Consider the following 239756-nt stretch of genomic DNA (forward strand, 5'->3'; position numbering starts at 1 on the left):
CGAAACTGACGACGGAATAAACCCGAATATATGCTTTGCACACAACTGTGATTCGAACTCTCGAGGAATCTCTATTAGTGATGACTGCTTACCCACGTGGTATTTAAAAAAAAATTCAACATCTATATAGTCTATAGACTAATAGCTATTAGCTAACAGAAATTATTAATGGAAATGTTCGATGCAACTACGAGACACTTGTCATTTTATAAAATTACATATTAGCGGGCATGATTGGCTGATGCACCACTAAAGTCCTTATTCGTAAATCGTAACCGTTAAAATAATGAGCTAACATGATTATTTTGTTTAATAGAAAATTCTTCAATTCATTTTGATTTTTTTTTTAAATTGCGGAACAATGTAATAGAATATGGGGTTTCGATTTTAATAGTACTCCGAATTAGATGATAAATATGGTTGCCTAATCTTTATTTTTTATAATGTACAACACATTTATAATAAGGCGAATTAATAAAGAAAAATATAGAACGGTCGATATCCCCAGAGTTTCCAAGAGAGCTAATCTAACTCAAGGAGTTAGGATATGCGTAGATGTATTTACTTCACATGTATCTCACCATAAGAAAATATTTTGTATGAATACATCTTTTGATGGAATCAAACAGTAAAACCTTTTAAAAGTATGTGTACTACAGAATTAGACTAATTAACAATATAGTATTTCTAAGTTAGTATATAATATACCAACACTCACTCATTATTAATTAGAACTCATGATTTATTGAAAAAAAACAAGTAAACTAAGAAAAAAATTTACCAGCAGACTAGCATATGTTGAAATTTTATGTATTTTGTAATTTTCATAAACCTTCCAAAAAAATTGCAACTTTACAATTTAATGCATAATATTATTTTGTTAATATTGCAACAAAAAAATAGAAGAAACTGAGAAAGCATATGGTGTAGTAATGGAAGGGGACCACGTAGCAGTTGCTGGGAACGCTGCAGCGCGAAGTTAACTTAACGATCGGTAAGAGCGGGAAAGGCGGAAAGCGCTTTGTAGGCCCCACAGTCGAATGGGTTCCAGCGTTCAGACACACCGCAATATCTGGTTTTCCTTTTTCTTTTTTAGTTAAGTAAAAATATTGCCCAAACATTAAAAGTTTTATGTTTTATTTTCCTATAATAATTTGCAACTATAAATTCAGACCATACCACACTTCAGCCTCTGTCTCTATCAAGCCCACACACACACTTACTGATTTACAATTTCACAACTCAAATCTCTTTCTCTTTCGGCTCATATTTGCAAACAGAAACAATGGGTACGTAAGTTGTTCAGTTTGTTAGATAATACGTAAAAAAACTTTTATATAGTTCATATGTCCTCATCTGTTTTTATGTTACTTTCAGTAAGATTCGTTGAAGAAAACACAAAACATATGGAAAAAGAAACAGGAAACATATCAAACACGGATGTAACGACGCTGAAGAAGAAAGTTCTTCAAGATCTTAGTATCAACAATGGAGGAGGATTTGTCAATTCATGGGTTGATTCCATGAGGGCTTGTTCTCCTACTCATCTCAAATCTTTGATGAAACAAAGCTCTTGGCTCGTACGTATATCATTCAGTGATCATCACGATTTTATATCTGCTTATCTACTCTCTTATAATAGACGAGGGTTGTATAATTTTTGTAGACAGAGCATCCATCAGCTTTAGATATGTTCGAAGAGATTCTTCATGTTTCTGAAGGAAAACAAATCGTTATGTTCTTGGATTATGATGGCACTTTATCCCCCATTGTTGATGATCCAGATCGAGCTTTCATGTCTAAGAAGGTTCATTTCTAAACCTATATATATAAACAATAGAAGAAATCTAATTATTCAAAAAGAAAATATGTTTTACTTATTCTGTTTTTCGGTCTGATTTTTAGATGAGAAGAACAGTAAGGAAACTAGCAATTTGCTTTCCGACTGCCATAGTTAGTGGGAGGTGCAGAGAAAAGGTATTTTAAATTTTAAAGTAGCGCGATTAATTATTAGTCATGACTAAATACTGAATCTAAATACAACAATGACAATATTCAGGTTTATAATTTCGTGAAATTGACTGAGTTGTACTATGCTGGAAGTCATGGCATGGACATCAAGGGACCAGCGCAAGGGTCCAAGTATAAGGAAGTAAGTTTTTTTTTCTATAGTGTTGATCAATTGAGTCTGTTGACGTAAATAAACCATTAATATTTTTCTACTTTAGATTTTTTTCTTATATATTTCTCATTTTCAAGTGTTATTATGAAAATTACAGGGTAAATCTCTTCTTTGCCAACCAGCTACAGAGTTCCTCCCCATGATCGACGAGGTCACATTCGCCTTCAAGATCCAGTCTCATATATATATAATAAGAAAAAGCTACTTTATTGTTACTTACATTATTTTAAATGTTTTTGTGCAGGTTTATCAAAAATTAGTGGAGAAAACAAAAGTAACTCCTGGAGCGAACGTAGAGAACAATAAGTTTTGTGCCTCTGTTCACTTCCGACGCGTAGATGAGAAAGTACGATAATATTCTATTTATTGTTCTATTTAATATTCTATTATTACTGTGACAAAAAAATAAAATGAGGCGATTAATTAATTTTTTTTCTTTTCTTTTTGATCAAATAATTAATTAATTTATATATTGACAGAACTGGAGTGATCTGGCTAATCAAGTTGGATCAGTAATTAAGGAATACCCTAAACTCCGTATTACTCAAGGAAGAAAAGTAAGATATTAATATTGTTTACTTAATGGTTTTATGTTTACTTTATTAATGGGTTATGTTTTGGTATAATCGTTCAGGTTTTGGAGATTCGTCCTATCATTAAGTGGGATAAAGGCAAAGCACTAGAGTTTTTATTAGAGTCACTTGGTAAAATCTTCACCAACTAATTAATTATGATCAGTAACATGACTACTGTTGAGATCAATAGTATTAATTAAAATTAATATTGGCCTGCGTAGGGTATGCTAATTGTACTGACGTTTTCCCCATTTACATCGGCGATGATCGCACAGACGAAGATGCATTTAAGGTATATATATATAACATCGTAATTACTGTAATATTCAAATTAAATCGTTATTGTTCTTTTGCCCAAGAAAAAAAGTTATTTTCAACGATCTAAGTAAATTTGATTCAACTGATGTTGTAGATATTAAGAGACAAAAGACAAGGTCTTGGCATTCTTGTATCCAAATTTCCGAAGGAGACTAATGCGTCTTATTCTCTGCAAGAGCCTGATGAGGTATTAAGTTTGTAGTTCGACCTATGTTATTAAGTTCCTATTAAATAATTTACAGTTCCTTAAACTGTTCTTTATTGTGCATATGTCATTAACTGACCACACCATTTTTAAATTATTCACAGGTTATGGATTTCTTGCAACGTCTAGTGGAATGGGAACAACTGAGATCTGGCGCATGATGAGAGCTATAAGTACATATATATATAAGAATGAAATCTTTTTTAATAACTTGTTAATCTAGTTTTTCCCTATTGTACTCACCGTATCTTTGACAAACAAAGAAAACAAATTGTACTCAACGCGTATGTATAAAATCTTATTACTAATTGTTGTCAATTCTTAAAGAACATAGTTTACATAATTGCGATTAGTTTTGTACTCCCACTGTTTCTAAAAGTAGAATTTTCTAGAGTTATTTTTTGTTCCAAAATAATAGATTATTTTAAATTTTAAAATATTTTTAATAGTTAATATTGATAAATTGTATGCTTTAAAAAAAAATTGAAAATATTTGAATTGATTAAATACTATTGATTGATGGTTACTGGGAAATGTAGAGTAAAATAAATAATAAATTTAATTGTAAACATTTATTATATTCTTAATATGCGTGAATACTCTATAAAATCTTTCTTTCATAAACGTAAGGAGTATAATTTTTTTGAGCATGTATATAAATACTTGACATATATCATCTAAATTTTATCATGATTCTAAAAATGAAATGAAACTATAATGGTATAAGTAACTCTATCATATCAGTATTAAATTATATTTCAGTCTTTAATAAGTTTTTTTGGATTTTAAGTTCAAAATAATGACAATTAATCAAAGTACACAAATTCTATCAGATATTGATGGGGAAATCGGCCAATTCCTACATCAACAAGGACCAACGGTCCCGATCAGTACATAAACATGTTATCTGTGCGAAAACATACATCAACTACTAGAAAGTTTAATTTTCATACGCAAACTTTCAAAATTTAGTTTTATCATACATTGACTTAATTTCCGTTAGTCAAACGTTGAGCTGTCGTTAACCAGTAACAGAAAATCGGCTAATTCCTACATCAACAGTGATCAATGGTCCAGATCAATACATAAACACTTCACCTGTACAAAAACATACATCAACTAATACAAAATTTAAATTCAATACATGAACTTTCGAAATCTGTTTTTAACATACACTAAAGCTTGACATGCGCGTCCGTGCGGATATTTGTTGTTAATTTTTTTATAAATTGTTTAGTGACATTCCTAAATATATAAATTTTTGTTAATTATTATGTGCCTATACATAAAAACCAAAGCCATCCGGATCTGAAAGACCCTATTCGAATCTCACCCAAAATTTTATAATACCCGAACAAAGCATAATTTCAAAACCTAAAAAAATTTGATATCCGAAAGAACCAATCCATACCCAACCGTATACTTGATATCCATATCTTAATGAAGTAGTTAAGAAGTATAAAAAAAATGTAAAAGATATAATAAAACACTTAAAAATAGGTAAGTTCTGTTTTATATTTTTATAAGACATGCTGTCAAATTATTTGAAAAAAATGCAATTAATAAAGTAGTTAAGTTGAGTGAAAATAAGGAAAGAAAAAATGTAATAAATCTGTTGAAAATAATGTTAGTTTTATTTTGTAATTAAATTTAATAAAATAGATTTACCTAATTTCCACTAGTCAAATAATACCGAAAATAAATGGTATGTCATGTATTGATTAAGTAAAGTTTTTTATTGTATTATGTGATAATTAAACCATAGTACGTAGTAATTGACAGAGAGAAATGAAAATGTTTAGCTTATCGAAGAAATTCTCTTTTCTCTTTGTTCAATTTTGTCTTCTTTCATTTTTTTGGTGTTAGTGTTTTCTGTTGTCGTAAAAGTTGAAGAAAAAATTAAAGAGAAAAACTAACTAATAAATTACACACAAAAAAAATCGTTTGACATACATGATTTATTTTTCTCATTTAATTACCGCGTAATACAGTTTAATTACCACATAATACATTAAAAACCTTACTTAATCAATACGTGACAGACAATTTATCTTCGATATTATTTGACTAGTTGAAGTTAGGTAAATATCAAGCTTTAACGTATGTTAAAACCAGATTTCAAAAGTTCATGTATTGAATTTGAATTTTGTATTAGTTGATGTATGTTTTTGCACAAGTAAAGTGTTTATGTATTGATATGTATCATTGGTCCCTGTTGTTGTAGGAATTAGCCGGTTTTCTATTACCGGTTAACGACAACTCAACGTTTGACTAACGGAAATTAGGTCAATGTATGATAAAACCAAATTTTGAAAGTTCATGTATGAAAATTAAATTTTGTACTAGTTGATGTATGTTTTCGCACAGGTAACATGTTTATGTACTGATCGGGACCGTTGATCCTTGTTGATGTAGGAATTAGCCGATTTCCCGATATTGATGTAATTAGCACGGTTCAGTTCAGGGTTGAATGTTTGATAATAGTCAATCAAATATACTACTAACTTACTTTTAAATCAAAATTTTGAGTTTTTATATTCTTATTCTGATTCTCCATTTCATATTTAAAAGAGTAAACCTAAAATATCTGAACTAAATAAAAAATCGGTTTCTATTATATTGCCAAATTAGAATTTTGAATAAAAATTGGTTTTAAAATTTTGGCGGTGAGATGCTTCTTTATTTTGATAGATATATACTATCAATTTATACTTTTCAAAATACTTTTTATTTTTGTTTTTGTTTTTGAGTAGGTTATATAATCGACTGCCAGTTAATATTCTTAACCATGTTTTGGGAGTTATTTTTCAGGTTTTAATTTTAATGTTTGTATATTTTATTTTTAAAAAGTGATAAATCTTTGTAAAATGATTAAATCACACATGTACACCATTTATTTGTTTTCATTTCTCTGATTATATATATACTATTAGGAAATTTTAAACTTTAAACTACATACACATTAGTTTTTACAAAACATAAATTATTAAAAAAATTATTTGAAAACCATTTTCTATTTATTTAATTCCTTAACTCATTGTTATTTGTTGGTAAATTTTTGATACTTTCCAAAAAAATTAGAATTTAGACAGTCTAATATTAATATTTGAATTGTTATAGGGTCACCATCCCATGTGGTCAATTCAATATTTTGACTCTGAGAGAAGATGCAAAATAAGACTTTTCAATATTTTCCTTATAACTAATGTAAGGAAAAAACAACTAGCTCTAGTTAATTAACATGTTCAAAGTACCAACTTGATTGACTTCTTATATCCTAGACGTGGACCTAATTATAAGTGTGTTTGAAGTCATCAGAGATTAGGAAGAAAACATTTTGTTAATGACTGTAGGTAATTAGATAAATAATTATCGTTATTTAGGCTTTGATTAGGGTTTCGTCTTACGTTATTGGCTGTCAACTTTAGAACAAACCATTAGTGATACTACACCCATTTCTCCCGACATGCCACAAGAAGATCGTTGTGAGATTTGGTGGCGTATTAATTTATAGCTTTAACTATACGATCCATTAACTAGTTTAAATGTTAAAGCTCCAAAATTGTTATCGCAGTAATATTTTAATCTATATGAATTATGAAGTGCGTATACATTTTAAACGACCCTAAGTTCTTAGGGAGACTCCTATGCTACAGAAAAATAATTGAGAATTAAGCCAATTGGCTCGTGAACTGTGAAGCTTGTCTGAGATTTCCAATCACACCATCATTGACACGTGTTATCACTAAATTAACTAATGTATTTTCTTATTCAAACTATTTAACAAACCTCGGAGTATTTAATGTATATCGACTACACAAACCCTAATTTGCTTTTATTAATAAGGGAAGCAACTCTAGATCCGAATCTTTCATAGAATCATATGTGTCATAAATCATAATGCGTCTGAGAATTGAGTCGTTTGGCAATGTTCTGTAAAATATAAAAACATAGTTACGATAAATTTCGAACTCTCGCCAACTATTTTACCAAATAATTAGAGTTTAGCAAGGAAATTCTATCGTATTCTTTTTAAAATTGGTTACTCATAAGAAATTTGGAAAACAGAATTACCTATTTGTAGAATTTAAAATATGAAAAATGCAAAACCGAGGACAAGGTTTGAGACTTTGACCTTATATTATATATGTCCACTATGATTAAATCAAGCAATATTAATAAGTACTCCTTCCGTTTTTTAATATAAGTCGTTTTAGAAGAAAAAAATTTGTTCCAAATTATATGTCGTTTTCGGTTTTCTATGTAAAATTTATTAACAATTAATGTTGTATAACCAACTGTAATATATCTTATATTTTTCTATTGGTTGAATTGTGTGGTTAGGTAAATAATTAATGATGTTTTTGTTTAGAAAATATAAGAAATTAATGGTTTTTTTAATCTACGTGCATAGCTGTAAAACGACTTATATTAAAAAACGGAGGGAGTATGTACTATCATTATTATTATTTTGGCTTAAACACTTTTTCCTACTCTGGCTTAAGAAAAAAAAACCCTATTCCATTGGGTTAGGAATTTCAACTAAGAAAAAGCATAGGTTAACAATGCATGACTCTAAACAATATCTTAAAACTTGTTGGAAAGAAAAAAAGTTAGTAGTGAAGAGTTGGAATCCACCAGAAAAGGTGAGATAGATTCTCTATAATTTCACCTTTTAAACTTTAATTTCTACAACTATGTCTTTTGAAAAATAAATATCTCAGGCTCCAATTATTGACCGACTAAAATTCATAATCCTAGAAACACGATAATAGTAGTATTCGACCAATTATTGTTCGCCGTAATTTTCTAAGTTCGTAGACCTTTTCTTTTACACATAGGCCAATCTTAAGAGATTTATTCATTCAAGAAAGTATGAAAATAATGCATGCATTCTTGTAAATTATAGTTTGATATCAAGTGAATGCAAGCGTACTGAAGCTAACGTGCTTCACTTTGACATAAATAAATTGGAAATTTCGGGCATTACTTTCCTTGTAATAATAATGTTAGCACTTTAACTCAATAAAAACATAGCCGAGATTAAATTTCTAAGGAACCTGCCCAAATCGACTATTCTCCAAAAAGTTCGACGTATATATATATATAAATATTCCACGAATCGTATTTCTTGTTAAATGTAATAATCTTTAATGTTTTAATGAAATATATTTAAAGAAATATGTGTAAAGACGAAACACATAGAAAGTTTCCTAAACTTGTAATAAGTAAAACAATAAGCAATTAATCAAAACAATAAAAATTAGGTAAATGAACCCTTCAATTAATTAAATCCAAGACCAGCAAGACTTGCGTACTTATGTATTATATAATACCTCATTGGATGTATCTACAATGTAAAGAAATTATATATTATAGTTGTTCATTAGAAACCCCAAGAACAGTTCACATGACCAAGATTCCTTTTTTCTTGAACCATCTGGGATCATCTTAAGGTGTTCTTATGAATGACTTTCTAACACGTGTTCTCTGAATGTTGTGTTCATACGCATACCACATCTAATATATAATATATATGTGTGTATGGGAAGTTCCAAACTCTTTGGCAGCATGTGGAAGCATGTGACTCAGATGCCCTCATTATAGGGAGCAGGACTTATGTGTCGATATTTTACTTGGACAATCTTCTCTAACTTGTTATAATTATTTGTTTACAAAGTCTAAATGATTTAGTGAATGGTTGATGGGCTTTAAACTAATTAAATCAAGGGAAATAAGAAAGTAATACTTTTATTTAAGGGGGAATACGGTTAAAGAAAGTACAAAAACCATAAAAAGAAACATAAATAAGAGATGGCAAGAACCATGCGTTCCAACGAGACCATGTGGAAGTGTAGGAGAAAAAGTTTGTATTGTTCTTTTTAATTTCCGGCGTTTAACTGGTATCACCAACCACTGGTCTCCAAATGGGATAGAAATTTTGATCACCAATAAAATTATATGAAGAACAAAACATGTCAAGTGTATTAATTTGTTTATGAAAATGATTTTCGAATAAGATGAGTATGAGGCTGTGGATTTTGTACACACAAGATTTTTCTAGGTGATCATCATATGATTTTTTTTCCTTTTATTAGACACGTTAGCCGGTGGCTCAAAGTAGTTCCACTGCGCAACTATTTTTTTTATAAACCTCGCCCATTTATGCATCTTCAGTGTAAATGGCCAATTTGCCTTGGCTGTTGATATCCACTATCTAGTTCCACTTAGGGGTTGATTGGTAAGTGTTGTAATTTCATTTTTTGACTGTAGAAATATTGTTGTGGTTTTTATTGTTTTGGCTTTGGATTTTTAATTTTTAAAAATCTTTAAATTTGGACTATAAGTTTTTGTCTCTCCAGAGAAATTGTAAAGACATAAATTCAAAGAAGTGTCGTGGATTTTATAAAATGGCTGTGAGCTTTAGAAAAAATAGAAATCAAGATAGTGTAGAATTAGTGCTCTAGAAAAAATGAGGCTGTAGAGAGCATTCACAGCCACTACCAATCACACCCTTATTCGCTAATTAAAGCTTAATGGGCTGTTGTGGTATGTGGTTAACTAGCATAATACCGATTCCAAAATCCATTGCACTAGCTATGGCAGTATACTATGGTGACCATATCTGAATGTATTCCCATTCGTGTTGCCAATAAATTATTTGAATATAGTACTTATTTTAGATAACTGCTTGTTTAAGAGCTAAATATAAAACCAACAATACACAACCATCAGAAAAAAGGCATTGTCGATGGTCAAATCAACAGTCTCGAAACAAAAGCATGACCACAGATATTTATCAAACAGGCTTCACTTCACAACGCAAGAAAACATACGATTTAGGAACCGTAAGGACAACACTAGCCCATTCAACCTTTCCCCAAACTTCCTCATCGTTGTTGCGCCTTTCAAGCGCAATCACCGCACACCAAATGTTCTTGTTTTGCCGACGAGGCGGAGCAAACTTTCCCCACAAGATCAACAGTTTTCCGCCGTAGTTAGCTATTTCAACAAAATAACAACGACGATTCCCATTCAATGTAGCCAAACCCATAACAGCTTTCCATTCATTATGCTTTATGTCATACCACAAGCAACTTTGTCTACCACATTGATACCTTACGTTATCTATCTCACACTCACTTTCGATCAAAAATGCTTCTGGAACATCCCATTTACCTTCTTTCGGATCATAAACATAATCCATCTCCTCAATGCCCCTAACGCAAATCTTTCCTAGTTTCACCTCCACTTTCTTAATCAAAGATACACGTAGCTCAGCTCCAGGGTCAGGTAAGGGTTCCCATGTTTGAGTCTTTGGATCGAAAACCTCAGCCCAATTCGTGGATTCATCTGCATGACAACCTCCCATCACGTAAATTTTATCATCAAAGACACACACAACGGCATTTGCTCTAGCTACCGTCATGCTAGGGGCCTGACGCCACGAGTAAGTACTCGTACAACGGACCCACATGACGGAGGAGGGAGTAATATTGTATTTGCTGATGGCGTATAACTCTGAACCAACCGCACATGTGAACATTGGTACACGTGGAGAATAAGACGAGGGTATTGGTACCAACATAGTGTTTCAGGTAGAGTTCTGTTTCTTCGTCTTACCGATGTTGTTGGTTAGGGTTTGGTCAGGTTTTAACCAGAGACTAAACCACGAGGTACGGGTTTTATCGGGCAGCTGTAAGCAGACGTGAAGGACGTTTTCATGGGTTTCAAGTTCCAATCTAGCCACGTAGAGCTCCATGGATAAGATGAGAGAGCAAAAGGTCTTGCAGACTAGGGAGAGTTTTGGATAGTAAGATTTCCATATTCGGGCTAGACAGTTTACAACTATTTCTTCTGGAAGTGATAACAACGACCGAGGAGATGGATTCTTCTTCTTCTTCTGCAGTTGTTCGACATCGGAACTCATAGCAGCTGAGATTGTAACAAAAGTAAGATCAAGCTTTGTAGATTATGATAAAATAAGAATTATCATATAGTGATCTTATGTTAAAAATACCTCTTCGCCTTCTTGAGATCAAACCAGCCTCGAGATGTTGTTTCTTCTGTATACTTCATTATTAAGGGTATTAATGGTGACCAAGGAACGATGAAAAATTATCAATTTCTTAATGTTCTTGAAAAAAATCATCATTCACAAGAAATAGTTTTTTCTTCTCATTCCCTACCATTCCTTTTTTTTTAGAGAAATAAAGAACAAAATTGTTCCTTGTTAAATTTGAGATGGAACAACCATTTCCTTTCATTCCTGCAATTTTATTCATCTATGTTCTTTTCCTATTCGTTCCTCTTGTTTTCAGAATGGTCACAGTCTTAGGTCTTTTATAAAAACCTGCATTCACAGTATATATACCATTTGTTTAACCTACTTGAAAACTGACCCATTGACTTAATATAAGTCAATGTCCGTCTTGAGAAGACAAAAGAGCCTTATAAGAAGGCTTCAAACAAGGCCTATTATTGAGCTCTGGAAACTCATGTGGTTCTAGTTTCTCACAAAGAAGCCCTCGTACGTCCAGATAAGTTTGCTTGCGGGTTAATTAATTGACGTGTGATCCAAAATTTGAAATGACTTTTTGTTTGTTTTGTTGAAATGAGTCTATGATAGTTAAAGAAATAAAGATAATTTCTGACAATAGTTAAGATCAATTAATTAATAATCTTATCTTATTTTGGATTTAACACCAAATTCACAGCACACGTACATATGTACTAGGTGTTTTGTCCGAATATGCGAGCATATTCATTTGACTTTCATCGATAAGTTATTGTTTATGCTTTCAAAAAGTTTACACCGAACAAAATTCATTAACATTTTTGAAAACTTTCACATGTTATAAATATATTTAAAAAATATTTTATATACTACATTTGTTGATAATAAGTAAATCTTATAAATAAAATTTTTCAAATCACTGAAATTTCCTTTTCGATTATACAACATTCAACTTTTATTTAATTAATATTTAATTATACATTTTGGTTTCTTAATTTTTAAAAATTTTATGATTGAAACATATTTTCAGATAATAACAGATTATATATGATTTGTCTTTTATTTTAAAATATATTTCTATCCTTTTAGCCAATTTATATTATATTAATAAATTATCTTATCTAATAAATAAATTCTATATATATTAAAAAGTGGCGTGTTCAAGTTGGGATACCTCCTCTGAATCCCGATCTATACTATTAAGAACTCTCTTTCAGAAAAATACTGAATTTCATAATAGTGAAATCCCAAAACTAAAGTTAATACTAACAAAAAAATCTGTGAAGAATATAGATAACATGATTTACTGCATGACTTCCTAAACCATGAGAAAACTGCGGATGCACAATCTTTATGTGTTCATGTAACGATACACAATAAAACAAACATTGGACTCTTATTTAAGAGCTGGTTCTTAATTTTTTAATTAAAAATTAAAAAAACGGTTTCTTATATTCCGTTAAAAACCTCAACCTAAGAATTCCCAATAAACATGCTCTTATAGTTGATCAAAGGAATGTCACTAGCCCAAACAAGAAAACATATGAATTGGAACCCTATGTACAACTGCACAAAATGTACAATCTTCCTCAAACTTCATCATCAGTGCGTTTTCTAAGTGCAATCACCGCACGCCAACCATATTAATATTGACGATCGGGATGCACAAACTTGTCCCACAATATTAACTATATCAATCAACAATTTTCTGTACCGTAACGGTACCATACATTCTTTACCAAAAAGAAACACATAGGTTTTTTATACATTATTCCATTTTTTTTTCTCGGATAGTAAACATAATCCATCTTCTCGTGGTTATAAGGTAAACCTTACTTTGGATATAACCTCTATTGTTTTAATGGGAGAATCGAGGATCTAGCTCCCCCCAGTTTACTCCATCTTCCATTTTTTTTTCTCGGATCGTAAACATAATCCATCTTCTCGTGGTTATAAGGTAAACCTTACTTTGAATATAACCTCTATTGTTTTAATGGGAGAATCGAGGATCTAGCTCCCCCCCAGTTTAATCCATCTTCCATTTTTTTTTTCTCGGATCGTAAACATAATCCATCTTCTCGTGGTTATAAGGTAAACCTTACTTTGGATATAACCTCTATTGTTTTAATGGGAGAATCGAGGCTCCCCCCAATATAACCTCTATTGTTTTAATGGGAGAATCGAGGCTCCCCTCCCCCCACCCCCCAGTTTAAGTCTTAGAGTCGAAAACCTCGCCCCAAGTTCATAGATTTATCTGCCCCCAACCTCCGTTGACGATTTATATTCAACTAGTTAAACATTTCCTCTAAATATGTTGTTCTTCTACTATTTTGTAGTCATCAGCACTAAACATAGACGAGAAGAAAAACCATTAGAGAAAAAACAAGTTGCAAACTGATTAATAAAGGCTAAGCAAAGCTACCAATAGTTTTATATAACCAATGTTTAAACAAATAAATCTAAAAGCCATTCCCGACAGAAAAAAAGTAGATACAATTGATCAAATCCGTATCACGGAAGAACGCAAGAAAACGTATGAACTGGGAACCGTAAGCACAACATTAGACCACTCAACCTTCCCCCAAACTTGACCATTTTGGCGCTTTTCAAGCGCAACCAAAGCACAACAAATAGTTTTTTCTTCACAATGCGCAAACTTGTCCCACAAGATTAAAAGTTTCCCACAGTATTCAACTGTTTTAATCAAACCACGACGACAACTCCTATTGAATGAAGACAACCCCTTGACATGTTTCCACTCGTTACCCTCTTTGTCATACCACATGCAACATTCCCTACGACAAGAGTAATTTATATTACCTACCATACACCTACTGTCATCCTCGCGTGCTTTTGCCGTAGCTTTCCACTTACGTGTTTTCGGATCATAGACAGAGTCTTTCTCGTCGTTGCTCCTAACGAGGAGCTTCCCTCGGATAATCTTTATTTCTCTAATCACTGAAGAGAACCGGAGCTCGTCTCCGGGGTCAGGTAAAGGCTCCCATGTTCGAGTCTCTGTATCGAAAACCTCACCCCAGCTTTTCGCGGATTTATTTGCATTGCACCCTCCCATTACGTATATCTTCCCGTGGAGTACGCATGCAGCGGGATTCACTCGAGAGACAGTCATGTTAGGTGTGTTACGCCATATATCTCTCTCTTTATTGCGGACTAACATGAACGGGGACGGGGGATAGCGTTGTCTTAATGCATATTTATCTGAACCAACCGTACGGACTAACAATGGTTCTCTACGAGCATAGGAAGAGGGTACTTGTACCAAGGTAGCTTTCTTCTTCTTCATATTCTCTTCCTCGGTTTGATAAGGTTTTATCCAGAGGGTGAACCATAAGGGAAGAGGACGGTCAGGAAGCTGCAAACATATATAAAATAACTTTTCTTGTGTTTTGTGGTAAGACCGTGCGTGGTTGAGGTTTCTAGATAAGATGAGAGAGCGAAAGGTCTTGGAGACTAGGGAGAGTATAGGGTAGTAGGACATGGATATGCGGGCCAAGCAGTTTAGTATTATTACATCTGGAAGCGACGAAAACGACGGTGGAGATGGATTCGGTTTCCTCTTTTTCCACCGTGGTTCGACTACCGCAGAGGCGGCGGCTTGAACCGAAGAGTCTATCATTATACTGTATACTGTATAGGCTAGCTAAACACACGATTAGGTTAGGTACGTAAGTGAATAAATACCTTTGTTTTATATATTGAAAACTCATCCCTTGATTTTTTAATATCTAGTCGATCCGGTTTAGAAAATTAAAACATAAAGAGAACCGGTTTTTTATTTCTTGTCAGCAAAAAGAAGCCGATATATAGGGGTTTTATAAGTTCTCCCAAATTTTAGCTAATTAGAAAATATGGATTTTAAAAATCCAATGAATCCAAATACCACTTCCAATGACGCTATTTGAAACATAAAATTAAAATATTTCACATTTTTAAAATGAAAATCAAACTGTTTGAAATGAAAAATAAATCTTGAAAATCAAATTTTATAAACTATATATTTTATATATTTCATAAAACAATAAAAATATCAAACTATAGTAATTTAAAAAATAAAATATTATTTTGAATAAATATTTAAAATATAATTTGTGTTAAAAAAAAACCTCTGGAATTCCTCCAAAAACCTTTGAACTTGTAACAAATTGTTTTAAGATTACTCAAATCTCAGTTTTTTTTTTATTTACTCAAATCTTAAAATTTTCTCAAATTCTTAATTCAGTAAGCCCCTTAAGTTTTAGTTTTATAAACCGGATCGACTAGATAATTAAACAAAATCAGGGGGGTTAGTTTTCAATATCAAAAACAAAAGTATTTATAAGCTTGATAGTGTTTTTGGAAAGACCTAATCGTGGGTTTACTTTACTCTAATGGTATACTCTTGGGTTCAAGCTGTCGCCTCTGCGGCTACAAGTCTCATAGTCGAACCACCGTGGAAAAAGAGGAAACCGAATCCACCTCCTCCACAGTCGTTTTTGTCGCTTCCAGATGTAATTATTCTAAACTGCTTTGCCCGCGTATCGAGGTCCTACTACCCTAAACTCTCCCTAGTCTCCAAAACCTTTCGCTCTCTCATCTTATCCATTGACCTCAACCACGCACGCTTTCACCACCAAACACAAGAAGACATTTTTTATATATGTTTACAGCTTCCCGACCGTCCTCTTCCAACATGGTTCACCCTTTGGATAAAACCTGACGAGGAGGAGGTGAAGAAGAGATCTACCTTTGTACAAGTGCCGTTTTCCTACAATTCTCGAGAACCGTCGTCCTATTGTACGGTTGGTTCAGATCTCTATGCACTCAGACAAAGCTATCCTCCGTCCCCCTCAATGTTTGTCCGCAACAAGAAGAGTGTTGTATGGCGTAACGCACCCAACATGACTGTACCTCGAGCGTATCCCGTTGCGTGCAAACTAGATGGCAAGATATATGTAATGGGAGGTTGCAATGATGACAAATCCAAAAAATCATGTTGGGGTGAGGTTTTCGATACAAATACTCAAACATGGGAAACTTTACCTAACCCTAAGGCTGAGCTCCGATTCTCTTCGATGATTAGAGAAACAGGGATTATCGAAGGAAAGATATACGTTAGGAGCATCGATGAGATAGATTCTGTTTATGATCCAAAAACACGAAAGTGGGACGCTACAGAAAAAGCACTCGTGGATGATAGTAGGTCTATGGTAATGGTAGGTGATTTATATTACTCTTGTCGTGCGAAAAGTTGCAAGTGGTATGACACAAATTGTGACAAGTGGAAACTAGTCAAGGGGTTGTCTTCGTTGAATAAGAGTTATTGTCGTCGTGGTTTGATTGAAACAGTTGAGTATTGTGGGAAACTCTTAATCATTTGGGACAAGTTTGCGCAGCCTCGTCGTTATTGTCATGAAAAGACTATTTGTTGTGCTTTGGTTGCGTTTGAAAAGCGCCAAAATGGTCAAGTTTGGGGAAAGGTTGAGTGGTCTAATGCTGGGCTTACGGTTCCAAGTTCATACGTTTACTTGCGTTATTTAGTGAATGTCTTATAAATTTAATTCTTATAACATTGTTTAGAATCTTTGGTAGCACCAACGATTCATATAGATCTATTACCTATTCTTTGGTAGCTTTTCTGAACTTTTATTAATTAGTTTGGTGTGACACTATGCCACTTGTTTTTTTGTTTATGTTTGTCTTTGTTTTTGTTTTTGTCTGTGCTTGGTGCTGACTTTAAAATAGTAGAAGAGGAACAAATGTAGAGGAAATGTTTTCTTGTTGATTTTAAATCTAGTAAACTGAGGTTGGGCATTGGCTGAGCTTTTATATGGGCATTGGCTGAGCTAGATTTCATTTTTATATGGGTTATAACGCATCTATTATAGATTAAAAAAAAAGTTACATCTATGAATTTGGACCTATGGCATGTGTGTCAAAAGGTGGGATCTGAACTAAATTATCACAATAACAACGTGCACATTAGGCCTACAAGCTTATATTTATAGATTCCACATGGTTCAGTTGACCACCATACCTCTTAAGTGGCTCGGCCACTGGTTGTGGGCAAATGAATCCAAGAATTGGGAAGAGGTTTTCGACTTAAAACTCAAACATGGGAATCACTACGACATTACCTGACCTGGCTCCGAACTAGTGCTACCAAATTTATATTAGTGATAAATTTAAAAGTAATGTTAGTAAATATGATACATAACTAATATATAAATAATTTTTAAACATAAAACATTATAAATATAAACTAGTTTTATGTTTATATAGATAACTTATAGATTTTTGATAGTTTTAGTATTTTAATAACTTTAAGATCCAATCCGGTTACGTGATCGATTCATGGTTAAACCAATTATTAGATCTAGCCCGGTTCATGGTTAAACCTGATCCAATCATCGGGTCGGTCCGGTTTTAAAAACACTGATATGGATCGAAAGAGATTCTAAGTACTAATTCTCTCTCTTTATCGACAGACCGATCTGAAGCTGGATTGTGTTGTTTATTAATCCAAGGCTCAAACACTGTAACCGAGGCCCAATAAGTTTTGTTAACTATAAGGGCCCAAAAAGGATATAGCGTGTCAACCAACCCAAAAAAGTAAATTACACTACCCATAAAAAAAGAAGAGATTTTGAGAACACGAAGACGAGCTTGGGCAACAAGAAAAAAACATTAGTAAATTAATCTTCTTTTTTGGCTTCTGTCCAAGAAAAAAAAAAGATTCTTTCAACAGAAGGAGAAAGTAGAGATTTTTTTGTAGTCGAATTCGGAAAAAAATGGCTCTAAGCTTTGGATTGATTTGAATTAAGAAAAACAAAAATGTTTGCAGCTCGGCGTCTTCTTCTTTCCTGCAAACAAGGTGCGAATCAAGCCGCCAGTTTTCTCCGAGGGTTAGTCTTTATTCTTCTTTCTTAAACTCTAATTCCTACTCCGTGAGGGGTTTTAACTTAGTTACTTCAATAAAGCTTCGATTTTTATTTATTATGCTCTGGTGGCGTTTTGGGTTTTCTCGAAAAGTTTCGACCTTTAAACATTGTAACGACTTTGAAGCAAAAAAAATTGTAGAAGAAGGATTCAATCGGCCAATTACAGTCAATCGACAAGACAAGGGACGACCCATGGAAGGACAGATCTTAACCCTTTGCCTGTCGGAACAGCTCAGACTTTCTCTCGCTCGCGTGCTCGTTATGCTGCTGTAATAACTCTTTTGAAAAAAAAAACACTTTCACTTGTTTGTTTTTTTTTGGAGTTTTTGATTACTCTATATTGCAGCCAGCACTTGCGCTTGGGTTTACTGGATTCTTAGCCTTTCTTCATTACAACGACGAGAGGAGAGCTGTGCCTAAAGGTATGGTATAGAGAGATTCTTCATTTGGTTTGATAGGGGTGTTTCTAAGATCTTGTCTCTGCTTCCTACGTTTTGCAGGTCAACCAAGCAGCAGCAATAGTAGCGGTTGTGGCTGTGGTTCTAATACAACAGTCAGAGGTCCTATTATCGGAGGTCCGTTCACGCTTATGAGTACACAGAACAAGGTTGTCACTGAGAAAGACTTGCGTGATAAATGGGTGCTGCTCTACTTTGGATACTCGTTTTCACCTGATGTTGGACCTGAGCAGTTGAAGATGATCTCCAAAGCTGTTGATAAACTAGGTTTGAGTCACTTAAAACAAAGCTCGAGCCAGTTTTATCTATATTATGTGACATCTCACTAAGCATGTCTTGTCTTTATCAGAGTCTAACCATGACAAGAAGGTCCTGCCTGTCTTTGTCACTCTTGACCCTGTACGAGACACACCTTCTCATCTCCATGCCTACTTGAAAGGTCCGTGTTCAAGCTATTTTCTAAACTCTCAACGTTACATTTGCTCATAATTTTTTTTTTTGTTTGCAGAATTTGATGATAGAATACTTGGATTGACTGGATCTGCAAGTGCAATGAGGCAAATGGCGCAAGAGTATCGTGTTTATTTCAAGAAGGTTCAAGAGGATGGAGACGATTACCTTGTTGATACTTCTCACAACATGTAAGTATTTAGGATACCAAATCAAATTCTTGTTTGTTCATAAGATGAAAAAGAGAGCTAAATGTTCATTGTTGGGTGTATAGGTACTTGTTGAATCCGAAGATGGAGGTTGTGAGATGCTTTGGAGTTGAGTACAATCCAGGTGACCTCTCACAAGAGGTTCTTAAAGAAGTTACTTCCGCTTCACAGTGACCAAACATTAAAGAGAGATGTTCACCAGAATGAAACATTTCCTTTTTCCCCTCCATTGGTCCGTCAAATTTCATTAGACGATTTTGCTAATCCTTTTGTTCAATGATGATCTGATAGTTGCAGTTGATTCATCTTCCTACTTTTAGTGTGGGCTCAAGCAAATGAGCCTTTTTCTTTCTACGATTCTTCATGGGCTTATGCTGTAAAACAATATGCGACATCCAAAGTTTAGTGCAAAATATTCAAAAGAAAAAATCTGACCAAAGTTTAAGTTCAATATTTTTATGGTGAATTTAATTAGCTTTTATTTTATTTATCAAAACGACATAATGCAGGTTAAGTGAAAAATAAAATTGACTAAATTTATATCTAATCTGATTCGATCAACAAAATTCATATGTTTTTCTTGATAAATGAAAAAATTACGTTTTTTGGTAAAAATGTGTAAGTTCAGTATTTTTTACTGTTCTCTCAATCTTCTTTTAGGGCATCACATTAGTGGAGTTCTTGAAAGTTCACAAACTTTATCAATAGAAAAAAGAAAGAAAAAATCTAGAACATCTCTTATTGAAAAAAAAATTTTAAAGAAAAATTGAGAGACAATTGACATTCTTCAACTATTTATTATTCTGATTTTTTAATATAATTTTCTTTTGTTTGAGAACACCACTAGGTGTTCTACCATTGTGGATGCTCTTATGTCCTATCACTAGAACATGATTATATGTGTGTTGCTTCCTTCTTAATGAGATAGTTTATTTTTGATGGCATTCATTGTGAGAACTTATTATTGACGTCTTAGCAAAAGTCAACTAACTGAACCTATTGAATTAACACATACCTATTTAATTAGCTGATCAGAGTGGTCGAGTGGCGAGAAGTAGTCATGTTTGTTTTGGAAATGTATAAAGAAATAATCAACAAGAAAAGAAGTAACTAAGAAATGCAATAAGATCTTATCATAGTTTACCACGACGTGGATTCTCATTCCTATGCATATTCACCGCTTCTCCTATTTATTTTTAGCAACAAAGAAAATGTAATATGTAATTGGTATTATTTTGTGTGTTTATATTTCTGTACAAGTAACGTCAACGATGACCCGGTCTGAATTCGGGTACTACATGACATTTCTATGCACATACAAATCCACTAGGGAGGACGGGTGATAGAGAAATATTTGAAACAATAAGTAAACTATCCCACTATTAATTAGAAAATTGTCAAATTTTAATCTGATGTTTTAATTAATATCACAAGTACTCGTGGCTAGGTCAATGCTTTTGATGATGGGTAGGTGATAAGTCAATGGTTTTGATGATGGCTAAGTCAATGGTCTGGCGTTTAACAAGTACTCATGGCCAACGACACACAATTCGTACCCAAACACGGGTGGAGAAATCCAACAACTGGCTCCTTCACCATCTCTCCAGGAAATCAATCAAGCAGACTCATCAATAATCTTCATTCTCTTACTTCAAAATTTTTGTGACAATTTGGTGTTTCAATTTTTTTCTTGCTAATTTTAGGCTCTTACTTAGTTTGCAAGTTTATTTTTTCAATGGAAGACAATGTCAGCTTTCATTAGTGGCTATCTCGTACGATTTGCGTTGGGTTGATGGTGTGATTTTACAAGTCCTGGTGGCTAGGTCAATGGTTTTGATGATGGAAAGGTCAATAATATATATGGGATAAGAATATAAGATATGATAGAATTTGAATAATAGTAATTCACTGTTAAAACTTAATGAATAGAAAATTTATGATGTTATTTGAAATATTTTTAAAAATAAATTTGTTTTACTTCATTTTTCTTTAAAAATCAATTATTTGAAAGGAAGAAAATAAAAAAAAACATATGTAAAACTATTTTAAAAAAAAATTATATATATATATATATATTATAAGAATATAAGATATGATAGAATTTGAATAATAGTAATTCACTGTTAAGAATTAATGAATAGAAAATTTATGATGTTATTTGAAATATTTTTTAAAATAAATTTGTTTTACTTCATTTTTCTTTAAAAATCAAATATTTGAAAGGGAGAAAATAAAAAAAACATATGTAAAACTAATTTTTTAAAAAATTATATATATTTTATAAATTAATTAAACAAGGTCTTAATGAGTAGAAATGATCATTTTAAGTCATTTTCAAATGTTCTGATTTTTATTCAGATCACCTTAAAGTCTGTAATAATAATTTGTAAAAATCTACTCAAATCTCATATTTCTCTGGTTTTAATTTGTACTTTTTTTTTTTCAAATTCCTTGTGGTTGATTCTTTTTGTGGGTATGTGTAACGTTTAATGACTATTTTTGGCTAGTTCAACAAGACACGACTAGTACAAGTTCCCAGCCGTCCCCGTTTCCAGAATGTCTCCGGTACATGAGATGGCTAGTGGTAGACCTACCCGACTCTACCCGTGCATCATAGAAAATTGGTTCGAGACTGGGGTTAGGTGGATACTCCAAAGTATGTAATAATCAAATTTCGTTAAGGATGGTAAGGTAACTTACACTTTTCGATTTAAAGAAAATGGAAAAGAAAATAATTTTTTGAACTGAAAAATAAATGAATTTTTAAGAGATGATTATTTGAGATTGTTTGTCAACGCTCGAATTGTCTTTAACATTGCGCTGGGCTTTCTGTATCAGCGAAGCTGTCTTGTATTATATTTAAGTCAACGGGATCATCTGTTCCGTGTTGGTATATTCAAAGAGTCTCTTTGGTTTTTATTTCTTCCTCCTTATCTAAAAAACTCTGAGATTTTATCCTCTCTTCATCATACTAGTATGGATTCTTACTTTTCCCTTACCAATCTTGTTGCTGCTGCAATATCCTTCTTGGCGGTTTTGGGTACAATTTTTTTCTACAAAAAATCAAGACCCCCTTCAAAAAAATAAAACAGTGGCTTCTTCTTCTTTATCTCTTATGGCTCCTGCGTCTTCTCCGCCTCCTATTTGTAAACACGATGTCTTCCCAAGCTTCCACGGGAAAGATGTCCGTACAAACTTTCTAAGCCACGTTCTTAAGGAGCTCAGAAGCAAAGGAATCAACTCATTCATTGACGATGATATGGAGAGGAGCAAGCTGGTCGGTCCTGAGCTCACAGAAGCTATTAGAGGATCGAGGATCGCTATTGTCTTGCTCTCGAGGAACTACGCTTCGTCTACATGGTGCTTGAACGAACTGGTGGAGATCATAAACTGCAGAGAAGGGTTTGGTCAAAAAGTGATGCCCCTTTTCTATGATGTGGATCCAACTGATGTAAAGAAGCAGACTGGTGATTTTGGGAAGGTCTTCCGAAAAACTTGTAAAGGTAAAGCAAAGGAAGACATCCAAAGGTGGAAATGTGCTTTGACGGAAGTGGCTCAAATCACAGGTTACCATTCAACAAACTGGTTAGTCGTCCTCTTCTTCCCCCACATGTTCTTAATTTTTCTAACACATGAACAACATATTCATACGTAATACGTAGCTTTTAAACAACAGCCACCCTTGATCGAACTATTGAATAAGTGTTGGTTTCTTTCTTTGATAGAATATTTGAATTAATATGTGCAATTTTTTCATGACTATATGACGGAGTTATTGATCATCCCCTTGTTCAGGAAGACTGAAGCAAAGATGATCGAAGATATTGCCACTGAAATTTCGAACATGTTGAACCTTTCAGCACCATCCAGTGATTTAGACGACTTAGTTGGGATGGAATCTCAGATGGCAAGAATGAGACCATTGTTACAGCTAGATTCAGATGAAGTGAGAAAAATGGGGATTTGGGGTCCGCCTGGGATTGGTAAGACCACCATTGCTAGATCTCTATTCAACCGACACTCCCAAGATTTCCAACTGAGTGTTTTTATAGATAATATCAAAACAAAGTACGCAATACCAGCTTGTTCCGATGACTACAGTGTGAAGTTGTATTTACAGAAACAGCTTATGTCTCAACTAACCAACGAGACATTTGTCAATATTTCACATTTGGGAGTCGTAAAAGATAGGTTGAAAGACAAGAAAGTTCTTGTCGTCCTTGATGATGCTGATCATTTAGTACAACTAGAAGCCATGGCAAAAGAAACTTCTTGGTTTGGTCCTGGGAGTCGGGTTATAATCACAACACAAGATCAAAGGGTTTTAAAAGCAAGTGGGATCAACCATATACACGAGGTGAATCTACCATCACATGATGAAGCTCTTCAAATGTTCTGCATGTATGCTTTTGATCAGAGTTACCCAAAAGATGGTTTCGAGGAGCTTGCTTGTGAAGTTATGAGTCTTGTAGGTAAACTTCCATTGGGGCTAAAAGTTATGGGCTCATATTTTCGGGGAATGTCCGAGCATTACTGGATAGAGGCACTACCAAGGTTAAAGACACACCTTGACCGAGATGGAGAAATTGCGAGGATTTTAAAGTTTAGTTATGACGTTTTAAATGATGAAGATAAAAGATTATTTCTCCATATAGCCTGCTTTTTCAGTGGGGAACCAGTTGATATGGTGGAAAGCTGTCTGGAAGAATGTTTTGAGGATGTGAGACAAGGGCTTCGCGTCTTATGTGAAAAATCTCTCATATCTATTGAATATAGAGACATAGGGATGAAAAAGTTGCTAGTCCAATTGGGAAGACAAATTATGCGAAAAGAATCTGTTAGTGAACCTGGAAAACACACGTTTTTGAATGATGCAAGCGATATTGGTGAAGTACTTAGTGATGATAAAGCAGTAAGTTTTGAGATTGGTATTTTCATTGTAGTGCTCTCTACATATGTGAGATTATTTAATAACTAACCATCCTCTATTTATGTTTTACTGGGTTGTTTTACAGAGTAATAGCAATGTCATAGGAATAAATCTTGAGCAGAATGAGGAAATAACATCATGTACAAGTGAAAGAGCCTTTCAAAGATTGTCTAATCTTCAATTCTTAAGAATTCATGGTTATGGCATCAATCCGCTAAGTATGAACTACATATCCCGAAAACTCAAAGTACTAATTTGTCCAACGTTCCCCATGTCATGTTTTCCTTCAAGATTTAATCCAGAGTTCCTAGTCGTACTACGCATGGAGAATAGCAACCTTGAGAAACTGTGGAAAGATATTAAAGTAAGTAATATTTTTAGTTTTGAAAATAACTGCCCAAGTTTAATACTAATTGTGTCAACTTGTTGTTCTTGTGTGCTTCCTTTATTTTGTGATTACAGCCACTCAAAAATCTCAAGCTGATGGATTTGAGTTATTCATTTCGGTTGAAAGAGCTTCCTGATCTCTCAACTGCAACTAATCTACATGTCTTGAATCTCACCTATTGCTCAAGCCTTGTGAAGCTCCCTTCCTCTATAGGGAATGCAATTAATCTCAGAGAACTGGATCTCAACTTTTGTTCGAGTCTGGTGGATCTCCCTTCCTCTATGAGAAACCTTCGTAAATTGTCGAATTTGGGATTAATGGAATGCTCAAAGTTAGAGGTTATTTTGGACAACATAAGCTTGGAATCTCTCGAAAATCTCGATCTCTCAGGTTGCTCTTTGTTGAAAAGTAATCATGAGAGTTCCATAAACATTCAAGAGCTTGATCCATGGATAGGGAGAATATCTAATATATGTGTGCTTTATCTAATGGGAATGAAGAATCTGGTATCAATCCCGCCGCTTCCGGATTCGATATTGTTAATAGATGCATCCAATTGTGAGTCACTGGAGAGACTAGATTGGTCCTTTCGCAATCTATGTAATCATCTCTACTTCCCAAACTGCTTCAAACTAAATCAAGAAGCCAGAGATTTCATCATCCAAAGTAGTCGATATGCAACCTTTCCCGGTAGAGAAGTGCCTCAGTGCTTCACTTACAAATCTTATGGGAGTTTTGTAACTGTGAAGTTGAATCAAATGCCTCTTGGCAAATCAACCAAATTTAAGGCTTGCATCTTATGTGCTGATGGTAACGAAGATCAATTAAAATATTTGGAAAATACATCTCTTTGTTGTGCCATCACGTCCGGAGGAAATGTTTTCATTGCTTTTAATGAAAGAGTAATAGGAGTAATGCCGGGACATTTATACACATTCGTGGTTGAGGTTGAAACAGAGGAGGTCACTTCCACCGAGCTTCTTTTTGATTTCGATCTCCTCAATTCGAATTCCAAAACATGTGAAATAAAAGGATGCGGGGTACTCCAACTCCTGGAGGTCCCTTTATTGAGCTTCGGAGATGACGATGAAGATTTTGAACCTGCAGACAAAGAGATCTGAGACAAACCTTGAAACCCAAGCAAGACAGAGAAGCATCAGCGTAAAATGACAAGGGCTTGTTTGTGAAGATGATGGTGTTACCAGACAACTTTCTTTTGTGATTTTGTTTCATATTTCATTCCCTGATAAATTTTTTCTTCATATGACAGACGGAATCACGGAAAGGTATCATTTATATCACATGAGAAAAAATAACTGCAACCATTTTTTTAACTAGAAACACAGAGAAGATGAAGCAATTCATTTAGCAAACTTTTGGTTTTCAACTTCATTATCATCATTCAGTTGTATTCTCTCCCTTTACGAACATGCCATGAAGCAAGCCTAACTTCACTGCAGTTGACTTTTACAATGTGTTTCTTTGTCAAAAACTCATATAACATGATAGGATACACATGATGAAGATGACTACAGAGATACGTGGACTAAGATGAAGTATTGCATTTCTTTTATTCAATAATTCTCTACTTTGGTGCCTTCCTGTTTGGTAGGAAGTTGATTACTCCACTTTCCACTATTCTCTTACTAAGGAGCAGGGCCGTCTCAAATTAATTTGAGGCTTTGTTCAAAAAAAATATTAATCGTACATTTTATCAAGTAATTTTTAAAATGTAATAATTTTGTCTTATTTTTTTTAATTATAAGTTCTAAATTTAGCATTATATCTAAAGTTTTAAAGTTTTTTACCATAATTTATCTATATATTTCCAAAAAGCCTTCAATTTTTTATTTTTATATTTTGGGGCCCCGTTCGACCGTTTTATTTGCGCGTGCTGTTAAAAGGTCCTGGTAAGGAGTCATGACTCCATCTGCTTCTTGGCAAGGGACCTATCATAACATTTCTGTTGACCAGTTTTTTTTCCCCTAAAATTATGTTGCTTTAAATCAGCCTACAAGTCCTGCTTTCAATCGCAGAGGATCTGCTGAGTGAAGCTAACGGTCCGTCTCACATCTGGTTGTGACAGCTTAGTATCTATCGCAAGGTATATAGATCATTCAATCGTTCAATTACAGTCAGTGGACAAGACATAGCAGCCATGGAAGCACAGGTCTTAACCCTCGGTTGCCTGTCGGAACTGCTCAACATGTACGGAACCTTTTTCCAAAACCAAATCAAAATCTTGTTCAGAGCTAAAATGCTCATATGTTGGGTGTATAGGTACTTGTTGAATTGGGGTTGAGTATAATCCAGATGACCTCTCACAAGAGGTTCTTAAAGAAGTTACTTCCCTTTCAGAATGACCAAACACTAAAGACAAATGTTCACAGAATGAAAACTACTAAGTTCCTTTTTCCCTCCATTGGTCAAATTTCATTAGACGATTTTGCTAGTCCCTTTGGTCATGCAAGTATGCAACTATGGTTCTGGCGAGATGATCTGATAGTTGCGATTGATTCATCTTCCTCCTTTCAAAGTGGGCTCAAGAAAATGGGCTTCTTTATTTATTATGGTTCTTTATGAGCTTATGCTGTAAAATCAATATTCGGCTCTCTTGCTGCATTTAAAGTATATTGCAAAATATTTTCAGAAAAGAAAAACATGAAAAAGGGACCGTCTGACCCCATATCTAGGTATTAAATTATTTTGGTCAGGAAATGTAAGAGACAGTTTAGCAATTTATGAAACATAGACGTGGCATCATTTCCCCAATGTATTACTTTGTCCAATCAAACTTGTTCTCCGCTTGTTAGTATCGACACCTAGATGCATACAATAAATTAAATGTTATCGTGTTCATGTCTTAGTCCTACAGATTACATAAATATATCACATTGATTGGTTCGACGTAAGACCGAGACAAATCAAATAGTAATATGATTCAATTAACGAGTTAATTTATCCAGTAAAACTTTCACTAGTTACGGCTTAAACGTTGTTAAGTAACTAAAAAGTTTTATTTATCGAATCATATAATCAAAGGCCACATTACACTCATAAGACGATGATAAACATACACAAAACGAAAGACCTTATGAATCACACACTCTCATCTCACTCAGATGACCCAAGAAAGCTGTTTCCGGATCTCCGACCCGACCCGACTAACCCCATCCCTAAGCGACACGGGACAATTGTTCCTCACGGCAGTGAGCTCATAAGGAGACGTATCGGTGGCTAACCACTGCTCGATCTCGAAATTCTGCGTGGAGCACTGAGCGTGAACTCCAGCCGTCGAAACCTCCACGTAGTTAACGTACCATCCATGGTGATCGCCGGAGCCATCGGAGGTTAGGTTGAGAGAGCAGATCGGACTAGGCAAACACGGCGCTCTTCCACTGAAAATGTCGAGGTTGCTTCTCTCGAAGTAGTTGTAGTCAGGGCCCATTAGTCCACCCCAAGCCTCTAGGTTCTTGATCCCGATGTAGTCACCGTACTTGTCGTAGATTCTAGCGCTGATGATCGAGTCGGTTCCGGCTTTCCAGATTGACCCGGTTCGGAGGTAGAACGTGTAGACGCAGTCCGGTTCGTCGTCCTGAGAAAATAATCAGAGAGAAATTAGAAAAGAATAAAAATATGAAAACATGGAGGATAGAGATCGAGGAAGTTACGGCGAATGCGACGGCGGAGACGGTGGCGATGAGGAGGAGTAAAGGGAGGAGACGAGCCATCGGGTTTTTTTGACCTTTTGTTGTTTGTGTTTTTCTTGTCGGAAGAGGATGTATTAATAAGATGCGAATATTGAGGAAAGGTTATTATTGGGAATTAACACTTGGGGTTACGATCTCCTGTTTTCCGGTGTAGCGTGTAGTGTCGACGTGGCGGATTGTGTACCGCTATGATGTGATAATTTGATATGGATAATTTGAGAAGCTTCTTTCGAACACGGCGTTAAGTCGGCGAGTCGGTAGATATGGATTTGATAGATGACGTAACTACCCCTTATACATCTATCTTGCCTGCGTGTATGGACCAGGTACAAAATAAGAATTATATATTTATTTATGACTATAGATATTTTGATAATTCATCCTTCCAATTTTTTATTTCTATGTTAATAAGAATTTAACTTGTTGACAAAAAAAATAAAATAAGAATTTAACTTTTCTAGAGATACTTGGTTTTATTTGCCATGTCATATACGAATCATATTTGTTTTTTTTTCTTTATCTATGAGTCTGACTATAGAAACTTTGATGATTCATCCTCCAATTTTTATTTATATATATTAATAATTATTTATATTTTCTAAATATACAGTACTTGGTTAATTTTCTGTCAGGTTTTGATTTAACTTATGGCCAGACATAATATATACCCAACAAAGCCTTTTAATTATTACCATAAACTTATATAAACAAACAATTTGTCCAATAAGTTGTTAAGCCTGTGGACTAACAAATATCAAATATATTTTGTAGTATTGGGCTTTAGTTAGGTGCAATCTTGAGCCTAAGGCCTCAAGTGAAATAGTAAGCTTTTCCATATTAAGTAGCTAATTCAAACCCAGCAAACAAATCCTGATCAAACCCATATTTTAAGTTTAGAAGGAAATAATTACTTGTGTGATTCATGAGTAATACCAGATTCAAAAATCAGGTAGTCTTAAAATCTACTGGTAGAAAGGTTGTGATAGATCAGATTGCTACAACATTTTACAAAACTAATGAAAGAGCTTAATATCCGTTTTTTAAAATTAGGGTACATTTCATCAGTACATGGAAATGGAGACTGCACATTAAAATATGAAGGTTTATGCTACCATAGATCCCGCATTCCCGCTTACAGATTTTTCCATTTTATCGTATACGCAAAATAAGATTTCAATAGTTCTATCAGTTATGTTATTAATAAATAATTGGTCATAATCTATGTATGATCTCAGTTGAACTTTCTGTCTATATGTAACTATTCATCTCCGTGATTTTTGTTCAAATGTGTCCTGCGACAATCCAAATTCAATTAACCAATCACTTTCATCTCACCCCACCTTCACACGTGTTTGATAAATATTCCTTCAATCTTTTTAGTACTATACCTAATATCTTCTCAGTGTACTATACGAAAGCTAAGTTTTTTCTATTGTTTAGTAATTATTTACATGTTAATTCAAAAGATGTCGACAACAACTCAAAGAGATCGTCGAACATTAAACCCAATGGATCACCGATAGACTTTTAGATGCCTATATATATAACCGAACTTGCATGTACTTGTTTCCTGACCACTACATAATGCGATGTCTAGAACCTGTTTGTTTAGGTTAAACATACTACATACTTTTTCACCATGTAAAAGACCTACAAAAATTACAGTGTGTTTCAAAATCAGTATATGTGATACTTTTGTATGACATGAAATTGTTAGACATGATCCTATGTTAACCCCCAAAGTAAGACTAAAATAATTTGGTTCATATGATACGATTCTCAAGGTGTAAACCATATTGGCTCAGAAAACATTTAGTTATATGGTTTAATTAATTGTCGTCATCATTACGCTGATCTAAGTTGATAATTGATTTTTACTGTAGATTTTCTTTATGCCATATAATGATTATAAGTTTGATAGTTTAAATCTCAAGTATAATTTCTCGATCATTTATATATATATAAATAAAGTAGATCTCGACAACATTTTTAAATGAGTGTGGGTAACCAAACAAACTTAAGCCGTATGGGTAAAGTGAAAATAGGGTTATGGCATTTTGGTTAATGGCCCCATATATATACGTATTTCATTTAAGAACTAAAATTTGATATGTCGATTATTGTTATCCGATCAAACTTTACATTGATCGAGATACACTCAAACTATTGCTTATATAGTATCAATCGATAGACTTTAGTATATTATTGCTTGCAAAGTAATCAGGTGAAAACAAATGAATGGCAATGATTATTTACATGATTATGCACATCTTTTGAATTTGTGATTTTGACTAAGATAATATTTGTTTGGATTCTTTTCTCCTTTTCACTGAGTAATATTTTTGTAAATATTACTCGGTGAAAAGGAGAAAAAAATCCAAACAAATATTATCTTAGTTATCTGATGACATGACATCTAATTATACATAACTGACATAATTCGGACATCATGTCATCATGTTTTATGTAATAATGTAATATATTTAGCAAAAAAAAAATGTTTTATGTAATATAGTTAATAGATTAACCAGAGGTCTAGATAATTGAATATGCCTTCAGTTATTTCCCTAGTCTTCTTAAGACATAGTGTATATTACAGAGAAATCGAAAAAGATAACAACAACCTAAACACATACTGAAACCAGCAGCTGGTTGGGAGGGAGGGGCTGAGAGTAACCACATCAATACCAAAACAAATCATCGACGAGACAGAGATAAAAGGAAACTTTGCTTAAAGACCAATTAGATGCATCAAAGCCTTACCATGTTATTTTAGCTATATAGTAATATTTATAAACATTTATCTTTTCATATTACTATTGTACATATATAAAGATTAACGAGAGCTGAATTTGTTAACTTATATATTCTTAAAATTTTATTAGATATTTGTTATACTTTTATGTTTATGTACTCATGAATAACGAAGAAAGGTAAACAATTCTTAGGAAGATATGAAAGCAAAGTTAAATATCATCATATGATGTATTGACATATCCTCCTAAAGTGGTTGAAAAACAAAACAAATACAAACCAAATATCTACCACCAAACGGAATTTGACTAAAGTGTATAAATTTAAATATAAGCCAAACCTTAGATACATGTACATATAATATATAGAGTAGACAATAGTGGATGGTGGTAGTGGAACCACTTAATGCGATTTCACCTTCCCTGTTTTTCTCCCTTTCACACAAAAATTAAAATATAATAATTAAAAAAATCATGTCACACCAAATATCTTATTTACCGTAATACCATATCTCATAAACTCCTTATTCGAGTATCTATTCTCATCTAAATCACTTCTAAAGTTTTCTCTCATCAAAAACATACCCCAAAAGTTTTGTTTTCTTTGTTTGGTCAGAAGAAGATGGAGTCCGGTAATAGTAGTAGCATGCAATCTTCAAGCGGCGGTGGAAGAGGAGGCGAAGAAGAGTACGATTCACGCGCCGTCGATCAATCCATCTCAGCCTTCGACCACCACAACCACCACGTACCATCCCTACCTCCGCAGCAACAAAGCCACCTTAACCTCCTCCACTTCGACCACAACAACGACAACAACTCTCTAATACTACCAAACTACTTCAACAACAACACGTTCTTACCCATAAACCAACAACCCGACCCGACATCTCAACCCGACCTCCGTACCTTCTCCGCCACATCATCATTCCCTCCTCCTAACAACATAGGAGTAACCAAGAAACCCAAGAAAAGATCACGAGCATCAAGAAGAGCACCAACGACGGTTCTAATGACGGAAACTTCGAACTTCCGGGCGATGGTTCAAGAGTTCACCGGAATCCCATCTCCGCCACTATTTAACAACTCCGTCGTGAACACCACACGCCTCAACACTTTCCTCGGCCTGTCTTCTTCTTCATCACCAAACTCTTACAACAACAATCTCTTGTTACGACCTTTCGCTCAACAACTCCTCCCAACAACGTCTCCTCTCTTATCCGGATCACAGATTCATCAGCAATATCAAAACCCTAACAACGGTTTCGAGAATATTAATCTACAGTCTCTTCTTCAAGCTCAGATTTCAAACATTACTTCAAACCCTAGAAGCAATAATAACGATCAGTTTGGTCAAGCTATGTTGCAGAGTGCATCTACTACTCCTATGACGACAACGGCAGTGGTTAACGGGAACATAACAACCGGTGAAAATGGAGGTTACGGTGGTTCCGATCATGATCATAATAATGACAGTACGTGGTTATGTTCATCTTCTGACCAAAGAACATAATAGTATGTGTATATATATATTGTCCGAAATCAAAGTTAGTCTGTTGACATGATTATTCAACAAATTAAATATAGCACATATATGATGATGAAGTTACTCGTTCATGATTTTTATTTTTAATATTAATTACACTTTTAGAATTAGTTTTTCGTTTGTTTGTTTGTGGGTAGGATATATTCTTTAACAAATCAACATATGCCTTTATCTTAGTTTTTACCAAAAGTATATATTGGTGATTATTTTTTTATCGTTGGATCTAATTTAAATCAAATTTTATTTGTACATTCTTATAATATATAGCACCTTAATCATGTAAATGTGGTTTTGAATCCGTGCAAATATTTCTCTTGTTAATCATGGAGTAAATGGTGGCGAAAATTGTGGAATCTTCGACTGCCGCAGGATTCTGGAATGTAGTGTTGGGACCATAGTATATAATTATAATATTATAAATGTATAATTATAATTATATAGTAAAGTATAAATTTTATATTGCGGTGATGATTTGAAATTTGATAATTTACTGGTCTCCCATGTGCTTAGTCTTTCTTAGCATCATTTACATTAAAGAGTCAAGTTCCCATTATGATATTTAACTCTGTTCTATATTTGCTTTTACTGACTTTTTTTACCATACCATTAGATTTGAAATTTGAAAATTCCAAGAGAAGCATAATGCAAAAGGGAATATATGCAGATATCAAATGTCAAAAAATTTAAAAGTGATTTCCACGAAGTTCTTACTTAGTGGCCTCTTTCTTCCATCTCTCGAATTAAACTTCTTCTCACTAAACTATTCGTCAGATTATTCAGCTTATTAATTGTCAACTCTCTAGTCTATAGCAACACTTTTTTTTTTTGAAAAATCTATAGCAACACTTCAGAAATGTCAGTTTGTTTGTTAGGATTTTTCAACAATATCATAGCTACTGTGTATCGTAGATAATAGTATTTCTTTCTTACTGATGGTAATACAATATACAACACTATTTATACACTGAAATTAAAGGCGATATTGATGTAAATTGAACTTAACGTCTAACTGAATATTTTTTAGTATATATATAACTTTACAAAAATCTTCTTTCATCACCAAGAGACTTGATGGTGGTAAGAAAAAAAACCCCATGAGATTTGATGAGAATATATTTTGCTTGTTCATGTACATAAAAGTTCAAATGATTTTGATTGTTCTGTCCACGGACCAGTTGCACTAACTTACATATAGACTGACCACACTATGCTTATATGCCTATCTAAAAGGAATATATGATGATGATTATCATTATTATGGTGGTGGTTATGGTGGGTCATGCTATGTAGCTCTTGTTGCACTGATGGATTTTCTGCACTCATATAGACGGATCATGCCAATACTCGGTGTCACATAGTTCAGTGGTAAGCCACTGGTATGGCCATTATGTTACGATCCATATGATTCGATTCAGGTTGTCTATATTCTGTGGGCCATTTGACTCCAATAGTTTAAAGTTGGTGAAGGGAAGTGAAAACATAAACATCAAATGGGATGGAAATCTAATTTGACCTCGTTACAAATCTACATCGATCACAAACAAAGCGTAAACCTAAGATTAATATATCTGTAGTTGGTTTGGAATTGAAAATTAGTAAAACTAAGTGAAAGATCTGATAATTACACAGTTTAAACTCTTATATCTATATGTTGTTACAGCACATTTTATCAAAGATGTACATACATTTATCCTTATACGTTCGATGATATGAAAAATGTTTAATACAGATGGTGCAGAGTTTTGGCAATGTTACATCTTGAATAAAAATCTATGTTGCTTAATTCTTAGATTGCAGATAAGACAGTTCAAAATATTTTTAGCTTTTGATGTATCATCCTTTCAATGGTGCGTTTGGTCTAAAAACAATCATGTCAAAGGATATGACCAAACACCCAGCAATACAGAATGATATCGAAATTTAATTGGTTTAGTGGTCTAATCACTCAATAATTGTGATTATAGATGATGTTCATAATTGGAGTTTTGTTTATGGGTCTAATCACACTCTTCCTCACCATCATTCTTCTGTCTCAGTTCATCTTCCACGCAATGCGAGATGAAACAGACACATGAGCTTCTCGTGTGGTTTTTATTCGCTACAATTCTCTCTCTGTCTGCCAATGGTAGAAAAAAAAACTAAACTTGTTTCCACATCACCTAAACAATCACCCATCTTATGACCACAATGAAGGTAACAAAAACTTGAAATCATAATTCATGAGATTCTCTTATTTTGATTCACACTTCCTGAAACCAACCATATCTCCAGAAACTGTGATTTTAAACACCAAACCGGTGATTGAATCCCAAAAGAAACACTGTCTGATTAATCTTGCAGACATAAACACAAGAAGAGAGTATTGTAACAACCATTGATGCTTCCTCTGACCAAAAAAGGGTTGGTACTACTTCCCGCAAAATCAAGGAACATGAGGACTCTCGAGTATCGAATTAAAAAAAATTACCTTTTCATGGAAGATCTGAGAGGAATGATCAAGTGAGGCTGGCACAAGTTGCATAAGATCGGAGAACTGTAACAGCTTGTTCTGTAATTGCTCTGTTTCTTGCAAGTCTCACCCATTCACTGACTACTTCCTCGGCTTTACTTCCTTTAACGCCTTCTTCAAGTGCAGCTGCTGCCTCTGCTAGTTTCTCCTCGGCCAAGTAATTATCAACTTTCTTAATAACAGATTCAATGCCTCCATTAGCTTGGTCCACTTCCTTGAACTGTACGAAAGAAATCCAAGTAAGCAATAAAATTTCAGAGTTTGTTGCGGAAGTAGCATTACAGCATACCTTGAGCCAAGATGCTATATGTGCTAGTGAATGTGCTAAGATTCCTCCGCCACCGGGTGGAATAAGACTGAAGTGCCTAAGTGTTCCTTTCAAGGTATCAAACTGAAAATAACAAAGAGAAGTGAGTAAGAAATAAGTTGAACTGTCTTATTACATCCGTTGAGATCCTTAAATAAAATAAGTTCACCTTCTGGTTTAGCTGCAGTGTTGTATCGGTTCCTTTGGATTTTGCTTCTTCTGGAAGAGATGATAAAACCAAGTCCAAGACTGAGTCCTCGTGAGTTCCTTCAAGGTAACTCTGAAGCATACTTATTTCTTTATGGATCGGTAGTCCTTTCGAGAGTGAATCTTCCAAAGCAAGTGCACCCTACAACAACAGGAATTTACTTTTAAGTCATATATCAACTTACAAGGTGCTATAGAAAAGCATAGTTACATGACGTTAACATGAACCCACGACAAAATAAAACAGTAGTTTCTTACCAATGCAAGCTTGTGAACTGAATGACTTTTGCGAGCCTCTTCAGAGCGCGCATAGAATGCCATATGCAATGCCTTTATCTACAAAAATTAGAAGAGAAGAAAAGAAGCATGAGTAAAACATGCAGGAATTCTACTTAGTTAAAAAGAGATAGGTAACACAAATTCATATAATGTAGGCTACAGTTCATTAGAACAGAGATTTTGCGTTCAACATCTTTACTAAATGCCCATCGCAGCATATGTATGCATTTCTCAGCCTTGATGGAATTCTTGGATAACGTATTTCAAGAACAATTCCTTCACTTTCTTTGACTTGATGAAATGTTTTCAACGTGCATCTGATTTCCTAAACTTCTTCCCAATTATGATTTCGAAACAGTATGTGCATATTCTATACTATGAGGTTGGAATCATTAGATACTAGGAAATGAGATACATTGTTGCGTCTTTACTTACGTTAAGATCTGCCTCTGCCATTTTCTCAATTTGTGCTGCCTTTTCTTTAACAATTGCCGCAGTCAACTCAGCTTTTGCCATTTCTTCGGCTTTACTCAAAGCCAACTGAGCTTCACTTTCCTGCAGTGAATAAAAATTATCAGTTATGACTTTCCAAATCAACATACTATTCTCAGCTTCCTGAAATGACCAAACCTTTTGTTCAATTTCTGTTTTGAGCTTGTCTTCCATTCTCTCTTGGATTGACTTGATAGCAGCGGCTGCTTTTGTTTTCTCTCTTTTTAGCTCCTAGATAAGTAACAGTGGCACGTAAATCGAAGTTGTGAGTTTTCTTTCAACCCAGGAACATGGGAAACCGAGATTAGATGGTAATTTACAAGAATCTAGTGAAAAATCGGATCAGATGCCATGTTTATACGAGAAGCAAATATAAAACTGAACAACTTCATGTTAGTCTGATGCAGCAGTGCGAATGGGCACATGTCCTTGAAGTGAGTTAACCAAGCAGAGGTAAAGAGAGAAGCACCTTATCCAATATTGCCGCCTCCTCTATACGCATTAATTCACGTGCCCTAAGATCTCTCAACTCATTTTCGTACTTCTCCTGAGGACAGTCATACCAATTTTCAGTAAATAAAATCTCACAGATAACGCAAGGGCAGTACAGAAATTAAATCATAGTATGAGATATTTTCTCTTTCAAGCAACCTTCAAGGTTCGTAATTTTTCAGCAAAAACTTGGGCTTCCAAATGCGACTGTCTTTCTTCAGCTGCATGAATGGCATCCAGAAAATCAAGTACCAACTTTCCATCCTGAGTCATGTAGCCATCTTTAAGCCCCTCAGTCGAGTTAGGAAGAGCCTAAATCACGAAACAAAGCGGTTAAGAATATTTTCACACAGATTATCAATCAATACAAAGCCCTGCAGGAGTAGAGAGAGGAAAGTCAAGTTTGAAACCTCAGTTTCATTAGTTAGTTGCTCCCCAGCTGGTGAGGATCCATTGCCGTCTAGATTGTATTCCTTAAGGAGAGAACCTGGTGTTTTTACTTCCCGCTCAATGCCATCCTGTAAGAGAAGGATTGATTAGAGATTAACATCAAACCTTCTTTGTTTATGCAGGAAAAAAATATCAATTAGGAAAAACGTAACGTCCGCAAGAGGAGTCTTATCCTTCAATAAGGTACGTAATGTTAGACTTTTACGGACAAATCATGTCTGTACTACAAGATTTGCTCGACCTTTCATAGATTGTAAGAGATAAGTGATAATTGCGAGTCTAATAAAAATTATATCGAGATAGATAGTTAGCCGGTCTTTCAAGAGGCTGAATATTCTCCTTATTGGATTCCAAGGGACAAAAAAAATGTATGAAATGCATGAAAAAGGGGAGCTCTGAGGCATTTATCTGCTGCATTTTAACCTATAATATATTGGTTTCGTTGCGTGTAGTGCTCTTTCAAGCTCAACGAAAGAAAAAATTAGTACCTCAGGTGCCTTTTCAGTGGCAGGATGTGCAGCAGATTCCACTTCACTATCATTAAGAACCGAACTAGGCTGGGCTCTAATAACAGTACCGTCCTCAGGTTTTGGTACAGCTTCCAACCTCACATTTTCTGCCTCAGAAATAATTTCAGGGGACGCATCAGGCTTAGTTTTCGAGTCATCCGAAGAAAGAGGCAAGCTTTTCTCTGCTTTATCAGCACCATTGTCTAGAGGTGTCTCTTGTTGGTTAGAAGAAACATATGTATAACGGTCAGGCGTTGGATCAGACTCGGGTTGCACTTCTATGTCACTCTGCACCTCAGGTTGCGTTTCACCTTTACCATCCATTGATGAGCCAATCCCAGCAGAATCTTCAACACCGGGAGATACACTCGAATGATGAACCTCCTCAAGTTTTTCAGTGACGGCATCAGACTTAACAAGCTCACTTAATTTCTGCGTTTCATTCCCGAGATACTGGTCCAAATAGCCAGTCTGATACGCTAACAGAAAAGCACCAGCGATGGCAGCGCCTCCTATAACCACTTTCGAAGAACCGCCTTTAGAGCCATCTGAAGGAGGAGGAGGCACTTTCGAGGCATCTGGTTTCCCTAGAGGTTTAGCTCCAGGGACACCGTTTTTACCAGAAGTAGAGGCCTTTCTCAAATGAAATCTCTGAGGCAAGCAAGCAAACAAACACAATCAGAAACAAAAAGTATACTAAAAAACAAGAATCACCAGTACATACATGCATACACTCACCTGAGCAGCTCCCAGATTCCTCGGGAACCTCTTTATCGACAGCTCGAGAACAGACCTAATCAAATGATCAACCACACATTAAGATTCACAATTAATCAAATCACAATAACCCTCACTTTTCGAGAGATCCTAAACCTACGCGAATTTGATTTTGCTACAACAAGAGAATCGGTACAGCACTGAGATATCTCCATCGGAAAACTCAAATCGATTATACGATTTTATAAGGTTGAGGAAACGTACTTCCGCAGCATTGTGGCGTTTGCTCCTCGTGAAGAACCCAAACGGAGACGGACGACTTGAGAAGAGCTTTCCGGTGAGTAAATTATTCTCCTCTAGCAACCCCCCGTAAGCGTTTTGGCATTAACCGACGCCGTATGAAGCGCGTTTTAGCGTTAAAACGACAACGTTGAAGTGATAGCGTTAATACGACGCCGTATGAAGCACTTGACTATCAAGGGTAATATCGACATTTCCGTTGGAAATTAATGGTATTTATAATACAACCCCTTCACTTCTAGTCATCGAGTTTTTCTTCCCCGTTATCAAAAAAAAACAGCCGACGAACAAGAACCCTAGAAATTCATCCTTCGCCTCCAAATTTTGATTCCTTATCCAGAAACTAATGACGGGATAGAAGATTCCCAATGTATGCTTTATCCGTTCGTTTCCTTTAGCTCTCTCTCTCTCTCTCCGTTTCGTATCGTCTAGATTTCGTTTTCTCAGGTTTGTCTTCTTTCTCTGGGTTTGATTAAAAAGTTGAATTCTTTTCGTCTGATTTGAGCTGGAAGAGTGTAAATTTGTAATCTTCCGTGGTGGGTTTTGATCATTGCCTTCTCTAATCGTTCTTTTACAATTTTAGGGTTCTAGCGTTCGTTCACGCGTATCAACAAGTCTCAGGCCAATTCAATGTAAGTCATATCGAAAAGTTTATCTCTTTCCTATCGGGTTTGTTGAAAAATTGTAGATTTTTGCTTCTTTGCATTACTATTCATCTAATTTGTTTTTGTTGGCTAATTTGGATTAAGAGAGGAGCTTTCATTCCCCTGCTTCTTGAATTTTATATTGATTCTTTTTGTCTTGTCTCATAGACTGAAGATGTCGTCATCACCTTTTCCAATCTTGGACAACCGCCCAATTGACAAGTGGAAGGTTACGGAGCTGAAGGAAGAGCTTAAGAGACGGAGACTCACTACACAAGGCTTGAAGGTTGAATTGGTTCGGCGTCTTGATGACGCCCTTCGTGCTGAGCAACAAGAGTCTCAGAGTCTCAATACTCCTGCTACTGTGGCAGCGAATCAACAGGCTGAGATTACTAATGCAACTGGAGGCAACGTTACACCAGATCGGATGCAAACCACTCCATCTGCAGCTGAGACAACTCCAGAACCAACTGTGGTCAAGACAACAACTGAAGCATCGGCTGCGATTGAGATAACGCCACCTCCGGTGGTTTCTAAACCAGAGGTTAACGCTGGTGACCTTGATGATGTTAGAGAAGTAGCTGGTCTTGATAGTTCAGTGGTTGATGATGCGAAGCTACAAGAGCCTGAGGTTGCAGATGTGAAAGATGGAGTGGGATCTGGTGTGACTGCAACTGATGCAATAGTTGCTGATGAGGCGTTTAATAAGGCCCAACCTACAGATTCGGAGCTTGAAAAAGCTGCTACGGACAACCAGGTATCGGTTACAGGGTGTGAGGTAAAATCTGATTGTATTTCTACTGATTCTGTGCCAACTAATGAAAAAATGGATAACGAAATTGCTGCTGATGATGTCAAATTAGAACAAAATGTTAGTAAGTCCCAAGAGCCATCAACAGTCATTGGTGAATCGCATCCAATGGATGTCGAGAAGGTTTCTGTTGGAGGTGGAGATGTTAGTGATGCTGCTAATGCAGCAGATATGACCAAAGGAAATAATAATAATATCGATGCAGGCGACTCAGAGAAGTTGAATTTAGATAGAAGTTCTGGTGATGAGTCTATGGAGGATGAGCCTGAGTCCAAGCAAACCGAATCAGTTACATCTCATCAAGTGGTGGATAAGTCTGAGAAAAATGATATTGTGGATGCTGGGAAAGGGGAGGCCCTCGAGAATAAAAGCCATGCACTTGTTACTTCTGACAAAAGAAAGCTTCCTGGTAATGGTAAGGCTTCTCGTTTCTCATTTCTTTTATGTGTTATGGCTACTTATGATGAAATCATTTTTACGTTTACCTCATTGTAGATCAAGAAGCTGTTGGAAACAATGAGCCTGTGAAAAGGCAACGCCGATGGAACTCTGGGAGTGTTAAAGTTCCTGAAGCACAGGCCACTAATAGCGTGGCACCACCCACTACAACACCGAAGTCAACTGGTCTGAAGCGTGATTTCTCCCGTTCTGACTCTTCGGTTAGTGAGGATGGACCCAAGGAACGTGTGGGTATGTAAACCATCATCCCTATATGTATGTTTCCATCTCTTGCTCGTTGTTTTATAATACATGTGCTCAATATTTGTTGGCAGTTCCTCCATCATCGAAGGAGCCTACGGATTCACTCAGGATTGATCGTTTCCTTAGGCCGTTCACACTGAAAGCAGTTCAAGAGCTTCTGGGCAAAACTGGAAACGTCACTAGTTTCTGGATGGACAGCATTAAGACCCACTGCTATGTATCTGTAAGACCGCTTCTTCAATCTTTTCGGTTTACGAAAATAATGTCTTGTAACTGATTGTTGTCGTGGTGTGAATGCAGTATTCTTCAGTTGAAGAAGCGGCAGCAACAAGAGAAGCAGTGTATAACCTCCAGTGGCCAACCAACGGAGGCCGCCTTCTGACAGCTGAATTTGTTGGATCAGAAGAAGTGAAGGCGAAACTGGAATCTCCTCCTCAGGCTAAGCCTCCTCAGCCACAGGCTCAGGCTCCTTCTCGCCCACCAGCAACTACTTTGCCACCACCACCGCCTTTGGCAAAAGCACCTCCAGTCATTGAACGTCTTCCTCCTCCACCTCCTCTAGTTGCTGAGGAACAAGAGGCTCCCATAGTCACTCTGGACGATCTTTTCAAGAAGACAAAAGCTATCCCCAGGATATATTACTTGCCCTTGTCAGAGGACCAAGTTGCAGCTAAACTTGCGGCTAACAACAAGTGATCTTGGTTGCTTCTTGTGGTGATTTCATGTCATTGTTTTCGTAGCAGGCTTCTTAGGGAATTTAGCTCAGTGCGGACAAAAGTTGAGGACTTGGTTTGGCTATTATCTAGTGTTAGAACGCAGGAGAAGACTTTTATGTTTTTTTACTAGACTTTTGCTTGGAACTTATTTTGCTGGACCTCTTTGCTCTCCATCTCCTTTTTTTTCTTTTCTTCTATGGAGCTTTGAACTATTGTTGGTTCAATAAATAAGTACTGAAATACTATCAATCGTCAAGTAAAATTCTCTCGTCATAAATTTTAGTTGGAGTACAGATCCATTAACATATACATCTTGCATACAACAACCTTTTAACACTCAAACAAGTAATTCACATATGACCTTATATAAACAGACCAAGATATGTTTTAGACCCATACCATATACACATACAAACACATATAAACATGTTACATACAAGACCAAGTTACATGGAGATATGTCTGAATCAGTCCTTCCTTACTTTAGATTTCACTCTTGTGATTTGGTCTCTCTACGTGTTCACTGTAAGATGAGCGGGAAGGGTAGATTCTGTTAGACTTCCTTCCTGTGTCCAAAGAGGTTTCACCGACAGCGAGACTTTGGGCTTTATCTGCTCTCTCCTTTTCTCTCTTTATCTTCTTCTGCTCCTTGAGCTGCTTCTGCATAAGATATAATGGTGCGTAACTTGCTCCTATGGATGACATTTTCTTTTTTAGTGTTTGTTAACGAAATGAAGAATGTTGTAAGAATGATATGTAGTTTGAGAGTTTTCAAGTGAATGCTGAGTTTCGTTGAAGAGTGCCTATTTATAGAAGGTTTATAAGACTTCGTTACCCCTTATTTTATATAGATATAGTTAGTTTTCATTAAAGCTAATTAACTAGAAGGAATTGTCATCTAATATGTGGCTTTCGCTTTAAGGGCGGCTCTTATCTTAGTGACATAAGTTAAAAGTTATGGTCCATTATATTCATCTTCGCCATATATAATATCACTAATTTTTGCATTCTTCCCTAAGTAATCTGAAATAATTAATCGAACAAAACTATATAAATTAGTATATTGTTCAGATTAGTGAGTTTCCATCTTATAATCAATTAATAAGTTATAAATATTTCTACATTACATACAAAATTATTAGTGATGTGAAATTTTAGAACAGGTAAACCATATGCGTCCAAGATATACTGATCTCCAAATATAATATATCAGTTTTAGGAAAATACTATCAACATATGAATGGCGTAGCTTTTACTTTATGGGCGGCTCGTAGATTATTAGATGAATGGCATTAGACAGCCCATAGGTCGATCAATAAAACTGTGGACTGATGATTATTTTATCATCAAATTGACGAAACGATGGAATAGTTTAACTGAAATAGCGGTTTCACAAATTTATATGATTGGTGAGAAACTAGGTTCTGTATAAATGCTTGCACATCGTATCTGATGTGGTTCAACCACTCATGTATACTTGCTTTATGTATTAGGTACGTAGCAATAAATTTGATTTTTTTTTTTGAACACCACTTTCATTAAAAAACTTAAAGTCTACAAGAGTTCATAGAACTACAAACATAAAACCATACAACACAAACGATAGATTTAGAGAAACCTCTAAGATAAAGAGACAGCGAATTCATAGCAAAGCTTGAATGCGTCAAATTCACGGCAGTGCCGGAAGGTTGAAGTTTAGTCACATTGAAAAGTGACGTTGATATCCAATCCGCACCTCGGAATATCGTCGAAACGAGATCCGCTGCATCTTCAGGTCCCGAACGGACCGCTCCACAAGATAGCAAGACGGTTATAGACTTGGAAATACACCTTCGCACATGGGCAGAAGGGGAAACACTTCTTCGAGAGAAGGCAGGTGATGATGATGATGGTGATGAGTATGGTGATGAAGATGACAACGAGCCCAGTGAACCCACCGGTAAAAAGACAATTAGTGTTCTCTTCAAGAAAGAGAGGTATGACATTGTAAGCATATTGGTTTCGGTAAACAACCCGATGAACCCATCGGAATTCTTTAGCAAGCTGGCCAAGTAGACCAGCCTACCCCATAAACAAATGGGCTTTGAAACTATGCTGTGAGACTGAATGAAATTTAGAAGGCTCACCAGGCCCAATCTACAAGCAAATAGGCCCATCTCACAGGCTTGAGCGGTGCTGTTCCGTTGACGTTGACAGGAGCTCGGGTCGCCGGAAAGGGAGCAGCGACGGTTGAGCGGAACAGATGAGGGGGTGAGTGTTGGTGCTGATCTCCGGTCTTCCGAAATAAATCTAAGTCGCCGCGGAGAGGCTCGTCGGAGCAGATCTCCTCCTCGATGGGACAACAAACAAGCATACATCATAACTAGCGGGGACGGCGGTAGATCTGAACGGTGCTTCATAAATCTAGGGTTTTGAGACGTGACTACCTCGAAGGTTAAGGCTTTTTCGGCTGTTAAACCAGAGTTGCAGTTGCAGAGCATTGGTGAGTCACGGTGGTTGTGGCTGACAGTAACAGAGGAAAAGTGGGGAACCCCCCAGAAAATAACGACTCCGGTGGAAAGCGATCCGAAAGGCTTAACCACGTCGTCCCTGCTCACCTTGAGAGACGGTCTCAACGAAGAACCGTCGACGGCGTGAGAGACGATGAGAGCACGAACAGGAGCGATGACGATGAAACGGGAGCTGATTCTTACAGATCTGAGCCCAACAAGACACATAACGGTAAGCGTGAGGCGGTGAGCCGAAGAGGAAACCGAGAACATAGACCGGGAGCCCCCGGAAAATGAAACAGTCACAATGTTCTCCGACCAAGACAAGGAGACGGACGAAACCAGAGAGCTTGAACGGATAGAAGATAAGAGGAGAGAGAGACGTAGAGTTTTAGAGGGTCGACGCCGGCGAGCCATGACTCCACCGGCGTCGGAGAGGGGACGAGCAAACGGCGCCTCGATAACTGGGACTGGGAGAGTCTTTGCTAGGGCGAACGAGAAGGTGTTTGGTCTCCACGCAATAAATTTGATTATAACATCAACTTCTGCAACGTGCAAATAAAAACATTATCTTTCTCTCCCGGGGAACGTAAATTATTCCTACATTCAATAATACTAACAAGGTGTGAGTTAAAAGACGTAGAATGATAAACAATGTATAAGTAATATTCATTCCATTTCATTATAATTGTTGTTTTAGATTTGGACACACAGATTAAAAAAATAATTAATTTTGTATATTTCTTTGATAAGAACATCATTACCACTAGTGTATATATAAAATTATGTGAATATAAATTAGATCATATGCACGTATAGGTGTATACCCTATAAATTAAATCAAAACTTTTTTTTTGTAGTTGCAAATGTAATATGGTTATCACATTAATATGGATCTTTTAAAAAAAGTTATATGGTTAGCACAGTGATTTTAGAAAAATATCGTTCTTATATATCGTTGTATGTTAAAGCAGAAACATAAAACGTGCATGTCCACATCTAATTTGATGTAAATGTGTACGCATGTTATGTGTTCGTGATATCCTTTACAAAGCACATGTGTTTAGAAATTGTTCGAACAGTATATAACATCTTTTTCTCTTATCTTTTAAACAAGTCAAATTTCACATAAAGAAATAATAACTGGAGTTCGACTAGTTGGCCACTAATCTCCGGTCTCCACCTATATTTTGACTACTTAGATGATCTACTCATCAATAAAATATGATTTGACTTATTAGATTGTTTATAATTATTGAAGCACCGGTACCTCGTTAACTTCTATATTTACGGAAAATACTTAGAAACCTTGACACCAAAGGTACTTAATAGTAACACAATAACACTTAACCATGGAAAAAATTATCGATAAGTATTCTCCAATAGTATATAGCTAGATTCACATATATACACACAACCACATGTATATAAGGGACCTAGGAACATCATGGTGAATTGGTGATAGTGATGAATTGATGATAATATATTAAACTCCATGATACTGCTAATTGCTAATTAATTATCTTTATGGATAGTTAAATATAATTAGCACCAAACGCTAATGGAAAACTAAAGTTGAGATGCTTTAAGGAAGGGCACACGCACCTATATTCACCAACATAACTTTTGGGATTTCATAATTATTTCTACATTTGGCTGTAATTGACCGACTTATTCAATTTATTTAAATTAAGGCTATCAATTAGTTTTAATTAAAGACTTAGAAATGGCGGACCGACTTTAGTTATTGGTTCATGTGGGTTTTCAAATTTATGTATATTTGCTAATGGACAATACTTGCCATCCCACTCCCGAAATACATCACTATCATAATTCACTCATTATATATGTATCACCAAGAACTGATATATGCGTTAATCCATAATAAATTTGAAGATTAACTAGTTTGGAGCCAATAACAAGTGATTAAGGGACAACTTGTCTCATACCTCTCTCTAAAGGCCAATGCATAAAACTAATCAGACTTCTTTTTTCTACTATTATTCTTGACATCTCAATCCATATTCTTTAATCAAACGTTCATTGTGGATGATGGAACCAGCAAGTAGAATCCTATAAGGGTAACTTAAAAATGAAAATGAAAAAATATGTCTGAGCCCGGGTTCGAACCGGGGACCTCTAGTGTGTGAGACTAGCGTGATAACCGACTACACCACCCAGACTTTGATGCAAACCATTTGTCCACAAGAACATTTAATCTCAATGCAAATAGTGTCTTTTAAAGTGTTGTACAACATAACTGGCCAACGTATATTCATTGATCCGCTTTCTGCATACGTGACAAGACGCGGAACGTAATTTGTTAACAAACAAGAAACTGATAGTAATCAAAAGTAGAAAAAGGAAGATGATCTCTTCGTTGCTCTATTTCGTTTTGAAAACGTTTTGATTTACTCAACGTATTAGTATAACATAAAGCTGACAAACTCTTGTTTTCTTTGGCCTTCTGACAAAAGCTCCAGTTTTAATTTACAAGGACGATAAGTATAATATTAATAGTAAGATTAGTAATTTACAAGGACAAAGTTGACGTAGAACAAAACTGTTACCAATCGAGTTTAATGTTCCTTTCAATGTAAAGTTTGTCAATATACTCTATGATAGGTTGTGACGCTTCCATGTACCTCCTCATATTCTTCTCAACAGATTGATCAGTTTCGTTAAGCCGTAACAGAAGTTGATCCCTCGTCGGAAGTGTATACATTCCAGCATAAACCGCGGTCCTAACGGCCCATGTATGAAACGGTGCACATACCTCCGTATAAGCTGTTGTCGCAGCGTCTTTCAAAGAATATTCATCCGTCATCAAGAACTGTTCGAAAATTGCTCGTATTAGGTCTAAGCCTTGTCTCACACGTCGTAAGTTACGCGAACGGCTTCCTGGTGTTTTCACCGTCGCGTTCTCCACGTCTAGGTCCAAAATATTCTGTAACGTGTCTAATGTTTTCGAGGCTTCGACCAAGTCTTTAACCTTGGAGATGTACTCCATCTCAGCAAATTTGAAGGCGAATCCGAGGCAGCTGAAGAGGATGGAGACGTGAGTGCATGCACTGCAGAAAGCATCAAGACTCAAACCGTCCTCATCAGTAGATATGTCCGGTTTGAGCAGATCCGCTAGGTTTTCGAACGCTTCGGTGATTACCGACAAAGGTGTGTTGACTCTGGCTGGTGTCTTGCTACACACGGCATCCTCGAAGGTGTCGTCTTCGTCCTCTTCTTCCTCCATTACCTTCTTTCTCCCCGCCTCTTCCTTTTTATATAGCTTCGCCACGATTGCTGAACTTTAGAAAACGCTTTGATAATGATCGTGATGGACTTACGAGGAAATGAAAGATCTAGTGTCTGCGGTTATGTTTTTGAGACGTGACGTTTTGCAAGACTTAAGGGTTCACCAATCAATCAAGGTGAGAAAGATTTTTTTATAATGGAAAAACTTTACTATATAAAGAAGAATGGCTAAAAATGCTTGCAATCTATTTTGGTGATAAAAATATGATATATTGTCTTTTGTCACCTACGTAAAAATTTTACAACATCTAAATGTTAGATTTGTCAAACATACCTTATTAACATTAACGTTTGCAGTAGTTAATTTTTGTAAAAAAAATCTATAAGAACTCGGGATTATATGTGTATAAATAACACTTATGGATTATCTTGATTTATTCGCAAATCAAAGGAAGATGGAGTTGGATAGCTTCATTAAAAGGATGGAAAAGATTAAAACAGATCACACGATCCTTTAAAACTCTCGTCTGATTTCTTCACAACCTGGAGATGGAATAGTCCAATGCATCTACCAAGAAATCTGTGGATACAAAAAACAATTAATTACATTGTACATCTAGCTAGTTGAAACCGAAAACAAAAACAAATTGTCGTCATTAGAGAAAATATGTATATATGAATTTACCTGCATCATCTTTGGTGAAACACATTGGTGGTTTTATCCTGAAAACATTCCCATGAAGCCCTCCTTTTCCAACGAGGATGCCAAGTTCTTCACAGAGAGAAGAGAAAGTAAGATTCTCGTTACTCAATTTGATGCATTGGCTATTAATGTTAGTTTACCTCTAAGTTGCTCAAACAAGACAGCTGTTTCAGCTTTGGCTGGTGTCTTGTCCTTCCGGTCAGTCACAAGCTCGATCCCAACCATTAATCCTCTTCCTCTCACATCTCCAATTACTGAAACCAAACATAAACGGTTAAGTTAAAAAAATAGAGTACTAATCTGATTAGAAAAATCTCAAATATTGTTTGTTTACTTACTATCATGTCTTTTCTGAAGATCTTTCAAACGTTGAATAAGGTGTGAACCAACTTCAGCACAGTGTGTTTGACGTCTCTCCTTATCAATAACGTTTAGAACAGCAAGTCCACCAGCTGAACACACTGGGTTTCCACCAAAAGTGTTGAACTGAATCTTTGTAGCTAAAACGCTAGCGATCTCTGGTGTAGTCACTACAGCTCCTAATGGTAATCCATTTCCTATTCCCTGTGAGCAGAACATGTACACTTTCTCAGCAAAATTACACCATTTTTTTGGAAGTTAATAACAGTCAATATAATCGATGATTAGAGAAGAGAGCAAATGGTAAGAATTTATTTTGACAAACCTTTGCCATTGTAACTATGTCAGGAACTACATCCTGTGTCTGAAAACCCCAATAATGACTTCCTGTCCTGCCAAATCCAGTTTGAACTTCATCGGCGATGCATACACCACCAGCTTTGCGTACAATGTCATAAACCGACTTTAAGTAACCAGGAGCCAATTCTACAGCTCCTCCTACCCCCTGAAAGTTTAAAATGATAATGACATGGTGAATAGAGGTGTAACTCAAAAGAAAAATAGTTTTTAACTTAATGGTTCTTTTAGACAAATAAAAAACCTGGATGGTCTCTGCAATAAAACCAGCCACGTTTCCAGAAGTACCATAGTCAATATGGTCTTGGACATCTTTAGCATACATAGAACCATCAGAACCAAATACTCCTCGGTATGGATCTGGATTTACAACATGATGGATCTCCCCCTGCATAATAACAGAGTTGGCAGCACAAAAGTTACACTTAAATAGCTAATAACAGAGTTGGCAACACAAAAGTTACACTCAAATAGTTCCAGAATAGATATATACGGAATAAATATTCCAACCGGCTAAGTAAATAATTGTTACAAATAATGAGGAAATTAATAGATTTAGATAAGAATCAACATAAAATAAACCAAATTTGCATACCGGACACATGAATAGAGAGAATTATATTGCAAATTTTTTTTAACTCTCATGGGTCAAGTTAAAAGACTATATAGTCACACAAATGTTTATGAACTTTTCTCATCAATCAATTTGAACTTGGGGACAAACCTGTGGTAAAGGGTACTTCCATGTGTTAAGAGCTGTGAGTCCAATAGTATTAGAACTTCCACCATGATAAGCATTTCTCAACGAAATCATCTCAAGGCTACCAGTATAAAGCCTAGCCATCATCATTGCTAGCTCATTAGCTTCTGAGCCAGAATTCACAAAGTACACAACCTGCATCCAAATATTATGAAAGCACTGATTCATCCACAAAAAGCAATAACATAATAACCTCACTATATTACCTTTAGGTTTCCAGGCATCTTCGCCGCTAACGCTTCAGCGAAATCGCCTATAGCGTGATGTAGGTATATGGTTGTAGCGTGCTGAAGAAGCTTGCTTTGTTCATTAATAGCGTTGAGTATGTCGGGATGGCAGTGACCGCATGAGACCGTGACTATTCCAGCAAAGGCATCGAGGTAACGCCTACCGGTTTCATCAAACAAGTACTGCATCTTCCCTTCCACGATGTTGAGCTGCAAGTAATACAAATAGATCAAGAAGAACCCTAAAGATTGATCATAAGAATGCAAAAAAAAAAATATTAATCCTTTAAATACAACTATATATTAGATTTGTGCAGTCAAGATCACGAGAAGAACGTACAGGCTTTTGGTAGAAATGGAAAAGAGAAGGTCCGAGAAACTTCTTCCGTTTCTGGAAGACTTCATCTGCGGAAGGACCATTATACGGCCGCGGCTGGTAATCAAACGGCGGAAGCTGCGGCGGAGAAGAGGTGGAGTAATCAGAGCGGAGGAAGGTGATCGCAGGGGAATGGATCCGGGAGGAAGTTGAAGCTCTATCTACGACTCTCTTGAGAAGTTGCCTCTGTAAAGCCATTCTGCTGTTCTGTACGGAGTAGTTAGAGAAAGATTAGGACCAATCACGGTCTTTATAAGACTGCTAAGTAAGATTAGTACATGGAATCACAAGGTTTTGAGAGATGATGACGTGGCAATATGATTCTCAAAAAAAGATTCCATGTGAATTAGATTTGCGGTACTGACACAGTCACACATCATCGTCGATATCCTCTGCAAATTAAAATAATGACTAGAGGCGGAGTATCCAAGATACCATCCTCGAAATCAATTATTAATATTTAAAATCTACGATGATAATACCGAACAAACGATGATATAAATCTTCTAATCATGCATTATTGCAAAACTAAAATCAATACATTAGTTTACGGATTAGGCGTCATATGCGTCCAAACCAAATGCACCATTGTTATTTGCACGGTTAGAATTAATGATATATTAATGTGTTGATTAGAAATGTTTTAGTGGCTAATTTACGATTATTAAAGTGGTCGAAAGATATACTACAAAGATTAAGATCTTTCAACAATATATAAATGACATAAACACTCCATACGATTATAATATATCTAGGTTTGGCTGCGTGATTCTGATTTTTCACAACATCATTGTTTTTATGTTCATGAATGTATACCGTCTTAAGCTAATTAAGTTTCTGTGTTATCTTTTAATAACCAAAAAAAAATGATGACAAAAAAAACCAAAAAACATATACCTAACTATTAAAATGAACATTATCTTAGAACAAAAATGTTAAATAATTAAGATTTAAGACGCATACCTATTTCATTTGTTTTTTTTTTTTTTTTTTTTTTTTGTCAGCCCCTATTTCATTTGTTTAATAAGAAAGAATTGAAACATGGAAGAGTCAGACGTGTACGTGACTATCGCTTGCAAACGTAACACAATAAAGTCATGTTGATAGAGCTGTCGTTGATAACAACCAAAGCATTTGATTTTTAAAAGCTATTAATTACTCTTATTCCTAACTCATTGATCTGGCTTTAATTTGGTCATCGATACGTACTGAAACCGAAATCATCATATTTATTTGGCTAATCACCAATACAAACCAAAGTTCATAAATCTCTTTTTTTGACAAAGTTCATATCAATCTTATTAAATTAAAAATACTTTTAAAATGTTTAGAAACATGGATAATAGTATATCAATCTGCAAAAAAAAATTACTATTGTTTTGAAACATAAATAATAGTATATTAAAAAAAAAGTAACGAGTTTATGTTATTAAAAATTTTTTGGATCAATATTTTTATTTATCATGATTAAAAGTTAATAGTCATAGTTTGATGCCATAAATTATGAAATCCTGTGTATCTTAATATCCTGAGGGGAACCCTCCTTTTCTTGGATCACTAACTGCTACAAGCCTACTCGTTCCGTTTGAATTTCCACCGGATTCTACAACTATTAACTGAGAAATTGCTCCATCAGCGATCGGCGTTAGGACATGACCTTTCTTCTCCAAAACGTCTCTTGTCTCTTTAGGAAGCTCAAAATGATCATCGTAAACCGTCTTCCAATCCTCATACGAAATTCTATTTGGTATCAGCTGCAAAATGACATCACAAAAAAATTAGCTATAAACAAAAGAACAAGAAAGTTTCTAATTTGGGTAAAAAAAGATGCAAAAACCTGGTGGAAGATTCTTGGAGCCATGACGGAAGAGAGAGGATCCATGTTGAGGAAAAAATGATTCAAGAAAACTTGTGTTGCTCCAGGGATGATATACAATCCTCCACTCGCACCAACTGCAGCTTTCACTTTACCGTCCTACAGAAACCAAAGCAGAAAACACTGTCATTTAGAATCCCAATTCCGACTTTCGTGAGCACAAGTAACATGTATTTTGACCAACCTTGAGTACAATGGTGGGAGACATTGAAGACAAAGGTCGTTTCCCGGGACGGATGAAGTTAGCCGGTGCTGGAGGCGGCACATCTGGTTGGGGCTTCATGGGGATCGAGAAGTCGTCCATTTGGTTGTTCAGAACGATTCCGGTGCTAGGGGACAGCTTTGTTGCCCCAAAGTAACCGTTTACTGTAGTAGTCATTGCTACAACATTCCTCTCCTTATCTATTATTGAGAAATGGCTCGTCCCATGATCATGAATCTCATTCCATCTACAAAATAAGAGAAGAAACATCATAAAATCTATTCGAATAAGATGGATTTTAATTGATAGAAAAACTTACTTGCCACCATAATATTTAGGATCAAAGGTTTTGTCATCGTTGATCTTTTTCTTCAGTTCTTGTGCAAACTTTGGAGACAACATATCCGAAACAACCTTAGTAACATCGACGAAATCTGGATCCCCGAGGTTCATTCTGACCGCGAATGCATGTTTTAGAGCCTCAACTAGTCGATGAACACCTAATGGTCCCGCAACACCCTTTGGAATTCCATATTGAGAAAGAATATTCAAAATCTGCAACACAAGAAAACTCCCAAAAATTAAATAAATGTAGGGTTTGATGAAATATAAATTTTTAGCCAAAAGAAAAAAAAAACAGACTTACAAGCACCATTGAAGGGCCACCAGAGGAAGGAGGAGGCATACCGAGTAATCGGTATCCAAGAATATCGTTAGATAATGGTTTTTTAACTTTAACTTTGTAACTATTCAAATCTTTCAAAGTTACTATCCCTCCCAACTTTTGTATATCATTCACCAGGTTAACCCCAACCGTGCCATTGTAAAACACTTTTGGACCATGCTCAGCGATTTGCTTAAGTGTGAAAGCCAATTTTGGGTTACGAACAATCGTCCCTGGTTTCTTCAGCTCACCATTTGAAGCAAATAGCTCAGAGAGACCACCTTTGTCTGCTAAAATATCATCTCTGGTCGCGTTCATCTGCATATAAAGATACTTAGAAATCATGTATCCTTCAGCTGCCAGTTTCTCTGCAGGGTACACTAACTGCTTCCATGGTAGCTTTCCGAGTTGTTTCCAAGCAGTGAATAGACCTGCGACTTCCCCAGGGACAGCTACTGATAGGGGTCCTTTCTTCTTTAGTTCAAGATTACCGCCATACATATCCTACATTAAGAACGTTAAGGAAAAGTCTACTTAAGCTCAAAGGAAAAGGCTACATATAATAATGAATACAAAACAATTTATAGAAAACGATAAAATGATTTAAAAATGCTTTTAAGTCAAATAATATAGTGAATAAGTTAATGTTATGATTGAAAAGCATTCTAAATGGATTTTTAGTTCGTTGATTGTATGTTTTGTATTATTATTTAGAGAGAAAAATAAATATTTGGCAAAAATATATAAAAATTTAAGAAAACATTAGCAAAAATTTTATAAAAAGAATAAAATGATAACGAAAAAATAATAAGAAGCTGAAAAAGATACATAATATATGTTGGAGAAGTTAATGTGATAATTACATATATAATTCCACAAACATTTGTTAATACTAAATATTCATCAATTATTTTTACATCAAATTTGTAGAAACTTTATAATTGATTTTAAACTAATTGAAGTTGAAAATTATATTTTTAATGTTTTTAATTAGGAAAATATCCTAGGATAGCACTAAAAAAGTTTCTGTCACAAATATAGTTTCAAAGAATCAAAATGACCAAAATGTTTCATTAAAGAGGTAAATATACACTTATACACATAGGATTAACTAATTCAAACCTTAAAGTTTAGAGTTAAGGGATGGTGATTTGAGATTAATATTTAAAATTTTATAAAGTAGAAAATAAATATTAGAAATTTGAAAATAAAATTTTTAAAATAGTTTCAAATAGTATTTTCGAATTACAAAAAGAAATTTTGAAAAAAATAAAAAAATTCAAAAAAAATTCAAAAAAAATTATAAAAAAGTTTGAATTTGAAAACATATAATCTAAAACTATTAAAATATTTTATTTTATTTATTTTATTTATTTTATTTTTATTTTTTTATTTTTTATATATCTAGGGTATTAATGTCATTTTACCTATTAAATGAAACATTTTAGTCATTTTTCTTCTTGTGGTCTATTTTTGTGATTAAAACTTGAAAAATGTCTATTTATGAGAATTGCCTTTTTAATTATTATTCAAAATTTATGACATTATATACATAATATATATTTTCTTACAATATTTATATCTTCGAATTTGTGGAAAACATCTAGTCTATATTTTTGAAGAATGCTAAGACCATTATCCCCAAATAATATGTATGTTATACACCAGGAGCTAAGAAAAACTATATTATATTTTTCAGAAACGTTTAAGGATAACACTTATTTTAAAATGCATATTATGACAAGAGGAAAAATAACGCATTAAGCAAAACATAGTTACCTCAGTAGCTCGTAAAGGAGCGACCTCTCTAAAATCATAAGCAGTTTCTTTACCACTAGCCATCTTAACCACTGCAAAAGATCCACCGCCTAGACCGCTAGACCCTGGATTCACAACCCCCAAACACAGAGCAACGGCCACAGATGCATCCATCGCGTTCCCTCCTTGACGAAGAACATTCATTCCGATTTTTGAACACTGCCCATGGTCTGTCGCAACCGCAGCGTTAGACGCAACAATACTGTGCTGTCTTTTCTTAGCCGCCACGTTTTGGAGAAATGCGAATAGAAGAAGAACGATCGTTACTGTTCGAGCTACGGTGGATGAAGAATCAAACCAAATATTAATCCACAGATGATAAAAAATAAATAAAACGTTTGAACGACAAGAGTTTCGTTTAACAAAACTTTTGAAAAAGTGTCGAGACTTATATAACTTATTGGACGTTGAATTTTTAGTTCTTATGAGTTCATACTTATGAATATGAGTTAAATATTTTTTTGGTAAAAATATGAGTTAAATATTGAAGCTTGTTAGTAGCAATCAGTCAATTTTCACGCTAGAAAACCAAATGAGTTGACAAAGAAACTAACTATATATTGAATAATCGTTGACGATTCTTGTATAGAATTAGAGAGAAAAATAACTTACAATTCATTTGTATTTCACTTGCAAAATATTGAATAAAAATGAGATTTGTTCAAACGAATATAAATAGGACGCTGTGGTTTTGAGCTATCTTGGACGATAGACAAATTTAGAATCTATAAAACCTTTTAAAAGTTGCATGTCCTTTATGTACTCTTTTAAGTAGTTCCCTTCTTTTGTCAATGTTATAAATATTCTTTAGACTACATCGGTTAAGTGTTAATCTACCTATATTTAAGAAATTAAGATATTCATTAATGATACATCACAACTTTCCTCAAATAACACATCAAGTTATTAGAGATTTGTGAGTCCGTGATCATAATTATTAACATATTGATCGATATCTGATTTTACAAATAATAAATTCATAAAGTAAAAATAATTAGCCGGATTATCTATCCTATACTAAAAGGGATTAATAAAGCTCTCTTAAGGTGTCCACGTCCTCAAATAAATTCAACCAATCATGTTTTTTTTTAAAACACGTCAGCTGGGTGTAAATTTGGGCAAGGTAATTTATATGTAATTAAATTTGGACTTACCCATCACGTTTGGGCTTGCTTTTTTTTGCCCAAATCGACAAATGAAAACTGAAGTTGACGCCACATGAACTCATCATCTTCCTCTCCACCTCTTCGTTTTCTCCGATATGAAACCTGAAGAATTGAAAACATTTGGATTTAAAAGAAAAGATTTGACAGTCTAATCTCAATCGCATAAAGTAAATCAAACCAAACTTCACACATCTTTCTCTCCGTTCGCCGTCACACATCTTTCTCTCCGTTCGCCGTCGTCGCTAATCTGAGATCTCTCTCTTTACTCACCAAAGATGCATTCGAGCCATCTCCTTCTCGAGGAGCCAATCAGGATGGCTTCAATCCTCAAGCCATCCAAATCCGTAAGCGATCCATTGATCCATATTCGTAAGAGTTATCTCTAATCTCTCTCTCTCTCTCTCTCTCTCTCTCTCTCTCTCTCTCTTTCTCTCTCTCTTTTGATGTCATCAGAGTTTCTTTCCGGAAGCTTTGGCAACAAAATCCAACTGAAAGTCCCATGTCTCCACGGTAAGTCTCTGTAGTTTGTATTTCAAGGACATCTCACCAGGTCCACCCGAATCTGAATTAGTATTTCGAATCTAAAGTTATGGCGATGATCAATTTCTTTTTTCCTTCAATGGTGTTGATAACCTATTTGAAAAGCCGTCGCTTTGTAGTTTTCATGTCGATTCGCTTGATCCAGTCTTCTCACAATTTTTTAGTTTTTCTCGATAAGGTTAAAGTGCCGTAGCGATTGCTGTAAGGTGTGAAGATAAATGTCTGTCGAATATGATCTCTGAATGAAAACATGAAGAAGTGTCAGTATGCCGTAAGTGGTGAGTTTTCCCTAGAAGGAACATTATCTTCCCTACCCTCGCATCTCTAAAAAGGTATACACTTTTGGATCATCTTGTGCTTTTACATATTGGCTTTAATCTAGAAAAAGAGACTTACAATGAAGCATGTGATCTTCAGTTCGTTTAGGACTAATTTGGGTTGAATATTACATAAGCTGCTGACATTTCTTCACCACGTATATATATATATATATATATCTAATTATATATAATTTTAGCCATCAGGATGAATCACTACTCTGCATATACTGAGGAGTCTGGACAATTATATGGGACTGCTTTGGCGTAGGACCTGCGCTAGCTGAAGGGTAGGGAGATTGAATATGACTTCCTGGAACTGAATAGCCCTGTACCGTTGTATAACTGTGACCAACAGGGATGTTTTGATTCAGTTGCCCGTATTGGTAGCCTGGTGAGTTAACTGCCCCAGGTACTCCATAAACCTGAAGGTATGAATGATATTTCCAAGAGCTGAGCATTATCTTTTCTTTGCAAAGGTTTCGTGAGGAAATATCAAAATTTTATTTCCTTTCTATGTGTGTCATCAGGTGCTTACAGTGACTCAAGAGGCCTTCTGGAAGCTAGGAAAGAGGTTGCTGAGTTCATTGAATGACTTGATGGGTATCCCAGGTGATTGCTTTCAGTTTTGTTTTCATGGAATGTATTTGTTGTAAAAGGAAAACCAGCTTTCAGTTTTGTTTTCATGGAATGTATTTGTTGTAAAAGGAAAGCCAGCTCAAGCCTTTTGTTTGTTATTTTCATATCTCAGTGATCCAAAACTCATATTCTCCACTGATGGAGCTAGCTAAGGTGTGAAACAAATCTTAAACTGTGCTATACGCAGTGAGGGAGACATGGTAATTCTCTGTTCCAAGAGGTCTTAGTATATGCTACAATTTTATTTCTGACACTTTTTCTCTGGCTATTTGCACAGCCAAATTTTCTCATAATTTAAAACCCCTCAAATTGATAACCATCGTTCTCTGTAATCTAGCCTACTCAACATGTATATATAAATCTGTTAATTTATGTATGTTTGTTCTTAATATCAATAATATAAGTTCCTTATTAGGGGATGTCGTCTTCGGTATTATTATTTGCCGAGTAAGTGGATCCCACCAGATAATATATGTCTGATTTTGTGCAATGATAATGGTTGTTTATTGCTATGTCTTTTCTCTTGTGCTAATGTCAAAATATCACAATATTCATTGCTTCTCTGCAGCAATATGAAGAAGAGCAGGAGAGTGCAAGTGCCACCAAGAAGCTTCACCAGAAAAGGCAATTCATCACAATTTAAGTAGAAAAAATATGAAGTATGATCAGAAGAAATAAGGTGATGATGTGATGAATGCATGTCTTATATGCCCTCAAGAGATGGATGCAGCAGATCTAAGCTTCTTACCATGTCCTTGCAGATTTTGTCTATATCTCTTCTCCTCTATGCAGATCAACCAAAACGATGGACGTAGCCCACGACTCTGAGCTTCCCCAAACAAGTATGAGAAGACAAGTAGTAAAAGTGCTTTATGTTTTAGTTATTTCCTTAGTATCTCAGTTGCACATAGCATGTTGTTTGTCAATAGAGTTTGTGTCAGTGACGTTGTTGCATCTTTTGAAACTTTAAAGCTTAATAAAAGTGAAAGATCGTTGATATGTTATCGATGAAGTCGAATGAATGTTGCTACCATTTATCTTTTTCTTTAAAATCAAATCAAATGGGTTGATTGTCCACTGCGTTTATTAAAACGTTTTCCCGATACTAAAGGAGTTGTGAATGTCTTAATATGCTAAACAAATCTTCAGAAGTAGTTTGATTTTGCATAATAAGAAACTGTAGTAGCAGGTTGGATCGAGGAAAGGAATCAAAGAGAAAGAATAATAATAAAAAGATTGAGATCCGAGAAAAAGACCAAAAGGTTTGAACAATACACATAATCAATCCCCTGGACAAAAAAGATTGTTCAAAACAAATGTTTTCTACTACTATTACTTTTAAATAATCTCCACTCGAAGGAGAATATTTTTTGTATTACAGAAGGGAATTTGTAAATTTGAAAACGTTATTGGGTCCACGTGTTTTTTTAATATTCAAAATCATAAAAGTTCAAGTTTTCGTTAAGATTATGAGACTTTCAATTATACACATAAAACTGTATGTTTTAGCGGAAATTTTTTTTTTCAAAGATACATTTTTGTATTTTCAATACATTTTATTAACTAATAATGATAAATTCTAAATTTCAAATACTAATTGCATTTCTTGACTTCTTACCGGTTTAGAATTATAAGAAATATAAATCACAAAATATATATTTATAACTAAGACTTAAATAAATATATATTCACAAAAATAAGATTTAATATGTGTAAAAATTGTAAAACATATATGATTTGCAACAGAGGGAGTAGTATATTAGAGTTTTAGATTAGTAGTTGGTGTAAAATCAATTATACACACTTGACTCTCATTTTAATATATATGTAACTATTGTGAATGTACGAAAAATTTAATTATTGTGAATGTAAGAAAATTTAACATTTATGGTAAATGAAGTTTTAAGCAATTATATTTTAATTGAGTATAAAAGTACATATTAAAATTTTTTTTGATATAATCTCTTATGAAATTCAAAAATTACTACTATTTTCATTTTAATTTAATTGTTGTTGTAGAGTAAATTGTTTGTTTCAAGATAAATGTTGTTTTAGAATTTAAATACATAATTGATTAACTTTATATGTTATATGATTTTTGTATTCTTCAGTCTATTTTTTACTGATTGAAATGTGATTAAGTGTATAACTAATGATATTTTATTTTAGTAATATACAAAATTAATTTTTTTTTTTACATCTGTATGCACAAATCGAAAATGACAATTAAAATGAAACATAATTAGTATTATAAAAACATTACATTCACCTTAAACATTGTTAGTCCTTTTAGGTGTGTGATCATGGAAGAATAACACTCATTGCTGGCCAATTGGTTAATGCATCAAATGTCTAAAAAATTATATTAAGAGAAAACTACAAAAAAATGTCTAAATTGTTTTAAAATAATATGCAAACAATATTTGTTTTAGAATTAATATAGTACACTATTATATGTTAGAAACAGACTTTTAAATCCTGATATATTAGAAATTGCTAAATTTGTTTTATTGAAATTCAATATTATATTATCACACATTTTAAAAATGATCTCAGTTCTATTTCCTAAGATAAGTATATAATAGTCAATTGGAAAATGTTAATGTAAACCTAGAACAAAATTATTAACTGTGTAACTTGATCAGAATTGTTTTTGCCATGCATTGACTTAAAGTGATATTTTAGTCATTTTCAAGTAAATGAATCAAAGATACACAACTATAATATGAAAAAATTAATACGCAATGTCAATTCCTCATATTTATCATATTAATTGTTGTCTTCCGCACTATTGGTTTCAAATAATAATAACCTATTATATAACCAAATAAATAAATTTGATACGGCTTAAGGAAATTTTTTCATATATACAATAAATAAAACAAAACAACAGTAAAATATTAATTTGAAATAAAACAAAAAATGACTACTCTAAATTTATAATGAAAAAGTACAAAAATTGTAAAAAATAGAAATTGACATACAAATTAAAAAGACAAATCTAACAATTCAAAAATTCGGCCAGTTAAATTGCTTCCATCGTCCACGTTGGATTCTTTTGTTTCGTTTAGGGCTTTGTTGTTAATGATTTTGGGCTTCTTCGTTTTTTTTAGGCCCTACAGATTGTCCAAGTGAAAAAGAAATTGCAGAACTCAACCTTAATTTCGTTCGTGTTTTCTTTTTTCGGTTTCCCCTTCCATTTTCTAGCTTCGATATCTTCCATTGCTACTCTCTCCAGATGCGTTTCAAACAATAACTTCACCACTATCTACACTCATCAATTCTTAATTGAACCCATTCAATGGACTCTTTTCATCTTCCTCACTATTTTTTCCCTTATAAATCTACTTTCTTAGCATCTGTTTCGAATCTGCTTGATCAAATTCACTCTGATATTTTCTCAGAAATATACATTATCCATGGTTTTCCAGAATCTACTTTTGCCAGCTTTTCGAATATACATTATCCATGGTTTTCTGTGACTTTAGATTAGATTGACATAAATTTATATTAATTACTTTCCAATACTGAATGTATATATCTTTTTAAAATGATTTCCAAAACCAATATAATTACTAATTTAGCTTTGGGCTATAGTTTTTAAATTATTTTCTTAAAAAAAATAATTGATAAATTAAAATGTTGTAAAAATAAAAAGAACAGTAGAAAATACCCAGAGCACTTACCAATTACCCCTAACAACATTTATGAAATTTCTGAAAATATTTAATAAATCAACTGTTTACCTTTTATCAAGCTGATAAAATTATTAGATCCAACAATATTATTTTTCATGTGTATTTCTAGAGAGATTGATTTTATTGGGAAGAACTTAAACTTTTAGTCACTAATTATACAATACGAATCAGATAGAATGAACAAAATAATTAAGAAATCAAACTTTTAAATTATTGAAATTTTAACTAATTTTACTTTTACTGTAATACTAATTTAAATAATATAATATGTGTTTTATCATTATTTAAGTTTTACATTCTAAGATGTGAAACTTCATTTTAATAATTTATATTTGTCAAAATTTCCAATATAAATTACATATTTAAATATAAATAATATTTTAAAATAAATTAAAATTTTAGGAAAATAAACCCGGGCGTAGCCCGGGAAAAGGCTCTAGTGATTAATAAAAGACATAATTTACCGTTTCCAAAAGGTGCAAGTCTTTTTAAAGGGTCATTTAAAAAGCTCTTTTGACTACATTGATCTTAGTATTTAATAATGTTTCTTTTTCCACTTTTCCATTAGAACAATCTATTTATTGATTGTCAATTAGCATCGAGTTTAAAAAAAATCCATGAAACTTAATATCATAGTCAATAACCGATCTTATAGTTATAGTGAGATTCGGCGTCACAATGAACAAAAAAAAATAGAATCTATAATTCCCGTAACGTTTCTCTTTGAGTTAAAATATGGTTGTAAATTTTGCCAACAATACACCACTTTCAAGACCACCATATATATGGATTTAAACGTACCAGGCAAGTAAGACCATATTACGATTGGTCAAACAAGTGATGCCAATTAGTCAATTACTACTATGTTTGATTAAGAAAATATAAAAATAAAAGGTTACCTATCATAAACAAGTTCGATACACTACGCCGTTGAAAAAAATCATGTTCGATACACTGCGCAGTTGAAAATATCTAATCCGATATCAATATTTTGAAGGGAACCTTCCTTTTCTTGGCATTTTGATTAAATAATCCGATACATATTAACTGAGTTTATATTGCAGATGATGAAGCAGAAGATGAAATCATTAATTTTGGAGAATCCTTCATCGATCATTACTTTGTAAGTATAGAAAGGCAACGAATGAACCTTGATTTGTATATGAATTACTTCATGGTCACGACATGCAATGCTGTAACATAATTCGAATGTATTTACCGGTATACATTCAGTTATGTGAAAAGCTTAAGGATGATTATCAATTGAAGGAGACTGATAATGTAAGCATAGAGGAAAGTGTTGCAATATTCCTTAACATATGTATTCAAAATGCAACTCAGAGGTTTGTTGGAAAGATATTTAGTCATTCACAGGAAACTATAAGCAAGAAATTCTACGAAGTGTTGACTGCTCTCGAGAAAATGGCGGTTGATTTGCTTAGACCTGGTCCAAATGAGCTTACGCAACCTCATCCTAGGTTACAATCCAATAGAAATTACTGGCCTTACTTTAAAGGATTTATTGATGCAAACGATGGAATTCATGTTCCGGTCACTATTGCGGGAAAAGATTCAGAAAAATATTGGAACAGGAAAAGTGACACGAGTATGAATGTTTTAGCTATATGCAATATGTACATGTTGTTTACATATGCATATATAGGTATTCCGGGATCAGCTCACGATGCAAAAGTTTTAGCACTGGCAATGGAGGGACCTCATCAATTTCCAACTGCACCTTTTGGAATGTATTATTTAGGAGATTATGGTTATCCTCTCCGACCTGGATTTCTTACTCCGTATAGAGGGGAAAGCTATCATCCTAGCCCAGTAGTTATAAAGAAATGGTTAACAAACTACTTCTTCGCTACAATCTGTTATTGAAATGACTTTTGGTGTGTGGAAAGGAAAATGGTGGGTTTTAAGAAAAAAGCCAAGATACAAAATAGATGTTAGAAAAAAGAGTTGTTGCATCTACAATGGCTCTACATAATTTTATCAGGCTATCAAATTTAGGAGATGTTGATTTTGATTCAGGTTATCCAACTGGTAATGTACCAATTGAAGACTTTGATTCAGATGAAGACGAAGAACATAATAACACTCATGTGCACTATATGAAAGATATTTGAGATCAAATTTTTTGTATCTTTATGGGATTTAAGATAATTTTTATTTTATATTTGATTTTTTTTTTGTTTTAAAATAATTTTTAATAAGTTTATGTATGGTTTGATAATAGTATTTTAATTTTAATTTTTATTTTTCAATAATAGATATTTTACTATCCATAATATTTTAAATTTTATTATTTTTAAAAGAAAAAACCAGAAACTAAAAACTAAAATCTAAAATCTAAAACCACCAATGAAGTTTTCAAAAAATCAAATTCTACTGCAAAATCAAAAATCAAAAACTAAAAACCAAAAGGCAAAAACCAAAAACTAAAATCTAAAATCTAACAAAACAATCATCACCTTAGTTTTGAAACCCAAATGATGAGGTTGCTCTAAGTATACTCTTCTGCAGTTAAAAATTATACTTCTATGTTAAACTATGATCTCATTAGTAGGGTATCTTACCTTCCTGGTCTGGTTAGTTAGAGTGTTTTTTTTTTCAAGAGAAATCCAGGGAGAGACTGTTTATGGTTTTGGGACTTGTCATTTACTTTGTTAATAAATAGAGGTAAAAAAATTGAAGGATCTAACTTTCGGGAGTTTTGAACCCGACGTAAATCGAACACGCAACCTTCTGATTTGGAGTCAGACGCGCTACCATTGCGCCACGGATCCTGTTGAAATCAAGTATCATAAGCTAATCTTACGCATTACTCACTATTTTTAAACCTATAACCAAGCTTAGAAAGTGAAAATTTGACAAACAGAAGTTTATCAAAAAAGTTTTCTGTTTTGCTAATATATATCTTCATTTTCACCTTGAGATCACCATTCAAATCCCCATTACCTTTTCTTAAAAAGGAAGAAAAGAAAAAAACATATTTAGAAAAGAAAAAACAAAATTCATGGATAAGGATTTGATAGGAGAAAAAATAACCAATTCAAAAAGAGGAGGAAGAGAAGTAATATATAAACAAAAAACGGATTTAACATTGACGTTGGTTGATTAGTCGTCGGTCGTCGAAGGAAGAAGAAGTCTATTCTACTTCTTTCTTCACCGTACGATCGTCTTCTAATGAAAGAATCACCAAAGCCAATGGCTACAAGCTCTTCCTCCTCCTCGTCCTTCTCCTCAATTCCTCCTTCGTCTCCATCATCTTCTCCAGCCACCACAACCACGCCGCCACGTCAGAACAATCTCCTCGAGCCACCATCTTCAAAAAAGAAGAAAAACAAATCAAACGTGTTCCGAGTTCTACGCACTGTGTTTCGATCTTTCCCTATCTTCACAACATCATCCATAGCATGCAAAATCCCGGTTATCAACCCCGGTTTAGGCGTAGCAGACCCACATCACAACACGTCAAGAGTCACCGGCACATTGTTCGGATACCGTAAAGGCCGAGTAAGTCTCTCCATACAAGAAACCCCTAAATGTCTACCTTCTTTAGTCGTAGAGCTCGCCATGCAAACCACAACGTTTCAAAAAGAACTTAGCATGGGGATGGTTAGAATCGCTCTCGAGACAGAGAAACAACCTAACAATAATAACAACAAAACAGAAAAGAACACAAATATTTTGGATGAACCGTTGTGGACAATGTATTGTAAAGGAGACAAAACTGGTTACGGCGTGAGACGTGAAGCGAACGATGAAGACTTAAGCGTGATGGAACTGTTACGTCCGGTGTCTATGGGAGCCGGAGTTTTGCCCGGAAACTCGGAGTCGGAAGGACCCGACGGTGAAATGGCGTACATGAGAGCTTACTTTGAGAGAGTTGTTGGGTCTAAAGATTCAGAGACCTTTTATATGTTGAGTCCTGAAGGGAATAATGGACCCGAGCTTAGTTTTTTCTTTGTAAGAGTTTGATTTAATTTGTTAATTTAACGTGCATGTAAAGGCCGGAGACGGTGGTTGACGTTATATATAGTATTATTTTAGTATGATTAAATAATATTTCTCCTTTTATATAATTACCCTGGTCATATATTACTTAGAAAAAGATGGAGAGACCACACGTTTTTTTACAATAATCTTGATCTTGTTTATACGAACGAAAATAACTTTCGCTACACATGCTTTTTTTATAACAAAAATATAAACTGTGACTTACAATTTTAACAACTAAAACGTCATACTTTTATACTGCTTAGGTAAACAAGGCGTAAATCTGATACATTTTCGTTTAGCCAATATATATTCTATGGAACATGCACATCCAACTTTCAGTTGTCCAAGAAAGCTACATGTTGGCGCCAGGCGGACTTGGGCTATCTTTTTGACGTGCTGGCCTTGAATTACTGCTTCCTACGTCAATCTTGATATCTCCAATCATCTTTTGATCCCAAACCCTTTCTCCATGTTCTTCCCATACAGTTAATAATAACAAACAAATAAGTGAATTTGGGTGTATGAGTGTTTGCTTCAAAAAATTTGAGATATCAAATTCATACGATCTTTATTCTTTACCAGGAACATACACCATTTTGAGTATGAAATTTATGAACCTTGAGGCATATATATTACATGAAAATTTAAGAAAATTTTGGGTTGAGAGTTAAGTTCATGACTAGAAACTTACTTGTCATGGATGATTGGTATGGTATCCGAGCGAAAGCTGTGGTCGATGATCCAGTGAACATTAGAATAATCAAAGTAACTAAGCAAACCAAGCGATGATACATTATTTTTTATTTAGTTATTGAAATTTTTATGGATTTTACAAGTGAACTAGTCTCTGACGAAGAAAATGATATATATGTATGTATTTATTTGCTGAAAGATGTGTTTTATTTATAGAGTTGTTATCCTGACTTTTTTTCTTTGACGAAGATAAAGTCGTCCCCAAAATTTTGTTTTCTTATATCATACGGCTGGAATTGATAATAACTTTGGTTGAATTAACTGACTGAATTGATAATATAAATCATACGTCAACTGACTGAATTTAATGCATAATGTAATTCTGTTATTTTTTGAATAATAGTCCAAGTTATCGGCTAAGATAGTCAAACGAAAAATATGCGTCTTACGCTTCGCCTGTGAGAAAAATATCGTAACAAAACGATCAAACAATTATTAACTCGAAATAACTAAATATATTTGTTAACAACCCAAATAATTCGATTACATATTGTAATTTGTTTTTTCTCTGGAGCACCACAATCATTAATCACGACTAGTCGCTATACGGTTTGGGACCATAGTTGATGTCATTCTCTTTGACCTGCAGGCCGTGAGCTACTGCCTCCCACTTTAATCTTTACTTCTCTAATCAACTTCTTATCCCAAACTCCTACTACTTCAGTTTTCAACAAAACAATCCATTAATCTAATACATTGTTTTTAAGTTTTGAAAGATAATAGAGATGTAATTATGTAAGATAATAGAGATGTGATAAGGTAGTATAGGTGGACATGCATTTATATATCTTTACAACATTTAATTAGGCTCTCGTACAAGGATAGTTAACCTTTTAATTTCATGGTATTAAAAAAAACTGGTAGGGTTTAACATGTATCATAATTTTTCTTATGAAAATTTGATTGGGAAACTAATGAAATAGTTACTCATAACTAGGTCCTTACTTGTTTTGGGAGATTCATATGGTCGTCGAGCGAAGACAGTGTCTGATGATGCAGAGAATAAGAGAAGAACCGAAGTCAATAACCAAACCATGTACACTTTTTGCTTTGATTTTTTTGAGTATAACTCTTATGTCTTGTAATATGTATAATGGTGTATTTATATAACTATAATTAGAAAAATTGCACCCTGATCAAGTGGACAAGGTAGTTAAATTCGGGTCTAAAAGAAGAAAAAAATCATTTTGATCGATAAACTCTTAAAACACCTACAATATTAGCAATTCATACGCGTGTACGTGTGTGCTTGCTTGCTTGTATAGGACAAAAGATGCTCTTCTGACTCGATGAATATCTTGTTAAATAAATATACTCTGATTAGGTCCGAAACACGTTTTGTAGAGTAGGTGCAATTACAATGAAGTTTGAAATAAAGAGTTTTAAGAAGCTTACATATGTTGGGAATTTCTAAATCTTTGCATGGTGTTTAAAGTAATTGGAATAACAATTACGAATCATGTCAAAATTAACAACAAAAAATGAGAAACAAAAAAAAAACATTACATAACTCAACAAAATTCGTCTATATTATACCATCATAGTGAACGAGTTTTAAAATCCGATAAAACTAATTGAAATGTTCTGAGAATGTAAATATGAAACCAAACAAAACCAAATATAGAGCAAGACGCTAAAGTTCTCTCATGCGTTGTCAACTTGTCACTAAGATAAGAAACAACTTGAAAGACTCAAAACAGCAACAGAACCTGCAACGAAAAGTTCACAAACCAATTTTTTTTAAAGAGAATCACAAAACCAAACGCTCAACACACTTGTTCCATCAAAAGAGCAGCTAGTACTTGCCTCACGTTTGAAGAAGATTAACGAATCTGAATTGATCAGCGGACCTGAGACGGAGAGCATACTAAACCAGATGCGTCTGCGCCAATGACTGCAAGATCACAGACCCCGCATATGTTTCCTTCCTGGCTTGGCACAAACCTGGCCGTGCAGTACGGACAGGACACGTCTTTCTGACCTCTATAGATTGGGACATAGGTTGATCCGCATATCACAAACGGGTTTCTGAAGTCGTAGTTGAGCTCGGTTGCATCAGTCATGTTGCGTTCAGCGGCTTGAACAATTTGCCTAGCCGTCTTGGCCTGGCTCTCCATTGGGTTCGTTTCCAACAATCTTTTGGCGAAGTTATAGGCAGTGGCGAGGTTCCTCGCCTTGTAGCAGACTCCCATTGCACTAAACAGGGCGAGTCTTAGGTGAGGTAGTTGGAGGTTGCAGTGAGTGAAGTAAGCAGCGAGCTCTTGCTGCCTCACTGGATCATCTCTGGTCTCTCTTCTCTTAAGCTCCATTTTAAGACCGAGGACATATTCTTTGACGATGGTGACGAGCTCCTTAACCTCATCGACTTCACTTCTTGACTCGACCACCACGAGAGGGATGGTGTGGAGAATAGAGAGGAAGAGACGGAGAGCCTCAGTCAATTTCCCACTTGTTGTGGCTTTGTAGCCAGCTTTGAGCTTCTCTTCTTGCTGGGAGAAATCATAAACGAGAGCTGGTGGGCCACGGACGTTGGGACTGGAAGACTCGCTCCATCCGCGCTCAATGGCAAGTGGGACCACAGGAGATGAAGTAAAAGCACGCAGATAACTGTGGCTTCCGTTGAACAAATCAATAAACATCGATTTCAAAGGCGCGAAGTTCTTAATGCCAAGCTGTCTGTGGAGCAGACGCATCGCAGCGTCGAAGCTTCCCGCTGCGGCTTGCTCAGCAGCAAGGGAAGATTTCTGGCTCCAAATATGGCTTACGGGCATACCTTGAGTAGGCGCCACGAAGACGGATGAACGTGCGTTAGCAGAGGCCTTAGGAGTGTCAAGTTCTGGTGGGAGCTCCAAGTCGTCAATTCCCAACCATCCACCTTCTTCATCATTTTCTTCTTCTTCTCCTCTCTCTGCTTCCTCCAAAATGGCTTTGATGTCTGTGTCCTCCATTCCATCAACATCGACCATGTCAAGTCCCTCTCCCCAATCGCCACCAACATCTTCTTCATCTTCATCAACAGCCCCTCCTCTGGCTGCACTCTCAAGTCCGCCTTCAAATATTCCCTTCATCACTCTTAGAAGAGGCCAATCACCGCCACACATGACGGGAGATGGTGGCATTAGAAGGGATGGAGTTTTCCCTTCAGGTAATGAGGGCACGTTGTCACCAAGCTCAGTCGCCAGTCGCTCAGCGATATCGTTTAAACCATGAACCGAGGCAGTGATATAGGCGAGAGGCAAATGACCAGCATTCTCAAGTATCTTGACACGCTCTTTAACATCTCCTAGGTAGAGAGCATTGTGAAACTGACCCATTACGTTGTTCTTCACTTCTGCAATCTTCATCAGCTTTGAAAGCTTGTCCAACTTACCAGTAATGAGATAAAGAAACGACAACCTCTCAAAATTCTTTGTCTGCTGGTACGCAAATTCAACAATCCCAGCATTACCTTGGCGAAGAGCCTCCACCCCAAGTTTGTACCACTGCTCTTTCTCATTAATCTCTGTAGCGGACGCAACAGCGACGCTGATGTTGCCGCTTTCAAGAGCCAGGTTGAATCGGACCCTTTCGTCTTCAACAAAATGGAGGGCAACTTCAGGGAATCCTTTCTGCTGCAGGTAAGCAATCATCGCCTGTCCACATAGCTGAGAGTTCTTTATCATGCCCATGACATGGTCGTACTTCTTCCTCAGCAATGCAAGCTTGAAAATGTATTCAGTTGCATTGATGGTGATTGCCCTATTTTTCCCATCCCTGTCCAAGCAAAAGATTGTATTCCCCGAAACCTTGGTGATATAGATAGGGACATCCAGGGTTCGGATGATTCCACTATCTCCATTAGGAAGGCAGTACTTGATATGGTTCAAAGTAGTGTAAATGAAGACACCATTTTCATCCCAAGCTCCACTTTTCACACGTATTGTCTCATGAAGGGTGCACTGGAGGACAAGTTTTTTGCTCGCGATAATGATAGTATGTTTGCTGAGCAAAGCAACACTCTCCATATCATTAGACCAAACAACGTACCTAACAAACGGTGTCTGAAGTTCACCAAGGACCAGCCTTTGCTGAAGGTCGAATATAACCACTTTATCCTCAGATCGACAAAGCAAATTTCCAGTTCCAGCATAAAAGATAGCATCTGTGGGAATAGGCAGAGCACTCTTTTTAACCACCTCATTCTTGAGATTCTTGACTAGCACCTGGCTGGTGCTTTTCTCAAGAACAGCAAACCGGTTACGGGCAATGAATACCGCAGAACCACCTGTGCCCCTCTTTGCATCTTGCACAACGTCACTCCTGCCAACACTTTCTTTGGGTATGATGTACAACTCGTAAGAACCACCATCCAGATCTGAGCAGATCAAAACTGCATTTTCCGTCGGACTGTATGATAGAGTTCTGGGACTTTGATTCAAGCTTGGTGTACCAGGACGCCGTATGGGGATAACTTGGGATTCTTTCTGAGTTGAACATTCGTAGTACCTCAAAAATCTATCTTTGACATAGAACAAAGAATCACCACTCACAGCAAATGCAGGACGCTCTCTCTCAAGTTTGAACACGATCATACCATTGTCATGCCCCGCCGCCAGTAAATTAATCTCAGGGTGAACTGCGAGAATCCAGAATCGATCATGCTCACGGCGAAAAGTTTGGATTCCAGTTCGCTTGGTAGCATCCCATACACGAATGCTTTTATCCTCAGAGTTGGATACAATAATGTCCTGTTTTGCATGGAACATAACAGATGAAACATTATTCATGTGGCCTCGCAGTGTATCCACCTCCCATGCTTTAGTTTCTGCAACAAAATCGAAATGAAAGATGAGTTACATCAGCTACACTATTATAAAATTGCAACTTAGTGTACAAACGATGGTTTATAAAGTTTTTTTTTTTTTGAAAAGAGAGAGGCTTCCGGAAAAATACCATTCATACGCCAGAGCTTTACTTGGCGGTCATCTGCACCAGAGACGATGAGAGGAAGGGTGGGATGAAAAGAAGCCCAGTTTACTCCTCTATCATGACCTTCGAGGACGTACTTAACTATAGCGTCAACACCACCAAAAAGATCAGAGTTCATCTGCGTAAACCGCATGAGGTCATCAGCAGGAGACACTGACTTCTTCTTAAGAGAACCAATATCCCAGACACGGACAGTCTGATCCAAAGATGCAGACACGACAAGGTCTTCCTTAGGATGGAAAGAAGCACACATAACGTAATGATTGTGGCCAGTCAACACAGAGATACAAGTCCGCGACTGCCAGTTCCAAATGCGGATAGTCTGATCGTCACTAGCACTCACAATCCACGGGTTCTCGTGGTGAAACTGGACAGTGCGGATGTAATCGAGATGGCCGAGGAGAGTGAATAGGCATCTGTGCGTTTTGTGGTTCCAAACTTTAATCTTGTAATCGTCTCCTGCAAAAAACACAATCTTGTCAATGAGTAATGCTCTGGAAGAGTAAAATGAAATAATATGGGATCTGATTTCAGCTGACTAGGTCCAATGATCCAAAAGAGCATATGTTATACAACAAATTAAACTTAGTATAAGCATTTATCAATACGATTACATTGGTTGGGGGCAAATCAACGAAACCATCCTCTTCAAAGAAACCAAGCTAGATCTAGAAATCGAGCACACTACTGATCATGGTTAATAGATTATGATTTTCTCAATACCTCCGGAGACGAAGAGAGGCTGAGAATTGTGAAAATGAACACCACGGACAGGTCCTTCGTGCTCGTCGAATCGATCGATCAGAGTACCCATACGATAATCCCAGAGCTGGATCACGCCACTGTGCAAACTGGCGAGGATCCATGGCCGTTTGGGGTGGAAGGTGAGGCCCTTGACTCTGTTACTCTTCGTCTCGAACTTCGTCAACATGATATTTTTTTTTCCAGATCACGAAACGGAAACAGCTCTACACAAACCAGATCAGAGAGAACGAAAGGAGAAACGAGTCATTTTCATAAAATTGAAATCGCAAACGGATCTGGAACGCACCAGATAGTGAGATAGAGATTCACCTCGGATCGGATCGGATCGGATCGGATCAGGTCAAGGAGAGCTTCACGGTGAGGAGCAGTAGCATTACCAGAGAGGCGTGGATGCGAGAGGAAGAGAAACACACGAGGATGCAAATCGATGGAGAAGGAGAAGAAAGTGATCCAGTTTCTCGTCGAGTAGATCTCGCTTCTTAATTGGAAAGGAATTTAATTTTAATTTATTTATGTTTTTTTTATTCCAAGAAAATAAAATATTAAATGGGCCTAATATCATTAAAATAAATTGGATATTTATCATATGGGCCCTTGTTGGATCAGGCCCAGCTCTAGATACTTGGGACATAATTTGTCTCTTGTTGTCGTAATCAGGTGGCGAAACGTATCCCTCTGCTTCTCTCTCCTCCGTCGTCGACCTCTGATTCCGGTGTTCTCCGTGAGCTCTCTTTTGAACCACATTGTGTGTGATAGTCCAACCACATTTTCACTTGTAGTCAAAATCGTTGGGGTCGCAAAAGGATTGGTTTTGATATGTGGACTCTCTTTTGAAGTTCCTTGGATCAAAAAAGGTTGTTTTGATACTAAATAAAACTGCAGATAATCTCATGGACCTTAAGAGTATTAGCTGGGCGCTAAAAGCTTTAATGGATATGTTTAGTAGTCAGTCAGACATGAAACATCATTGCATACTCTATATTTGTAATTTGTTACTTTCCCCCGCACCAGCAGCTTATCTCTGAATTACATTTTGGCAGGCCAAACTTGGTAAGCTCTACGAAGGGACCTTCTTGCACCACCTACCAAAGGTGGTGGTGGTGGTGGTGGTGGTGGTGGTGGTGGAGAAGGTTTTGATGTGACCAAAAGTGTGAGATTCTAGAGTTGGACTTGTTGGGCTGGAAAATCCACGCTGTTGAACAAGCTGACAGGAACACTTTTTGGTGGTTTGTAATTATTATTGATAAGAGTCCCGCATTACTTTTTAATGTGGTTTTCAATGTTAGAAACGTTTCAAACTTACTATCTGAATCATCTGCTTTCTAGTCGCTTTGACCCATTTCTTGTGCCATATAAGTTACTCTTGTCTTGGAATTAGAACTGTGTTTTGGCTGATGTTATAGTTTTTTTATTTTCTTTAGGTTACTTCTTATGAGTTCATAACATTCCCGGAGTTATTACATACCGTGGAGCTAAAATCCCATGTACATACATCTATTGCCTCTTTTGTTAATCTCTTCTTTCTGGGAGAGAGATTAATTATATGCATCTTCTTATTGTTCTCAAGTTGTCCCTCTCCCACGTCTTGAAAGTTTTTGAAGGACGATGCAAATACTTGGCTTTAACAGTTTAACCCTCTCTTTGGTCGTGTTTGACACTTCACTATTTGCATTGTCAAAACGTCTTTTTGGTTTTGATATTTGGACACCATATAATGGAAGGCTGATTGATAATTACGGGATTATTATCAATGATTATCATTATCCACATGGTTATTTAAATACAAGCCACGATGTTTCCCTACTTATCTTCAATAGTTATAATAATTCAAGTTGCACTGTCATATCTCAAACATGTGATGTGATCCTTGGGAAGTGGAGAATTCATGTTCTCTAAGATTTTCTTTAATTTTAAAATAAAATGGTGAAACAGTACTAGAGTTGACCAGATGTATACATAAAATCCAGTTCCTTCTTCTCCATCCACTACCCACTATCAAACTTCTTCCCTAATTAATGGCTTCTATCAGCTTACTCGAAGCATCATTATCTCTTTTTTGCTTTCTCATCATCTTCTGTTACTTTCTCAACAAAAAACATTCTGGTTACCTTGTCAACAAAAGATCCCCTTGGAACTGGCCTGTTCTTGGGATGCTTCCAGCTTTGGTCTTGTGGTCACGTCGGATCGATGTTCTCATCCGCGTCTTAGAGAAGAGCAACTTGACGTTTTTATTCAAGGGTCCGTGGTTCGCTAGAATGGATGCGTTGATCACCGTTGATCCAGCTAATATACATCATATATTGAGCTCAAATTTCTCCAACTACATCAAGGGACCAGAGTTCAAAGAGATGGTAGATGTCTTTGGAGACCCGCTCTTCTCTGCTGACGGAGATCTATGGAAAAACATAAGAATGTCTTCTCAGGTCATCCTCAGTCGTCAAGGTTTTCAAAACTTGTCAATGAGTGTCACAACAAGTAAAATCAAGGACGTGCTTCTTCCTATTTTCAGTCGCTTTTCAGAAGAAGGGACAGTCGTGGACTTGCAGGATGTGTTCCGGAGATTCATGTTCGATATATCCTTACTTTTAGTATCCGGTTCTGATCCTCAGTCTCTCTCCATTGAAATGCCAGAGGTTGAGCTCGCAGAAGCCTTCGAGGATGCTGGGGAAGCCATTGTGTCTAGGCTTATCATACCAAGATTCTTGTGGAAGTTGCAAAACCGGTTGGGACTGGGAAAGGAGAAGAAGCTGATAGAAGCGGGCGCGACATTTGATAGAGTGTGCGCAAAATACATAGCTGCAAAGAGAGAAGAGATAAGATCACAAGGGATTCATCATCATGATCATGTTCATTCAGATGGAGAAAGTCATGAAGATTTTTTAACGTATTACATAAAGCTAGATACAAGCAAATACGAGCTCTTGGATCCAAGCGATGATAAGTTCCTTAGAGACACCATTTTAGCTATCATTATGGCAATAAGGGATACCACTTCCAGTGCTCTCACTTGGTTCTTTTGGCTCCTCTCAAAAAACCCTCACGTGGAAGCCAAGATTCGCCAAGAGATCAACACAAATCTACCAAAACCGGCAAGTAGTCAATGGTCGGCTATCGATCGCAGAGAGTTTTTGAACAAGTTGGTTTATCTACATGGGGCCTTGTACGAAACCATGAGGCTCTATCCACCACTTCCCTTCCAGCGCAAGACTTCTATAGAATCAGATGTACTTCCAAGTGGTCACATAGTCGATGCTAATTCGAACATTATCTTCCTTATCATTGCGTTAGGGAGGATGAGATCCGTATGGGGAGAAGACGCATTGGAATTCAAGCCAGCGAGATGGATTTCAGAGACTGGTGAGTTGAGACACGAGCCTTCTTCCAAGTTCCTTGTGTTTAACACCGGTCCGAGAACTTGTTCCGGTAAGCATTTAGCTATGACTTCAATGAAGACCATAGTTGCAGAGATATTACAACACTATGACATTAAGCTCGTCGAAGGACATAAGATTAAGCCAAAGGCTCATCTTAATCTGCTCATGAAACATGGGCTTAGAGTCACGCTTACTAAGAGATGTTCAGCTTGAAATGTCAAATTCTTTTAGTTTCTACAATAATAATCTTATCCGATATAGTATTAACGAACGCTGGAGTGTTATTTCTTATATATAGCGCCTTAAGAAGATAAGTTTACTGTCAATCTCTCGGTGCTACACACTAATTTTGTTTTCTAGTAAAATCAATAGTTATACTTATATGGGAGAAAGGTTAGGGAACTTCTTTTTGGTTTCTCAGCTTTATCATTTTGTACTCATGTGTATTATTATTTGTATCCAGACAAACTCTGTCTTCCCTTTTTTGGTCATGTTTTATGGGATAATCTTACCTTTTATTCTCCTTTTTTATGCATGCAACTTCACTCTTGAAGTCCAAAACTAAAGTAGTTTATCGATTTGGTTGAATTTATATCTGTTAAAATGGCCTTCATTGCAGTGTACGTAGTGACCGGATCTTATTAACTCTGACAGTTGTTTTGTCATTGATTGGTACTTTGAAGATTATATAACTATTACTTCTCATGTTGATTAGATTTTAGAAATAATCACATCTTAACTCTTAGAATTCGAAAACGGATTTAGGGTTAGGTAGGGTTTAGGGTTGGTAGGGCTTAGGGTTAGGTAGGGTTTAGGGTCTAGGGTTAGGTAGGGCTTAGGGTTTAGGGTTAGGTAAGGTTTAGGGTTAGAAAGGGTTTAGGGTTATGCAGGGTTTAGGGTTAGGAAGGGTTTAGGGTTAGAAAGGGTTTAAGGTTAGGTAGGGCTTAGGGTTAGATAGGGTTTAGGGTTTAAGGTTAGGTAGGTTTTAGGGTTAAAAAGGGTTTAGGGTAGGTAGGGTTTAGGGTTAGGTAGGGTTTTGGGTTAGGTAGGGTTTAGGGTTGGTAGGGCTTAGGGTTAGGTAGGGTTTAGGGTTTAGGGTTAGGTAGGGTTTAGGGATGGTAGGGCTTAGGGTTAGGTAGGGTTTAGGGTCTAGGGTTAGGTAGGGTTTAGGGTTGATAGGGCTTAGGGTTAGGTAGGGTTTAGGGTCTAGGGTTAGGTAGGGTTTAGGGTTACGTAGGGTTTAGGGTTAGGTAGGGCTTAGAATTGGGTAGGGTTTAGGGTTAGTAGGGTTTAAGGTTAGGTAAGGTTTAGGGTTATGTAGTGTTTAGGGTTAGTAGGGTTTAGGGTTAGTAGGGTCTAGGGTTATAATGGTTTTACGGTTAGGTAGGGTTTAGGTTAGATATGGTTTAGGGTTATGTAGGGTTAGGGTTAGGTAGTGTTTAGAATTAGATAGGGTTTAGGGTTAGCATGGTTTAGGGTTAAAAGGGTTTAGGGTTAGTAGGGTTTAGGGTTAGGTGGATTTAGGGGTAGAAAGGGTTTAGGGTTAGAAAGGGGTTAGGGTTAGGTAGGGTTTAGGGTTAGGTAGGATTTTGAATTAGGTAGGGTTTAGGGTTAGAAAAGATTTAGAATTAGTAGGATTTAAGGTTAGTAGGATTTAGGGTTAGTAGGGTTTTGGGTTAGGTAGGATTTAGGGTTAGTAGGGTTTAGGGTTATGTAGGGTTTAGGGTAGGTAGGTCTAGGGTTAGGTAGGGTTTAGGGTTAGGTTTTAGGTAGGGTTGAGGGTTAGGTTTTAGGTAGGGTTTAGGGTTAGGTAGGGTTTAGGGTTAGGTTTTAGGTAGGGTTAAGGGTTAGGTTTTAGGTAGGGTTTAGAGTTAAATAGGGTTTAGGGTTAGGTAGGGTTTACGTTTAGGGTTAGGTTGGTTTATGGTTAGATAGGTTTAGGGTTTAGGAAGTATGAAGGGTTTAGGGATTAGGGTTAGGTTTATGCAGGGTTTAGGGTTAGGTTTTAGGTAGGGTTAAGGGTTAGGTTTTAGGTAGGGTTTAGGGTTAGGTAGGGTTTAGGGTTAGGTTTTAGGTAGGGTTAAGGGTTAGGTTTTAGGTAGGGTTTAGAGTTAAATAGGGTTTAGGGTTAGGTAGGGTTTAAGTTTAGGGTTAGGTTGGTTTACGGTTAGATAGGTTTAGGGTTTAGGTAGTATGAAGGGTTTAGGGATTAGGGTTAGGTTTATGTAGAGTTTAGGGTTAGATAGGTTAATGTCTAGGTTTAGGTAGGATTTAAGGTTTAGGTAATAGGGTTTAGGGTTAGGTAGGGTTTAGGGTTACGTAGGGTTTAGGGTTAGGTAGGGCTTAGAATTGGGTAGGGTTTTGGGTTAGTAGAGTTTAGGGTTATGTAGGGTTTAGGGTTAGTAGGGTTTAGGGTTAGAATGGTTTTACGGTTAGGTAGGGTTTAGGTTAGGTAGGGTTTAGGGTTCTGTAGGGTTAGGGTTAGGTAGGGTTTAGAATTATGTAGGGTTTAGGGTTAGCATGGTTTAGGGTTAGAAGGGTTTAGGGTTAGTAGGGTTTAGGGTTAGGTGGATTTAGGGCTAGAAAGGGTTTAGGGTTAGGTAGGGTTTACGGTTAGGTAAGGTTTAGGGTTAGAAGGGTTTAGGGTTAGGTAGGGTTTAGGGTTAGAAAGGGTTTAGGGTTAGGTAGGGTTTAGGGCTAGGTAGGGTTTTGAATTAGGTAGGGTTTAGGGTTAGGTAGGGTTTAGGGTTAGTAGGGTTTAGGGTTAGTAGGGTTTCGGGTTAGGTAGGGTTAGGGTTAGGTAGAATATAGGGTTAGTAGGGTTTAGGGTTAGGTAGGGTTTAGGGTAGGTAGGGTTTAGGGTTAGGTAGGGTTTAGGGTTAGGTTTTAGGTAGGGTTTAGGGTTAAGTAGGGTTTAGGGTTAAATAGGGTTTAGGGTTAGGTAGGGTTTACATTTAGGGTTAGGTTGGTTTACGGTTAGATAGGTTTAGGGTTTAGGTAGTATGAAGGGTTTTTGGGATTAGTGTTAGGTTTATGTAGGGTTTAGGGTTAGATAGGTTAAGGTCTAGGTTTAGGTATGATTTAAGGTTTAGGTAGTAGAAAAGATTTAGCGTTTGGTTTAGGTTGGGTTTAAGGTTTGGTTTAGAATAATGCTTAGGATTATAGGGTTTAGGGTTTGTTTGTTTTTTTGTTTATGTATTTAGTGCTGAGTTTTTCCGATAAAATTTATATTAATATTATGGGCAATTGTCAATAATAACACCTTTTGAAGTTTATGTCACAAAAATAGCACTAGAAGGAGAAAGTCACAAAAATGACATTCATTAAAGGGTAAAATATCTCTAATACCCTTGGTTTAAAATTAAATAAACAAACAAAAATAAATAAAAATAAATAAAATAAAAATAAAAAAAATGAAAAAAAGAAATTTTTTTATAGTTTCAGATTATATTTTTCAGATTCGAAATTTTTATAATTTTTTTTTTCAAATTTTTTTCTAATTTTTTTTTTTTTTCAAATTTTCTTTTTATAATTTAAAAATACTTTTTGAAACTGTTTTTTAAATTTTTTATTTTATTTTAGTATTTATTTTTTATAAAATTTTAAACCCTAATTCCAAAACCCCACCCCCTTAACTCTAAAAACCCTAAGGTTTGGATTAATTAACCCAAGGGGTATAAGTGTATATTTACCTCTTTAATGAAACATATTTTTGTGACTTTGAGCCTTAAATGCTACTTTGGGAACAAAAACTTGGTTTGGTGCTATCCTAGTTTTTTTCTCAATAATCTATCGGATAAAAAGTAAAATGCTTCAAAGATGTGAGTTCAGTAAAAAAGTGAGAGGGATTTTGAGTGGCAGAAAAATGTTACTCTCTCTTTGCAATTAGCCCTAATTTTCTCGTCTTTGCCTCTCCGCTGGCATGGTATTTGGTTCATGCGGCGGTTTTTCCATGGTGAATGTTTGATTGCTCGGAGTTAAAAAAAAAAGATGTTAATTCAGTATAACAATTTTTTAAGGAATGGAGACGATCGCAACGTATCACTCACGCCAAAATATATGGTCACGCGAGGAAATCTCGTAACAATTCTCAATCGTTAGACAAAGCAACAAGAAAACAGATCAATTTTGCTATCTCCTAAACAAGACATCAACCCCTGGTATCACTTTCTTACCAAGAATCTCTCATTTAAGTAACTTATTCATCAAGAAAAGTTCGACGGTTGAATTTATTTGCGCTGGATGATATTAGTGTGATGTGTGCATGTAAGAGAGATTACTCCACGATGCATCTTCTTCTTACGTGACTTGAGAACTCGACATGATGTAGTATTATCTATCACCATGTGTGTATGGTTCAAGACTAGATAACTTGACTTATTGTAGTGTATACCTAAAGAAAGCCTTTCATTTAAGCAACTGTGTACTGTCAAATCTCAAAATTATGATCCTTGTTTACTGGAGAGCAACATCATGGATCATGTGTTTTTTTATATGTTATATTTTGAATTTTTAAAAACGGTTATAAATTTTATAACAGCTTGACATATTAGATTTGAACACTAATCTGTTAATATAGTTTACCGGTGATTTTTTTTTTTAAGTTTTGATTCTTAGATATGAATCTAGAGTGAAACTAATTTTTACAGATGTCCATGTTTTTTTAAATTGACACTTATTTAATTAACTGAATTCATAGAAAAAGTTTTAAAAAAAAAACTTAACTCATATCACTAAAACAGAGATGAAAATGAAAACACAAGTTTATAGAGATGGAAAATGAACTCACTTATGAAGAGTCAATAGTAAACAAATCGAGAGCAAAAATCATAATTTTCATTTTTCATTATACAATCGATGTTGCCTATTTGGTTTTGGTAATTTGTGTCAGCTGTAAAATTTAACTTTTTTTTGTGCATATAAAGTCTTAAAAATAATTAAAATATGATGTAATACATTATATCTTCAATAACGATGATATTAAAAAACCAACATTTGTATGTGTCATTTTATAATCGATAAAAATTATAGTGTTATAAAATATTAAAACTATTTAATACATAAATATTATTATAAAAACTTATTCTGCGTATGCGATTGCGTGCAGATTATCATCTACTCATTATTAATTGGACAGCACATCAAGATGATCATGTGCTCTAACCTTATCGGTTGATACGCTTTTCCAAGTTACTCTTTATATCAATATTTTAAGTCTTTTTATTTTGCAATTATTCTGGTGGGATCAAAGTATTTAAGTGTGTGGGCGTGGGGGGGTGGGGTCCCGCCGCAGTTACTCTTTTCACAACTCGTATCTCTCTCTCACAACTGTTTTTTTTTTTTTTATTAGTATAATTTAGTGATCACAAACTGCCCTCTATCTCTATCCATGTAGATCGACACGCTAGCAATATACTTTATCATGTCTATATAAATTCAATCCCCTATATAATTATTTGAGAAGTATTGCAGCATTTTTTGTAGCCACGTGTCATTTTTAAAATCCTTAGATAAATAGATTGATTCATTTAAATATATAATAAGCTTTTTATTAAACCACAATAAATACATTATTAATATGATTCATTATTTCCTTAAATAAGATTATGGAATTACCTAATGTGACTAAAGTATATATGACAATTAATGATTTTGAATAATAAAGATTTGATAAAAATAAGTATGTATTATAATTATATTTGTTTAATTTTAAGCTATTAAAATAAATTAAAAATCATAGTAACTATATAATAAAAATTTTAAAAATATATTTAAATATTATATTTTGAATTTTTAAAAACGAATATAAATTACTAAAACTGTTAAAAGTTTCACATTCAAATTTTGTGGTCTATGATTTAAAACTTTTGTTATGACATGATACAAATAATTGAAAAATAATATAAGTTGAAAGTCTCATTTAATAAGTATCAAAAATAAAAAATATATAAATATATGTATCATTTTAAATTAAACTATATGCCATATAAAAATACATAAATATCGTAATTTTGAAATTTACTTTGAACATTTTTTTGATAAACAATTTGAAAAAATATTGACAACTTAATTTTTTAAAATATTATAAATTACTTAAACCATTATTCTCACAATAAAAATTTTGTTATCACTAATTTAGATTTTTTGCTATAACAGATACAAATGATAAAAAAAATATGAGCAAAAAACATCATCTAATAAATATTAATATTAACATATACCATATATATGTTAGTATCGTTTAAGTTTAATTATATATCATATCAAATAGAAAAAGTATTTTTCGATTTATTAAATTTATTTATATGTTCTCACCAATATAATTATATAAGTAGTAGATAATGATTTTTTAATTATTCAATATATATTTATTATTTCATAATATGCTATAAATATATAATATATAAAATAATTTATATATATAATGTTCATCCCGCGCAAGGAGCAGATGTTAACTTTGTGTTTATATAAATCCAGTTCCTTCTTCTCCTATACCCACACCCACTATCAAACTTCCGTAATGGCTTCCTTTGGCTTATTTAAAACATCCATATCCCTTTTTTGCTTTCTCATCTTCTTTTACTTTCTCATAAAGAAACATTCTGGTTACATCAAGAAAACCCTTTGTTACCCTTGGAACTGGCCTGTTCTTGGGATGCTTCCAACTATAATCTTGTGGTACAAGCGAATCGATGTTCTCATCTGGGTCTTAGAGAAGAGCAACTTGACGTTTCTATTCAAGGGTCCGTGGCTCACTAGAATGGATCTGTTGTTCACGGTTGATCCAGCTAATATACAACATATATTGAGCTCGAATTTCACCAACTACATCAAAGGAACGGAGATGAAAGAGATATTTGATGTTTATGGAGACGCCATATTCACTGCCGACGGAGAGCTATGGAGGAATATAAGAATGTCTTCTATGGTCATGTTCAATCATCAAGGTTTTCAAAACTTTTCGATGAGTATCACAACAAGTAAACTCAAGGATGTGCTTGTTCCTCTATTCAATCACTATTCAGAGGAAGGGACGGTCGTGGACTTGCAGGATGTGTTCGGGAGATTCATGTTAGATACAACTCTAGTTGCAATCACCGGGTCTGATCCTCAGTCTCTCTCCATTGAAATGCCAGAGGTTGAGTTCGCAAAAGCCTTAGAGAATGCTGGAGATTCTGTTGTGTATAGGCATGTCATACCAAGATTCTTGTGGAAGTTGCAAAACCGAATGGGATTAGGTCAAGAGAAGAAGAGGATAGAAGCGGGTGCCACTTTTGATCGTATCTGCGCGAAATATATATTTGCAAAGAGAGAAGAGATAAGATCACAAGGGATCCATCATGATCATGATCATTCCGATGGAGAGTGTGAAGATTTTTTAACTTACTTCATGAAACTAGATACAAGCAAGTACGAGCACTTGAAAACAAGCGATGATAAGTTCCTTAGAGACTCCATTGTATCTCTCATTGTCGCAATGAGGGATACCACTTCCACTGCTCTCACTTGGTTTTTTGCTCTCCTCTTAGAAAACCCTAACGTGGAAACCAAGATTCGCCACGAGATCAACACAAACCTACCAAAAACTGCAACTAGTCAAGAGAGTCCATGGTCGGCTATTGATCACAAAGAGTTTTTGAACACGTTGGTGTATCTACATGCGGCGTTGTATGAAGCAATGAGGCTCTATCCACCAATTCCGTTGGAGCGCAAGACTTCTGTTAACTCAGATGTGCTTCCAAGTGGGCACAAAATTGATGCAAACTCTACCATTATCTACCCTATTTATGCGTTAGGGAGGATGAGATCCGTATGGGGAGAAGACGCATTGGAGTTTAAGCCAGAGAGATGGATCTCAGAGACTGGAGGGTTGAGACATGAGCCTTCTTCCAAGTTCTTAGTGTTTAACTCCGGTCCAAGATCTTGTTCTGGTAAGCATTTAGCTATGACTGCAATGAAGATTATAGTTGTGGAGATATTGCAAAACTTTGACATTAAGCTCGTCAAGGGACATACGATTGAGCCAAAGCCTCGTCTGTCTCTACATATGAAACATGGGCTTAGAGTCACGCTTACTAAGAGATGTTCAGCTTGAAATGTCTATGTTAAGAGTTTCTCCAATAATAATCCATCGGATATATTATAAAAAAAAGTATCATTTATTGTCCACATGTACTTGTCCCCCTGGTCTTTGGAAATTTGTTTTTTCGTGATTTGATGAAATTTATTTCTTTTTTATTATGTAATAGTGAACAGTGAAGTATTATTTCTTATATAAAAATGAATTCATTGTGACAGGAAGATATATATAAAGTTTACCGTCAGTATCTCAGTGCTACACAAATTCAAATCACTTAAAATCCATAGTTATATGAGAGAAACCCGTGAGATAGATCTAATTTACACCTTACGAAGATTATATTTTTTCTGCTTACAAAGTAAGTCATCTTATATATTAAAACAGAAGTCACAACTTTGATTCATGTGTGATTTTAAAAAAAATAGATTTAATGAACATATTCAAGTCATGTTACATTTAATATATAATTTTATCATTTAAATTGGGTCTTTCCAATATTTAAAGGATGGTCCAAATTAAAAAATAACACATGAAATAAATATAATTTAATTTAATATAATTTAATGTTGTAATACTATACCTCTATATGTTAAATATTTTAATATTTGTCGATATTAAATTTTAAAATTATAAAGATTTTATTTTAAGTAACAAAAATCATATTATCTAAAAATGATTAATATTTACTACCTTAAACCAATGAAAACAAATTTTAATCAATATAGTTTATTTTAAAGATTAAACAAAAACTGAATGTTTAATTATTTACTCGATAATATAAATTTATGAAAAAACTAAAGTTGACTCGAATGTAAATATTGGAAGCTCCAACTTCTACTTATATATGCTCAAAAGTTCAAAATAGTAATGTATAAAAATGGGAATCGCAAATGTACTACTTTAACGCCTAAATATATGTTCATACGCAGAAATCTCGTAGCAATGCTAAATTGTCGATAAAAACAACTAAAAACAGCTCTGTTTTGCTAGCTCCTCATCAAGACATCAACCATAGTTTTGCTTTCTTTGCAAGAAATCTCTTCATCTAAGTTACTTTATCATCAAGAAACTCTCATTTTACTAACTTATTCATCAAGAAACATCGACACTTAAATTTATTTGCATTAGATACTTGTGATGTGATTTGAGCATGGTAGATGAAATGATCCACTTAAAACATGTATTTAAATAAAATTTAAATGATAAAATTATATATTAAATGTAACATGACTTGAATATGTCCTTTTTTTTTGAAACACAAACTTTCATTAGATTCAAATTTAAAGACTACAAAGCCAAGAGGGAATTAAACATCCTCTTGAAAACAATTGATGAACTACAATAGCAAATAGAACTAAGCATGATAAATCTTCATATGAAGTTGACAGCGAATTCAAAGCCAAGCTTGAATACGTCGATAAAGCTTTCACGACAAAGTCGGATAGCAGAGAGATAGTCACAAGTGACGTTGAGAAACAGTCCTCACCAACGAGAGAAACCGAAGTAATCTCGATTGCACCTTCAGGCCCCGTACAGACCGCTCCACAAGGTAACAAACCGGTGAGTAAACTGAAACTAAAGCTCGGAAAAGAATCCGAGAAATTTTCTCCATTCATAGAAAGGAGACATGGCAGTGAAGTACTCTCCACAACAGAGGAGGAGGTGAGAGTTGTGCGCCGACAACATGACCTTACTAGCTTTTGATGGCTCAGAACTGGACGCCGGAGTGGATTCCCACCTACATCGGTCGCCAGATTTAGAAACATATGGCTCAGAGCTGGACGCCGGAGTGGATTCCCACCTACATCGGACGCCAACAGTTGTGAGAGAAGGTATATTTGCGGTGGTTGATGGCATGGATCTTCTAGCCGGAGAAACACTGAGGACGAAAGGTTGAGATGTACAGATCTGAGAGTTTGACTCACGGATCTGAAACGTAGAGGAAGCGGGCCAGCAAGGGTGATACAGCGAGCATGGAAAGCAACTAGCTTTATTGTCTGGGATTCCCAGGAGAACAAAACAGTCGAAGAAACCTTCAACCCAGAGAGGACCACCGGAGTTCCGATGGACATAAAGTTTGGACTTGAACGGAGGAACACTGAGCAACAACGATGCGGAGGTACTCGATCCGGTGGATCCGGAGGCTCCGGAGGTGGACGGGGATTGAGGTCTCGGAGAAGAGAGGTTCGCCGAGGAGAAGACCCTGGTTGGAGCTGCAAACGTTGAGTCATCGGTGTTGGGAGAGAAGGTGGGGAGATGACCATCGGAGCAAGACTCTGGAACAGCACGGAAGAAGAAGAGGAGACGGAAGCTTCAGAGGAAAGAGCTGTCACCGGAAAAGACGTCGGAGGGGGATCTCATCCTGTAGATGCGGCCGTCTTGGTCTTCGTGCCAGAGAGAGCAGGGTCTCTAGGGCGAACCCTCTCCTTCTTATTAAGAAGGACTTGAATATGTCCATTAAGTTCTTTTAAAAAAAAAAATCACATATGAATCAAAGTTGTGACTTCTGGTTTAATATATAAGATTTATATAGATGCCGTGTGTCGTGAACAACCACGAATTAAGCAAGAAGACAATAGAGAACAAAAAGTATTGAGGCAAATACCCGTTTAGGGTTTCTTATTATTGCGTGAACTGAATAATCTTAAAAACCCTTAGACTCATTTTTATATCAGCCTCAAAATCCGATTTCCTTTATTTTTTAAGAATACATACTTATCTAGAAAAGTTAAATTTTCCTAAACCTAAAAGGCATACCAACCCACTAGTGCTAAACTTTTACTTGTGCACAGAGATTTAAGACACACATATGCAACCGTGAAAACAAGGTACTTGAGAACTCGACTTGTTTCAGTATTATATCCTGTGAGTATAATTCAAGAAAGCCTTTCATTTAAGCAACTTTGCACTGTCAGATCTCAAAACATGTCGCACCCAAATTTTAGCGAAAAAAAAAATCTGAAAACATGTGATGCTTGTTTATTGGAGACCGCATCACGGATCATTTGTTTATCCTATTCTCTAAGATTTCTCTGGTTCTCTTGCTATAGATCAACACACTGTTTTCCAGACATCTCTGATATGAAATCGAATATTTTAGAATTAGTTAAACAATAGACTTTTATCATGTGTATATAAATCCAGTTCCTTCTTCTTCTCCTCCTCCTCCACCCACTATCAAACTTCCCTAATGGCTTCGATCGGCTTATTTGAAGCATCTATATCTCTTTTTTGCTTCCTCATCTTCTATTACTTCCTCATCAACAAACATTATGGCAACTTGCTCATTAAGAAATACCTTCAAAGCTGCCCTTGGAACTGGCCTGTTCTTGGGATGCTTCCAGCTGTGCTCATGAGGTTCAATCGGATTGATGATGCCATCTATATCATTGAGAAAACCAACTTGACATTTCTATTCAAGGGTCCATGGTTCAGTAGAATGGATGCGTTGATCACCGTTGATCCAGCTAATATACATCATATATTGACCTCAAATTTCTCCAACTACGTCAAAGGACCTGAGTTCAAAGAAATATTTGATGTCTATGGAGATGCGATATTCAACACCGATGGAGAGCTATGGAAGAATCTAAGAATGTCTTTTCAGGTCATCCTCCATCAGCAAGGTTTCCAAAACTTGTCATTGAGTGTCACAACAAGTAAACTCAAGGACGTGCTTCTTCCTCTATTCAGTCACTATTCAGAGGAAGGGACGGTCGTGGACTTGCAGGATGTGTTCCGGAGATTCATGTTCGATATATCCTTAATTTCAATTACCGGGTCTGATCCTCAGTCTCTATCCATTGAAATGCCAGAGGTTGAGTTCGCAAAAGCCTTCGATAATGCTGGGGAAGCCATTTTGTTTAGGCATGTCATACCAAAATTCTTGTGGAAGTTTCAAAGATGGATGGGACTGGGTCAAGAGAAGATGTTGCTAGAAGCCGGTGCAACTTTTGATCGAATCTGTGCGAAATACATTGATGCAAAGAGAGAAGAGATAAGATCACAAGGGATCGATCATGATCATGATCATTCCAATGGAGAAAGTGAAGATGTTTTAACATCTTACATAAAGCTAGATACAAGCAAGTACGAGCTCTTGGATCCAAGCAATGATAAGTTCATTGGAGAAACCCTTTTATCTTTCATTTTCGCAGGGAGGGATACCACTGCCACTGCTATCACTTGGTTTTTCGGACTCCTCACAAAAAACCCTAACGTGGAAGCCAAGATTCGCCAAGAAATCATCACAAATCTACCGGAAGCTAGTCAAGAGAGGTCATGGTCGGCTAGTGATCACAAAGAGTATTTGAACAAGTTGGTGTATCTACATGCATCACTGTATGAAGCAATGAGGCTCTATCCACCAATTCCGTTCGAGCGCAAGTCTCCTATAAAATCAGATGTACTTCCAAGTGGACACAAAATCGATGCAAACTCTAACATTATCATCCCTATCTATGCGTTAGGGAGAATGAGATCCGTATGGGGAGAGGACGCGTGGGAGTTCAAGCCAGAGAGATGGATTTCAGAGACTGGAGGGTTGAGACATGAGCCTTCTTCCAAGTTTTTAGCATTTAACTCCGGTCCAAGAACTTGTCCTGGTAAGCATTTAGCTATGGTGACAATGAAGACCGTAGTAGTGGAGATATTACAAAACTATGACATTAATCTTGTAAAAGGGTATAAGATTGAGCCAAAGCCTCGTCTTGCTCTTCAAATGAATCATGGGCTTAGAGTCACGCTTAGTAAGAGATCTTCGGCTTGAAATGTTATCTTTGCTAGAGTTTCTTAAGTAATCTATCGGTTATAGTATAGCAAGTAATAAGGTGCGTACGTATTGTCCAAATGTACTTGCCTAGTGGTCTTTGCAAGGTTGGTATATTTGTGATTTGAGAAAGTTCACTTCTCTCTTATTTTTCTTTTGTATTAATGAACGCTGAGCTGTTTATTTCTTATATGAAAATGTATTGCATTGTGCCTTAATAAGATATAAAAATTACTGTCAATATCTCGATGCTACCCGCTGGTTTTGATTATAACTACTATGATAGTCGATATATATATGAGAGGAACTCGTGAGATGGATTACTTTAGATACTTCGTTGTTCTTACAAAGCGCACCTTCTTAATTAATTAAAGAAAACCAAATCACTTACACTCATATAAACCTCATCAGTCTTTGATTCATCAACCATTCATTTGAGAAATTTTGAGACTTTCATGGTTGCTTTTTTTTGGTAACGCGTGAATTTTAATTACCTATGAAATGACTTGTTAAAACAATTTCATCGTGTTACAGAAAAAAAAAACAATTTCATCAAATATTATTCATATAGGTGAATAATATGAAAAAAAAAGGTAAAAAAAAAAACCATTTATGAGCTAGGTTCTCAGTAAATCGTACAATAAATCAAAGATACATCTAAAGATATAGACTGTTATAATTGTATATGCATAAAAGTTCATATAACAATAATTTTAAAACAAATGTAGATTTGAAAATGTACAAAATAGTCATATACGAGGAAATCTCATAATAATGCTAAATTGTCGACAAAGTAACTAAAAACAGTTCAATTTCGCTAGCTCCTCTTCAAGACATCATGATCAACCCCATGTTATTACTTTCTTACCAAGAAATCTCTTCATGCAAGTTACTTCATCATCAAGAAACTCTCATTACAATGCTAAATTGTCGACAAAGCAACTAGGAACACTTCAATTTTACTAGCTTCTAAATAAATACATAAACCCATGGGATAACTCTCTCAACAATAAATCTATTCTTCTAACTTCCTTACGCAACTCTCATTATTAATGTGATCCGTGTATGTAGAAGAGGCACTCACAGTCCAGCACGTTCTTTCGATGATGGTTAGATTAAACGATCCAAACATATATGCAATGTGAATTAAGAGGTAAAGCCTTGTTATAGAGGTGTAGTGAACTCGACTTGTTGTTATATTACGTATCATGTGTGCATAATTCAACTTCATTTTTATGTTATCTTCCCAACACAAAATCGAAAATCTCTTAACTAATGGCGTTTATCGGTTTATTTGGAGAATTCCTAGCTTCCTTTTGCTTTCTTATCGTCTATTATTTTCTCAACAAGAAAACCTTTGGCTACTTACACATCAAGAAAACTCTACAAAGCTACCCCTGGAACTGGCCGATTCTTGGATGTTTCCGGGTCTGCTTGTGAGGACCCATTCAAGGGTCCATAGTTTGCTGGAAATGATGTATTAATCACAGTCGATCCGTTTGTCTCTCAAATTATGATCTTTCTTTACGCGATGGGGAGGATGAGAGCTATATGGGGAGAAGACGCATGGTAGTTTAAGCCAGAGAGATGGGTTTCAGACACAGGAGAGTTGAGACTTGAACCGTCCCACAAGTTCTTTTCGTTCAATGCCGGCCCTAGAACTTGTCTAGGTAAGTATACAGTTATGACTCATTTGAAGATAATACTGGTGGAGATATTACAATACTATGACATCGAGGTAGTTAAAGGACACAAAATCGAGCCACTTCCTGGTCTTACTCTTCACATGAAGCATGGGGTTAAAGTCACACTTAATAAGAGATGTTCAGCTTGAAATGTTAATGGTACGTAGAGTTTGTTTGAGAACTTTTTTGAATCGTGTATGTTAACGTACGGTACGTAGAGTTGTTCCAATAATATATGGGAAATAGTTTAGTAGTTAATAAGGTACAAATGTATTGAAGTGTACTTGCCTCCCTGGTCTTTGGAAGCTTGGTACTTTGTGATTTGATGAAATTTTTTATCATGTATTTTGTTTTTGACAACCATTTTTTTATCATGTATAAATGGACGCTGAAATGTTATTTTATAAAAAAAACTGTATGCATTAGGAATATATAAAGTGAACTATATTCTACACAATAAAATCAAATTATTTTGTTATTTCTAAGTATAAAATAATTAGAAATTCTGTAAAATATTATTAAGATTTTATTTTATTATACATGTCATTTTAGTTATAATAATTTAGATCGGTTTAATTATTATTATTTTGATATAGTGAATAGCGTTAAGTTTTCTTAATTAAATAATAAATTTTGCTCTAATTTAGTTAAAACTGTATTAACTGTTAATTAAATTTTATTTTTGAATTGTGTGAGAATTAAGTGAAAGTGAATTTTTAAATAATACATTATAGAAATATTCTTAATTTTTAAATTAATAATAAATAGAGATTGGCAAATATACCACTTTCACGTCAAATATATGGTCATACAAGGAAATCTCTTAACCATGCTAAACTGTCGACAAAGAAACTAAAAACAGTTCAATTTTGCTAGCTCCTCGTAAAGACATAACCTCTTGTATTACTTTCTTACCAAGAGATATCTTCATCCATCCAATCTGCTTCATCATCAAGAAACTCTCATTTAAATAAGAGAAAAAAACTAGGATAGCATCAAAGCAATTTTTTGTTCACAAACCAAGTTTTTGTTCTCAAACTATTACTCAAGGCTCAAAGTCACAAAAATAAGTTTCATTAAAAAAGTAAATATACACTTATACCTCTTGGGTTAATTAATCCAAACCTTAGACTTAGAGTCTAGAGTTAAGGGGTGGAATTTTGGAATTAGGATTTAAAATTTTATAAAATAAAAAATAAAACCAAAAAAATTAAAAATAAAAATATAAAAACAGTTTCAAAAAGTATTTTTGAATTATAAAAAGAAAATTTGAAAAAAAAAAAAATTTAAAAAAAAATTTAAAAAAAGTTTTAAAAAAATTATAAAAAATTTCGAATCTGAAAATATATAATCTGGAATTTTTTTTATTTTTATTTTATTTATTTTTATTTGTTTATTTAATTTTAAACCAAGAATATTATGAATATTTTACCATTTAATGAGTGTCATTTTTGTGACTTTCTCCTTTTATTGCTATTTTTGAGACAAAAACTCAAAATGTGCTATTATTGACAATTTCCCTTTAAATAACTTACTCGTCAAGAAATATTTAACTTATGTCTTTGCGCTGGATGCTTTTAACGTGATTTTTGCATGTAGGATAGATCACTCGACAATTCAGCTCCTTCTTACGATAATTGTTAAATCAAATTATCGGCATATGGTTATTGAAATACAGACACGCTATTTCCGGACATATCTCCAGTATGAATTAAATGGTAAATCCTCTATTTATATATCATATGTTTATAATTCAACTTCCTTCTTATGCTCTCTTCTCTGCACAAAATCAAACATCTCTAGTTAATGGCTTCGATCGGTTTATTTGAAGCATTCCTAGCTTTGTTTTGCTTTCTTATCGTCAATTATTTTCTCAACAAGAAACCCTTTGATTTCTTGCACATCAAGAAAACCCTTCAAAGCTACCCCTGGAACTGGCCCTTCTATGGGATGACTCCAGGTTTGCTTGTGAGGATCCACCGGATAAACGACAGCGTTGAGGTTCTCGAGAACTCTAACATGACGTTCCCATTCAAGGGTCCATGGTTTGCTGGGAAGAATGTATTAATCACAGTCGATCCAGCTAATATTCAGCATATAGTGAGCTCAAACTTCTCCAACTATATCAAAGGTGCAGAGTTCCAAGAGATCTTTGAAGTTTACGGAGACGGGATAATCAACTCAGACGCCGAGCGAGCTAGCAAGCTGAAGAAGTGTTATCAGGCCCTACTCCATCATCAAGGGTTTCAAAAGGATTCAATGAGCGTCACAACAAGCAAGCTCAAGGACGTGTTATTGCCTCTTTTCAATCATTTTTCAGAGGCAGGAACGGTCGTGGACTTACAAGATGTGTTCCGGAGATTCACGTTCGACACTACCTTAGTTACGATAACTGGGTCTGATCCTAGATCTCTCTCCATTGACATGCATGAAAATGAGTTCGTTAAAGCATTAGACGATGTTGCGGAAGCGATTGTGTATAGGCATTTTACACTAAGATTCATGTGGAACCTCCAAAAGTGGATAGGGTTTGGACCAGAGAAGAAGATGGTAGAAGCTGATGCAATAATTGATCGTGTTTGTGCAAAATATATATCAGCTAAGAGAGATGAGATACAACAAGGGACACAAGATGGAGCCACTTCCTGGTTTTATTTTTCACATGAAGCACGGTCTTAAAGTCACATTTAAGAAAAGATGCTCTACTTAAAAATTGAAATAATGAATGCTTAAAATAGATGTTTTAGAAGCTCTCAAAACTTGTATAAAAATAACAAGGTAATGGTGTTTCAAGATTGGTTAATAGTCAGGACCGGCTCAGAAAGGGACAAGCAGTTCAACCGTCTCAGGTCCAAGCCCGTGCCTCCGTAAAATAATAATTAAGAGATTCAATTTTTCTATAAATCTATATATTTATATATATATAAAATAAATATTATTGAAAAGGGCCTAAAATTATTTGATATGTATATCGTTTTATTTTCATTATAAATATACAAAATATTACTGATTAAATTTTAAAAACATTTTAAACATTATCTATATATAAATTTTAAAGGGTAACATTTTTTTGTCCTAAGGCGTAACAATTTTGAGCCGTCCTTGTTAATAGTTGTTTTATAATTATTATGTTTGATAATTGAAATGTACAATATTACGTTAAAAATCATGACTGGTAGTTAAAAGAGATGTATCTAATATCATGAATTTTCATAATATATATTTTTATAAATTATATATTTTATATAATTAATTAACGTATACACAACTTCAACGAGAAATCGGTGACGGGCTTTTACAGTAATGGCCCATTACTTCTTTATGGGCTTAGTGGGTCCTTTAAGGCCCATAAATGTGAAGAGCGACGCTTTTAATCAGACATCGAAAAAGCCGAAGAAAGTGAACTCTCTGCTCTATCTCCACCTGCTCCTCTCGCTACTCTACCTACTCATCCTCTGGTAACTATACTTTCTATCCTCTAATCTGGTCTCTATAGCATTGACTACGTTTACTCGTTATCTCTCTATATATTTGTTTGTGTTGTATTGTATTTGTATGTTTCTTCACTTTGGTTGAATAGTTTGGGATTGGTTTTGCGTGTAATGAAATTGAATTTGGTGAAATTAGGTCAGAGAAGCTTCTGATGGCTCCTCTTACACTCTCTGTTGATGTGAAGAGCTCTTCAGCCAGTGCTCCCGGTAATAAAAAAAAAAAGAGATGTCTCTCTTTTTTTCTAATTATTTATTTATATGTTTTGACTCAATTGAAGGAGAGAATGTGTTGTGATATTTACTTAAATGGGTTTTTGGCAGATGTTTCGAATAGATTAGTGCAGATTCCACAGATCAAAAAGAGCAAAGGCTTTGCTTCAGTCAGTACACAAAACGAAAACGAAAACCCTTTTGATTTCTTCCGCACTCTCTTTGGTATGGAACCACTTTGTAGTGTATCTCTTTTGGTTCGTAATTTTTAATGATTTCAATGTAAAGATGCAGTCTTTGGATCTGAAGATGTTTACTTTTCTTATGTTATTTGATGATGCAGAGGGGTTTATAGCAGGAGGTACAGCTGGAGTTGTAGTTGAAACAGCTTTGTACCCTATTGATACTATAAAGACTAGACTTCAGGCACGTCAAACAAAGTTCATTTCTTCGTTTGGATTGAGTTTTAACTGTTTGGAAAAAAGAAAATGTTGAACTTTAGTTCCTAAATTATTTTTTACCTTTATGATGTAGGCAGCTCGTGGAGGTGGGAAGATTGTGTTGAAGGGTCTATATTCAGGATTAGCTGGAAATATCGCTGGTGTCTTACCGTAAGTGCTCTCATCCATAGTGTTCCTATTTTGTTGATATAAAAAAATCAACTTTCTAGTACCTACAAATGATGAGTTTTTGACAAAATTGTATCCTTGTTCTGTTTCTATGAAGGGCTTCGGCTTTGTTCGTTGGAGTTTACGAACCCACAAAGCAGAAACTGCTGAAGACCTTACCTGATCATTTAAGCGCAGTTGCTCACCTGGTGAGAGGTTTTTTTTTAGCTAGATCATTGAATTTGTTCCTTGTATTTTGAGAGTGAAGAACAATAATCTTGTCCATTGTATCAAATTCCACAGACTGCAGGGGCAATCGGTGGACTTGCTGCCTCTCTTATTCGAGTACCTACAGAGGTAAAAAACTTCCTCTCTAATCCTAGAATCCTCCTCCTCAAGTGACATTTTCAATGTGTGTGTTGTTTTAGGTTGTGAAGCAGAGAATGCAGACTGGTCAGTTTGCTTCAGCTCCCAACGCTGTTCGAGTTATTGCATCACAAGAGGGCTTTAAGGGTCTCTATGCAGTTAGTAACACTAACACCTTTTGCTTAATCTCTTCCTTTTAGTCTGTTATTTTTTTTCTGTGTGGTAACTTATTTCATTTTTCTTTCTAGGGATACCGATCCTTCCTATTAAGAGACTTGCCGTTTGATGCTATTCAGTTCTGCATATATGAGCAGCTCTGCTTGGGGTATAAAAAAGCAGTAAGCTTTCTTGGCCAAAAAATAATCAAAAATACAGTAACTGAATAATATTTTGGCCTGAGATTTAAACTTTGCTCAACTTTTGTTTTGTTTTGGCTAGGCGCGTAGAGAGCTTAATGATCCTGAGAACGCTCTAATTGGTGCATTTGCTGGTTCGTGAACGCTTTTAAATACAAAACTTCCGGATCCATTAAGTTTTGGTAGATGTTGCAAATTTCCCCATAATCTGACCTGAGACAGTTAGTTAGGTTTAATTGACTGAACTGAAAGAAGACTCTGTCTGGTCCATTATAATCAAAACGTTGCTTTGTATCTTAACAACTTGTTATTACAGAGGAACCAGTTAGTGACAGTGTGTGATTATTAAGTATAAACTTGGTTTATGCAGGTGCTCTGACAGGAGCAGTTACCACTCCGCTTGATGTTATCAAGACAAGATTAATGGTTCAGGTAGTAATAGTTTTATCACATCTTAAAAAGTCTCTCCAAGTTCCAATCTTCTTTCTTCTTCTTCTCAGGGATCAGCCAAACAATATCAAGGAATAGTTGACTGTGTTCAAACAATTGTCAAAGAGGAAGGAGCTTCTGCTCTCTTAAAGGTACTTACACCACACACACACACTAGTTTACTTACAGTTTCAATCTTTGAAACTCTTTATCATAAGTTGAGCAGAGCTTCTTTTAGTTACTACAAAAACGCTAATCATTGCACCACGATTAGGGTATTGGGCCAAGAGTGTTGTGGATAGGTATTGGTGGTTCAATCTTCTTTGGTGTGCTCGAGAGCACGAAGAGAACACTTGCCCAAAGACGTCCCAAGACGGTTAAAGAATCCAAAGAGGATTGAGTTTATTTCAGCTTATTATGATTCTTAAGGACAATAAAATGGTTGAAAGATGATACTGTTTGACATTCAACCGAGTCCCTTTGTGTGATCAGACTTTGTCAAGTACTTGTGTTCATTTCAACTTTCATTCAATAAATAAAATATCATTTCTTGAAAATAATAAGCACACTATTCAAATATTATTGAAGCTTATCAACTTTATATGTTAATCTTCGTTTCTATGTGTACGATAGTTTTGTTTCAAAAAAAAAATGTGTACGATAGTTTTATAATAAAAGAGTAACGTAAATTCTTGGCCGTTGAATCTTGAACAAATATTTTCGGACCCTCCCAAGAAAATAAAGGAAATGGATAACTTGTAATGGCAAACATAAGTAATAATAACATATGACTTTTATGGTAAGACCTATTGTTTATATTCATATTAATTCACCCTGAATTGTGTCATATTGATTGGTGCAGTTATGTCCAATCATTTGATGGTCCCTCCATGTTAGGGTTTTCAGATTCACTTGATTGTTGTTTAATTAGTGTTCAATTCTTTTCTCATGTTTTGACATTTGTCACTGATAGATATGTTTTTTTCTCGTCTCTTTTTTACTCCCAACTGCATATATTTTTCTTCGTTGTCTTCAGAGATGGTTCCAAAAAACATTTCTAAATCCATGCTTATGCTACCTTGCCTATTCTCTTTTTCTTCTTTTCTTATACAACAAAAGAAAATGCAAAGAACCACGGGAGGAGAAAGATGCATAAGGAAGGGCATTAAGAGAGGGGGTCGGCATAAAGTGACAGAGGAAGGACAGAACAAAAACAGCTTTGGATGGTCGGATCAATATAATGTTGTCAAATTATAACACTAACAGACGCAGAGTCCCCATGTTGCCATCATTTTTCTTCGTGTCCCTTTTTTGTGGTTTCTTTCCCCCAAAAAAAAAAGAATATTCTTATTTCTTAGTTTGTGTTGTCCTTGTACTAGCTAGATTAGTCTTTTATAAATTGATATCAAAATGTTACATATGTATGTGTTGTAAGTTGTAGAGTTAAAGATCATATTGTTTCCTTTTTGGGTGTGACTTCATTAGTTGTGTGCCCCTAACGAGAAGTCAACTTTAAATGTTTCGAAGTTTGTTTAGAAAGTCAATGAGATTAATGACTTTGGGATTTGATACATGCGCAGACAGTTGAACTTATTCGTCCAGCCTCACTCTAACTCGCTAAACTGAGTTGTTTTCTTGGTTATTTGATCGAAATTTCCTTTACCCGTTTTTATGTTTTGTATGTTTATATTATAAGTATATGGAATTAAAAAATTGAGTAGCACTAGGTTTATTCAAAATTAAAATCGTTCGCTGGTTCAGTCTGATCACCTCTTTACTAAACATGTATGGAATCGAGATCTAGAGTTTGGTCTACATTAAAATTGCTATCTAGTTCGACTAGATTATGTCTAATATTTTTGAATTGAAAACCTCTTTAATAGTCGATATCAAACTTGTATGAAACAGAAATAGAAATATGAAACTTGAGTAGCATTAGAAATTGTATGACTATTATTTTATATTATTTTGTTCAAACTGTATGACTATTATTTTAACTTAGAGACAACTTCAATAAAACATCGCAAGTTTTGTTTGTCTAGCCGATCTCAAATATATAGGATCGGACCGGGGCTAGACTAGTCACAGTTACAGCTTTAGACTAAAGATAATAATGCTTGTAATGAAACTAGCAGTTGAACAGAGATCACTGAGAATATAATTATTGAAGGGGGTAAAGACGAAAGAGAGAGGAAGAAGCTCAAGAAAGGTGATGGTATGAAAACAAATAATGTAAATTTTAAATACATGCGGAAAAAAATGAAATGATTACCTTCGCCAACCTACACTCCAGTCTCTTCCCCACTTCTGAAGGTCCATTAATCAGATTCATATTATTATTTCACCCAAACAAATAATATTACCCTTTCTCTCTTTTTGGCCAGATGTATAAAACGAATTGTGAAATATTAAACACACACACACACGAACATTATTGTGTAAAAAGAAAATGATCTCATTACGAGGTACGTGTATTTTCATTCTACTATCATTCCCACGGACCAACGTGATGCCATATCGACGTTGTTCTTACGGTATCACGAGGCTAAACTATATAACTACACAAGAAGAAATATGGTGGAACCGTTTCGCAAAAAAAAAATAGAAATTATAAAAATATATATTATTATTAAAAATGTAAAGTAATCTAGATTTCTAAAATTTCTTCTTGTGGAACCGTTTCGCAAAATAAAAGATAGAAATTTTTTTTTAAAAAAATACATATATATATATTATTATAAAAAATGTAAAGTAATCTAGATTTCTAAATTTTAAAAATTCGGTTATACAAAAGGAAATTTATAATCACTCAATTTATCAAAACTATAAAATCTAACTAATATAATATAACACGGAATTTATTTTTAAAAACAAGTATAAATTACACAATAAAATATAATTCATTCTGTAATATTTTTTTTCTCACTGGCATTTTTTTTGTTGAGCGCGGGCTAAATCTGGCATTTTCAATAATATTCAACAATAAGTTAACGACAATACGATTCCGTAATAACATATTAAAATAAGTCTGTCCGGGTATTTGTATTTTAAAATAAAAACATTTGAATATAAAATAAGTTATGAAAATATGCCTTTTGTATTAAGTTATGAAAATAAATTTTTCTGCACGTAATAGTTATGGTCCTTAAAGAACATTCTTCCTCCCCAAAATTTTAATGAAAAGGTATTTTTCATAACATATTTTCAGTTGTTAAAATATTGGATGATACCAAAATACTAGTGGATGATAAATACATAATATCAAGGAATGTTTGAAATTTAAACAGATCTCGTAATTGTTATGATATATGCAATGTAAACGGCGCCAATTTCCGATAGTGATGCAATCTATTATTCGACAAAAAAAATGCAATGTACTGTTATACATATGAATAATAGGATTTCCATTGTTAAAACGCAAAATCCACATTAAAAATATATAAAGGATTCGAGTAATATAAAAGGAAAATGGGCAATATATCCATTTACCCCAATAATTAGATCCGAAAAGTGGCTAGTTGATGGCTCGTAGAAGGTTCAGTTCCGCAAAGATTTCTAAAAAAAATAAATAATTGTTTTGAAGAAAATATGATATATTCTGCGAAATTAAAGGTTATACGCATCATGATCTCAAAAAATAACCTATATTAAAAATATATAAGGAATTTAAGTACTATAAAAAAAGACTTGAGCTACTCCATTTAGTTTTAAGTTGTTATTATTAACCATTTAACCATGCAAATCAATGTTAAGAACACTGCTGAAAATAGAAGTTAAATTATACTCTATATACAAAGAAAATATAAATTCACTGACTAACTAAAAATTTTCTTTTTCTCCTATTTTTCCTTCATTTTTCTCTCTATTCTCTCTCTCATAATCTAATTTTCTATTTATGGTTATTTGGCAAATAAATCCAAAATAGAACACTTGGGTCAAAATAACATATCCACGTTAGTCCAAAAAAAAAAGGTAACATATTTACGTCGTATATATGAAACCTAATTGTTTTTAATAGTACTTTTAAATTTTAAAGTTTCCTGGTTAGTGTAAATTTTGTGTAAGCAAACAAGACGTGTATCAAAACGGTACTATCTATTGCCAGCCGAACGATTTATTCAGGATTCTAGTTTGAAGAAGTTTTTATTAAAAAGGGGATGTAAGCAAACAAGACGTGTATTAAGTCAATTCATGTTTTTTCGACCAGTGTTATTTATGTTTTCTAAAAGTGTTTCTTACGGCAAAAGGGTTTATTTTTAGGTTATAAAGTAAAAAAGACGAAAGATAATTTTTTTTACTATCAGCTGAAAACAAAAACAAAATATATTAGAAAAAAAGAACTACCTAATAGTTTTCTTTTTCAACCAAAGTATGCTGAATTGTTCTGTTTTAAATTTCCCCCTGTTTTTGACAAACCAGTGAGACTTTGTCAAAAAAGACTGCCCCCTAATGTGAAAAGGCTATAAACATTTGATGTTATTTTATGGATTGTTTCTATTAATTTTAGAATAATCTAACAACAATTAAACTATATTTGATGTGTGTCTTAATCAAAAGAAATGTGGTGTGTGATAAATGAATTAACAAACAGATATATTATTGGCATACTAGTGGTATTATGAAACAACGTTATAAAATGTTCAATAGGACCGTATAAACTTCTCTATGCTAAGTTACGTTCAATTACAGCTCACAATATTCCTGAATTAATGTATGAAATAACTAACCAAAGTCATATTTTGTTAAATGGTTATATGAAACTAATATCCTCTAAAATGGATAAAGAAATTAAGGAGGTACTTTGATGTATGAAAAATATGAATTACTTCAACTATAGAAATATACATATGCGTTGTCATATAACTATGGACGTGTAGTTAACCTATAGTATATAATACATAAAAGTACTTTGGTATGTTATAAGAATGCGGATATGGGTTATCATGCTTGTATATAAAGATGCACAAATGTATACATAAATGAACAAAAAATAAGTTGGCTTGGAATATGATAAACGGTGGGGTTTCTAAACTCGATGAAACTATTACAAAATGCAAATCTTGCAAAAGGTAAAACGAGAAAAAGGTAAGAAACTTTTCTCTCTTGTATGATTGTATTTTTTTTATGAATTTAATCTATCTCCCATTATTAGGTACATTTTTAGACGAGAAAAGGTCAAATAGGAGCCTAATTCATCAAATCATAATCATGACATCCTCACATAGCATACAGAGGAATATATGCACCTAAGATTTTTCATCATTGTTCCTCCTAATCAATATATTCCTTTTTGTATTCCCAAAACAATACAATCGTACAAATATTTGGGTAGTACATCATTTTGTAAGAAATATGAAATCTTAGCTATAAGAAAGTGATAGATGTGTGTATTCCCATCACATCTCCAACCATTTTTTCCATGGAAAATGATTTCAGAATTTAAATATATATATATATATATATATGTATATATTTATATTTATATTTATACGTGAAAAGAAAATCTTGTAGAAAACGCCAATTCTAGAGGTTTGGATTTGTTTTTGGGAAACAATGATTACAGAATGGTGCAATTATTCCTCTATATTATTTCGAACTCTTCAAATATCACATATAAGGATTTTTTTTGTCAAAAAGGTAAAAGTGCTCGACATGTAATCTTCAGTTCATAGATTTCAAAACATGTATTTTGTCCAACAGATTGTAGTGCCTCTGTATATGTAAAATAACTAGAATTTGGATTTCATTAATTAGTATTTTGTAAACCGTAACATAGTTTTTTTTATCTACGTAAGCAACACACCATATGAACGCCGTTTCAGGGACGTAGCTGGACGCCGTTACAGAAGCTGGCTGCCGTTTAAGCGACACGACGTTAACTCGCACTATCTCTCTTCATCTTTCTCTCGAGTGCCCTGACGCGTTTTCTCCTTTCTCTTCTTATTTCATTTTTCTTTTTCGTATCATATCAACAAAATATTCCATTTTCCTTTCTAGACGACATTAGTTCAAAATAATGCATTCATCCTCTCTCTATTTTTCATTCTAAAATAGAATTTAGACTTTAGAATAAAAATATTTCAATGATACTTTATTTCTCACTCTATAATAGAGTGGAGTAACTTGTTTTTTTATTCATCACTCTATTTTTTACTCTAAAATAAAGTATCATTGAAGCAAACTCAAACTCTATTATAGAATTACTGTGTTCTAAAGTAAAAAATAGAGTAAGCCATCGGAGATAGTCTAAAAGGTGAAGTAACACATATTTATCTCATGCAATTCGTAACAACCCTCGTAAGTTGGCAACTAAAAACACTTATATCTAAATTAACTTTTACCCTTTATTTTTAGACAAAATTTAAACTGAAATCAGCTGTTTCTGTATTGTAAAAAGGTTAAGTATATTGCTACAGAATAATCAGTGTTTTACACACACACACAAAATTGATCTTAAGAGCGCAAAATCAGAATAATCTTTGTTTGGAAAAGCTAAGTGGACGACACTGGTTCTACCTATGTAGTTTTTTCACCAGAACAAATGAAACTCTTTTCTTTTTTTGAACTTCAGAACAAATGTATTAAGGGATATGTATCACACATTGAAAATTCTAAGGAACATTCAGTAATATATAAAGGATTAGGACCAATCCACTAATTGCCAATTAGTTTTGAGTTGGAAGCCCATAATAAACCCGAATCTAACATGGTATCAGACCCCATATCCTAATAAGTTAAACCTCTAATATTAACCCTACCCGACCGGATATATAGGTCGTAATTGACTCGCTCGGCCGAGTATAACTGTCTTAAAAAGTTTCCGAGATTTCTAACCGATAAGAGTCATCATCTCGAGGAAGGATATTAAAGGATATGTATCCCACACTAAAAATTTTAAAGGACATTGAGTAATATATAAAAGGTTAGGACCAATCCACTAATTGCCAATTGATTTTGAGTTAGAATCCCATAATTAATAAACCCAAATCTAACGAAATGAATATTGTTATATCGAAGTGAAAGTTGCAAGGCCATTAAGAGAGTAAATTGATATTTTTAGTCATGCAGCACGTGTGAATTAGTTAGTAAAATACTAAAATCTTGTAACATCAACGGCCTAAAACTTTTACGTAATACCGTCATACCAAAAGGACACTATATACAAATTTATAGTAATTTTTTGGTTGCTCTGATATCGCAACAGATAATAGTCCCATAGATAAGGCATCGTAAACACACAAAAACATTGAGTTTACTATATGGATAATCCAAATCAGTGTTAAAACTTTTAATTATAAATAATGGGAATTAAAAGATGTAAATCTTAAACAAAGCCAAATCAATTGGACCCACCTGCAACTTTCTTTTTCCAACATTTATATATTTATCGAAACACACACATGGATGGATTGGCTTGTCATAACCCAAAATCGAACCAAATATCCACCAAACCAAAAAAAATCCCTCTCCTCTCTCTTACACACAATCTCATCTCCTTCAAACTTTTGCGTCTCCTTCAAGCTTTTGCGTGAAAGAAAGAGAGAGATGGGTACGATAAACCAAGGAGTAAGCTTGTTCGATGAGCCACAAAACATCATAAACACCAATAATACTAACACTCTAGGTTTCTTTTTCTCTTTCCCTAATCACACATTATCTTCGTCATCTTCTCCTTCTTCTCTTGTGTCTCCGTTTCTAGGTCATCACTCCTTCAACTCATTCATTCACAATAACTCCCCTTCCTTTGTAACTCATCCTCGAGATCCCATCAATCCCATGGTGAATCTCCCAGAAACCCTAATCTCGGTCTCCTCTTTAGCCTCATCAAAACAAAGGCATGATCATGATGGTATTGTTAACCTTGATCAGCATCGTCTTACCGGTGAAATATCATCCCAAAGACCGTCTTTAAATCCATGGTAAGCTTACTTTCGAAAATAATAAAGTAATTTAAGTCTATGGATTTATTGATCTAATTATATAAAACAAATAAAAATATAGGGGCCAGTCTATAGGTTGTCTACAGCTACCGCTTTAGTATATCTGAAGGATCTCATAAGATAAAGATATTGATTCCCTTTACCATGGATTTATCACATAATGAATTATCGTATACTATAATAGCTAGGGGGAATTAGCTACAATTAGCTACAAGTTATCAAGAGCTTACAATTCGAAGTGTTTTTAGTGCCTTCTCTAAAGATTCATAGCACGCATTTAAAGTGTACACACTTTTTTTTTTTTTTTTTTGATAACTTTGGTATCTGGGCAGCCACATTCCCAACTATCCCCCGAAAGGGGTCCAGCGCCCCAACGGAAGGGATGTTAAATCCGTTGTGGCCAAGACTCGAACCCGGGTGGCGGGCAGTACAGCTGTACCTCCTTTACCACCAAGCTACGAGCGTTTGGTTGTGTACACACTTTTGTATTCGAAGAAAGCAAATTTAAATTATAAATTTAAGAAAACATTTTAAATCCTATATATAGCAGAATTTTTAATTGGTCTGAGTTGCCATGCACACATTACACATTAGCTTATGTCAAATGCGTTGTGTTAATGTAATTTAGGGCATGGAGTAGTCAAGCAGGATACGAATACAACAAGAAAAATAACCATACAAGTGAGATTGATGTTGATCATAATATTGATCATGATGGTTGTGATGGTGATGGCGGTAATGATGATGATGATCATCAACATCATGAGACTCGTCGCCACAAAATTAACACGTCACCATTGGGAATAATGTCTACTCTGAAGATGAAGAAGCCTAAGACAAGAAAAAAAGTGAGGGAGCCTCGGTTTTGCTTCAAGACACTAAGCGATGTTGATGTCTTAGATGATGGATATAGATGGAGAAAATATGGCCAGAAAGTTGTCAAGAACACTCAACATCCCAGGTTTTTGTTTCTTTTATATGAAGTTAATTACATAGCTAGTTTTTTTTATAATGATTCGAAACTGGTTTCCAAGTTTTTAATCTATTTCAGACTTTGTTTAGTTAATATCATTTATACATCCGTTATATATTTTCCTTTCATTATTGCTTGGGGGTTAACGATGACTTATCATATAAACTTACAGGCTTGAATCAGTAGATTTTTCAAGTTTCAACTTTTAAATGTTAACTAATATGATGAGAATATGAATAGTCTCTTAAGAGTTTGATTATGAGCCATGTAAATACTGAAATTTGCTTCAGGATTTTGCTTATGAATTGAATTTTTTTTAGCAGAATCTTGTTGGTGCTTCTCTGTATTAATTATCGGATATGTTATAAGAAGATTATTGTCTCAGTGGGATTAATAGGTAAAAGTAAGAAAAGAAGACAACCGTTTACCAAACAAAAAGAAAAGTAAATGATTTCATGTGGGGAAGCATTTGAGTATTATGTGAGACATATGGGATTTCCTTAAGATTCCTCTCTCTCAAGTTGACATTTGACATTTACCAACAATGATTTGTTTGGGTAATTGGTATAGTTCTTGAAAATTATGTTTTCGCTGTTTTGTAAAGTTCTATCATGAGCTCAGTATTAAAGTTTCCATTTGTCATCAGTTTCATATAGCACTAGATATTCGGTTTTCCATACGTAATCATATTTTCCCCCATTAAATAAATTAATTTTCCCATATAGCATGATTATATATGTATAAGGTTGATACATAAATCTTGATTCATTTCATAACATGAAATTGGTTTCTTTGGAAATAGAAAGAAAACAATCTTCTGTTTGGAGGATTAATAGATATTACTCAAATTTATAATGTATTAATGCACTTTTCAGTCAGTTTTGATTAAATTAGGCTAACTAACTAACTAATATTTTAATTTTAAAACGTCAGGAGCTATTACAGATGCACACAAGAGAAGTGTAGAGTGAAGAAGAGGGTGGAGAGATTAGCAGATGATCCAAGAATGGTAATCACTACTTACGAAGGACGACATCTGCACTCTCCTTCTAATCATCTCGACGACGATCCTCTCTCCTCGTCTCACCATTCTTCTCTCTCCAACTTTTTCTGGTGATGTTGTATTTTTTTGAATCAAAAACTATTCCATCGTGCCTCGAATTAATCATCGCTATAGTAATCAATGCCTTCATAAAACAAAGGAAATAGTAACTACGTATACGTTCTCGTTAAGAAAAGGTACGATGATGTTTTTATATGTAATGTGTTCGTGTGGTTGTTTAGGTTTGTCTCTTGGAAGATGATTAATGTACCTTTTTCAATCTGAGGATTATATATGTGAATGTGTCTGGAGGGTGGAGACGACTTGTTATTTGTTTCTGATATGATTGGAAGTTTAGAGCTTGTATACTTTGACAAAATTAAAATTTTATTTATTTTAAATTACAGTTATAGTATGGTGTTTCAATTAATAAAATGATTACGTAGTTGATAAATATAATTTTTGAAAATAAGTTATTGCATAACAAATACATAACTATATGTTATAATGCTTTTATGTTATAATGCTTTTCAAATTTTTATGTTTCACTCGCTAACAAAATGTTGATCTTGTCTAGTGTTCTATAACGCCGTGCAGGAGAGTGTCTAGACCAAAATTGACCATTCGAGTGATTTGTATTTGTGAAACATATATTTAAATTTATAATTTGAAACCATTTATATACCTAAACTAAATTTGTTATAATAAGTTATTTAAATTTTTTATAAATTTATAATATTTAAATTATATTTTATTTTCAATTTTCTTAAGCTAAAAATATGCTAATTTTATATACATAAGATATATTGTCTAGGCTCTGTTAAGTATTCACGTATAGGCTATAGACGAACGGTGATAAAGATTCGTTTAACATCTAACAAGTGCATAACGATTTAGAACATGGTTTTTACTTTTGACCAGATATTATATGTATACTAGATTTGAACCCGTACGTTGCAACGAGCTTTATTTGATATTTTAATTTAATAAAAAATATTAAAAAATCATTTTATTATTCTTTTAAAATTATTTTGCATATATTATGTGAAATTTATTTTATAATTAAGAATTTTTTTTTACACATAAGTTTCAATTAATATTTGTTAGAGTTAGAAAAAACATTCAAACGTAAAAATTTAAACCGGATCCAACCCGAAATAATAATTATAATGAAATAAAAAGGAATTTGGAAGTTAAATACGGCACTTTTTCAAAAAGAAGTTAAATACGGCCAAGAAGAAATACCAACATTATACACTTTCTTATGTACTAATTTAATGTTTTATTAAACTTATCTGATGTTAAATAATTTTCTGGATTCATTATTTATTAAAGATATATTTTCATAATAATATTTTAATTAAAATAAATTATAAACTACTACATAGTAAAAATAAAAAATGTAATAAGATAACGATGAAGCTTGATTTTTTTTTTACTAAACATATGTATGGTGACAGTAATAATAATCAATTTTTATGAGCAAACATGAGAATATATATATCAAACATGTGTTTGATTACACATTGTCGTATAACCAAACACATAAATAATTAAATACCAATCACGACAACATTCTAAGTTTTGGTTTTTGTTAATTTAATAGCTTTAACATCATACTTGTCATCAAATTTTTTTCTTAAATACTATTAAATATGTATGTTTACTTTTGTTTGGATTTTTTTTAAAAAGGAAAAATTTATATTTTACAAATCTTGTTTTTATTTACAATTAATAAAAGAAAAACTATCAAATTTTTTTATATTTTTGTTTACGATTTTAGAAAAGAAAAAGTATTATCAAATAAACTTTTACAATTATCTTCTGTTTAGAATTTCAGAAAAATCTTATTGCTATCAAATAATTATTTCTAGTTACTATTAAATTATTTTAAGAGTATGATTTTTACAGCTCATATCAATACTATTTTTACACTTCATTTTTGATTAAATAATTTTTAGTATCATGTTCTTCATCAAATTTTCTCTTAAAATATACTATCAAATAACTTCTTACAATTGTTTTTTGGTTAGGAATTAAAAAATATGATACAAATCTATTTTGTTTAGGATTTTCTTTTCGAAGTTAAAGAACGAACAAATATTTTTTTTACAGTTTTAGGGTGTTAGAAAGGAAAATTAACATTACATAATATTTTATAATTATTTTTTTCTAGGAGTTAGAAAATAAAAATACGATCAAATAATTATTTCCAGCAAATATTAACTATTTTAAAAAGTTTCTATTTTCAAAATTCTTTTTCTCAATATTACTAAAATTTTTAATTAAATATTTTCACTATCATATTTATCATTAAATTTTAAAAGTAAAAATTACTTTTACAATTCTATTTGGTCAGAATTTAAAAGGAAACAATCTTATTTGGTTAAGATTAAAAGAGGAAAAAGTTATTTTTCAAAAAATTTTATTTAGGATTTTAGGGAAAAAAGTTATTTTTACATAATGATAAATTTTTATTAATACATACACAATTTGTTTTACAAATGTCACAATCGGATAAAATATTTTAAGTTATTTTTGATTTATAATTTTTTAACACAAAATTATCTATTAAATAGAAAATTTAATTATTTTAAAGAAATAAGTTACTTTTAAATTTTTTTATAAAAAGAAAAATTCCAACTATAAGTCGTTTTGTTTAAGATTTTTATACAACTAATATATTTTCAATAAAAAACTAAATTTAGTCAATTATATATTGTGTCTTATACATACAAACATATATATATTCCTCATATTCACACATACTACTTATGTACGACAAAAAGATCATAAGTAAAAAAAATTGTGTTAGAATCATAAGATGTAATAAGGATGATGAGTTGTTTACAGAAATTAAAAGAAAATACTCAGATATTATTTTTCTTGTAAATACTATTTTTTGTAAAAATAATATGAAGAAGCTTAAACCTAAATACAGATGTGAAAATAATATTTATTTTGGTTTATATTTTTGTAGCATACATTTATCTGTTAAAAAAGAAACTTAGCCATTTATATGAAAAATAATAAGAGTCCTTTAACATTTTTATTTTTTTAGGTTTTAAAAAAGGAATATCATTTATTTTATTGTTCATTTTTCTATTTGATTTTTATTAAATAATTTCTTGTACATGTAGGATTTTATAATTCTTATTTTTTTAAGATTTGTTTTAAAAATAATTAATATTTTTTCTTATAATATCTTTCTTTCGTATCTTTAAAGATGAAAAATATAAAAATATTTTTAAAAGAAAGCATATACATAAAAAAAGCTTTTTACAATTATTCTTTGTTTCTAGAATTTTTGAAAATTAGATTTACTATCAAATATTTTTAAAAGACTATAAAAGAACCATAAAATATAATTGTAAAAGACTATGTAATAGTTATTTTCCTTTTCTAAACTCCTAAAAATAACAATAAACTATTTTTGTAATAATTTTCCTTTTCTAGTCTCCAAAAAATGTTATAATAAATTTCTTTTTCTAAATCTTTTTAACTCCTAATAAAATAGAATTGTAATATATTTTTGACACATGTCACAATCTTAATAAATTAATTGACACATGTCGCGATCATGTTAATTAGCAACTTTGAAGTTTCAAACTTTATATAATAAGTTTTCTTTTATAATATCTTTCTTTAGTATTTTTAAAGATTAAAAATATAAAAATATTTTTAAAAGAAAGCAAATACATTCAAAAAGCTTTTTACAATTATTCTTTGTTTCTAGAATTTTTGAAAATTAGATAATATTTTAAAAGACTATAAAAGAACCATAAAATATAATTGTAAGAGACTATGTAATAGTTATTTTCCTTTTCTAAACTCCTAAAAATAACAATAAACTATTTTTGTAATAATTTTCCTTTTCTAGTCTCCAAAAAATGTTATAATAAATTTCTTTTTCTAAATCTTTTTAACTCCTAATAAAATAGAATTGTAACATATTTTTGACACATGTCACAATCTTAATAAATTAATTGACACATGTCGCGATCATGTTAATTAGCAACTTTGAAGAACCAAACTTTATATAATAAGTTTTCTCTTATAATATCTTTCTTTAGTATCTTTAAAGATTAAAAATATAAAAATATTTTTAAAAGAAAGCAAATACTTTCAAAAATCTTTTTACAATTATTCTTTGTTTCTAGAATTTTCGAAAATTAGATTTACTATCAAATATTTTTAAAAGACTATAAAAGAACCATAAAATATAATTGTAAAAGACTATGTAATAGTTACTTTCCTTTTCTAAACTCCTAAAAATAACAATAAACTATTTTTTGTAATAATTTTCCTTTTTTAGTCTCCAAAAAATGTTATAATAAATTTTTTTTTCTAAATCTTTTTAACTCCTAATAAAAAAGAATAGTAACATATTTTTGACACATGTCACAATCTTAATAAATTAATTGACACATGTCGCGATCATGTTAATTAGCAACTTTGAAAAACCAAGCTTTATATAATAAGATTTCTAGAATTTTCGAAAATTAGATTTACTATCAAATATTTTTAAAAGACTATAAAAGAACCATAAAATATAATTGTAAAAGACTATGCAATAGTTACTTTCCTTTTCTAAACTCCTAAAAATAACAATAAACTATTTTTTGTAATAATTTTCCTTTTTTAGTCTCCAAAAAATGTTATAATAAATTTTTTTTTCTAAATCTTTTTAACTCCTAATAAAAAAGAATAGTAACATATTTTTGACACATGTCACAATCTTAATAAATTAATTGACACATGTCGCGATCATGTTAATTAGCAACTTTGAAAAACCAAGCTTTATATAATAAGATTGTAAATTATATGTACATAATGTATCTTTACTGGGCCTTAGTTAGTCATTGCTGGGCATATAAATATACTATCTAAATTATAAACTGAGTGCTGAGCCTACGTTTGACATTAATGGGTTTCTTATGTCTCTTAATTCATAATGTATTCATTATAAAAAAAAATGTTTTATCTTAGTAGGCCAGAAGTGATTATTTAATGGTCTTAGATAGTCATGGCCTTCTTAAAGAGCTTACACTTGCGCATCAAAGACAATTTTTCTCGATGGCCCGGTAGACATTTCTAAGTCCACGAGCATATGACCACGTGGCAAACCGAGAAAGTTGGCAAATGGAAAAGCGTCAAACCACGTGAGCGTTATGATTCCCAAAGGTTAAATAATTTTTAAAAGTAGTAACACGTTGATCAACTTATACTTACGGAACCCTATATCAAAAAGAAAAGGAACAATAAAATAATTAGTTACGAGGACATGAAAAGATGTGACCCGTTTGCTCCGCCGATTTCGAGGGAGACTCCCACGTGATTCCCTCGTGGACCGCACGTCTCCCTTATTCGAGCAAGGTCCTATAGTTTTTATGCTAATTAGTATATTATTTAACAAAATTAATTGTGACACGTTGATCAACTTATTTATTGTGTTACATCATCTCAAGTTTTCGATAAATTATTTCTCGTAATTTATTTATTACTACTAACTTAATGACACTCTTCGAGCAATTCTAACAGTTGGAAGCAAACGTAAACGTGATACTGACTCTCTTTTTTTTTGAACTACGATACTGACTCTCTAACACTAAAGTACTGAATTAAGTAACTATTTGTGTGAAACAAAATAAATTGTTCAAAGGAGATCGGGAATCAAAAGCGAGAAAGCTGGGGCTGCGAGGAGATGAATATAATATTCGAAGAATCACTAAACGATATTGGCGAAATCTGAGCGGTCACTTTTTGTTTCTTTGTCTCTTCTTCGTGAAAAGAAGGAAGATTCCAAGGGAGATGAATCCACCGATTAATTTGAGTAAACTATCTATTAAGGAATATGTATTCCACATTGGAAAATCAATGAAACATTAAGTAATATATAAAAGATTAGGGTCAATCCACTAATTACCAATTGATTTTAAGTTGAAAGCTCATAATAAACTCGAATCTAACATGGTATCAGAGCCCAGATCCTAATAAATTAAATCCTTAATTAATATTAACCCTACCCGACCGGATATATAGGTCGTAATTGACTCGTTCGACCGAGTATAACTGTTTTAAAAAGTTTCCGAGATTTCTGGCCGATAAGAGCCATCATCTCGAGGGGTATTAAGGGATATGTATCCCACATTGGAAAATCAATGGGACATTAAGTAATATATAATGGGTTATGATCAATCTAATAATTGCCAATTGGTTTTAAGTTGGAAACCCATAATAAACCCGAATCTAACACTATCTTTACCATATGAAAAGTACAATTAATTATCTCTTTATTAAGCTGTAATAGTTGTTTTCAGAAGTCTTAGCAAAATATATATATGGCAGAGACCTCACACTCGTGGGAATGGGTTTGCAAACATTTTTCTTAATTATTGTCTTTTTGTAGCTTTGTGTGGTTCGTACACCGTCGAAACCTCAGAATTTGTAAAGTAGTTATTTAAGAACGAGCATTCGCACGTGAGGGAGATTTGTACGTGAGATAGAAGCCTCGAGTATGAACACAAGTATGATTAAATTAATTCAACTTCAGATTTCTCAGTCCCATATGCAGCTGTATGTATATATACCGTTTTGTGTAGTACGTACACAGTACACATCGCAATCCTCCACTAATATCGATACAGAAAAATTTAAATGCATATCTAGAGGATGTGAATGTACTTGTAGTTAACATGCAGATACATGAATTTCAACGTCAATATTTGATTTAGACTATAAAATTTACGATTGTAAAATGATAGACGGTTTGTATTATGTCAATTGCCTTATTATATGGAATCGTGAATCATGTTCAGGTATTCTGTAATTTACCAACTTTATGATATACAAGAAACATCATTCTTCCACGAGTTATGCAAACTAATTGTGTTTCCTAACAAGGTAACATACATTTTTAATATTTCCTATTTATTAAGGTTTTGTTTAAAGGCTTTGTATTTTCCTAAGGCTTACCTTCAACTTCTCAATTTTCTATAAATTTTATCACTTAGAAGTTTTTTTTGTGTGGATGACTTAGGGCATCTCCAATGTAACTCTATTTTTTCCTTTATAATTTACACAAAAATAGAGTAACTCTATTATAGTGTAATTTTTACTCCAATGGTGTTACTCTATAATAGAGTAACTCTATTATAGAATAACACCATTGGAGCAAAAGTTACACTATAATAGAGTTACTCTATTTTTGTGTAAATTATAGAGAAAAAAATAGAGTCCCCTTGGAGATGGTCTTGGGTGTTTAGGCCGAAGCTTAGACTAATTCTCAGCGATCGGTTCTCCGATAACATGTAAACCCGATTATTCTACGTGGGATTAAGATATACATGTTTTTGAAACTATGACACTTAACACATTTTTGAGTTCGCCGTACCATCCGACTACATTCGCAAGGTTAACAACCTGCTATTAGTATAAGACATAATTTTGTTGGTTAGTGGATGTCCGCATTGTGCTTATTCATGAAATTAATTATATGACTTTATTTCTTGATATCAAACAAAGAACAATGAAACTCACGTACGTAGCCCCAATTATTCCGCGTTAGTAACAGTATTATTGACAGTTGACACGTTGTCAACATAATACAGAAATCTTAGGCACATGAAAAAATGTATTAAGAATATCTATTAGGATTTAGGAAGATAATAAGTTAGTTAAGAAAATTGTATGGATGAGAAAGAAACATACGTGTGAGAGAGAGAAAGAGGTCCATTCGGTGGAGACAGGAAAGGGACGGCAGTCCACGGCGGAGGGAGACGTTGTTATGGGAAGTTACCGACAAGAACAGCTTGCATGCATGGTGGTCCACGTGCTTCGTACCCACCACCGTCGCGCGTGTTTAAGCTTGATAGCTACTCATCTGAGTATCTCTCTCCCTCTCCACAATTTCACTAGTTTATAAGCGAGTGCGTTTAAACAATATCTACACGCGCGTACGTCAGAGTGTCGTCTATACACAGTTACACATGAAGCCTGTAGGTTGGTATGTAATGTATGATACATATATGTAATTATCCGTCATTTTCCAAATATTATGTTCTTGGAATATATGGGTTAACTCATAGGGTCCGAATGGTGACCGCGGATTTAGTAAAATAAGCGGGGCGGAATTTAGGTGCGGGACGGTTCAACTGCGGTTCGTGCGTTTTGCGGGACAAGTGCGGTTTTGATAAAATTAGCGGTGCGGAATTGTGTTGATTGGTGAAAATCTATAGTGCGGAATTAAACAGTTAAAAAAAATTTAAATAATGTAAAATATCAATATATTTAATATAATTAAAATGAAAATTGTTTATTTAGTGTTATGGATATTAAATTTTCTTTATTATTTAGAAAAATTTAAATACCAAAATTCATCTCAAACAAATTTTTGATATATATATATATATATTAAAAAATTATTTTCATGTATGTTTATAATCTCTATTCTAAAATTTAGTAGGGTTTGGTATTTTATCCGAACCAGAACCAACCCAAAAATACAAGTTCGGATCAGGGTCTGGAGCTAGACTAAACTACCTATTGGATATAATTTTTTTGGATCCGTGAATCTCGGTTCAAGTTTGAGTAGACCCAAGACTCATACTCCCTCTGTTTCGTATTAAGTATCGTTGTAGAGAAATTTTTTCGTTACAAAATAAGTGTCATTTTTGATTTTCAATGCAAAATTTATTAATTTTATGTAGTAATTTATTTTTTTATTGGTTGAAATATGGTTAGGTGTATAGGTAATTGTGTTTTTATATAAAAAATATACAAAATTAATTGTTTTTTCAATCTGTATGCACAAGGTCAAAATGACACTTAATATAAAATAAAGGGAGTAGTATATATTAAGTATATTTGAGTGTATGGTGTATTTCTGGTATTACATGTATTTTTTTTTCAGATTCAGGTTTTTAGAGTATAGTTTTGGGTTTAGGGTAAGATTTTAGAATTTTAGAAATATAATTACGTACTATTATTTTTAACGGTTTGGATAACCAATTATTTTTGTAGCATATATATATATATATTAAAATAGCTAAACAGTTGTGTAAATGAAAAATGTATATATTTTTAATATATTTTTATATATATTAAAATAGTTACACAAATGTATATATATTATAAACCGCAGAAAAAATAAAAAATCTTCAAAAGACATTTTTCATGAAAACATGAAATATTATTTTAAAGTTTTGGTTGACCAATTATTTTTGTAACAAATATATATTAAAATACTTCAATTAGTACGTAAGGTTTTCATGTAACAGGTAAATATTATTAATTGAATGATGATAGTACGTAAGTGCTACAGTTAAAAACGCACTTCAACCACACCAAAATCGAAGATGCTATAAAACAAGTGCGTTATTTAACGTGATAGAACAAACAAAAACATTTTTTTGCTGAGTGCGGTATTTAAACAAAACCGCCTTTTTAGTTTTGTAATTGCTGATTGGTGACATTTTGAAAATCGCACTTGTACTGTATCAATTACGTCCCGTCCCGCAAACCCCATTCATAACCATAATTCATAGAGGCATGAATAATTTATTCGTAGGTTATATTAATTTTAATACGGCTATATTAATTTTAATACGGCTTGCAGTGATTGATACATGAGTTGTCTAGACTCTAGACTAGTCTAGCTTCCGAGAAAGACACAAATTATTAAATATATAGGTTTAGATCTGTATGATGATTGGAGGATTCTGCATTTACCTAATTTTTTTTATATATAACTTAGCACAGCAGAAAGTCTGATTCAATTCAGTTACAAAAAAAAGGTCTGATTCAATAAAACCAAAAAAGACATCACGACACGAAAACATCTAAAATGAAATCGTACAGACTTGTAAGAAAGACGGCACCCTAACACAATGGTATTGAGTTTGTTAACGAAGAGGTATTTATATAAGAAGAGAGGAAGCGTCCGATTATTAGGGTTTTCTTCTTTCTCACATGATCAACGGACCAGATCGACCCGGAAGACAATCGAGATGCATATAGTAGTAATGGGCTCTATTGATTTTGTAAGGCCCATTTTATTTGGGCTGAAACACAGTCACTTGTATCTTTAGATGCCCATAACTAAATATCTTTGCAATTGTCATGTGTGTTAATAAGAAAAGACTCTGCACATATGTAACTTACTGAACAAATGGTTGGAATGTCGTCTCTGATGAATTAACTTTGTGAAACTGTACAGACTATTTCGACTGGTGAAACTCTTAACAAAGGAATTTTATAAAAAAACCTTGAGAGTTTATTACTATTACATAGTTTTAAAAGAGACTTGTTAAACTTTCACACACGAATAAGACAATCTTATACTCCTAGAAACTAGATTACGTTATATTGTACTTAACACTGCACAAATCAACAGACACAAATGTAAATGAGACGCTTTTTTGATCGACTTTATTGTTTCTTCTCTACTGTTAATGTTTTAACTTCCACAAGAGAGACACTCCTCACGGTTTGTCAAAGAGCAAACCATCTGTGCCATCTTCGTCTCATTGTCTTCTTCTGTTCCTTCATCCTCTTTGGTTACTTACATCTGGCTTCTCCTGCATCACACGCAAACGTCAATTTCGCTGTCCAAGTAACAACAGAATTATCACAAAAGAATTGATGTGTCTACTGTAAACTTAATTGCATCTGCTGCAGCACACGATCGCATACATTTAGAAAAAATTAACATAATACATACATTTAGAATACAGTAGAAAAATACAAAACGTAGACCATAGGACTGACCCTTGGATGATTGATGTTCTAAAGAATCAGCTTTGGCTGTGTCCCAACTCTCAAAACTTTCCTTCAGGAACTTCTTTAATACTCATATCGACCATCTCTAATGATCCAATGGTGGACTGCGAATCTATCCCCAACCCCGTCTGTATCTCCTTAAACATTGCCATGACATCTAACATGCTCGGTCTTCTCCAAGCCCTATCATCCAAACACGCAACCGCAATTTTCAAGTGTTGTAAAAGTTCAATCTCTCTCGCTGGATCTTCCTTGATAAGCTGAGGATCGAACACGTCCTTAATCTGGAGTTTAGCATGCTGTCTCACCCATCCAACAAGGTTATTATCTCCAAAATCCGGTGAATCGGTTGGCCGTCTACCCGTAAGCAGCTCGAGCAAGACCACACCGTAACTATAAACGTCTCCTTTCGTTGAACACCTGAAGCTTTGGTAATACTCAGGAGGGACATAGCCCGGCGTACCGGCTAACGTACTGACACTCAAATGCGTGTCCATGGCGCTCATCAGCCGCGCCATGCCGAAATCCGAAACCCTAGCTTCCAAGTTCTCGTCCAGTAACACGTTGCTGGACTTCATGTCTCTGTGGATGATATGTGGGATGCAGTTATGGTGAAGAAAGGCAAGCCCTCTAGCCGCTCCGATGGCGATCTTCTGCCGCGTGAACCAGTTCAGTTTCAAGCCAGCTTTCTTCTTGGGGTCGTGCAGTACATCTTCTAAGCTACCGTACTTCATGAACTCGTAGACGAGAAGCCGCTCTTCTCCGACTTTGCAGTAGCCCAGAAGCGGGACGAGGTTCCGGTGTTTGATCTTCCCGATCGTTTCCATCTCCGCCATGAACTCCCTATCGCCTTGACCACTGATCTGGATCAGTTTCTTGATAGCCACGGCTGTTCCATCTTTCAAAACCGCTTTGTAGACATCTCCAAACCCGCCGGATCCAATCATACTGTTCTCATGGAACCCGTTTGTAGCCTTGAGAAGATCCGCGAACGTGAGTTTCCGCAGCGGCTTCTCGAACGCTGCGAGATTAATACTCAACGCTTCTCTCGCACCAGTCAGCCTCCAATCCGTGTTGTTGTTAGCTGTCGTTCCATCACCGGGGTCCTCCATCGCCGCCTCTCTCATCCTCCGCCGCCTCCTCATCTCTCTACCGAAGAGTATCAGCCCACATATGCATACAAAAGAGAACAACAAACCCATCGCCACGCTCCCCGCAAGAGACGGCTGTTTCCTTCCGTGAGAACGGTGTGCAATCGCGTCTGCCTTTGCATCACCGCACCGCGGAAGCGGATAACCGCAGAGACCAGAGTTGTTCAAGAACTTCCCGGGCGGGAAAGTCTCGAACTGCCCCATCTCAGGAATCGGACCGGTTAACAAATTGTTGGACAGATCAATCTCCGTAAGCATGGTAAGAGCCGACATGGACTGAGGGATCCTCCCGTCCAGCTTATTACTCGAAAGATCGAGAATGTTCAGCCCTCTCAGATCACCAACCTCTTCAGGGATAGAGCCAGAGATGAAGTTATGACCCAAGTTGAGAATAAACAGATACGGCATCGAACCGATCTCCTTCGGTATGTACCCAGACAACATGTTGTAAGACATGTCCAAGAACATCATCGAGCCGTTGTTATCAAACGTCGGCTGAGTATGACCTCCGTAAACTCTCGTGAAATTACACGGGTTCCGGGTCGAAACCCGGTTAAGCTGCTCCGGTCTGATTCCTTGGAACTCAAGCAAGTTACCAGCTCCGTGGCACTGTTTGTTCATCCCGTCGTTTTTTATGTAAACGTATCTCTTCCCGGCGATGAAATTCGCAGCTATTTTACCGGACTGTTTGAACATCTCCGGAGGGATCGTGCCGTTGAAATAATTAGTGTTGAGATCGAGCCAGATTAGGCTCCGGCAGTCCCCCAGCTCAGCAGGAATGTTACCGTTGAAAGTATTGTTGCTTAGCTTGAGGATGGCGAGATTCTCTAACCGTCCGATCCATCTAGGAATCTGACCGGTTAACCGGTTATTGGAAAGAGAAATCCAATTCAGATTGGTACAGTTGCTTAAACCGAAAGGGATTTCTCCGGTTAAGTCGTTGAAGTCGAGGATCAGAGTCTCCAAGGTGGTGAGATACATGAGCTCTTTAGGGATCTCTCCTTGAAGCATGTTCATCCACAGCTTCAAATCTCTGAGCTTCGTTAGAGAGCCGAGACTCGACGGGATGGTCCCGGAGAGGTAGTTGAAGCTCAGGTGGAGGGAAACCAAGTCGGAGCAGTTGCTCAACGTCGGCGGAATCTTCCCGGTGAAGGCATTGTTCTGGAGGTAAAGCTCCTGGAGCGTGTTTTCGCCGTTGCGGCAGAGACTCGGGAGAATCTGACCGGAGAAGTTGTTGGAGCTGAGGTCCAGCGTAGTGAGTGAGAGATTGGCCAGAGACTCAGGCAGCTCGCCGGAGAGCTTGTTGAAAGACAGGTCGAGCACCTTGAGCCCTCTCATCTTCAGCAGAGTATCCATAGGCAGCTCGCCGGAGAAGTTGTTGGTGGATAAAACGAGCGACTCGAGAAGAGAGCAGGAGGCGAAGAAAGGAGGAACCGTGCCGTGAAAGTCGTTTCGGGAGAGATCGAGTCCGGTGAGTGTACCGCACGCGCCGGAGAGAAGCTCCGGGATCTCGCCGGTGAATTTGTTATCTGTTAGAGATAGATACTCGAGGCTTTTGAGCGGTAGTGAGGAAGAGATTGGTCCTGTGAATAAGTTGCTGGAGATGTTCAAAGACCTGAGAGAGATTTTTTTAAAAAAAGTGTATTTTAGTTTACAAATAATAAAACATAATTAATTTTTTATTTTTTGAAACGAACCTTAGGTTTGTGCAGGAGGAGATAGCAGTGGAGAAGTCACCGGATAGTTTGTTACCGGAGATGTCGAGGTGTTGAAGAGCGGAGCAGTCACCTAGATAGGGAATCACAGTGGAGAAATTGTTGGAGGAGAGATCGAGAAACTCGAGATTCACGCAAGGAGAGACATCCGCATCTCCACTGATCTTGTTCCCGCTTATATCCAAGTGCTTGAGCTCTCCACAGCCACCGGAGACAATCCAGCCAACGAGGTTAGCACCGGATAGCAAGTTCTTGGAGAGATCCAGAACTTCCAAGCTGCTGCTGCTAAGCTTCAACCCACCACCTGAGATTTTCCCGGGAAAATCCAGAGAGTTGGAAGAGACGTTAAGAGACTTCAGTGCGATGCAAGAGCCGAGGCTCGACAAGGTTGACACAGGGCCGGAGATGGAGTTTCTCGACAGATCCAAGGTCGTGAGAGAAGCAGAGCACTTGGTGCCAGAGAGGGAGCCGTTGATGTTGGTGTTCGAGAGAAACAGGGACTCTAGTCCCGTGAGAGACAGTAGAGAGGAGGCCACGGCGCTGAATCCGAGGTTGAGTGGCTTGGAACTGAGATCAATTGAGGAAATCTTGTCGGCTTTGCAAGTCACGCCCTCGAAGGTACATGGGTTCTTGTCGGGAGACCAGTCTGGGAGTAGATTCTTGTCAGGAAGAGCGTTTTTGAAACTTAAAAGCTGGTGAGTTTGAGATGTGGAAGCTTGAGAGGAGAAGGATAAGGTTAGAAGGAAGAGAAAGAAGGTTGGGAAAGTTTTCATTCTCATGATTTTGAGAGATAAGTTGTGGAAGTTTGAGACTAAGGAAAGAGGGATCTAGGGTTTTGGTTCCACCATTAGAGAGGAAGTGGGAGCTCTAGAGAGAGAAGAGAGGAGAAGAGAAGATGGATGAAGGTGTTTAATTATTTTATCAAATATCAACGATGGGAAGAGTGGTCACAGCTGTGCGCTCACATGGCATGTCACCTCTTCTTCTGACTATTACTATTATTGAAATGTTAATTTTAATTTTGCTAACAGATACAAACAAATAATACAACTTTTCATTATTGAATGTGTTAAAAGAATAATCAATGCAAGAGGATACAAACTATTAATAAGATAATGGCATCGCAATATCCTTAGTCTCAAAGCTTTTTTTAGTTATGTTAAAGAAATGACGCACTTGTAAGTACCTGTGAAAGGTGTTTAATTAACGTGAGATTTGGGGATGGGATCAAGTATTTCACAAGCTATATAGCATCTTAAATCTCATCTTAGACTTTATTCAATTAGTATATTCTACCTCAATCACCTAGCTGTTTCCAAAAAGGTTTAATACAAGTCTAGTGTGATATTTTGTTTGGTGCTGGTTAACATTTTTTTTTGTTCCAACATGAGATACCAACAACTAACTAACTCCACATTTGTGGAGTAATAGTTAAAATTTCAGTGAAAATGGAACATAGAATCTAAGTTATTTTTATTGACACTCATATACAACAAGATTTGAGAGGCATTGAATGTGATGGTAAGAAAAAAGTTGAAATTTACTTTAATGCTATGTAATTTACATTAATAGTTTTACATGACTTTCACACCAACCATAAACATTTTAAATCTTTTTTTTTTAAATCAATACTAGTTTCTTGTTCATTCGCACTTGTGTCTGGAAAAAGTGGAGGAGAGGTTGTCTCTCTAGCTTTTTACAAAAGAGAGAGAGAAAAAAACTAGCGTACGTGTGAGCGACGATTGGGACATGAGTGTTATCAATGGCAGATTCCATCTCTTTTTAGTATAAATTATTAAGTTTGTTATGCATACGGAGGATATTATTAGTCTTTGCTAATTAATTATTTTTCTCATTAATACTATTATTACTTTATTATCTTTGTCAATTAATTCACTAAATTAATCCCTCTTTCTTTTAATTTCAGGCCTCATTCGTGTTCTCTGGCACTTACGTAGACGGATAGATTAGACCAAACTTTACATTTTCTATTATCTTTTTCCTTTCTCGCAGTTTTTATAAATGTTTCGTAATTATGCTCAAAACCCCACGTGCAGCTGTTTTTGGTGAATACACGCATTATAACAAATTTGACAATATTCTTTTCAGCTTAAATAATCCTCCGGCTTTTCTCAAAAAAAAAAATATTTTCTATATTTTTGCTTAATTTTTAGAATATACTACTATTTTCCTAATTTGCTGAGAATTAATGATACTCTATGTATGATACATACAAGCCTCTAGCAGGTGTACGTTCGGATTCGGATCCAGTATTTTAAAATTTCTGATATTTCAGTATAGAAGTATATAAATTGTTCGGATATTTCTACATTTCTGATCAAAATTCAAATATTTTAAGTCTGAATTCAGTTATTTCAAGTTGGGTTTGGATATTTAGATATTTTTTTTAAATTAAATTCTTCACTGTTTAAGTTCTTTTGTATTTAATACTTTTAACTCAACTGATTTTCTAATTTTTAATAGATTAAACTATTAATAAGTTTGAAGATAACATTTTAAAAATATAAATACACTAATTTAATTGCTATTTTAATATTTCATATGCAACTTTTGTTAATCAAAGAAATAAGTGGTTGACATGTATTTTAAATGATTAGCAAATAATTTTGTCTATAGTTATATGAATATTATATGGTTTTGAGCCATATGCAAAATCAATATAAATATTTTGAAAACAATTAAAGAAGTAAACTAAAAATATATAGTCAAGTAATCATATATTTGGTTATCTTCGGATATTCATTCGGGTTCAGATATTATATGTTCGGGTTTGGATATCCAATCTTTTCTCGTTCAGGTATTTTGCTATTTCAGTTCAGATTTTGGTTTGATTTTCCGGGTCATCTACGATACAGATTCGGATATCGAGTAAAATACCCACCCCTAGCCTCTAAGATACTATATATAGTGATCTAGTACTATGTTGGTACAAGTAACCTTTTTACACAAACTAAAATGAAAAGTGTGTTTACTGATGTATTTATTTTGTAAGTATTTGATAATAGAACATTGTATTGTATTGTTTTTTTTTTTTGAAACACCGAGCATTGTATTGTATATAACATCAAAGTTAAGTAAAAGGCCAAGAGATAATAGATTCTTAACTTCCGGAAGAGACGAAGCTGTCCTCCCCATACTGATTAAGAGCATCTCCAAGGGCACTCTATTTTTTCCTCTATAATTTACATTAAAATAGAGTAACTCTATTATAGAGTTAAATTTGCTCCAATGGTTCACTCTATAATAGAGTTACTCTATAATAGAGTGAAATATAGAGTAATCTTATTTTTTTACTCCAAATATAGAGTGAAAAAATAAGAATACTCTATATTTCACTCTATTATAGAGTAACTCTATTATAGAGTGAACCATTGGAGCAAATCCAACTCTATAATAGAGTTACTCTATTTTAGAGTGAAATATAGAGAAAATTATAGAGTACCATTGGAGATGGTCTAAGCGTTCGTGTGGCCAAACACCCACACTCTCTCTTCTTGCGTAAGACACAGACGATGTCTCTAAGGACCGAGCTATTACAACGACGTGTGTGTTACAGGCGCTCACGGAGCCGAGTTTAATTGGTGGATAGTGGGTCTAACTAAAGTGTGACTAACATAGACGTTCGTAAATGTTTTCAGTGCAGTGTAGTACACTGTACGAGATGGTCCCCAACGGTCTAAAACCAATCCCAGCCATTGATGTCATCTCAGCAGTAAATAAATGCTGATTTGCGTTTTCATTCTTCCTCGGTTCCTCGGTGAATCTAATGTAACAAACCGTTATATGTATCTAGCAGTAAATCTAGTGACGATGTTGCTGACTTATACTATACTAGTATTAACCCCGTGCATTCGCACGGTATTATTTTTGTTAAAAATAAAACCTAAGTTCAGTTATACATAGATAACTAAAATTACATGTATAAAATCAAAAAGAGATGAGTATACATAAAAATTGTTAACACACTTTTAGTTTAAAGTTTCCTGTTTTATTTATTTTTGTCTTGCCTTTCATGTTTAACAATTAACATGTAGTTTATGGCTTCTTTGGTTTATTATATCCATTAATGTATTTACTATTCCATCTTCAAATGAAAAAAAATCTTACAAATCCAACTAAAAATATCAGCATGTAACAGAGAAACATCAATCTATGAGGCAAATTAAGAAGTAAAAGTCAGTAAACAATGAAAAATAATTTCATCTGAATATATAAGATAAATGATAAGGAATACATTACACTTGACTAAACCATGCAGACTCTAGTAAATACTCTAAATATAAATGGTATGTTGATGTGAAAGCAAAGTTGAGAAATTATATACATAGAGAACCGTCAAAATACCTTTGAGATTAAGAACATTTATGAATTTGATTGTTTGAACGCCTATTTTCTGGAATTTAAGAGGATGCACTAATCTGAAGAATAATTTGAGATATCAAACACCTGAAACAAACAAACAAACAAAAAGTTGAATGCCGAGAGATGGACAAATTTACCAAGAAACTGAAAAAATTTACCAGGAAATCTGAAACATTGAATTTACAAGGGAATAATGTTATTCCAAAAGTGTTTTCAAGATATATCTATGTAGTAAAAATACCTTTTAACAGCCTGATCTTTTAGGTGGTGAATTAATAGAACCTCTTTATTTTTATAAAAAGGCCTTCCTGTGATTTTACCACGTAGTCTGCTTTTTATCTTCTTCCTCCTCTCTTTCTGGCGGGTCTTACTGAATCTCCAGCCTGTTCTGATGAAGCAATAAGATAGCGTCACTGCTATATATGAGTTGTTGAGATCCCTTTACTCCGAAATTGAACCGTGCTCTAGTTCAAAACATTCATAGGTTTTGAAATAGAAGAATGAGCATATCTCTGTTACGACTGATTTGGAGTTTTTCTTTTGTTTACGTATTGAATCTGGAAAATATAGGAGCAATTAAAATTGAAAAGCATAAGATCGTGGATCGTGGGCTGTTTCAAGAAATAGATACGGTTAATTTTTTTCTTAAGCACTTTTTTCTCCTTAAGCATTATCTGGTTTGATTATTATTTTTTAATTATAAACATATCTTACGTGGCATAATTTGATTGGCTAGGTGACTTGTGCTTTAGTATATAAGGGATAATATGATTAAGAACATCAGCATCATTTCTTATGCCCTTCAGGAGCAATTTGGAACATCAGCAAAAGTCTTTCTTCGTCTTTTTTTTTTACTGGCACATGCCTTTTTTGTTACTAAACAGCGCTACTTACTGGCAAACGCATCTTATTGTTTTCAAATATTTTTCATCTCAAGATTTTAAAGTTTAACTATTTATTGACACTATCATAAAATATCCTTGATAAAATTTGGAATTCCCAAAAAAAGGGCAATTTTCTCAAATAGTTTTTTTTAAGTTTTTGTCACAAAATAGTCTTCAAGAAAGAAAATGATCAAAATAACTTTTTTATTTTTAAATATTAAATATTTATTTTTTATTTTTTAAATTTTGAAATTCTATCCCCAAAATCACACCCCTTAACTTTAAGCTCTAAGTCTATATTAGTTAACCCTAGGGTAAAAATACATTTTTACCATTTAATAAAACATATTTTGGTCATTTTTTTTCATGAAATGCTAATTTTGTGACAAAAACTTAAAAAAATGTTATTCTAAAGAATTTCTCAAAAAAAAATTGGAATTCCCATTTAAAACTTTATATGAAAACTTTATTACAAACAATAACCAAATTTTTTAAAAAAAAATTAGAAACTTTAAAGTACATGTTGGCCACTGCAACGATCAGACTAGAATAAATTGTCCACGAAAAATGCGTGAGCCTATATTGGCAGGCGATATAATAACATAAAGTCAACAAAAATCTATACATAATATATGTACCCCTTGATTATATGCGTAATGATGGTAAACAATAATAAACGTTTTTTCTTCTTAAAGTGCAATCTCTCAATACACCGTATGCAGTTGTGTTTGGACCAAATTATATAATTATTGATCAATCATTGTAATAGGAATCGCCGTCAAGCACAATTGTAAATAACCTTCTTTTCTGCTTAAGCAAATAACCAATTGTTTAATTTTCTATCGCGGTATAGTAAAGATAAATTAACACCATAAGTCCATAAGACCCCCGATCTTAATCGAGATAGCTGGCTTAAATACAAAACCACAAAAAAAAAACATTGGTAGAAAACATTTACAAACTAGCACCAGAATAATATGAATTATCATTTTATTTCATATGCGTTATACCCACAAACGCATGTTCCAGTTTCATATTCAAATTAAACTATGTGCCATGATGGTATCTAATGCTCAATGAAGCGTCCTTTCAAATCAAATTTAAATAATGTTCGAGCTGTTTCCAGCAAAAGCATTAATACATAATTTTTAGGCCAGATTAGAATTTCGTATGAAATATTATATTAAGATCCCAAACCCATATAAAACCAAATGTACTTCAGGTTATCGAATAATACGTTCAAAAACAACTAAAATAGTACAAATTAGCCTCCGTATATTTTAACTATAGCTAACATGTATGGTACATATTATCCAACTAATGCTAGCTCAATACAAGTTGACTTTTAATATGGGTGTGTATATTAAAGTAATATTCTTTTTTGTTTCCTAAAAGTTGTTATTTTCCTATCAAAACATTATTTAAGCTATTTTTTATAACTGTTGAACTTATAAAATAATATTAAATATTAAAACACGGACTTATGATATTCTGAATCTGATTTATGCAATTCAAACAAGTGTTTTACAACTCATTTAATTGCCTATGTCGGATGAATCTCTATAATATTATTTGAGAAGTCAGTTTTTAATGTGTTGTGCTCACGTTAGTTCTTACTATGGTTTATTATATTGTTAACATTAATTAATGCTATTTTTTTAATTGCCATTATCAAAATTTCTATTTCAGTTTTTTATGAATATTTTGTTTTTTAAAAATAAAAAGGAAAAATATCTATAAACTATTTTTTTCGTTTTTAATATATATGTATATAGATAATCATATCAATATCATAAAAGAAATTTAGTATCAAAAAGAAAGTAACTTAAAAGTAAAAGTAAATAGCGATTTGTTATATTTAAAATATGTAATTTGACAATAAGAAAATTCATTTTATATAAATCTCAATTTCATAAACTATTTTACTAATTTCCATTACTAATATTATCTATTTATATTTTATTTTTTCTTAATATGTTTTTATAAAATCATATATCATATAGAAATTTAGTATCAGAAAAATATTTAAAACAAAAATATAGTGATTTTTGATATTTAAAACATATTATTTAAAACAAATGAATTTCCATTTATATAAAACCTCACTCCATAAAAGTTTCTGGATACTTTTTGTTCAAGAACATTTTTCTATGATTGTTAATAACGTAAGTTAAATATTTTTCATTAAAATATAATAATTTTCATAAGAAAAAGTCAATTTATTTACTAAATCAGTATTTACTTTACTATACTAAAGAAAGTTATTTTCTCTTAATTATAAATTTTCTTAAGTAATATTTATTTTTTGGATATATTCAATCTCTTATTTTAAACAAATTCTCTCACAATTTTATACAATTTTTCTTTTCACAATTATAGATTTCCAAGCCTAATACTACGTGAATGTTTCAATATCTATTAAAATAAACAAGTAATTATCTCAAATCCAATTCCATAAGCAAATTGTTTTCCTATGAATGTGCCAATGTGGTATTTAATAAAAGTAATTAGATTACTTTTAAGTTCTAAAACTCTAATGATCGACGTGGTTTTAAAAGATTTCAATTTAATTCACTTATACAACTTCTGATAAACACTTCAAATTTTTCTCATAAATTTAAGCAAAACAAAATATATCAATTATTAAATACATATTTAGAAATTTGAGAAAATAAATTTGTTATATATAATCTGATTTAGTATAATTAAAATTCTTTTGGAAAATATATACAACTCAACATACCAAAAATAACTTAACCGATCTAAATTATTATACGTAAAATCAAATATTTAAATAAGATAACAAAATAATGTAATTTAAAACAGTATTATATCTGCCTTTCTAAAATATAAACTACAAAATAAGTTAAACTTATCAATAAATAAAAATAAAATTTAATCAATTATAATGATTTTATTATTTTGTAACTGTTTGCATCTGTGTACGGAAAAATCGTCTAGTAACCATTTATTTCACATGATATCTAAAAATCCATTTAACTTTTGTTTCTTTTTATCTGTAGAGACAAACTCAGGTTCTTTTCATTAGTATGAAAACATGATAATTCGTGTGGGCTTCCATCCAATAACGGGTATAATTTTCCCCAAATAAATAACGGATTAACGGGTATTATTTTCTCCAAATAATAAAGTGTCACACATTTTGTCCTTCAAACAATCAAACGTCAAATAACAGACGCACGTGCGAGGAGAGATCCGTTCTAACACTACACGCACACGTAAGCAGACTTTTCCCAGGCAACGACCTGTTAAACTGAGATTTACCCGTGTCAACACCGTTCCTTCTATCTCCAGTCTCTGTCTTAAAAGTTTCAAAACACGTATTTTTTCTTTGTTCAAAAAATACGTATTTAATTAAACATCTCTCAACCCGACGATAACGGGGCGAGTCCATGTGCTTGATATATAAAATTATCTTTTTTGCTTAATAGAAAATCATCTTCGAAGAGCTATTTTTTGGTGCAAATCTTCAAAGAACTTTATACTATATTATATTGTTAATGAAATAAGTAAAATGTTACGTAAATTAAACACCATGATATCTCCAACCATATATGCATACAACTTTCAAGGAACCACTATAAAATTCCGTTCATTTTGAATGCAAGTATTTCTTTTAGGATGAACACTCATTGACCCAATAAATAAATATTCACGTAACAAAAGAAACGTAGATACTGAGGGTGAGGACAAAAATTAACATAAAAAAATAAAATTGAGATTTTATTCAGTAGCATTGTTGATATTTCTTGTGTGAGAGAATTAGTAAAAAAAAATACAAAATGCAAAGGCCAAAATTGATAACCAAAAAAGAAAAGGCAGAAAACAAAATGCTATGTAAGAAAAGAAAAACATGGTCTGGTAATTAAATAATTAAAACCCTTTGTTTGTAAATATTCCATATGATATTTTCTACCTGTTTTGTTTGTATCTGAGACGCTTGTTCTTGTTTCTATGTCAAAACGATCACTTCTTTCGTTTAGACCTTTCCATCAGACTCAGATGTTTCAGATAACCCGCTGAGTTTCTGTGCCTTGGTTACGGGGATAGAGAGGCTACGACGCTCTTTACCTCCCGGTTTAGAAGATGCATTACCGTACCAGATCATACCGAGAATCGCAATGAGCATTCCAAGCACCACTTGCATGTTTAAACCTTCCTTACCGAAGAAGGTGAATCCCAAAACCAAAACCAGGATTGTCTTCATGTGACCAAGTACTTGGAAAGACACCGCCGTGAATCTTCCTATACAAATGAACTGACTCAGATTGGTCCCGACCGCGATACTACACGAGAGTATCAAGAAGAACTGCCACCAACAAAAATTGAATTAGACCAATCTCAAACGTGCCAACAACTAAGAGCCTAGTATGCATCTTTTACCAGAGATATGAATGAAAAGTTGAATGCATCAACTCTTTGGTTAGTCAACCAGTAGTCTAGAAATGGCCCGACCAACAGCAACGATGCAGCTTGTACTGGAGCGGTATGCGCCAGTAAATTGAAAGAACCAAGCGAATATTTCCTCTGTAGATAATGTACATACTGCAAAACACAACAGTATCATTTGTTAGAGATCATCAGACCTCACTATGTTTTTGGGGTTTACAAGCCAATTAAGGCTTACGTATTGCTGAAGGGCGGTGCTCCAGACAGCAATAGCGGCAGCGAGGAAGCCGTTGAGGTTGACACTGACATCGGTAACAGTGCAGACGGCAACACCAGCAAGAACCAACAAAATGCTAAGCTTTGTATCCCTCGAATACCTGACGTTGTCAAGAACAACTTCTAGAAGACAAGAAACTGGGATCATACTCAGCTTCGCAATCTGGTAGAAGCCAACGGAGTTCCACATGAGGCTGACGTTCATCCCAACGATCGAGAAGTTAGCGAACAAAACGAACTTGAGAAGATCGGGCCAGGGAAGCTGAGAAGGTTGGATATAACCAAGCCACGTCAAGAAAGTTGTCAACAGTGTGGTTGTTCCGAAATGCAAACCGGTTAACGTCGTAGCTGTGTGTCAAAACCGGATCTTAATCAGTTTAGTCATGTTCGAAACCAAGTCAACACCGTTGACTATTAAGATAAAAGAGACAGACCGAAACTAAAGCCGTAAGTGGCCATCAAGGCTTTGTTAACGAGGATGATTCCAACGGAGGTAACGACGTTGAAGAGCCATGATGCAATGTCTAAAGCCGCTTTTTGATCCGTCTTGCTTGTTGCAGCCATTTTTTATTTTATTTTTAAATAAAATCAATTCAGATCTCTGCAGAAGATTTAAACCTTCTAATTAGAAACATATGAAGAGAGTAGAATCAAAGTAAAAAAAAATCTTATGATCATCAGTTACGAACAATCTCAATTCAAAAATCATCTGAGGATCTAAAAGCTCCAACATGAGTCTCTCTAACTATAAAATTGAAGCCAGATCTAATACTCATACGAATCTCAGACAATCACGTATCTTAATCGGAACGACAGAGATATGTGTAAGTCTTCAGGAGAGAGAGAATATGTTTTTTTTTACCAGGTAACGGAGATAGACGACGGTCGCTACCGAGGAGGCGGTGGGGAGACGGAGGAAGTCAAGGCTAAATCAACATGAATTTTAGAGAGAGAAATCGTGGAACTTCGAGTGATTTTATTATTATTTTTATTATTTTTCAGTTATGGAGGACTTCTTCACATGAGATGAGAGTCTCCTTCCTGCCATTTAAGAGAGAGGACAGAGAGTAGAATCTTTTCTTTTTCTAATTTAATTTAATTTAATTTGTTTCTTTCCCTCGCTTTCTTCTTTAAAAGCTAGCGACATGAGTTAAACAAAATATAACACAAGTGTTCAGTATATTTAAGAGGTGTATTTCTTATGTTTAATTTAAATTTACGAAATAGCGAAAATAACTATATGTTTAGAGTAGCAAAAAAAAATAAAGTTATTTTCATCACATAATCACAAACCACACAATGGTTTATTCGAAAAAATTGGAGAAGATGTATAAAAGTGGAAAGAGTGGAGGAGAGATGGAAACGAGAAGTGTGGAACTAAAAAGGCGTGACCAATTTCTATTCGACAAAAGGACAATCTATGTAGTGTGGGACAACCCCAAAAATTAAAAGACACAGGTTCCGTTTGGTTAAAGATCCAAACACACACTAAACTTTCTTGTGAGTTTCTACTTTCTATATGCATATTATATTTTTTTCAATTTTTAATTAAAATTTGTGTGTTTTGTAGCTCCGTTAAGTATCTGAGTCTCGTTGTCGCTATTCGATGCTTTTCACGTGAACTGTTTTTCTTTTCATGGTGAGTTTCAGTTAGATACCAGGCGTTATTATCACAGATTCATAATACAAAAGTCACATTCTGTGACCGTATGAAATACATGTGTTTATATCAAACCTGACTGTTTTTTTTTTACATAAGCTAGTACATCATTTTTAAAGTCCAATAACAAAAAGAATATAGAATGGATTCCGTATCTGCATGATGAAACTAATGAAATATATTGGTCCTGGAACACAAATTTTGGTCAGTTAAACTATGATTGGTAGACAAAAGAAACTCTATGGACTGATCATTGCAATCTTGAATTAAATTGCAACCAAGTGTATTTTATTCCTATTGAATAAATCGCATAAAATCAAATTAACCATGATTCTACAAATAGTTTTTGAAAATGACGTCGAATTGATATACTTGACAAAAATCAATTCCAGAGAGAGTGAGAGAGAGAGAGATCACATACCATAGTTTTAACTAAAAGCTTACATTATGGCGAAAGAAACTCATACGTATCTTCCTTGTTAGTACGTCAAAGTGTGAAGCAGCATTGAATGTGTCAACCAAATTATACCGTCTCGGAAGCAACCAATCTGCTTTAAATTTCAGAATATAAAAAAAACATGTCACGCTATCAATTAAGATTGAAGCTGGTGGACTAAGATTTTAATTAACGGGCCGCACATTCGGCCCATATAAACAAACCGACCTCAAATTAATTCTGAATATCGTTTTGATGGTATAATAGAAAAAGCAATGGAGGGAGGAATTTTATTTTCAACGTTTTCATTCCCGCCCTTACTTTTTGTTCCACTCCCTGCTGCTCTCGGAGATTTTTTTTTTTGCCGATCGCCTCTTCTCGAAGGTCTTCGTCTGACAGCTCCATCGTATTCTCCTTCAGTAAGCTCTCTTTCGCGTCTCAGATTCGATAACAGATGAGGTTTGTGACTGTATCGACCTCTCAGATACTTTTTAATTCCCGATTCTTTTTTTTGTTTTATTTTGACTTTTCTCCACCGATCGTTCACCTGTTGATTGATTTTGAGACGTTACCGTAATTCTCATGCTCTTTAGCTGTTATATATAGTTACGAATTTGAATTTCGTCATGCTTAATTGATTTTGAGATTTTCGTTCGGTTGGATCATCGAGCTCTGGATTCCTAGGGTTCCGATTAGAACATAATTTTGAATTTAGTTATCTCTGGAGTTTTCGTTCGGTAGTGGATTAAGTCGAGATTTGAATTTCTAGGTTTGGATCCTGAGTAATCGGGGAGGCTTTGCTACTGAAGAACCTGACGATTTGATTGTATTTGTTAACCGTGTGTTGTTTAACAATTCTGAATTGATTTTGATTGTAACTATGTGCTTAGGATTAGTTCCGTTGTGGATGAATCTAGATCTGCGAGGTGTTTAGATTTTGAGTTTTGATTGTTTTTTATTTTTCCAGAATGGCTAGAAAGAAGACTGAGAGTTCAACTGAATCCTCAAAGGAGATCAAAGCGAGAGGAAAATTCACTAGAGCCAACAAGTGTATGAAAACAACTACTAAGAAAGTCCAAAAGGATGACAGACTTGTATTGTTTTTTATCTTCTTATCAAGGATTTGTTGGCATTCTTATAGGGAAGCATAATAGTAAAAGAGAGAAGAGGAAGTCCCCTTCTGATTCTCCAGACGGGGCTCAACAAGTACCTGTTCTTGCTCTCCATTCGGACAAAGAGGTTAGACGTTGTGGAAAAATGAAGTTGCAGCTTTTTCCTGTGGATGCTCATACACGTCAAGGATTAGAAAAGGTATCTGACTACAAGACATGGACTTAAGTATACGCATTCTGGTTGATGTTTTTCTAACTTTGTTTGTTTTTTGAAACTTTGAAAGGATGGCTTTCACCCATATTTGGAACTCACTCTTAGCTCACGGAAGAAGGTTTCTTCAGTGCTTCAACACATTCACTGTAAATGGGGAAGCTCAGATATAGCTCGGGGAGATCCTACCTTGTACCCATTTGATCAATCGAGTAGTTCTGGTCCTAAATGGACACCAAACAGCAGCATTACGATTAAGGATGTCTATGTGGCTATTGGAGCTCCATCCCTATTCCGCTTAAGGTTTGCATCTGTATTATACCTTTCAACGCATCTTTATAAGCATAGCCGCGTCTTATGAGTGTTTATTTCGTTTAGGTATGGATGGTCCTCTGAGACTTGTAATAAAACAGATGAACCGCCATCTCCATCAACTCCGAGTATCACTTGTTTTCCAAATGTAGAACCTCAGAACATCTTCTGTAACAAAAGAGAGAATGGAAAGCAGATGTTTGGTTTAGATAACCTAACTCAAGTGACTGACCCGCCTCTCTCTGAACACACTCCACCTGATGGACCAGTCGAGTCAGCAGCGGTATGCTTAGTAAAAGTAGTTTTGTTTTTCTCTTGTTTTTGGACTCAAATCTTATACTTGACAACTTTTGTTTAACCAGGAGAAGAAGATAAATAACGGATCTGGACCAACATTTTTTCAATGGGATGATGGTTTAACAAGCTTAAGTATTGGCGGCTTACTTTCTGAAGTATCTTTGAAGGGGAACTTCGGGAACGGTTCTAAAAATTCAAACGCGAACCCAACTCTCTGGGACGAGAATCTTACAAACATAAGCATTGGAGGTCTGTTTTCCGAGGCATCTTTACAAGGCAGACGCAGTAAAGAAGCATCAACTCATAATAATAGCGGTAATCAGCAGCCAAGTGTTAGCATTGGAGCCTTTCTTTCTGAAGCATCATCACGAGGAGAGTGGAGTAACAAAACTTGGGAGACCAGGGGAGCTACCTCACAACAACCATTACCTCTAATCTCTGATTCATTAGATGCATTCCTTGTAAACCAAACAACAGATCAGCCTCGAGGTCCATGTCATGCACGTCCTCCTCCCGAGTTGTCACATTCGTCTATACTCGACGCAGAAGACACATGCCATGCATTTTCATTCCGAAAGCGCACTACAACCTCACCCAAGGTTCTTGAGCAGGTTAAACCTTTCCCATGTTTTAATTTTTTCAGTATTCATTTCTGACTAGTTTATAACTTAAAACTCGTGATTATGTGGTTTGAGTTCTGTCAGGTAAGTGAAGAAACTGAGGAGCAGCAACAGAAAGATGAGTCTAAACCTGCAAAAGGGTTGTTTGGTTCAGGGGTGTTTAATCAGGACAGCAGCCTTGGATTTTCAGGAATCAAGTGGGTAAGTGAGATTTCTAACTGTCTGGTCTCTCTGCTTTATTTGCTGTATAATTAAATACTTAAATGGAAGACTCACCTTAATCAAACAAGTTGGTTAAAACTACAGTTTGGGTTCCGAATAATTGATATATGATTTTCTTAAATGCAGGCTGACTCACGAGGACCATTTGATTTTGGCTTATCTTTGTCGTCCCGAAAGTTTACAAATGGAGACAGCGTAAGCTTTGGTGCTGCGGTAAAAGATCTACGGGAAGTGGAACCTTCAGAAGATAAAATAAAGCTTCAAAAGCATTGAAGCTCATTACAATGAATCCACAGGTAAAGTAAAACAAAATCAATAAACACAGAAAGATTACGGCCTCAAAAAACCCTGGGAACTTGCTTGCATTTTTAGTAACACTCTTTGGTCGTTACATGTCTAGTAACTCAATTTGTTGTTTTTCATACAGGAATGTTTCATAGGACCTCGCTATGAAGGAGAAGGACGCGAGGGGAGGGATGGGGGATGTTACATTCCTATTCGTTCCTTTCATGTAAATTTTGACATATATGGCACCGACATGATTCCTCTTTTTATAGAACAAAATGGAAAATAACAAAATGTGGTATAAATTTGTTTTCTGAAATTAGAATCACAGAGAAATTATCTCTGTTTAATTTTATAAGGTTTTTGATTTCCAAATTGTAAGATATTCTAAGATTTCTAGGTTGACTTTTAAGTTTGGTTAAATCATTTTTAATCTATATTTTATTGATCTTTGCTAGAGAAAAGCTTTCAGTAAAGTTAAAAGTCAACCTAAAAATCTTAAATTTTAACAGTTGAAAAGTTTGGCTATATATATTTATAAGCAAACTTATAAATCCTAAAAATCTTAGAGTTACTGAAACTGAAAGTCTTTTAATTTTTGTGATTTTTAAATATAACATTTTACATCATAAAACAAGGTAATTAATATTTATTCTGAAGTCTCCCACGTCCATGCTTCTATTGTATATGTTAAATAACAAAGTTATTATATTCTTTTCTTTTTTTTGCATTTAAGATATTGAAGCATATATAATTAATTTATTTGGCATTACTTGATTACAGGATTCATATATTTTTGGACTAATGAATAATGTTATCGAAAGTGATACACACAAACGAGAATGTTTTTGAATTTTGGCTGTGGATTGCCATTATAATGAAGGATCACATATTATAAAATATCAATTGTATACAAAACATAAAGGATGGTTTGGTTTCAATAATAATAGTGTAACACCATTCCATAACTAAATCAGTGTTAATACATTAGTGGATTGTTTGGCTACATGGGAATCCATAAATACAAGTTAGTCGAAAAAACAACTTCACCCACCATTTAATCTTTTACTCTATCCACACCACATAACTAAATGAACATTAGGTTGGTCAGCTCATTATGATAAACAAAATATATTTGAAATGTTCTGAAAAAAAAAGAGCTATTGGATGAAAAACTCAACTTTTATTTTTAGTTTACTTTATCATCTTATCTTTCAAAAAAAAAAAAAAAAAAAATTAAAGTGCTACATGAGTGTTACATAAAGAAAAACTCTTCAACCACTAGTTATATTAATATTCACTACGTCAAGTTCACAAAAAAATAAACTTGGAAACACAGGAATCAATACTCAAATCCAAACGAATCACCAAAACTGCCTACTTGATTAAAGCTTCTCATAGAAGAGCAAGCTAGCTTCAGCACCAAGAACATCACTCTCCGATACTCTGCCAACTTCTGAATCAGATATACTGAACCACCTCGATTCCTCACAATCTTCATCTTCTTGTGATGCTAGTCTCACACTTCTATAAACAGTATAGTGTCCACTTCCGGTCATACCAAAATGTTCCACCACTGTCACAAGCCTATACATGCCACCATGGTTTCTTGATGATGCTTCAGGATTTAAGTACTGTGACACCTCATTCTTTTCTATGTTTAATCCTATTGAAGACTGTGAAAATAAGGAGAGGTCCAAGACAAGCGGGAAAGCGACATGTCCCTATATTCATAAACTCAGATTAGAACACAACTAGTAGTAGTAGTAAATATGACTCATGTAGAGAGGCAAAGAGTCTCTACCGATAGCTTGACCGACTCTCCAAACATGTTCAATGAAGCACGTTGCACTTGAACGCATAGAAGCTGTAAACAATTCAACACTTTCTCAGGCTTCAATCTAAATTTTCGAGTCTAGTTTCAGTAAGTAAATAAATACCTTTGGGAAACGGGCAATGGTTAATTGCTTTAATATAAAGGAATAGCTGTTTGACCATGGCATTCTATGAAGATGATGAGAAGCTTTACAGTCACATTTGTCGTCTCCACCACAGTTCTTGATCTTTTCGATATCTGTCTCAGCTGCTCTCATCGCAGATGAATATTTCACAGCAGCAACATGCCAGCATCTATGGCAGAAGTAGTTTTCCACTTTCTCCGCGCCAAGAAACTTCTTCAAGCAATTCTCCAAAGTGCATCCCAACACCTAAGAGCAAACCGAAAAAAGCTTGAGAAAAGTTCTTTCTGAAGAAGTTTTAAATTCCACAAAAATAGTAATAAAAAATGAAGAGAATGGACCTTCCGTAACACATACAATGTTGGAACTACCACTATATAGTAGAGGAGAAAGAGGCAACGTATGAAAAAACTGAAACTCCAACGAAATCTACAAAAAATCCAAGAAAAATATTAAGAGAATATTAAAAGGGTGAGATTGAGATTATCTAAAAAAAATAAAGCCTAATCACCTGAGAAGAACAAGTTCTACACATCAACGTACTACCAAGAATCCCATCGAACGGTCCACGCAAATGTTTATGCCATCTCTTCAAATCATTGAGACCGTCTTCACTAGGCGCAGCAACCATTCTCAAGTTGCGAGAAAACATTATATCCGAAAGATTACTAGTTTTGGTAGGACGATAACAAACAACAATCTCTTCTTGCAAAGAAGATATTAGATGGAGAAGCGCTTCTGCAGCGTCCTAATGTTTCAAACAAGATCATTAGCTTACAGACTAAATATATGATCAAACTCAAGTATTTATAGCACCTGTTGGCAAGTCAAATTGAAGTTTCTGACGTAATGAGTCAATGCCAACATGACTTGACGAGGGCTAGATACAGAGTGACTTCTTCCAACAGTGCAGAGCTCTGGCAGTAAGATTAATTAACTGTCAGTTAATACCATTTTCTAACTCAAAAGATAAAGAGAGAGAGAGAGACAGACCTTGTAATAAATCAGACAAAGCAAGCGTAAGAGGGAACTGTTCATCAGTTTCACTAGCATCATCTATAACCCATTGAAGATAACTCCGAAAGTCTTTGCAGCTCGCAAGAGCCTGTTTAAAGGTAAAGATTACACAAAAAGATGGAAGAGTCCATAATCAAAATACTATTCGAGTACCTGAAGGATGACGTTGAGGAAGCAATTGTTGCCGAGATTTTGAAGGCCCGGTACGAGCATAGCATCATCATCATCATCATCATCATCTTCGTCGTCTTGTCTTGTACCGGAGAATAAGAGATTTAGGTTGCGGAATCTACCGGACTTTAGGGCGTATAAGAAGCCAGCTACTCCGAGTAGAGAGGCGACGGACAGCTGCGAAGCCCTGAATGTTTGGGTGAGGATACGGACAATCGCCTTTGTGTCGGAAACTCGACGAGGAACCATTGTCAAAACGTTGGAGAGAGAGAGAGAGAGAGAGAGAGAGAGAGAAGCTCTCTAATCGCTTGAGAAACCTAAAACCCTTCAAGTCATCTGGAAGGTTATAAGAAAGCTCGACTCTCTTTTGCCTGTACGGTATCGGTTACGCAAACGTCACGGTAAAAAATAAATAAATTCCGGGGGTAGTTCGAGTGAATGGTTTAAAAGATTTCTCATTTAGAGGTTGAGTAAAAATTTAGAGGTAAATCCATCTCCATCACGAAAATTAGACATGGGCATATTTCCCAGATCCGAAGATCCGAATTACCCAAAATCAGGTTTCAGATCAGATTCGGATACAGGAAAATACCCGGTTGGATAAAGTTTAAAATTTGGTCGGATACCGGATTAGATACATGTATATCGGGGATCCGTATGGATATCCGAAAGACCTGAATTAAACCTTAATTAAGATAACCTTAGAAATCTATTATGTTTGTTTTCATTTTGGAGATTAATCTTTGTTTTGGTTATATTAAAATGGTTATGTTATGTTATCGTATTATAATTTTAGTTATCTTTTAACTCTTGTTTATGTTTTTCGGATATTTAGAATATTTTTGGTTCTTTTGGATTATATTCGGTTCTATCGAATTAAATGGTTTGGTAAAGAACCGGATCGAATCCGTTAATTTTTTGGTTACTTTGGATGTAACCGGATCCGGCAGGTACCGAACCGTATCAGAACCGAATTTTAAATTATCCGATCGGTACCAGTTTCTCTAGTTTCGAAATATCCAAAATCTGAAAAACCCGATCCGATCTGAACCGGTTATCCGAATGCTCATGCCTAACGAAAATACTCGATCTTTTGACACATGAAAGCAAAAGTAACCTTGTCAGACAATATAAATTTCATTAAAACAGTTAGGTAATTGTTTTTTATTAATATTATATAGAGAAATTTTCAAGGATAGCATTTTAAGTTTTTGCCATTAAAATAACCTTCAATGAAGAAAATGACCAAAATAAGTTTTATTAAAAAATAAACATGTATTTTTATCTTAGGGTTAACTAATCTGAACTTAAAGTTTAGAGTTAAAAGGTGAAATTTTGGAGATAGAATTTTAAATTTATAAAAATAAAAAATAAATATTAAAAATTTCAAAATAAAAATGCTATATTGGTCATTTTCTTGTTTGATTGTTATTTTGTGACAAAAACTTAAAAATGACTATCTGAGAAAATTGCCCTATTATATATACTAGACCTGAGTTGCCGTAAGCAATTTGTACTCTTTCCAAATTTATGTAAGCTCCGGAAAAGGAGCATTGGGATGCAGCCATTTGTGTGGTAGGATATATGATATGGAACCCAAGACAAAGAATGTTACTTAAGGCAATGCAGACTTTGACTTTGAGTGCTTGGTGTGATGCAGATTGAGGAGCCTTTTCCATCACACGAAAATGTTTTAAACGGCATGGTTTATTCAGTTAGTTGGGTCATTGGTTTCTTGGAAAACATTCAACACAAGACATAGACTTTCGCTCGTAGACGGAGGCAGAATAGAAAGCAATGTCGGATACAATTAAAGTGATGATTTGGTTGAAGAGTCTATTGACTACATTTGGCGTCTGTTTTGACAAACACAAACCAATTAAGATTCATTGTGATAACACTTCGGCTATTCATATGAGCAGCTAATCCCATTTTCCATAAAAGGACAAAGCATGTTGGAATTAAGTAACATTTGATAGGAGATTAGGTGTTTTCATGCACCACTTTTAGAATTTAAATTATATTTTAAAAGAACATTTTGATAATTTTAGATTTTATTATTTGCTTTATTTTAATAATATTTAATAATATTTAAAAAAATATTTAATAATATATCTCTCTCTCTCTCTCTATATATATATATATATAATTTTGAAAAGTTTTTACTCAATAATATTTCTAAACAAATTTAGATATTAAAAAAACTTATGGTATTGAGATTAGAAAATGACCATTTAAAAAGAACTGCATAAATTTTGAAAAAAAATTTAGTAATAAAAATGATATAAATTTTAAAAAATAAAATAAAAGAATATTTTAAAAAATTTTAAATATTATTTATTTATATTTCTACTATTAATGATGATCTATGAGTAGTATTTCAAAAACTTTACAGAAAATAGAAATCAACATTAAATGTAAATGTTCATGACACAATTAACTTCAAGTCATGTTAGCATTGTTAGTATTCTATGTCATAATTTTTTTTTTTCAAAATAAATGTGATGATGACACATGATAAATCACTTTTTAAATAATGTCTAAGGGATGAGATCGTGAGAAGTTTTGTTACAACAAAACATGTTTCGAAAAAGAAGCAACATGCAAATATTTTTGACGAAGGCACTTGGTAAGAAAGAATTTTCAGTATTTCTTATCAAGTTGGAGTTAGAAACTTACACTCTCCAACTTGATAGAGGGTATTGAGATATGTACATATCTACATTAGTGATGATTGGATATGATCGTATATTATGTGTATATCTATATTTTAGGATAAAAGCCTTTGTTAAAATAGAAGGATTTTAGACCTAAGAATCAATACAGAAAATTTCCATGTACTTTGTTTTCTAACAAAATATTTCCAATTTTTACTAATTCTTTATAAGAAATCCAAACTTTTCAAAATTCTGTGACTTACCCACAAAAATGTAAATTCAGAATCAACAATATATGTGTATATATATATATATATATATGTATATAATTGATTGCTAGGTAAAACGAAAAAGAGAAGAAAACTTATAAAGACTGAAAAGTTTGGTGAACGAAAAAAAAGTAGAAAATGAATCCAACTTTCATCCCATTATTAGCCATTGCCGCGTTCGTTGTGCTACTCATCATTCTCGTGGGTATTGCAATTTGCCTTGATTGGTGCAAGAGTTAAAATCGAGGACTGAATAACTATTATTTTGTTACAAATTAATTATGTCTTTTTTGTTAATTTTCAATCAAGTTTTGTTTTGTTTAATGATATTGTAATTCTATTATATTTACATAATTGAATTATGGTTTGATGTTTTAAACCAAAATCAAATGATTTTTTTGCTTGCTATTCATGAGAACTCAAAGCTCACAATTCCACGAATATTGAAAGTGAAAAATATCAAAAACATTAAAACACTTTCAGAGTTATCTCGACTCTAGCCTGACCAGCACGAGAACAGAGGATGATATCAACAATAAGACCGTAGAGCGAAAGTGCTTTAGCAAAGATGAGAATCAGAATCATTCCACAAAGAGCTTTGGTTGTTGTGCATTCGCTTTGCAACCACACAAAAATCACGTCACATTATTACAAAGCCAAACACATATCTCTAAGTGGCATATGACAAGCAACACACATGACACATCACAACAACGATTCTGTTCAACTTCATAAACATGATCATTAAGAGAACATGGGTTTTATCAATTACCTGATACCGGCATCGCCGACGATTCCAATAGCCATACCGGCAGAGAGACCGGCAAGACCACAAGGAGACCGGAAGAGAGATGGGCATAGCTGATGGAACATGCCTTTGGATTGATTCCATTACTGATGAATGATAATCACAGCTATTGGAATCGTCGGCGATGCCGGTATCAGAGTAAATATATCTGTTGAATTTAAAATTTGCTATTATATATAGATACAAGGAGATGAGATCTTACAATGATACAATAATTTCTTTATTATATCATCCATTATTATATTACAATCTACAAAAGTACAAGAAACCATGAACTCTTGTTAAAGAACTTGAAAGGCAACATGGCAAACGCACAATTGAGCTAACATAAAACAAGAGAGACGTGCAAGCAAGAATGATTGAAATATCTCAGACATGCATGGAAGGATAGAAGCTCGTACAATCAGGCATGATCTTGTTAGCAGCATAATTATATATTTTTATCATTGGCAGGTAGTTTCAGCTAGATATGACAAATAAAGGACCGGGAGGCGCTTTACATTAGTATTAGAATGAAAACGATAACTAACGTTAGTAATCGAGAGAGGTTTTATAGGTTACATCGGTCTCAATAATGAATATTCTGAATAATTAAAGAATACAAGGATATGGATCTTACAAATGGAAGATTGTCGACTATAGATACAACATTAATTTTTTTATTTAGGATTTTATATACAAGAGATGGATTTTACAACATACAAGTACAAGAAAAATAAATTTTATTTTCTTCTATCAGCAATGCTAGAAAAAAAATTGCAAGAGATTGCAAAGCAACGGGGCAAACATCGAGAAACACCTGCACAATTGAGCAAACACAAACAAGATAGATAATATACAATAAACAACAAAACCAGAACAGAAAACTATTTCAAAAACGAAAGATCTCAGACATCCAAGGAAGGATAGGAGCTGCATTAGCTCTCAAGCCCGGCGAAAGGCGAAAGCTTTAGGCGGCCACTGCGAATGTTTCGAGAAACAAGCCTTAAACATTTATCCTCATAGATCTTTCATTAAACAAGTACACAACATTTATAGAATAAGAATCGGTTTCAGACATCCAAGGAAGGATAAAAGCTGCATTAGCTCTCAAGCCTGGCGAAAGGCGAAAGTTTTAGGCGGCCACTGCGAATGTTTTGAGAAACAAGCCTTATGGTTTATCCTCATCAACCGATCACAAAAAATAATAAAAACAACAAAAAAAAGAAAATAGTAGTCTCAGACATCCAAGGAAGGATAAGAACATCATAAGCTCTCAAGCCCGGCGAAAGGCGAAAGCCTTAGGCGGCCACTGCGAATGTTTTGAGAAACAAGCCTTAAACGTTTATCATCATCGACCAATTATACAAATTCTAAGAAATCAAAATCATATCCCATCATAAAATGATCAGCAAGACACCAATTAAGTCTGCTGACAAAGTGAAACAGATGGATTACAATATTTGGGACTTTGTTCAATCCTATTAGCACTAAGAAACCAAATTCAGCTAAAATAGAACTTAATATTAAACTAAGCCCCAAATGTAATAAACTAAAACTAATGCAAATTAGAATTAAAGACAATAATACTAAGTTTCAGACATCCAAGGAAGGATAGAAGCAGCATTAACTCTCAAGCCTGGCGAAAGGCGAAAGCTCTTAGGCGGCCACTGCGAATGTTTTGAGAAACAAGCCTTTGGATTTATCATCACTAACCAATCCCAAAAATCGGATTATATGATAACACAACATAAAACAACTACGACACGAGAACATACTAGATGAAATCAGACAGACTTGTAAGAGAGACGGAACACTAACTGAATGGTTTTAAGTTTAGAGAAGGATGAAAGTATTTATATAAGAAGAGAGGAGGCGTCCGATTATTAGGGTTTTCTTCTCTCTCACAAGAGGAACGGCCCAGATCTACCCGATTTTTTTTTCCCTTCCTTTTCCTCGTTGAACAATCGAGATGGTTGTAGTAATGATGGGCTATATATTAATTTCGATAAGGCCCATATTAGTTTGGGCTGAACACACATTCACTTCTATCTTTAGATGCCTACAACTAAATAATTTTTTTATTTATTTTTCATGTGTTAATAAGAAAACATTTTTGAACAAAAAAAAAATTAAAGTGTACATATATAAATTACTGAACAAATGTTTAATTGCAGAAAAAATAATTATAAGAATTACCCTCAAATCTCAATCGTTATATATGGCTCGTGGCTATCGTTATAATAGCATAATTATCCAATGTTAAAAAAAAACGCCTTGTACCTGTTTGTTTTTTTGGTCAGCCTGGCGGTAGAGGTTGATTCTTGTTGTTCGGTACGTTTGGATTTTGATGGTTATATGGTTCTTCCAATATGATGAACGGGTAATTTAATGTTTTAACAAAATTGATAGAATAACGTATCAGATACTAGAGGTATAAAATTTGTGAAACTGCAGGACTATTTCGTTTGGTCTAATTCCTAAAACCAAGATATTTTATTAAAAAGAAAACGAGGACAACTTCTTACTGTTACAGAGTTCTAAAAGAATGACACTTGTTTAACTTTCACACAAGAATAACAAGACAATCTTATAGAAACTAGATTACGTTATATTGTACTTAACACTACACACATCAAACACAAATGTAACAGAGACGCAAGCACACTTGTTTGATCAACTTTGTATCTTATTCTGTTTGTGTTTTTAACTTCCACAAGAGAGACAGTCCTCACGGTTTGTCAAAGAGCAAACCATCTGTGCCATCTTCGTCTCATTGTCTTCTTCTGTTCCTTCATCTTCTTTGCTTACATCTGGCTTCTCCTGCATCACAAGCAAATGTCAATTTCACTGTCTAGGTAACTAAGACAGAACAGTGTTGGTTGTTTACCTTTAGCATTGCTGTGTCTACTGTAAACTTAATCGCATCTGCTGCAGCACGTGATCGCAAGTAGTACATTCCCGTTTTCAAACCCTTTTTGATATTCACAACAATAACACTTGTGAGATCGATTGATGCAATCACATTGAAACATTCCTACTCGCAATAATATCGAGAGTTTTAAGTACAGCTTAAAGATAAGTTGTTACCTTTTTCCAAGTGTGGAAGTGTAAGGAAGTGAGTTTCGCAAAGTTGGGTTTGTCCATGTGTATATTCAAACTTTGGCTTTGATCTATAAAGCATCCACGATCAACTGCCATATCAACCACTGTTCTCTGCTTAATCTCCCAAACAGTCCTGAATCAATTTTTGCAAAATAGGTTAAACAACAGGAACAGCATAAAGTAACCAGAGCATAAAAGAATGAGCAAAATCTCTACCTGTAAATTGCTTTTAACTCATCAGGAATCTCTGGGACGTTAATAACAGAACCATTCTCATATATTATCTTGTTTTTCAGAGTAGGAGACCAGAGTCCCATGTCAGTCAAGTCGTGAAGAAGATGCTTGTTCACAACTACGAACTCACCACTGACAATACAAGGAAAGACCATGATTAAGCCTCGGAGAAAAGCATAAACATAACTTTGTGAAACACTCTTATCTGCTTGAACAACAACATACCTCAAGACTCTGCGACTATAAATATTTGAGGTATACGGTTCAAAGCATTCATTATTCCCAAGAATCTGGCTGGTTGAAGCAGTTGGCATTGGTGCTACTAGAAGAGAATTTCGAATTCCATTCTTTGATATCATATCCCTGAGAGCAGCCCAGTCCCAGCGGTCAGAAGGAGTTACATTCCACATGTCAGGTTGAAGAATACCCTACAAAAATCATCCCAGACGCCAGCCAAGCAGTTAGCAACAAGAAGAGCTTATGACAATGTTGAACATATTTTTTTTTTTAAATGCTTGTTCAGATTATGATACATACCTTACTCACAGGACTTCCTTGGTATGTCTCGTATGTACCTTCCTTAGTAGCAATCTCTGAAGATGACTTGAGCGCATGGTAGTATATGGTTTCAAATATGTCTTTGTTCAGTTGTTGAGCCTGAGATTATTGCAAAAAAAGCTGCTCAGACCAGAGAACAAAACTACTCTGAAAGCTTGATTCACTTGTGCTAGAAGTTTACCTCAGGGGAATCAAATGGCATTCCGAGAAGGATAAATGCATCTGCAAGACCTTGTACACCAATACCGATAGGCCTATGACGCATGTTTGAAGTTTTGGCCGTCTCCACAGGATAGTGATTCACATCAATAATCTTATTGAGATTTACAGTAACGGTTGCAGTCACCTGAAGATACAGATTATAGCAAAAACGTCAACATCAAAATTGCAGACATGGAAGCTAATCGAAATGAGCTAAAAAAACCGTGCTGACCTCGGCTAGCTTGTCAAAATCAAAGTAACGATTCTTTGAGCCCAAACTGCCTACGATCTTCGATGGATGTGAGTCCAAGGGGACATCCTGTTGTGAGATGCAGGAAATGTCAAGAGTCAAGCACTAAGTAACAAAGCAATATCAAACACTAAAACACCATTTTCAACTCACCTTCTCCCTGACGAACCGGGGTAAAGCAATAGATGCAAGATTGCACACAGCAGTCTCTGTTGGACTTGTGTACTCGATGATTTCAGTGCATAAATTAGAAGATTTTATGGTCCCCAGATTTTGCTGGTTGCTTTTCCTGTTACATGAATCCTACAATAAAAATTTCAAAAAGAAAGAGTGAGAAGCTGAGGTTATATAATTATACAGAGTTGCTATATAGTTACGACAGTTGCTTACCTTGAAGAGCATGTATGGTGTCCCTGTTTCTACTTGGGATGTCAAGATTTCGTACCAGAGCTGCTGTGCCTGGACAACTTTCTTAGCCTTACCCTATAGATAAAAACAACCAGAAATGGTTCAAATCCATGGATTAAGAAATAGCTTGTATTATGCAAGAGTTTGAATTCTGAAAGTGAAGTAGTATAACCGAAGATGAAATCACTCACCTCTTTTTCATACTGAGTGTACAATCTCTCAAAATCTGTACCCCAACAATCTGCTAGACCTGGAGCTTCATTAGGACAGAAGAGTGACCACTGCCCATCACTCTGGACCCTTTCCATGAAAAGATCCGGTATCCAAAGACCATAAAACAAGTCTCTAGCCCTGTGTTCTTCCTGGAATAGAACAAATATAAAATAAAGCATAATGTGAGAGTGAATTAACAAATTCCAAACTATATTGTAGGGAAAGTGAGTGATCTCGCGAGGGTACCTTCCCATGATTCTTCCGGAGTTCCAGAAACTCAAAAATGTCAGCATGCCATGGCTCCAGATATACAGCAAAGGCTCCTTAACCAATTGCAAAATAAATATACATAAGACAAACTGAACTAGCAATTCAGAAACGATCATGATAATACTAGGCCATGAAATGTATACCCTTTCTCTTGCCTCCTCCTTGGTCAACGTAGCGAGCAGTATCATTGAAAACACGCAGCATTGGAAGAATACCATTAGATGTTCCATTTGTGCCACGAATGTAACTTCCAGTTGCACGGATGTTGTGAACTGAAACACCGATACCCCCAGCTGATTTACTTATAACTGCACACTCTTTCAACGTATCATATATTCCCTCGATGCTATCATCCTTCATGCAGATCAGGAAGCAGCTGCTTAGCTGCAATATCCAAACATTTCAAACCGCACATCAGTAAAACGAATGCAGAAACAAGTTCCATTATAAACGGAGATATAAGAATATTACCTGAGCTCTTGGAGTTCCTGAATTGAAGAGAGTCGGAGACGCATGAGTAAACCATCTCTGAGACATTAAATGGTAAGTTTTGATTGCGGAATCAATGTCTTCTTTGTGAATGCCAACAGAAACCCTCATGAGCATGTGCTGCGGCCTTTCAACGACTTTCCCATGGACTTTTAAGAGGTATGACCTCTCAAGAGTTTTGAACCCAAAGTAGTCATATTCAAAATCACGATCATAAATGATTTCACTGTCTAAACGTGTAGCATTCTGAAACAACCAAAGAAACACACAATTCAGCAAACTATTCATCTAAATCCTCGTAGAATCAAGACTTGAGTGTCAAAATACCTTCATAATGATCTCAAACACATCATCAGCAATTAGAGGGGATGCAAGTCCAGATCTCTCATTGACATGATTGTACATATCCTTAATCCTGAAGAAGATACCCAAAATACATCAATGTCAACTCATATCAATCACTGATATAAAGAACAAAAACAAAACTCACGTCTCAGAAAACGACTTCTTAGTGTTCTTGTGGAGATTAGACACAGCAATCCTTGCAGCCAACTGATACATAACCATTGAAACAATCAAAAAGCTTGATTACAGTTCTCTATTGGGTACACATCAATCAACAATCAAATCAGGAAGATGCAATCTAGTATAATCCAATTGAAATTTAAAAAAAAAAGGATTAAGAACTAACGGAGGCGTAATCAGGATGATTAGCGGTCATAGCAGCGGCGGTCTCGGCGGCTAGCTCGTCGAGTTGAGTGGTGGTGACGCCTTTGTAGACACCGGCGCAGACTTTCTGGGAGACGAGGACAGGGTCGCAGTGGTCAACGCTGAGGCCATAGCTAAGCTTCTTAAGACGCGCGGTGATCTTGTCGAAGTGGACAGTCTCCTGCCTTCCGTCACGCTTCACAACGTACATCTTTCTTCTATCGAACAGTTGGTGGGCGTGTGTGTGTGTGTTTGAGTGAGTCTGGTGATAAGAGAGAAGAGGGAACGTCACGCACAGTGTGCTAAATAGATTTAGAGTGGAGAGAGGGAAGGAGCACAAGTGGGTGGGCTAGGGTTTCTTTGTGCCTTTTGTTTTTGTTTTTTGATTTTGACTTTTTTGCCCCGCGCGAAAGTTTTGAGATTTTCCCGCCAGCTTTCGAGATAAGGAAACGTGAGAGCTTCTCTTGGAAGTCAAGTGGCGGGTAAATTGATAAACAAGAGAAACTTGAAGCGCTGAATGTGGGTCCCCTGGCTCATGGGGATCCGTGAATAGGGGTGTCAATTGGTTGGGCCACCCATGGGCTAACCCATTCTAAACAAACATGGATGGGTGATGGTCATACCCAAATAATTAATTGTCCAATTGGGTTAGAGACCTATTTTGCCCATGGGTTAACTGGTCCAAACCAAATGGGTGTTGGGCTGGCCCAAAAACTTAATTTCTAGGGTTTAGAGAATTTGGGAAAAAATCAATCAGAAATAATTTTCCCGATTCTTTTCTTCTCTCTCGCGATTCTCTCTGCAACCAACGATTTTCTCCTCCCAGATTTCTCTTCGTCTACTGTTCTTGTGTTCATCAATCCATACGATTCTCTCTTCCCTCCCATCGATTCCCTTCTTCATTTCTCTACAATTTCAGGTATGATTCGATTTTAGCTCTGATCTTGCGATTTCTCTACTTTCTGTGTTGTGGGTGTTGTGGGTTTTGTGGGTTTTGTGGATGATAATCTCGTTTCCATTGTTTCCATTGTTTACTCTAGTGCTGATGATGATGATGAATCGTTTAGAATATTGTTTTGTTTTGGGTTCAGAAACGATGCACACTTGAGATTTGGTTTTGGGTTGACGTGTATTGTATTTCTCTTTAAATGCAGGCTTCGTTTCTGCTCGGAGTCATCCCTGTTTTCATAGCATGGATATACTCAGAGTTTCTGGAGTACAAGAGGTCTTCATTGCACTCTAAAGTGTATGTATTTGGGGAATATTCTTTGAATTGTGTACTTATTTATACAGCTCTCTTGTTATGTGTGTAACTTGACAGTTATTCTTTACCTGTTACTTGCAGTCATTCAGATAATAATTTGGTTATGGCCTTTTAACTTTGCTTTGTGATTCTTTGCTGGTTGTTTGTGTAGGTTATTGAGTTAAGACTGTAGCAAAGCAATACTCTGCTCGGCAAAGGATACCTCCACCTCCTGAAACTGCAGAAAAACCCTTCAGAGCCTTAATCTTTGACAGGTATCTACTAGCTTTAGGAACAAAACTCAGAGAAGAAATGGTTGTGCTATAGATTAGATAAGCAAGCTTTGGTGATCTTTGTCATGTTCTCTGGTAGATTTAATATGTATTTGCTTGTGTATGGGATATTTTGGGAAATGAATCAGGAGGTGGAATGGGAAATAATTTGAGAATTTTGATAAAAATTTGAGCAAAGTTATAACTTTTTTTTTACATAAAACAGAGAGTTATGAAAAACTGAAGTCTATTGAATTTAATTTACATCACATTTGTATTCAGAAATTTTCAATGACATTAAAATTGAGTTTAGATTGAGTTTATATAAATTTTCTATAATTTTTATTTTCTATAAGTATATAAGTTTGTAAGTTGAGTTTACAATAATTGATTATGAACAAAATTGAGCTAATTGTTAAAAAGAATAATAATGGGTGGTCTTGGGTTATTTCCAATGGGTATGGGCTAACTTGGGTGTGGGTGTTTTTGGGTATGGGTATTAAATGGGTGTGGGTGTTTTTGGGTATGGGTGTTAAATGGCCCAACTGTACACACCCATTTGGGTGTGGCCGCCCAACTTGACATCCCTATCCGTGAATGTGATTTACACAGCCCGTTGTTTCATTGGGCCCATATTATAAGATGATGTTTAAGATCTAAATCGTAGCAATTAAGTTTTTTTTTAAATGACCAATTAAATTATTGAATGTAAATGTTTGTAAGTTTATAAAATTCATTTTGAGAATTTCTTTGCCTTTTTTCAGAGATAAAGAAGATGCTACCAATATAAAAAGATAAATAAAAATTCTAATCACAAGATAATGGCGACTCTAAAGGCGATTTTTTCCTGGTTCTTTTTGCGACAGTTACTCACCACTATCACGGTGGTTGGAGAGGAATCTTTTGATAATGTGGTGGTTTCTCCATATGTCTCCTCCATGATGTCAGTTATGCCCATGATAGAACCCACGTTCTATTGTGATGAAGTGGATACTCCCAAAAATTGGGGCTTTCGGGTATTTATACACCCAATTCATGGATTAGGGTTCATACGATTCCTGTTTCTATTCTCTCCAAACAAATTACTACTCTACTGGCAATTTCTCACAAAAACCCCAGCGATGGCTAACAATTTAAGAAGAGCTCTACAAGACATTGATCTGGGGGCAAATGACGCTCCTTTCGTATTACCACAGGAAGTGGTTAGGCAGGCGGCTGAAGAAAACCGTTTCATCTTGGTGGGACGACCAGTAATGCCGAGACGACAGAATCTCCGAGCAGTTGTTGCCACTATGCCTCGTAACTGGGGACTTGAAGGGATTGTTCGGGGGCGAACAATTGAAGCACGACGTTTCCAGTTTGTGTTCCCGTCTGAAGAAGCGATGGAAACGGTGATTCGACGAGGTCCTTGGGCCTATGCGGATCGCATGCTTGTACTACAAAGATGGACTCCTCTCATGGACATGGCGCTGCTCAATTTCATTCCTTTCTGGATTCAAATTCGGGGGATTCCATTACAGTACATGAATCGAGAAGTTATTCTCAACATTGCTCGTACTATTGGGCAATACATTCAAATGGACTACAATGAAGAATCAGGAGCAAGAATGGAGTTTGTCCGTGTAAGAATCAACTGGGATGTTTCTCACCCCCTGAAGTTCCAAAGGAATTACCAATTCCAACTGGGAGTCAACACTCTGCTGAAGTTCCAGTACGAGCGTCTTAGAGGTTTCTGTGAAACTTGTGGTATGCTAACGCATGACACTGGGGCCTGTGTCATTCAGAATGGAGGTCCAGGAGATGGTGATGAAGACGATGATAGTGGAGATGATAATGAGAACGTTGAGTTACCACAGAACCAAGGAGTGATTATTGAAGAGATTAATGAAGAAGCGGTTCGGGGTAATGAGGCCGCGGCTGATGCACCGGAGGAAGATGAACCGGAGAGACACAATGAAATGCTGGAAGAGGATGCAGAAGATGATGAGCTCTGGAATGGAACAGGGAAGCGGACGATCTTCTCTGATGAACTTTACGATGAGAATGACTACTACCCCTATCCGGTTAGACAGATTGGGACTTCTGATTATGAGATTGGAAGCAAGAGGAAAACATGGCTTACAGATGAGAATGCAAACGGATCAAAGTACTTTGCTGGAGAGTCAAGTGGAGCACAAGACACAAAGAGGAAGAAGACTGTTTCTCCACCGAGTGATGTCATGGGAGGTGACACTAATGAAGCGGGAAGAACCAACACACCAGTGAGAGGCGCGGTGGGCCCAGAACCACCTCTTCCTCCATGAGAGTTCTCTGTTGGAACTGTCGAGGTTTAGGCATTGACTCGACAGTTCGACGCCTAAAAGAGATACATCACAAGTATCTCTTGGACATCATATGTCTTTCTGAAACAAAGCAACAAGATGACTACATCAGGGATGTTGGTGCTCAGTTAGGATTTCTTTCTTATGCTACGGTTCCTCCAGTCGGATCAAGCGGAGGTTTAGTTGTGTTTTGGAATTCCAATGTACAGCTTTCAGTTCTTAGTGCTTCTCCTAATCTAGTAGATTGTAAAGTTGGAAGAATCAATGAAAATCCTTTCTATTTTTCCTTTGTTTACGGTCACCCAAATCCGGCTCTAAGACACCACACCTGGGAAAAGCTACAAAGACTTAGTACTAGCAGACAACAACAAGCATGGTTTGCTTTGGGTGACTTTAATGAAATTCGAGGTAACCATGAGAAAGAAGGTGGGCGTGTTAGACCTGAAGCTTCATTCCACAATTTCAAAACTATGATGCGTACATGTGACTTCAAAGACCTCAGGAGTATTGGAAATAGATTTTCATGGGTGGGGCAGAGAGGTCTACATCAGGTCAAATGTTGTTTGGATAGGACAATGGCAAATCCTTGCTGGTTGACAGAATACCCAGGATCTGATACTGAGTTCTTGGAGATTGGGGAATCAGATCATCGGCCTCTAATCACCTATATTGCTTATGACCATGAGAGACCAAGGGGAAGGTTTCGATTTGATAATAGAATGGTTGGCAAAGAAGGCTTCAAAAATACAGTTAAGAGAGGATGGAATGGTAACGGTCAAATGCAACTTATTAGAATTCCGTTGGCTCAGAGATTGGGGAGATGTAGACAACATATTTCAACTTGGAAAAGAAGCAACAGAGTGAATTCTTCGGACAAAATCAACTTATTAAGGAGTCGATTAGATATGGCGATCACTACAGGCTCTTTGTCGTTACTAGCACGGACTGAGCTAAAGAAAGAACTCAATGAAGCATACTTAGAGGAGGAAATCTTTTGGAAACAGAAGAGCCGAACTCAGTGGCTTCGTGCTGGGGATAGAAACACCAAATACTTTCATGCTGTTGCTCGCGGGAAAAGAATTCGAAACACAATCACAACGATCCAAGATGAAAATGGAGTGAGAAGAAAGGGTCACAAAGAAGTTTCTGAAGTGGCAGTAAAGTATTTTGAGGATCTTTACTCCTCTTCTCCAGTTGATCAAGGTGTATACGATGAGGTCTTCACAGGTTTTCATTCCAGAGTTTCTCCTGAGATGAATGCGGACTTAACTCAAGGAGTTACAATGGCAGAGATACAACAAGCTGCATTTGATATAGGACCTCACAAGGCTCCAGGACCTGATGGTTTCTCAGCAGTGTTTTATCATCAGTTTTGGGAAGATCTCAAACCAGAAATTATGCAAGAAGTAGCGGATTTCTTTGAAAGAGGGGAGCTTGACAGACAACTAAATCATACAAATATCTGTTTAATCCCAAAGGTCTATCCACCCACTGGTATGTCTCAGTTCAGACCTATAGCCTTATGCAACGTTTCTTACAAAATTATCTCCAAAATACTTGTTAACCGTTTAAAGAGGCATTTGGGGAGCATCATCACTGAGAATCAAACTGCTTTTATTCCGGGTAGAATGATAACAGATAATATCTTAGTGGCACATGAGATATTTCATTCACTTAAAGCAAGGAAGAGACAAGCAAAGTCATATATGGCTATAAAGACAGATATTACAAAGGCCTATGACCGGTTAGAATGGAGTTTCCTGGAGGAGATAATGGAGAGGATGGGATTTGAAAGGAAATGGATCAGATGGATAATGGCCTGTGTCAGAACTGTGAACTACTCGGTGCTAATCAATGGATCCCCCGAAGGCCATATCAATCCGGCAAGAGGGATAAGACAGGGAGATCCCCTATCTCCCTATCTATTCATACTCTGTGCAGAGGCTTTATCTCATCTCATGAACCGTGCCATGGAAGATAGGAGTCTACTAGGAGTCAAAATTGCAATCCAAGCTCCGGCTGTGAATCATTTGCTTTTTGCAGATGATTCTCTTTTCTTTACATTGGCAAACAAGAAGGCAGCAGACAAGCTTAAACAAATCTTTGGACTGTACGAAAAGGTCTCGGGACAAGCTATCAACTTCAACAAATCGTCTATTACTTTTGGGAAGAAGGTCTCACCGGAAACTCAAAACAGGATGAGAAACATACTACAAATACATAATGTTGGAGGTATTGGCAAGTACCTGGGATTACCGGAGCAAATAGGAGGCAAAAAAGCAGATATGTTTGCATATATCACTGATAAAGTGAGAGCTGTTACTCAAAGGTGGAAACAGCAACAACTATCACTGGGGGGGAAAGAGGTCCTGATAAAATCCATTGCTTTGTCAATGCCTATATTCTCTATGAATATTTTCAGATTACCAAAAGAAATCTGTGAACATATCAACGGTATATTGGCAAAGTTTTGGTGGGCAGCTGGAGACAATAAAGGAATGCACTGGTATGCTTGGAAACGAGTGAGTAAACCAAAAAGGGAAGGAGGTCTCGGTTTCAAAGACTTGGAATGCTTCAATCAGGCACTCCTAGCTAAGCAAGCTTGGAGAATATTACAGAATCCAAGTTGTTTAGTGGCTAGGATTTTAAAGGCAAGATATTTTCCAAATGGAACGATCTTAACAGCACAACTGAAGAACAATTCTTCTTATGCTTGGAAATCTATATTGTTTGGAAAAGAACTACTCAACAAGGGGATGAGAATCATCATTGGCAAAGGTAACAATACTCAGATGTGGCATGACCCGTGGATTCCTGAACACCCACCAAGAGCACCTCGTTCAACCAATGGAGATACATCAAATGTAAAGGTGCAAACATTCATTAATGAAGGAGGCGGCAGTTGGAATGTCCACAAAGTCATGAGTGAAGTTCACCCAGAAGATGTCAACAAAATACTGAATTTGAAGATTAGTGCAAGGGCAGAGCTGGATCTCCTGGGATGGAGTTATAATGATAACGGTATTTACAGTGTCAAATCTGGATATTGGCTTGCAACACATCTACCAGGTTATAATGGTGGCCAAGAGATCTATGGAAATGCGAACATCAAACAAAGGATTTGGAAAACAAATACTACATCAAAGATTAAACATTTTCTATGGAAAATGACTTCTAGGGCGTTGGCAACAGTATCTAATTTACAAAGAAAACATATTATTAGAGAAGGGCAATGCAGGAGGTGTTGTTCTGCTCTAGAAACAGAGAATCATCTATTTTTTGAATGCCCGTATGCACAGAAGATATGGAGAAGATCTGGGATATCAAACAACATCATCAACAGCCCAACTAGTACTTTCGAAGAAAAGATTGATGTCTGTCTACAATTTTCAACATCAACAAGACTAAGCCACTATCAAAATTTGCCAATTTGGATTCTTTGGAGGATCTGGAAGAGTCGTAATGTACTTATATTCCAACAAAAAAGTATTCACTGGGAGCGAGTAATACAACTGGCTCAGGATGATGGGAAAGAATGGAATTTGTAAAATAATGATCAAACAAGGATGAAATAAGGGAATACTAATGGGAGGAGCATGGCAAGTAGATGGCGCAAACCACCTTTAGGATGGGTCAAATGCAATGTTGATGGGTCCTTTTCAGCTCAACAACAGAGGAGTACAGCAGGATGGGTAATCAGAGACTCAAATGGAACATACAAAGGAGCAGGACAAGCCAATGGGAACAATGTTAACAATGCATTGGAAAGTGAATTACAAGCTCTCATCATTGCAATGCAAAATTGCTGGAGTAAAGGTTACAGGAAGGTACAGTTTGAAAGTGATTGTAGCAAGATGATTAAAATCTTAAACAATGAAGTGCTTCATTTTACGGGATATAACTGGATTCGAGAAGTGAACTGGTGGAAAAGTAAGTTTGAAGACATATCATTTACGTGGATCGGAAGAGAAGGGAATCAAGTGGCAGATGGTCTAGCAAAGAAAGAGATTCCAAATAACATTTCTTTTCTATATCATCATTTTGTTCCTAATTGTATTACTCATCTGTTACATTACGATCACATTCGATCTTAAAGTTAATGCAAGTGAAGTTAAAAAAAAAAAAAAAAAGATGCTACCAAATTTTTTTAATATTTCTGTCGAATTAAGAATATGTATAAGTACGTGATAGTGGAAGCTTTAGAATATTTTTTCTTCAACTAACTTTTTTTTGGGCAAAATATGATAATATCGTATAAGTATCGTATTTTTTTTAAAAAGTATCATTTTTTTTTTGTTAAGTACGTGAATCTCATTAAACGAATAATGAAGCGGAGATATACAATCGGCTTTGACGAATCTAGTCCTAATGTATTTAAGTCTCTAAGTCAGAAGTATCATATATTACTGTTTCCATTGATCATTTTTGTAATATGTAGTTGTGACTCGTAAAATTTTGTTAGTTGTTAATCATCATAGCCTTCTATTCAATCGATGGGACATTTCATGCAATGAAAATTTATTATTTTCCGCGTGCATTAGGCATATGATATTTTTTTTGTTAGCGCGAAAACATATCATAACGTAAACCCTTATTTAAAGCGACAGTTGTTTTTAGAAGAAAAATTAAGCAACATTTTTGCTTCCAGCACATCTTCTGATTAATAAACGCTAATGTGATCGTATCACATACAAAAAGCGGAAACAATGACATAAAACACGATTTAGGCAACGTCACTAAAACGTAAATAGCCATCAACCCCAACCTTACTAGCTAGCTACCTCATCTCATTCGTCGCTCTGTAAATACTCGCGAGAAACCGAAACTTCTTTTTCTTATTTCTCCTTATGATGATGTTGGTTTCTTTGATTGCCGTCACAAAACTTTGTCCGTCCGTTACATTCTTATGCATCATCCGTACGCCGTTGTTTTTCTTCTTTCCGACCATATCATAACTCTCCGAATTAACAACATTTTCATGTCTCTTCGCATTGCTTCCGCCTTCGCTGATGCTCCAGCTTGTACCGCTGCAACAACTCAACGTATCATCTTCCTCAACTGCACTAGCTGCTCCGCCGCTTCCATCTCCGTCTCCGAAAACGCAACTTCTGTTTCTCTCGTAAAACCAATCACCTCCATTTGATCGATCGTTTATAAATCAAATCAACAAGACACTCTTGATTCTCGATCGAATATTTATCTCTCGACGACTCCTTTTTCTTTTGCTACTCTAATCACTTTTACGCGTATCGTTGTTGTTTTTCTCGTCTTTTATATAAGAAAAGAAACAAAATTAATAGGGAGAAAAAAGGGAAAACTATTAAACCAGGAAAATGAAAAAGGAAACCACTGAAAACAGATAACAACCGCCTGGCTGTTCTTGCACCCGAATTAATAAATTTTAAAAAATTTAGTAACTTTTTGACCAAAAAAATCAATTAATCACTACATCCTGAACCGTCAAGATTAGTAACCCGACTTTAAGATTTGTTTAAATTACTTGATCCAACGGCTTCCTTTGTGTCCATCTTTGATGAGGCCCTTTACTAAATTTCATTTTTCCTTTTTTTTGTAAGAGAGATATGCGTTTGACTTTCAATTATACGATTTGATGGAGTCCATGCATAGCCATTGCGTTTTCAATACGGCATATACACGTATTTGGGGGCCCTTATGTTTCACCTGACGTGTTCTAATCCGATCGTCGTCTCATCTTTTGCGTGACATCCGGTGGTTTCACAGGCGCCAGATTCAGCTTTCCTTTTGAACTTTGGCTTTAGATGTTTTTGAGCAAGCATTTTGAAATGGGATAATCTATTAATATCAATGTTTTAATATTTAATTTATTTAGTAATCAGCCCAAAAAAGTGAATGGGAGTATACTAGAATATCTCCAAGCCAAACCTTTTTTTTTCTTTCCATAAAATAGAGTAATTCTATAATAAAATTATTTTTTTTGAGAAAAATATAGAAAATAATAGAAAGACATGGGAGACAATCTTAGAAAACAGTGAATATATAAAAGCTGGAAAACATTAACATCCATTATTAACAAAGTAGAAAATAAAAGCAAACAACTCTATCTATGATTATATATAATCTCCAAAAATAAACTATATTATAGCATTATAAATAAAATAATTTATTTAGATGGGAAAACAGGAAAATAATTAAAACTTGTAAGAAAAACTGCACATCTTTGTTACAACACAATACCACCCAACAACCACCAACAGAGTTCACGTCATCGTCATCAACACACCTGCTTCCAAATCTCCAACACAAACTCCTTCACTCTTCTGCTTTTTTTTTTCTTTTCGAAACACGCGTTCACTCTTCTGCTTATATTCAAATCTTCACCATGAAACAGCATGTTAGGTTTTGTTTTACTACAGAGCTTTAAATTCCACAGTTCAGACCACATATCTCCAACACTGGTCCACCTTTAGCCACAAACGGATTACTCTAACCAATAAGAGCGTCAAGATCGAATCGAGAAGAAAAAAACAAACCACAATAATTCTAGGCATCCTATCTTTCTTCCCAAGCAACCCCCTTGAGTAATGGGTATAAATGAACAAATGGACAAATGAACAATGACCAAAGAGCAAAGAAGAGTCTCCCAAACAGAGGTCCCCAAGAGTCATAACCATTGCTAATGGCATCCGAAATACCGACAATAACTCCGACGATGTTTATGATCTGAAGTATCGTCGGAGGAATCAACAGAGTCGTCCATTTGGAGATGTAAAGCTCAGAGAAAGCTCCATCGTCTGCTGCTTTTGACGTAACTGTTAAGTTAGCGTTGACTCCAGCTAGAACCTTGGGCAAACCTTGAAAGTTGAAACAGAGCAAATAGATGCGAAGAGTCTCCTCCTATTACCCAAAACTGCTTGTTTCTCTCCACCAATCGAGCAGTTTGGCTTAAAGACATTAAAAAATTATAATATTTTGTTATAAGAGAGAAGGAAATATGCATACGTATTTTCTCTTATTTTAAAAACAAAATTATATCAAAAGATATTATCCAAATTCCTTTGATCAAAAAAAAAAAATTAAAGCCAAATTCATAATGTAAATAGGTTTTATAGAGTTTACGGATTCCTGACTGCATTAGGACATATATATGAGAATAATAACTTGAAATTTATATATATTGGCTTATGAAATTTGATCATAACTTTTTTGGATTAATATAGATTTTCATGAATTTGTATTACCTATTTTTTTATCATTCTTTTTGTAAAATAAATATATAATTCATATAGCATTATTATTTTTTTTTCTTTCAAATTAAAAAGAAAACAAAAGTGATACATACAAAATTAGATTTTTTTTATTAAATAGTCATTTTAAAGTTTTTGTCACATAAAAAGCATTCAAAGAGAAAAATGACGAAAACAATTTCATGAAAAAGGAAAAAGACAATTTTACCCATTGCTTTATATATTTAAAGTAATAAAACAATAAAAATTAAGAATAAATAAGTTTCTTTTATTATTTTGAATTATATGTTTTCAAATTTGAATTTTTTAATATTTTTTATAATTTTGAATATTTTTTTCAAAATATTTTCTTACCTCCGGTTTATTCGCGTAACCGGCTCTCAGTTTTTTTTTTTGAAATTCAAAATTTTTTTTGAAACTATTTTTAAAAAATATTTTCAAAATACTAATATTTATAAATGTAACTATTAATATTTATATTCAAAATGATAATTATTTATAAAAACAATTATATATTATAAAATGTAAATGTATATAAATGTAATGAATTTTAGTTTTGGACATATAATTTGGATTTAAGGTGCAATGTATATTTGGTAAAAATAATTTTTTTGTTTTCTAGTTTTTTATCACATGGATTTTGAAAATCACAAGATTACATATCATATTTTGAAAGTTGAGTCTTATGAGTAAAAATGAATAAAATTCATCTTCCAATAACACTATATTTTGTTAAAATTAGAGAATCAATAGTAACTAATTTTTTTTGCATAATAAGAGATTTTAATGGATTTTGAAATTTTTTAAACCAATAACAACTAAATCTCGAACCGCGCAACCGCGCAGATTTTTGTTTTCATTTATTTTTATATAAATATTTTGTTTTCAATTCTAATTATATTATAATATATATGTGTCTATAAATTTTTTAAACATAATAAATTTACAGTATATTTTTTCATTGAATAGATTATTTCAAACGTTCACATGTATTTGTATCTTCTTCTATATATATATATATATATATATTTGGATTATTATTTCATTATTAAAATCGTAACTATATATATAAAAAGATTAGTAAAATATTGTTTTATTTTCATATTCAAAGATATTGTAACATTTCACAAATTTAGAAAGTTTTTAAGAAAATAAACTTTTTGCTTCATATATTTATATTATCGAGTAAATAATTAAATATTTATTTTATGTTTAATTTTTAAAATAAATATATAGTTTAAAATATGTTTTCATTTATTTAAGGTAGTAAAGATTAATCATTGTTAGATAATATGATTTATGTTATTTTTAAAAAATCTTTATTATTTTAAAAGTTAACCTCGACAAATATTTAAATATTTAACATATAGATATATAGTATTACAACATTAAATTATATCTATTTAATTTATACTATCTATAAATACAATGGATCTATAAATACAATGGATCATCTATTGTTTAAATCCAATTATTGATAGCCAAACAAATTTTTTTGGTAGGCCCAAAATTTAAATGATAAAATTAGAGATTAAATGTAACATGACTTTTTAGAAATATGTCAATTAGGTCTATTTTTAAACAAATCACACATGAATCAAGGTTGTGACTTCTGTTTTAATATATAAGATGAATTCTACATAGATTTTTAAAATCAAATAACCATTAACAATGAAATCTCAAAATTTTCAAAATTCATGAGAATTCACGTACAAATAACCCCTAAAACTCGTGAGATTATGAATTGATAATTCAGTATATAAAGACTTCACGTGACATTGGTGGATAGACATAGACAAACAAATAGGAATAATTTCTTACATGAAAAATTACCTTAGCCATACAGAAAGAATATGCATATGGCGATCCCTAATTCCACATCCATGAATGAAGACGAGCCACTTTTAAAAAAAAAACAACACATGAGCTGATCCCCACAAAAGAAGATGTCCAAGATGTAGGCAACATAGCGGTGTGGAAGCGCTTGCATGTCTGACGAAGAAATGTGTGGAACCCTAGAGAGACAGAGAAGCGTTTCATTGTCAGTGAGACATTCCCATGGCGTCGTCTCCTTCGCAGTCTCAGCTGGCTCCCATGTTCATCTTTCAAGAAAGCTAAAGAAACATGGAGAGAAAGAAAGAGCGGTTGAATGAATGAGTTCAGAACAAAAACCGATATTTACTTTATACTCAGCTGATTTACTTTTATAATAATAATAATAACTTTAAAAATAAATTGATTGCACAAAGATGACACAAAATCATATTCATGACTTTTAGCTGAAGAAATGTGGCTTGTGGCCAGCGGTTGCAGCGGCTAGTATTAGCAAAGCTGCGCGTATTTAGAGTCAATCTTTTGGAGTAGCATTGCGAGAAAAACCAATTTCTACCAATAGGTGATCTCATCATATCTTATCAAAGGCTTCAACTCGTGTGGCAATGCTTCCTCGGCCAAGTTTCGGTTCTTTCTGAGTTAGTGAACCTTTTGTTTAGTTATGTTATTGTTTGTGTAATTGTTGCAGTTGCTTCTTCTTTCCTCTCTTGGTATTGTTTTAGTTTTTTTTTTCATTCGCTTCTAGTTTCCGTTTGAAGCGTAAGGTGAGGGAGGGGGAAGAGCTATCAAACTTTAAAGGCGTACTTTACAAGCGTATCTTTAAAAATAATTTTGCACTTCTGACGCAAAGAAAATTTAGTATAAAATTTAACATTTACAAACAATAAAAAAAGAAACTTTAAAAATAATTTTGCACTAGTAATAATAAAAGGAATAAGAAATGAACACAATCATTTGTTGGTTCGGTTGGCATTGTTTAGCCTTATGGTTGTGGGAGTTTAATAAAAATCATGAATATGATTTCCTCGAGATTTTTGTTGTCTGATGAGATTTATTTAATTGTTTTCTTGATTTTTTTTTTCCATTATTTATCAATCAGCTAAACATTCTCACTCCGAAGTATAGTTAAGATTTTTTTATACTTTCGAAAAACTCATTGCAGCAAGATAAAAGGAACAGCCGGTAAGTCTTTGTTTTCTTATTACTGAGTTTAGTTTCCACAGCTCAGACCACATATCTCTAACACTAGTCCACCTTTAGCCACAAACGGATTTAACTCTACTAACCTACAAGAGCGTCAAAATTGAGGCAAGAAGAATAGAACCACAATAATCGTAGGCATTCTATCTTGCTTCCCAAGCAACCCCTTGAGGAATGGGTATAAATGAACAATGACACAAAAAGCATAGAAAAATTTCCCAAACTGAGGTCCCCAATAGATTGCTAATGGCATCCGACAATACCTCCGTTGATGTTTATGATCAGAAGGGTAGTCAACAGAGTCGTCCATTTGAAGATGTGAAGCTCAGAGAAAGCTCCATCGTTTGCTGCTTTCGACGTGACTTTGAAGTTAGTGCTAACTCCAAGAAAATCTCCACAGAGCCAAGAGCCGAACGTAATGGGAGCAGATCCTTTAAAAGCTGGACGCTTTGGCATACAGTAATAAAGATCTCCATCCATGTTAAAGATATCTTCTGTTCTGTAACCGATCCGTAAAGCCACCCAATCTGCATGTAAGTAGTAAGTAGAATGAGATCACAAGGAGTTTTGCAACTTTCTAACATGTTGAAAACCTTGTAATGAGGTTACCTCTTTTCCCCATTCGGTTTTATCTTCGCATCCCTATCTAATAACTTGAATGGCTTCTCTCAACAAACACGCAGGGCTTGCGTTTACGAGGAACTGCACCATCTTTCAGAACAGCAGAAGCAACGAAAACTGGAGACTAACCAAACTAATCAATCAAAAGCAGCTATCTTAGTCGATATATATATATATTTTTTCAACAAGATAGAAACCAAACATGAAATGTTGTTTTTGTTGACCTGCAACGATGTCACCTTCTCTGATGTTCTCAACAGCATGGATCTGCGTTGATGTCTCTTTAGGTCCTTTCTTTCTCAACCCAAAACATAGACAACACCATTTAGGCCCAGGTTTTTCCTGGTGGTTTCTTCTTCTTTGGTGCATCAAAACCATGAAGTGCTTGTCTTCTAAAGACACAACCTGTCCCAACGTATATCGGTCCTTGTATCCCATCAGGACCTTTCATGTTAATCTGTTTTCACACCAAAAGGCAAATGAGAAAGGAGGGAGAGAAGTAAGAACATAAACAGAATGAAGCAAAAGACAAACATCAAAAGAACACAACGTTGCGATTAGAGTATCGATCATGTCTATCGATCCCGTCAAATCTCTGAGGAAAACTGAACATAACAAACTTTCTTTCCAGATTTGTGGATCCATCATGAAACATATAGTAGCTTCTCTAATCGCCTTGCCGTTGTTGATGTAGAGATCACAGTTAATCTACGTTCAGAAGGCAAGGAGCGTTTGACAGAACAGAAGAGACACGGATCTTCAAGAAAAGGTAAACACATAAATGATCCATATTAACGTCCAGTCAAGGAAAGCTTGATGAAACAAAAAGGATCAGCAACAAATCGACGCTTACAATGCCAGTCACAATTCACAATACCGTTTCATGAATCCCTAGACATAGCGTTAAGCATAGTAGCTAGGTTACTGTTACCAAAGGATATTTTGAAAAAAAAAAAACATAACATAGGTAATTTGAAGAAGGACAAGGCTGGATTCTAGTTAACGAAACAGATTCATCCTTAACAAAGAGTTCATTGCTCAAGCTATCTCATGGTGCCCAAATCCAGGCCGCTTCTCACGAGAAACATACACTAGACGAGGCGAGGCAACTCATTCCCATCTGTATCACGAACTCCACAGTGTCCCAAGAACACCTGCCAAGAAGTAGAAGTAGTGGTGCTCAAACCAAAGCGAAGAGGAGACTTATTACTACCTGAATCATGCCGGGATGAACTTTACTCTTCAAGTAATCCATATTCTGGCAAAAAATACCACTCAGGTGCTCGTGGCTCGATATCGAACTTAGAACTTAGAAAAACTCGGCTGTGTCAGTAAGGAGCTACAAACGTAAGCATGGCTGCTCCATCATCCGATACACAACACGCAACAGTGTAGTCAACGGCTAAAATCGAAAAAACAGGTGCAAAACTTATTGTTTCCTTAATAGTTATTTAGCAAATTTTTATCTCCAATTTAAAAACTCAATATCTTCATCTACAGAGATAAAATACTTGGACTTGGTAGAATGAGATATGAGAGCTGGGATGAGTGCACATGTTATAAGTAGTAGACACACGAATACAATGGGATATTTAACCCCCAAGTGACAGTTGTCCCAGGACCAGGAGGAGGCTTAAGAAGAAGACTTTGGCTTGGAAGGCTATTACAAAAGCAAAGCCACAAGTGCTGACTCAGCCTAGCCCCCCCATCAATATCTCTCTTCATTGGATGTAGACTTTAGAGTATTGACAGACCTTCCAAGCACGTTTAAAGCCGCTACACGCTGCATCTCCCTCGCTGTCAACACAATACTTCTTTGTTAATACAAAAAAAAAAATATTCCGATTCAGATGGTTCCTAGCTTACAAATAAAAGAATTGACTTGACGTTTGCTGGTTAAACAGTACCTTCCTCGAGAGATAGCTGAATGGACCTCTTCTCCAAGTCAACCGCATGCTTGCTAAGCTCCGCGGAGGAAAATGACCAAAGCGCTTCAACATACATATAAAGCATTCAGAATAACAGTTTTATAAAAAAGGCTTAAAATTTTATTTAAAGTGGTTGTTGGACTCTCACTGTGTAGATGATGATCGGTCTGATCAGAATCATTAAGCTTGTTTAGGAGCATTTGTAGATGGTGGTAACGCTCTTCCCATTCCGGAGGTGGTGGTACTATGGATGATGAGCTGGCCTTGGGCTGCTGCTTAGTCACAGTGTCTTTGGATGCGTCAGTCTCGACTTTTCTACGCACATATACATTAGTGGTGGTTGCTGGAGACTGAGATGGGTTCCCTTTCTTCTCCGCGGCCTGGGGCATTTGTTCTTTTGGTGGAGTGCTGCTTGTTCGTTGGCCTGGCTCCATTTTGTTTCCTTCCTAATCAGAAATTCTTCTTCTATAAAAATATAGATGCTAAAATAAGCTAAATTCTGCAACATCAAGAGATTCACTCAGCCAGTGAAAGCCTATCAGAATCGGTGAGTGGAGGAAGGAATCTTAACATCGATTAATCAAAGAAGACAATGTTTACCTCAAGGATCAGACTGAGAATCCCCTTTTAGTTACCATTAGGCAGCTCTGAAGCTTCTTCTTCTTCTAGGCGAAAAGGAGCGAGATGCGTTTTCATTTAGGACAGTACTACTATCTCATTTATTACTGGGCCTATTATTAAGGCCCAATACGTATACTTATTTCCTTATACTGAAACTCAATTTTTGTTACCTTTCTTTTATTCAATTTTTATTAGATTAGTTTAAAACTTTAAATATACAGTTTCTGTAATGGGTAGTATAAATATTTTTTTTTTTGACTTCTTCAATTGAAAGATGCAATCATGGTGATAATGTCAACAAAACCAAACACGGTAATACAAAGAAAGAGACCAACAAACTCAATCTTAAAAAGATTTACGAGCTAATTGACGCTGCTTCCCTTAAGATAAATTTAGGAATTTGTTTTTAAATGCTGAGTTATTCAAAAATAAATTTCAAAAGTGTATTTTTGAATGATTTGGTTTAGTTAACCGGACCCAAACAAATCCTATCATTACTGGTAACATCAAGTAGTCTTAAACAGCAGAGGATCAAGTGTCAAGAATATCAGCTAAAGTATCTACTAATAGTTTTAATCCCATTTCATCTAAAACCTTGCCGTCTAAGAGTAAAACCCACAAAAACTAGCACTAGGCAACTTGTTAACCTCCTCCTGACAACAGAATGTGGACATCTTAGTTGACATTCGATTCACTGGGCCAAAACGTATACAAATTCTAACTAAGAAACTTAGGCCCATATTGTAGGCCCACTACTATCATACGAAGGCGAGACGGAGGATAAAAGTGTCATCTAGCGAATAAAGATATTTTTTGGTCGGAACGAGGCGTAAAAAATCTTTATATTCCACAATGCTCACATGATGTGGGCCTGTCCACTAACCCAACCCATTAAACCAATCTCTCGGCAAACCCTAGAAAATATCTTAACTCTAGTTTATTATTACGTCAGCTCTTCTATAAATTATAGCCGCGTCTTCTCATCCAAAATCACAAATCTCTCTCACACACCCTTCGAAACTTTTAATCAAGAAAATAAAAAATGTCTGGAGAAGCTGAGTACCGGTGCTTCGTGGGAGGCCTGGCCTGGGCCACCGCGGATGCGGATCTAGAGAGGACGTTCTCCCAATTCGGCGAAGTAATCGATTCCAAGGTCCGTTACAACGAGAGATCGGACTCCCGGATTCAATCGAGGCCCGATGATTCCGATGGTTCTGATCCTCGACGGATCTGATTCCGATCTGTGTTTCTCTGTTACTTACTGTTACTAATGTTCTTTGTTACTGTTACTTGATTTTTTACCCCATCGGTACGTTTAATCTTCACAGCTTCTTATGAGCTCGGAGAACGATCGATTTTCTTTTACGATTGTTTTTACTTATTTTTGTGTTTTTTTTTGTTGACAGATCATTAACGATCGCGAGACTGGGAGATCGAGGGGATTTGGATTCGTGACTTTCAAGGATGAGAAGTCGATGAGGGATGCGATTGAGGAGATGAACGGTAAAGAGCTCGATGGACGTACTATTACCGTCAACGAGGCTCAGTCTAGAGGAAGCGGTGGCGGTGGAGGAGGCCGTGGTGGCGGCGGTGGTTACAGAGGAGGCGGTGGTGGAGGTTACGGTGGAGGAGGTGGTTACGGTGGCGGCGGTGGTGGATATGGAAGACGTGATGGCGGTGGTTACGGATCTGGTGGTGGCGGCGGATACGGTGGAAGACGTGATGGAGGTGGTTATGGAGGAGGTGATGGTGGTTACGGAGGAAACAGTGGCGGTGGTGGTGGTGGCTGGTAATCGTAGATGGATGTGGTTGTCTGCTTCTTCTGCTATGTGTTTGGTTTAGATTCGGTTTCGTATCTTGTTTCTCTGTTTTGTTATGTTTCTGGTTTGGGGTTCTACTTGATGTAACAGATCGTTTAAATTAAAAGTCGTCTTTGCCTAAAACGTAATGTTAATTCGCGTGTTGTTCACTTAAATCATTAACTTTAGTTTTTCTGAATTATCGTATAAATCAACCAATTAGTCGCTATGGGCTCTCACTTATCTCGATAGACTACATCGATTTATTTATAATTAAATCCGGATTAGTGTTTAACCCCTCGCTCTTTATATGGTCACCCGAATACTTTCGCTGCACGATCTTTTGATTAAATGTTCCCCAGTGTTGCGTTTAACTCGTAAATTCATAGTTTGAGTTGTTTTAGATTTGGTCCAGATCTTTACAGAAAGATATATACGCCGAATATTCGCCTTCCTTTTTTCCACAATCACTTTCTTTTTGGTCGTGAAAGGTATCTTCAATTATTTTTAGGGAATAATATATTTTCAACCTTTCCAAAAGTAGTTAATATCATATTGAACTAACAGCTATAACTAAAGCAAAGAGGCCAATATCACCAATGAGTGAATCTATATATTCGGTTCTCAATACCACGCTCAACATGATGTCTGATGATCCTTGGTGAATAAGTGTTTTGTACTATCAAGGGATGGCTTAAAAACTAATTGGGCCTTCATAAGGGCCCACTAAAAACTTGATTACAACTATTGGAACCATGATCAACGGCCCAAGATCACATCTCTCCCCCGTAAGACCAGCGACGGCAACCCCACCACCATCAGAAGCCTCTCTTTTTGTCGGTGTTAAAAGAGCATCTAGTTTCACCAACCAAACCGCAAATTCTGACTAAATAAAAAAGTTAGCTCAAGATGCTGACGACAGGGGTATTATTGGCATTTACTGGTTCAACCTGGGTCTATTTTTATACAAATGAAGAGGCAAATGCGTTAAAATACCTTAAACTTAGGATCAAAATCTCCTTCAGCTGCTGCACCACCGTGTTTAGAATAATCAACCTGAGTTTATAAAAAAAAATGGCGAGTAAGAGTAGCATCCTGTTCATCGGAGGAACTGGTTACATCGGGAAGTATATAGTGGAAGCGAGCGCGAGATCCGGACATCCAACACTCGTCCTCGTTCGAAACTCCACGCTCACCAGCCCCTCACGATCCACCACCATCGACAATTTCAAGAACCTCGGCGTTCGCTTTCTACTCGTTCGTATCTCTCTAACCGCCTCTCTTCTTTTGATAGATGGTAGTTTTATTAATTTCATATTAACAGACACATGTGTTGTTGGTCAATAGGGAGACCTTAACGATCATACGAGTCTCGTGAATTCGATCAAGCAAGCTGATGTGGTGATATCCACCGTTGGACACTCTCTCTTGGGTCAACAAGACAAGATACTCTCTGCTATTAAAGAAGCTGGTAACGTTAAGGTAAAACACCAACTAAACAAACAAACATATATGTTGTTCATGCTGATTGAGTTTGCTCTCAGAGATTCTTTCCGTCGGAGTTTGGAAATGATGTGGACCGTGCTCAGAGTGTTGAGCCTGCCAAGTCAGCGTATGCTACAAAGGCAATGTTCCGGAGGAAGATTGAGGAAGAAGGGATACCATACACTATTGTCTCTTGCAACTTCTTTGCTGGCTACTTCCTCCCTACTTTGGCACAGCCTGGTGCTACTTCTCCTCCGCGTGATAAAGTCATCATTATGGGTGATGGAACCCCCAAAGGTAAAGTGAGAGACCCCTTTAATAGCTTGGATCAGTGAAGTATTTTAAGTTTAGTATCTGTAGGTTTTTGGTCTGTTTACTCTTCTTTTCTTGTGTGTTTAATTTGCAGCTGTGTTCAACAAGGAAGAAGACATAGGGACATACACAATCAAGGCCGTAGATGATCCAAGAACCTTAAACAAGATCTTATACGTTAGGCCACCAATGAACACCTACTCATTCAACGATCTCGTCTCGCTTTGGGAGAAAAAGATTGGGAAAACACTCGAAAGAATCCACGTTCCTGAAGAACAAATCCTCAAACAGATAACGGGTTTTTATCCTGAAACCTTTCATCTTCTTCTTCCTCCAGTTTTGTTTATCTGAATGTTTTTTTGTTTTTGTTTTTATGCAGAAGCTTCGCCTCCACTGAACGTGTTGCTATCACTTTGTCATTGCGTATTTGTGAAAGGAGGACAAACAAACTTCGAAATAGAACCTTGCTTTGGAGTAGAAGCTTCTGAGCTTTACCCTGATGTCAAATACACTACTGTCGATGAAATCCTCGACAACTACGTCTAAAGGAGTAGTAGCTTTAACTAAAGTCACTCCATTACACTCTTTCCATAAAACTTATCAGTATCCTTCTTATGTTTCTGAATAAAACCTTTCTGCTTCTCCAATATGATAAAATCAATTAAACTGACCGGTTTTTATTGTTGTAACAAATTTCTTTTAATGTTGTGATACTGAAACACAAGAACTGGGAGAAATTTTAGTCCACAATCCGTCAGTCTTTGGAAGAGGCAGTTTAGCCAACATTGTAGTCCAGTTTTGTGGAGAATTCTTACAAAAAAAAAACTATTAAAAGGTGGCATTATTGCAAGGAACAATTTAACGCTGAGCTAAAACAAATTTTAATTTCACTTTTGTTTTTCCTCTCTAATCCTTCCTTGTAGCTGCATAGGTTTTTGTCAATGTAGAAATAGTTCAAAATGATTTTCTAAAAACAAATGTTATGTTCTTTGGCAAAGACAAAAATGGCCAACATTAATTAAAATTTGGTCAGATCAGTCCGCACGTGGGCCGCTGCCGCTTCGTCCACCATATTTCTGCCACACAAACAAAAGAAAGCCGTCGATTAGGAATGTAAAACCAAGGATAAAGACTTATGGAATTAGCCTAACTAATCTCATCAGTAACTACCATTAATCCCAGCAAAATCTCCATTATGAATGGGGATAATAATAAGTTGGCAAAATTTACAGATGCCAAATGTCACAGTCCACTATGATACATATGAGGAGTATAACCAGACTTTTAAGTTTTTTTTTTTTAAATAGACTTCTGATTTGTTAAACAGTTTTACCTGTTTGCCGAAGCTGAAAGGGATGTACTTGTACTTGATCATGTGGGAGATCTGGCGTCTCATGGTGAGAACAAAGAGAACAATCCAATAGCAAAGCAGGATAGGCCAGAACACAGGCACGTCAAACACCGAGAAGAATGTCATCACAAACGCAATGCAGAATGCCTTTGTCATCGAATACCTGAGATATATCAGATTTTGCAAGTATGACTGAAACCTTCCCGCATATTATCATTGGTTCTATATCTATCAGAAAGCCTCAAAGAAAATTATGATTACCAGAACTTGAACTCAGGGAGACGGCGGATGAAAGGCTTGAACTCATCAGAGCCTCTAGTAGGAAGAGAAGGTCCATCAGAACCCCCAGCAGCCTCAGGATCAACAAGAGGGGACAAGAACCCAATAAGCAGATTCAAAAGGTAGATCCCAAGTCCATAAGCGATGATGTAGAAGCCCTGGATATAGTAAACCCTCAAACAGTAGGCAAGGGCCACGACAAGAGTCCCAATCCACCTGTAAGTAGCGTGAGGTGTAGTCTTGTCGAGGTAATGCTGGTAGATCCTCCACGCCTCATGAGCTTTCTGCTGAACAGGGGTCGCCACTGAACCACTATCACCTCCGCCTACGTCCATCTGGTGTTGATAAAACAAAAACCGTAGAGTAACCTTATCAACAACAAACAGTAAGAGCACATAACAAGCTTTATAACGAAGATCTGATTAAAATCGTTTCTCAATGCCATTGACTAATCTATCTCTTAGCTAATCGATTCTCAGAGAATCAAAACCCTAATCTATCTCCTCCATCTTCAAATCTACTCACCAAACAAACAAATCGCTCAAATTCAGATCTGAAAGCTCAATCGGTGATAAAATCACATGATAAGAACCCTACGAATCGATCGAAACAGTGGAAATGAATCTCAGATCGCGAATTAGAAGCTTCCGAGGAGGAAAGAGAGCACTTACGGAAGAAGATGAGATGCTTATCCACAAAAATGAGCAGATCTGACGAAAGACGCAACACGCGAAATGAAGCAAATGGAGTTTGATCCGCGTTTTATTTTCTTTTTATTTATTTGTTGGGTCTTTATATATTTTTTACGTAGCAACGCACCGATAAAGTTACTCTTTATCTGATTTGACCCCAACCTTTTGTGCATATCACTTTGACCCCTTGAATATTTACTCTAAAAACACCGACACAAGTAACTAATTTCAATTTAACCCACCCTCCTATACTAGTAGTAGTACGCAGGCTGAAACTTATTATCTGATATCCGGATTCGATCGAAATCCGCTCCGGATCTACTCCGAAAATAGAATATCTGAAACGCTCGGATCCGAATCTAAATAGTAAAATTTTGGATCCGTCCAAATTGAATCCAGATCCAGATATCTTAGTTTTTAAGTCCGGATATCCGGATTCGTATTTTTAAACATATTAAATTTTTAAATTTCATTAATATTTATATTTAATATATTAATATTTATACATAAACTAATCTTATAATCTTATATTTTAGTTTTTACAATATTATCAACATATATAAATATATTTATAAATCTTGGAAACCACAAATCCGGATTCCGATATTAAATCTACATATCCGACAAATCCGGATCCAGTACCTTAAAATTTCTGGATATCCGGATCGTATCACAATCAAGTTTAAGACGAGTTAAATAAAGTCTAAATAAGTCGGTAGCTTTTTATTAATTCGATACTAGTTTCGAATGACACTCTTATAGCAAAAAGCTTAGCCGATCTTTTGTTTAAAAGATGTTGTTACACGCAAGTCCAGTTCCAATTCATGACTTAAATTAATTGATGCACAATCAAACCAAGACCAGTTCGATATAGCGATTTAGAAATTGAGAAGCAAGCAAGCGTCGAATCGAAAAAATTAAAAACGCCATGATTTGATTTAATTGCAATGCATTGTTCAAAATAGCCATATCTCTCAAACAAGATTCTAACGAGTTCCAGCATAAGGGGATAATTAAAACAAATCAACGGCCAAGCCGGATCAAAAACAAAACATTCTTAAGTGTTGGTGGCACGAGTGTAGATCTGCTGGCTCGAGTGAGCAGCGACCATCCTTATCACTCCTTTCGCCATTAGCTCCATAATAGCCCTCCTTGCTAGAGAACCGTTAATCTGCAAAATTTCAACATTATTCAACAAGGATCACAGAGAGTCATAATATTTACTTTTTGAAGTTCTAGAAATGAACTAATTTAATTTTGAGTTGATGAAACAGTAAATTGAGTAAAATGGATATACCCTCATACGGTCGGAGAGAATGGAAGGAGTGATGAGCTTGAACTTGGGAGCTTCAGTGAGAAGCTTGTCGTAAGTAGCCTGATCAAACAACACCATGTTGTTCACCTTCTCCTTTTGCTTTCCCTTGCTCCACTTCTGTTTTTTCGTTTCAAAAACAACTTATTAAGCAAAATGAAATAGTCCAATGACAATCATCAACAAGGATATCAATCGCAAACATGTCTTCACAGTGTCACGAGCTAAACTCAGTTACTACTAGTTCAGACAGATCTACATCTATTACACACTCTATTAAAAACCTCAGTTCTGTCGGAAAGATAGATCAATTGAGAGAAAACGAACCTTCTTCTTCTGCTTTCCACCTCCGGATTTCGCCGGCTTTGATGATGGTGGCGGGACCTTGTCCTTCTTTGGCGCCTGTAACAAGAATTACGAAAATTAACAATTCATACGAGAGAAAGAAGAAACATAGATCTGCTTATAGATGGAGAGGGAAGAAGCATAGAGATACCATGTTGACTTCGACGGAGACGGAGGAGCGAACGGCGAATTAGAGGTGGTTAAAGATGATGAGGATGAGGAGGAGGCTAAGGTAGGAATCGAATTAGGGTTTGCTCTTATAATCTCTAGGGTTTCTGGCTTAATGTGTTTACGGGCCCGTTTTGATCTAAGCCCATTTAATGATGTTTTCGGTTCAACTGAAGCCCATATAGTCTTTAATGATTGTTTTTGTAACCTTATGCAATTTGATAAAAGAGTAAATGTAAGGCAAGCATTTGTTTGACTCTGAGAAGAAGCAAGCAGAGACAAAATAAGTTTAAGTTTAAGTTTGTTAACTCTTTGTTTTGCAATATCAATTTATCTGGCCATGAAATATATACATAGGTCCAGAAACAAATGATCTTTACAACTACAAAGTCTTAGACTAGCAAGATTGCTAAATCCTCTTAAATCCAACAAGGATCTTGGTCAAAAGTTGGTTCTGAGGGTGGTCTCTAAGAGCACGAAGCAGTACCGCAGTGGGCTAAAAGCTGAAGTCAATGATAATATTTGAAGGTCCACAAGTTCTGATAACTGACCCTCAACCTCTTGTTTTGGAAAACAATATTACCTTTCTTTCTTACGTAAACAAAACAAATCTTGTTTCTTACAAAGGATTTAGTTATATTCCTTCAATGTTGTAGATGTTTTGGTTAAATCCATAACTTTTCTTTGTTTTCTCCAGAATGTATCTAAGACCTTTCTATACAAAGGTATATAAACAAAGTATTCAAACCGACCTTAGCTCAGTTGGTAGAGCGGAAGACTGTAGTAGTTGCTGTAATCTTTAGGTCGCTGGTTCGATTCCCGCAGGTCGGAATTTTTTTATCTTTTTGTTTAAGTTATCACTTCTAGGTTTAGAGATGTGCACTTGACGCGATTGCTTGTGGGGTTGTTGCGTGTAAACTTTACATCTTTCGAAAAGGAAAATATAAAATATGAAGTAATTTTATGTATATGAGTAAACTAACTCAACTTACATCGTGTTCGATTTTCCCCTTCAGTTTATTTTTCTAGGATATATAACAACAATACACATGTTGATGGTTACAAATAGGCATGGGGCATTCGGGTCAGATTTCTCAAATTTTAGTTATTTTTTATAATACTTTCTAGGTTCCATTCTAATAAATTTGCAAATACGGGTCAGATTCGGATATAACGCATCGGATTTTGGTTGGTTTTGTAACACATCATAGAATCCATAAAATAATCATATATCGTTTGGATTCGGGTTATATCGAATCGGTTCAGATATACCCGAAATAAAATCTAAAAGTAAAACATGAAAATATATACTTATTTATATATAATAAACTATTTGAAGTATATATTCATGTTTCATATAATTATATTGTATATTAGTTTGGACATTTGGATCGGTTTTTCTCATATATTTTTAAGATTTTTTGGTTTTTCGAGTTACCCGTTCAGATTCGGTTAATAACATTTCAGGTTTATATATGTTTTGTACTATCTTACAAAGCCTATTCTTTTATTTTTAATATTTTAAATTGGGTATGATCGAGTTTTTTGTTTCGAGTTCAGTTCGGATTTCGGGTTATGGATTTTATGCCGATGCTTAGTTACATACTTACAATTAAGTACGTAATTTCAGCAGTATGTTTTATGTCTCCAATGGTATTAAAAGGATGAGTTCCAAACTTCCAATTCCTACTTCCAATGATCCCATCCGATCCAAATCTGAAGACACGTTTCACTTGTGGATGTTATGAATAACGAAAACACACCAATAATGAATTCTCATTTTAACTTTTTGAGAAAGAAGCTGAAGCTTTTGTCAAAGTGTATCCAATAATGAAAAAAAAATGAATTTTGAAATCATGAGACCACATCTTGTATTACTATTTATGCTTTTTGTTAGAAAGGGACGAGACACTAAAGAACCAACAACAAAGGATTGTTGACCTACAAGCCCTTTCTCCATCTCTTAATGAGGAAGTAATTGTAATATTACATATATTCTCAATTTCCTCACACAAAATATATTGAAATGTACTTCAAGACAAATATATTTTGGTTTGGACAAAATACTTCTAGACAAATATTTTTTTTTTTTTTTGAAAAAGGCTTACTTCTAGACAAATATTAAGTAAGAATATTAAGAGTAACCCAACTGAGACAAACAAATAGTATAAGATAATCCATAGTTCCATATTAACCATAATATTTACACAAGTCCATACTAATATATATTCTATTTCTGTTTTATGATATTTTATTACATATATACAATGCATGTATATATATTCCACACAACAAATTGCATAACAATTTGTTTCAGCACAGTGATAGTGGGCATGATTTGTAGTTTGTACTTATCATTCAAGTCCTAGCTACTTTTAGAATAAAGTTTTATACATTAATAAATTTGTGCTACAAACAGATTTCACGTATCAATATCACGGTTATAGCTGCTTTACTGGCTGAGTAAACTAATTACAAGTGGACAAAGTCACTAATATAGTGCGATGCTGCTTTTTTTGTTTTTTATCATAAATAATACAAATATTGATCTTAATCTGATAGCTTTCAGTGTATTAATTACTTGAACCACTAGTCTATCGTACGTAGCATGCCAATATACATGAGATATTTGTAATGATAAGCGATCTTCCGGATTTTTGTCAAGAATGGATTCGCAATGAGCACGTTCTTAAACTTCTTCTAGAATTAGTCGTCGTTAGTGATCGTCTTAATCAATCATGCATGCTTTAAATTGATTTCAGTAATATCTTACATATTGTAAACATAAACATTATATTAATATTACAGAACTCAGTTTTAATAATATTACAAATAAAATAAACATTATTTAGAGAATAATATCATTCGATACAAGACAAAGGCTCTTTAACTAACAAAATCTTTAGGAGTTGCATACTTTCCATGATCAATAGTATTTTATATCAAAGATTTTTTTTAACAACATTTTATATCAAAGCTAATGAGTTAACATGCTACAGCCTTGTTGGATTAATACAGTACCACATTTTCTGAACAAACCTCTCATTTTTAATTATTTATGGCTATATATATATTCTTCTTATTATTACGAATAAAATAACATTTTAATTTTGTATTGGAAATTAAAATACGAAACCTCAAAGCTAAAGGAAAATCCCAATATATATATATATATATATAATTTTCATAACATACATATTAAGACAATATATAGCTTAGTCACCACATTTTTGTTGTTGTTGTTATTGTTATACTTTGCATTTAAATGACAAAGCCCCATACAAAAACCATATTATGTCGTTTAAATTTCTTATAGTTGCTCAAAAACAAGTTATTACAATTTAGAAACTTTATTATCCTAATGAAGTTGTGTAGTAAGTTCTCCTGTCAAGAGAGAATTTCTACCACGTTTAACATGTAAATAACGTAAAAACGAAAGTATGGTCAACCCGCGTTTTATTGTAGACTACACTGAGTGACCCAGTATAAATACTCACATGGATCAAAGCTAAGTTCTCTCAAGAAACAAAGTAAAAGAAAAAAAAAAGAACAAAGAGAGAAACATATTCTCAGTTTCTTTACATGAATATAAACTGAGAACACAATTGGTCTTTTATTCTCAAAAGTCCTCCATTTCTTCACTTTTTAGGGTTTTTTCTTCTTTTTCTTCGGTTCCTATCTTCACCAATGGATTCTTTTAGCTCTCAGAAAACTAAACCAAGAAAGACAAAAAGGCTTGCGAAAAAGTCTCGTGTTCAGATAATCTTGGACCTGTTTTACCGGGCGATCGAGATAGTTCTTGTTCTGGTTACAGTAGCTAAGCTATGCTATCAGCTCGTTATCACGTTGCATGATTCTGGTGTCGCCGCGGTTGTTATCGCAAACCGCAATCTTGCGTTTGTTGTAGCAAACGCGATAGTCATCGCTCTAATCGCGAAATCAGGCCTTCTCTTGAATCAAGAAGTTGTTACGAAGTCCAAACGCAACGCTCTTTACGAGGAGTTTGTTCAAGAGAGCTCAAGGAGAGATGAAGGAAAACAGAGCGAAGCAGAGAAAGAGACACTGAGCATAACTGAGACCATAGCCAAACAGAGCAAACCTGAGAAGGCTACAAAACAGAGAGATTCAGTGAAGAGAGAGAAGCAAAGCATAGTTGAGCATCAAGAGAAGAAGATGGAGAAACAGAAGAGACAAAGTCAGAGCTACCAACGAAGCAGGTCGGAGAATTTGGAGGGTTTGGAGAAGAGTTCATGTGGAATATTAAGGAGATCAGAGACGGATACGTCATCTGATAGATTTGATTCTGAAGATGAACTCCGGTACAAGATCGAGTCTTTCATTGCAAGGCAGAGGAGGAATCAAAATGATGATTAGCTTGGTATAGCTTAGATAAAACACATATATTAAAATATCAAAGATAGTTTTTGCAAATACCATTCACGTATAATAATGTGAGTGTTTGTTATAAAAGGGTGAAAATATTTTAAATCCTTGGCATAAATTTTTGTTTATCTTTTTATTCTGTTGTATTTCTTTGTATAATATTTTTGGTAATCCAGTATAATATAACAAAAATGAATATTTTTGTATTTAACTTGAAAACAAATATGAGATTCGAGATCCAACATAAAAAGATTGCAACTAGTTATAATATATAGTTTGTTCAATACAATTTATATTAATAATGTCAGATGCTTCAGTATAAGTTTTTTTTTTACTAAACCTTGTCCCAATGCTCGTTTGCAGTTGGTTGACTCTACTCTACACTAGATGAGATGAGTTTACAGATCTACTAACTATTCATACTTCCTCTAACTACATGTTCCAGTTTTGTATACTTCATTGTTGAAAGAAGTGACAACTATGCTTAACCCCATGATCGCAGACTTGGATCGATTATATGAACTCATGGATTCCACTCACCAAGGTTCATCTCAACTAATTAGAGATTTAAGAGAGGAGCTTAAGACTGAGATAGACAAGAAGGAATCAGAGAAAGAGGTTGATACGGTCGAATACTGGAAGAGGAAGGCGTTACGCTTGGAGAAATCTTTGGAGGAGAGTAGAGAGAGCCGGCTGAGATTGGTTGAGAGTTTGAAGACTATGGAGACTCTCAAGACAGGTGAATGTTTCTTGAGTTTCATACTTGAGAACTCACCTTTTATTATGGGACATCAGGTAGATGACTATTACTTTTTTAGTTTTCAGTATGGAACTAGTGAGAATTTGAGGGTTATAAACATTTTTTTAAAAACTTTTACTAAATTTTCTTCTCATAATTTTGGGGACTATGCTTATGTAAAAGCTAAATTTTTATTGGGTTTGACTCAAATCCGGCCTCGAGTGAGATCTTCTGTAAGTCTGGTTTCAGGATCAAGATTTACGGTACATGTTCATATTCAACCAGTTTCCTAGTTTGAAGGAAGAGGTAGGGACAAACACTTGGATTATTGATCATCTACTTGCATAAAACATAGTTATTTGATCATGTTATTATTTAACATTATGATAGGACATTCTTGGGAAAACAGACTCTGAGATTTTCAATGGCAATGGGGTTAAAGAGTTTGAAGAATTCAAGAGAGAGGTTCTTGAGAAGGGAAAAGCTTCAAAGAGAGAGATCACATTTGACACTGATTTATTCGGATCAAAGACGTTTATGATCTTTGTTGAGACTGTTTACAGTAAAACTGGCAAGAAAGTGGGCATAAATTACATTGGGATGGAAGTAACTGATCAGGTGAGTTTGAAAAACCAGACAATGTTGATATTGATAAGTTATCTGAAGTTCTTATTTTCTTACAGGTAAGGAAGAGGGAAAAGATGGCAAAACTTGGAGAAGATAATGCAGTTAGAAAGGCAATGGAATCAGAACTTGGAAAGACCATTCACATTACAGGTTCTGAGAAGTGTGATTGGTGAAGGCATCAAGATTCATCAGACTGAATGGTTTCTTTTTTTATTATTTGCAGAGGAGATGATGAATGCAAAGAAGATTCTAGCTAAAATGTCTGGTGAGTTAAGATCACCATTGTTGGGGATTGTCAGCATGGCTGATAGATTTTCTTCCATCACAAAACTTGATGAAGAGCAAAGACGTTTGTTGATTGAAATGATATCGTCTGCCGGTTTAGCACTGGAGAGAATAAACGAGTTTCTTGATCTCTCTGAGGTTGTATCAGGTAGAAAGAAACATTCATTCCAAAATATTTTTGTATTTTTTATTTTTGAAGTTCTCTTTATTCATTATTTGATAAAAGTCTCTAAATAGTTTCAATTAATGTTAACATCATGAGAAAAAAATAATATCAAGTGTTTGCTTGTTTCTCAAGAAATCTTTTGAGAAATTTTTGTCTTTTACAGGTTGAGATTATGGGTGGTCAATTCCCATTGACAAGTCAAGTCAGCGCTCGTTCAGTACTGCACTACTACCTCTACAAAGTTGACCACACCACATGATGATTCACTATATAAGATGCCACTAAATTCCATGATTAAAATGGGACTTAGTTCTCATCTATATATTCTTAAAACTAAAATACATTTTGGTACTGTTTGAAAATATAAATATTAGTATAAATAAGAATTGTTTGAAAATATAAATATCAATATTTCTAGTATTTTTTTATTTGTACATTTAGCCATTATATTTATAATAAATTAAATTTTTTTTTTCGTGTTTTTTTTTATTTACAGATTATACCACTGTATTTAAAATCAATTTAAATTAATTAATTACAATTCCAAAGATTATCTAACCAAATCGATATTCATATATTGACGATTATTAATATTGTACGAATATTAATAAGTTTACTTTAATATGGGGAAACAATTCTTTTCATTTTTTTTAAATTTAGTATTACCTTATTTAGTGAGTCAAATATAAAATTCCAGAGTTCAATTTTGAAGAAAAAAATATATCATAAAATGAATAATAATTCATAGAAAACTAATGAAAAAAATATTGTTTTTAGTACGCTGTTTCATTTTAAAATAAAATAACAAAAAAAACAGGTTAATATATGAACAGTACAATTACATTAAAATTGCATTTAATTATAAAATTTTAATATAATATTATGTACAAATAAAAATAATATTATCAAGCATCTATATTATAAAATAATGCATTATACTATATATGTAAACTACAAAACATAAAAAATATACAAGAATTTTTTTATAAAACCAGCGGTTTATAAATTTACGTTAAACATAACAAGTTAAATCAAACACCCGCGCGCAAGTTCTAGTGTTACGTTAATGCTGATTAATGTTGTGTTACGTTTAAAGAATAGTTATATTCCTTTTAACTTTAAAACTACATCTTAAAAGCCTTGGCAATAATAATTATTTGTTTTTTTTTTGGCATAAATTTTGGTAGTGATATACCATTTATTGTGTTGTGATTTTCAGATACTAGTTTTGGAAGAATATTGATCTGTAATCTGTTAATAATGAAAAAGATTCATACGAATTAATATTCACGTGATTACAAAAACCTTATTAAAAACTAATTTGAGAAATATATAATACAAAAGATCCATATGATGTCTTATAAGGTTAATATAGGATATGTTTCTATAACACCTTACAAAATACAGATCAGTTTCCCCAATTACTGTTAAACTTTTTAGAAAACCCCATTTATGGCCCCATTTTTTCTTCTTCCTCTTCCCAAAAGTCCAAAACAAATAAATCTAATTAAGAAACAAATAATTATTTTACACGACTGGCATATAATTTTAGAAGAAATTTTTTTATTAGTATTTTCATTTTTGGATAAAACCATTTCTCACAAAAATGGTTTCTCTAACATAAGATCAAAGCTAAAAAATATCTGTTTACAAAAAAAGAAAAAGCTAATTTTTTTGAAAGTGATTCAAGAACAGGTAAAACTTTGTCAATGCTCTTTCTCTAGATTTGTAACATTTGCTCTCTGAGAATTAATTTTAGAGCCGTTCTTAATTTGGTGTGAGAAGAATAGAGTTATATATATCTCTCTTGTTTTCTTCTTAGTTTTGTTTTTAATCTACAGGTAAAAAAATATGTAGAAGAAGTTACATGTGTTCTTCTTTCTCACCTAAACTCTTTGAAACTCACGCTTCTTGAATCAATTTTGAAACATATAATACATATTTTTCTTTCGATTTTCAGTCTCTAATTACACAAAACGTGAGGTTTATGATAGTTTTCGGTTTATGTTAATCCTCATAAGCTAAGGAAGATTGTTTCTCGTAATATTTGGGGATGAATGTGACATGTTAAATGAGTTTCTTCTTCATTTCTTTTTCATTTCTAACGTTGTCAGCCAAATGAAACGTAACAGAGTTTTATATTTTTTATTAAACTGCTATTTCATTCAACAGGAACTTTAATCATGACGGAAACAATGGCTGAGATCTCAGAAGACGAGAAGAGATTAACAAAGCTTTGCTCTCTCAAGAAGAAGGCAATAAATGCAACGAACAAGTTTAAGCACTCCATGACCAAGAGAGGTCGAAGGCATAGCCGTGTGAGATGCGTCTCAATCGTCGATGAAATCGACACAGAGGAGTTGCGACAGGTTGATGCTTTCCGTCAAGCTCTTATATTAGAGGAGCTGCTTCCCTCGAAACACGATGATCATCACATGATGCTTAGGTTCTTGAGGGCAAGAAAGTTTGATATTGAAAAGGCCAAACAAATGTGGGCTGATATGCTTAACTGGAGGAAAGACTATGGTGCAGACACCATCATGGAGGTAAACGGCTCTCTTTCTCTACTCTCTTGTTTTTGTCTCTAAAGAGTCTCTCTCTTTCTTCTTGTTCAAGGACTTTGATTTTGGAGAGATCGATGAAGTGGTTAAGTACTATCCACAAGGGTATCATGGTGTTGACAAGGAAGGAAGACCAGTCTATATCGAGAGGCTAGGCCAAGTTGATGCCGTGAAGCTCATGAAAGTGACAACAATAGATAGGTACGTGAAGTACCATGTGAAAGAGTTTGAGAAGACTTTCACTGTCAAGTTCCCTGCTTGTTCCATTGCTGCTAAGAGACACATTGATCAGAGCACAACGATCTTGGATGTTCAAGGCGTGGTATGTGCTTAAAATAAGCTATAGAAACTTATAATTTTTTTCTTCTGTAAGGTTGTTTCTTCAATGATTTGATCTTTTGTTTTTTTTTTTTTATCTCATTGAGGGGTTAAATAACTTCAACAAAGCTGCAAAAGATCTTCTCCAGAGTATTCAGAAAATCGACAGCGATAACTACCCTGAGGTTCTGCTTTGTGCCTTTTTTCTTATTCTATTAAGTTACTAGTGGTTTTGAGATTTGACACAGAACCATGACTCCTTTGTGTTTGTACTTCATTGTAGACTCTGAACCGTATGTTCATCATCAATGCTGGTTATGGGTTTAGGCTTGTGTGGAGCGGAGTGAAATCTTTCCTTGACCCCAAGACTACCGCCAAGATTCATGTAAAGCTTAATTTCCTCTCACTTTGAATGATTACTTTGTGTTTTCTTCATCTATATAATAAAACACATTATTTATGTTCACTAATGGCAGGTTCTTAGTAACAAATACCAAAGCAAACTGCTGGAGATCATTGACGCCAAGTGAGAACTTGATAACTCTTTACATTTGACCTTTAAACCGTTGCTTTATCTTTAAACATGTTATTTAAAAATATAACTATGTTCTACTCATTGTATGTTTTTAGTGAACTGCCTGAGTTCTTGGGTGGTAAGTGCACATGCGCAGACAAAGGTGGATGTATGCGTTCAGACAAAGGTCCATGGAACGACCCTGAGATCTTCAAGGTATTTCTAGAGAACCAAATCTTTATATAAAAAGAAATACAGATATATGAATTTATTATTCAACTTCTGACTCATATATGAATAAAACAACAGTTGGTTCTGAACGGTGAAGGTAGATGCCCGAGGAAGAGCTCGTCAGGGATCGAGGAAAAGACCATCTCAGTGTGTAAGAACGTAACAGAGGAGGTATGTTGAACATTTTCTCATATATGCTTTGATATTTTTTTCAGTAAAAACCTAACGTTTTTTTTTTAAAAACAAATCAAGAAACGTGAAGTTTCCGAACCAGAAGAGACTTACAAGAAAGCTGCTGCTGCGATGGAGAAGTTCATCGACAAAACCGTGGATACTGGTGCTTATCCTACACAGGAGCATCACAAGGCCAAGAACATTGTTCCCGACCCTAAAGGTTATTTTTATAGTATTTTGGTTTAGCTAATAAACCGGGTTTTCGGTTATAATTTTATTTAAACCGGTGAAACTTATTTCAATTTTCAGATTTGTTGTTGTCCCCGGCTGTGGAGTGCAAAGGGTACTTATACGGTAGCGTGATGGCGTTGCTGATGGGGATAGTGGGAGTGATGAGGCTAACCAAGAACATGCCGAAGAAGCTCACACAGGGGAATGTGTACCCGGACGGAGTGACTGTTATGCCGACGCAGGAGTATAGGGCGATGGTTAAGAAGATGACAGATCTCGAGGAGAAATGTAAATCCATGGAAGCTGCTCAGGTTGCGATTTCTATGGAGAGGGAGAAGGTTCTCGACGCTGCACTTCGTCGTGTTGACCAGCTCGAGCTTCAGTTGTCTGAAACCAAGAAGGTGAAGAAGCTCTCTCTTTCTTTCTATTACTACTTTCTTGTTCTGTTTTGTAATAATTGATCTGTTTTTATTATAATTAGGCGCTGGACGAGACGATGACGAGGCAGCATGAGATAATGGCTTACATTGAGAAGAAAAAGAAGAAGAAGAGAAAGGTAAGAAGAACACATATTAATCACCTTAAGGATATTTACTTTTTTTTATTGCTTTATAAATAATTATCTGCTTTATTTTTTTGAATTTTCAGTTCTTATTTTTCTGAAAGACTGCTTCAACCTCCTAAACTGCATTTCCGTTTTATACAAGTGGATACCGGAGAAGACATAATGATGAAGTCTTGATTTGCCTTGTGTTTAAAGACTCCATTTTTCCCTTTTTGTGTAATTGTTTCTCCTTTTAAAAAATAATAATAATTGTTTTGTTAATATAAAACCTATAAAGACCAACTTGTCATCTTCATCATGATAAAAGAGAGAGAGAACTCTCTCCTCTTTGAATTGATTTAAACACAAAATGAGATGAAAACTTCTTTGTTTTAAATGAACACTTGTTCTGTTCCTCTTCTTTATAAATGAAAAATCTACAAAGGAAAAAAGAAAGAGAAGGCAGATAGATAGACGCTTCTTCTTCTTCATCTTCTTAAAAACAGAACATGTGCTTCCTCTTCTTCTTCTTCTGCAAACACAAACAATATTATGATGAGATTAGGAGTTATTACTACAGAAATTGAATCAATAACATTCAAAATAGAAAAAAAGAAAAAAAAAGAAACCGACCTGGGACTGAGCAAACTCTTGACGATCAATGTAAGCGAGTAATTCTTCTTGCCTCATCAGAGCTTCATATAGAGCCTGGCTCCAAAAATAAGAAAAACGTTAATTAGAGAACATGGAACAGTCTCAGGTTCTTAGTTTTGTTTGAACACGAGTGTATTCAATTTTACCTTTTTCGTGGCTATGAGCTCGGCTTCAAGGGCGTCTACACGGCAAACAGCTGCGTTAAGCAGCTCTTCTTTCTCATAAGGCATCTCATTTGGCTTTGACTGCAGCGCTCCAATCTTCTCCTCAAGTTCCGTTAATTTCTTCAGCACTGAATTGAGGAGCTCAGCTTCCTCCTCTTTAGCAGCAGTGTTTCCTTCTATTTGCGGTTGTCTTGTGGGAGGAGGAAGCTGCTTGGTCACAACACGGTTTGATAATGTGCGGAAGAATGCGAGAATCGCCATCACAATCGCCATGAAAAATACTAGGACACGAGCATTGATGCTTTCATGCTCCTTTGGGACATTTGGAGTAACAAGAGCTCCTGCCACAAGAGATTATAGACCAAAAGTTTCAGATTTTTCCAATGTTTGATGCCAAAATTTGAACCTTTCTTTTAACTTAAATCATGAAAAGTTACCTTTGGACTGAGCCCTGTTGATGGTGGTGGTGGGTTTGACCTTCCAGGTGGCGTCAACAGCTTTGTCAACCATTGGAACATACTCATCATAACCAGCCAAACTACTGGCAAAGCTCGTTTCACCAGACCCAATCTTTGCCTGCAAATAACAACCACTAGCAAGTAAATCAAATCTACAAAACTACATAAGAAGATAGAGAGAAAGTGCCGTTTAGAATCATTACCTCTTCACGAACAGGGGTCAAGCGGAGATGAGAATAATTTTTAATTGCCTTTGGAGAGACAACTACATCTTCAGCTTCAGAACCTGACTCTGCGGTTGAGGTGTCACTTCCCTTTATCCATGGATAAGATGGCTTTGCATACGCAATCACTTTTCCTTCGCTGTTCAGAACTTTCACCACCTGCTTCGCTCGGTGAGCTCCCCCGTGTAGAACCATCTTCAAAATATCAGGATTTTTCCAAGGCCCTTTATCAGAAAGCATACAACCTCCCTGATCAGCGCAAGTACATGTACCACCCAAAAACTCAGGCAACTCGCTGTAACAAAACGAAAGATACATTACAATGTAAGCAAAACAAACACAAAAGAATCAAAAGTCATTCTTTAGGAGGAGTTACAAACCTGGAATCGATAACCTCAAGCAATTTGCTCTGATACTTGTTTCCAAGCATCTACATCACAACACAGAACAGTCTAGATAAACACCATTAAACCTAAAGCCAAAAAAAAAAAATGTAGTAAACTTACATGAATCTTAGAAGTTGTTTTGGGGTCAAGGAAGCTCTTCAGAGTGCTCCAAATCACGCGGAATCCAGTCCCCGCGTTGATGATGAACATCTGGTGAAGCGTCTCGGGATAGTTATCTCCATCAATCTTCTGCAACCTAGTAACAAGCTCACGAGCATACTTGCTAAAGTTCTTCAACCCCACTCCCTGCACGTCCAAGATGGTCGTGCTAGAGTCAATATGCTTCTTCGCAGCGATCGTGCAAGCAGGGAACTTGATCATGAAACTCCTCTCAAACTCCTTCACATGATACCTAAGATACCTATCAATCGTCGTGACCTGCATCAGCTTATTGGGATCAACTTTCCCAAGCCTCTCGATATACACAGGCCTCCCTTCTTTATCCACACTGTGATAACACTGCGGGTAATACTTCAAAACATCATCAATCTCCTCAAACTCAAAGTCTTGGATGATGGTGTCTGTACCAAACTCCTTCCTCCACTGGATCATGTCCCCCCACATCTGCTTCGCCTTCTCGACGTCGAACTTCCTCGCCTTCAAGAACCGTAGCATCATGTGGTAGTCGTCGTGTTTGGAAGGGAGGAGCTCGTCCATGACCAAGGCTTGCCGGAACTCGTCGACGGCTTGAAGCTCCTCGACGTCGCGGACGTCCTCGATGGAGACGGAGCTGACGCGGCCTTCGTTTTTGCGGCGCTTCTTCTTCTTGAGGGAGTGTTTGAACTTGGTGGAGGCGTTGATGGCCTTCTTCTTGAGAGAGCCGATTCTTGTTCGCCTCTCGTCTTCCGAGATCTCGAAGTCGGACTTGCGCTCTTTCTTCTCCTCGCTGCTCAACAGTCCCTCGAAACCTAATTAAAGTTTCGATTTTTAATTAACAATCAGCTGAAATTAACCTAATTTCTGGAAATTGAGGCTCGTAAACAGCAAATCGATAGATCTGATAAACTTACATGGTATTGCGAAGCGATCAACAGGACCTGACATCTGAAGATTGCTTTACACTAAACGACTGATCCACGAATCAATCTACCAACACGAATCGCTCTCTTTGTTGCGAATCTACTCTTCCTCCCATTAACCAGAGAGACCCCTCAAATTTCGCAAAAATTAAAGAAAAATTTCAGAGGTAAAAGTGGAGCAACCTCTGGACTATTTCTTTTTTGCTTTTTTTTTTTTTTGTTGTTGCTTATATCTCTTTTTTTATTCTTTCTAGAAAGAAAAAAGGAAAATAATATCTAAAAAATTATTAACCTGATGACACCTCTATTATTTACACTCGCTTCCTATTGTGAACCAACCCCAGACTTTTCTTTCCTTTGCCCCTTCCTGTTCTAGTAAGGATTAAATCTCCAAAGCCCATACTTAATTTGGATATTTAGTTTTCTTCAAAAAAGTTATCTAGGTAATTATCTTTGGATTTGAATTAAATCTTTTAAAATTAAAATATTGTATACCATATTTGTTTCAACATAATTTTTTTCTTTTAATTTTTGTCTTGTTTTACCATTGTGTAAGATTGCAAATTCAATAATTATTACTTAGAATTTTAGTTATGGCTGAATAACTATGCATGGCTTGAAGATAATGAATCATCCAACAACAAGTCAACAACATATTTGGTTGAAGGAACCGTGGGTTGGGGGCATTAAATGTAGAAATCGCGGTTAATTCTGTCAGAAAATTTAATATGTGGCCTGAAAATAAATGTTGGCATAAGACTGGGGGGTGCTTATAAAATTAATAAGAAATATAGGCGTGAAGAAGCAGTAGAACAAGAGATTCGCTTTTTGTCACACCAGCCGACGATGATCTGACGGTCGTTAATGACATTACGTGAAATTTTAACGGGTCTACCTTCAGTAGGCTGTAATGTCGTAATCAGAGAAGCACACTGTACAAAAAGTTAAAAAAGAATAAAAAAAAAATATCAATGAGAATTTCGCCGACAAACCGGAGCAGTACACGATGAGTCAACAGTCATTGGCCATTTGTTGTCGGATTTTTAATACATTTTTAATTGTTTCCCCCCCCAAAAAATTCCTTAATTTTTTTTGGACGGAAAAAAAAAATCCCTTAATTACAAATTGTTCGTAAGAAACATATAAACGTGACGAATTAGCAAAAAGAAAAAAACGAAATCTTTTACATCCAAGACTTAAGTAAAAACTTTTTCATCTAAATCGAAAAGAATAATATTATGTTCTATGATAGCAAAGACTGATTTGTTTATAAATCACTACATCTCACTCTTATAAGAATTCCAAAAATCATCATCATCTCCCTCATTATCGTCGATTTCATCTCCACCGTCCGATCTTACGCCATTCTCAACATCCCCACCGTCCGATTCCTTAACTCCAGCTACTCCATCACCATCTCGCTCAGTCTCCTCAGTTTTCGTCGGCTCCTCCTACACACATACAAACGACATCGTTTGAATTTTAGTTACTAACAGATTTTTGGCGGCAACTTAAAGAAGAACATAACGAACGCTTACATTCTCTGGAACATCAGTAGTCGTCTCTGCCTCCTCTCCAGCTTCTTCTCCTTCTTCCTCTTCCTCTTCTCCTTCCTTTGCAGCCGCAGCTTCTTCCTGAAGCTTCTTTATCACATTATGATAATGAGTTAACTCTGCATGAAGAAACACACAAACCTGCTAAGTTCTTCCATGGCTCAACCAAGAAACTAAATTGAGTAAGAGAGATAGACAGAGAGGATCTCTCACTCTTCGAGCGAGTTGATAAAGCATCATTAAGCTTCAATGGATTCTTGCGTTCTTCCAACTTGTATTTGAGTTTGATCTGTTGACGAGTTCTTTCAGGAAACAGTTGTTGTACCATTGATAGATTGCTCCCAAACTCTTGAATTCCCTATAACCAAAACAAACAAAAAAAGATCTATAGAATGAACTAACAATATCTTTGCCATTTAAATAATAAGTGAGATCAAGTTTATTTTACCTCATAGAAGAGTTGTGTATCTTGTTTTGACCACCGAGTTCTGGGAGTCTTGTTCATGTACGTTTGATAGTTAACCGGTGAGTCCGGTTTAACTACGGGAGCTTCGTGATTTTCTCCTTCCTCCATACCAAACTCGTCTTCTGCGTCAAAGCCTTGAGAATAATAGTGGTTATCCTCCGATGCGTGTGTATTACTGCACATAAGACAAAGTCCATTAGATAAAGAAAAACATTCTGATATATTCATCTCCTACTTTCAATCTTCTCTGAGATGAACTTAGTGTAGTACCTTTCTTGGGTCGGCGGCACAACAGGAGCTCCTTTTGCTTCTTTTTTCTGTTGTATTAACAAGAAACATACATCAAGTAGAAAAGTTTAGGATCCAAGCAACACACATACACGTATTAAGAGTGATTCTTACCTCCAGCGATTCTCTATATGCAACAAGGCGAAGCATATCTCTAATAGGCAGATGTTTTATTTCATCATCGGGGGTTTCAAGCAATTCCTTATCCACTAGACCACGAACAAAAACATGAATACAGTTAGGTCAGATGCTAAGATGATTATTGCAGTTGAAAGAGAGAATCATTTATGTTTCAGCTAATTAAGTTACATGTGTTTTTCTGCCGACGACTTGAATGCTTGAACTTCTTCGTCGTCTCAGGAGGAGGCTTATTTGGCTCTTCCTCACTAGTAGTGGTTTTCTTCTTTCGACCTCTCTTCTTTTTCCCCTTTTTGTCAGCACCTGTTTCCGCTTCATTAGACTGTGTTGCTCCTTCTCCCATAACTGTATCGTTATTACTAGGTGAGACAACATGATGTTCTTGTTCCAATACGTTAGGAGCCTGATCAAAACATAAAAAAAGCAGAACCAATTAAAACATATATATATATCCCAACTTAAAACAGTAAGAAGAGCAAACATTCTTACCTGTTCGGGAATATTATGTTCATCTTCTTGATGGTCTCCATGAAATGTAGTATTGATGTTGAATTCATCGTTTCTTGATTCTTCATTGACCATAAACTCAGAGGGGTTAGCACCAGTCGTATCATCATCAACAGAGTAATGAGACTCAGGTTCTTCTTCGATCACAGTGTCGAGCAATCTAGGCTTTGGTTGGAACTTTCCAGTATGTTGCTCTACACAAGCACAACATTATACCTCAGTTACAAGATTTATTTAAGATAATGAAAGCATAAATATTCGGTGCTTAAAGATTACCATATGCACTGGTGACGCATTCCTCCTGTACAATATCAAGAGTTTCCATGTTCCAATCGCATTCTTCTTCTTCTTCCTGTGTCAACATTAAAACTTCGCAAAATTAGTTTTATATTTAAAGAAAAAGAAGTGAAACATCGGCTTAGAAAGAGAGCATCCACACACATACCCCTGTTTGCATCCTTTGAGTTTGATCATCAATAACTTCATCCGTTTCACTAGTAACAAAATCTCCAAACGCTGCAGAATCTTGTCTTCTGGGGTCATCAGGATATGCAGGTGCCGTCTCTGTGTCATCCACACATCTTTTTCCCTCTGAATTTAAGTTAGTACAAGCACGAAGAACAGAGGCCCCTCCTGAGACACTCTACAGAAACAAAAGAGTTGCTCCACTAAAACACCATGTAGCATACACTTAAGAAAACATTTCAAAAAGGTAGAAAGAAAAACACTTTACCTCTTTAGATATAGTTCCCATGGTGGCTTGGCTAATGGTTCCACTATCAGGGACAGTAGTCTCAGAAGCTGAAACATCTGCAAAACAGAATCACAATACTTATCAACTTGGGAACAACATATAAAATACAAATTGGTTTGAGAGAAGAAACAATACTACTGGGATAAGCCGATGATGCATCTAGAGAAACCGGATGTTCGCTTTGTGTTAATAGTTTCTCCTTGGCAACATCAGTAGAGAGTGTTGTCTGTGCTTGCTTCTTCTTGGGTTGTGGTCTACCTCTTGGCTTAAACTTTGCACCAGCCCTAGCTGTTAGAATCCATATGTTTCAGCCAAATCAATCAAATAAAAAAAGTAATGAAACTAATCAAAAAAGTGAAGAGAGAAAATAAAAATCACCTGCTGGTGCTGCAGATTCATCATCAAAGTCTAAATCCATTGACTTTGTTGTGTGTTCACAAATACTCTCCCTCTCAACAAAGTGTCACCTCCCTCTTCAATACAATACAAATACAAACAGAAACAAGATCAATGACAGATCTCACCACACACACAAACAAACACATAAGCAAGGACAATGTTGTAATCACAATGAAACATTCAGGAGAATCAACAAGAACAAGTTGAACATAATTCGATAGACAGTTTCATGTACCATTGAATAGAAACTAGCGATACCTGATAGACCATGAAACGATCCGGTTGAGTCTAGACTGTTGTATGCAAGCTCTAGGGTTTACGTTACTCGGAGTCGGAACACTGGCTTCAACGATGGAGAGCCTGAGAGAGAGAGAGGATTGGCCGTGAATGTTCTGCGTCTAATATCGGCTAGGTTATATAAAAATAACTGACTGTTATTAAAGATCGTGCGGGCTAGTGGTCATTGATTGCCTCTCTGAATTTCGGTTTTGACCTAGTGCTAAGGGTTCGATACTTCACCTCCTCACAAACCCCCCTTAAATGCTCGGTTATTAGTCTCCGTAGTGGGCCGCCTATTGGGCTTCAAATGTGTAAGGCCGAAATTAATATTTAATGTGTAGTGATGATTGTTTCGTCTTTATATTCCCTTTTCTTCGGTGAATCTTTTACTTCCGTGATGGCTTCACAAAACTCCAGGTCGCGTATCCTTTAAGATACTGAGGACAGGGACATGGTTCTCTTTCCTATTTTATAAAATTGGTCCCTCGAATATTATTAGTTTTTCACCAGTTTGGAATATATAATAATAGTGTTTGTCTTCTTAACGGCCCCATCTAACGACGTCACTATGAAAAGTTGCCGGTTCATTATTCGTCCTCCCTCCGTATTTTTGTCCTTTAACGTGACGTGGCACTACTCACCCGTAAGTCAATTCAATTCCGCTAACTCTGACGGCGTCACAACACCACAAATAGAGGCATTAAACCAAACCTGCTTTATTCTTTTTGAGAACCGAACCGATTTATCTGGCTGCAAGCCTGCAATTAAGATCATGTGTACGATTTTGGAATATATACCAAATACATTACCAACCAGATTCTAACGGCGTGGAATAAGCCGTCAGAAAAGACTTGTATTCGTCTCTTTCCCTCTCTGGAAGGAAACAAAGCAAAGCACTTCTGCATCGCAGTGTGTTTCGTTTCCCCTCCTCCCTTTCTCACTCTTAACAGACCCGTCGCTCCCTCTCTTCGTCTTCTCCGGCAGCGCTTAAGGACTTCCGGGAGCAGGTTTCGATTTTCTTGTGACGACTATACCCATCTTAGCATCTGTTTGATTGATTGTTTTTGTTATCCTTTGCTTCTTCCGTAATTATATTATTCGGTTAATGATTTTTTGGTCTTCTCAGATTTTACGGCCGTAATCTCGGATCTGTTTAATTACTATATAGTCATGGCAGTTCAGTTAGTGATTTAGAAACTTGTTGGCAGTAGACAGTGAGACCGAGATGATTCCTTTTCTATATATATATATTTGTTATTTGATTTAATTCCTGAAATTAATTTGTTGTTATTTATTTTTGTGGTTAAGGCTCTATAGCAAGAATCATTCGCCAAATAATTGAAGCACTGTTATTGGTTATTGCATAGTGGTTACTTGTTCTCAGATAATGGGGAACGCGTGTTGTGTTGCTCCTCGTGACAAAATGGTCCTCCTGCCTAACTCATCATCAGCTGCTGCTGAGAGGAGGCATTCTCCTACTTGGAGTTTCCGCTGGGATAATAATCATAATAGAGGCCGTGTGGCTGGTGAAGAAGCCTCTCTCAGTTGGTTGTCTGATGGGATTAGTCGGAACGATGTGTTGTCTGACTTCAAATCTGAATTTTTATCATCTCAAGGCTCCCCTTTGGACAGTTTCCGGACGTTGCAGAAGTCTCCGGCCTCAGGTAAAAAATAAGTTCAGCTTGTTTACTATTTTTTTTTTTAGCTTGAGGGAACACATGTATGGTGTTTTGTTATTCACTTGGGACTTTTAGATAGTATTTTTCGGAACATGTTAAATCATGTGTCTCTTGATAGGACTTCTCTACTTGCCTATGCATCTGTCTACAGATCATAATAATCTTACATGAGGTTAACGAATATTTTGGCAGATTTATCTTTTCCAAGAGATTCGTCCATGGATACAGTCTTTGAGCAGGTAAAGCTTTGTTTCACCACTAGCTGAGTTTTCTCACATCTTTGAAACTTTATATTTGTTGATGCATAACCTCTCTTTTTACATTTCTATCTCTCACACAGAAAGAAAAGGATTTAATAGAATCTGCAGCACCTTCATACCCATCTCCTGCACAATTGTCTCTTTCACTTGCTTCACAACCATCTTCTTTCCCAACGTCACCACTTCCCTCCCAGATCTACTATCACCCTGCAAGTTCATCTACACTTAATCCAACCCAGCAAGTCTCAGATGGTAAGATCTGTGGAATGAACTCACTTAGCAGAAGCTCGATAACTGAAGAGAGGCAGGGAACTCCTTTGAGATGTGATTCTTCTGTGAGTGGACCATCTGAAGCTTGGTCACTGCAAGCCTTTTCTGAAATGATGTCATCTTCTCGCAGCAACGAGCCTTTGTCTTATGATAATGACCGCTTTGGGCTTGAACGGGACAAGATGGGCCATCATGGCAACAGAATGTCCAATCATCAGCAGCAAAGCTGTGGTGCCTGCTCTAGACCCTTGTCAGAGAAGTCCTTGTGGAGCAGCCAAAAGATGTTTATGACCAACGAGCTCTCTGTGTCTGCAATTCTAGCTTGTGGGCATGTCTATCATGGTGAGTGTTTAGAGAAGATGACCCCAGAAATCGATAAATTCGACCCTTCATGCCCAATCTGTACTCTGGGTGAGAAGAAAACAGCGAAGCTGTCGGAGAAAGCGTTGAGAGTGGAGATGGATTTGAAAGCTAGGCACAACAAAAGACTCAGAAACCGAGTTTTGGACAGTGGTTTTGACTGCGAGGATTTTGTAATGTTTGATGACAGCCACAGGGTAGAGGCAGCAGCAGGGAAGAGCCCTAAACTGGTCTCGAGTTCAAGCGCCAAGAGCTATTCCGCAAAGCCTTTCTTGGCTCGACATTTCTCATTTGGGTCCAGTAAATCCACCAAAGAGAATCTTCCTGTCAAAAAGAAAGGCTTCTTTTGGACCAACTCCAGCAAAATATGAACTTGTAAGTTACTCTCTCTCTCTCTGTACAGCTCAAAGACTCAAATCAGTGGAATTACAAATAAGAGCCTGATCATGTTTTTTGTTGTATCAGATTCTGCGTTGCTCTGTACTGTCCGAAGCATAGAACTCAACGGACACACGGACACGGTGCCATTCAATTAAGACAGGCTATTCGTTGTTACTCACTTTCCTCATTGGCTTTTTTTTTATAATTGGTTCCTAAACTGTCACACATGTAAAGTTACAAATTTAGAATACAAGGTTGGGGGATAAAAACAAGATTGGATCATTAGCTTATAAAATTAATCTGGCTATGCATAGATTAGGATTTAAACTCTGAAAGCAAAGCGATTGTATATGGTTTGTATTACATCTACAAGCTTCACCTCAATCAAACTTCTTTCTGTGATCATTGCTGTTTGTTATTATAATATATATGGACAGATTAACATCGGTTTATCATTTCTGTACTAAAAAACATTAAACAATCAAAGAGTTATATTGTTAGAAATAGAAAGTTATTTGCCGGGATGAGTAGACGTCCATACAAGTCCATTGGTTCTCAATAAAATTATCAAAAAGTTGCTAATATAAAAAAAAGTTTTATGATATTCATGCAAAAGTATCACCACTAGCACATATATTATACACCATCCATAAGTCGTAACCACTAAGCTAAGTTTGTATAATAATTATTTTGTTCTGATCAAAACGTTGTTGCATCTGGATAGTTTGGGAATTTTTTGTTCCACAAATAGGAGTGGGAAAAATAGTACATGTCTGGTCCGGTCCGGTTCGGTTAGTTATCGAACCGAAGAGAGCTTTCCCAATCTCAAAACACGATCCAACGGACGAGATTGAATAATCTTCTTCTCTATTTTTAAACCCACTCGTCGTCCATCGACGAATCGCTGCTTCCGTCGTTTACCTCTCATTGCAAATGTTAGCTCAGTCGCACTTCCTCTGCAAGTCCTGCTCTCTGATTCCGCCGCCGTCTCTGGTGCTGCGGTCTGCGACTCGCTCTCTTCATTTCTCTTCTTCCAAAAGCAGTCGATCATCCTTTCCATCGTCTTCTCTAAGGGCTGGTTCGATCTCCCGCTGTACAATGGCTTCGAACTCGAAACGGCCTGACCTAAGCGAAGATTCCTCTTCGGAACTGAGCGCCGCCACTGATCTGGATCGATTCGCCGCTGTGGCAAATGAACTGGCTGACGCTTCTGGCGAGGTCATCAGAAAGTACTTCCGGAAGAAATTCGATATTGTTGAGAAAGACGATATGAGTAAGTGCTTTGGGTAGTTTTGTGATATACAATGGAGCTCTACTCAGCTTGGTGGACCTAATAGACTCATGATGTGGTGATTTAACTAAGTGTTAGGTGTACTTATTGCAATTTCTAATAGTGAAATCGGAGTTTGATTTGTTAAGCACAATGAATTGGATTAGGGATCATATTTTCGGTAGATAAACCTATGAACCTGTCACTCATTTTTGTTTTATCTGACTTGGTTCGTATGTAGGTCCTGTTACTATAGCTGATCAAATGGCTGAAGAGGCCATGGTTTCTATTATTTTCCACAACTTCCCTTCTCATGCTATGTGAGTTTCCCTTTAATAGCTTTTTCTTCATAAGTTGACTCTGTTCCTCTTTTTGTCTGATATAAAGAGCTGAACTCTATGCTCTGCTAAATCACAAGGGAACACATTGATTCCTTGAGCTTAGGTAGATGAATGCATAAAAAAAATCCGCATATTTATTCACATTTAAATTCTGAAAACTGTAGATATGGTGAGGAGAAGGGCTGGAGATGCAAAGAGGAATCTTCAGACTATGTTTGGGTTTTGGACCCAATCGACGGAACAAAGAGCTTTATCACAGGTGCACTCCTTGTTCTATTTTTTGTCATTTTTTAATTGTCTTATCAAGAGTTTGAGGATTTGATTGCGCTATCAATTGCTTCTTTTCAGGGAAACCAGTGTTTGGTACGTTGATAGCTCTGATATACAAAGGCAAACCGGTAAGACACCAGTCTCTGTTTCTGTTTGCAAGCTTCCCATGTTATATAAGCACATTCGAATGATCAGATTTGGAAATTCATATTGCTGAGCTATAATCTACTTTGTTGTGTTAATAATACATGAGTTTTAAGCATGCTAAAATTCTGACATCGATTAAGAACGTCTATGATTCTTAGCAATTGCATTTGAGCTTACTAACTGACCTTGTTCTCTCTTTTAGATTCTAGGTCTAATTGATCAGCCTATTCTAAGAGAGAGATGGATAGGAATGAGTGGAAGAAGAACTAAGTTAAACGGGAAGGATATCTCAACGCGATCTTGCCCGAAACTGTCACAAGCATATTTGTAAGTTTCCGTTCATTGAGCCATACTAGCGTTACTTCTGTAGTCAGCTTTTCTAAGAAGTAGCCTAAAAATATATGTGATGTCTTTTTGGCTTTGTGTATCAAGAAGGTAACTAGAATTCTCATGACTTCTTTTATCTTGTCATTCTTTGACTGTCCAGATACACCACTAGCCCACATCTTTTCAGTGGAGAGGCAGTAAAGGCCTTTGCTCGAGTTAGAGACAAGGTCCTTATCAATATCTCGAACTGAGTTTCTTATCCAGTTATAGTTTATATATGGATTCCCCTAAATCCCTTTTATTTTTATTTTTTTTGAAGTGAATGACTTTCTCTTCTGCCTTGACAATTTTTTGTTATAACAGGTAAAGATGCCATTATACGGCTGTGATTGTTATGCTTATGCTCTTCTGGCTTCTGGATTTGTCGATCTTGTTATTGAATCCGGTCTAAAGGTAAAACTTCTCCTTCAGAATGACTTGTCAAAAGTTAAATATCTCATGTATCAATCTTATGTTGCTAATTGAAGTCAATGTTATTCTTCATCAGCCATATGATTTCCTAGCTCTGGTGCCTGTAATAGAAGGCGCTGGAGGTACCATAACCGATTGGAACGGTAACCCACCTCTTTGGGAAGCTTCATCCAGTGCCGTTGCTACAAGTACATTCAATACTCCAAAATAACTCTATTTCTTTCTCTCAATCACAACTCATCCAAAAAAAGAGCATGCAACCCCTGAATGCATCTACTTTTTCATTTGTCATAGGCTTTAATGTAGTTGCAGCTGGAGATTCAAACATTCATCAGCAAGCATTGGAGTCACTTGAGTGGCAGTGAAAAGCTTTCACTGGTACGTTGTTTACTCTACCTAATGTTTCTTCATCACTTGCTTGCTTCTGGATGATCATTAGGGACTATACTTCGTTCATAGTTGCTTGTTTGATTGAAAACAAAACTGATAGTGAGGTTATATAATCTGCTTTGTGTTTTAATTCTAGTTTTCTTTTTCTTGAAATAGGAAACCAGAATCAATTTATTTTTGGCACTGTGTCTAAAAATGGAATTAGCAATTTGCTAAAAATAACCATTGAATAACATCAATGACAATTTTTTTTTCTGGCCACACATATAACAACTAACTCTCGTCTCTCTCATGACCTTTTTCTCCCTCTTTTCTTCAACCACAAGCTATCTAACGAACTCCCTCATTTCTTCTTATCTTTGTTCTTCCTCATCCCTCTCTCTCTCTCCTTCCCCACCCAGGAGGGATGAAGATAAGAAAGAAATCAAACACATGCACGATTCCCATCTTTGATTTTTCTCCAAAGCTCTCCATGTGTCTCCTCCTGGCTATTCTCCTCTTCCTCTCAGGCCTTGATGTGTCTACTGTAACTGCCGCCGTGGGACCAGCTACCGGTTTCAAACCGGCGGATGATATTCTTATTGATTGTGGAAGCAAATCGTCATCCAAAACCCCTGATGGAAGAGTCTTCAAGAGTGACCAAGAGACGGTCCAATACATAGAAGCCAAGGATGATATCCAGGTCTCAGCCCCGCCTTCAGACAAGGTCGCTTCTCCTATCTACCTAACTGCAAGGATCTTCCGTGACGAAGCCACCTACAAGTTCCATCTCACCCGACCTGGTTGGCATTGGGTTCGCCTCCATTTCTTGGCCTTCACTAACGACAAGTTTGATCTCCAACAAGCGACTTTCTCCGTCATGACGGAAAAGTACGTGTTGCTTCATAACTTCAAGATCAGTAACAACAACAACGATAGCCAAGCTGTTCTCCAGAAGGAGTATCTCGTCAACATAACGGACGCACAGTTCTCCCTCAGGTTTAGGCCTATGAAAAGCTCTGCAGCGTTCATCAACGCTATCGAAGTTGTCTCAGCTCCAGACGAACTGATCTCTGACTCCGGGACAGCTCTTTTCCCGGTTAACGGTTTCTCCGGTCTCTCTGACTACGCTTACCAGTCTGTCTACAGAGTCAACGTCGGTGGTCCTTTGATCGTTCCTCAGAACGACACGTTGGGAAGAACATGGATACCAGATAAGGAGTTTTTGAAAGAAGAGAACATGGCTAAGGACGTCAAGACGACCCCTTCAGCGATCAAATACCCTCCTGGAGTTACACCTTTGATCGCTCCGCAGACGGTTTACGCAACGGCTGTGGAGATGGCTGATTCTCACACCATAGCTCCTAACTTCAACGTCAGCTGGAACTTCCCCTCGAACCCTTCGTTTAACTACCTCATCCGCCTTCATTTCTGCGACATCGTCAGCAAGTCTCTCAATGACCTCTACTTCAACGTGTACATCAACGGGAAAACCGCCATTTCTGGTCTGGATTTGTCCACCGTCGCGGGTGATCTCGCGACTCCTTACTACAAAGACATTGTTGTGAACGCGACGCTTATGACCCCTGAGCTCCAAGTTCAGATTGGTCCCATGGGGGAAGACACAGGGTCCCAAAACGCGATCTTGAATGGAGTCGAGGTCTTAAAGATGAGCAACTCAGTGAACAGCCTTGATGGAGAGTTTGGAGTTGATGGTAGAACCACTGGGATGGGGAAACACGGTATGGTTGCGACCGCGGGGTTTGTGATGATGTTTGGAGCTTTCATTGGCCTTGGAGCTATGGTTTACAGGTGGAAGAAGAGGCCACAAGATTGGCAGAAGAGAAACAGTTTCTCCTCTTGGTTGTTACCGATACACGCCGGTGACACTACTTTCATGACAAGCAAAGGCGGTTCTCAAAAATCCAACTTCTACAACTCGACGATGGGCCTGGGCCGCTACTTCTCCCTCTCGGAGCTTCAGGAAGCCACAAAGAACTTCGAAGCGTCTCAGATCATCGGTGTTGGAGGATTCGGTAATGTATACATTGCAACACTCGACGATGGAACCAAAGTTGCTGTTAAGAGAGGTAACCCACAGTCTGAGCAAGGAATCACTGAGTTTGAGACAGAGATCCAGATGCTTTCTAAGCTCAGACACAGACACTTGGTCTCTTTAATTGGTTACTGTGATGAAAACTCGGAGATGATCCTAGTCTATGAGTTCATGTCCAACGGTCCGTTCAGGGATCATTTATACGGAAAGAACCTTGCTCCGCTAACGTGGAAACAGCGACTTGAGATCTGTATCGGTTCTGCACGTGGGCTTCACTATCTGCACACGGGAACAGCGCAAGGGATCATCCACCGTGACGTCAAATCAACCAACATTCTTCTCGACGATGCTTTAGTTGCCAAGGTCGCTGACTTTGGTCTTTCTAAAGACGTAGCCTTCGGACAAAACCATGTCAGCACGGCCGTGAAAGGAAGCTTCGGGTATCTAGACCCTGAGTACTTTAGAAGACAGCAACTTACAGATAAGTCCGATGTTTATTCATTCGGCGTCGTTCTTCTAGAAGCTCTATGCGCAAGACCGGCCATCAACCCCCAGCTACCGAGAGAACAGGTTAACTTAGCTGAATGGGCAATGCAATGGAAACGGAAAGGACTTTTGGAAAAGATCATCGATCCTCATTTGGCTGGAACGATAAACCCCGAGTCGATGAAGAAGTTCGCGGAAGCCGCGGAGAAGTGTTTGGAGGATTACGGTGTTGATAGACCGACGATGGGAGATGTTCTGTGGAACTTGGAATACGCTCTTCAGCTTCAAGAGGCATTCACTCAGGGCAAAGCGGAGGAGACTGAGATCGATAAGCCAGTGACACCTGGCTCTGTTCTGCCAACTGCTACAACTCCAATCACCCCCTCAGCTACCACCAACGCGGAGGCTAGTGTTCCAGTTGTTTCTAAAGTGGAAGAGACCGATGGCTCAGTCCATTCACAGACCGTGGACGAACACTCTGGAACAGCTATGTTCACTCAGTTTGCTAATCTTAACGGAAGATAAAACTAATTGACAAATAATTCATCTAAAAGGAAAAAAAAACAAAAAAAGAATACACAAAACGAATTTGTTTGCATTAACAGTAAATGAATAGAAAATGACTTTCTAAGGCAATATGTTTGTTTGTTTTTTTATGTTTTTGTGGTGGTCGGGAGACTTGTGTGATATTTATATTTTTGGTGTGTATTATGTCAAATTTATCTTTTTATCGTATGAATTGTCATTTGTGGGTGGATATGTATACTACTAAATGCGCTGATGCATTTATCTACTTATCCTCCGTTATTTTAGTTGTTAATCTTAGATTGCAAATACAACAGCTTCACATTGAAAGTTAAGTGTGTGCGATTAAAATTCCTATATCATTAGACCATTGTACACATATAAAGCAAACGGTTCTCTTTTCGTTATTGGTTTTACTGTCTGTACATCTTTCTCAGACCAAGGCTTAGGGTCAATTTTAGAATATTTCTGCCGACGAACTCTTCTCTGAGATGATGTTTGAATTGGTGAATAATCAGTTTCTCCTCCTAAAGTTCTAAAATAAATAGATTGGTGTCTGATTCTCTTATTTTGTTGTCACATTTCAATCTTGATCAGATTAATTAAGAAGACCTCAAATTTCTGCGTGTAGTTGACTATAGGATTCAAGTTTTGATTCAGTGGAATTAGTGTTTGGTCTGCAACCGTTGTTAGATAATGTTCACATGAAACGTTTCTTTCTTTAGGAGGGCTTACTTTTGTGCTATTAATCTCTACTCATTGTTGAAACCCTGCAATCTTTTATATAAATAATTGTGAAACGTTTGGATATTAAACTCTTCACAAGTGTTTGTAGGAGAGGAAGTATAGGTGAGTCACAAATTGTGGAAAGAAATTAGAGAAACCATGAAAGGATAATAAAATTTTGAAACCAGAAATAGAAACCATTCCCTTCAATTAAGCAAATGTGTTTCTCTTTCTCTCTTTCCTCTTCCTTCGGTTTAGCTATATAAATGAATAGCTTCAACTTTTGTTTCTTGTATATTGTTTTTGTTATCTTTCTCTCCATTATATCTGTAAACTATGGAAAACATAAGTGGGTTGATGGCTTTTGACATGGGGGAGCTAAGAAACAACCTTCCCAAAAAGTACATCCTGAAAAATAATCTCATTGATTATGTTTCTTGTTTAAACTAATAGATTCCTGGATTATTGCTTAATTTTTGGATCTGTGAATGGTTTGGAAAAACAGGAGAGGATTGTCAAGGTTCTACTCAGGGAAAGCAAGATCATATGTTTGTATCTTTGATGTTAAATGCCTTGAAGATCTGAAGAAACCAACCCAACTTCTTGATATTGATGATGATGATGTTGCGTACACGAAGAGGAAGAAGAAGAATAAGCAATCGTCTTCATCTTCATTTTCTGCTGCTGTGAACAGCAATGTTAACTATCAAAACTACCCTTGTCGTAGAGTTTCTAGTAGCACACATTGTTCCTCACCTTGTGTTAGTGCTTAGATTTTAAAAGACAGGTTCTCAATTTATCACAAACCTTCATCAGTACGTTATATTAACATCCCATTCACATCCAATTTTGATTTTTTTTTCCTTTTAAATGTTTTGGTGCTTCTTTGCACCATATTGTAGTAGATTTGTTCCATTCTGTACATATTTGTCTAGGACAGAGTATTTATAAGTAACCCTTTTAAATGTAAAAGAAATGTAAGTATTCGCATAGAAAATGTAAAAGTCAATAAAAAGCGAAATGTATATATAGAAAATAAAATAATGTTGAAGAATTATATGAAAAAAGACTACAAACATTATTAAATTTTGAATTTTGTAATATAATTTTATCAAAGGTAATTAATATTTGAGATATAAAGAGTCTAAACACAAATCATAATCGTAACTGCTTACGTGGCATGTAATACATGAATCACGAGACTGGTAGTTGAATAAAGGCGCGCACAAAACATGCGCTTCAATAAAAAAAAAAAAAAAGAAGCTGACGTGGTCAATGGACAATCTGACACATTCTCTCCACCCCTTCACTCCCTAACGTTTCCTCATATTCACGATATTGCCACTCTTCTCCCAAACCGTATGGTCGTGAGGTCGACAAGACTTGTTCTCACCGTACTCCGTGTCTCATCTGATTATTGTCTCAATAAAATTGCAACTTTCTCCAGAAAATTTTCACTCAGGTTCTTTCTAGCCCCCTTGATCTTTCCACAGATGCCCAAGCAAAAAGCTCAAAAGAAGCAACTCAAATCCTACAAACTCAAACACATCAACAGAACCATTCAAGGTAACCTTTTGATTTTTTTTTTTCCAAAAACTGTAACAACTCAAAAAAGAGAATCGTTCGATATGGTTTTTTGGATTTGAAGAGGGAGATGCGGTGTTGATGCGGTCATCGGAGCCTGGGAAACCGTCGTACGTGGCGAGGGTGGAGGCGATCGAGGCGACGGACGCGCGTGGATCCAACGCGAGGGTTCGCGTGAGGTGGTACTACCGCCCCGAGGAGTCCATGGGAGGGAGGAGGCAGTTTCACGGAGCTAAGGAGGTGTTTCTTTCGGATCACTTTGACTTGCAGAGCGCTGATACGATCGAAGGCAAGTGTAAGGTTCACAGTTTCAGTAGCTACACGAAACTCAGCTCCGTGGGAAACGACGACTTCTTCTGTCGTTTTGAGTATAATTCTGCAACCGGGGCTTTTATTCCCGACAGAGTCGCCGTGTAAGACACTCTCTCCCTCTGTTACTTATTTTAATGGCCGAGGGAAGATAGAATGTTTGATTGTATTGATTGTTGTAGATTCTGCAAGTGTGAGATGCCGTACAACCCTGATGACTTGATGGTTCAGTGCGAGGAGTGTTCTGAGTGGTAAGTTCTTAATGCTTGTATAAACTGTGATGAGGATCATTATGTATGTACCTTGTAAACTTGATTAAGATAGTGATTATGAGTCTTGCTTGCGTGTTTTGTATGTATCTATCTTAGTGTGCTGTGACTTGGGTCTTTCACTCATGTTAGCTTGCTGTATACAAATGAATATAGTCACTGTAACAATTATATTGATCTCTTGATCTTGAAACTGTTAATAACTCTACTCTTTGTTGCGACGATTGTTTGTGTCTGTTCTGTTTTATTATGATGCCTTTGGATTGTTACAGGAAACTAACATTGGCTCAGGTTTCACCCTTCTTGTATAGGAACAACAATAGAGGCAGCTAAAAAGCTCGATCACTTCTACTGTGAAGAGTGTTCCCCGGAACAGCAGGATTTGGACAACTCTAATTCGACTTCCAAAAACACAGATGCTAAGGTATATCTATCTATCTATCTGTCTATCAACTCCTCAGTTCGGCAACAATTTGAACTCAGTGCTGTACCACAGCCTGGCCGGGATTAAAACTATATTATTCACTATTCAGGATATAATTTGAACTTGTCCATATAAAACCATCCCTACCAATGCCAACAATAATAAGTTTGTGGACTGATATACTAAACCAATATAAGACAGAAAACTCCTCCTATATATAGAGCTTTTTGTGGGTAAAAGACAAGGTTTTTAAAATAAATGTTTGTTTCTGCAATTTAACAGGTGAATACAAAGCGCAGCCTGGAGGTAAGCAAGACGAGGAACAAACACGCCAAGCGATCAGGTTAACATAAAACCTCTGAGAGCTATATCAGTCCATCGGACTGAGTTCAGTATCATCATGATGTAATCTGTGAAAGAGTTTGTTTTCTTTAGTCTACTTTTTTTCTTTCTTTCTTAAGAATGTGAGGTTTAGGTTGTTTGGCTTGATTAGTGACTTGTGTTGTGGCACAATCTTATGTATAGTATACTATATGTTTTCATTTCATCTGCTTTAAGCTGTGACATAATGAAAGCTGAGTGAAAGGTATGTCTATAAAAAGAAACAGAGAGAGGGGTCACTTGTTTGTGCTCGATTGTGAAATCTGGCTAGACAGAAATGGAGAAAAACCCCTTTAGGTTCATTCTATGTAAATTCAAAACGCATATTCAAAGCAAAAAAATCATGGTTAAAACTTTAAAATGTATAGTAGCTGAATGGCAAACATCATCATAGTTGGTGCAGTGAGGGATCATATTTCATCTGACAACCCAAGTTACATTAAAAATCAAGACACTTAACTTTCATGATATTTGGTAATAATAAAAATAAAATCAGAGAAAGACAAATATTGCACCTAACGTCTCCTCCACTTTTGTCGCGAGAAAGTGGAAGATTGGTAAATTAAAAAAATGTATTAATTTTGATGTTAAGAAAAAGAAAAACAATTAATTAAGGCTCAATTAGGTGAATATACATATGGAAAGTTAAAATTGGCGAAGTGTGTAATATTTTTAATAATTTGCGAACCAGGTGATCGCACTTGGTTAAATTACAGGCGTAACCTTAAGTAGAATTGGGGAACTGTTTAACACAACCCGTTGCCGGTTATTTTGTCTTTTGTTAAAAAAACACTTTTTCTTGACATCGATACTTAGTAAGAAGACAATTCTTGCACGTAACCAAATCAGTTTCCGTTAAAATAAAATTATTTGTATTGTTTCATGAAAAAAACTAATTATGATAACACAAAATTGTTCTATAACTGAAATTGGAATTAAACAAGTAAGAACAACCGCATAAGATTTTGAGCAGTGTTGAAATGGTAGTAGCAGTAAGGGAAATATGTTCCATAGATTTTGACATATCTTCTTCTCTAACTTCTTAACTTCATATTCTCATCACTGCACCACGCTTGACGTCACACCACCATTTCATCTTCCCGTTTCATCATTATTTTCTCAGATCTATAAATAAAACAAAAAAAAAATCAATTACAAATATCATAACAAGAGGAAGAGAAAGAGAGTGTGTAATAAGAGGAAGGGAGACGAGATATTGACCATAAACAAACAAAGGTTTGAGCATTGAAACTGATGTTGAACCAGATCAGATATTAACCCTAAAAAAAGATTCAAAACAGAGGGAGGGGGAAGAGCAGAGGGAGAGAAAAAAACCAGATTTGCTTAGCTCTGATACCACCATCGCCTCAGAGACACGTTGCCTCTTCCTCTGCCATCTCCAGCTCTGGTTAGCCATGAGATTCAAATTTATTTAGATCTGAGTTTTTTCTTAAATAAACAGAGAACAAGAAGAGATGAAACACCAAGATGAAATATATAAGATTCAAAAAACAAGAAGAGGAAATCATGTAAAATCTGAGATTGAAAACTAATTGAAAGAATGTTAAGAAGATGAAAGAACGAGTGATAGAAAGATAAACAGATGAAAACTTTTGTTTACTGCAAAACGTCTTTTCAGAATTAATGCACAAACGTGTTTGTGTTAGACTATTCTCTTTCTACCTATATGTGACCGGCTACATAGGGACAACGTCGCCATTATGAAAAATTGAACAGTACGATGTCCATCTGCCTAATTAAATAAGTTTTATAGTTATCTACTGCAATTTCCCATATTAATTAATCTTCTACAACACTCACGGCTCTGCTACAAGTTGAACCTATCTATTCGACACCTAGTCAATTCTTACCACGTGTTGGTACACCATTGGTCACATCCCTTTTCCTCTTGGATAAGTTATCTTTCAAAATCCATAAATATCCTCCGGCTAATTATGACTATAATAATAAATAATTACTTAATAATTAAAAAATATCTTTTTTAAAAGAAACCGAAAGGTAATAATATAATATCCAAAGGCAAAAAGACAGGTAGATTAAGATTCTATACATACACACCTAATCATCTTTCATCTTATATTAATCCATCTCCTTCCCTCTCTCTTTTCTTCAATCTCAAATGGATCGTCTCAAGCTTTCTCTCTCCGTCTTCGTTCTCTTTTTCCTTGTCCTCTCCGCCTCCTCCGACGGCAACGAAGGCGGCGATGATCTCGTGATCAAGCAAGTGGTTGACGGAGGAGCCGAGCCCAACGTTCTATCCTCCGAGGATCACTTCTCTCTGTTCAAGAAAAAGTTCGGCAAGGTCTACGCGTCCAGCGAGGAGCACGACTACAGATTCTCCGTTTTCAAAGCCAACCTCAGGCGAGCGAGGCGTCACCAGAAGCTCGATCCCTCTGCTCGTCACGGCGTTACGCAGTTCTCCGATCTGACTCGCTCTGAGTTCAAGAAGAAGCATCTCGGGGTTAGAGGCGGGTTTAAGCTTCCCAAGGACGCTAACAAGGCTCCGATCCTCCCTACCGAGAATCTCCCGGAGGAGTTTGATTGGAGAGATCGTGGTGCAGTTACTCCCGTCAAAAATCAGGTAACCGTAATGGTGACGTGGATGAAATAATTGATTCCTTATTCGAATCAATCTTAAGTTGTACAATCAGATCTTGTAGAAAGAGTTATGTAATGAATATTTCTGATTGGTCTGATCTTTTGTGCGTGTGCGAGTAGGGATCGTGCGGTTCTTGCTGGAGTTTCAGCGCCACTGGAGCTCTGGAAGGTGCTAACTTCCTCGCTACGGGCAAACTAGTTAGCCTTAGCGAACAACAGCTCGTTGACTGTGATCACGAGGTTTGACTTTCTTCCGTTATTACCTTTCTCATGCGACTCTCTCTCTTCACTTTAGGCATGCGTTTTGATGTACCATTAACTAAATCTCATGCGTGTTGTATATATATACGATGTTGAAGAAATCTTTATGCTGTAATTACTAAACCGATTATATGGAACTAGACATTAACAAATTATTAATTTATTATATTTATATTTTAGATTTATATCATTTTTTAGTTTTTGGATTTAATTATAAAATTATTTTATTACATTATCAAAATTAGATATACAAAAGAAAATATATTAAATCTAAAATCTAAATATGATAAATTAATAATTTGTTAATGTTTTCAAATAATCCGTTTAGTAGTAGGCCTAGTTACAGCATAACGATTTCTTAACAAAAGATATTAGACTAATTGTGAATTTATACCAATATAATTTTTTTTTTTTTTTGTAACTGGCTTCAGAAGATAAACAAACTTATACCAATATAATTGCTCAGTACTTAATTAGTTAAGATTCTATACTCAAATCTCGTCTCTCTTTCTCTATGTAGTGTGATCCAGAAGAAGCAGGCTCGTGCGACTCTGGTTGCAACGGTGGCCTCATGAACAGCGCTTTCGAATACACACTCAAAACCGGAGGGCTCATGAGAGAAGAAGACTATCCCTACACCGGAAAAGACGGCCCCACCTGCAAGCTAGACAAGTCCAAGATCGTCGCATCCGTCTCCAACTTCAGTGTCATCTCCATCGACGAAGAGCAGATCGCTGCGAACCTTGTCAAGAACGGACCTCTTGCGGTAGCCATCAACGCCGCATACATGCAGACTTACATTGGAGGAGTCTCGTGCCCTTACATATGCATGAGGAGGCTCAACCACGGTGTCTTGTTGGTTGGTTATGGTTCGGCTGGTTACGCTCCTGCTAGGTTCAAGGAGAAGCCTTACTGGATCATCAAGAACTCGTGGGGAGAGACTTGGGGTGAGAATGGTTTTTACAAAATCTGCAGAGGCCGTAACGTTTGTGGTGTTGATAGTCTTGTCTCAACCGTTACAGCCGCTGTGTCACCCACCGCCCATTAATTAAGCCAGCTCTTGTTTTAATAAATTAACTAACGCTGGTGATTTGTGTGAGCGAGGACTCTTTGATTGACTACCTATTTTCTCTCTGCTTTTTTTATAAAGGAAGATGAAGTTTGTATTGTAAATAAAAATGCATTTTCTCGAACAAACCCAAATACAATGACCATCGCTGTTGATTTGTCTAAGGGGTGGGGATCGGATATCCGGATTTGGATAAGGTATTTCGAGTTTCCGAATATTTTGGTATAACAATAAAAAAATTCATTTGGATATTTTTACATTTGGAATCAGGTTTGAATATTTGTAGTTAGGTAATTTGGAGTGTGTTCGGATTTTTTTTTTAACAAAGTACAAAAATCGTGAATTAGAACAAAAGGAAAAAAAATCAAATAGTAAGTATATGTTGTTAAACAGGACAATATAGTATTTAACTAAACAATAAGAAAATAGATTGTTAACATGCCAAGGAGATCTGTTAGGGTTTAACAAAGAAAGAAAAAGTTGATGCAATTAAGCCAACTAACATAAGTTTTGAGTATCTATGGAAAAAAAATGAATGAGTCTAAAATATTAAAGGTTCAGAGTTGCTATATATATTTCTCGAATATTATCCGGACATTAACAAGAGGTTCAGATATCCAATCTTTTCTAATTTAATACACATTTCAATTGGAGCGAGTTCGAGTTTGGATATTTCGGATCGGAGGTATAAGATTAAATGTCGATGGCTAGAAAGAACCCCTAATGAATGATATAAAGAGAATCCTATGCATAAAACGACAGAGTTGACCCTACCAGAAGCCATTTTAAACGTGCTGGTGGTGGTCCTGGTGGATGCATTGCTTCCCTTAATAAAAGAGTGACTTGGTTGATAAGATACGAAATCAGATTGAATGGTGAAGAAAGAAAGGTTGACACACACAGACCCCAATCTCATGGAAATATTAATACTAACAACTACCTGCATGATGGCGTTAAACGTGATCAAGATCCATGCTGGTGGATCCAACCAAAAGCCATTTTAAACGTGCTGGTTGATGCATTGCTTCCCTGAATAAAGAGTGACTTGGTTGATATACGAAATCAGATTGAATGGTGAACAAAGAGACACACACAAACCCCAATCTCATAGGATATATACATGTAAATATTAATACTACCTGCATGATGGCGTTAAACGTGATAAAAATCTCCCCGGTTCGTCCTGCAACCCCCTCCCTCTCCCCGCTCATCCTCCCACTAACATTCTTCGATCTACTCTGGCTGCATCTCGTTCCTACAAACCGAGTCATCTTTTACAAACTCACCGAGTCATCATCATCTCGCGACTCCTTCTACTCCGCGATCCTCCCCAAGCTCGAGCGATCCCTTTCCCTCGTCCTCGCACACTTCCTCCCTCTCTCCGGTCATCTCAACTGGGACCCACAAGCTCCTAAACCCCACATCCTCATCTCGCCGCATGACGCCGTCTCCCTCACAGTGGCCGAGACCGACGCTGACTTCTCTCAGAACTCCACCAAAGGGATCCGTCCCCAGAAGGAGCTACGCGCTCTTGTCCCCGACCTACCCGTTTCTTCTTACTCATCCCCTGTCATGACGCTGCAAATCACACTGTTCCCGAGCCAAGGCTTCTGCATGGGACTCTCGCTGCACCACGCTGTCGCTGACGGCAAAACCGTCGTTAAGTTTCTAACATCGTGGGCTCACATATGTAAACACGGAGCAGTACCTCAAGATTTTGATCTACCCATGGTTTTAGATCGTACGGTCGTCAACGTTCCAGCTGAACTCGAAGCTAAGATCTTGCAAGACAAAGTAAGGTCCGTAAGTCTTCACCCCGCCGCCGAAGAGGTTGAAGATCTCGTCAAGCTCACGCTCGAGCTGAGTCATGAAGACGTGGAGAAGCTTAGAGAACGGGCGCGAAGGGAGTCGACTCGGTCCGATCTCCCACACCTGTCGACATTTGTAGTCACTTACGCATATGTATTGGCCTGTGTGGTGAAGGCACGTGGAGGTGAGGAGGAGGAGGAAGATCGAGTGGTGCCGTTCATGTACGTTGCTGATTTCAGACAACGGTTAGACCCGCCTGTTCCCGCGAACTACTTTGGGAACTGTGTGTTGCCTATCAATTTCTATGGATACAAAGCGACGACGTTTTTGGGGAGAGATGGGTTTGTCAATGGGGTCGAGATTCTTAGCGATTCCATAAGAGGTTTGAGTTCGCGAGGTGCTGAGGAGTCATTATGGAAGTTGTATGAGGAAGGATTAAAATGGGCTGGACCAGGTACACCGAAGGTAATCGTCGCTGGGTCTAACAGGTTTGGGATATACGGGTCAGATTTTGGGTGGGGAAGACCCGTTAATACTGAGAATATAAGCCTCACTAGAAACATTCTCTTCACTATGTCGGAGAGGAGGGATGAGATTGGTGGTGTGGAGATTGGCATGTGTTTGAAGACATGTGAGACGGATGTTTTTGTTTCTTTGTTCCGAAATGGATTGTAAAACTTGACAAGTTATGAACAATGTTAAGTTTTGAACTGCATTTCGCCTTTCCAAAGATGTTTGGAAGTAGTTGTGGAGTTGCAAGATCTTTTTAAAGGAAAACACTACCTCAGGATTAGGAAGATTATGGTGTTGTGAAAATATTGAATCGTTGGAAAAGTGAATAAATTTTAGGTAAAAAAAAATGAAGGGCTCGTAGGTCTGTTCAAACACAGTTTTTGACATGCTGGCTGTATAGTAATAATCATGCATCAAAAAACCAAAATCGAGTAGTTGATTCTTTATTGACAAACAATTTTCAGTAGATGAACTGTATAGTAAGGGGAAACAAATCCTCACTTATTTAATACCAAACAAACACAACAACAAATGGGTTTTGCCTCATACAAATCCCATTATCCCCTCCCCCACTTGTGTAAAAAATCTCATCTCCACACAGGCATATAAATCAAATTATTTAATTCCACCCTGAACGTGGAGAGAAGGGGAAAAATATATTCGCAAAAAATAAATAAAACTTAGTTTTTTTTTTTTTTGAAACACAACTTTCATTAATACTTAAACTTCCGGATTACACTTTGAAGAAGAGACAATCCTAGCACTAGAAGCAAAACAGTAAGACAATACAACATAACTGATAGATGTAGAGAAACCTCTAAGATAAATCGACAGCGAATTCAGAGAACAACTCGAATGCGTCAAGGTAAATTTCACGGCACCGCCGGAAAGTTGAAACATAGTCACATTAAATCGTGACGTTGATAGCCAATCCACACCTCGGAATATCGTCGAAACGAAACCCGTTGCATCTTCAGGCCCCGTACAGACCGCTCCACAAGATAACAAAACGGTTAGGGATTTTGGCAATTTCATCTGCTTTATTGCAGAAGAGGTGACACTTCTCATGAGAAAGGTCTTTGATGATGGTGCTGATGAAACCACCGGCAACCACGAGGATGAAAATCTCTTTAGAACAGACATATATGGCGTTATAGGCACTCTAGATCGGACCAAAGCCTCGGTGAACCCACCAGAGATCATTGGTATAAATAAAACCAAGGCCGCAAAGCAATTTCTGGGCCTAGTCCTCTCAATAAAATTAATACTTTGAGAGATAGAAACTGGACTGATACCTCTTGAAAACAACTTGGGCCTGGCCCATGTAGAAGAAAGGTTAGGGCTGACGTCTGCAGCCTCACTGGATTTGAGCTTGATGGGAAAGTTGCGTGCGGCGGAGCTTCTCCAGCTACGAAGCACTTCGTCTCCGGGATAACGGTCTGTGGCGCAGGGTGGAGGAGAGGAGATCGTGATGGTCTGGCGGATGGGGGTTGAGCAGCCGCCGAGCAAGGAAACGGAGCCCCGTTTACAAAGCGAAGATGATGGACTGCGGCGGCCTGAGACGCTCAACACGCCTGAGCTTTGAGCTTTCTTCAAAAGTAGTTCAGATCCGGAACATTCTATGGAGGTCCTCACAGATCTGGAGCTCAAGTGAAGTCCGAACTCAGAGAGGGGAAAGCTGTGAAACGATGCGCCACTTGCGCAAATGGAGTTAGTTGCAAGGTGAAGCTCAGAGAGCCCTTCCTTCTTCGGGTCGTGGTGTAGAGAGGTGGTTGTACAGCTTTTCCGGGAACCCCCGGTGTAGAATGCAGTTCTGGTGATCTCAAGAACACGAGCAGAGACGACGAAGGTCTTTTTTAATGTTGAGGACCCCAGATCCAATAATGATTGAGAAACGGCGAAACAAGAAACATAATGGAAGCTTTGACTTGGAACGAGAGAAGACATGTGGAAGATGGAGCGGAGGCGACGCCGGTGAAATTTTGCTCCACCGGCGTCAGAGAACGTTTGTCTTGAAAGGCGTGTCAGAGAGAAAAGCTTTTTTCAGAAATACAAAGGATTTTTTTGTTTAAATAAAACTTAGTTTATATATGCAAATTTTGCAGAGAATGGGAGGGGAATGGAACAATGATCCATCCATATCACTCACTCGTCTTCGCTTGCGGTGAGAATGAAAGAGAAAGGAGCGAACTTATAACCATCTCCTTCGTAGAATTTGTTCTGGAACTCAACCCAGTGGAGACGCAGTGCGTGAAGGAATGCACTCAGTGTCTCCATCACCAGCAGCACTCCCACCGTGGCGAATACGAAGACGATGATCCCAACGATCAAAATCAACCAATTGTTGTATCTGTTTTTGTTTCAAGTGCCAAAACAAAGATCGATTATTTGATTTGCTACTATTAATTAGACTAAAGAAAGAGAGTTAGAGGAGGAGGATGCGCATACCCCCAAGCGAGAAGGAGGACCTTCTCATAGAAGACTGACGATAGCTCTGAGTGTGCAAGACTGAAACACACACACAAAGGATGACGAATATTATTAAAGCCATGAGTAGTATATATATATATAGCTTACTACTACTCGATGATGAGATGGATACCTGAGAGCCCACAGACGCAGGTAAGAAGCGGTGTTGGAAACAGCTCCAAGCACAAACTCTATGGTGTGAATCAGCTGATGCACAAATATCTCGCTGAATTCAAACTCCTCGTGGCCATGTCCTCCTCCGCTTGTCTCTACATGAAGACTCTCATCCGTCTCTTCAAGAGGTGCGTATGACTGACCTTGATGCCTCTGGATATGGAAACCATTTAGCACGAGCAGCAAAGGCAAAAGAAAAACAAGACCTTTATGTAGAAACTAAAAGGGAAAAATGAAAGAATCTCACAGCTTCATGTTGTTTCTTCAAGATGAACGGCTTGGGAAGCAACATACAGGGAACAGAGACGAGAGCCAGAAAGAGAAGCACAAGCTGAAAAAAATGGGAAAAAGGAATGATGAGTGAAACAAAAAGCACTATTCTTATTGATCTCGTAACAGTAATTACTAGGAAGAGATCCTGACCTGCACTGTTTTTTGGTGAGGGAAAAGTTGATTCTCTCCTAACTCGTCGGTTGGGCTCAGGAACATGTATATCATTACATGATACAAATCTGCTTGAGAACCAGTGCACCACTTTATGATGATGAGGACCGATAGATACCCAAACAAACTGTTCAAAAATATCATCTGGGGAATGAACTGGAACCTGAAAGCCCCCCCAAAATTAGACATCGTGATGTAACATATAATATTGGAAACATAGCTGCTCTGGTAAAAAAATTATCAACTGAACATACCATATATTCACACTCGATTTGAAGAATCTTGCATTGAAGTAGCTCATTATGATCCCGAGGTTCATCTGAGAAACTCCGAGAAGGATTGACATTTTCATCTTCAGCGAGTTCAGGAACGGCAGCTCGCTGCGGGTACCATGCCACACAGGATCTAGACCAAATGGATAGGTGTCCCGGACCTTTATCAAACCAATTGTTGTAGCCTCGCTGAACGTAGAGCATAAGAGAAAGGGAAAAGTTCAGAAAAGCAACGTATTTGAGGCTACTAATATTCTTTTGTATTTATATAGATCCGAACTTTTAGAACTAATATGCATACCTGCATGAGGCATCACGGCAATCATAGGCTGATGGAGCAAACAACGGGTATGGAATAGAGAAGAACTCGTTGTAGATTAAACCAGTGTATATTGAGAAGAGTGACATCATCATAATGACATAACGACCGCCAAAAGCCATTTCCATAATATCCCCAAGTTTCTGTTGTCAGAAAGCAAGATTGAAAAGTTAGCATCTAAAACTTGCAAGAATTCAGTCTCGTGCTCTTAAGTCAAACATAGGCATCATTAATTGGGGTATCACCTGGCTGGCAAGTTTCTTTTCTCTCACTATCAAGTACATGGTTGCAAGTAGCAAGCATATTCCATGCCCCCAATCACCAAACATAACAGCGAAAAGGAAGGGGAAGGTGACGATTGTGAATACACCCGGATTAGCTTCCTGATACTTGGCAACACTGCAGAGTGGTGATCATAGAAGATTGATCAGAGTAAACTATAGCAAGCTAAATGCAGTCCACAGCACATTTTCTTATAATAACCAAAAGCTACTTCCTATGAGTCAGAGAAAGAGTGAAAGACAATTACCCATATGCATCAACAATTTCCTGGATTGCAGAAGTAAATTTGTTTGTGCGGAAATAAGTCGGTGGCAACTCTTTGGTCCTCAGAATCTGGAATATTGATCCAACTTGCGAATTGGAGTCAACTGCAGCACGCTCTAAAGCTTCTTGAATCTGCATAAACAAACCTTATTCTACTAAGTATTCCGAAATTATCAAAACCAGTAAACTCACTTTCACGCAATATAATGTTCTAAAATGCAATTCAGAGTGCAACAAAACGAATAACTCACTTCTTTTGATGCAAAGACAGGACTCCAGCCCTCTGCCACAAGGCACTTCTTAGTCACATCAAGACTAAGCATGTTCAAAGTATGATAGATAGCTTTCTCCTTGCGAACCTGCAATTGGTAGTTATAAAGTTGACGTCAACTTGCATGGATTAGAACAGATTTGTCAACACTCAACAGAGACCGCTTAGCATTGATCTGCACAGGATAATACCTTGAGGCTCCATAGCTCAAATTTATCTCCAATGGTCTGCAACAAAATGTTACGGTGACCTAACCCAGCATCTATGGTGGTTTTAAGCTCAGTTAATCGACCTGAAACCTGAAACGTTGTGAAAGAATTAAACATGGTTAGACAGTTTCTGGTTTTACGGTATCATCATTATACAATGTCATGATGAAATTGCTAGCCTATGATACATCATCACATGGATTCTACCGACTTTAAAACTAGCATCCACACAATTTCAATACATCAAAAGATCATGTTCTCATGCACTAGTTTCTGTTGGACATCTGAGTGTCAACATATACCCGAACTTTTGCTATCTATAACTCATGTCCAAGAAAGCCATGCACAAAGAAAGAACATACAATACAGGGAAGTAAAAGGTTTATCACCAAATGTGTATATCAGTATATATGAATTTTTACCCCCACACACGGTCCACACCTATCACCAGGAGCATTAACAAGAAAGATAATACATACCTCAGTTATCATTTGAGCTTGTTTTCTAAGATCCTCGCTGAAAGGATAACGATTGGCCCCAAAAGCTTCACATATCTTAAGGATTTTGCTTTTTGCTCTTTCCCCGGAGTAGAAGACAACAAAAACATTTTTCTCAGCCTGCCATTTTTTGAAGTTAAGAAAGTCAATTTCGAATTGACACAGCGAAAATTAAATTTGTTTTATAATGCATCATCAGCATTTCAAATGTTGAATGAACTCTTGGCTCTGTAGATCAAAAAGATAAACCACATAGGCAATTCTATTTTTCAAATATCTAGCATGTACATATGATGATACAAAAAAAGTTATTGCAAAAGGAAAGAACAACTGAACTCCTTCCTATGTCTGAGAAAATTTAAAAGAAAAGCAGAAGCATCTAACCTTCTCCCCAGAGTTGGGGTCAATGACCGTCTCCTCAACGACAGTCTGCCGAATATAGACGTTTCCCCTAGTAGCACGGAATAGAATCCTTTCAAACACCATCGACTTTTCACGAGGCACTAATCCGGTGAGAAATCCAAGCTTTACTTGCTTTGACGCATCAATGGACTTCTCCTGTTTAAAAGGAATTATCTTAACTGTTGGTGACTAAATAAGAAAATGCTAAAAAACTTTGATTAGGAGAATAGCTGCATCTGTCGTACTTCCTGCAATAAAGGAGACTCCAGCAGATCTTCAGACGCTCGTGGTGATTCTGTTTCTCTCTGTTGAGCCGTGGCACTTCTATGAGCAGAAGAAAAGAACTCACCAGCCTGAAAAGATCACATTCAGATTAATATCGCATAGATAGTAGATGCCCATTCAGGGCTCAACCATAATAATATCAGAAGTCTACTTATCACCATGAAAACCTTAGTATCCTCGGTTCAGCTCATGGAAAATAAAGATTCAAAAACCAATAACTACAATTCAAACAAAGAAAAAACATGCTACTCCTTTGCTTAATACAACTAACATCAACAAAACCCTGAATCAAGAAAATAGAAAAACATATACCTTCTCAAGAACCAACTTGTACTCCATAAGTTCATTATAGGATCGCTGCAACTTGTCATTGTTAGCATTGATCTCAACAAGTTCAGCTTCTAGCTCTCCAAGCTTTACCTGAAAAGCCGAAAAGAAGATCAGAAAAAAAAAGTAACCCAAAACATAGAAAATGAAAAGCAGCCAAGAAGGTATCTCCATTTTACCTCAACATCATCCAAGTCAATGTCATTCTCTTTCCCAAGCATCTCCTTGGGTAAAACTCCAGCTTTTGACATTTGATCCTTGAAGAAACGAATCTTCCTCGCCATCTCTCCGCATCTTTTGATCTTTAAATCCGTCAAAATCAAGAGAAAAATTATCAGAAAATGTACATTCTTAGATCGTATAGCATTCACATAAGCATGAATGAATTTACCTGAGCTGCATAAGTACGTTGAAACGGACTCTTCTCTGAGTTCAGCTGAAATCAACATTATAAAAAAAAAATGGTTTAATTCTGATTCACAACAAACGACAAAAAAAGCATTGACCAAAGATCTAAATCTCAGCATCTCTTAAGATCTAAAAAAAAAAAACAAACGTCAAAAGTCAAAATGATGAACAACGATAAAATCGTTCGTCAGAGATTGGATTGCAATGGATGATAAGGATCACGCACGTCTTTGAATTGGACGAGGCCAAGATCTCCAAGGTAAGAGACGGTGAGATGAGCAGATTCCATGGGAACGATGAGCTGAACGAGCTGCATCGGCTCTGAACGCATCAGATCCATCGGCGGACAACGTCCACCGCCGCCGTTTTCCGCCATCGATGATCGTCGACGATGAACTTGTTATCTCTATTAACCCCAAACGAGAAATCGAAAATGTTTGTCAGAGATGAGAGGAGGAGGGGAGCTGTAATTATTTGATCCTCTGCCTAGTCCCACGTTAGTATTGTGAAATCCCTAAATTGCTCCTCTTCTTTAAATGATTTTGTGTTTTGGACTCTGGCTGAAATCGAGTGGGCTTCTTGGTATGATCTCAAATAACAGATGGGCTGAATCAATCACAATAGTGATACTTTAAAAATTAGACCCATCTCGGCCCATGACTGATAATACTCAATTAAGAACCGCCATTGTGTTTTTGCATTTGTAATAAAAAGCCCGAGGAAATAATAATAGAAAATTGTACTATACGTATTAATATATACACTGAGATCCACGGAGTTAGAACGGACAGGATTGAAAAGAGCAAGAAACATGTCAGAAGATGGTCCCCATTCAAACTCTAAGACAAACGACGAATTAATACTCTCAATCCATAAAAGTTGACGCCCATCTAGATCCACCAGCAATAAACATAAAGGTGAAAACTAGGTTATAAATGAATAGAAATCAAAGGATAGAGTAAACAGAGTTTTCGAGTTGAGCACTTGAGCTATAGTATATAATAATAATAATGTAGACAAGGAAACTTTAGTGTATAGCAACTAAAAAGGGAAAATAATTAGCATTGATATAATACAAGGTCAATAATGTAGATGTATGATTATATCTTTGTTTCAGTATATAGATATAAAACAAATTTGAAGTAATTCAAGTCCACTAATGAATGATTGATGGGTATCAATTAATTGGTTAAGGTCCCATCTATACTTTATATATATTTTAAAAGGGAATGTTTGAAAAGTGCACAAGGAACCTTTTCAAAAAGTCCAGTAGTACATCCATGTGAGTTGATTGAGATCTACAGATATTATTAAAAATATCTATAATTATATAAGAGGATATAAGAAACCATGAAAAATAAATATTCAGAAATTGCGAACTTTCCTTTGGGAAGCATCTCGCCGAACTATAAGACTAAAAAAGTCTCACTGTGTCATCAATATGACTATAAGATGTGCAAGTATTTTGGTACTAATATATTTGTAAACTGGAAATTTATCAACGGAATATAACCCATATTTCATTTTTATATAAAAATGGGTTGTAGCTTATTCAGCGATTTTACCAAAAACGAAAAGAAAACTTTTTCAGCAAAATGGTTTTGACTTGACACACCAGCGATGTTATCTCCTCTAGTTCCTTCCTAATAAGAGTGCCTAGTTCACATTACGAAGCAACTTCGTTGACACCCAAAAACAAAAAAAAAATAGAGGGGAAAGATTCGAGAGAGATCATACCATATCTTGGCTCTAAAAAGTGTTTTTTGTCGTCTTCTACCTTCTAAATTATTCATTACCTAACTCTTTTCAAAGATCAGATCCACTATACCTATTTATATCAAAAGTATTTAATTCCGAATATCATTGCCGACATGACCGCAAATCCTTATACGAGTATGTTTGATTATTGTTTTCTTTTTCAATAACGAACAGAGTTCACCCATTAAAGGATGAATTAGGACTTAGGGAATCATGTCATGATCGTTAATCATCTCAACCATAATTAGCTCACCTCACAGCGATCGATAAGGTGTTAATTAGGACTAAATCTAAATCATTGGATAATTTACGTTGTGTTAATTATGATGATATTATTAATTTATAACTACTAAGCTACATTAATTGTTTGAGTCAAATAGGTTGAAGTGTGTGTTGTGAAGATTTGATCTCGATTTCGTTTCAGTGTGTAATTTTGTATTTCAACCAATGTTTTTAAACCAGATTCGGACACTGAATCAGACGATTTACCGGGTCGTCGGATCGACCGTGAATTAATAAATAGAATTAATTTTATTATATAATAATATATTAATTATGAAAATAAATTAAAATTTAATATTTTCTAACACATAAATCACATCAACTAACTTTTGTTTTCTTTACTTTCGTTCACTTTATTTTCTTCACGTAGTATAGTTAAATTTTCATTAAAATCTAAAAATAACTTTTTAATTGGAAACTTAATATATAAAACATAATGTAAAGATGTAATTAAAATCTAAAAAATGTAAAAATTATTTATTGGTTAAACCGATATCGGATTCTGGGTTGCGAGTTTCTAAATATTAGATTTTTCACAAAATTTAAATCAGAAATTTTTTGGATCACTGGATTTACCGGTTCAACTGTAGATCCGGGTCGAGTTTTAAAACATTGGTTTCAACTAATCCATAATGTATTTTACCAAAAAGAAAACTAATACGCAATGTATAATGAAATAAAAGAGCGGCGATAAGAGTTATTAAAAATACAAAGGAAGTAGATATTACACATGGATGATGGGAGACAAAAGCTGGCATGAAGAGCTGGCCATTTGTCAAATTCCTCCACCTTCCTCATTTATTTTAATATACTTCCTTTATTTTTGTATATTTTCTCCACAATTTAAAATCATTTCAATTTATTAGACTAACTAGCATCTGACCAAAAATGAATATATATTAAACTAAAAAGATCGTCTACACCTTCACTTTTGCACTTTTTCTTTCATCAAGAAGACCTACAAGGTTCCCACATCGAGTCCTTTAACTCTTTCGGGAAAAAAAAATCAAATCTAAAAGAAAACTAATTAATATGAGCTTCTTTTTTCGCACAATAGTTATGTTTAATGCAACACTTATAGGAAAGCTAGCTTAGGAAAATTTATCATTTACTATCAAAAAATTATGGTGCAGTAGTCCTTTTACAAACCATCTCATCTAAAAACAGTTAAACACAAGTACGTGTTACATTAATGTAAACTTGATCATGTATAGATAGATTGCTGAAACTAATGCGGAAGCTCGCTACTCAAACGGTCATCTCTCATTTTGGGAAACAAAAAAACAATTTGATCCACAACCAAATCTCAGTCCATGCTGCATCGATGTTCTATTTTATTGATAAGGAGATGAGAAACATTATCTCAGCAAGGAAGCATAGGAAGCAATTTCATTCGCTCATGGCCTGCTGATTGAGATGATCATGTTATGTGTTAATGTTTTAGTCAATTGGTGATCTATCTTGTTTTTTTTTCTTTTTTTGTTAAGATGAATCAAACTTAAGATCTTGTTTTTGTATAATTTTTTTTCATTCTAATGATATTTATAATTTAGAAAAAAAAAATAGATAGCTAGGCATGACATGTCCACTTTAACGCACGTTTAAAACGAGAGCTTGGCAACTAACCAATATTAATGCGTATTAGATAAAATGAAACTTAAGTGGCTTAAAGTCTGGCAACTTACTATTAATCCCTGCTTCCTTCTATATGAAATAAAAAATTCAATGCAAAACGCGACTGAAGCTTATGAAATATATATATATATATATAGTTCTTCAATGATATGGTATTGATTTGCAAAATGGCGAAACTAAACACAATAGTAAAACCAGAGAATAGATAAAGAGACATGTTAACATATCTGATCCCTGTTTGGAGATCGTTACATGTAACAATAAAGAGATGTATCCCCTATTTATTATTTGAGAAGCATTGCAACATTTTTTTGTAGCCACGTGTCATCACTAGAATGATTCTTAGAATCCTTAGAGAAATATGTTGGTCCATCTAAATATATAATAAACTTTTTATTAAACCACAATAAATACATTATTAATGTGCTTCGTTCTTTCTTTAAATAAGAATACGAAATTGCCTAATGTGGCTAAAGTATATATATGACAATTAATGATTTTAAATAATAAAGATTTGATAAAAATAAGTGTGTATTATAATTATATTTGTTTAATTTTAAGCTATTAAAATAAATTAAACAATCATAGTAACCATATAATAAAAATTAAAAAAATTATTTATATATTATATTTTGAATTTTTAAAAACGAGTATAAATTACTAAAACTTTTAAAAGTTTCACATTCTAATTTTGTGATCTATGATTTAAATTTTTTGTTATGACATGATACAAATAATTAAAAAATAATATAAGTTGAAAGTTTCATTTAATAAGTATCAAAAATAAAAGATATATAAATATATGCATCATTTTAAATTAAACTATATGCCATATAAAAAACATAAATATCTTAATTTTGAAATTTACTTTGAACATTTTTTTGATAAAAATTTGAAAAAATATTGACAACTTAATTTTAAAAAATATTATAAATTACTTAAACCATTAATTCCACTGTGAAAATTTTGTTATCACTAATTTAGACTTTTTGCTGTAACATATACAAATGATAAAAACAAATATGAGTAAAAAGCATCATCTAAGAAATATTAATATTAAAATATACCATATATATGTTACTAACATTTAAATTTATTTATATATCATATCAAATAGAAAAAAATATTTTTCCGATTTATAAAATTTATTTATATGTTCGTACCAATTTAATTATATAAGTAGTAGATAATGACTTTTTAATTATTCAATATATATTTATTATTTCATAATATGTTATAAACATATAATATATAAAATAATTTATATATATAATGTTCATCCCGTGCAATGCGCGGGTCTTAACCTAGTGTTCCTTACAACTTAAGCACTTTGACATCCAGAAAAAATGTAATAATAACATACAGTTGATGCAATATTAAAATTTAGAAGGGAAAATAAAGAAAATACAAACCGGAAGGAACCGGGTGTGAAAGCAAATCAATGTGGGCAATTCAAAGCTAGGGAGAGAGTAGCTATCAAGAAAATGAGAGGAAGTGTAAAAAGAAAAAGACAAAGGAAACCTAAGCTGCTTATCTATAAAGCCATCACATTATTCTTACCCTTTTTGCCCACACTCATAGCCCATCATCATCATCTCTACATACACCGTATTACATACACTCACCCCACATGAATGTCTTTATAAATACTATTGTATAGTACTGGTCCAAGGATCCAAGTTGAGAGAAAGATAGTGAGTTCAGAGCCAATCTTGTGAAATCTAGAAAATAAAAATCTTTTTCAGAGAGGAAAGAAAAAAAACTCTTTGTTTTTATTAAAAAGAAAAAAAGCAGAGTGAAAGATGAAGATTTGGTGTGATGTGTGTGATAAAGAAGAAGCTTCAGTGTTCTGTTGCGCAGATGAAGCAGCTCTTTGTAATGGTTGTGATCGCCATGTTCATTTCGCTAATAAGCTTGCCGGAAAACATCAACGATTCTCTCTCACTTCTCCTACTTTTAAGGATGCTCCTCTCTGTGATATATGCGGGGTAAGAACAAATTCAATCTCAATTCAAAACCTATCTCTCTTTTGTTTTTCAAGAACATTCTCAAACTTTTCCATGAATATTTGTGGTCTTTTGGATGTGTTACTATTGATGAAACCTTGATTTTACAAAATATTAGTTCACCTTTTTCTTCTTCTTCTGAGATTTACTTATTGGTTGGTGAGATGAGAATATGATTGATTTTCCTTTTTCTTTCCTGGAATTTTTTTCCAACTTTACTTACCTTCATAAAAACTGAAACATGATAAAGATTGAGATTACTAAATTCTTGATAAGTTTTTAGGAATTGCATCAAAATCAGGTAGTTAACCAATTGAATCGAGTTATTTACAGTATTTTAATATTACTTTCTTCTTTGGGAAGGTGAAGCCGTGAAGATAAAGATATCTAAAAGATATTCTTTTTCTTTTTTTTGCCTTTCTTTAAATAAAAGAATAAAGAGCAATATCTTTTAGGAGGAAAAAGAAGGTCAAATCTAAAAATAAATAAAATAATGCAAATACTTTTTAAAAATATGTGATTACAAAACAATAGTCTTCTCTGATTATCTATTACTATTATTAAATGGAATCAAATCTTTATCCATATGACAGGAGAGGCGTGCATTATTATTTTGCCAAGAAGACAGAGCAATACTATGCAGAGAGTGTGACATTCCAATACACCAAGCTAATGAACACACTAAGAAACACAATAGATTCCTCCTTACCGGCGTCAAAATCTCTGCCTCTCCATCCACATACCCGAAAGCTTCCCATTCAAACTCCACAGCAGCAATGAGCCGGGCCAAAACCAGACCTAAATCAGTATCAGGTGAGGTCCCGAGCTCGGCCTCCAGTGAGGTCTTTGCGAGCTCTCCTTCGACAACTACAAGCAATTACTATTACGGGCTAGATGAAAACAACTATCATCAAGTAAGCGACTCTGGTTCTGGATCGGGTGGTACAGGCAGTATATCAGAGTACTTGATGGAAACGTTACCGGGTTGGAGAGTGGAGGATTTGCTTGAACATCCTTCTTGTGTCTCCCATGAGGATAACATTATCAGCACTAATAACAATGAGTCCTATATGGTTTACGATGGTTCTTTACAGTACCATCATCAAGGGTTTTGGGAACAAAAACATTTTTCCTGAACCTTTTCATTTGGTTGTTGGGGTTTGAGATTACGAAGCAAACCAACTTTTGTTGTTTCTGTCTTTCTCAAAGTATAATTTTATATTTTTTGTAAGGAAGAATTTGTTTGTCTTTGTCAACAAAAATTCGGATTTGGATTAACAACTTTGACTACCGTCCAACTATTTTGGATGGTCAATAATATAACAAGTCACTGGATCTGTGGAACAACCAATTAGCCAAATATGAAATTATGAATTCTCAAGGGAATGATCAATTAAACCAACATCAAATGATTTTTTTTTCTCTTTTTGCTGCACAATGGTCATGATCGCGGCAATCCCATCTACCTTTTGCAGTTTTGGTGATATGCAAAAGAATCCCTTTTCCCATTTTAGTGATAAATATAATTATATTATCTTACATACAAAATGAGTCCATGTTAAAACTATTCAACCCCATCAACAAAATATATAGCAACAGGCTTCACTCACACTTCTTGACACCTGCAAGATCATCCAACCTGATCAATATGTTTACATCTTTTTGTAAGTTTATTTAAGAAAATCATCTAACCTACGAGGTGTCAAAGTAAATTAATGTGAGTGAAGATCATGATCTAAATTCCTCCAGTAATGAATCCCAACACTTAACCTATTAAGTTTAAATCGTTTTTTTTTAAAAAAAAAGGCTTAAATGGTAAACTCAGCTTCTAATAAATCAAAGAAACCAGGCCGAAACTGTGACGCACAGCTGTGACAGAGAAACTAAAACTTTACCAAACTCATCCAAACTAGGATTTTAGTTTCAGTTTGGTTTCAACATTTTCTATAACGGAAAAAGAACCCAAAATGGAATGTTACATAACAACATTTAGCTTTCACTTGTAAAAAGGTACCTTTGTTGCCTTTGTCAAGACGGAAACGCAAAGAGCCGATCAGAGATCTTTGTGCGGCAGATTGGGCATTCTAAGCACGCGAGGGAACATGATCTACATACTGTAAAGTGAAACATCTTTTAATTAGAATTTTTTTTTAAGATAAAAAAGAGGAAGCATGTTTCATGGAGATGAAGTTGTGACTTACAGCAGAAATGGCGGCAAGGGAGCAGAATTGCTGCCGTGGGAGACTCGAAACACACTTTACAAATGTGAGAGTTTGCGTCTCCATTTGCTTGTGATTTCATCTCTTTCTCCTTCATTTCTTGCATTCGTGCCTGTCTCATCGTTTCGAAATCTTGTTAAAAACATATGTAAAGGAAAGACTACTTCACAGGTAAACAATGTAGAAAGCTTATCACGTTATATTTACCTTGAGACGAGCAACAAGAGGTTCCTCTTTTGGTGTCTCTTCGGTTTTAGCTACCACAACTACTTCAGGCTGTCTCGGTGCATTCACGACTTGTCTCTCTTTCAGAACAATGTTGCTTTGATTCTTCTCCAATTCCCTTGCAGAGTCAGCGCCACTGACTTCAGATAGTGCACCATTGTCTTTCTTCAACTTGGCAACAAGTACCCACATGTTTGCCAAATCGTTTTCTAAAGCTTCCTCTCTTCTCTTTGCTTCTTCTGCCTTTTTCCTGTATTCGTCTTCTATGAACTCTTTCTCTGCCAGTGCAGACTCAAGAGCCGCCTCTCGCTGTTTCCTCGCTTGCAACTCCATTTTCAGATTCTCCGGGTCAAGATTCCATGAGTCAAACTCATCAACACTCGACCTGCCTGAAGAGATCCTTCCCTTTCTTCCTGACCTTACCCCGTCGCTGTACTTGCGATTATTAACTCCGTTTACTGGATTACGCGTTTGAGCCAAGTCTCTTGCAGCTGCCAATTCTTTGCCTAGCTTTGTGTTTTGCAGTGAGAGTTTTGTTACTTCGCTAGCCAGATTTTTCAGCTCAACAGCAGCAGCAGATGCTAGTTCCTTAGCGTATGAAGCTTCTTCAGCTAGTTTTTGATTTTGAACTCGTAAACCACTGTTCTCTTCTACAATCTGGACATGTTCTAGCTTCAACTTTTCGTTCTCTATCTCCTAATTACGGAACGTAAAAACATCCATGCAAAAAGAAAAGGTAATGTAAGTATCAAGAGAAGATCAGATTTCCAATAAATGTACTGTCTATGTTTACCTGCGACTGTATTTTCCTTTTTAGTTCGTCTGCATACTCTCCAGATACCGCATTATTGGAACAAGATGGTGATGATTTTTCACTAGATACTTCATTCAAACGTTGCTCTAGAAGGTTCACCTTTTCATGTAGTTCTTTGTTCTCGGCGCACTACATTGTTGAAGAAAGTTTGGTAAGAAGAATTTTTTCACAGAACAATGTTCAATGTATGAATCAAATAGAAGCAAGAAGAATGGAGCGAAAAGGATAAGAATTATGCACAATTTCGGAAGGAGGAAAACATCCTACCAACCTTTTTCTGTAGTTGTTCTTGGAGAATGCAATTGTCTGCTGATTTGATCTGTGCCAAAGTTAGAACCAAGTTAGACATATGGCTTTTGATTTGGTTGCTGTAGTAAGCAAGGCGATATTTTAAAAAGAAGAATCAATTTTCACCTCCAGCTCAAAGCTCTTCTCATGGCACTGGCTCATCAAACTCATAACTTTCTGAAAACAACAAAAGAACGTGATATATTAGCTGAAAGGCGCTGACCCTTGAACCAGTGACCTTAAAAGGGTCCACGATCATTTTCTCGCAGTGAATGAGATGTGGAGGTTAAGTACCTGTTGCATCTCAACCAATGATGCATTGGCAATTGAAGCTTCACCACTCTCAATTATGTGCTGCTCTAAGGCCCTCATTTGTCTTTGCTTTTCTTGAATCTCATGTTCCAGATTCTGTATCTGCATGCAACAATTTATTAGGTTCGTTATCTGAGCTAAAGGTAAATGAGTCACTTTAGGTAAACAGTCAAGTACTGTTTGAAAAATCACAAAACGTATCTATAAAACGGACCTTCAATGGCATAGTACAGAAATATCAGAAAGTATCTTTACCTGAGTTTGTGAGTTTTCTGGATCATCTACGGAATGATCCACCAAACGCTTTAGTGTGCTTGTACTGAATGCTATTTCACCAGCAAGCATCTTAATTTGTTCAACCAAAAGGTCGATTTCATCTGGCGTCATGACACCCTACAAAAGGTCATACGCCCACAACTATCAGATGCCAGTTCTGGCAATCAATACATACATTGGGGGTAATTTACTCACTTGAGTAGATTCTGCCCCCGGTGAGGTTTCGCCATTCAATTTACTGGAAGATCTCTGGTGGCTAAAACCTAAGGAAGCATCTGATACAAGAGCCAAGGTAGAAGATGGAGATCCCGGATTATCATTATCCAAGAGCGGAGAAGCCAATTTCTGAAAAGCAAAAAAAGCAACACAAAATGACCAATTGTATTTTAAAACAGCTTCTGAGATGTGGAGGCAACATGCAGCAGTAAAGGAGCTGATAGAATGATAAACTACTTGGTCTCTGACCAAAAGCAAAATTTATTCTGGTTAAATCAACAAAACCACCTATTTCCAGAACTTCTTTTGTTGGTTCACCTCACAATGGATGAAATAACTAGCTGAACCACTGAAATTATTATCATTTAGGTTATATCAGAAAGCTTACATCATCTTTACCCGCAGAGAGACTGCGCTGGAGAGTGGGTACATCGCCCAAATATCCAGGAATAGAATTCCTGGTAGAGACCAGTATGAGCTTGGTAAGCTTTTGGATTCTGCTCATTAGAGCTGCTTTGGCTTCTTCTTCTTCCTCCAATCTTGATTGCATTTTCACTTGACCTTCTTCTAACTGTTATGATAAATAAATAGATAGGTCAGTCACTGACTTTAGAACCCGTCAGTTTAGAACACAGCAAAATATATTCAGGATAACAGTGATCTTAAGAGAAGTCAGAACCTGTTGCTTTAAGCTCATTAACTCTTCATGATTGACACCAACAAGCATACCCTTTCTATACTGATCAAGTTCTAGTTTGAGGACTGAGATCTCTCTTTGATATTTCTTAATCAGTGACTTCTCGTCTATAATCTGCTTTTAGGACATTAAAAATAAGCATTGAGCATAGGTTCAAGATTGTACCTTCAGTATAGTGAAGTACCTTATTGTAAAGCATGCTAAAAAGATTACCTGATTGCGTGAAGCATATATTTCTATACTCTTTGCTCTGCTGGCAAATTTCAATGTATTATGAGTTTCCTCATTACTGCTTGACGCGGGAGTAATTGTACATATGAGCTATAAGAAAAGAAGGAAAACAAAATACTGAATTAGTTCTATGTTGTTACGGTGGAGTAGCGCTTATTACAGAGTCAATATAGACACGAATATAGAGTACAGCGAGGGAAATATTTCACCAAATACAAAAGATCTTACCGAAACATGCCCATGGCCACTTAGAGATGATTGCAGAAGACGAGTTAGCTTAGAGTCACGATATGGAATGTGAGTTGCCTTACCCTCACTAAGTTTTCCAATCACCTTCATAAATGAAACAGCAAGAAATAATTAAAACGCCCTACCATCTCAAAGGTTTAAGTGACTAATGATGCTACTATTGACAGACAAAAACAAAAAGGATGACATACTATTTATCAGAAAGTCAAGCATCAAGAAACACTAGGACACCAGATCAATGAAAAAAGAAACGAAATCATAATCCTAAGTATATTCCCAGTGGAACTGCAAATTATTTCATGATTCTTTAATGCCACCAATGGGATGTGGAAGCTAATTGAACTGTTCCTATTAGCAAATCCATCATTTTGCAGTAACAGTGTTTTTGATTGACATGTCATCATTACATATTTAAGAACAAATGGTAAATGGAAGGATAGCCCAAACTAAGAAAATACACTTACAGTTCCAAGAGTTAGAAGACTCTTGTTTATGTATGAACCTTCCTTCCTCCTCAATCCAGTTGTTTCAGTTTTGGAACTCTCAGATCCAGCCAAATCAATCAAATTCTAAACAAGAAATTATATAGTTAGAGCCCCTTTTGAAAGAAATAATCTTATACAATAGTTAAACAAAGAACACTTACGAGTTGAGAAAAAATAACTCCATCATACTCATCTCCAGTAGCACTACTTTCAATCATCTGCAACAGATACAAATTAGACTTAAAACATGTAGTAAGAGGCAATAAATTACGCTTTGACAAATTTATGGAGCTTGAAGAGATACCAGTGTAAATAAAGTGTGACTTCTGCTGCTCATCAAATTGAAATTATTTGAACCAACGTGGCGATGTTCTGCCATTGAAACAAGAGCACTATTAAGGAGAGATGGAATAAACAGAGTTAAGAATATGAAGACATGTTTCAGAGTTAAAAATTTATAATTACCTTCACCAGCTGCAATGAAGGATAGTGCGTGACCAGGAGACAAAACAACTTCTTCCTTGATACCCTCGACATAAGTCCCCTAGAAACAAATATTACACTTTGTACTTAACCAAACTGATTCATACAACAGGACGGGTGCAATGTGAACTAATATATAAGCGACTTCACATCATATAGTGATTCGAAACTAATACGTTCTTAATGTTTCTATTCCGACCACAATGTTATAAACTTGCACGTGTGTGTGAGAGAGAAGAAATAAGTTAAGCATTCAATAGTTGTTAAGCAAACCTGGGAATCCTCTCTAACACGTAAATTTTGGCCTGTTGGATCCAGTAAATCATTTATCACCTGATACAAGGACAGAGATCAGATAAACTGTAGACAGATGAAACATACAAACACTCAAGTAAAAGCAAAACAGTGATGAGTAATCACCCAAATTTATATATATACATATTTAAGCAGTATAGTTCCCAGTGATAAGGTATAACTTATAAGAGTAGGAAAACAATCCAAACCTAAAAGTTTATTTTCAGGGCTTAGCGAATCATATATCAAGGATAGACAACTAAGTACTAACCTCGTTGTATATTTCAAGATATGAAACACGGAGCAGGAACTCCCTTCCTGGAGTCTGAAATATCGTGACGAATCCAATTAGGAACATGAATTCATTGGAGAAAAAAGACGTGATAGGATGAGAAAAGACGTGAAGACCACTTACATCCTGGATGATACTGAACACGTCTTTTATTGCTAGCGGTATGATCCCAGGAGATTCTTGATCACCCTATGCATATTTGTAAGGAACCAAAAAAAATCAGATAATTAACTAAAGAAAAGCACGGCCAATCTAAATGAAGACCTTCAAATTCCGTTTCACATGAGTATTTCAAGTTCACGTAACCATCAGATATCAAAGGAGAACGAAGTTGCAGAAGAGATACCGACTCATAGTAGAGAAACGTATAAAAGGGAAAGAAAAGAAAACTCTTACATGCATTGTATGGGTCTTTCCACTACTTGTAACACCATAAGCAAAAACAGTTCCTGTCAAATTCGCAACACTGAGTCAGAAGATTTGCTGCAAGCAATACTAACATGGAGAGCTGAGATTTCGCATACCGTTAACACCTTCCATAGCTGCCTTAACTACTGGTCTTGCAGCTACGTCATACACGTCCATAGTATTTGCTTGTGGTCCAAAAACTTTATCTGAACATCAACAAAATTGGAAAAAAAAAAATATTCACTCAGCAAGAAAAAAATGATATGATCTCCACAAATAAACCATCATCCGAAAAAATAGAGTTAGAAGGCAATACCGAAAGCATAAGCAGTGAGAGGATTGTACTCGTGCCTAACCATAGTATCCCCATCAGGGTACCAAGCAACTTCATCTCCTCTCTGATACTCTCTATCACTGCAAACAAAAAACAAATCAAAAAAATAGAAATCAAATTACAAAATCCAAATCAATTAACCCGTGGGAGATCTGGTCCACGGCGATCAGATCTATTTGTATACCTCAACGGTCGAAATCGAACTGTGACGGAGATACTATCCCGCTCCGAGCTAACAGTCTCCTCCACAGGCTCGCCGAGAAGCTCCTCCGACGGGTAAGGAACAGGCGATGCAGTTCCGAAGCTCCCGGAGCCGCCGATTAGCCCCGAGTCGGAGAAGGTGCGACTAAGCGTCGTCATGGATCGTGAGCCGGAGTTGGTGAAGGAAGAGGCGGAGGTGGATGAAGAACGGGGGATGAGACGGCTGCTGAGATGAGAAGAGGAAGTCGAAGAAGCGGGACTTGGTGGTCTACGGTTAGAGAACGATGAAGCCATTCACTAGACCTAGAGGATCAGCTCCGGCGACTAGGTCACGGTGAAGAAGAATCAAAACTAATAGAAAATGATTTCGAAGAAGGTGCAGAGAATGTGTCAGTGGGAGCTCACATGGCTGGAGACGGAATAAATCATTGTAACCTCCTTCTCTCTCTCTCTCTCCTTTTAGATTCGGTTTTGCTGGTAGAGAGAGAAGGTGAGACCAATTGTTTCGTCTTCTCTAAGCGAATGTGCTGTAGAGAGAGAAAGGAAGAAGGTTGAATTGAAAGTAGATGTCTCTCTCTCTCCTCCTCCTGGGTGAAGAAACGAGGAGGCTGAGAATTCAGATTTTGAATTTTGTTTTTTTTTCTGTGCCTTTCCAAATTTGCATATATTTAATTATTTAATTGTGGTAGTTGAAAATAATTCAGGGAGGAGAACGACAACTTAATATTTTTCATTTATTTAAAACATTTTTACCGTATGCTGCTGTTACATTCACCGTGTGACCTAGTAGTAAAAAAAAGCGCGCACCAGTTTAAAAGTTTTTCAAGCCACCAGACGAGCGGGAATGACAATGGCTCGATAATTTCCCATTTTTACCCTTTCATTTCTGCATATAACTTGGCGAACTTCTGTCAGGCATTTGATTAATCAACGAGTTAGCAAGGGTAATTCCGTATATTCAGGTGTGAAACTAGGGGGTTTAATTCGTTTACAATCAGCAGAATATTAATTTATTGATATTGACTAACGCTAAATTTATTTATTTTCATTTAACACATGTAACGCTAGTTGATATACCAACAACAACACACAATTCAAATTATTAAACAAGATTATACCGTCTAGCTGGCCATATGATCCAAAACCAAAACCCAAGTTGTTTCGTTTCATTTGTTTTAGTAAATAGACTAAATCGAGTTTCTTTTGGTCGAGTATTCATTTTAGCTCGACATAGTGCTTAAGCAGTACCATGTTATGTGGAATCTTGAATAATAATAGTTACTATCATTAGCCATTATTATAAGAACAACTACGATAATTGGAAAGTTGTCTTGGCCTCTTGGGAACACGTAAGTTTGGATGATATTTTTGACCCCAACAATTAATAATGTTTGGAAAAAAAAAAGAACTATAAAGACAGAATGCGACATAGATTTTTAGGATTTTATCGAATCAATACGTGATAGATACAGAGTGTCTGCTTCTCGAAGCTAAGTAGTTGTCATATGACTCACTTTTTGAGCTTCATTGCGCAGCTGGCTCACGTGCATGCTTTTCCTTTTCTCACGTGTCATGTGATGTGATATTTGAAATACACTTACCATGTCGAAAAGGAAAAAAATAAATTTCATACGTATTGATAAATGATATATGTCTCCGATGAAACCTCCAATCTTCTTTCCTTTACAAGAATATCACTCTTGTATAAGACCTCCTTGATGGTCGCATTTTGTTTGCTTGAGTTGAGTTGTTTCTTTGTTTCTATTTCGTGTTGTAATAAATTGCTTGCAACACTCAAAAAATTCGAAAATGTATAAAATTTTAACATTTTACCAAAAAAAAAAAATTTATTCTTGTTACTTTCTCTATCCAAAGGTTACTAAGATTTTTGTTGTTGAAAAACGTTAAATGTTATTCTTTACTGATCTTGAAATTTTATGTTGGATTGATAACGTAGTTGCAGCAAATCGAATTAGGCACGCCTCAGCTTCTCAACTACTAGGGAAGATTTGAGCGGCGCGCTAGGGAAATAGATTATGGAGGCTGTTAAAGAGAGGGATGAAGTGCCGTTTGGATCGCGGTTGTCTCTTACAGATTGTAGAGAGGAGACTATGAAAGGTACAATAAGCTATGAATGCGGTGAAGCCAAGTTGCGGTTCGAGCTAGGCTCTGATCAGATTGGAAAACACCCAACTTGCTTCATCAAAGTGGTAAAAAAATATGTTTGCTCTTTATTGTAAGTTAATAAGTAGAGAAACATGACCAGACCCAAAGTATCACCAAAACCCACCAAAAGAATGACATTATATAACCTCTATGACCTTAGTGGCAAGCACACGATCCCTTCTCTCGATATAGTCATAAGGAAACCAACCTGCTTTGCCTTTACATTCTCCTTCTGCCCACCCACTGCTCGTTACCTGGATCCGCAAAAGAAAAAGAGCCTTGTAAATGAGTCCGCACAGATCATACATGTCCTAAACCATGAAAGACTGGCAATCTAATATGCTAACCTCTCTGATAACAACATAGTCTCCAACCGATAAGCTAAGCTCAAATTCTGAATCAGATTGATATGGAAACATGACCTGCGCCAAAAAAAAATTGATCGTAGGCAAATCAAGAGATTAAGTAAGCTCTTCTGAGTCTATCAAAGTTCACAAACCTCTCCTAAGAAGTACCCCATGGCATCGGATGTTCCATTATGCATCTGAGAAGCACTGACTCCATTACTAACTTCTTCATATGAAGGAGGAGGAGGCGAAGATGTGATGTTCTCTACTTGTGGCGTTTGAGGCGCTTCGATTCTTTGTTGCTCAACTCTCATCTATACAATTGTAATTATGTTTTTTTAAAACAATGAAGAAAGCTGTGAGTGACCAATATACTACTTATACCTCTCCTTCTAGCCTTTCAATAATCTCAAGGATCCTTTGGTGATAACTACGCTCTGCTTCAACCTTTTTATCATTTAAGAAAAAACATTTTACAAAACAAAACACAGAGTAAATGATTATGAAGACAACTCCTAAGTTAGTACCAAAGTTATTAGCCGCTGGAGAGTTTGGTTTTGTTGCTGCTCTTCAACAGCAGCCATGGCAGAAGCTGCTTCCTTACCCAGTATGGTCATATTTGATTTAAGATCTTGAAGTTTTGCATCAGCATATTCCAACTTCATTACTAGTTCTGGATTACCAGGATTCTCTCTAACCTTAGCTTGCCGTTTTGATACTTCAATAGTCTATGTAAGTTCAAGAAAAAAACATGTTTAAGTTTAAGAAAAAAAAAAAGAGAGCAATTAAAAAGAAGAAGCGCGGCATGAGTATAACCTGAGATTCAGTCTCTTGTCGCATCCGTTCATAGCGTTGTGCTAAATGTCGAGCATCCACCAATGGAGCTCCAGTTACCATTGCCCTTAATGGCTCAGCGACCTAATAACTTCATCATGTAAAACTTAGCTATAAAAAAAAAGAAAGTGCATCAAGTGAAATGGTTTTGTCTGAAACCTGTGTGCCAAGAGCCTTCAGGAGATTTCCGCGCTCTTTCTCCATTTGATCGCGAGCATTTGCGAAACTAAGTGAAGCTCTTGTTAGTGTGTTACCACTTGTACATGTATTTCCTGAACCATATCTTCTGCTGTCCTCACACAACTTTGTACCTGTAATCGCAACCAAAACAGTCACAAAGAGGATTTTATAAACCCTGAAAAATACAAATATGTGAGTGATGCATAAAAAAATTAAGGTCACCTATTTCGACTTGTTTGGACCCTGTAACGATGGATCCTTCAACACCACGAACAATGTCCCGTTGAAAATGCTGAGAATACGAAGAAGTAAACTTCAGTAAAAAACAGTAGCAAGAGAAGAGTATACTTGAAACAGGAGAAATTTGAAGTAAGAACCTTAGCAGAACGTGTTGAGATGTAAAGTTTCTCGAGCTTCTGATGCCTATGTAACTCTTCCTCATCAGTTATTACAGTATCTGAGCCTCCATACCCTCCTCCCCCAAACTGTCTCAGGACAGCCTTGAAACATAAAAAAAACAGAGAAAAACATCAACACATTCTGTATAATCGACTGTACACAATACAAAATCATCTTTTCAGATCAAGAACATGATTAATCCCAACTGAAAGCAATAAAGCTAGCAAAAACATTCGACTCTTAAAAATTAAATTTGATTTAGGGTTGTTATGTATCGATATAGAGGGAGTAGAGAACCTGTTGCTGTCTGGCCACTTGTTCTCTGAGCTTTGAAGCTTGTTTTCTGATTGCTTCCATTTATTATACAAACACTGTGTTTCTTCTTCTGATTCCTCTTCTAATCTCCTGATCTCCTCTTCTTCGGGAAGGTGATAAACTGAAGGAAAGGAGAGATAGAGAGAGAGAGAGAATATGTGTTTGAAATCACATCTACTGTTTGGTATGGTGTCACATCTTTTTGACTATTATTTTAGTCAATTCTCAGTTTTTTTTCCTCTCCCAATATTTTATAATTTTTTTTTTTTTTGGAATTTCTTAATTTTACTAACGAATGTCTGATCTGCTTCAGATTACTTTAATTTATTGAATTGTACGATTTGGCGTCAACTGAAATGGACCGAATAAGTCTGGAAGGTGAAAACAGTACCAAAGATCAGGATCTTCATGTGAAAGCCTTATCGAATGCTCTCTCGGTAAATGTTGGCATGATGGCTAGAGGTTTAAAGATAGACCCACCCTGTTAAAGATGCGGTATGGAGGGAGAGTCTATTAACCATGTGCTTTTGACTTGTCCGGCTGCTTGTCTTGTGTGGGCTCAGTCAAACTTTCCTTTCCCGCGACGAGGTTCTAAAAACATGACTTTGTTTGAAAACTTCAACTATCTACTTTTTCTGCCAAGATACCTCAAAGTTCCAGATGAAATTGGTCGCATGTTTCCATGGATTCTTTGGACTATATGGAAGAACAAGAATTTATTCCTTTTTGAGGGTAAGGAGTTTGCGGTGGAAGACACGATGGCAAAAGTCATTGAGGACTCTAGCCACTGGTTTGAAGCTCAGAAATGTAGGGATGAAGAGGATGAAGCGGGGAATAGAGAGCTTCGTGCTAGAGACAAGTGGGAGGGCCAAGCGCAGGCTTTCTAAAATATAACGTGGGCTTGCAGTGGTCAAAAAGGAATAAGACTCTCGGAGCAGCATGGGTTTTAAGGAACTGTGGAGGAGAAACTATGTTTTATAGTAGAAGGATGTTTGCAAATGTTGAATCGTGGATGCGAAATTCTTAGCCTTGTTATGGGCTATTGAATCAATGCAAAGTCATCATGTGACAAAGGTGATCTTTGAAGTGGATTTTGCAGATTTGGTCGGTGCGGTAACAAAGCCTAAAGCTTGGCTAGCTTTCAGATACCATGGAGTGGAGCTGAAGAAATCTTTGGTAAACTTTCAGGAGTGGACTATTTTGGTCGTTTCGTCGGGAGCTAATAGATGTGCTCAAGCAATCGCAAAAAGTGTGACAAGGGAGAAGAGGTTCTAATCTTATGTGGCGATGGGTAACCCCCAATGGTTGAAGGAACCTGTCGAAACTGATTTGCAGAGGATGGGACGACTGGTTTTTTTAGATGCTCATTGACCTAACGTTGGATCTTGAGGGTGGAGTTTTATGCTCGGTGCCCGCCGGAGGTTATTGCTTTATGTGCTTATTCTTTTGGTTGTTATGGTTTTGGGTTTTACACAGTTCGAATGTTCTATTAATAAAGTTACGCAAGAGTTAAAAAAAGAAAAGAAATGGGCCGAATAATAGGCCGATGCATGAGTATAATTCAAATTTTGATTATTCACCGGTCAGAGTTGGCGATGGACGATGGCAGACGCACATCCATTAATCAAACCTATTGGAAAATAGTTATCAAAGAATTTCAGTAAAGAGGAAGACAATTAGAAACTGATGAGATTAAACTTACAAATTTAAGAAGCAAATAACTAACTACACATACTCCAAAGTGGATACGTCTGACTCTCATTTTAAACGAAAAAAATATTCGGTAAAATTTTATTCAATATTTATTTTGGCTCCAACATTTTAAAAAGTAGTATATGTAATTGTTTGGTATTTAAAATATTAAAGTATTAAATTGTCTTTAAATGTTCATGATATCTTAAATTTCAGAACTAATTTTATTTATTAAGGCTGATTATAATAAATGACGATAATCAATAAATTTAACTTCTAAAATTTTGCATTTGATATACATTTGTTATTTCAAAAGTGTAATCAATGGTATCTGACATATTTATATCCAATGATTTTTCACAAAGTAATAACAAATAACTTAATACATTTTTTTTCTATTTTCCAATTTGATCCCATACATTATTAGTTCGTGGAGCTATTTACTCGATTACAAATATTTCTAATAGAGAGATAAAAAGTAATTTATGAAGAACTGCACTAAACATATGTATGTGTGGGCGTGGTTATGATCACAAAAATATATTTTAATATAAAATATATGTACAGATATAAAATTATTATCAAACATCTATATTATAATATAATATATTCTACACTAAATATATTTTACAAAACATAAAAATATAAATGGATATTTTATAAAATTAATGGTTTATAAATTTACATTGAACGCAAGTTAAATCCAACACCCGCGTGGAGGCGCGTATCAAGATCTAGTAATTATTTATGTTTGTTAGATCTGTATTTTTTTCATATATATAATGTTTTTGGCAATTTTAGTGAATAGTTGCAATCATTTAAATGAATGGTTGCAATTATTGGATGAATATTTGCAACTGTTTAAGTGAACCATTATAACTTTTATGGTAACCAACCATTATAATTTTTGGTGGTTAACTATTGTAATCTTTGATCTCTATATATAATAACCGGACGAACATCAAAACCACTAATGAATTTATGCTAATATTTTATTTATTCATAAAATTACAAATGTTATTAAAATAATATATTTAAAACCAAAATAGTCAATATTATATAAACTATAAAATGAAATCAACTTAAATTATTAAAATTATAGAAGCATGAAAAATTAGGATTAAAACATTAAATAACACTAATTTTTTTGACAAATACAATTGCACATTGATGTGGGTTATGATTGTTTATGATTTCCAGTGCTACTGAATTTCTTTGCAGTCCACAAATACAATGGGTAAATATATAAAAATTAAGCTTTTAATTCCAAATCCAAATTTCCTAATTTGACTATTACTATAAAAGAAATTTTAATCCAAAATTTACATCCCATAACAAAACTATAAAACAAAAGAATATAATTTAATATATCGATTACCAATATGAATATTGAAGTTTTATAATTATAATATTAATTTAAAATGTGTATCTAATTTAATAATTTAAATCTTTTATAAAAATAAACATTAAAATTAAAAATTATTAGATATATATATATATATATATATATATATGTTAGTCCGCACAAAGTGTGGACCATCAACTAGTTGAAAAAAATAAACATTAGCTAACTAAATTAAAACATAAATAATTGGATTTGGCTATGGCAGATATAAAATCTAAGTTTACACTTCAAAAAATCTAAAAAATATTTTGGACCAGTCCAATATATTTGAACCATGGATATAAATTACAATTAATAACAAATAAAAGGCCCAAAAATGTCCTATATCTATATAATTTATTAAAATTCTAATTATAATATTAAACTCCATTTTAATATTAAATTATTTTATAAAAATAAGAAAATATTAAAAGATATTAATACATATATGAAGGGGAAAATATCAATTGACTTTTTGATATGTAAGTGAAAATTCATTCATAAAAAATATATTTAATCTACTTAGATGCGCACGTCCAAATCTAGCATAGGTTTTGTACGCAAATGTATTGGTATTCATCTCACGTCTTTCAATATTATAGATTTAAAACTATTTTACTTTTGAATAAATATATAACAAACAATTTAATGAATTATTTGGAATTTTAGTTGAACAACACTAAACTCTGAATGTATAAAACATGTTAATTTACAAAACATGATAATGTAAGGTCTAATCAGGGCCGGCTTAGATAGGGGAACGAGCGGTGCGACCGTCCCAGGTCCAGTCTGTTGTCCCCCTATTTTTTAATACATAAAGGTTCGATTTAAAAAAAAAATACATGCATTTTAATATTAAAATCTAGATTTTGACCCGCGCTTGGAAAGCGCGGGGTTGTTGGATTATATTATAATACAAAATTTTATTATATCGAAAAACATAATTTTTAACAGCTATATAATCTACAAATTAGTTTATTTGAGATTTTATATGTACACTTTTACGTAAGTTTTTTTTCGACATGAGAATTATATCCGGATCAAAAAAACAAACCGAACCGACCCAAAATTATAGGTTTAGTTCAGGTCCAGAGAAGATAACATATTGGGTTTTTTTTTACTCGCAGGTCTTTGTTTGAGTCCGGGTCCTACCCTAGACCCGATCATAAATATGTGTTTATTAAGTATATTTGGATATTCCAAATATGTTTACGGTATTATGGATATTTTTTTTTAAGTTTTTGGTTTACGATTAGAGTTTTGATTTCAGGTAATTTTTTCAAATTAAAAAAAAATTGGGTGTTTGGATAAAATTTTGGGTATTTTTCAGTTCATCGTGTCAGATTTTGAATAAGATTTTAAAATTTTAGGTATTTGAATTTTTTTGGTATTTGTTTGGAGTTTCAAATATTTTTCGTGTTTCAGATATTTTTTTGAGTTTTCATATATTTCAAATTCTTTTAGAATCTTAAATACTCGAACAGATGTGGACATATTACGTCCATATCAGGTCCAACAACCTTTTGATATAAATTTTGAACGTTATTGTACAAAAACATGGTTGATGAAATATTTTTCTGAGTAACGGTATCATAAGAAATAATATTAAGATCTGTTAAAAATATTTAAAATATTGTATGTTTAGAATGATTAATGTATTATCAGAAAAATAATAAATAGTTATACATAACTCCAACAACTTTTTTATATTAGATTTTTTAAAACTCTTTCCTTTTTAATAGTATTGATTCGTTTTAAGTGAAAAATATATAAAAGTATAATATCTAAATAAATAATTTTCAAAATCTTGAATAATCAATATTGATATCGTGAAGTCAGGTTAGCTTTAATAGAACCAATGAATTTCTTCATTTTTGTGAAGGTAACATGAATATTCAGAAAAATTATTTTTAAATATGAAAATATTATCAAACTATAAACGGTTGAAAGTTTAGTATATGATATGAGATTTTAGTGGGAAAGTTTATATATGATATGATTATTTTATTATAAACGAAAGAGGAAGTTAGAATGTACACATATATGTCTTGTAATTTATCTTACTTTAAATCATATATTATATGATAAAAGTGATAATATAAAACATTAGTTTCAATGCTTTTACGATTAAAAATCAAAATGATAAATATAGTAATAGTAATGATTAGGATTTAGGAGTGAGATTTAAGTAAATAAAAGAATTGACTAAATTATTGTTAGAGAAATATATGGTAATATATTGTTAGTATAAATTTAAGGTAAGACCAAAAATAATGAGTTAAATGAAAGGGTCCAAACAACTTTTATAGATAGATTTTTTTAGACTCCTTCACTTTTGATAGTATTGATAAGAGAAGGGGCCCATATTTTTTATTTGAAAGTGTTTTTTATTTCCACTGATTTATTTTTAAAAATTTTTCTGGTATTTTGAAAAAAAAAACATATATCTATCAGATTTTTTTAAAGAAAATAATAGTTTGAAATTTTTTTTTTTTACTCCAGGGTCCATGACACCATTGAGCCGGTCATGAGTCTAATAGTATCATCTCCCCATATCAACCTTCAATAAAGCTTTTCTCAAAGGATTTCAGTTTGTCATCATAAATTGCTAGCGTATAGGGCACGCTAATAACTGCGAGGTTTAGGATGAAAGCACCAATGAGTCCTGGTGTACATGTATCAAAATATA

The 239756-nt window shown here is 35.4% G+C and overlaps 47 protein-coding genes, 2 long non-coding RNA genes, 8 other non-coding genes and 3 pseudogenes across 76 annotated transcripts; 31 read left to right on the forward strand and 29 right to left on the reverse strand.

Annotated features, from left to right (window-relative positions):
• The first annotated feature begins 1107 nt into the window (after positions 1–1107).
• Positions 1108–3590, forward strand: LOC106361367 (probable trehalose-phosphate phosphatase H). Its single transcript, XM_013801103.3, has 12 exons — positions 1108–1289; positions 1378–1580; positions 1667–1807; positions 1906–1977; positions 2060–2152; positions 2280–2333; positions 2427–2528; positions 2662–2739; positions 2817–2886; positions 2979–3049; positions 3170–3262; positions 3385–3590. Exons 1-12 carry the CDS (start codon positions 1286–1288, stop codon positions 3439–3441), a joined length of 1038 nt encoding a protein of 345 aa, XP_013656557.2. The 5' UTR covers positions 1108–1285; the 3' UTR covers positions 3442–3590.
• Positions 3591–9283: 5693 nt separating this feature from the next.
• LOC111213870 lies at positions 9284–11806 on the reverse strand (annotated as a pseudogene).
• Positions 11807–12800: 994 nt separating this feature from the next.
• LOC106359055 (F-box/kelch-repeat protein At4g39753-like) lies at positions 12801–15463 on the reverse strand. Its single transcript, XM_022690626.2, has one exon. It carries the CDS (start codon positions 14932–14934, stop codon positions 13798–13800), a length of 1137 nt encoding a protein of 378 aa, XP_022546347.1. The 5' UTR covers positions 14935–15463; the 3' UTR covers positions 12801–13797.
• An 88-nt stretch (positions 15464–15551) lies between these two features.
• LOC106359054 (F-box/kelch-repeat protein At4g39753-like) lies at positions 15552–18199 on the forward strand. The gene has a single exon (XM_048737859.1). The coding sequence runs from the start codon at positions 15686–15688 to the stop codon at positions 16847–16849; it is 1164 nt and encodes a 387-aa protein (XP_048593816.1). The 5' UTR covers positions 15552–15685; the 3' UTR covers positions 16850–18199.
• Positions 17959–19803, forward strand: LOC106361366 (protein SCO1 homolog 2, mitochondrial). 2 transcript variants are annotated; one of them, XM_013801102.3, is made up of 7 exons: positions 17959–18199; positions 18375–18504; positions 18582–18657; positions 18736–18960; positions 19043–19132; positions 19202–19334; positions 19418–19803. In XM_013801102.3, exons 1-7 carry the CDS (start codon positions 18129–18131, stop codon positions 19524–19526), a joined length of 834 nt encoding a protein of 277 aa, XP_013656556.2. In that variant the 5' UTR covers positions 17959–18128; the 3' UTR covers positions 19527–19803. The 2 variants fall into 2 exon arrangements, with proteins under 2 accessions (XP_013656556.2, XP_022545832.2); XM_022690111.2 differs by having other exon boundaries at positions 18068–18199; positions 18360–18504.
• A 2268-nt stretch (positions 19804–22071) lies between these two features.
• Positions 22072–23007, forward strand: LOC125577104 (annotated as a pseudogene).
• Positions 23008–23115: 108 nt separating this feature from the next.
• On the forward strand, positions 23116–25791 carry LOC106361365 (probable disease resistance protein RPP1). Its single transcript, XM_048737513.1, has 3 exons — positions 23116–24264; positions 24368–24646; positions 24745–25791. Exons 1-3 carry the CDS (start codon positions 23116–23118, stop codon positions 25789–25791), a joined length of 2475 nt encoding a protein of 824 aa, XP_048593470.1.
• Positions 25792–27668: 1877 nt separating this feature from the next.
• Positions 27669–28583, reverse strand: LOC106361364 (PLAT domain-containing protein 1). The gene is made up of 2 exons (XM_013801099.3): positions 28342–28583; positions 27669–28265 (listed from the first exon to the last, which is right to left on the reverse strand). The coding sequence occupies exons 1-2, from the start codon at positions 28399–28401 to the stop codon at positions 27789–27791; spliced, it is 537 nt and encodes a 178-aa protein (XP_013656553.1). The 5' UTR covers positions 28402–28583; the 3' UTR covers positions 27669–27788.
• Positions 28584–31527: 2944 nt separating this feature from the next.
• On the forward strand, positions 31528–32747 carry LOC106359917 (uncharacterized protein DDB_G0286175). The gene has a single exon (XM_013799539.3). It carries the CDS (start codon positions 31756–31758, stop codon positions 32641–32643), a length of 888 nt encoding a protein of 295 aa, XP_013654993.2. The 5' UTR covers positions 31528–31755; the 3' UTR covers positions 32644–32747.
• Positions 32748–34870: 2123 nt separating this feature from the next.
• Positions 34871–39048, reverse strand: LOC106390434. Its single transcript, XM_013830886.3, has 12 exons — positions 38903–39048; positions 38660–38714; positions 37901–38572; positions 37373–37480; positions 37122–37274; positions 36940–37017; positions 36609–36701; positions 36414–36533; positions 35958–36035; positions 35662–35841; positions 35475–35576; positions 34871–35405 (listed from the first exon to the last, which is right to left on the reverse strand). Exons 1-12 carry the CDS (start codon positions 38911–38913, stop codon positions 35172–35174), a joined length of 1884 nt encoding a protein of 627 aa, XP_013686340.2. The 5' UTR covers positions 38914–39048; the 3' UTR covers positions 34871–35171.
• Positions 39049–39183: 135 nt separating this feature from the next.
• On the forward strand, positions 39184–42088 carry LOC125577105 (apoptotic chromatin condensation inducer in the nucleus-like). Its single transcript, XM_048737860.1, has 6 exons — positions 39184–39385; positions 39522–39570; positions 39751–40808; positions 40889–41083; positions 41167–41318; positions 41396–42088. The coding sequence occupies exons 3-6, from the start codon at positions 39758–39760 to the stop codon at positions 41789–41791; spliced, it is 1794 nt and encodes a 597-aa protein (XP_048593817.1). The 5' UTR covers positions 39184–39385; positions 39522–39570; positions 39751–39757; the 3' UTR covers positions 41792–42088.
• LOC106390430 lies at positions 42059–42604 on the reverse strand. Its single transcript, XM_013830882.3, has one exon. It carries the CDS (start codon positions 42514–42516, stop codon positions 42295–42297), a length of 222 nt encoding a protein of 73 aa, XP_013686336.2. The 5' UTR covers positions 42517–42604; the 3' UTR covers positions 42059–42294.
• Positions 42605–46409: 3805 nt separating this feature from the next.
• Positions 46410–46483, reverse strand: TRNAV-CAC. The gene has a single exon. It is a non-coding gene; the product is annotated as a tRNA-Val (tRNA).
• A 323-nt stretch (positions 46484–46806) lies between these two features.
• On the reverse strand, positions 46807–50790 carry LOC106361359 (alanine--glyoxylate aminotransferase 2 homolog 1, mitochondrial). Of its 2 annotated transcripts, none has more exons than XM_048737862.1 (10): positions 50611–50790; positions 50297–50539; positions 49936–50166; positions 49694–49864; positions 49214–49357; positions 48938–49117; positions 48591–48816; positions 48393–48506; positions 48235–48321; positions 46807–47597 (listed from the first exon to the last, which is right to left on the reverse strand). In XM_048737862.1, the coding sequence occupies exons 2-10, from the start codon at positions 50528–50530 to the stop codon at positions 46867–46869; spliced, it is 2118 nt and encodes a 705-aa protein (XP_048593819.1). In that variant the 5' UTR covers positions 50531–50539; positions 50611–50790; the 3' UTR covers positions 46807–46866. The 2 variants fall into 2 exon arrangements, with proteins under 2 accessions (XP_048593819.1, XP_013656549.2); XM_013801095.3 differs by lacking the exon at positions 46807–47597 and adding an exon at positions 47914–48129 and having other exon boundaries at positions 50611–50780.
• Positions 50791–51833: 1043 nt separating this feature from the next.
• LOC106390435 (glutathione hydrolase 1-like) lies at positions 51834–55652 on the reverse strand. Its single transcript, XM_048737861.1, has 7 exons — positions 55505–55652; positions 54854–55167; positions 53057–53578; positions 52730–52965; positions 52393–52657; positions 52170–52307; positions 51834–52086 (listed from the first exon to the last, which is right to left on the reverse strand). Exons 1-7 carry the CDS (start codon positions 55509–55511, stop codon positions 51853–51855), a joined length of 1716 nt encoding a protein of 571 aa, XP_048593818.1. The 5' UTR covers positions 55512–55652; the 3' UTR covers positions 51834–51852.
• A 271-nt stretch (positions 55653–55923) lies between these two features.
• On the forward strand, positions 55924–60531 carry LOC125577106. Of its 5 annotated transcripts, none has more exons than XR_007315412.1 (6): positions 55924–56930; positions 57116–57346; positions 57446–57527; positions 57667–57754; positions 58123–58233; positions 58316–60531. It is a non-coding gene; the product is annotated as an uncharacterized LOC125577106 (long non-coding RNA). The 5 variants fall into 5 exon arrangements; XR_007315415.1 differs by having other exon boundaries at positions 55924–56568; positions 56763–56930; positions 58123–60531; XR_007315414.1 differs by having other exon boundaries at positions 55924–56568; positions 56777–56930; positions 58123–60531.
• A 3376-nt stretch (positions 60532–63907) lies between these two features.
• LOC106359915 (protein MIZU-KUSSEI 1-like) lies at positions 63908–65343 on the forward strand. The gene has a single exon (XM_013799537.3). It carries the CDS (start codon positions 64445–64447, stop codon positions 65237–65239), a length of 795 nt encoding a protein of 264 aa, XP_013654991.2. The 5' UTR covers positions 63908–64444; the 3' UTR covers positions 65240–65343.
• TRNAW-CCA lies at positions 63973–64044 on the reverse strand. The gene has a single exon. It is a non-coding gene; the product is annotated as a tRNA-Trp (tRNA).
• Positions 65344–67495: 2152 nt separating the features above from the next.
• Positions 67496–72276, reverse strand: LOC106361358 (coatomer subunit alpha-2-like). The gene is made up of 5 exons (XM_048737863.1): positions 72056–72276; positions 71705–71949; positions 70946–71440; positions 67820–70817; positions 67496–67722 (listed from the first exon to the last, which is right to left on the reverse strand). The coding sequence occupies exons 2-4, from the start codon at positions 71910–71912 to the stop codon at positions 67855–67857; spliced, it is 3666 nt and encodes a 1221-aa protein (XP_048593820.1). The 5' UTR covers positions 71913–71949; positions 72056–72276; the 3' UTR covers positions 67496–67722; positions 67820–67854.
• A 571-nt stretch (positions 72277–72847) lies between these two features.
• Positions 72848–75916, forward strand: LOC106359913 (alkane hydroxylase MAH1-like). Its single transcript, XM_013799536.3, has one exon. It carries the CDS (start codon positions 73762–73764, stop codon positions 75331–75333), a length of 1572 nt encoding a protein of 523 aa, XP_013654990.2. The 5' UTR covers positions 72848–73761; the 3' UTR covers positions 75334–75916.
• Positions 75917–81529: 5613 nt separating this feature from the next.
• Positions 81530–83421, forward strand: LOC106359975 (alkane hydroxylase MAH1-like). Its single transcript, XM_013799592.3, has one exon. It carries the CDS (start codon positions 81545–81547, stop codon positions 83213–83215), a length of 1671 nt encoding a protein of 556 aa, XP_013655046.2. The 5' UTR covers positions 81530–81544; the 3' UTR covers positions 83216–83421.
• Positions 83422–85509: 2088 nt separating this feature from the next.
• Positions 85510–88384, forward strand: LOC106374206 (alkane hydroxylase MAH1-like). Its single transcript, XM_013814283.2, has one exon. It carries the CDS (start codon positions 86391–86393, stop codon positions 87966–87968), a length of 1578 nt encoding a protein of 525 aa, XP_013669737.2. The 5' UTR covers positions 85510–86390; the 3' UTR covers positions 87969–88384.
• A 2676-nt stretch (positions 88385–91060) lies between these two features.
• LOC106359105 (alkane hydroxylase MAH1-like) lies at positions 91061–92445 on the forward strand. The gene has a single exon (XM_013798858.3). It carries the CDS (start codon positions 91460–91462, stop codon positions 92330–92332), a length of 873 nt encoding a protein of 290 aa, XP_013654312.2. The 5' UTR covers positions 91061–91459; the 3' UTR covers positions 92333–92445.
• Positions 92446–92941: 496 nt separating this feature from the next.
• On the forward strand, positions 92942–95670 carry LOC106361507 (S-adenosylmethionine carrier 1, chloroplastic/mitochondrial-like). The gene is made up of 13 exons (XM_013801257.3): positions 92942–93111; positions 93281–93351; positions 93466–93579; positions 93698–93780; positions 93889–93965; positions 94081–94171; positions 94266–94319; positions 94391–94486; positions 94577–94666; positions 94767–94818; positions 95055–95116; positions 95185–95265; positions 95388–95670. Exons 1-13 carry the CDS (start codon positions 92957–92959, stop codon positions 95511–95513), a joined length of 1152 nt encoding a protein of 383 aa, XP_013656711.2. The 5' UTR covers positions 92942–92956; the 3' UTR covers positions 95514–95670.
• A 6821-nt stretch (positions 95671–102491) lies between these two features.
• On the forward strand, positions 102492–105409 carry LOC106359972 (probable WRKY transcription factor 13). The gene is made up of 3 exons (XM_048737864.1): positions 102492–103032; positions 103682–104014; positions 104960–105409. Exons 1-3 carry the CDS (start codon positions 102518–102520, stop codon positions 105141–105143), a joined length of 1032 nt encoding a protein of 343 aa, XP_048593821.1. The 5' UTR covers positions 102492–102517; the 3' UTR covers positions 105144–105409.
• Positions 105410–115304: 9895 nt separating this feature from the next.
• Positions 115305–119663, reverse strand: LOC106361506 (protein BRASSINOSTEROID INSENSITIVE 1-like). 2 transcript variants are annotated; one of them, XR_002653609.2, is made up of 3 exons: positions 118696–119662; positions 115836–118613; positions 115305–115645 (listed from the first exon to the last, which is right to left on the reverse strand). XR_002653609.2 is itself a non-coding variant. In XM_022690113.2 (2 exons), the coding sequence occupies exons 1-2, from the start codon at positions 119490–119492 to the stop codon at positions 115886–115888; spliced, it is 3525 nt and encodes a 1174-aa protein (XP_022545834.2). In that variant the 5' UTR covers positions 119493–119663; the 3' UTR covers positions 115693–115885. The 2 variants fall into 2 exon arrangements, 1 of the variants encoding a protein (XP_022545834.2); XM_022690113.2 differs by lacking the exon at positions 115305–115645 and having other exon boundaries at positions 115693–118613; positions 118696–119663.
• Positions 119664–127697: 8034 nt separating this feature from the next.
• LOC106361505 (UDP-rhamnose/UDP-galactose transporter 4) lies at positions 127698–129740 on the reverse strand. Its single transcript, XM_013801256.3, has 5 exons — positions 129529–129740; positions 129101–129267; positions 128629–129014; positions 128385–128546; positions 127698–128310 (listed from the first exon to the last, which is right to left on the reverse strand). The coding sequence occupies exons 2-5, from the start codon at positions 129228–129230 to the stop codon at positions 127981–127983; spliced, it is 1008 nt and encodes a 335-aa protein (XP_013656710.2). The 5' UTR covers positions 129231–129267; positions 129529–129740; the 3' UTR covers positions 127698–127980.
• Positions 129741–131044: 1304 nt separating this feature from the next.
• Positions 131045–134247, forward strand: LOC106359971 (TSL-kinase interacting protein 1). Its single transcript, XM_048737865.1, has 9 exons — positions 131045–131221; positions 131730–131812; positions 131904–132073; positions 132159–132388; positions 132464–132680; positions 132760–133305; positions 133399–133515; positions 133663–133832; positions 133964–134247. Exons 1-8 carry the CDS (start codon positions 131217–131219, stop codon positions 133807–133809), a joined length of 1515 nt encoding a protein of 504 aa, XP_048593822.1. The 5' UTR covers positions 131045–131216; the 3' UTR covers positions 133810–133832; positions 133964–134247.
• Positions 134248–135083: 836 nt separating this feature from the next.
• Positions 135084–137410, reverse strand: LOC106361504 (ubiquitin carboxyl-terminal hydrolase 27-like). Its single transcript, XM_013801255.3, has 8 exons — positions 136950–137410; positions 136773–136884; positions 136596–136696; positions 136291–136527; positions 136137–136208; positions 135762–136028; positions 135626–135688; positions 135084–135545 (listed from the first exon to the last, which is right to left on the reverse strand). The coding sequence occupies exons 1-8, from the start codon at positions 137214–137216 to the stop codon at positions 135207–135209; spliced, it is 1458 nt and encodes a 485-aa protein (XP_013656709.2). The 5' UTR covers positions 137217–137410; the 3' UTR covers positions 135084–135206.
• Positions 137411–141584: 4174 nt separating this feature from the next.
• On the reverse strand, positions 141585–141709 carry LOC125577512. Its single transcript, XR_007315921.1, has one exon. It is a non-coding gene; the product is annotated as a small nucleolar RNA SNORD14 (small nucleolar RNA).
• Positions 141710–141749: 40 nt separating this feature from the next.
• Positions 141750–141873, reverse strand: LOC125577513. Its single transcript, XR_007315922.1, has one exon. It is a non-coding gene; the product is annotated as a small nucleolar RNA SNORD14 (small nucleolar RNA).
• A 42-nt stretch (positions 141874–141915) lies between these two features.
• On the reverse strand, positions 141916–142040 carry LOC125577511. The gene has a single exon (XR_007315920.1). It is a non-coding gene; the product is annotated as a small nucleolar RNA SNORD14 (small nucleolar RNA).
• A 27-nt stretch (positions 142041–142067) lies between these two features.
• On the reverse strand, positions 142068–142171 carry LOC125577493. Its single transcript, XR_007315904.1, has one exon. It is a non-coding gene; the product is annotated as a small nucleolar RNA snoR99 (small nucleolar RNA).
• A 101-nt stretch (positions 142172–142272) lies between these two features.
• Positions 142273–142397, reverse strand: LOC125577504. The gene has a single exon (XR_007315913.1). It is a non-coding gene; the product is annotated as a small nucleolar RNA SNORD14 (small nucleolar RNA).
• Positions 142398–143157: 760 nt separating this feature from the next.
• Positions 143158–147455, reverse strand: LOC106361503 (ribonucleoside-diphosphate reductase large subunit). The gene is made up of 17 exons (XM_048737866.1): positions 147100–147455; positions 146899–146960; positions 146736–146823; positions 146391–146654; positions 146063–146303; positions 145896–145972; positions 145628–145798; positions 145419–145511; positions 145182–145331; positions 145011–145097; positions 144759–144923; positions 144557–144676; positions 144245–144447; positions 144002–144151; positions 143771–143918; positions 143571–143654; positions 143158–143503 (listed from the first exon to the last, which is right to left on the reverse strand). The coding sequence occupies exons 1-17, from the start codon at positions 147325–147327 to the stop codon at positions 143387–143389; spliced, it is 2448 nt and encodes an 815-aa protein (XP_048593823.1). The 5' UTR covers positions 147328–147455; the 3' UTR covers positions 143158–143386.
• A 2297-nt stretch (positions 147456–149752) lies between these two features.
• Positions 149753–150934, forward strand: LOC125576956. Its single transcript, XM_048737514.1, has one exon. The coding sequence runs from the start codon at positions 149753–149755 to the stop codon at positions 150932–150934; it is 1182 nt and encodes a 393-aa protein (XP_048593471.1).
• Positions 150931–154870, forward strand: LOC125576957. Its single transcript, XM_048737515.1, has 3 exons — positions 150931–154021; positions 154616–154779; positions 154832–154870. Exons 1-3 carry the CDS (start codon positions 150931–150933, stop codon positions 154868–154870), a joined length of 3294 nt encoding a protein of 1097 aa, XP_048593472.1.
• A 443-nt stretch (positions 154871–155313) lies between these two features.
• On the reverse strand, positions 155314–156100 carry LOC106359102 (annotated as a pseudogene).
• A 7138-nt stretch (positions 156101–163238) lies between these two features.
• On the reverse strand, positions 163239–164476 carry LOC106359969. Of its 3 annotated transcripts, none has more exons than XM_013799585.3 (4): positions 164361–164476; positions 163909–164259; positions 163740–163823; positions 163239–163629 (listed from the first exon to the last, which is right to left on the reverse strand). In XM_013799585.3, the coding sequence occupies exons 2-4, from the start codon at positions 164192–164194 to the stop codon at positions 163541–163543; spliced, it is 459 nt and encodes a 152-aa protein (XP_013655039.2). In that variant the 5' UTR covers positions 164195–164259; positions 164361–164476; the 3' UTR covers positions 163239–163540. The 3 variants fall into 3 exon arrangements, with proteins under 3 accessions (XP_013655039.2, XP_013655040.2, XP_013655041.2); XM_013799586.3 differs by having other exon boundaries at positions 163909–164225; positions 164361–164468; XM_013799587.3 differs by having other exon boundaries at positions 163909–164206; positions 164361–164454.
• An 802-nt stretch (positions 164477–165278) lies between these two features.
• On the forward strand, positions 165279–166324 carry LOC106361501 (glycine-rich RNA-binding protein 10-like). Its single transcript, XM_013801253.2, has 2 exons — positions 165279–165534; positions 165788–166324. Exons 1-2 carry the CDS (start codon positions 165424–165426, stop codon positions 166172–166174), a joined length of 498 nt encoding a protein of 165 aa, XP_013656707.1. The 5' UTR covers positions 165279–165423; the 3' UTR covers positions 166175–166324.
• An 845-nt stretch (positions 166325–167169) lies between these two features.
• On the forward strand, positions 167170–168653 carry LOC106361499 (phenylcoumaran benzylic ether reductase 1). The gene is made up of 5 exons (XM_013801251.2): positions 167170–167437; positions 167528–167662; positions 167725–167962; positions 168072–168275; positions 168357–168653. The coding sequence occupies exons 1-5, from the start codon at positions 167255–167257 to the stop codon at positions 168521–168523; spliced, it is 927 nt and encodes a 308-aa protein (XP_013656705.2). The 5' UTR covers positions 167170–167254; the 3' UTR covers positions 168524–168653.
• A 181-nt stretch (positions 168654–168834) lies between these two features.
• LOC106361500 (protein RER1A) lies at positions 168835–170438 on the reverse strand. 2 transcript variants are annotated; one of them, XM_013801252.3, is made up of 4 exons: positions 170279–170438; positions 169590–169942; positions 169311–169491; positions 168835–169053 (listed from the first exon to the last, which is right to left on the reverse strand). In XM_013801252.3, exons 2-4 carry the CDS (start codon positions 169940–169942, stop codon positions 169012–169014), a joined length of 576 nt encoding a protein of 191 aa, XP_013656706.2. In that variant the 5' UTR covers positions 170279–170438; the 3' UTR covers positions 168835–169011. The 2 variants fall into 2 exon arrangements, with proteins under 2 accessions (XP_013656706.2, XP_022545836.2); XM_022690115.2 differs by having other exon boundaries at positions 170133–170314.
• A 776-nt stretch (positions 170439–171214) lies between these two features.
• LOC106361498 (40S ribosomal protein S25-4) lies at positions 171215–172278 on the reverse strand. The gene is made up of 4 exons (XM_013801250.3): positions 172108–172278; positions 171939–172013; positions 171597–171731; positions 171215–171470 (listed from the first exon to the last, which is right to left on the reverse strand). Exons 1-4 carry the CDS (start codon positions 172108–172110, stop codon positions 171357–171359), a joined length of 327 nt encoding a protein of 108 aa, XP_013656704.2. The 5' UTR covers positions 172111–172278; the 3' UTR covers positions 171215–171356.
• Positions 172279–172871: 593 nt separating this feature from the next.
• TRNAY-GUA lies at positions 172872–172955 on the forward strand. The gene is given in 2 exon segments: positions 172872–172908; positions 172920–172955. It is a non-coding gene; the product is annotated as a tRNA-Tyr (tRNA).
• Positions 172956–175384: 2429 nt separating this feature from the next.
• Positions 175385–176713, forward strand: LOC125575111 (protein PXR1-like). Its single transcript, XM_048737870.1, has one exon. It carries the CDS (start codon positions 175812–175814, stop codon positions 176496–176498), a length of 687 nt encoding a protein of 228 aa, XP_048593827.1. The 5' UTR covers positions 175385–175811; the 3' UTR covers positions 176499–176713.
• Positions 176714–176769: 56 nt separating this feature from the next.
• Positions 176770–179560, forward strand: LOC106361496 (histidine kinase 5). Of its 2 annotated transcripts, XM_048737869.1 has the most exons (6): positions 176770–177302; positions 177496–177552; positions 177637–177864; positions 177930–178023; positions 178097–178306; positions 178488–179560. In XM_048737869.1, exons 1-6 carry the CDS (start codon positions 176988–176990, stop codon positions 178490–178492), a joined length of 909 nt encoding a protein of 302 aa, XP_048593826.1. In that variant the 5' UTR covers positions 176770–176987; the 3' UTR covers positions 178493–179560. The 2 variants fall into 2 exon arrangements, with proteins under 2 accessions (XP_048593826.1, XP_048593825.1); XM_048737868.1 differs by lacking the exon at positions 178488–179560 and having other exon boundaries at positions 178097–178449.
• A 607-nt stretch (positions 179561–180167) lies between these two features.
• On the forward strand, positions 180168–183179 carry LOC106361494 (phosphatidylinositol/phosphatidylcholine transfer protein SFH2-like). The gene is made up of 12 exons (XM_022690121.2): positions 180168–180302; positions 180497–180870; positions 180941–181207; positions 181311–181388; positions 181487–181588; positions 181680–181729; positions 181834–181933; positions 182027–182119; positions 182201–182342; positions 182432–182754; positions 182835–182909; positions 183002–183179. Exons 2-12 carry the CDS (start codon positions 180508–180510, stop codon positions 183014–183016), a joined length of 1608 nt encoding a protein of 535 aa, XP_022545842.2. The 5' UTR covers positions 180168–180302; positions 180497–180507; the 3' UTR covers positions 183017–183179.
• A 37-nt stretch (positions 183180–183216) lies between these two features.
• LOC106361493 (phosphatidylinositol/phosphatidylcholine transfer protein SFH6) lies at positions 183217–186111 on the reverse strand. Its single transcript, XM_013801244.3, has 8 exons — positions 185854–186111; positions 184904–185751; positions 184778–184827; positions 184377–184692; positions 184153–184291; positions 183698–184056; positions 183531–183605; positions 183217–183429 (listed from the first exon to the last, which is right to left on the reverse strand). The coding sequence occupies exons 1-8, from the start codon at positions 185885–185887 to the stop codon at positions 183394–183396; spliced, it is 1857 nt and encodes a 618-aa protein (XP_013656698.2). The 5' UTR covers positions 185888–186111; the 3' UTR covers positions 183217–183393.
• An 883-nt stretch (positions 186112–186994) lies between these two features.
• Positions 186995–190590, reverse strand: LOC106361492 (glutamic acid-rich protein-like). The gene is made up of 14 exons (XM_013801243.3): positions 190226–190590; positions 189947–190041; positions 189704–189856; positions 189548–189624; positions 189260–189457; positions 189091–189166; positions 188797–189008; positions 188479–188710; positions 188284–188378; positions 188152–188198; positions 187864–188056; positions 187629–187773; positions 187401–187534; positions 186995–187313 (listed from the first exon to the last, which is right to left on the reverse strand). The coding sequence occupies exons 2-14, from the start codon at positions 189984–189986 to the stop codon at positions 187140–187142; spliced, it is 1776 nt and encodes a 591-aa protein (XP_013656697.2). The 5' UTR covers positions 189987–190041; positions 190226–190590; the 3' UTR covers positions 186995–187139.
• Positions 190591–191033: 443 nt separating this feature from the next.
• Positions 191034–193601, forward strand: LOC106361490. 4 transcript variants are annotated; one of them, XM_013801240.2, is made up of 5 exons: positions 191034–191253; positions 191555–191910; positions 192118–192164; positions 192266–193190; positions 193281–193601. In XM_013801240.2, the coding sequence occupies exons 2-4, from the start codon at positions 191634–191636 to the stop codon at positions 193184–193186; spliced, it is 1245 nt and encodes a 414-aa protein (XP_013656694.2). In that variant the 5' UTR covers positions 191034–191253; positions 191555–191633; the 3' UTR covers positions 193187–193190; positions 193281–193601. The 4 variants fall into 4 exon arrangements, with proteins under 4 accessions (XP_013656694.2, XP_013656696.2, XP_048593828.1 ...); XM_013801242.2 differs by having other exon boundaries at positions 191075–191253; positions 191614–191910; XM_048737871.1 differs by having other exon boundaries at positions 191080–191253; positions 191631–191910.
• Positions 193602–194069: 468 nt separating this feature from the next.
• LOC106361489 (bifunctional phosphatase IMPL2, chloroplastic-like) lies at positions 194070–201031 on the forward strand. 4 transcript variants are annotated; one of them, XR_007315416.1, is made up of 11 exons: positions 194070–194469; positions 194708–194786; positions 194972–195066; positions 195156–195205; positions 195427–195551; positions 195712–195778; positions 195915–196004; positions 196099–196210; positions 196317–196400; positions 200056–200585; positions 200690–201031. XR_007315416.1 is itself a non-coding variant. In XM_048737872.1 (10 exons), the coding sequence occupies exons 1-9, from the start codon at positions 194130–194132 to the stop codon at positions 196385–196387; spliced, it is 1029 nt and encodes a 342-aa protein (XP_048593829.1). In that variant the 5' UTR covers positions 194070–194129; the 3' UTR covers positions 196388–196400; positions 196569–196664. The 4 variants fall into 4 exon arrangements, 2 of the variants coding, with proteins under 2 accessions (XP_048593829.1, XP_013656690.2); XR_007315417.1 differs by having other exon boundaries at positions 200090–200585; XM_048737872.1 differs by lacking the exons at positions 200056–200585; positions 200690–201031 and adding an exon at positions 196569–196664.
• Positions 196804–199726, forward strand: LOC106361488 (probable receptor-like protein kinase At4g39110). Its single transcript, XM_013801235.3, has one exon. The coding sequence runs from the start codon at positions 196819–196821 to the stop codon at positions 199456–199458; it is 2640 nt and encodes an 879-aa protein (XP_013656689.2). The 5' UTR covers positions 196804–196818; the 3' UTR covers positions 199459–199726.
• Positions 201032–201495: 464 nt separating the features above from the next.
• On the forward strand, positions 201496–203317 carry LOC106361487 (chromatin remodeling protein SHL). 2 transcript variants are annotated; one of them, XR_002653611.2, is made up of 5 exons: positions 201496–201750; positions 201833–202181; positions 202260–202328; positions 202658–202770; positions 203053–203317. XR_002653611.2 is itself a non-coding variant. In XM_013801233.3 (5 exons), exons 1-5 carry the CDS (start codon positions 201546–201548, stop codon positions 203116–203118), a joined length of 822 nt encoding a protein of 273 aa, XP_013656687.2. In that variant the 5' UTR covers positions 201496–201545; the 3' UTR covers positions 203119–203317. The 2 variants fall into 2 exon arrangements, 1 of the variants encoding a protein (XP_013656687.2); XM_013801233.3 differs by having other exon boundaries at positions 202638–202770.
• Positions 203318–203988: 671 nt separating this feature from the next.
• Positions 203989–204949, reverse strand: LOC125577107. The gene is made up of 2 exons (XR_007315418.1): positions 204487–204949; positions 203989–204276 (listed from the first exon to the last, which is right to left on the reverse strand). It is a non-coding gene; the product is annotated as an uncharacterized LOC125577107 (long non-coding RNA).
• Positions 204950–205116: 167 nt separating this feature from the next.
• LOC106361486 (cysteine protease RD19A-like) lies at positions 205117–207228 on the forward strand. Its single transcript, XM_013801232.3, has 3 exons — positions 205117–205753; positions 205891–206010; positions 206552–207228. The coding sequence occupies exons 1-3, from the start codon at positions 205292–205294 to the stop codon at positions 207077–207079; spliced, it is 1110 nt and encodes a 369-aa protein (XP_013656686.2). The 5' UTR covers positions 205117–205291; the 3' UTR covers positions 207080–207228.
• Positions 207229–207447: 219 nt separating this feature from the next.
• Positions 207448–209624, forward strand: LOC106361485 (BAHD acyltransferase At3g29680-like). The gene has a single exon (XM_013801231.3). It carries the CDS (start codon positions 208172–208174, stop codon positions 209582–209584), a length of 1413 nt encoding a protein of 470 aa, XP_013656685.3. The 5' UTR covers positions 207448–208171; the 3' UTR covers positions 209585–209624.
• Positions 209625–209840: 216 nt separating this feature from the next.
• LOC106361483 (V-type proton ATPase subunit a3) lies at positions 209841–216547 on the reverse strand. Of its 2 annotated transcripts, XR_007315419.1 has the most exons (19): positions 216272–216547; positions 216029–216073; positions 215817–215939; positions 215623–215730; positions 215271–215378; positions 215008–215181; positions 214606–214743; positions 214109–214216; positions 213898–214005; positions 213630–213778; positions 213346–213499; positions 213083–213243; positions 212764–212970; positions 212489–212672; positions 212313–212396; positions 212025–212218; positions 211871–211930; positions 211501–211772; positions 209841–210101 (listed from the first exon to the last, which is right to left on the reverse strand). XR_007315419.1 is itself a non-coding variant. In XM_013801230.3 (18 exons), the coding sequence occupies exons 1-18, from the start codon at positions 216419–216421 to the stop codon at positions 211568–211570; spliced, it is 2460 nt and encodes an 819-aa protein (XP_013656684.2). In that variant the 5' UTR covers positions 216422–216547; the 3' UTR covers positions 211447–211567. The 2 variants fall into 2 exon arrangements, 1 of the variants encoding a protein (XP_013656684.2); XM_013801230.3 differs by lacking the exon at positions 209841–210101 and having other exon boundaries at positions 211447–211772.
• A 4709-nt stretch (positions 216548–221256) lies between these two features.
• Positions 221257–222964, forward strand: LOC106361482 (B-box zinc finger protein 20). The gene is made up of 2 exons (XM_013801229.3): positions 221257–221708; positions 222320–222964. The coding sequence occupies exons 1-2, from the start codon at positions 221523–221525 to the stop codon at positions 222860–222862; spliced, it is 729 nt and encodes a 242-aa protein (XP_013656683.2). The 5' UTR covers positions 221257–221522; the 3' UTR covers positions 222863–222964.
• A 243-nt stretch (positions 222965–223207) lies between these two features.
• Positions 223208–230385, reverse strand: LOC106361481 (kinesin-like protein KIN-7D, mitochondrial). The gene is made up of 25 exons (XM_048737873.1): positions 229734–230385; positions 229532–229629; positions 229332–229421; positions 229204–229256; positions 228931–228996; positions 228787–228840; positions 228495–228554; positions 228204–228282; positions 228043–228110; positions 227900–227956; positions 227718–227822; positions 227233–227337; positions 226987–227094; positions 226756–226887; positions 226465–226647; positions 226056–226205; positions 225840–225977; positions 225567–225686; positions 225399–225449; positions 225256–225303; positions 224964–225113; positions 224153–224866; positions 223928–224057; positions 223742–223840; positions 223208–223350 (listed from the first exon to the last, which is right to left on the reverse strand). Exons 1-24 carry the CDS (start codon positions 230042–230044, stop codon positions 223755–223757), a joined length of 3156 nt encoding a protein of 1051 aa, XP_048593830.1. The 5' UTR covers positions 230045–230385; the 3' UTR covers positions 223208–223350; positions 223742–223754.
• A 1538-nt stretch (positions 230386–231923) lies between these two features.
• LOC106361480 (SH3 domain-containing protein 2) lies at positions 231924–234212 on the reverse strand. The gene is made up of 10 exons (XM_013801226.3): positions 233974–234212; positions 233655–233777; positions 233500–233569; positions 233257–233408; positions 233080–233181; positions 232791–232991; positions 232648–232710; positions 232416–232577; positions 232264–232338; positions 231924–232170 (listed from the first exon to the last, which is right to left on the reverse strand). The coding sequence occupies exons 1-10, from the start codon at positions 234031–234033 to the stop codon at positions 232054–232056; spliced, it is 1125 nt and encodes a 374-aa protein (XP_013656680.2). The 5' UTR covers positions 234034–234212; the 3' UTR covers positions 231924–232053.
• Between the last annotated feature and the right edge of the window lie 5544 nt (positions 234213–239756).

This window comes from Brassica napus, chromosome A8, assembly GCF_020379485.1.
Source record: "Brassica napus cultivar Da-Ae chromosome A8, Da-Ae, whole genome shotgun sequence".
Taxonomy (NCBI): domain Eukaryota; kingdom Viridiplantae; phylum Streptophyta; class Magnoliopsida; order Brassicales; family Brassicaceae; genus Brassica; species Brassica napus.

Coding starts and splice junctions, on each gene's coding strand:
- LOC106361367 (XM_013801103.3), top strand. Junction 2,740..2,816: donor GTATTACTCAAGGAAGAAAA/GTAAGATATTAA, acceptor ATAATCGTTCAG/GTTTTGGAGATTCGTCCTAT. Junction 3,263..3,384: donor CTCTGCAAGAGCCTGATGAG/GTATTAAGTTTG, acceptor AATTATTCACAG/GTTATGGATTTCTTGCAACG.
- LOC106359055 (XM_022690626.2), bottom strand. CDS start 14,934: ATGATAGACTCTTCGGTTCAAGCCGCCGCCTCTGCGGTAGTCGAACCA.
- LOC106359054 (XM_048737859.1), top strand. CDS start 15,686: ATGGTATACTCTTGGGTTCAAGCTGTCGCCTCTGCGGCTACAAGTCTC.
- LOC106361366 (XM_022690111.2), top strand. CDS start 18,129: ATGTTTGCAGCTCGGCGTCTTCTTCTTTCCTGCAAACAAGGTGCGAAT. Junction 18,961..19,042: donor CAAAGCTGTTGATAAACTAG/GTTTGAGTCACT, acceptor TGTCTTTATCAG/AGTCTAACCATGACAAGAAG. Junction 19,335..19,417: donor GTTGATACTTCTCACAACAT/GTAAGTATTTAG, acceptor TTGGGTGTATAG/GTACTTGTTGAATCCGAAGA.
- LOC106361365 (XM_048737513.1), top strand. CDS start 23,116: ATGACGGAGTTATTGATCATCCCCTTGTTCAGGAAGACTGAAGCAAAG. Junction 24,265..24,367: donor TACTTAGTGATGATAAAGCA/GTAAGTTTTGAG, acceptor GTTGTTTTACAG/AGTAATAGCAATGTCATAGG. Junction 24,647..24,744: donor AACTGTGGAAAGATATTAAA/GTAAGTAATATT, acceptor TTGTGATTACAG/CCACTCAAAAATCTCAAGCT.
- LOC106361364 (XM_013801099.3), bottom strand. CDS start 28,401: ATGGCTCGTCTCCTCCCTTTACTCCTCCTCATCGCCACCGTCTCCGCC. Junction 28,266..28,341: donor TCTCCGCCGTCGCATTCGCC/GTAACTTCCTCG, acceptor TTATTTTCTCAG/GACGACGAACCGGACTGCGT.
- LOC106359917 (XM_013799539.3), top strand. CDS start 31,756: ATGGAGTCCGGTAATAGTAGTAGCATGCAATCTTCAAGCGGCGGTGGA.
- LOC106390434 (XM_013830886.3), bottom strand. Junction 36,702..36,939: donor AGGCGGCAATATTGGATAAG/GTGCTTCTCTCT, acceptor TTACTTATCTAG/GAGCTAAAAAGAGAGAAAAC. Junction 36,036..36,413: donor TGGCAGAGGCAGATCTTAAC/GTAAGTAAAGAC, acceptor TAATTTTTGTAG/ATAAAGGCATTGCATATGGC.
- LOC125577105 (XM_048737860.1), top strand. CDS start 39,758: ATGTCGTCATCACCTTTTCCAATCTTGGACAACCGCCCAATTGACAAG. Junction 40,809..40,888: donor AAGAAAGCTTCCTGGTAATG/GTAAGGCTTCTC, acceptor ACCTCATTGTAG/ATCAAGAAGCTGTTGGAAAC. Junction 41,319..41,395: donor AGACCCACTGCTATGTATCT/GTAAGACCGCTT, acceptor GTGTGAATGCAG/TATTCTTCAGTTGAAGAAGC.
- LOC106390430 (XM_013830882.3), bottom strand. CDS start 42,516: ATGTCATCCATAGGAGCAAGTTACGCACCATTATATCTTATGCAGAAG.
- LOC106361359 (XM_048737862.1), bottom strand. CDS start 50,530: ATGGCTTTACAGAGGCAACTTCTCAAGAGAGTCGTAGATAGAGCTTCA. Junction 49,865..49,935: donor AGATGCCTGGAAACCTAAAG/GTAATATAGTGA, acceptor ATTTGGATGCAG/GTTGTGTACTTTGTGAATTC. Junction 48,507..48,590: donor TCTTCAGAAAAGACATGATA/GTAAGTAAACAA, acceptor GTTTGGTTTCAG/TAATTGGAGATGTGAGAGGA.
- LOC106390435 (XM_048737861.1), bottom strand. Junction 52,308..52,392: donor CTCCCACCATTGTACTCAAG/GTTGGTCAAAAT, acceptor TGGTTTCTGTAG/GACGGTAAAGTGAAAGCTGC. Junction 52,087..52,169: donor CTCCAAGAATCTTCCACCAG/GTTTTTGCATCT, acceptor GTCATTTTGCAG/CTGATACCAAATAGAATTTC.
- LOC106359915 (XM_013799537.3), top strand. CDS start 64,445: ATGAAAGAATCACCAAAGCCAATGGCTACAAGCTCTTCCTCCTCCTCG.
- LOC106361358 (XM_048737863.1), bottom strand. CDS start 71,912: ATGTTGACGAAGTTCGAGACGAAGAGTAACAGAGTCAAGGGCCTCACC. Junction 71,441..71,704: donor GCCTCTCTTCGTCTCCGGAG/GTATTGAGAAAA, acceptor TGTTTTTTGCAG/GAGACGATTACAAGATTAAA. Junction 70,818..70,945: donor AAAGCTCTGGCGTATGAATG/GTATTTTTCCGG, acceptor ATTTTGTTGCAG/AAACTAAAGCATGGGAGGTG.
- LOC106359913 (XM_013799536.3), top strand. CDS start 73,762: ATGGCTTCTATCAGCTTACTCGAAGCATCATTATCTCTTTTTTGCTTT.
- LOC106359975 (XM_013799592.3), top strand. CDS start 81,545: ATGTTCATCCCGCGCAAGGAGCAGATGTTAACTTTGTGTTTATATAAA.
- LOC106374206 (XM_013814283.2), top strand. CDS start 86,391: ATGGCTTCGATCGGCTTATTTGAAGCATCTATATCTCTTTTTTGCTTC.
- LOC106359105 (XM_013798858.3), top strand. CDS start 91,460: ATGGCTTCGATCGGTTTATTTGAAGCATTCCTAGCTTTGTTTTGCTTT.
- LOC106361507 (XM_013801257.3), top strand. CDS start 92,957: ATGGCCCATTACTTCTTTATGGGCTTAGTGGGTCCTTTAAGGCCCATA. Junction 93,580..93,697: donor TTTCTTCCGCACTCTCTTTG/GTATGGAACCAC, acceptor TTGATGATGCAG/AGGGGTTTATAGCAGGAGGT. Junction 94,320..94,390: donor TTATTCGAGTACCTACAGAG/GTAAAAAACTTC, acceptor GTGTTGTTTTAG/GTTGTGAAGCAGAGAATGCA.
- LOC106359972 (XM_048737864.1), top strand. CDS start 102,518: ATGGATTGGCTTGTCATAACCCAAAATCGAACCAAATATCCACCAAAC. Junction 103,033..103,681: donor AGACCGTCTTTAAATCCATG/GTAAGCTTACTT, acceptor AATGTAATTTAG/GGCATGGAGTAGTCAAGCAG. Junction 104,015..104,959: donor AAGAACACTCAACATCCCAG/GTTTTTGTTTCT, acceptor TTAAAACGTCAG/GAGCTATTACAGATGCACAC.
- LOC106361506 (XM_022690113.2), bottom strand. CDS start 119,492: ATGAGAATGAAAACTTTCCCAACCTTCTTTCTCTTCCTTCTAACCTTA. Junction 118,614..118,695: donor TCCTCCTGCACAAACCTAAG/GTTCGTTTCAAA, acceptor AATCTCTCTCAG/GTCTTTGAACATCTCCAGCA.
- LOC106361505 (XM_013801256.3), bottom strand. CDS start 129,230: ATGGCTGCAACAAGCAAGACGGATCAAAAAGCGGCTTTAGACATTGCA. Junction 128,547..128,628: donor GCACCGCCCTTCAGCAATAC/GTAAGCCTTAAT, acceptor TGTGTTTTGCAG/TATGTACATTATCTACAGAG. Junction 128,311..128,384: donor ACTTTTCATTCATATCTCTG/GTAAAAGATGCA, acceptor TGTTGGTGGCAG/TTCTTCTTGATACTCTCGTG.
- LOC106359971 (XM_048737865.1), top strand. Junction 132,389..132,463: donor CCATCCCTATTCCGCTTAAG/GTTTGCATCTGT, acceptor TATTTCGTTTAG/GTATGGATGGTCCTCTGAGA. Junction 132,681..132,759: donor GACCAGTCGAGTCAGCAGCG/GTATGCTTAGTA, acceptor TTGTTTAACCAG/GAGAAGAAGATAAATAACGG.
- LOC106361504 (XM_013801255.3), bottom strand. CDS start 137,216: ATGGTTCCTCGTCGAGTTTCCGACACAAAGGCGATTGTCCGTATCCTC. Junction 136,209..136,290: donor GTAGAACTTGTTCTTCTCAG/GTGATTAGGCTT, acceptor GATTTTTTGTAG/ATTTCGTTGGAGTTTCAGTT. Junction 135,546..135,625: donor GAGAGTCGGTCAAGCTATCG/GTAGAGACTCTT, acceptor TTATGAATATAG/GGACATGTCGCTTTCCCGCT.
- LOC106361503 (XM_048737866.1), bottom strand. CDS start 147,327: ATGTACGTTGTGAAGCGTGACGGAAGGCAGGAGACTGTCCACTTCGAC. Junction 146,304..146,390: donor CAGGAACTCCAAGAGCTCAG/GTAATATTCTTA, acceptor TGGATATTGCAG/CTAAGCAGCTGCTTCCTGAT. Junction 143,919..144,001: donor GAGTTAAAAGCAATTTACAG/GTAGAGATTTTG, acceptor AAATTGATTCAG/GACTGTTTGGGAGATTAAGC.
- LOC125576956 (XM_048737514.1), top strand. CDS start 149,753: ATGGCTAACAATTTAAGAAGAGCTCTACAAGACATTGATCTGGGGGCA.
- LOC125576957 (XM_048737515.1), top strand. CDS start 150,931: ATGAGAGTTCTCTGTTGGAACTGTCGAGGTTTAGGCATTGACTCGACA. Junction 154,022..154,615: donor GCTTGCAACACATCTACCAG/GTTATAATGGTG, acceptor GGTCCTTTTCAG/CTCAACAACAGAGGAGTACA. Junction 154,780..154,831: donor GGAGTAAAGGTTACAGGAAG/GTACAGTTTGAA, acceptor TAAACAATGAAG/TGCTTCATTTTACGGGATAT.
- LOC106359969 (XM_013799585.3), bottom strand. CDS start 164,194: ATGGAGCCAGGCCAACGAACAAGCAGCACTCCACCAAAAGAACAAATG. Junction 163,824..163,908: donor GACCGATCATCATCTACACA/GTGAGAGTCCAA, acceptor TGTATGTTGAAG/CGCTTTGGTCATTTTCCTCC. Junction 163,630..163,739: donor TCAGCTATCTCTCGAGGAAG/GTACTGTTTAAC, acceptor TTGTGTTGACAG/CGAGGGAGATGCAGCGTGTA.
- LOC106361501 (XM_013801253.2), top strand. CDS start 165,424: ATGTCTGGAGAAGCTGAGTACCGGTGCTTCGTGGGAGGCCTGGCCTGG. Junction 165,535..165,787: donor GCGAAGTAATCGATTCCAAG/GTCCGTTACAAC, acceptor TTTTGTTGACAG/ATCATTAACGATCGCGAGAC.
- LOC106361499 (XM_013801251.2), top strand. CDS start 167,255: ATGGCGAGTAAGAGTAGCATCCTGTTCATCGGAGGAACTGGTTACATC. Junction 167,663..167,724: donor AAGAAGCTGGTAACGTTAAG/GTAAAACACCAA, acceptor GTTTGCTCTCAG/AGATTCTTTCCGTCGGAGTT. Junction 168,276..168,356: donor AATCCTCAAACAGATAACGG/GTTTTTATCCTG, acceptor GTTTTTATGCAG/AAGCTTCGCCTCCACTGAAC.
- LOC106361500 (XM_013801252.3), bottom strand. CDS start 169,942: ATGGACGTAGGCGGAGGTGATAGTGGTTCAGTGGCGACCCCTGTTCAG. Junction 169,492..169,589: donor CTCCCTGAGTTCAAGTTCTG/GTAATCATAATT, acceptor GATATATCTCAG/GTATTCGATGACAAAGGCAT. Junction 169,054..169,310: donor CTTTCAGCTTCGGCAAACAG/GTAAAACTGTTT, acceptor TTTGTGTGGCAG/AAATATGGTGGACGAAGCGG.
- LOC106361498 (XM_013801250.3), bottom strand. Junction 171,732..171,938: donor GTGGAAAGCAGAAGAAGAAG/GTTCGTTTTCTC, acceptor ACGAAAAAACAG/AAGTGGAGCAAGGGAAAGCA. Junction 171,471..171,596: donor TTCTCTCCGACCGTATGAGG/GTATATCCATTT, acceptor GAAATTTTGCAG/ATTAACGGTTCTCTAGCAAG.
- LOC125575111 (XM_048737870.1), top strand. CDS start 175,812: ATGGATTCTTTTAGCTCTCAGAAAACTAAACCAAGAAAGACAAAAAGG.
- LOC106361496 (XM_048737868.1), top strand. CDS start 176,988: ATGCTTAACCCCATGATCGCAGACTTGGATCGATTATATGAACTCATG. Junction 177,865..177,929: donor GGATGGAAGTAACTGATCAG/GTGAGTTTGAAA, acceptor ATTTTCTTACAG/GTAAGGAAGAGGGAAAAGAT. Junction 178,024..178,096: donor AAAGACCATTCACATTACAG/GTTCTGAGAAGT, acceptor TATTATTTGCAG/AGGAGATGATGAATGCAAAG.
- LOC106361494 (XM_022690121.2), top strand. CDS start 180,508: ATGACGGAAACAATGGCTGAGATCTCAGAAGACGAGAAGAGATTAACA. Junction 181,589..181,679: donor AGACTACCGCCAAGATTCAT/GTAAAGCTTAAT, acceptor CACTAATGGCAG/GTTCTTAGTAACAAATACCA. Junction 182,343..182,431: donor CATTGTTCCCGACCCTAAAG/GTTATTTTTATA, acceptor TTCAATTTTCAG/ATTTGTTGTTGTCCCCGGCT.
- LOC106361493 (XM_013801244.3), bottom strand. CDS start 185,887: ATGTCAGGTCCTGTTGATCGCTTCGCAATACCAT. Junction 184,057..184,152: donor CAACAGGGCTCAGTCCAAAG/GTAACTTTTCAT, acceptor CTCTTGTGGCAG/GAGCTCTTGTTACTCCAAAT. Junction 183,606..183,697: donor AGCTCATAGCCACGAAAAAG/GTAAAATTGAAT, acceptor TTTTGGAGCCAG/GCTCTATATGAAGCTCTGAT.
- LOC106361492 (XM_013801243.3), bottom strand. CDS start 189,986: ATGGATTTAGACTTTGATGATGAATCTGCAGCACCAGCAG. Junction 188,711..188,796: donor AACATAATATTCCCGAACAG/GTAAGAATGTTT, acceptor TGTTTTGATCAG/GCTCCTAACGTATTGGAACA. Junction 188,057..188,151: donor GTGCCGCCGACCCAAGAAAG/GTACTACACTAA, acceptor TCTTATGTGCAG/TAATACACACGCATCGGAGG.
- LOC106361490 (XM_013801240.2), top strand. CDS start 191,634: ATGGGGAACGCGTGTTGTGTTGCTCCTCGTGACAAAATGGTCCTCCTG. Junction 191,911..192,117: donor GCAGAAGTCTCCGGCCTCAG/GTAAAAAATAAG, acceptor ATATTTTGGCAG/ATTTATCTTTTCCAAGAGAT. Junction 192,165..192,265: donor TGGATACAGTCTTTGAGCAG/GTAAAGCTTTGT, acceptor TCTCTCACACAG/AAAGAAAAGGATTTAATAGA.
- LOC106361489 (XM_048737872.1), top strand. CDS start 194,130: ATGTTAGCTCAGTCGCACTTCCTCTGCAAGTCCTGCTCTCTGATTCCG. Junction 194,787..194,971: donor AACTTCCCTTCTCATGCTAT/GTGAGTTTCCCT, acceptor TGAAAACTGTAG/ATATGGTGAGGAGAAGGGCT. Junction 195,779..195,914: donor TTGCTCGAGTTAGAGACAAG/GTCCTTATCAAT, acceptor TTGTTATAACAG/GTAAAGATGCCATTATACGG.
- LOC106361488 (XM_013801235.3), top strand. CDS start 196,819: ATGAAGATAAGAAAGAAATCAAACACATGCACGATTCCCATCTTTGAT.
- LOC106361487 (XM_013801233.3), top strand. CDS start 201,546: ATGGTCGTGAGGTCGACAAGACTTGTTCTCACCGTACTCCGTGTCTCA. Junction 201,751..201,832: donor CATCAACAGAACCATTCAAG/GTAACCTTTTGA, acceptor TTGGATTTGAAG/AGGGAGATGCGGTGTTGATG. Junction 202,329..202,637: donor TGCGAGGAGTGTTCTGAGTG/GTAAGTTCTTAA, acceptor ACATTGGCTCAG/GTTTCACCCTTCTTGTATAG.
- LOC106361486 (XM_013801232.3), top strand. CDS start 205,292: ATGGATCGTCTCAAGCTTTCTCTCTCCGTCTTCGTTCTCTTTTTCCTT. Junction 205,754..205,890: donor TTACTCCCGTCAAAAATCAG/GTAACCGTAATG, acceptor GTGTGCGAGTAG/GGATCGTGCGGTTCTTGCTG. Junction 206,011..206,551: donor TCGTTGACTGTGATCACGAG/GTTTGACTTTCT, acceptor TTCTCTATGTAG/TGTGATCCAGAAGAAGCAGG.
- LOC106361485 (XM_013801231.3), top strand. CDS start 208,172: ATGGTGAACAAAGAGACACACACAAACCCCAATCTCATAGGATATATA.
- LOC106361483 (XM_013801230.3), bottom strand. CDS start 216,421: ATGGCGGAAAACGGCGGCGGTGGACGTTGTCCGCCGATGGATCTGATG. Junction 214,744..215,007: donor ACCCCAACTCTGGGGAGAAG/GTTAGATGCTTC, acceptor AAAAAATGGCAG/GCTGAGAAAAATGTTTTTGT. Junction 212,971..213,082: donor TGCCGTGATGCCTCATGCAG/GTATGCATATTA, acceptor CTCTACGTTCAG/CGAGGCTACAACAATTGGTT.
- LOC106361482 (XM_013801229.3), top strand. CDS start 221,523: ATGAAGATTTGGTGTGATGTGTGTGATAAAGAAGAAGCTTCAGTGTTC. Junction 221,709..222,319: donor CTCTCTGTGATATATGCGGG/GTAAGAACAAAT, acceptor TCCATATGACAG/GAGAGGCGTGCATTATTATT.
- LOC106361481 (XM_048737873.1), bottom strand. CDS start 230,044: ATGGCTTCATCGTTCTCTAACCGTAGACCACCAAGTCCCGCTTCTTCG. Junction 225,978..226,055: donor CGGGGGCAGAATCTACTCAA/GTGAGTAAATTA, acceptor GACCTTTTGTAG/GGTGTCATGACGCCAGATGA. Junction 225,304..225,398: donor AGAAGAGCTTTGAGCTGGAG/GTGAAAATTGAT, acceptor ACTTTGGCACAG/ATCAAATCAGCAGACAATTG.
- LOC106361480 (XM_013801226.3), bottom strand. CDS start 234,033: ATGGAAGCAATCAGAAAACAAGCTTCAAAGCTCAGAGAACAAGTGGCC. Junction 233,409..233,499: donor GTCCAAACAAGTCGAAATAG/GTGACCTTAATT, acceptor TTGCGATTACAG/GTACAAAGTTGTGTGAGGAC. Junction 232,171..232,263: donor ACTATGTTGTTATCAGAGAG/GTTAGCATATTA, acceptor TTGCGGATCCAG/GTAACGAGCAGTGGGTGGGC.